Here is a 202413-nt window from a genome sequence, read left to right as displayed (position 1 = left end):
TAGCTACACTTCATTAAATGCTGCATTGTTACTGCAGAAAGACAGAGCATAGCAGCAGGAGAGCTGTCTTTAAAATGTAAGACACAACACAAATTGACTTTATGTTATGAGTTTGTAATTGCATTATTTTTGTATTTGCAAGCCGCCCATTAAACACTATACATATACAATTTAATACTATTTTTTCTGTGTGTGTGTGTGTGTGTGGTAGTGGCCTCAGTTACAGAGTTGCTGTGATGCAATGAAAGTAACATCTAAAGAGTCTAGTATTGTTCTTACCTACATACACAGTGGGTTTAAATGTACTGTACTGTATCAGTACTTACTTTGTTGAAAGAATAATATGTTTTAAAATAGCACATGTTCCCTGAAAGAACCAAAAAATTCATCATCCACTTCCTCGAGGCCTCATTTCTGCCTATATGGAAGGTCACCAAAATACGTTAATGGATTTCTGTTTTAAAAATACTTTTTGATATACGAGAGGCCCGGGAGGATGGCGGCTGTGGCCATTCAAATCTGGAGAGCGTTTCAAAATCTGAGAAGGTGAAACAGGAAAGCTTTTGAAAAAGGACTTCACGCAATTGAGTTTGACGTGTATTTACTGACATAGCCAAACTTCAGGCACCTCAGTCATGCAAGCATGCCCAGCAGTACAATAATGCAGTGTGCTCTGACCCACACAGTGGCCCTTGGGTTTGTTATTCCTGTACATGATACTGTACACTAGAGCAGACTGAGAAAGCCAGCATGATTATCGAAAGAAAGCACACTGAGTGGATGGGCGCCTGCTCAGCAACGAAACAGAGGGCTGTTTATCCAAGCTGTTAAATAAGGCTTCAAGTACAACACCCCCCTCCAACTACGCTAGGCTCAAATCTCTCTCATCTGGAGAACACAGTTTCCATTTAAAATGTCACGTTTCAAACTGCACATTACATCAAATTGTACTTAATGGCATCCAGACAAACTTTAATGTCGGTCCAACATTTTCTCTCGTTGCACCCTACAGCCTATTCACTCCTTATAGCCAAGCAAGCAATCTCTCCTTCTCCCTGCTCCACATCTGGACTCCATTGCAGGTGGGGTATTGAGAAAGGGGAGAAAGTCGGGATGGAAAGGTGGAACACGGCACGGAGGAGCTTGGAGCTTCCAAAAGTAGAACTGAGTTCATGGAAGATTTGTTATGCACGATTTTCAGGGAGGTTTCACAGACTTTTAGAATGATAGGACAGTTAATACATGATATGGCTGTTTGATGATTCCTCTTACACATGTTCCTGACATGTCTAAAAGCACTATTTAGCACAATTTGAGATGTGAAGCAGACCAAGCGACTGCAGAGACTAAAGGAGAGCTCAGACTATTGTTTCTGCAAGTGGATAAACAAAAGGAAACTTCAAACTGGGGGAGCAAACATCAGGACGGTCATCTGTGAGTCTCTGAGCCTTTCTTGAAGGAGGCTGTGACATCTAGTGGTGTGACCAGCGGCACAACAGTGGCTCACACTCTCTAACCTGCAGTGCCAGTCTACCAGGAAGCCCAGCCGTTAGAGGTATTTCCTGGATGCATGGTTCAAATTAAAGAATCAGGGAAACATTACTTTAACATTATGTAGAGTTATCATATCATAATGTGGTATCAACATTTTATTTTGTATAAAATACCTTTGTGATAAAGTAATTTAAAGTAGCAGCAACAGCTGTGGTGTAATTCCAATAGTGTATTATTTTAATTAGTATCTTATTTGAATGGTGCTCATATTCACATATAATATTGATATTCAAGGCAGTAAACCTACTTAATCATCTCCATTAATATGATTTATTAAGATCATGGTTATATGATCCTGAGTCCCTCAAAATTTGTTTGTATATAGACTTACTTATAAGATGTAAGTTTGTTTTTTCTGCGCCAATGCTGTGGAAATAGAAGATGAAATCTTGTAAAGCATGTGTTAACACCACATGAACAGAAGTGCTGGTTTCCCCGGCTCATCTTTCAGCCTTTGGAATGTGGAAGACGCCTGTTACAACTGTACTGTAATGACGCTGCCCTCTTCTGGTTACCAACGCGAGTCACATGAATGTGACATGAATACTGAGATCATCTATTCAACAGGCGAGCCTTACATCCTGGGGACACACTAAGGTGCTTTATGTTCCCATCACCTTCACATTTCACATTGCAAAGTCAGTTCAAGCTACACCTCGCCCTGCTAATAGATGCATCATCGTGCCATGCATGTCATGTGTGGGTAGCATCCTCTTCTTCTTGTCCAACCTGTTTTCTTAGGACAAACATGTATCCGTTGACAACTTCCTGTTCAGCTCCTGCTCAACAAAGAGTTATGTGTAGTTTGTCTGATGTGTCACTCGCAGTTCTTGCCCCATATGTAAATACATGGTGAAACTGAGGATGTCAGTGTAGAGTGCCTGTTCAAAAATGATGCCAAAATAAATACCACTAGGACAGTTGTCTTTTCCTACTTCACTATGTCCTTTTGTGAAGTTGATAATATATTTAAAGAAGAAACCAAAAAACAATTGTTCTGACATTTTCACTCTAAAGTCATCCAACACAATAATCATTACCTGGGAGGCTTCAAGTGGTGATATTTATTAGGTGCCAAATGAAATGCAAACAATATAGTGTATCTCTGAGTACTGCTGTAACTGCACAAGTGTAGTATTATCAATTGTGTTCATACTTAATATCCTGTGCATACATTATGCATTTTAGATGGCGGTCTACTTCAAAGAACACTGTTCAATCAAAAAACATCAAAAATTACATTAATTATATAAATTGAATATTGAATAAACGGCAAAACAAGTCAGCAAAAGTGTTTGTTTTTTCACCATTTCTACTGAAATATTCTGATTAGAAAAGAAATACAGAAAAAACTCAAAGAATAAATTCAAACTCCTTGGTGTCTTTAACAACTTGGACCCACCTTCTTCCCACAGTTCTCTCTATTCTCTCAAGCGCACACACACACACGTACAAGCGCACGCACACACACACACACACACACTCTCTGCAGGGAAGCCATACAGAAACCACTTCACTTCTCATGTGAAAGCATGCACCCGTACACACCCACACACAGCACTGCTGCTGTACAGTACATTTTTAATGCAGTGTAGGTGAGAATTTGGTCCCTTTGTGTCAGCAGGAGATTCAAATGATTTTCCAGATCCTCAAGAGAGTCAGAGAGCCAGTCCTGTCGAGCTGTATGAAGCGCTGGTGGTGTGTAAATCTGGCTGTAGGACAATGTGAGCTTGACATGAGTCCATGGCAGCTGTGCATAATCAGAGTTAAGAATAACCTAAAGAGACTGAGGGAGCTGGGCCATATGAACAAAGCCCCAGTTGTCATACAAATGTAAGAAATGCAGGAAAGTGAATCACTATATTGCAAAATATGGTTAAATGTGATCAGAAAAGTACATCCTCTCTATGTTGTCGAATAGTTTCCACATCCATGTCCCATCCCAAGGTCTATAACTGAATCAGACGATGTAGCTCTTCAGGCAGACAAGCAGCACTCACAGGTGTGGAGTGCCAGACTCATTGGCGAGGGGACACAGTGGCTGAAGGGGGGCTACCTGGGCCCTGGTACCTCTGTTTGGCGTGTTTCTCACAGTACATCACTTCTCCAACCCAAAAGTGACCTCTCATCCTGAGGTTGAGACCGCAATCTGTGCAGGTGTAGCACTCTGGGTGGCGGAAGCGTTCGTCTGTGATGCGCACAGCCTGTGTGCTGTGGAAAGACAAATAGAGCCACCGAGTGATTTGCCTTATTTCCAATTCAAATCAAATCCAGAGCAGCAACAATCAGCACAGACAAACTGTTGGATTTGCATCTTTAGGTAAAAAAAGATATTATATAGATTAGAGTTGAGACAGTACTTTTTTTTTTTTCTTATAAACCTGCTACGGTTTTCTTCCAGTGTTGTTTCACATGTTTAGAGACAATATTTAATCTGAGGTGGCTAATGTATGCAGATTATGATGTAGTTGACAGTAGACTTACACAATGTTGGTGCCACACTTCTCACAGGTGTGGTATTTGCTGACTCCTGCCACTGACGTGCTTGCTTTGGGGGCGCTGGGCGAAAGTTTCCCTGGGAACCGGAGGGCTGCCTCTGAAGACACACAGAGACACAAAGCTGCTCATCAGGATGTCCTGATAGGTATGTCTCTCTGTTCATCACATCAACACTGCGTTTGTCTTCACTGCTCTCCGTCAGTGGAGCTTGTTTGTGTTTCCCACTAGTCATCACTAACTCATCGCACAGGGAACACACTTCGTGAAATGAATTTCCACACACTGGTCATTATCACGTCATGAAAGAATGTTATGACCGTCTGGATTTATTTGCCCCAACATTTATCAAAGCAAAGGGGAGAAAAGGGGACAGACACAGACAATATGTATGCTGTTGTTCCCGCTATACAGCACAGGTGATGGCCATATGGAAATCACCATTCAGTAACTCGCCCTCACTTGTCCTGCTGCCAGCTGACAACTGCACGAAATATAAATGATCTTACATTTGACATAACAGATGAACCCTGAACACAACCCCTCATTGAGTTTATTCCGATACATCACCAGGAAAATCTATAAGATATACTGTACTGTATGCAGTAATGTTTACATGTTCCAACAATTTTTTCCAACTACTGTTTTAGCAACACTCTGCACATTTATGTTTGTCTTAGTTCACCAGCTCAGTTTGTTAACTTTTTTGCAGTGCCAAATGGTTCTAACCTTTCTCATCAGCCTCCAGGACCTCTTGCAGCATTTTAAAGGTGTTGGACTGACGAGGTGCGGAGCGGGATTCTTTATTCTCCTGGATCATCTTGTACACCTCGGAGTCCCTGTCGAACCTCTGCATGGCAAAGTCAGAGCTTGAACTGCTGTAGAAAGAAAAAATAAAAATAAATCAGTTCACTTAAATCACACTGTACGTCAAGCTCTTGGGGACATGTTCAGAACAAAATGTACGCCTTTGGAGTTCTTTAACTGAATCCAGAGGAAATGAAGGAAAGGACAGCAGCTGGCTATGGGACTTTGCCTCTATGAACATGAAGTCCAGTCACCATAAACATGAGGCCAGACAGTGTCCAAGCACACATCACAAGCTCAACAGGACCCCCTCCTCTCCCATTTTAAGAAGCACTGTTCAAAGTCAGACACTTAGGTTAAAAAGAAAAGACAACTGAACAGTGTCCTTATGTGTTTTGCACATTGGGCTAATATTAAACAAAACAACAAGTATCACCTAGTGATAGTACACAAAGTCAGCTCTTAAACAAACATCAACATCACTTTACAAGCAAATAGTTTAAACTTGGTGTGGTAAGAAAGCAGTTTATTTTTACTGCTTCTTGCATACTTGTTGTGTGGTTAACTACTATTCCCTCTCCAGTTTGTGTGATCTTGAGTGTATTTGTCTGGAGGGAGCTGCTGAGTGTTTGCTGTCAATAGGAACCGGTCGGCCAGGTACACTAGCTGGGCCAGGTGTGGTTTGATTCTTTCCACCTGCAGGCAACATGTCAGCCAGTCGGCTTAAAATGACTGGCTGCCCCACCCACCACTTACAAACATACAAGTCTCCCTAAATACTTTGTGTTCAGCTGACAGCTGTGCTGTGAAGAATCTACTCAGAGAGCTCATCTTCACCTAGTGTGTGATTTAGCACTGGTATATATATATATATATATCTATTTATATATAGATATATATATATATGTAGGCTGCATGTAGTGCACACTCTGGTTTACTGAAACAATAAGTGAAACAACTAAGGTAAAGATGGGTCAACATTAATGTGAAACCCTCTTTGGTATTCATGAACCACAATAATCAGCAAATACTTGTTTTCTTTCCTCTTGCAACACTCTTCATTTCTTGCATGTTTCAGCCTTTTCCTTTCAGTCTGTGAAGCACATGCTCAGATGGACTGAGGTCAGGTGACAGACTTGGCCAGTCAGCCACTCTTTGAATTTGTGTTTAGGATCACAGTCCTGCTGCATTCTCCTAAAATGCGATTCAGACACTGTTGCAGCTTAAAGTCACCACTTTAACCTCATAATCACAAGTTCGTATCAGTTATAACGTGAACACGAGTACAGACTAAAAAGACTTAAAGCTGTCTCAATCTAATTACGTAACTATCATGTATATGTTAACTTCTAATAACGCTGAACGCTGATCTGTGTGCATGAGTTTCATAAGCTTCATTAATGGCTGTCTGTGTGTACAGCTTCCATTTACATTTCAGCTACATGAATTTGGATTCGTTTCCCCTTTAATGATTATGTTAACGGGAGATGGAAAGCAGAGAAGACAACAAATATACTGAAACATGTTTCAGAACTTCTCCTCTGCATCACTGAACATGGTTCAAATTGAAAACAGACCTCTAAAGTGCAGCCTCTAAGTACTCCACATGCTCAGCTCAACCCTCAGAAATCCATTTCCCCCTTTCGTTTGCCATTTTCGCCCACTGTCCCTTCTCACATGTAATCTCAAAACAAATGGAAACTCCAGGTCAAATGGAACAAAAGCAAAGAATACAAGTGAGGGTCAGAGAGAACGGCTTCTCAACAAGCAGTGAAAGCACAAAGATTTCACTGAGAATCAGAGAACTACAGAGAACTAGTTTGTCATCTGGGAGTTGTACTTTCAAATGTTCTCACATCTATACGTCTGCAAATGAGGAAAATATGTTGCTGGTTTCCATACCCAGACTTGGCAAAAGGGGTGCACTGATAACAATCTAGTCATGTCAGGGGCTCACACTGTGTAGTAGCCAAAACACACAAGTAGGACCACAAAGCTAAATTCCAGCCACATGCAGCATGCAACACCTAAACCAACATCTGAACATGTGGACAAAACAGATCAAAATGACTAGACTCACCTCAGAATGAAAGAACAAAGAGAGGGAGCTCAGCTATTCTTTCCAGGAACAACCCTTTTATTTCTTGCAACAGCAATTCAAAAGATACAGTAGAAAACGGGCAATATTAGCGCACACACTCACACAGATACTGAGCACACACCTCTATCTAAACCAGATGAGACAGAAAAATAAGAGTCTGAGTGAAAGGTGTGCCCCTGGGCTGAAACTCATTGGCCACGCAACATAAAGGGGTGGGCAAATGGCTGTCACTGAGTCTGATTGGCTGGGACAGAACGGGGAGAGGGTTGCAGTGCAGGCTGGGGGCTCCAGACTGGGGGCCGGTCAGGGGGAGCAGTAAAATCTAACTTTTTTTTGGAAATATGGGTTATTTGGATATGACTGCTGTTGCTGACATGTCATATCACTAGCCGTGGTTACCCAGGGAGAGGACTGGGGCCAAAGTCAACCATCCACGCACTGTGGAAAAACAGGAACCAAGTTTTTGCCTCCAAGAATGGAGACAAAAGATTATGTAAGAGACTAAAGAACATTTTCATTACTGCTGGGGAAAAAAAAAAACATGAGTCTTAGTGAATCCAAATAACATTCAGAGGGCAGCACCTGCATGCTTACAGTTATATCACCTCATCAAATGCAGGTGGGGGACACATAATGTTTCCCAAAGGTTAGTCTCAAGAGTCCAGCTGCAAACAGCTTTAATGACCAGGAGTCAGCTGCAACACAGCAGTTAATACACAAGCTGATTAACAGACTTTCCAGGTTATTTATGCTCTTCAGAGCCTTTATACACACACCTCTGAAAGAAGGCAACAATAATTACTAAGGATTGTTTCCACCACACACGCGTTTCCCAGATATTTTCCAAAAATGTAAAATGGTGTTGACGATACAGATGATGATGACAATTAATGATTAGGCATAATTTTATTTCATTTTAATTATATCAATGTTTTGTATTTCTACTGTTTTTGTACTGTTTTACTGTTACTTCATCTATTATAGTTTTAATATAAAACTACAGTCACAGTTACAATCTGAATGCTGTTTACCTGCGTCGGGGAGACATGGGGACATCCCGATCAGTGGGGCTATGGGGTGAGTAGCGCCCTGGTGGGGTTGGGGTTCTGCTGGACACAGAGTTACTTCTGTAGTCTGAAGGGGAGAATTCCTGTGGAGGAAGAGACCACGACAATGAATCAATAGATTGAGCAAACATGAAAGTCAAACCTTGTGCAGTCGCTGAAACCATCATTGCAGATCAGAGCAGAGGAATCTATTAAGACTATGTGCAAGTGCTTAGACCATGATGCAATGTTACTGAGAAAGAGTCGCACAAAAATCAGAGAAGTGTACAGAGGCAGGAGTGTCTTAATATCACAGCTCCAGCCTTATGGAGCTCGGGTAATGGCGGTATCTTCCTCTCAAGAAGGTTTAAATATGAAGAAACTGTATTGTACAAATAAAACAATATCTGGAACACCATCATGAAGGATATATTCAGTCAAGATGAAAACAGCAGAGATTTATCAGTAGCTTAAATGAGCCCCAGATGGAGAAGACCAAATGCAAACCACTGGTTCTTTTCATTGTCACCATCACATTTGACTGAAACCTGGAGAAATTCTTTCTGTTGAGAAAACAGAATGAACAATACGCTATGCCATTGTTTGATTGTGTTTGGTGTCCTGTGCTTTCAAACTGAGTTTCAATTGCATGAGTCATGCCCAACATTCCTCTCCTATTGCCAGCCCCTGGTGACCAGTTTCAACAATCACAGCAATCTCAGCATTTTTTTGAAATCTTGATTACCATGTAATGAGAGCGTACTTCAGCCTCTCAGCTGATAGATGATAGATGGTGTGGCAGCAGATGTCTGGCATCGACTCCAGTGTTGGTTTGATGGGAAGGGCAGATCCAGCATATACGTCAATAGATTCCAGATGCGTTGCAAGTCTCACAATTTTTCATGTTAATGTAAACAGTGTCCCTTGTCATGACATGTGAAAAGACAGTCCACGCAGTAGACACTGAAAGTGAACTGTACACACAGTGTAATTCAGGAAGGAAACTATGAGCCAAATCTTAGTTAAGTAAATAATATTTGACTTTCGACAGAAGAGGGCGCCATGTACCTACTGTGAACGGCTTATAAGCTGTTGGCAGATGATGACATATAATGTAGCTGGAGTTTAGCAGAAACCAAAGACAGGAGCACACAACATGTAAAGGCTGATGTATTGAACTTTAATTATGTCATATGAGAGCCTGAGTGAGCCACTAGTGAAACTGACCTAAGGCACATGTTAACATTAAACACTAAACACACAGCACACCTGGACCAAGTCTGCACAGCACATAACTCAACCCAGACACTTTTACTGTCAGGAATCCCAACAAAGAAAGTGCTTAAGCACAACACTGTCTTCTAACTATCACCACCTGTAATACTGACCACTTACTGAACACTGAAAGGACACTAAAAGATCACACTTTCACAACTTCCAGTTTGCTGAGGAAACAAAGTTATTAGCTCATTTTTCACAGGAAAATTCCACAGTCACAGTCCAGGAAAATTTAGACTGGGAATCAAACAGTCCACAGACAGGAGTAGAGCTTTTCACAAAAAGGCTCACTAGTTTCTCCCCCTCAACCGTCACCAGCTGGCATCAGTGTTACACAGGCTCCATCCAAGGGAGGATCGTCTCCACCCAGCTATTTCAACCAGTGCATGTCTGGGACGCAAGTTGGAGCTGATGTTGGAGCTTGTTGCACATGGTGGCACTGATGGAGTCAAAGAGTTGTGTGTCCAAGCCAGCACCCGCTTCCAATTCAGAAATTCTTTGAACAATGTCTCTGTTCTCAATTGTGTCCAATTTTCCTCTTCTTTTTCTTCAGTGAGTGGGCAGATTAGCAGTGAATGCCAGGAAGCCTTTACCAGAAACGATTATTGGGATGTCTCTCTGCGATTTCTCCCAGGATAAACCCAACACAACAACTGCAGGATCATAAGATCACATATTCCATAGCATCACAGTAAAAAAAACCAAGGCAACCATCTGCTCTCCTGCTGTGAAACAATCTCAAGGGCATATACCTGAGAGACATAACATGCTTAAGGGATTCTTTCAGGAACACAGGGAGAAGCTACACAGTATGAGTATATAAATCTACACTACCACAGAGCAAGCCTGCATTATATATATATATGTCTACCTGCTTAATGTGGAGTTTAATGTTCTTGAACAGCCAAAGAATTCACAGGTAAAATCATATCTCTGATCTATAAGACTTGAGAGGAATGTAATGAAAAATGTAAAAGAAAAACAAAAGGAAGCGGAACAAAATACATGTACACCACAGTGAGGAGGACTATGTAGTTGACCTTGGAAAGAAAGAAAGAAAGAAAACTAAAACACAGCTTTTCTTCCATCACCCATTCTGCAATCTCTACTGGCAGCGGCCATTTCACAGCTGGTAGAGGCCTTACACTGGGTTCTCCCAAATCTTTGTTCTAAAATCATCACAGTTCTTTTGCAAACCATCAAACCATTACACATGGTTGAGCTGAGAGCAGCAATTCATTTGGTAAACGTCACCATGGCAGTGCCAACAATGCCCCCATGTCTCATGCACTAACAACCTCGGGAGGGGCGAGCTGAGGAAAGCCTGTTATTTTGTGTTGGATGGGAGCATGGCTCAGAGATGGGAGAGACCACTGGAGAAAAAATTTCTTTCTGGTTCCTGTGGCTGACTAGAAGAGGAAGCTCTGATTCAAGTCACACTCAACTGTAATCGGGAGTTCATAGTCAACATACAGTACCCAGGATCATTAGAGCAGGTCTTTTGTATGCTGTGCTGGCCTTGCATTACAATTACTGTGTCATGATGAGGTTTGTATGGGTGACTACAGTATCTATCTAAACTCAAACAGCATCTCTCACTTTTTAAAATGTCATGACAATGTCAATCGCAATGTCATTATAGCAGTCGAGTGGTTTGCTAATGTTGCCAGGCCTATGTCAATCAACACAATATTACAGAGATATTCTTCAAATCTGGCAGGTCTTTCATAATGAAATGTTTAATTTCTGTCCCTTTTCAGCAGTAAAACATCTGCAGCAAAGATGGCTGACAAGTGGGGGGTTGCATTGAACCCTGATGTTTATTTGAATCATTCATGCAGCCATTCATTTTGTACTGTATACCCACATATCCCAGCATGCGTTTGGAGAATAAGGGAGTGAGCCAAATCTGACAATAATTCAGCTTGATTTCCCTTTTCCTTGTGCTTGTTTTCTTGTTTTGAAAATGCTCTAAAAGCACGCAGAATTTTTCCAGCAATCTAAACTTGACATGAACTGGTTTCTGTTATTAAATGATTATGTGTTACCAAACTATTTTCTGCAGAAGACGTAGAACAGAGAAACTCCTGACAACTGACAACTTTAACATGCAACAGAATCACTCTAAAACACCAGACTATTTCTATGATTGGCCACTTCTAGACACAAACAAACAGGAAATGGTGAACTGAAGTGAGGGCAGCTGTTTCAGATCAAGGCCCATGGGAGACACTGGGGACACTGCCAGTGGAGGAGCCTTCAGTCTGGCTCCAAGCAAGCCACTCTGCATCATCATCATTACCACCCTGCAGCTTCAATTACAGGGCATGGACCAGCATCGCACAAGAGCGATGCCTAGAGCTTTTATTTTGGGAAGCTGGGTGCTGCTGTAAGAAAGTGCTATAACTGCTCATTCACTGTCTCCACCACAGACATGACTGCTGTACTACAGTGAGGTGGGGGACAGACATCCTGGGCTGAGGTAATAATCAGCGCTCTGTACAATGTTTCCTATCCAGCAGTGTGCATTGGTGGAGGTCCTGAGCAAAGACCTGAGGCTGACAGTAACCTACTCATTATCCACTGTCACTGATGGACTCTGCCTTGTAATTATGTCTTAGTGTGCATTACTGTGTCCACATTCTGTAACAAATAAAAACACAATGCACAACTGAACACGGGGCATCATTTTATATCAAAATTCATGTAATTAACATTCCTTACCCTTTTTATTGCCTCATTTCCCAATGCAGCTGCTTCATAGAGGATCTCAGATTAAGGAGCTGATCACAATAATGATAGGACTACATCAGCGGGCTGATGGGTACAGACTGATAACATCTCCTACAGAACCTACTTGAGTCTTATGCATTTTCTTCTAGTTCTATAACTTTAGGAAATGCTTAGCTTATTTTTTAAACATAGGGATGGAAATCTACTCAGTCTCTAATGCAGTAGAAGAAGTAAGTTGTAGCAGTCAAGCTCAATCTCCTCAAGCCTCTATAATATTTTTTACATAGCAATTCTTGCCATAGGCTTACATACAGCAACATCCAATAACACAGAGTAAAGTGACAGTTCTTTGTGATGCCAGTGCTAATAACCAAACCCCGGGTCCTCAATTTGTTCACCATGGCCACACACACGCACACACACTGTGCCAGATATAAACCATATGTACAAGATTAGAGGCCAGTAGAACAGCAGAAAGATGAACATTACATGATACTGTGAGCATACAGAACTTCACTCTTCACTATTGCCACTATCAGGTTCAACAGAACAACATTTTGTTTCAACTTTCTGCCTGTGGAACGTTTTATTTCCTATAAATGTGGCTGTTTTGGCACTTTGGGGCTTGCTGACTTTGTACTCACTGTGTCTGTTGTAGAGATCTGGGAAAACAAAGCGGTGTCTATATCAGAGCAACGAGTATGAGCTTTTTAAACAGCTATGTAAGTAAAACATATTTTTTACAACAATCTTTTCAGTGTTTCCGTCAAACAAAAAATAAAAGCAAATTAGCTGCCTAGACCAGCCACAACTCTAACTTGTAGGAGTCAGTGGCATAACATCTGTTATACCAACATGAACATCAGGTTATTTTAGTATCACAGTATCCTTAGTTTAAGGTCTATTACTTCTGAAGCTCTGCAAATGAAAAGTGTGAATAAACCTGCAAGTGTGAGTTGTGAAGAAATAAGTGGCACAGTGGATGCATTCAGACCCTGAGAGAAGCCATAGTTGTATCATGTGATCATGCTGTAGGTGGTCTGAGGAAGTTACTCACCCTCACTGCCGCCAAAAGCCAGAGACACAATGAGGAATGAATAGGAGTCTGAACGTTTATTTACCCATGAAGGATGCTACAAGCAACACATTTTTCATCCTTATTAAATTCCCCACAAGGCTCCTACTGGAGTACCATATCAAGCTCATTAGACATCTGGAGTTCGTTATGGCTGGACTAAAAATGGCTGGACTTCATGTTACTCCTAATATATAGCTGTCTATATGTGTTACAAAAACGTAACAACCTAACTTAGCTGAATTTAAACCAAGGGTGCTGATCAAAATTATTACAATGAGCTGGGAGATCCAGACATGGTGCCACTTTTATTAGCTTGTGATTGAAAATCCTTTTATAAAAGGTGACAGAGCCCTACATGTCAAAGAGCTTGACAGTGTCAAAACTGCAGTAATTACCAACCATACGCTACGTCTCCTTCTCTGGTTTCCCACAGAGGCGCAGTAACTCAGTACTATGACTTATAATCCAATACTATATTATGAAGAACAACCCAATACTCATATTTCAACAGGAATTTCCATTAACAGCTAAAACATAAATCTAAAATGTCAGCTACACAGGGATTCATGGTGTCTCGGAATAGCAGAATTATTCTTCAGTGTCGACTGCACATGCCATTTTATCAGCTTAGCAATTATGATTAATGACCAATTAATGCAGTCATTGTAACCATTGCCCTAAAACATAGGTGTTGTCCTGTGTAAAACTAGAGGAATACATGGTGGCATGTCTGTTTTTGTTAGCATGAATACACTGAGGGTCTGTAACACATGCTGTCCCCTTGACAACAACTTTTGGTATGCTGACATACTGCTCAGCCACCTTGGTAAACAGCACCAAAAAAGCACATCTCTCCACGGCCAACATTTCCCCATAAAACTCTCAGGGCAGAAGTTCCCCATGAGTGCGCCTGGGGCCTAGCAAGCACAGGGAATCAAAAGTGCCCCAGTTTGCTTTTCCACTCCAGGGGAAAGAAAAACAAGCATGCTGATCAATCAGTGGGGATGAGGACAGACACGCTGCCTGCACAGTGGGCACAATGGACCCCAAAGCAAAAAGGCTACAGGTCTATGCGAATAGGCCTCACACAGTCCTGTCACAGAGCTCACTATGCAGAGAAGAAAAAAAACATCCCTCCACCATGGCCAAAGCCAGCACTGCTCCCCCGACACTGGCTTGGCTTAGCACAGCACCGGCCTGCCAAACCAAACAACAGCCCCACTCATGTCAAACCTGAAATAGAAAATCATTCCAAGCAATCATATTCAAGGAAAACATATACAGATATTCCTGTATTTATTGCTGGAGGAGAAGATATTACAGTACAGGTGAGGTGAACTTACCTCTATAAGTGTCAATCTTGAAGATTAAAGGCTCTGTTCTAACTTTAATGCAACAGTGCGTGCAATTAAAAGTTTTACACTGTCTGCATTTAAAAAACAAATAAAAACAAACCAAGTTCTATTCCTGCATGCCAACTCTTCATTTCTGCTCCAAAGGAATGACCACAGCTTTTCTCTCTAGTCCACCACAACCTACAGAATAGAGCAGCTTAAAGTCAGCCAAGCAAGGCCTGCTATGAGGAAAACAACGGACAGAGAAATGCCCTCTTTGGATAAAGATCTTAGTGACACATATACAGCCAACGCCACTCCACCCAATTTAGTATAGAGTGGAAATGTTTGGTCTGCACAGGACCCAAAACTACTGGCTGGCCCTGCACTAGACCTACTCCAGGACGGATATTTATAAAACAATCTCCCTTTGCCAGCACACGATCAGGCACCCACTACGGCAACCCTCAAGAACCTCACAGTGTAGTAACTACAAACTCAGAGATGGAGCCTGGTTCTAATGACCCTGTGATGGGTCACATCTTGTGAAAAGCAGTTTGGTTTTGGCCCTGCTCATCGCAGCAGAGATCCTGTTGTGGTCACTTCCTGATGATATAAACAGACGCTCTGAATCATGACAGTGGCCGGCCAGTTCAGATACTATCTCTTGTCCATCTTTTAGGAATGCAAGGATGCCTTGGCTCCTTTTGTCATGGTGAAGAGCTACTGTAGTAGATGCCGATTCCCGTATTTTATTTAAATATGCTTTGCTATTTACTAACTAAATGTATTTACTTAACAGACCCTAAAGAAGACTGTGAGCCAAGACACACTGATCTAATAATAAAGTTATTAGATCATCTGCAAGTGTTGCTGAATATTTGATCTTTTCTGAATGCTTCCTGTAACAAGGACTTGAACCCACACCCACTGATTAAGATCATTTGGCCTTTTCAAAACACCACCACTTAGAGAACCTAGAGATAGAAAACATTTATTCACTTGGCCAAATCTTTATGGTATGGGAAATGTAAAGGTCACTGGAGACGTCCCAAAATTGTTTCCTATTCACTTTTCCAAAAGATAATCACAAATGTTGCCTTTGCCATAGACACTATGCACATAAGGTAATGTCATACATGTTTTCTGTATGATGGTAGTTTGGTCTGCTGAGGCACACTGCTGGATGGTAGGATGACTTAAGTACAGTTTTGAGAAAGTCAGCTCCCTGGTATCCACTCTGCGATGGAGCAGGAAGACAAAGGGTTCTCTTCCAGCTCCCATCACACAACGACAAGCTTTGTGACGTTGGGGCAAGTAGTGGAACCAGCCTTCCACAGTCTCTGCCATCACGGCCACTATTGTACAGGGGCCTTTTCTCAGGATATCCAAAACCCTGGAAAATGGAGGATCCTGTTGCGCATCCCCCTCTCTTCACTCAGGGAGCCAAAAACAGGGGTGGAAAAGCCTTTTAGGCACTTTTCAGACAGGCTGATCATCTGATACAGCAGCACTCTGCACCTCTCAGGCAGGACAGAGGCCCTTGTTGTGGAGGCTACACATCTGAAAGCTCAGTGGACTACTGTATTCCTGCCAGCCTATGTAGTAAAAGGCACTGTGCGCCTATGTAAGGCCTGTTCCCAGCCATTTCCCCATGAAGCAGTCTGACAGAACTCCACTCAGTAATCACAGCCCTGTGGCAGGAGGCTCGTTACCACATTAAAACCAGGGTAGACATCACTTGGAAGAAGAGGTCAGCCAAAACCCCAAAACGCTCATCTATTAGGCTGGATGATGGTAAACACAAAGGCTGTTAGGCATAAACAGCAGAGCAAGAAATTGAAATCAGCTTTAAGGCTACATCTTAATTCAAAGAGAAAAAGTTAAAATTGCCAAGAAAAGTCAAATTCATACTGGAGTGATAGGAGATGATAAGAAATGTAACGACTCCCAAAAGACACTAAATGATACAGATCCCAACTTAAGAAAAATCAGACAAAGGGGCAACTCCAAAAATACCACAAAAATGTGAGGCTGTCCCAGATGGACAGTCATGACAAGAGCGAGCTCATTTTTTAGGGCTCGCTGATGGAGCTCTCAGCCACATCACAGTCCCTAATGTGTTTCTTGGTCGACCAATGCGGAAGTTCGTTCCACCGAGGTTTGCTGGCCAAAGCCTCACTATAACTCCACAGTGGGTTTTTGAATGTAGTTTTGGATTGATGCTGAAAACATCAGCATTTGTAGTTCCCTGATGCTTATAATGAATTCATTGAGACACAGCACACTGATAAACATAAATGTAGTATCAGGAAGAACCTGGGAATGCATACTAAAATAAGGCATCATTTAGCCAAATCATTTGAAATACAGTGTATCCACAAAGTATTTACAGCATTTAAAACTTTTTCCATTTTGTTATGTTACAGCCTTATTCCAAAATGGAAATACCCAATCACGTCAAAGTGAGAAAAAGTAAGTAAATTTAAAAAAAATCACCTGTAAATAAGTATTCACAGCCTTTCTCAAAATTGAGCTCTGGTCCATACTGTTTCCACTGATCATCCTTGACATGTTTCTACAACTTAATTGGAGTCCACCTGTGCAAAATTTAGTTGACTGGATGGGATTTGTAAAGGCACACTTATCTATATAAGGTCTCATAGTTCACAGTGCATGTCAGAGCAAAAACAAAGCCATGAAGTCCAAGCAATTGTCTGTTGACCACCAAACAGGATTGTATCGAGGCACAGATCTGGGGAAGGGTACAGAAAAAGTTCTGCAGCACTGAAGGTCCCAATTAGCACAGCGGCCTCCATTATTCATAAATGGTTTGGAACCACCACGACTCTTCCTAGAGGGGGCCGCCGGGCCAAACTGGGTGATCGAGGAACTGGGAGACTAGTCAGGATTAAGGGAAGAGAATGCAGCAATGTACAGAGACATCCTAGATAAAAACCTGTTTCAGAGTGATCTGGATCTCAGACTGGGGCAACGGTTCATCTTTCAGGACAACGACCCTAAGCACAAAGCCAACATAACAAAGGAGAGGCTACAGGACAACTCTGTGAATGTGCTTGAGTGGCCCAGCCACAACCCAGATTAGAGCCTGATTGAAAATCTCTGGAGAAACCGATGTTCCCTATCCAGCCTGATGGAGCTAGAGAGGTACTGCAAAGAAGAATGGGAGAAACTGCCAGGCTAGGCTTGTAGCATCATACTCAAAAAGGTGCTTCAACAAAGTATTGAGCAAAGGCTATGAATACATATGTACATGTGAATACTTTAATTTTTGAATAAATTTGCTTAACTTAAAAACTTAAAAATGTTTTTTTCACTTTGACATTATGGGATATTTTTTGTAAAGTTTTAAGGATATTGAATAAAATCAATTTTGGAATAAGGCTGTAACATAACAAAATGGGGAAAAGGTTAAGCACTGTGTAAACCCTCTGGATGCACTGTAGTTTGTTTCCACCACACAGAAAAGTGACTTCATATCCAAGTGTAAGGATTTGACACTAAAGAGCACTCTCATCTCCAGTCCAGCCTACAGTCTGCCTGTGGCGTCAGTCTGCCAAGTGAACATCACATATCACGCTCATGTCAGTTGAATCTGTCTAAATAGAGCGCCAGTCAGAGAGCTGATTCATGTCTGCACACCCTTCCTGCCCTAAAACAACTTGGAAGGAGACAACATGCCATGTGGCTTTGCAGTTACATCAAATTAGTTATTAGAGGAGACTCCCATTCTTGTGTTCCTAAAGAATTTTGCTAGAACCAGATGTTATTGTCATCATGACTGACAAGAACATTTAATTTTAATAAAAATGTGTCACTACTGATCAGAAAAGCAATGGCAGCATCCCAACCCACTTAGGTACAGGACAAAAAAAAAAAGAAAAGATCTTCTCAGCCAGCATCCTGAGAAGATCCTGAGCCAGAAGGAGCACTGGACTGTTTTGAAGTTCAAACCTCTGCATATTTATCTAACTTTACGTAATGTCCAGAGCGATAAAAATGTCTGGAATTCCTTGTACCATTACAAAAGGTCTTGAATGTTTTTTCCTGCTCTGTCATCTCAGATGTTCTGTCTTCAGTGGGACCCTGTGCTTGAGACTAAGAGTGTAGGCATAGCTTAAATAGCTCATGATGAACTTTCCCACAACATTTTCTCTCTTTAACTCACTGAAGTCTTTCCAGAGGCCTTAGTCTCTCTTCTTGGTTTTGTTGTTGGAATGGTAAATAAGCACTGCATAGTTTCGCTGCAGTCTCATGATAACCCCAAGTCTGTATTTTACCACTTCCATATTTCACTGCTTACCAAGAATAATGAGCCTCCATTCAGACAACTAAAGGTTAAGGCCATTGTTAAGACAGAAAGTAATCTTTTTTTTCCTTGGAGCACACCCTTAACGAAACAGCTTTAGATTGTTGTTCAGCTTAATGTCAGATATTTTCAAAGACTGACCTTTATGCACTCCCTGCTATTAAAATGTCAAACCCTCTCTGTATGTTGCCTTTACTGTGAGACTTCATACAACAGAGTACACTGGAGTCCAAAAACGTGTTGGGAGGCATATTCTGTGGCATGGGAGGCTCATAATTCAAGATGAAAGGACAGAATGTGTCAAATTTGCACAGTTGTACAGACTGTGTCAGAGCGCTCAAAATAAATAGATCTCACCGAGCAGCAAATACGAATAGCTGACTTGGTGAAGGCATTTGTATACACAGTACTGTGCACAACATTAGGGCACCATGAGATTAGTTTTTTTTACCAATGCTATGACGGCCATATGAATTTATTTATCAATTTTTATGCCTCTGGGCCAGCGATAGCCACAGCTGAAAGCCTTATGTTTTTAGGTTGTCTGTCCATCTGTCCCTCCATGGCTGCCCAATTCTTGTGAACGCAATATCTGAGGAATGTTTAGAGGGAATTCCTTTAAATTTGACACCCCTGTTAATATGAACTCATTGATGAATGATTCGATTTTAGTGGCCAAAGTTCAAGGTGGTAATGACCTCACCTTCATCCAATCCTTGTGAACTGATATGTCAGAAATGCATTGAGGGAACTGAGTCCACTTAGACTTAGTAATAAACTGTTTAGATTTTGGCGGCCAAAGGTCAAAAGGTCAAGGTCATAGTCACCTCATGTTCATCCAATTCTTGTGTTAGTTTCATTCATTTTCAACTTTAGGTGGACCGGCATCTCTTCGTAATCATCACATGCACATGCACTCTCCAGGAGAATAATACGTGGCACACCTCTAATGGACACCAGCAACTATTTTTACTGATTAGAGATAACAGTAATTGCCCTAACAACCAATGGTCTTCATCTAATTGAAGACATTTTATGGTTGGATTCTACAGTAGTCATTTTATTTTTGCAGACAGACAAATGCGCAGGCAGTTGAAAGCTTGCTTGAAAAGCAGTATTTACAGAGAAATAAAAAAGGATTTGACTGAAACAAACCTGCGACAGTGGTCTGGACAGTCTGTGACTCCTTTCCTCTGGAGACCATGAGCGCAGCTGGACACTATAGCATAAGGACAACAGAGAGAGTCAATGGCACATATGGGATTGGAGTTGGATAGTTACAGTATACAGCATGTGTCATCAACCCTCTGGCTTTACATAATTTCTGTAGCTATTTTTCTTGTATCTCTATATATGTATAAGGCTACTGTGGCTATAGTGGACAATTTTTACAAATAAATGGACTGAAATGGGAGTGGATTTTTATATACATTTTGCATCAATTTGTTTAATTTCTCAGTTTTTGCTAAATCAGCCAGAAAGAGACATGTCCCTCTTATTATTTATCTAAAAATAATAAGAGTACTAGATTTTCCAAAAATTATATTACTATGATACAATTACTGTACGTATACAGAGGCACAAGGTATTATTTCACATTGCCCTGTTTTATTATATAGACAAATCGTACGTATTCATAATTTGTGGCATTTTGTGGGCTTCTCGTAGGGGAATAATGTACAGACTGATGTCAATATAAAAATTATAGTTTTAAAGAACCTCTATAGTTACCCATCACCATCTGGTAACAAACTGTGCTTCTTAAATTGACTGTCATGGTAAAGTTTTATGAAATTTACATCAAAGTAATTAAAAAGAAAAAAAGAAGAAAATTACACATACATTATATACCAACACTAAAAACACAATCAACTAAGTGCAGGGCAGTACGTTTTAGTCTATGGGGAGAAAAGATGAGTTTGAACTGTGACCTACTAAACGCTGGCCACGAGAGTCAACAAATGTCCTCGACAGAGAAAGCGTAGTGAACGTTCCACATTCTGCCTTTTGTTAAAGTGAATGCAATCAGTGGAATGTGATATCCAGTGCATATCTTTTGTTACTACAACACAATCCAATGGCTCCACTTTCTATCATTCCAATACCTATTGACTAAGCCCGTTGCGAAGTCAAGAGAACACTTGTTGCAGCTGTTTTTGTAAGTCTATTTAAGGAGTGAATAGACAGACTCAACTGTCATCTTAAAACGGATCCCTAAAATATTATAAGTTCATGGAGAAAGAGCTTCTTTTTAACCTAATGCCAATCTTTCAGGCAGATTTTCCAGGGTGTAATTTACAAGTAATCAGATCACGTGTGTGTGTGACTTCAGACAGTCTAATCTTTTTGTTGTTAGAGGATTGGTAAGAACAATGCAGGAGTGGACAAACTGGCTGATGGTTAAGTACATGTCCAAAATCTCCAGTTTCTTAAATATAATTTGAAAGTTACGTGGTGGCTTTATCACAAGGTATAACCTCTACCTCTTTCATTTGCAATAAAATAAAATTTCATCCTGATGCTTGAACATGCCAATGCTTTGCACTGACATAAAAAAACAACAGGTCAGCGAGGATACCTCTTGTTGTTGGTGGATGTCAGGCTCTCTCTCTTCCCATTGGGGCTGGCAGGAGGGGGTGGTGAATAGGGTCCAGGGGACACAGAGCTAGAAATGGTGTACTCTCTGTAGTTCTGGTTCTCATCGCGACTCACTATCACTGCCTCCTAAAGAATCACAAGATAATCGTTATTGCCTTAGTATCTGCTGAATGTAACATGATCTTTACTACTGCATTTTTACCATAGCAGTATTGAAAAGTTGAAGAGAAAGAAGTAACACCCGTGCGAGTGTTAACACACAGGTTCTCAGAAGTGTGTGTGCTTTCTGTTCATAGACTTCACCTGTCTAAAAACTATAGTATGTTGTGCTCTGGGAGTCATTGTTATGATCTCAATAAATCACAGGAACAAGCATTAAATCACTAGAATGTCTTGTATTATTTCCACATTGACGGCAGTGAAACAGATGTCTGATGCACGCATGAGCAGAAATGAACACATGTCCTGGGTCAAAACAACATGTTATCTGAATAAAACACACTTGTGTGCAATGTCAATGGAAAACACAATTTGCAATTTGATGTCCGGTAATCAAGACAAACTGTAGACAGATCACAGCTCCTATAGACTGAAGCACTGACCTGGAAGCGTCCTGTGAGCTGTTCAGGTGTGCCGATTCCATTGGTCTGTCCAGGACTGGGAGGTTCAGGTCTTGACAGACAGAAAACAGCAGAGATCAATGAACTTTCAACAAGTACCTTTGCATGTAGGATAAAGTCTGATCCCACTACTGCTGAATTTCATGTTCATGTCAAATAGAGTAAGGAAAAATAAGCAGTTTTCTAAGGGTTCTGGCAAACCTCAATCTTTATGTCCCTCTGAATGCTACAGATTACTTCAGGAGACATGTATTGCACACACTGCCCCCTTTCTGAAAAATACAGTCCCCATTGATCTAGAAACTAGTAACGTTTGCTTTACTTTCTTAAACAGAAAACACATTCTGTATGCAATTCTATCATTGGATTTTGAGGGGAAAATATGGGCTGTATTAGTGCCAATGCAAACACACGGTGCACCCTCCGCATGCAAGGCCAAAGGCTGACTAGCTCTTGGATGAGCCTGGGGTAATGAGGCACACAGGAAGGCCTGGATGCCTGTGGTAAATCACCCAGAAGCACACCTCTCATGGAGTGCGCTTCACATACAGTACTGTGTGTGGGAGAGGAATGGCAAGAAAACGAAAACTGATACAAAAGCCGCAAGACATTTCTTCCTTCCTAAAGGAGAGATTAATGTGACAGGCCTAAAGAAGTTATTGCTTTGAATTAGGAACTACACAACTGAAATATGCTCATCTTGTATTTTAAACCTCGACTTTCTACCATGTACATCAGCACACCAGAAATCGAGATGCAGTATTTGATGTCAGTAATCACATCTCCACATCTCAGGTTATGAGGAAATATTTCCTGATGAAAATGCTTACAGGCATTATACAACAGAGCGGTCAGTACAACTAAAGCTCTGGATTCCAAAAAAAAAAATGTTATTTCAAACAGCTATACATCAAGTCAGTACTTAAAACCCTTCGCTGATCCTAGCTGTTCACAGCTGCCATCAGAGAAGTGGAGATTCCTTTGATCTGTGTAATGTAGGAAACCCTCTCTATTCTGAAAACTGAAATATTACATCACTAAATTATGATCAGTGTTCAAGAGGATTCCCTTGAACTCTCTTGATCATGCTGAGTACAAAAGCCCATAATTTGTGTCAAGCTGCGACCAGTATTTAAGATGAAGCATACCACTATTTTAATGGGCTGAGTATGGTTTGAACCTGGGCTGGTATGATACCCAAGTTAAGATAATGTTGCTAAAGTGATACTTTCCTGAAAGAGTAACTAAAAAGGGCGATGACACCAATGGTGTGGTTGGTTTGTTACTGTGTGTCTTGCATGGAGAAGTCATGGATACAATAAACCGCTTACGTTGTTTACAGCAGAAGATACGCCTATAAACAACTATCTATTCTGAGGATCCTGGTTTGATGGGGATAAACTACCAACCAGATGTGTTAAATACCTTCTTACAGCTTGTTAAAACTCAATTGTACTAGGTAATATTCTTGGTGAGTGGCATTAGGGGAAGAGCCTGAAAGTAAGAGTCTTGGCCCTGGAAACAGCTGACAGTTACCACAGTGGGACTAAAGGCATGGCAAAGCTACACAGTGGCATTGTCCTATGCAGGCAAGGGGTAATGGTGCTTTTTCTGGCCTGGTGGGAGACATGAGATCATTGGGGAAAATTTCACTCACATGGACATAGACATTCAAGGAGGAAGTATGAAACAGTGTGTGTGCGTGTTTGTGTGTGTCCGTGTGCGTGCAGGCAATTTGTAAAAGACTAAGAAAGAGTGACAGGATGGCAACAATGATAAGAAAAGAGAATTAAAGGAGGCTCTTTAATCAAAATGTCAGCCAAAAGCGGTCCTGGCTCAACGCAAAAGCTTAGTAGCAAGCTTCATGTCTTCCAAACAAGGTTTTGGCACATCTCAAAACAAGGTTTATTGAGGAGGACCAGGGAAGGGAGCAGAGTGGCTCTCATACATGCTGGCATTTCCCCCGATTATAATCACTTGTTTTGTTTGTACAGTGCTTGCAAGTTAAAAACACAGAAGCTGACTGTGGGGACTGTAGCACAAACACAGAACAGATATTCATATGGGAAGCTATGCTGCAGAAGATTGCATGGCACTGTATATGCATACTATGTTTATAAATCCAAAATATACAGTACGCATTCAAAACACGCAACTGCTGGAGCATTTGTGTGGTACCACTACTGCATGCCAGTTCACCTCTCTATCACCAGCTGCAGATGGGTCTTTGAGTTCTTGATCTTGTTCTGAGCCTCCACGTTCAGCATGTCGGTCGTGTTTTCTCCGTTGATTTCCAAGATAATGTCACCTGGTTGCAGGTCTGCCCGCTCTGCCTTGCTGCCATCATTGACCTGTTAAGAGGTAAAAAGCTCCAGTTAGGTCCTACTGGCCCCATAATCCTGCTCTGCAAATAATATATAATGGATGCTGCCAGTCTGTTAATGCTTCGGAAAAAAATAAATAAATTTAAAAAAAAAACGACTTTATCAAGTTGCTTCAGTTACACACTTTTGTTCCAAATGACACTCATAAAACTCATAGCAAATACCAACAGATGCCACAGCTTTTTTGCACATGCACGCACGCACACACACACACACACACACACACACACACACACACACACACACACACACACACACACACACACACACACACGCACACACAGATTGAGGTAGTGCCACTTAACAGTGGACAGCATCAATTCACCCACAGGGAGAAGTCGTTAGTGTCACACTACTTGACGATTTGACTGAGTGTGACCTTTGCAACCAGCCTCACCACATGTCACGGCCAATGCTAGATCACCACATCAGAGGGAATTCCACACTAATGGCCCAAAATGTATGGTCCAAGCCACCACGCTCAATTTAGTGCCTATATCCCAGGCATATAGACCCGAACACACAGACTTACTAAAACAAAGTCATTATGATGAGGTTGATGCTGCCACTGCTTAAATTTGAAGGAACTAAGACACTGGCCACAAACAGTTTGCCTCACAATTAAAAACAGAGAGGCAATAAAACAAAGAATGCAAAACAAAATAAATAAAAAATAAAGAGCCAATCACTGAGTGAGAAAGTCTCTTTTCTGCATCTCTGTAGAAAAAATGGTTAAGAGAATAGCAGTCAACGAGCTGTTTGTCACCCCAGCAGGAGGGCAGAGGTGCCATGTCTGTGGGCCCACTCCAGAGGCAATTAAGCGTTGCTGTGGTGACTCACAATAGTGCGTGCCTTTTCTGATCAGGGCACGCCTGGTTTCACAGAAACCAAGAGCGGTTGGGGGTTCTTTACCAGGATCCCTACCAGAAAGAAACAGGGGCAAGCCATCTTGCAGGGCAATAGGAATAAAAGAGGGTATCAATGTCATCCCTGTTCCAAGCTCCAGCCACTTTAAGTGGGGGAGTGGAACGAGGGAAGCAGTTTCTCAAACTGGGCTATGCCAAAACCAATTTTAGTGATGAAGTTTCTTTCTCAGCAACAATCCTTGTCACTTCACAGAGCCAGTTTTATATTTTAGACAAGCAATATAATAGTCTTGAGAGTGTTAAGAAAAAGAGAGACTTATAGACTTAGAGTAAAGCCCATTATTCATGAAGAGTTCAACTATTTTTTGTAGTTACAAAAACAAGGGGGCAAACAATACATGCATTTGAAGCTGAGCCATAATTTATTACTTATGGTCTGAGAAGCAACTGGGGAAGTCTCAGTGGAAAAGTCTAAGCTGTGGTGGTGATGTAGGACTAGGATGTGCAGCAGGCAGAACTGGTGTCTCTGGTATGTAGAAGTTAGTTTCAGCAAGGTTTCCTGGTGGTGTTTACTGTGGGCTGTCTGCTCACAGCCGCTAAGTTTCCACTTGTTCTAACTCCATGTTCTCTTTTTATAACAGTGGTAAAAACAACAAAAATGCACATGGTAATGTGTACACATGAGTACAGAAACTCAGACCTACACTCACACACTGCACTCTGGGGGCAGGAACCTCCTCACGTCCCACGGCAACTTCCACTTGAACTGTAATCAGTGGTTTCCTTCTAATGTAATCTACTTCCATCCTATTCTAACAGTTTCAGTAGTCAAGGAAATAGGTACGAAGCAGCCCGAGGACATAAACAAAGACAAGAAAAGAGTCGTAGCAAGGAGGAAGTTGACTTTGCATGACATGCCATTACAGGCTATGTTTTGACAAAAACAGAGGATATGGTTTGATAAGGTGTGACAGGGCTCAGCAACAGGGTGGCTGTTGATAAGTACCTTTGATACAGTTATGGCCTTCTTGAAGTCCCTTCCTCCAGAGATTCTGAAGCCCCATGGTGAAGGACCAATCAGGTTCACTGTCTGCGCCATTGGTTGATTAGGTCAGCAGACACGCTTCTGAAAACCTTAAAAAAAAAGAGAGAGAGAGAGAGAGAGAGAGAGAGTGTGTGTGAGTAACATGGCTGAATGTTTTCAGAGGCACATGTTTCTGGTTTCTGCTGGACAGGCTTGTTATTAGATCAACAGGTGAAGACAGTGGACATCTACAGTACATAAGCCACCTTTCATCTCCAGAAACACTTTGCTTCCCCTGGCCTAAGTCCCATTGACATGGATTGCATAACCACATAAAATAGGAATGGGAGGAATCTGAAACCAAAGGCACATGACTAACATTGCTAAAGTGCCTACAAAGCCAAAGAGTTTCATTAAGTCTTTCAACACAATGAACTAAACATTTCATTGTGTTTAAGAGGGACAGTTGAGTACTATGTATACACTGTAGCATCAAACATTGTACAGTCAGATCCATAATTACTTGGATAGCAACACAATTTTCATAAATTTGTCTCTCTTCTGGACCACAATAGATTTGAAATAGAAAAATCAAGTGTATATTGTCAACTTAAATTTAAGGGAGTTTGGTTAAAAAAAAAATCTCTAAATAGATCATTTAGGACCGGCAATCATTTTTATACATAGACCCACAAATTTAAGGCCTTAACAACATTTGGACAAACTAATGATAAATTAAATTGTTCATTTTAATATTTGCAATTCTTTTTCTGTCACTGAGTGCCCTTAGTCTGGAACCAATGGCCTTGGCTGGTTTCTTCCCTGGTGATGCTCTGACAGGTCTTTACTGGAGTAGTCTTCAGTTACTTGGGCCTTCAGCTAGTGAAACATTTGCCCAGTTGGTCATTGCAGAACATTCAACTCCACTACTTCTGCAGTTTGCACGGGACCACTGTCCATCTGCATTATGAAGCACTGTCCAATGAGTTCTGAAGCATTTGGCTCAGTCTGGGAAGATATTATAGCCCTTAAGAATTTACCCTGCTGCTTTTCCATCAGTAAATACAAGGGAACCAGTTCCTTTGGCAGCCATACATGCCCACACATGTATATTTTTATATTTTTTGTATAAAATGGTTGTAATTACTACATGATTCATACAATATTTTTGACAAACCCCTACATTAAAGATGACTGTCTACGCTTAAAGCACATCATGATTGTCTGCAGTGGAATAAGGAGCCAAATGGGTTTGGGTCACAATCCCAATCCTTATGGACCGGACTTTACAGCAAGCCCATTAAGACGTGTATTCAAGAACAGGCAAACCTGTCCCACTGTTCAGATAATTTGCTTAGAAATCCATTATGGATCATTTCTATTTGCACAGCTAGGGTTTGGTAAAGGCATTACTTTAATATAATTTATGTTGCTGTTCTCATTTTGCCACATGAGATTAATCACTTCAGCTGAACAATATTAGAGTTTACAGATAGTGCTGACTAACTGATGTCAAATGACATACCACACCATTCTGTTAACTGTAAGCCTTTGCTAATTATTTTTAATCCATCACAAATCTAGAAAGCGTCATTACAGGATACAACAGCAACAGATCTCCTCCTCAAGTAGATCCTTAATTACTGGGGAGAGCAGAATTTTTAAATTATGACACGAGTTCCATCTCATACTTGATTGTTGCTTTAGACAGTAAATTTGTTTTCCACCAGATCATCAGTATATATAGTGATGATCAGTAAGTATATATATTTTTATTATTTTTATAGTGGCTGCTATTAATATCACATTTCATGATGTTTGAGTTAATGGAAAAACAGAAAAAGTAATACAAGCATAAATAAATTGAGACGTTCAGTCCATAGTGTCTTATACAGCTGTCAAAAAATTGATCTCTGACTACCTACTGCGGCAGTATCACTTAACAATGGTTGAGGTCTAATTATCAAAGCAAGAGTTGCTAAAAATACCTATAAATTAATCTGAAGCATAGTACAGACGGATATGTGCTGTGGCCAACTACACAGAACGCTAATAACAGCCTTACCTAATGTCTCCGGATTTACATTATAAAATAAATATGACAAATTTTCTATGGTAGTTGATGAAAAATATGAAAACATGGTGCTCGAGCAAGACGCACTTTTGGAAATCACAGACCAAAGCAAAGTGGATCTAGGACATCAGGCACGCTAAACCCCTCCCTGACACTGGCCCATTTCATCATCTGCACATTCCACAAGTGTTGGGGACAAGCAGTGCAGACCCAGTTACTCATTAACAGTCTGGGCCAGCTAGCTGGGTAAACTGGGCTCACCATCATTAGGGTGTCTTAATTGCTGTGGCTTCCAGAAAAAAAAGTGCAGTTGTGATAATAACAGGGAGCAGTCGCACCAAAGCTTCCCAGACTCTGGGGATGTCAATTAGTTTCATGGGCCTCAGCAATAGCGTGGTCATTACTGGCCAAGCATCCTGCTAATTCTGTGCACCGTAAGCATCACAAAAACACTTGTGGTGGATAATGACAAGACAAAAAAGGTGAAAGCATAAAAAAGAGCTAACATGAAGGGAAAAAAAAAACAAAAACAACACATTTCAGTATTGAGGATAAGTGGCACACCCAGGTACTGTGCTTAATAGGCCACTGATGAGAGTTTAGGGCTGCAACACGCTGCTGCTCACGTTAAGTACTTCTGGACAGCTGCCAGCATACATGAAAGGTGAATTCTCTTCTGGTGACATCTCACTGCTTTTGCTGGCATGCCAGTTTGACAGCACAATTCAACACGCTCAACACAACAAGAACAACACTCATCATGAAGTAATTTCTGTGGCTGTCAACTTCTCAGCATCAGCTGTACAGCAGGAAGAAAATACATACAGTACATAGAGTGGCAAGAAAATGTATGTGATTCTGCATTCAGTTGTCATAAAATGTGATCTGATCTTCATCTTAGTCAAGAGTACCATGAAATTTCCATTCCATAAGGTTCACATACTTTTTTTCCCCCACTGTAACTGTAGTGAAATACTTCCACTTCCGACATGCTATGGACAGGTTTATGACTTACCTGCCTACCCGCCTAACACCTACATTCCAGTGTACTGTACTTGAAAGTGTCAAGCTTGACAGACTATAAGGCAGCATCTAAATTTTCTAGACAGATTTATCTATTGGTTCACACACCACATTTGTTTCTAAAATATTTGATTTAACTTTATAGTAAATACAAGGGCTATGTTAAAGTTGTTCTGTCAAAAATGGGGTTATTAGTGAGGTAATATTAAGACTTGCAATTGTCCTGTTAGTATCCAACAAAGCAATTATGAAAAAATGGGTACAGAACATTTCATGTCCTGTAGTACTGTAGTACCTGAAGTGCTGTGTTTTAAACAACTGCTGAACTGCAGCAGAGGGTTACTTTGCCTTGAACAGCTACTAAAATAGTCATTTGTCATTGTGCTTCAGTGAAGAGCTTTACTGGCCTGTTAAAGTAGAAACTAAATGTTTGAAAACCACAAACTCAGTGCTACTTTTTTACATTTAAAGCACACTTTGGCCACATTGATGAGTCAATAGACCCACCCTTGGCTCAGACTGTATTTCAGTTTCCACAGGGATATGCTCATTAGCTGGGGGAAGTTCAAACCTGTCATGTATAACGCTATATGTTAAGGGCCTTTTGGTTCCTGTCACATCTATGACATTGTGTCCTTACAGGCAAAATGAGATAGTGAAGGTATGAGGGGAAGGAACCAGCTTTTTCTAATGCTGGATTCAAGAGTCACTGCTTCAACATGCAGGCAGCCTCAAGGGTTTCATGCGTCTTATTTTTTAATGGGCACCATTGTGTTAAAATTCGAACTGTGCTGGCTTAACAAATTTCTGATAGTTAAGACTAGTTAATAACATGTTGAAATGTTTGACAGTTATTTTAAAATGTCACAGGCAGATTACAAAACCCCCCTGTCATCCATATATTATATTACATATTATACATTATAGCAGGTATTTTACTAGAAATAAGATGCCAAAAAGGACTAATGAATGTCATTAGTCTGAGGCTCGTTCGTAGACACGCAGTAACACATAACTTCCGGCAATCCTCAATTTAGCATGTTTATGGTAACACGTACTTATGGGTAGTTGGGGCATTATTAATGAATCCAGTGAACACATATATGAAACTCTGCATGTAATTTACTAGATTATGGCACCCGTGACGATTACTCACCCGGGTGAGTCAATAACTTTGATCTGCGTGTTGCCACAACAAAGTTATGGCAACAAGTAGTCAGATTGATGGCTACATTAGCATTTCATACTGAACTAAATACTTTTTTTGATGGAGGACTACATAGCCTGTTAAAGAACATGCTGTGACATGGCCACCCAATAAATATATGCATCACAGGAAACAATTATCATCATTACGTTTAACACAGCTAATGGTGAGAATTAACACCTCGTTTGTTCAGAGGAATTAAACATTTGGAAAAATAAGTTGTTCCCATAAGGACTGTAGTTGAACAATCATGTAACGTGAATGGCATTAGATTAACGCAGGAGATAGCTGAAATGTTTGTCCTGCCCACCTACACCAACACCTCACCTCTTTTCTGACTCACTTAAGTGCGTAACTGAGACTGTTTTCTTTTCCTTAAACTGTGGGCCAAAATCCACTGGATCGAAAAGAACAAGCACTGTGTTTACAACATGCCAATGCTGAAAGAGCGGCTGATGAGCATTGCAGATGCAATGCATTCAGCTGAAATCTCTGGCGGAGCTACGATGTGAAGAAACACTGAACCGCTGTGGCTGCAGGGAAATATTCCTGGTGTGAATCATGCTCGTGAATGCTTTCACTAGTGGCCATACACCAGTGTGAACGTCACACAGCCTGTGTAGTTGATGCGCTCTGCTGCTGAATCTACCGTGTGTCATGCCCTACGCTGACACCACCTACCTGGACACACACACCCATTGAATAAAAAGGAGAAGAATGCAGCAGCAAGCCTCTCCCCGGACTGAGCAGGGTGAAAAAACATTCTCCAGAATCACACCCATGTGGTCAGATATAGCTGCAGTCACTAGGGAGATGAGAAAATATCAAACAATAACAAATGATGTCAAAAGGGTGTTGGTTGACGTGCTGTATCGTTATATATGGCTAATAGCTCAAAATAATCATACACTGAGCCATACCTGTAATTTTTGTGGGTTACTCCCTTTTCAATGTGAAATCCTAAATGTGCAGGCTCCTGTCTCGCTGTGACATAATCTTAAAAGTATGACATTATCTTATCTATGGCAATACAAAAAGAAAAATTTCCACTTTCTTGCAGCTTTGCTAGTGGACTGGACTGTATCCGCTCTGTAGCATAGTTTCTAACAAGACAAGGACACTGTGGTACTGCATGCATTTATCTCCCTCTGTATCATCATCATCATCATCATCATCAGATCATGTTACTGCTGTTCACAGTGAACAGATGCCACACTCTGCTGCTCCGCAATCAGAGCAGTTCACCACATCCTCTGCATGCACCATTAGCCACTCCTCACCAAACGCACTTTGTTCATTAGATGCATGCTCTTCAATTCTACTGCTGCAATGATGCATCTCATTCAGAAACTCCTTTGATACATGGTGAGAAGTGTTTTGGTTAAGTTGGGGACTTTTGTCTCCACAAAAGTTAATTTAATATGAAAAAGAAACTAACAGTCTACACCAGCTAAAACTGAAAACCACAATTCTGTGAGACAGGAGCCCAAATAGTGCTTTCATCTTTCTTCAGACTTACCAGATTGTACTGACTTCCTGTATGAGCGTGCACATGTTCATCACAGAGGAAAACTGCCTATTATAGTCCCTACACTAACTAAAAACACCCCAAGGTCATAGCATTTACCAAATTAAAAAAGAAAAGGTAATAAAATCAATGCAACAGCAAAATATGTTTTCTCACCTACTCACTATTACTGACTATCCGTTTGCTAAATTATTGTGGTCTGTTTTTGGTTCCTGGATGGCTTTATTTTGTCTGAGCAACAACACAGCATTTCCTCAAAAACAAAAGAAACCAACACAATATAAATTGAGAGGAGGGTAGGTAGCATGAAAAGCAGCCAGGCCGGGCATGATCACAATGGGAAAGGTACACAAACAGCAGGCGGTAAGGATTTGTGAACATGATGGTTTCACTGGGACTGTTCTGGATTTCACATGTACTGTGAGAAACACCTCAAGTAGTTTCCCACCTGCTGAGCTCTCAATACAGCGCTGTTTATTTCTAAACACTTGATTAAGTGATCTGGAGCACAGAGGTGGAGAACTAGCCTGAACTTGAACCAAGGTGGACCTGCTAAATCAGAGCCAGGACCCTCAACAGGTCACTTCTACGTGTTGGAGAGAGGAGATGACAAATGTGGCGCCTGGTCCAGCTAATCCCTCACAAAACACAGTCCCCACTCTCCTGAACACACATGGATGTGGGGCTGAGAGGATGTGCAGTAGGTAGATACAGGAACCCAGCTCTCTGTCAGTCTTCAAACTTCACATCAATCATAAATAAAGAAGGCTTCACTGCTTCCTCTAAGGTTCCCACACTTTCTATGAACGGATTCAAGTCTCTGAGATTTTATAACTACAATAAACTCATAATGAATCTGCCTACATGCCATAAAAACACCATAATTTATAGATTAGATATAGAAAAGGCTTTGACGCTGAGACACGTTGGACAACAGTTCGTATATCCACTTACCAAGGTGAGTGCTTCTCCACCTGTTTGTTTTTATTCTGGGCGTTCCTGTAAATGTACTGAAAACACAGCGAGGAGACGACAGGACCCAGTTCACCTCCGTGTGGAACAACGACCGTCTCCAAAGTCCGAGCTAAACAAAGCAGCTTTGTGAGTTTCCTCCGTCAGTTCCAGGCACTGGACTCAGTCGTCGCTTGTCTGTGTCTCCGTGAAGGTGTCACGCGTTAATGGCACCACCTGGGAGTCCGCGCGCTGTACTATGAGTGGGACGAGCTCGCGCTGCCATGTGTTGTCATCAAAATAAAGAGTTTGACACACGCGCAGACAGCGCGAGGGGCGTGTCCCATCAGCCAGGGGGAGGTGAGAGGAGAGGAGGAGAGGAGAGAGGAGAGGAGAGGAGAGGAGAGGAGAGGAGAGGAGAGGAGGAGAGGAGAGAGGAGAGGAGAGGAGGAGAGGAGAGGAGAGGAGAGGAGAGGAGAGGAGAGGAGAGAGGAGAGGAGGGGAGAGGAGAGAGGAGAGGAGGGGAGAGGAGAGGAGAGGAGAGGAGAGAGGAGAGGAGGAGAGGAGAGGAGAGGAGGGGAGAGGAGAGAGGAGAGGAGGGGAGAGGAGAGGAGGGGAGAGGAGAGAGGAGAGGAGAGGAGGGGAGAGGAGAGAGGAGAGGAGAGGAGGAGAGGAGAGAGGAGAGGAGAGGAGAGGAGGAGAGGAAACAGGAGAGGAGAGGAGAGGAGAGGAGGAGGAGGAGAGGAGAGGAGGAGAGAGAGGAGGGAAAGGAGAGGAGAGGAGAAGGAGAGGAGAGAGAGGAGAGGAGGGAGGGGAGAGGAGAGAGGGAGAGGAGAGGAGGAGGAGAGGGAGAGGAGAGGAGAGGAGAGAGGAAGAGGAGAGGAGAGGAGAGGAGAGGAGAGGAGGAGGAGAGAGGAGAGGAGAGGAGAGGAGAGGAGGAGGAGAGAAGGAGAGAGAGAGGAGAGGAGAAGAGGAGAGGAGGAGTAGGTAGAAGGAGAGAAGAGGAGAGGAGAGAGGAGGAGGAGAGGAGGAGGAGAGGAGATGAGAGGAGAGGAGGGGGAGAGGAGAGGAGGAGGAGGACCGAGGAGACGAGGAGAGGAGAGAGAAGAGAGAGAGGAGCGGAGAGGAGAGAGGAGAGGAGGGAGAGGAGAGGAGAGGAGGAGAGGAGAGGAGAGGAGAGGAGGAGGAGAGGAGAGAGAGGAGAGGAGAGAGGCAGAGAGAGGAGAGGAGAGGAGAGGAGAGGAGAGGAGAGGAGAGGAGAGAGGAGAGGAGAGGAGAGGAGAGGAGAGGAGGCTGTTGAAGGGAGAATTGAGTCGTTTCCTAATGACACCTCGTTTTGTGTCCGCGCGCCACCTTTTGACGGAGCGGGGCAGAGCAGCACGTGCGGGATCGCGGGGCAGGAAGTGACTTTCACCTGGTGTCACAGGTGGAGGTTTGGATAAATGATACATGAGTCATCTGTATCAAACGGTTTTATATGAATAGATATGACATTTAGAAAACATGTAAACAGTGTGAGAGCGAGGGGTCAAGTGTAACATCTATTATTAATTATAATCTAGGCGGTGTCACGTTGTATTGTGCACATGCGCAGTTAGACCATTTAGTTGCGTGAAATAAATACTTTTGGTGGTATGTGCATTTTTAGACGTAAAAAAATAAAAACACACAATTATCAAAAATAAAAATAGATTACGATATACTTAAACATTTAAATGCACTGTCCGTCCAAATAAAAGTCAGCACTTGTATTTAACTAAACAAATATGTAAGAGCCTCTCACTGGATAATTACTGCATAGATGATTATGTTACAGCTGAGAACAAGTTATTTAACTCTAACTGATGCAGTAAGTAGCTGCTCATTTCTTAAACAACCATGTCTGAAGACACATCCCGTGGAAAAGATGTTTATCAGTTTCAGAAGAGTCAAATTATTGGCATGAATCAAGCAAAGAAAACAGAGAGAAGCCTTTATGCAGCGGTCTGACTCTCCTGTCATCAATACAAGATCTTGGACAGGTAGTGTATGTATTCAATAATAGTTTAAAATATGTATTTATATTGGGTTTTTCTATTTCTCTCCTCAATGATTATATTGAGATTAAAACAGTAATATGATGCATATACAGTGGCAAGAAAAAGTGTGTGAACCCTTTGGGATTACGTTTTGCATTCATTTGTCATAAAATGTGCTCAGATCTTCATCTAAGTCACAACAATAGAAAAACACAGTCTGCTGAAAATAATAATACACAAACATTATATGTTTTCATGTTTTTATTAAACATAACATGTAAACATTCATCTACATACTTTTTCTTGCCACTGTATTATTAAAAAAAAACGTTTCAGTGATAATTGAAAATTTCAATATTTGAGTGTTTAAAAGATTATATATATTTTTTCTTTATTGAATGTGTATGTTTTTGTGTGAGGTGTTACAGAACCTTTGACCTCCACTTACAGGATCAAGTGTAATGTATAACTCACTCAAAATAAAGTTGTACCAGCCTAATTGATATAATACATTATCGTACTTGTGTGAATGTATCATACTAAAATATCCCTGTAGATTAAAAAGTTTACATTTGACCCCAAATTGTAAAAGAACACAGTGCAAACTGTGTGCTGTGTGTTAGCCAGTGGTACAGGCAATGCATGAGATTGCATGTAAGAATAAATTTCACTACACACGAGTGATTTCTGGGTGCAAATGTCAGTTAGTCACGAAAGTGCGACTGAGAAAAGACTGGCTTATATAACAGACCATGATCCAAAGCAGACCTCAAACTACTTCAAGACAGACAAGCTGAAGGACTGACCCTCACAATGACTTGAACATAACTAAAAAGTCAAGTTTGACAGCGCTGTGTGTGCAAGACAGACTAAAAATATCTCAGATCTTCGAGTGGTCTGCAAGAGAAGTGGGTGAAAATTCTTCGGGAATAATAAGAGTCGCTGGCTGCGGAAAGTGTTTACAAGCTGTGGTATCTGCCAAAGTACTGAGTCCTGACGAAACATTTTCACTTTACGAAATACAATGTACTGTTTATTTGTTTTCTATCTTCACAAGTTAATTAAATAAAAACACATAAACGTGAAAACTGTCTCATGTTCTTATTACTTCATCACTTCAAAAAATCAACAAAACGTGACATTTGTCAACTTGAAATTGTAAACGTTGGTGTCTTGCTTGGGGACAGGTTGGAAAAAATATAAACAAATCATTCTTCTGATACTGTAGTACTGAAGTACTGCATGCTGAAACCACTGCATGAACATTATATTTACTCACGTACTTGGTGTTTGAATTAATACAGAAAAGAATAAGAACAAAAACTCCTCTCAGTATCACTCTGTAATGTTTATTTGCTTGCTTTAAAAAAAGATGCGTACCATACACGAGATACATTGTTTCATGAGGAAATATATATTATAATTTTAATTTGATAAAGCGTTACAGTCTGTACAATCATCTCCTGTGTCAACTAAATCTGTTTGTTTTTTTCGTTTTGTTTTACAGAGAAATCATGAATATATCAAATAAAATTGCAAAAGGACCTCATGATAAGTATTTCTAATGAAGCTTAGAGACGTCACACCTATCAGCTGGCACAAACATAGTCTCTGAAGTGAGAATGATGAAACATTGTGGAAGCAGTAAAGGCAAAAGTAGCAGAAATAAAGTGAGGTGGGATTTCTCTGAGGTGAATTTGAAAAGACATGTTATTAAACATTAGATTTGGCACATACCACATTATTTCAAATGCGTTAACAGATCATTAAACCATCTGGAGCAGAGGCACTGTCTGGATTCATCTTAGAGCCGTTCACTACAGCTCATGCTAAACCACATATAGCACAGGATGTGCCTCTTGAATTCCCTCTTTGTTATTCCACTTCATAGTTTAAGACGGACAAAAAAGCCTAATACTCTATAATGAATAACTTACTTAACAAACCAACACATGCATTACTATTATTTGCTCTTCTGCATAGCCTCGTGGAAGGCTGTAAACTTCTCTCAACATGTCCAAGCCCTGACTGGTGCTTTACTGTGAGCACACATCTATGTTCCTGCTGTTTCCTCAAACCTGCCCCGGGTATTTTCAGAGATCTGAAAGAAAATCTGAGGGAGATATTTGAAATAAACATTAATAATTCAACAAAGTGCTAAAAAAAACCAAAAAACATCTGTGATCCATCCTCATTCCGATTTCTCTGCAGTGGTTTGTGATGTGGTGACAAAAAAAACTGAACGCAGCATCATGCTGTACATGTATCAGCATCAGAGAAAGGAACAGTGCTGTTCAGCGAGAAGGAATGCAAATTTCCTGCAGCTGCAAATAGTTGTGGAACAAAAAAGTCCATTCTTCACATTTGAAACAGTATCATCAGCATTCATTCTTTCCCCCTCAAGTGGTGTGTGTGAAAACACTCTCAAGTCTCAGTGCCACCCACGCACGCACACACACACATGCACACGCTCATGCAAGGAGGTGAGGTGAGAAACCACACGATGTCCCTGCTTCACCTCTGTTCTGGGAAACAGGGTGGGGTCTGACATGCAGGTTTGACTAAACCAGGCTTAGGAGAGTGGCGATCAACGGGACGAAGACACGCTGTGCTGTCAAAGCTGGATTTGCTGGATTGAGCTGGAGTGATTAGCTGGGCTCTTATAAGTCAACATGGATGTGGGCAAGCGGGAAATGAGGAAGTCACACTGGTGCCACATAATTCCCAGGAAAAGTCCCAAAAGCATGAGTCCGTTCTGACGTACCTGCAGGGAACAGGGTAAACACCACGGTCACTTAACAGAAACAACTCAATGTTTAAACACTTCAGGTTCACTGGGCCAATTGCATCTGCATTGTTTTACGATGACCACTAGAGGGGGAACTGACACTGCAGAATAAATCTAATCAACACATCCTTCACTATGAAGCAACAGTTTTCACATAATGTTTTGACAAGGAAACCAGAGCTTGGTGAGCAGGGTGAGAAATGAACTATGAAAAATATCTCAAATATCTAAATGATAGCATTTAAAGCCACCTAATATTACGTCTGTGCTCTCTGCTACAGCACCATCATAAAAATACCTAATCAAGGAATATGTTGTCGAGCAGAGGCAGTAGCAGTAGCAGAGGCCGCTTTCTGTAATTTGAAAATAAATCACTACACACTTTACCTACAAACCAGCCATCATCACATTTCTCCATCACTTGCACAATGTCTCCTTCTCTGAGCTCCAGCTCGTCTGAATTCTGTGGTTTGTAGTTGTAAACAGCTTTATATCTGAAATTGGGGACGCAGAAAAAAAAGTGGACTGAGGCAAATTCACCAAAACTTCAACACTCGATGTGCACTGCAACAATATGCTTAATTAACATTTGAATCTTGAGACATACGGTTGGCGTTGCACCACTGTTGAACCAAGGTTGTTTGGCACTTGTGTTTGCAGCAAAGCGCTGACGTGTGGATTAAATGGAGCAGCCGAGTTTGCTGTTGCACCCTGAAAGAAATAGAAACCTCATGTCAGGCATTATGAAATGGGGAATGATGAGCCACATTCCTGTCAACACACATAAAAATAGAAACACCATGGGTGTGAACATGCGGTGACTTTCTCGGGGAGGCGGTGAGAGCAGACCTGTGAGGGGTCAGTGAACCTGGGAGTGCTTGTTGTTGTAGCTCCCGCTGTGTGCGTAGACGCTGACGACAGAGTGGAAGGTGAAACTGCTCTAGCTGTGGGGCTCTGGTTAGCTGAGTGTGTGTCAGCCAAGTGGCTGTTCTGGTTGGTGGGTGGAGACGGTTTGGAGGCGCTACGGGACCACCAATTAGCTGTTTCTTTGGATACAGGTGTCAGGTGGAGGGGGGAGCGTGACTGTGAAGCTGAGCTCCCATATGGTGCAGGTAAAGATGGCGACAGGGGGGAGTGCTCCTGTTTGGAGCTGAGGGAAGTGGGGGTGAAAGGTGACAATGGTGACAGTGGACAGGGTGAGTGGAGTGGACGTCCTGGACTCTGAGGTCCAGGAGAGACAGGTGACATGGGACCCGATGAGTAGTCATCCGTGAAGTATTTGGTGCGGGGCATCTTGTTGACCTGGACATAACTGGCAGGGAAGATGCCGCTTCGACTGGTCCCTGAGATCCTCCCCTCCAACCACTGATCATCAACACGCCTGGTTATACTGATGAGCTCCCCCTGAGGAGGAAAGAGTTAGCAGAGTTAGCTATTCTACAGAATACAGAAGAACACGCTTTTAACATGACTGTTTATGTGCAGCATCATTATCTATGACCATTCATCTCCTCATGGCGTTTAAAAAAATATAAAATATAAATGTTTTAAAGCTGCACTGAGGAGCTTTTGCCTGAAGTGGCAATGTTGTTAATTGTTTTATGTTTGACGGATAAATTAAATCAGAGCTCATGGAAATATGACCCTGATGCAAATTCTGGTGAAGGTGGTAAAGAAATTGACCCACTGAACTTCCCTTGACCGCTGTTTGGTTTTGATCTCATTTATAAAGGAATAGTTTGACATTTTGGAAAATACACTTCTTTGCTTTCATGCCTAGAGTTATATGAGGAGATTGTTGTCAATATAAAGATACAACTAGCACATTCAGAACAAAGTGCGTTGCATGAAGACGGGACACAATAACCTGCTGTTGCTAACATGCTCCAAAACAAAATGTACAGGAGCCCAATGAGGAAGGAAAGCTCAACTGCAACTCTATTTTTTGATCAGTTTGTTTTTACACAAAAATATATTGTCCAGCAATAAACACAGTGACACAACTTTCAAAATGAATTTTGTTAGTACTCACTTTACGAAAAGAAAGTTCAACAGGTAGGTCAGCGTTGAAGTTATACAGAGCAACAGCCTCCCCATAATCCAACACCTGTAGAGTGGGAGACTTTATAGGTGTGGGCTTCTCTGTAGGAGGCAGGATCTAGGAAGGATGGAGAAACAAGTTTTTAGTATTACATGACCTGAGATGAGATAATAAACACACTACAGAGAAGTTGCATTGAGTGAGAGACACGAAGAAGTGTACCTCAACGTAAGATGTGGGGAAGATGCCGGCCCTTCCGTGATGTTCTCCTTCAAACCAGTTGGCATCTACCTGTCTGTGGATGTAAACAATGTCGCCTTTCTGCAGTGTGAGCTCCCTAAAGAAAGAAACACGGATAATGAGAGACACAAATTGGAAAATCCATGAGCTTGGACTGAGACACTAGAGTTCAAAGTTCAAAATACATATGTCACATATTGTTATCACTGCAACTCACTTGGGTGACTGAGCCTGGAAACTGAACTTGGCTCGTGCTGCTTTCATCTGGAAAAACAAGCAGATGTGGTCGTCACATGAGCAATTTACAATCTATTCAGATCCCAGTGACAAAATGCTACATAACAAAGAGATTTTTTATTCTCTAGCCTTTATACTAAAAGGAAAATCATAGAAACGTACCCTTTTCTCCTCTTTCTTAGGTGGGAGCTCCATAGTTTCATGTGCAGGTGAAAGACGTTCTACTGTGGAACAAAGTAAAGGCACAATGAGATGTGTGAGGTCTAAAACGCTCTTCTGTTCAGCATGAGCTGTTTTTTAATGTGTTGCCATGAAAAAGCAATCAGTGACTTAACAACAGCGGCACACAAGTTCTAAAGGGATCTTAAATTTCCAAGTAAAACAATGGGTTAAAGCTAATCTTCAATCGGGTCTTCCGAGTTCCACTTCCTATATTTGTGAGCTTCCTCCCCACCCATCTATAGCACCTTCTGTTTCTATCGGAAAGACTGCAAAAGCTTTCCATGCTCGGCCTTATCTAAAATATGAAATACCAGAGCAGAAAACAATAAGAGGCTGTCAAAAGATAATAGATAAAAAAAAAAAAAAACATTTAGCACATGTGCACTTGGAAAGTGCTTTTTTTTATTATTTTATTCAAATTGTTACCAAAGCCAGGTCAGAAACTGAGTGCATGAATGTGTAAGGGAAGAAATTTATGTTTACCATATGTTGAAGCAGCGGCCGATGATGTGTCAGTGGAGCCGAGGACCGACTGCTTTGATGCTGATGAATTGCTGAGAAAGTGAAGAAAACCTACATTATTCGAATGTTTGTATTTCTGTCAACGTGTCTTCCTGTTCTGATGACAACAAAGGACAGACTGTGTAAATGTGTGTCATCTTCCTGCAGATTTACTACGCCGCACATCTGTTTGCAGCTGCTGGTTTTCATACACTGGACAGAGATGAGACGACTAATCAGACAAGTGAAAGGTCAAGCAGATTATACAGTGTGACTCATGCTGTTATCCATGAATTGAGAATCTGGTTTAGATCAAGTTTGGAGCTTTAATTGTCTCTACAGTCCCTAAACTCTATTCGTGATCATAAACTTGAGTCCGCCTGCCTTCCTCTGAGCTCATTTGCATATTTTCAGACAGTGTTGTTTTGTGTTAAAGTATTTGCAGCTGGTGGCCTCAGTTAACCAGTGTTTCTGAAACATAGCAGGAAAGAGTAAAAATCGGACTAATTACACATGCCATTTCAATCAAAGGATCTTTAAAAAAAAGCTCCTTATCGAACCTGGCTTACAAAGGTCAAAACCCATGAGTCCAACTGAGCAAATAACAGCGAGAATCCTCTAAGAATGCATTACACACATGGAGAGAAATGTGGAATGCTGTCTGCTGTTTGAGGCAGCAGAAACTGTACTTTCAATCAGTGAACGTTTGCTTTCTAACAGGTTGTCTAGCACTGAGAGTCACCTCATCAACTAACTTGGTGTTGTTCAGGTCCGACCAATCAAAGCGCAGGGTGTCTTAAAACAGCAGGAAGTGATGGGCAGTTATTCCGAAATGAAGCAATATCAAAGTGGATTAAACGGCGTTGGGGTGTTGTGATCAGAGAAGGTTTGTTATGTGATGACTGACCCTGACCTTTCTATTAATGTGCTCTCCATGTCGCTCTACAATATAATTTATAATTATCTGTGAGCAAAACCTCCACACCTTACTGCAGTGCCACAGCTTTGAACACACTTGTTAACATTAGGTGCTAGGAAACATATCACAAGTCCCATATTTACTTTAATCAGCTCTGTTGATGTGTGTGATAAAAACTCACAAGTTCAGTAAATGTGTCACCCCATGCTGCTGAGTACAGTTTAGAGTAATAGTTTCTTATAGTTTCCACATCAGTTTGTTTAGCAATGTTGTCACTGACCTGTAGTTTGTAGTGCCAGTCTTTGGAGCAGTTACTGGATCCCTGCCTCTGGCCTCCTGCAAGCAGAGTTCACATTAAACACAGTTTGTTCCCAGCAGCGCACTCTGTATCTCACAGCTGAGAGGAAATCTCACAACAACTCAAAGTAGAGGTGCTGACCACTCCCAAAGGAGCAAGAAATCCTCTGGGTCCTATCCTCCTTGGGCTACAAACAACACAGACGATTTAACCACAGAAGGATAAGGAAGAGCACAAGAATCACATTTCTGGCATTCACATCATTGTCTAAAACAAGCACTGTGCAAAAGGAAGTACTAAGCAAAAATGATTCACAAATATAATCTACAATAGTTCAGGAAGGTGGGGGTGGGGGGGTCTTGCAGGCAGGTGATTAACATAGCAGATCAATCCAAGTGCAAGGCAGGCAGGTGATCCCCAGGCTGTCATCCACGTCACAGAGAAAAAAGTAGCAAGCAGAGGAATCTGGCGTCTCTAAGTGGGAAAAGTGAGGGTGAGGGTGGATGAAGATTTTACTAAATCAGGGGGGGAGATGCTTCAGCAGAGAGAGTCAGGAGGGGGGCTCAGTACCTCACCCCGGCCTCGACGTTCCTTCTTCTGGGAAAGTCTCCTTTCCAGGCCCTGGATTTCCGAGTCCAGCTCAGCCTCAAATCGACTCAGCTCAGAGACCAGACTGGCCTGAGCCCGAAGTTGGAAGGGCAAAATTAATAAAGCTAATACATAGTCTAAATGTTGGATCTAACGGTGTCCGTTTTCAATGGTTTTAGAAAGTGTATTTTCATGGAGTGAACTGAGAAATTAAAGACGGGTCTAAATCGCTCACCTCAATCGAAGGGGACTTTGGCTTCTCCGGCTGTCGTGACGGGGACAGATGAGCCTAAAGACAGAGAAACAACAGTCAACACAAGTTGCTTTTCCAATGAAACTGTTGCTAAACCTATCTGATATAGGAACACCTGACTGGATTACTAACCAATGTGTCCCTCTAACAGCTTAATTCTGCCATGCTGCCGCAGTTCCACAGTTATTTCCACTGTGTGTTTAGGTTAAAGGTTCAAATTGTACTTTAGCTTTAAGTTCATGGGACATGAACATGTCTTCTATTTTTTGATGAAGTTATTTAATTAGCTAGCCCATCTTAACCCATCTAGTGAGTCGCTTTAAAGGCTCGTCTGGCAGGAATTACAGGCATCCTGCTCCACTTTCTTCCTTTTTTTCTCGTTTTTTTTTTTTTTTTGTTAAAACTAAATCCTTGGCTGAATGTGTCTCTTTGAATGCCAAAACCTTCCCCTGAGTCCTAACTACAATCGCAGACATAATGTCACTGTTGAGCAGCACAGCGCCTGATATGGTCCGTGAGCTGCTTTTCTCAGCGCTGTCCAGAGGGTAGAACATTGACTGCTGTCACAAAGAGGAAATGAAGTAAGCCTCCATGCTGTGAGCCATTATGCACCATAAGAGGTTAACACTATAATACGGATCACAAGACACATCACCTCCTGTGGGGGGAGTGGAAACAAAGATTCCTTTTCTTACAAGTGTAGACACAAGGCACAGTATGCACCAGATCTGGGACATTGTTACTAGAGCCAAAAAAAGAAGCTTTAGAGACATTGCTTGTAACTCCCCAGGGGTGTTTAAACACAGAGACACATAAAGAACAATAGCACAGTCAATTAAAACAGCTCCTGGACAGTTCAGAACGCACAAGGAAATCAACCACGGCCCAACCTTACCAGTCCTTCAGCACACTACCTTGTAGAAACACCTATAAAATACGTCGATTGTGTCTTTTCCTTTCTGAAAAGTTACATTACTGAACAAAGAAAGCCTATTGAGTCTCCTGAATAAAAGTGAGCACATCTGGCGGTAAGCATCAGTTACCCTGCCAAATGACCACCAGTTATTAAATATCTTGCGTGAGAAGATGAAATATGAGCCTAAGACTGTAATCCTTAAAGAAAAGGTGCCCATCCTCAAACCTGCTCTTGGCTCCCACACTGGGAAAACAGAGAAAGACTAAACAAATAATTCCTGCGATCACAGCCAACAACAATGCTGCGTGACTCTAGAGTTCAAAGAATCAGATGAAAACATGGCTTCGTGCTGGAACCAAAGTGATTTTCTTTATTTGGTCATTTTTAAATTCATGGCAGCATGTGTGGTCGTACCTGGCTGCGGCTTTCTGAGGTGGTGCTCTTCCCAGGCTCAAAGTCGAATATGCTCTTCGGTTGAGGGTGTAGCTTTCCTGGGTCTGACAGCTTATCTACATCCTCGCTCCTGAAACATAACACCCCAACACACACACACACACCATGGACAGACAACTTACTGTAATCATGGCTTCATGGGAGCCTGTAACAACAAATCCAAACTTGTCTGTTCCACACATATACCATCTTTACTGCTCTGAGCCTGTTTTGGTTGATAAGACGTCACCTGGAGTCTTTATCTGATGTCAGAAATTCACACTGGTGTGCAGGCTGTGCTAGCTGCTGGTAGTAGTAGTAGTGTGAAAGTGATAACTGTTCAATCTCCCCAGTTGCTAAACATTTCAAATACAGCACCTAATTTAATTCCATGTCTATTTGTAAAATTTAATTATTAATTATTAACACTATAGGGGGAAAAAAGCTCAGGTTGACTTTTTAAAATGGTCTAAAGGTGTGGATGTGAGTAATTGTCAATCTGTCTTCAAACTATGTGCCGTGTGATGGATTGTCAGTTTGTCTGTCTTCTCTCCAGTGCATGCTGCGATATGCTGATAAGTCCCTTCATGACCCTCAAGCAGTTACATCTGACTCACCAGTCTGGTAGAGCTCCATAAGGTGTTAGTCTGAAGAGATTCTTGTCTTCTTCTTCTTTACTTTCTTCAGTGTTGGCAGCTATCTGGTGCCCTGCAGATCAGTGGATTGCTGCAGATCAGTCTTAAGTAGTGATTATGTGACCACGAACGGGACAATAATCTTACTTTGATGGATTTACTTACGTTCGGCTGCCCAGGGCTCTGAATCCTCCAGCTCAGATTCTGATTAACAAGTACAACAGAGACTGTTTTTTTGACTTGTAACACTGCAGTGCTCTATAGCAGTAGATGAATCAAAATAGGTACAGTGCCTTCATATTCCCTGACAAAATGGCTGTAATTGTCTTGTGGTGAGACCTACCCGCCCTTAGTAGTATCTTACATGTTTGCTAAGTAAAAATAATAATTTAACTTTGTAAAAATTCTCTGATGAAAGTAATTGTCCTCAGCCCCAAATTGTACTAGTACTGCAAAATGTATTCATTATTTATAATGGGTCATGTGGGAGTGTTGTATATTCCATCCATCCCTTTTCCTAATGATTTTTCCTGTTAAGGGTGCTGAAGCCAACCCCAGCTGTCATTGGATGATCTGTGGATCACACCCAGGATGAGTCGCCACTGACGTATAGAGACAGATAACCATTCATGCATATGGGCAATTTAAAGTGACCGGAGTACCCACACAGGTACAGGGAAGACATGCAAACTCCAGACAGAAAGACAACCACCACACTGCTGTGACCCCCATGTTGATCAGTATATTATACTACATTCAATAATTTGATGATTCTGTCTGATGTATTCATGTCATGTAACTCTGACTATCAGTGTTATAGTTGTTGGAGCCAATTTTAGCTGCTTTAGATTTGAACTGTTGCTATAAAAGTCATCATGTTTTATAAACTGAACTGAATAAACTAAGCTACTTGTTACTTTTTGTTTACTTAGTGAGTTGGACAGAATGACACTGTGTTCACATGGTTCTATTACACCAGTACTAGAAGTAATCCTCAGTACTAAAACTAACATAGCTTAAGATGACAAGTCGCTGTACGAGAGCAACAATATACCTCTGAAACAAAGCTGATCCAGTTTAATCCGCTAAAATCACCTCTGAGAGGTGGTGGTGCCTTTAACAACCAAATAACAGGGAATGTGCGCCTATTACACAACATGTAATAGAAACAAATTACCTGCTTGATTTGGGAGGGGCTGAGGTAAGAAGTGGGGTTATTGGCAGAGATAATAAGCAGAAATGACATAAGACTGTGGGCCTCATCACGTCTTATTTTGCCTGTGCAGTAATCTGTTTTCTGTAGTACCTGACACTGACAAAGAGGAATTCACTGTGGAGTGTGTGAGAAGAGACGGAGGAGCGGGAGGAGGAATGTCCTTACCCTCTGGCTTCTTGTGAATCTGTCTGAACATGCTCTTGTACCAGTCTCTGGGCTTGTTCACGCTCTAGTATAAAAAAGACAGGGGAGGTGCATAAAGTAAACAAACCCGGTGAATAAGGCCTCGACAAATGTTAGACCTCAGAAATAACATGAAAGTTAAAAAAGGAAGCAAAAGAAAATAAGTGTATAATTTAACAGAGTTTGAACTTGTCTTACTGATCTGGAGGCAATGGGCATCCCAGTTTCATCCACTGGTCCGATTCCTGAGAACTTGATAAGCCTCTCCTCCCTAGTGGGGCCCCAGCTGCGTGGTAAAGAGGCAGAGCCCTGGACGCCGTTGGACAGTCCACCTGTGTTACAGTCGAAATCTTATGATTGTATCAAATAGGTTCTTCCATAATTGATGATTTCAGTTGATTTCAGGAGTCAAATAAAAGCAGATTAATAAAAGTATGAAGTCATTAATCACATCACATGAAAAGTAGGGATGTGTATAATTTACAATCCACTTCAACTGGAACTTGCAATTCAGTTTACACTTCTATGAACATTTCATTTGAACTTTTATTTCTTTCAATTTCCCTAAATCATAATTTATTAAACAGAAATTTGCATTTAGTTTTAAAGCAATGTGTTAAAAATTCTTACCATGTGCCTGTGAGGGGCCATAGTATGCTCCAAAGCTGAGAGTTGTTGGTCCACTTCCATTGACTTCTGATACCTTGAGAGGGGCAAATTACACAAATACATGGTGTACGTCTCAGTGTAATGTAACTCACAGCTGCAAAAACATGTCCATCACTGGATGTATGGCCTGTGATGCTTCACTTCTCCACAGGGAGGCGCACTTGTTTACTCAGTTTCACACACTCAACTTCACAGTTGTTATCAACACAGTCTCCAGGATATTTATGTGCATACCTTGAAGTCTACAGATGGCAGCCTTGCAGAGCGAAAAGGGCTCGTAGGAGGAGTCGGGAGTCCAGGGGAGATGACCACTTCATGGGCCAGCTGTGGAGAAGTTAGTATCTCCTCACCTGAAGAAACTCCAGGCTCCCCAGAGAAGATAATTCGGGAGCCATTTGGTTCCCCAATCACGTCTGCAAGTTGCTAAACACAGAGGAAATAAGAAATGTGGCTAGATACAAACAATGTGTGAACTTTGCTCCTGTCTTGTCCTCGTCTCGGCCCTGGAGACGCAACACTCTCTAGGGGAGGTCATGTGAACTTGTTAGTGGCCCCCGTTATTCTACAGAGAATAACTGGATTCTGTGGGGGAGCCTTTGATGAAAAGCCTCCTAATTTATTTAAAACAGGACCAGTGGGAAGTAGTGTTCCGCCCACTTCATCATCTTTCTTGCCACAACTGCAGAAAGGCCTCATTCAAGGTACAGAGAGGGGCACAGAAACAGGAGAGGACCATTATGAACCCATTAACTCCCTATTCACCAGGCCTCTCTATTCTCCAGCCAGGGGGTGGCGCCAAGGCCAGAGAGGGTGGGAAGGGGGTCGTTGATGTCAACCTCTAGCCGTCCAGCAGGGCTAGAAGTGATCTTGTGGTTTCCATAGAGATCCTTTTACCCCCAGCCAGTCCGTGATGACCGCTCTAGCTCTTCTATTGGAACACTACATATTTTAACCAGGTGCTTTGGTTCTTTCTCTGCGGTTGCCAGGAGTCATGGGAAAGTGTATTTTGTGGTTGTGGTAGAACCAGTATGTGCAGGTTAGGATGTGCATGTTCAGGAAAAAAGTGTTTATTGAACAATTAGAAAACGATTTATATTTTACTTATTAAAAAAAGACTTTACCTGAGACTGCATGTGCTCGGATATGGTCCTTTTGTGACAGATATTAAATTTGTGTGGCAAGCATCAAAAACCTGCAAAGACAAAAAAAAAAGAATGTTCTGTTTTTTAAATAACTCAGTATGAGATCATGCAGCCATTTAAAAAAAATATGTTAATGTTTATTTTGTCTTACAGTCAAGTCTGTGCAAACTATTCTGTGGCAGACAGCAAATCCATTTGTTTTGTTTTATCAAATGTGCTCAAAGTAATACAGGACTTTGTGGTGATGTCTGTAGAATTGAAATTTTCCGTTACCCACTGTCATCAAACTCTTGACAACAAATACACAACACATTTTCTGATATAGAAAACAAGTTGTCAGGGCCTTTAAGGGTTGTAGATCTTAGATGAAGTTCCTATTGGCATAACAAGATCGCTTAAAATGTTATTCTGAGCATTGCAACATATCCTTTTAACCCTTTGAGTCATCAGTTGTGAGATTCAACAAAGGCCTGTCATGAATCACATTTTACATCCAGCAGCCTCGATGACTGTTCCACTATCCCATCCCACTAGTATTCCAAAGAAGGAAAGTTAGCGTCACCCACTTTTCCCTGTTACTAGGGAAAAACCCACCCAAAGCAGAGTGACTCACACGCTGGCTTCGCTCTTCCCAGGCATACAATACCATAACAAGCTGGACAAGAGGTGCTGGTTGATGGAGAGGGTTGTGTTGTCTACTGAAAGTGGAGGCCAGCTTCTAATCAATTGCACCTCAGAAAAACAGATTAGGCCTGCTGTTTTAACATCAAAGGCAAGGGGAGAATGAGGGGGGAGGCCATTTCCAGTCCACCTCTCATCTACAGTTGCTAAATGACCCATAATAACAGTGTTGGTATGGAAATCATGGCCACTGCTCAGCCCTACATCCATGTAACTCTGGCCTCTGCAGAAACAAGCTTCTTTTTAAAAAAGGATTTTAAGTCGTTGTGTTCTCAAACTGTGTTCAAAGCCAGTTTTATCCTGGGTAAAACCGTCAGATAAGAATATAAAAGAATAAGGTTAATACAGGAATTTGGGTTTATTTCTGTTCTGCACACGATGGCTTTGTATGAGCCAGGACATTACAGGCTGAGAGCCGCCCAACACCATTTGCACTGATGAGTTTTCCATGCAGTATTTGCAGCTGAGCATTAGAAACTATAATCACTGTGGTCATGACCAAGAACACTATACGCACCCTGTGTCTCCGTTGTACAAGGTTAAGAGACGGCACATAGTCCACGCAGTGATACAATCAATGTTCCAGTTTACAGACAACAATGTCACTCTGAGTCATCGTCTCCCAATAAACGATGTTACGTAACAGGCAAAATATGGGAACCGGAGGATTGTGTCAACAACAATACCATTACCGCTCATCCATAACAGATGACCTATGATCGCTCATCGCAATCACACACAGTTGATTATCTGTCTAGCACTAGGCAACGCTGCACTCTACTGATTTAGTGTTGATCTATGAAGTCCCACAAGAGAGATATCCTGCCTGTTAGACAGAATAGTTTTCCCTGTTTGCATTAACTAATCTAATTCTAGCTTGTCCTACAATTATTAATAATACGGATTACTTCCTGTTTTCATTGTGTTAATAAAAGGTTGACACTCCCTCCACTGTGGGGCCTAACAGCTGAACCTCCCTGCTCAGTGAAGTAGCATCCTGATGAGTAAGCTCATGTCATAACAGTGTCTCATTTCTCCAGGGAGTAAAAGCCAACAGAGAAATACTCCAGCACAGCATGCATTCCCTGTTCGGGAGCACCAAACACAATCCTGCCTAATAAGGAAAAATCAGTGTCGATATCTTGTAAGAAAATCCCTGTCCAGAAGTCTGGCTCTCCCCTGGTTTGCTCCGAACGCCCAGTGCATTCTTATGTAATTATTTAGACTCAACAGCCTTCAGACGGAGAAGAGGGGGTTAGAGTTGATGGTGTGTGATTTCTTTCTACAACGTGGTTTGTTATTTCTCAAGTATTTACAAGTTAAACCCCTGCTAGGTGAGAGGTTCATTATCACCACCACTTTAAGTTTCGGGATGCAAGAAAAGCAGAGTCATAAAGGGCCCACGTGCAACTAAAGAGTCTGGTTTGTCCAGCTTATAGCATTTACAAAAGGTTATGTACTCATTTATAATTAAAAAAGGTATAAAAACAAGTTCAACTGGTTAAAGTGAATTTGCAACATTTGCGTTCATGGGAATTCACAAAGAGTTTTGCTAAAGCTCAGTTGTTCAGAGTTGACGTGTGTTGCAGCTGCAAACGTGGTTCCTCAACTGATGAACAGATAATGTCACAGGTTAAAAAAGGAGTGAACGCTCTTCTCTCTTATATATATGCATAGTTGTAGACGTCTCTTCTGGATCCAATGCATCTAAAATACTCCTTGACCTTGTGAGCGTGTGCATTGTTACCTAGCTTGTTTTACATGCTCACAGAATAGTAATGAGGTGGCGCGCTGGCTGAGATTTGTTGAGATCATAGTGTTTCCTGATCCAGCTCAGCACTCTGCTAGATGCATGAGCATACAGCTGTGCACAGAAAGATGGTCTGTTGATTAACTTGCATGATTTGCTGCATGTGTTGTTCATTTTTGACTGATTGTTCCATTCAATCCCCGACCCCTGCCACCTTCTGTTGTTTTTCTATTCCTAGACTAAGGCTTTAAACAACATGATGCACAGAAACTGTGCCTGTTTCTCCTCATTTGAGAGGAGTCCAAGTATGTTTTCAACACTAACCTCACATGGTTTGTATTCTGTAGGCACCCAGAAGAGCATTATATGTTTTGTTAACTAATTTTCTGATTTGTTATGCTTACGTAACTTTTATAAAGCACTTAGTTTCCAAAATTCAGTTGATTTTTTTTTGTTTGTCACAGTTAGTTAATTTATTTCAGTTGCAAAGAACGAAGTTTATTTGTGCAATTACATTTTAATAAAACTAAGATCTAAGATCAACTCTTTAAAGTTGACACTTATAGCACTCCAAATGGGCTTTAGCCCAGGACAGGGCAATTGAGGACGTGCAAAATGAGAATCAAGGGATTTTTAGTATGGTAATCTCTGACTTTGGCCCCGGAAACTTATCCGGTCTCTTGAAGCTCTGACCAGATGTTACACTCTGCAAACTAAGAAACAGAAGTCAGTACAGCTCCCTCAGCTGTGACTCAAATTATTATTTGTGGGGAACAAGCATTTCTTATTTCTCTTTTCTCTCCAAAAGGGAACGGATGAGGAACCAGACTATCATCTGAAGTTGCTGAGCCAGAGCAGACTTACTCAGTCTGACACAAGGTCACTGAACTTCACCGCACCCCTGTGATTCCTGTAAATCGCACTGGGAGATTTCCACAACATGAAAAGCAACAAGTAGTAATGCAATCATCACAGTATTATGAAAAGAAAAAAGTTTTGTAGGACCTTAAAAATGTGTGAAAACACAAAATAATGCTATATATCTACTAGACTACAAGTAAAGACTACAGCGCTTGTTCATGATCATTTCCCTCTGTTCTCTACTGTCATAGGAGGGTGTGACCAGGTCTTCCTGAGAAGACCCTGACCCACAATGACCCCCTGCACCACATACTCGCATTGTTCTCACCAAGAACCAGGCTGTCAAAGTGCCCACACATATCCTAATGAATAATTGTCACAGTGTTGACCCTTGAACTTCTGTGATCTGTTGGTGCCGCATCAGGAACATAATGATTTGTGGTCAGAGGGAGAATAGTGCTGTCTATAAATCATCTATACAAGGTAAGTGATGGTGGAGAGAGGACAATGGACTCTAATAACACTAATGCAGTTCACAGCAAACAAATCACTTAGGAGCTGATGTTCATTCATTAGCGCAGGTGTTGTTGTGGTTGCTTCTGTGTACAGGGTGGTGACCAGAAACAGCCAGTTAATCATTCACTCCACTGCTGCACATGGTCGGATAAATGCATACAAAAGGAGACGTGCCAAAATACAATCTCAGTATTTGCTTAAGGTGGCCGTTTGGTTTGGTCGAGCACTTACCCACATCATGTAAAAGCTGAAATACTATTAAACACCCCCCTATCTCTGCCCTCTAATGAAGCATTAGAAGGTCAGGACATCATTTCCTGAATGTAAGCTGAGAACAACGTGGCAGACAGACGAGTCAAGTGTTATCGCCCATTTCCACGTACGCGATGTTCCTGCTGTTAAACAAGTCACATAACGACACCATAAAACCAAAGAAATCCTGCCCTAAAAAGTAATAAGGTAATTACAAGCACATTTGGCAAAAAAAACACGAGGAGCATTTATTCCTAAACACTTTAAATGAGTCACTCTGCAGGTATGTGAGAGATGTTAGAGGTCCTGTGAGGTTGATCGCACAACTACGCTGTCCCTCGGCAAACTAGCAGATGTGTGGATGCAGCCCATACAAGGTCCTGAAGCTGCGAGTTTATGATATGCAGTTATTGGGGGATACACACATTTATCAGGAGGGAAGTATTTCACCTCCTTGTATGGTGCTCCTCCAGTCGGAGCAACAGGAGGGGGGGTCGGCCTGTGTGGTTCTTGTCAATGGAGAGGTGATGTGTTCCCAAGAGGATCTGCAGGCTCGTAAATCACAGCCTCTCTCCTCAAGCAGAGCACTCAGCACTCAGCTGAAGCACTGAGCAGCTTTATCACATTTCCTCTTCCAGTATCGCAAACAAACGTTTGTTTCCAAGCGCATGTGTAAAAGTAAAACCCACATGCAGCGAGTGAAAAATGTCACAAATCCTCATAGCTATCATTTTACATCATCAAAGCTGAGGGCAGCCGCCTGTGGATATGAGCACTGGCAGCTAGACCCCTCAGCAATATAACAAAGGGAATCAGAGCCGGCTGTGGAAATCACCCTGACAGTAAGGGGAGCCTCCAGTGATGCCCGGACGGTCCTTGGGCCATTACGGCTGATGCGAGAAAGGATTCTCACAGATGATTATGACCTCTAAGTCTCTGGGGCTCAAATATGACCTGTCACAAACTCCTACTCACACATACCTCTCTGGGCAGAGCAATGAGGGATGACATGTGGGGAAACACTGCACACAGTGCCCTCTCTCTCCCTCTCTCTCTCTCTCTCTCTCTCTCTTTGCCTCCCACGGGTCTGTTTCAACACCAGAACTCCACAGATCACATGGGTCAACGTGTTTTAGGTGCCAGGGAAAAAGCATCCATCTTTAAAAGACGTCCCACTAATCCTGTGGACTAGTGTGTGAGCCCTGAGCAGTCAGACAGGTTACATTTACAAAACAGCTGACTAGACAGACGCACGTTTCTGTACATTCACACATGTTTCACGTCGCCGCCTATGATTTAAATCTGTTATCCCATGGATAAGAGTCTACTCACCTATACGCACTTCAATTCCTGTTTTGGTCGTGCATGTAAACCACACTTCAGACCTTTCCTGCACTTTCTCTCACCCTTCAAACCAGCCAGGACACACAATCTCTCTCTCTCTCTCTCTCTCTCTCTCTCTCTCTCTCCCTCTCTCTCGCCCTCTCTCTCTCTCTCTGCCTGCCTCCGCACAGGACTTCCCGGTTGACAGGCATCGCCATAGCAACCCACTTGAGCTGCCGTTCACCCTGCTCTTGGCTTGTCAGCTGAGGGCACCTCCTTCCTTAAGCAGCCCTATTGTTGAGATAAGGTGATATTTCACAGCACAGGGTTAACCAAAGGGGAATACAAACAGTTCATCACCTCCACCTTCCAGGCACTGCCCAGTGACTCCATGACAGCCTCCCCCCCCGAACTTTCTCCCTCCTGTGCCTCCCTCTGCTATTGTGTGTGTGTCTGTTTATGTGTGTGTGTGTGTGTGTGTGTGTGTGTGTGTGTGTGTGTGTGAAAAGGCCAAGTCTCTGGCTAGCTAAAGGCATGAGGAGAGAATAGGAGCTCCTTCTGTTCCCGCAGCTCTGGAAGTGTTTCGGAGTCATTACTTTACAACAGTGACAGCACAAGCCCTGCTGACTTTTCTCACCACAGCAAAGCTGCTGGGTGTCAAGACTGCAGGAAACAACCGGACTGAAACGTATTTGCAATGTTAACGGCACATTATTCAAAGTAGGAGATGCGGTGTGTGAACAGATAAGTCTGGCAGGACGGTCCAGTAAAGCACATTTTTTTAAATCCCACTGTTGCTCACTCACACCATACTTGCCCAAATAAATCCAGGATTTCCAGTTTGCCTGCAGTTTTTGCCTGTGACAAAGACAAACTGCAAAACCTGAAATTTTGCATGCTGACAGGCATGTTTTTTTTTTGGCAGAGTGTGCAGCAGGTAAGCTGAGTCACGAGGTCCACATAACAGGTGAGTGATCTAGTCATGTGCTGATAAATGCTGTCAGCCTCTTATGCAATGTGAGTTACAGCGATAAACTAAAGACAGGACAGAGTGTATCATTTCACAGGGTCTACTCAATGGTCTGTTCATTTGTTTAAAAGTGAATGTCTGCGTCTGTGTGTGTGTGTGTGTGTGTGTGTGCATGTATGCTGGCCCGTTCCAGCTTGAATATGAAGGACTCAGCAGTATTTAATAATTCAGTGGTCTGGCTTGGTACGGCAGGGCAGATATCCATTTACTGAGCCTGTACTCCACACAGGCTTGTTTTTGCCAAACGGTTGAGCTGCTGAACCTGAGGCGAATCTGGGCAACACAGGCTTCAGACAAGGGGCTGCCCTCATAATCTGTGTCCTGCTGGACTAGACTTTCACCCTGCTGTGATCACATCTAACAGCTTGTCACTCTGTAGCTAAATGAGGTAATCACGCAGGACGTGATTGCAGCTTTGGCCGGGGACATGACACCTCTCCCACACTGGGCCGTTGTTCACCTTGTCCTAAATAAACCCCGAGGCTTTATCTCCTCCTGTCCCTTTGTATCTCAGAGAGGCAGGAGGATAGACGCATGATGTTTTCACTCAGTCCTCCTGAGATGAATGGATCATCCAACCTGTCCTTTCCCTCTGAGTGCTGTGTGCATGTATGAGGCTACAGAGGCTCATTAAAAAGCCTGAGAGCCATTATTTATTTACGGAGTGCGAAAATATTGTCATGGGTCTGTATGTAATCAAAACCTGCATCACTTGATGCTTACAGCCCTCAGCTTTGGTTCAACGTCTCTCTGCTCTGAGAAAACAAGGGGCAGCAAATCTGGAAAAATCCCAAGACAAAGTTATCATGAGATGAAAGTGTAGCTGAAGCGTTACGACTCAACAGGTAAACAAGCATCACTGGAGGTCAGATAAGGAGCTCTGGACGTCATACGTCACTGTATGTGACGATCACACCACAGGTTGTGCTCTGCGGCAGCACTTGAGGAATGTTCATGAGAACAAACGCAAAAGCATCAGAGTTTATTTTAGCAGTAAACATCTTTTTTTTTTTTTCTGAGCAGTGCCTGTCCAAAGAGTCTGTTGGATGTCCTGGACAAACAATCTCATACATCCTCGTGGGACTTCTTGCCCTGAGGATGCTTATTTTGAAAGATTTTGGTTTGGGCACATTACGTACATAACAGGGTAACATTCACACAGTAACACGTTACATACAAAAACAACAAACATGCACAGTCAAAGATTCACTTCTACCCCTTCATAGCCACTATTTTTCCATTTGCTGCAACTTCTAAACAATTGTCTAACAAGGGTCTGATATAAAAACGACAACAGCACAGCACAGACAACAGCCCCTTCATGTCAGCCACAGCGGCTTCAGGTGAGTCAGTGATGAAGGACAGCAGTGTGATGCTCACATGGGTGGCAGAGACGGTTTCCTTTCAAATATTACATTTAAAATTACTTAATGACAAATCTGCCACGGAAAATGACACAGGACGGAAACCCTACTTTCCTTTTCAGCTGTCAGTGTTTATTCCTTATGATACTAACCCTTGTTCTAGTCTCTTTGCAAAGTCACAGCACAAATTGAACAGTACTTACAGGCGCGTGTAGGCTGAGCAGTGAGGTCTCCTCAGTGTGGAGGGAGAGAGGAAGTGAATGAAAAAGAAGGAGGGAACCACTGCTGCTCTTCTCTCCCTCTCCCTCCCTTTTTCTCTTTCTCTTCCACTGGCCAACAGGGTGTCTTTTATCTCTGGTGAATGATTCAGCGTGGGTCTGAATGTTTGACTGAGTGTTCGTAGGCGTGTGTACATGTATGCATGTGTTTGTGTGTGTGTGTGTGTGTGTGTGTGTGTGTGTGTGTGTGTGTGTGTGTGTGTATGAGCGCACACTTTAGAATTCATCGGGGAGAAGGCACTCAGTAATAGTTTCCATCCACAGCTGGAAATAATAGAAATTCCCATACAGGCACAGGCTCGGTGACACCGCCCTCCAGTGTTTCATGAGCAATGAAAAGAGGAGGCGATTTCCAAAGCCATGGCAAGAAATACGTGTGACTGATACACATGTATCTATTCATCGTGTTAGGGATTTAGATGTTGTTAGATGTCTGTCACGTTCAAAGAAAGAGCCGTCTAGAGTGCCAATTGGCTCTGTCATGCTCACTTGTGACTTGGCAAGTTGATCTGTACGTCCAGGAAAGAGGCTTGCACTGTGTATAAATGTAAATATGCACACATATGGCCCACATGCATGCAAACACTTAGAGAAGTCTCAGTGTTTCCATACTCTGTTCCTGTACCAGCCCCCACATGAGAAAACCCCTGCAGCAAAGCCAAATGTCCACAGTGTCATCATAGTGGATCTGCTGTAATTGTGTGAAGCGTTCATTAAGCTCCTGAGAGGTTTATCTGTCCCTTCCCTCTCCCAGACACCTTCTGGTTTCCTGCTTCCAGAGTCTAGAAGCAACTCTCAGCTGTGCCATCCAAGATAAATATTTAACAAGCTGGCTGCTTGATCAGACACCAAAGGTCGCATCTCAGTCAATGTCTGGAGTCCATCTTAGATGTTAGATCCATGAGATGTCAGCCCACAGCTCGAGAGTGACACTCTGTGTTACTAACAATAGGACATATCAGTCCAGTAAACTATTTACAGATGAGAAAAGGCACATTCAAGCCATGATACCGACTTAAGAACAAATCACAAACAAGTTGCACATGAACTCCATCATTTCTTCAGACAAGTAGAACATGTTCTATACAACAAAGTTCATTTCCAAAAACCTGTAAATAAGATGCATTTTTGCAAGATGATTCTCATACTTCACTTACCATACTTTGTTTTGCAGTGGACAGTCACATGATAAGCAGTACTACGCTGCCTCTTAGTGGTTCTAAAGGGAACTGTTTAGGAGTTTATGTTTTAAGAGTTGTTCAGTATCAAGAGTGAGCAGCCATCAAGTGTTAAAGCACCAAGTCTCAACAAACACTAATCAGAATAAGATTTATTTCCCAATTCAAAGCAAAGTGGTTTCTATACACACATTGTCAGTACATGTCACCTTAAGGACAACAGCTATATCCAGCAATGTACCAGTTAATGGAATGCATACAAGTGGTTATGATTACATCATTATATTAAATTATTTGTGCATAGTAGTATTATCAAGTGTTTAAAAGGGTATGTTGACCGTCTGATGCATTTAAATGAATTTCTAATAATTTATATATTACAATTATATGACACTGGAGCATGTTATTACCAGAGGTGGTAATTAACTAAGTACATTTAATGAAGTACTGTATTTTAGTGACATTTTGAGGTACTTGTCAGGGGTTCTTCTAGACCCCTGTCTGTCCTTTCAGCCCCCTAAAATAATCTACTAATAAACTATCAAAATGTGTTGAAAGTATAATTTTCTTTTTTTTTTTAAATTAAAACTAAGAAATGCAGGATGTGTAGATTTTTTTTTAATCATCCGACTTTTAGATTTCTTTTTTTATTCTCTTTGCTATTCTGTTTGTTATTCTGCCCTCCCTGAATGTAGGCGTCCAGTTTGATAGGTGAACACTTTCCCAAATTAGAGACAAGAGTTGCTAGTTCAGACTGTTTATTTCTCCCACCCAAATGAAAAGACTGTAAAATTGAAACATTCAAAAGAAAAGATATATAAGGGTTAGAATCCAGAAAAAACAAACCTTTCTAGGGTAATCGCGATCATACATCTGCAAAACAGTTTGTCGCCGGTGTGTCACAGACAATCACAGTAAGAGATAAGTCGCTGACTGTTGTTTGTCATGCATGACAGATCATTTCCTTTCTTTTGTATTAAAGTTGCTGGTTAACATTGATTGTCATCTGACTGACAAGGGATGGATTTTGTTAGTACACGTGAGCAGTGTACTAACTAAAAACGAAACACAGGGTTGAAACAAACAGGAATATACCATTACAACACCAAAACATTTCTGGTGAATAAAGCACACATATCTCTCACATCTCACAGGGTGGCTGACACCCAGCCTTGTTGGTTCCACGAGTTGGTGCTTTTCTCTCAGAAACATTAAATTTGCAAAACAATGTGCACGTGACAGGCACGAGGTGAGATCTAGCATCAGTGGTCCCTCATCTACATCTAGCAGACAACGAATCTTCTATCAAAATACAGAGAACTTTAAATTTTAGATAGAAAGGTAGTAAATGTGTAAATGAGAAAAACTTCATCATCCTTATCAGCCACATTTTTAAAGTGAAACTACAAATATATGCTTTATAGTAACCAGCTTTGTTAATCATTTGCTTTATGGTAACAACATAAAACAGTAAATAAAGTAAAAATGAACCTAGCTGACGGTGACAGTTTCACTTTGAAGAATCCTATAAAGATATGCAACATTAGACTCACAATAATAAATTAATAAAGCGCAATAATAATAAAAAAAAAAAAAACATGAAATCAGGAGGCTGATGCTTTGTTGATTTGGTAACTGGTGTTTTAATGTTAACGGATCTGTCTAATATCTAATAGAAAGTCAAGTAATGTGGTTGTTAAAATAAAATTTATTTTTAAAGTCACATCAACAATACAAATACATCATTCACACAAACTGTAACTTTACAAACATAGAAAATAATTAAATATTTACAACATCGAGGCGGCAAAATACTGTACACTTAAAAAACATTGGTACTATAGTGCATGAATTACATCTATTTACACATCATTCAGTGAGTGCATTTAAGTCATAGATTGTCCTGTGGTTTCCCCAGCCCTTCGTCATTTTTTTTACATGATTAGAAACTAATCTAGTTCAGTATCTTCAGATCAGAATCTTACACGTGATGTACTCTACACATGAAGGAAGAGAGTTGAATGAAACGTGATAAACAGTTCAGTTCTTCAGTTGTTCCGGCCACACAGCAAACCTCCCCATCCACTACTCATAACTTTTATTATTATTGATTATCTGATCTCCATTCGACACAGTGGGCAGGTGCCGAACTGCTGGACTACTCTGGGGATGCAGAGGTCACACAAACACCGATGTCCACAACACAGAGTGAATGTGGCTTTTTTCACCATGCACACCACACAGACATCATCTGTGATCAGAAGAAAGGAATCACAGTTACTAACTGACATCACAGACTATGTGACATGTTTCATTTTAACACAAACACTAAAATAAGAGAGATTGTGTTGAAGTCTGTTGAGTCTTACCTGCTGTTTCCAGAGATGAGGCGTGTTCCTTGCTGTTTCCAATGGGGCTTAAGACATCAGAAATGAAACCTGTGCCAATGTCAACATCAGGTGAGGTGAGGCGTTTGGGAGCAGGGCAGGACCTTCTTGTGAATAGGTCCCCTTTCTCTGAGCCTGCAGAGTAACAGAGGTCATAGGATTTAGAATTGAATCAGTCTTCCACAGAATTACAGGCCAACAAATAAATAGGAAGAAGAAAAAAAAGAGGCAGGAACTCACCCAGGAGGAAAACTGAACATGTCTGTCCGTAGATGTCTATCATGGCCCACAGTGGTCGGCTGAGGTCCACTCCTTCTAGTATTTTGTGTTGCATGCCACTCTTGTTTGCAACGTATACACTGCCACCACTGGTCACCCAGAACTGCAGCTCTGAACCTACCGAACAGTACGAATCATGCACAGGAGCAGCCCAGTGTCCAGGGGTGTCTGTGAGGTTGGGGATGGCCATGCAGGGCAGAGATCTGGCTGCAGGCGGGACTGTGGTGAAGCCGACACGCAGAGCTCCGTGCCAACTAAAAGTATCTTTCTCCACCTTCAGTCGAATCCTCTCATTGACCCTCAGTGGACGGCTGCTGAACACTAGGCCATTCTTGAACGTGTGCGCTGCCCTCTCTGCAAGTCGACCCCCCTCACTCAGGCGCACCTTGTCTCCCACAGCCTGACAGTGGAAGGTCAGGGGACCGAGGCAGGTCCGGCCGCACCTGTGTGACGTCTCTGATCAGAGAACAAAAAAAGACACAGTTAACTATGTAGCTGTGCAGGACTCGTTTGCATACGGAGAATTCGTCAATCCATGTGTGTGGAATACACGTGCACACTGTGCACATGTCAGACAAGCATTCAACCAAACAACAACAAGACTTAAACTACAGCAATCTGTGCAAACCTGCCTGAACACTGAAGTGTGGACTATAAGACGTTTATAAATACACAGAGAATATTCCTTAATGATTTTCTCCTTTACATTTAATGTCAGTAATAATTATTGATTCCATAATTATTTATTACGGGGATTAGTTTAAGCTGTTGTGAATAAGTGATAAGTTGTAATTTTACAACAGTCTTATCTTTAAGTTTTAGATGGATGCTTTGAAATTATGTACTTTACTATAGCACTAAAGAAGAGACTGATAAAACCACTAATAGCTGTAAACAGTAAATATGTAAAAGTGAAAGTAGCAGGCGTCAATGCTTTCTCTTTGAGGAACGAACCCGAGAGCTGCTTCTCTTTGTTTATGTTTATGTTTTGTTAATTAAATTTTAATAGTTAATTTTATTTTATCTTATTTTGCAGGAGGGACTCACACGTTTGTTGCAATACTATTAACTTTACTCATCAGTGAGCAGCTGTACATTTCCAGGAAATCACCTACTACGAGTCATAACTCCTAAAGTCCTGAATCAGTCATCTTTTAATAGATTTGAAAAAACATATGTAAATAATATTTTTCCATTGTGCCATGGGCTAAATATTAAAAGAAACACTTTCATACATATTAATACACCATTAATAGAAAATCGCCCCCTCTGTGGTAAAAATTAAAAAATAAAAAATAAAAATTAAATTAAATTAAATACAGTTTTTAGTGTCTCTGCAGACAGGAACAGGGGATAAATGTCTTACCAGAATTGTTGCTGCTGCGCTTGTTCACCATCTTGAAGAGGAAAACAGTTGTTTTCTCTGTGTCTTGAGAGAGGATGTGCTCCCTTCTGTCGCTTCAGTCGTTATCACAACTCAGCGGCGTCCGTTGGAATTAATATACAGTGCACATGCTCTTCAAAACAAACCTTTGCATAAAAGGAAACAGGCAGGGACTGAGGGTGGAGCTAATAAATCCACCTGAAGTGGAGAGTACATGGGCGTGTTGCCAACATTTTTCACTGTTGACATTCCTATTTCTCTTACATACCCTCTGTTTAAAGGAAATTGTGCATTCCACATTTAAGAAAAAGTAAAAACTTCATCAAAAGTATTAAGAGGAGTTTATTAAAACTAACAACGTAATATTTAAAGGCAGAGCATCCAGCTCAGTTCATTTGTTCTCTCCTCATTAACCCATAATCTCTTATTAAATCAGTAATCTGTGGAACAACAAGCATAAAAACCACAAGGTCAGTGAGTAATTTAATCCCACGTGCACGTTAGTTTCACTTTCCTTCTGTGTAACTGTCTCATGATTGTGTATCTTGCTCCCAGGTCCAACCCATTTCTATATAAACTAAATGTGCTGTGTATGAAGTAAATGTGGTGTTTTAGATTGACCATGATAGAAGATTGTTAAGTGATAACTGCACATAAACTTTAATGTAATTTCTTCTTCAATCATAAACATACATTTTAGTGGTTAATCATAAACTGGGATTTGTCAAGCCCACAGCCCTTATTGTTTAGCAGGATGCCTGGTTCATGTAACAGGATGTCACTGGAAGTCCACGATGACATCATCACCCTTGGAAAAATATGAGCTTTTCTCCTGCAATTACCAGCAATCACATGACTTCCCAGAAAGACCGGTGCTCCCTGGATATTCCCTTGAGTGATGCACCAGAAATTATGAAATGAAAGTGCGGACATGTTTAAACACCTACTACAACCATACTGTGAGGTATGTTGGTGTTCATGAGATTAAAAAAAAAGACTAATACAGTGGAATAGAAAATCTGCACAACTGAACCTGTTCGCTGGGACAAAATGAGGCACTGAAAAGGGATAACAGCATCACTGAGGTAATGTCAGAAGGACAAAGTTACATGGAGTGACATTTAGATTGTATATAAACTTTTTCGTGGATTACCACTGTATAAAAGGAAAGTGGGAAAGAGCCAAAATGAACTATTAAGTTTGTTCTTATAAAACACAAACAGCACATCAGACTTTCCCAAACTGGAGTTTTGTCCTTTCATGTGGTTTGCAATAAATAATGAGCATGAATAATTTTAATAAATAAAGTTAATATTGTCTAATTACAGACCAAATGAAACAGTCAGTTGCTTTGATGTTTTCTAAAAAGCACAGCTCCATAAAGTGACACTCTTACATTGTTGGTCACAGGCATAAATCTGGAAGGAACAGATTTACAGTTTTAGTGGGGTTATTGCTCATGTTGTGTCAAATAAAACAATAAAGGTTTTGTTGCACAACTAACAGTTTGATTTCTTCTGTATTGAAGCAGAAACAGAGGAACCCATATTCTCCTTCTCCTCAGTGCACTCCAGCTGCCTCTGCTCCACCGCACTTGGTCAGAAATGGCAGGCCCTGAAAAAAATCAACTTGTTCCCACTCCACCTGTTTAAAACACTATTAATCTGCAGCCTTCCAATAAAAGGCTTGGCTCTCACCGAGGAGCCAATAGAAAGGCATTAAAGCAGTGAGACCCAGGCCAATCCCAGGCTGCATTCTAATGTGGCCTATCTTTATCAAGGTGCCACTCCATTTCCAGATACCGCTTATTTATGATATCTGAGGAGGGAGCCTGCGGGAGGCTTATGTCTTTGGGAGAACACTGAAATCTGGGCTCGTCCGAGCCGTCCGACATGGAGCTGTCGCACGTCACGCTGTGGCTGAGAAGAGGTTAAAGCCAAAGTGAACAGTTGATCTGCTGCTGCATTGTTTCTGATGTGGCATCAACTTTGACAAAGACAGCGGCCTGTTACAAAATTGCTTTTAGAGCTGTTAATTATCTGAACATCTGCGGACAGTGAGCGTGGTTCCAGATCCAGACTGCATCTCTGGGTGGAAGAGCTCCTACTGGGCCCATCTGAGGTCTTTTCCCCACTGGACCTTACTCAATGTGTTACTGAGACCTGGAGGCTGAGTTACAAACTTCCCATGGATCCAAACATCCAGGGGTCTTTCCTGTTCAACAACGGTCTGAACCAATTCCCCTCGGAGCTCAAGGCGCCCGTGTGCCAGTACTCGGTGCCCAACTCTTTCTACAAGCTCAACACGGGCCTGAACAGCCAGCTGCAGACAGGGACGCCCCACGGCATCAGCGACATCCTGAGCAGATCCATGGTTGGAATGGGCTCTACAGGCACCACCACCCTGCTGTCGGGATACTCTGCCATGGGGGGGTTCAGCCCCTCTGTCACCGGCACGTCCATGTACTATAACCGAGACTACAACTCCTCGCTGGGCGGCTTCTCCAAGCCGGGCACAGAGTGTCCCATGAAGGCTCGCAGTGTGAGCTGCTGGGCAGAGAGCGGCTGTGACTGGAGAGGAGGGAGGCAGCAGTGCACCAACAGTGAGTCTAAATACTGTAGACCGGGCTCACCAAGAGGAGCTGCCTTTAGGTGATGCAAGGAGGCGAGATAAACCAGAAAAATCATTGTAGTGAATAAATAGGAAAACATTTATAAAGCAAAGAGTGGAGGTAAAGTGCAGTATTTGACTGGAACATTTATTTTCTTTATGACACTGAACATTATCCAGTGTATAAGATTTAAAATCAGTGTTTTAGTGATATCCAAGAGGTATATCACAGACTTAATATCTAAAAATAAATGAATAAATAGAAAAGAAATGAACTATCGTATCCAATATTTAAAGGAAGTTGTTTTAATATGTATTTTTTACATAATACACAGATGTTACGTATATAATACCACATAATATTTTAAAACGGTACAGTTTGATGTTCATTGTATGAGCAACACAGACTAATACCAAGACGGATCTGTGAACATGAGAAAGCAGTTATTATTATTATTATTATTATTATTAAAATTCTTATTCTTATTATTGCCTTTAGGTTTGGTTTGATACACATACACATAAGCAGCCTCCCATAAGGTTGAGTCATGTGTAATAAATTAAAATAAAGAACAAGTGTGTTTTCCGCTTCATTATTTTAAAGGCAGTGGTCCTCTGGGGGAGATGCCCGGCAGGAAGAAACACACCAGACCAACATTCAGTGGACATCAGATATTTGCTTTGGAGAAAACCTTCGAGCAGACCAAGTACTTGGCCGGGCCTGAGCGGGCAAGACTGGCTTATTCTCTGGGCATGACCGAATCACAAGTCAAGGTAAAGACGATTTACTGATTTACTGTTGATTCAAATGATGCTCTCCTGTGAGGTCACTTCTTTTTAAATGTTTAACCTCTCCCTGAAATGATTATAAGTATTTTATTGTGTGAAACATTACAGCACTCTTATAGACTTTATAGGAATAAAGTGTCTTTATTTAGTTATTTGAATTGAGGGTCACTTAAAGCTGGGAGGTGTCAGTCTGTCACCACCAACATGCTGCTCCACATATTAGGGTCATAGATGATTTTGACCCCCCCCACACACAGTAAAAGCTGCTTTTCGTGTCAGGTTTGGTTTCAGAACAGACGCACCAAGTGGAGGAAGAAAAGCGCCTCAGAGCCGAGCTCCACGCAGGTGAGCCATGCGGGTCCGGGCGGGGAGGCCTCGGAGAACGAGGTGGAGGACGAGGAGTACAATAAACCCCTGGACCCCGACTCCGACGACGACAAGATCCGACTGCTCCTGCGCAAACACCGCAGGGCTTTCTCCGTGCTGCGCCTCGGGCCGCACCACGTCTGACGCCCCTCAGTGCAAACACATAGATACGTAGACGACTCACCGACACACGCTTCACAGCTGGTCCGCATGCTGTTCACAGAACATCTGGATCCCAAAGCATGTTCACAAGAGAGGAGCATCCCATGGTTCAGCAGTCCAACAGGCTGAAAAGAAAACATCCAAAGATGAGAAATGTTTACTTTTATAAGATACTGGACGACATGATCTGTGGGGGGGGGGGGGGGGGGGGCATAAGGCAAACACATCATTTTATAAAAACATAAAAACATAAGAGATGACATGCTGATGATGACCCTACTGGAAATAAATACATTAGAGAGCAATCTGAAGTTGTTTGTGATTATTTGAATTTTCAACAATACATAGACACTGTAAAAGACACAGAAATCAAGAGCAGGTGTAAAATATCCTCAAAATGTTAAAAACACATTACACAATTACACAATCTGTAAGTAAAAGACAATTATTTCTAAAGAATGAGCTTTTAAATATGACAATTTATCCTATTAGACACATTAAAGCTGTTCAAAGGCACAGCGGGTTTATGAATTTCATACTTACTTTCAAAATACGACATAAGAAATATGGAGTTGGACACTTGAAAACACCTGAAACTGAAAATACTGTGGCTGCGTAAACGCGTTTTCAAGTGACAGTTCAAATGAAATGGCATCAGAAAGGCACACGCACTGAAGAGAGGTCCAGAAGTCAAAGGTCAGAACTTCTGTGATTTGCTAGTGCCGTGTGGCTTAATTGAAGACAATGACCTCCGTAACCCACTCCAACATAAAATCAATAGCAACAGATCAGCTCATTGACTATTTAGGCCGAGTGAGTTTAGACTCCATCTGGTTCAGGCAGCAGACATCAGGCGTGATGACTCTCTCAAAGGAAACGGCGAGGAATGCTGCTGAGATAATCCGGCTCTGATTACTCACATCAAGAACAACAGCATGAGCCTGAGAGTGTGCCAACTATGTCCAGAAGCTGTATTGATATTAGTATCACACATCGGAAATTGTGTCATTTGTAAAAGATGCTCAATCCCCACGTTGGAGCTGTGATAATCAGTAATAAAATCATTGTGATTTATGCATTTTCTGGAGGCAACACGTGCTGTGTGTGTTTTCTAATATGGATAAATCCAAGTTCAACTATTTCCTCAACAACAACGACAACAAAAACCACAATAGACGTTAAAAGAAATCTGTCTGATGATTCATATGTCCCTCGTGACATTCAGTCTGAACATGTTCTAAACAGTCAACCCATTCCAGCTTTAGACGGCAGCTTTACACCTCGTCTACTTAACGAGTTTTCTTCTTTCACAACAATGTGCTGCTCACCCCATGACTGAATCCTATGGTAACTGCATGCATAACACAGACATACAGATACTACAGGCTGAACGTTTATTTACCATCGGCCTGGTGCGTGTTTCCTCATTTTGATCTACACAAAAGTCAGAATTAGTCTGCTTTAATATTTTTATATCAGTATAACCCAACTGCTTCTAAACCTAACCTTAATTAAAAAACAATTAATTAAAATGAATGACTGCAGTTTATTACAACAGTCCTTTAACTGTCTGACTAAAACAGAACATCATCACCTTCATGTGAAACAAGACTCTTAGTTCAAGTTCTCTATGACACACTGTGCTTCACCCAACCTTTCAGGTTTATCTGCTGCATGACAATAAAACACACCCACCACGTTGTGAGTGGAAATGATCTTTCCCACTGAATTTCACTTTCCAATTCCACAAGGAGGAATTACATTCACATTTAGTCATTTAGCAGATGCTTTTATCCAAAGCGACTTAGAAGTAGGATACAAGGGTAGGCAGGTTCAGTGTGAGGAGGTCTTGCCTAAGGACCCCTACTGGAGGTAGGCCACGGCCCTTTAATGCACAATGGTCACCACAGTGGACAGCTATTCAAATATTGTTCTCTTGTATATGCATGGGTTAGGGTTAGTACAGCCGTGGACGATGTAGAAAATCCTAGAAAGGAATTTCATCGGTCAGCAGCTAGGTATTACAATATGTTTAAATGTGAGAAAACATCATATTAGCAGTATTATTGTTTTATTAAATGGCTTTCACACAGTATATAATTATCTCTTTCCTTAATGTTTGCCTAATACATGTATTTTTTTTATTGCATTGTTTTTTTTTATGCCTAAAGAGGAATAAAAACACTTGACTGAGGTCCTTATAATTCATGCATGACAGGGTTAATCATAAAAATTCCCACTTACGTGTTACAACGTAGACCACATTTACTGTGCAGTACTGTACAGTGATGGTGAGGCCTATAAATGATAATGCAACATATTTGAGTGTAATATTTTATTTACAAAAGTGAAACATCACAATGATGTAGTGTTCGACCAGTTCAACTACAGGTAATACTGGCCCCATAACCAACCACTTGCATGTCTGTATCATTTACAAACCGACCTCAACACATTTACAGCACTGGTTCATAACTTAACCTTGTTATTGGAAAGCTGGCTTGAGTCCCCCTGCACAAACGCGATTGCCAGTTTGAACTTGGTAAGTTTTTTTTTGTATGAATAGAGATGCCACAAAGTGTAAGACAAAAGAAAAAAAAAAATCAGAATACAATAAGTAGCAAACGCATTAGTCATCATTAAAGCCAGATCACACAAATCAAATGGATATTTAAAACATTAAAAATATATTATAGCACTCGTGTTACAGTATGAAGCTAGAACCAAAGAAGCAAAAAAAAAAAAAAAAGAGAAGCAAATCCAAAAGCAAACCCTGTGCGCACACATGCGTGTAACGTATGTACTTTATATATACACGATTTTGTGAGGTTTCAGTGAAACACGTGAGGGGTAAACACGTGAGGCCTCTCGACACGTTTTTTTTTATTTCACTGTATTTCTTTTGGCAATGAAACTGGGTCAATGTCAACCAGAACTGGGTGGAATCCATTGTTTTGATGTGCAGCAAAGATAAAACAGAAAGAACAACGTCGCCTGAGTGAAGATAGCTAAAACTCACAAATCGAGAACTGCTGAGTTGTAGATTGTGGAATAAAGCACTTCGTATAAATGTACAGTTGGAACACAGTAAAACACATCTGCTGCACTTGACTCATTAATTCAGCTGCTACCACAGCATTCAGAAACAGATAAACCTGCTGTTGTTAATGTGACCTAGTTAAAGCTCCTGTGCGTGGAGTAGCTACACGGGTCAAAAGCTGCAAGAAATGCATCACAACTGGTGTTTTACCTAAAGATAACATCAGATCAAACATTTCAAGAGGGAACTATGATAGGGGTGGTAGCCTTCTGCTACCGTGTTTCCTTGTGGTTTCAAACCCTGCTAAAGTGATAGTAAACAACTTCAAAAAATAAATACCTGAACTAAAAATGGCACAAAGTACAAGATAAAAGCTACACGTGTGCTCAGTAAGACTGATGTCCAATACTTGATTAAAGATCCCATGTTTTCACTTTTCACACACACTATGGATCATAATAACACTAACATTCTTTTAAAGCTCCTTAGCTAAAGGTTATTTATACTGGATTCTCACTGTGTATTTAAAACCTAACGTGGAGGACATTCAGTTCAGCTGCCTTAGACACACATAACTGACTGTAGAGATTTAATACATTGTTCAGGGACTATAGGAAATGAGTACTTTTCTTAACAACTGCCTCAGAAATCCTCGACAGCTGATGATTCTGTACTCAAGTCACTCGAGCTGTGGTGAATCATATGTGGCGGTGAGAAAGGTGCGTGACACTCCAGTGATGTGAGGAGAGGCTGTCCCTGTGGTGACTGATGGGCGGGTTGAAGTAGGTTAGCAGTCATGCTGATAACTGGTACTGGTTCTGCTACTGTGGCGGAGCTCCGAGGATGGTGTGGTTATAGACCTGCAGCAGAGACACATGCACGCACACACACACGCACGCGCACACACACACACACACACACACACACACACACACACACACACACACACACACACACACTTTAAAAATTGTGTGCCAACACAAGCAGAAGCGCAGGAACAAGAGGAAATTCCAAGTGGAAGTTGTTCACTCCTCTGCATGTATTGCAGTTGGTATGGACACAGTATCTTCCTGACAGGGATAATAAAGTGTGTCTAATGTATTATGTGACTATTGTTACCAGGTTAGATGTCATTGAAAGCCATAAATTAATTTGTTATGTCACTTATACTGAATTTAAGGTTTAAATGTAAGCACTCTTAAACGTCAAAAGTGCTCTTTAAAACATGCAAAGAATATACAATGTTAGAATGAGCAAAAAGTAGCTGTTGTAGCAGCGTTGGTCCCTCGATTGTGTGTAACTCATCATTTTGCAGCTTTGCGAAGAAGAACCACCATAAAAAAGCAGTTCATCCTTAAAAAATACATTTAAAAAGCAGCAAAACAAAGTCATGGCCGTAAAAATGCCAATAGGCTGTCCAGCACAATGTATGTCTCTCTGGTCGACCATCCAGATGGTAATTAATGAAAAGCAGGCCAGCAAAAGCACGTGTGTGTGTGTGTGTGTAGTAGTCAGAGTGACAGTGGAGAAGATCCAATACACATAGATCAGTGAAAGGTGCTGATCGCCTGTGCTCCAACTAGACTGGACACAAAAGAGTGTTTGTGTCCCGTAGGCACTTCATCTTAGTTCATATCCTGACTCCACTGGGCCAGCCTGGGTTATGCCTCTCCAGGGAGTGGTGCAAGATTGCTGTGATCACTCTCACACCCTGACTTCCCCCTCTGGAATCACTCACACACTCACACACACACACACACACACACACACACACACACACACACACACACACACACACACACACACACACACACACACACACACACAGACGGCGCTATCTCTTACCACTGAGAAGGATCCAAGTCAATGGCCATTCGTCTTCAGTGGGAAGAACAAGAAAACGGGCTACAAGAAAACCACAGAGAACACACTTGAGAACACACTTGACTTACTCTCTAAGTCTGGTTTGTTGTCTGCACAGCACATGCTGCTTTGTTGCTTTTAATGCAGTTACCTTGTGGTCTCCCATACAGACATTCGCACCCATGTTGTTGTAAACAATGGTTTCCTCATCTCTCTGAAAGAAACAAATTAGCTTTAACATGACCTGGACAAATACTAAAGTTTACACCTGTAACATCGTTTAGTTTAAATATTACAATGTTCTATCACCTGCACAATGAAATAATGTTAGTTAGACATTCCAACTTTCACTTTAAGCTGCTGACTAATTGCATTTTCTAATGTCTGCTACTGTAAATGCAGCTGACAACTGATGGTTATCAGCTTGATTTGACAAGTGCTGTCAATCATTTTTGAGTAGTAAATCTGTCAGAGTTAACATGGACGTTTCCGTAAAGCGTGTGTCATGCAAGAATGGGAAGCTGACATTTGCATCAACTGTGGCTAAAGGCCTCGGCGCTCAGCGAACGACCAGGTGTTGAAAAGAAACCTAGCCAATCAAATATAATCTCTAGTTAACTTTTAAAATGAGAAATAAGACTGATGTTGTAATAAAGTGGGATGATGTTAGTACACACTGACTCACCCTGTGGATGAATTCTTGGGCAGAGTGTGACATGAGGATACGATCACACCAGGCGGGACAGCGAGTGTTCATGTACTGGGTCGGTTTAGTGTAGTCTTCGCTGTAGGGGTAGCTGCCAGTAAGAGAGACAGTGCATTAAATAAACAACAACAACAACAACAACAACAACAACAACAAAAGAAGTGGGAGTTTATGCACAGTATGTTTTCAGCCAGTCGTTCAATTACAGGCCTCACCTTGGTGGAAACGTGATGTCCTCTTCCCTAATAACATCACGGAAAGCTACGACTTCTTTGTCGTATTCCAAAAGCTGCGGGACAGATGCCATTAGTGATATGTGCTGCAGGAAACCTCAACCCATTCAAAACAAGCACGATGTGAGTGAGTACAAGCTGAGAACAGGTGAAAAGCCACTTTACTGTCACCGTTATCACAGCTTTGTTTACTCCCTAGCTCTTGTATTTACTGTACTGTCATTCATTATTTCCGCTGATTGCATCTAATCAGAGATTGTCAGATTGTTGCTAAGCAGCCTGGTGTATTAGAGGTTATAGTCACAGCACGGGTTTCTATGAGACTGTGGTGTAGCTCATGGGATCGGTGTGAGTGAAGGTTGAGTTTGTGCTCTCACTGCGCTGCCGTTGTTCTCCCTGAAAAACGCCTGGTGGAGATAGGCAAACAGCTTCTCCTCAATTTGGAGCAGCACCTGAACGTGACATGAAGGCAGGTGAAGTGGAAGCAGCAGAAAAAATGAAACGATACTCCAGTGACAACCAATCACGTCTTAAATAATCACCTGCTGGTCGTTGTCTTTTTCTTCACAAATGATCTTCTCCACTTCGTTGCTGCTGTCCTTCGTCACTTTCTGCACATTTGTTGAATTGCTCAGATGCTGCTCACAGGAACATAAACACAGGGAAGGGTTGATGCCAGGCTGACACACACACACACACACACACACACACACACACACACACACACACACACACACACACACACACACACACACACACACACCACCAACTGAACTCGCAGAGGATTGAGTTGTTAAATACCTGAACTAGCCTAAGTGTGTCCAAGCGGAAGTTGAAGTCTCCAAACAAGAAGAAAGGCAAAGGAGCGTAGCGGCTGTCTGATATCCTGGAGGGAAAGAGCACTGTTTTTATTAAACCTCACTTTGAGTGTGTACAATATCGAGACAAGCACATTTTCAGCACAGCTCCAAATCTGACCTGTTGATGACATATCTGAGGGCGTTTTGGCGGTTGGCTGAGTAAATCGAAGGACTGGCTTCGCAGGCAATGAGGTTGGAGGCATCATGGAACAGGTGGACATTGACCAGGTCCAGACCTCTGCGAGGAACGCACACAAGCCAAAATATGGTGAAGTGTGACAGGTGGCACAAGAAAACACAAAACAATCTGACATGAGCACCTAAAGCTGCCATCTGATAGGCGAGCATGCGTGTGCGGCCATGTGCCATTGTGCGTGTGCCAACACGGGTGTCACTTTCTTATCCGCGAGTGCAACTGTGGTAATGCTGAGTCCACAAACAAGCGCACTTATCTCTTGTGCAGAGCGCTCACTCCCTTTCTTTGGCTGTCACCGGGAAACAATTAATGTGCATCCAACAAATGAGCCGTGTTGACTCCCAGCATGATGCTGTGACACACAGATTGAGTGCTCCTTTTGTTGTTGCACATTGGTAAGAACACAGCAGAGCAAATAGTGTCTACAGTTCTCAGATAACAGCAGCGCTGTGTGACCTGTCCCGGCTATATTTAACTCACTTTTCATTCATTTCTAAATGTATTTGCTTCCATTTGTGCCCCATTGATGGTGGCATAATTAAGCCCAATATTCTCTTTTTAGTTTACTTCATACTGATGGAAACATCAAACATCTGGTGACTTAGGTGGTTTGTTAGTGGTTTACCAACTAGCTGCTTACTTTGTCTATCTGCTGTTTGGTGCTTAGCAGGCAGTGTGGGTTTGTCACTACAAGTGACCTACAATGGGAAAATAGTCTTGAACAGTATCTTGACACTAACAAATCGTTATCAAATTGCCTGTTTCAGGCAGGAGTCTAAAACAAATGACTGAACTTGTGAGCACACACTTATTCTTTACTTTTTCCACTATGACTATGAGCTTTTTATGGTTGTTCCCAAAAAAGACATAAAAGGCCAGAATTTATTTTGTTATTATTTTAGGCACATTATATTTATTAATACTTTTGACTTAGATCAGATCACGTTTTATGACAAATGATGAAATTCCAAATGGTTCACATACTTTTTCTTGCCACTGTGTGTGGTCTTTGTGCAGTTGATCACAGGCTTTGAGATAAGTTAAGAGGTCATCGTTCTGATCACATAAATAGTTCAGAGTATGTGGTCTCATGTCAAGAAACATGAACGGGGTGAGGCAAGTGTACAATACATACTGGTTGTGTATGATCCAGCGAGTCCTCATGAAGCCCTTTCTGGACCACTTGAACTGCAACAGAGACAAATTAGAGTGAGTCACTAAACGGCAGTGAGCCGTGTCTTTGAAGCGTCTAGCTGATAATTATTGATTCTTTCACATAATTTGTCTCATCTTCCTGTCAAAGCAGGCAGACAGTCCCTGCAGCCCCAGTAGACTCATTTGTCTCAACATCTTCAATTGCCCCCTACGTACCCCTCCCCCCCACCCACCCCCACACACACTTATACCCACAGAGAGATGCACACTCATGCATAAATACTCACATCAGGCCAAAAACCCTTTGGGAATTTTTCTGTCTCTACTGTGGTGACCCCGTTCAGAGAGCCCACGTTCACGTTCTGGCGTGACACTTCTCTAAAATCCTTAACTGCGAGAGGCAGAGGGAGGCGTGCCATGTAAAAGAGTGAGAAAACATGCAAACAGCAATCAATAAACTGGTGTTAACCTCATCAGAGCGGCATACGTGATGAGAGGATCTATAAGCAAGCCATTAGACTGTGTTTGGTGAACAACAATCGGTTTGGGCCACACAGCAAGTGGCAGCTCCGGGATGTTTATGGTTCTTCCATAAGCTTTTCTGAGGAGCTTTTTCACACCTAACGTGACTGGACTATGCAGCAGGAAAATAACAGCTCCACTTTGAATTCAGGTCATCAGACTTTCATTATACACAGAGAAAAGTGGAGACATTTTCTTAAAGGTTCTTTTAACGTATATTTAAAAAAAAGGAAAGAAATCACAAGCTGATAAATAATAAAATGATGATTTTCAATGTGAATGTCACATACAAGGAGTAAGGTTTTTACCATTAAAATCATATTGACTGACGTTTTTCAGTTTCTTATGGATGAAGTACATACTCCCCAAAGCCTGTGGAGAGAGGGAAATAAATAACACATATTTTACATCTTCTGAATGTAACAGGGATTAAGAAAAGTTAAAACATCTAAAAAATACGTATAACATTAAATTTCCAGTTCTCAGTATTCCAACTTCAAACTTCACAGGTGTGTTTAAACTACGGAGCTCTAGCGAGTTCATTTATTGAGGCCAGGAAACCAAAACTACTAAAAATGGAGCCCAAACCAGGAGAAATTATCTGAAGTGTTCATTTTACCATCACGTGAGTTGAATTGTGAGGTTTGTATTGAATGATGCAGCATCACACAGTATATTGTTTATTTTCCAAAGACACATGAAACTTTAAAGAACAGAGATCTACGATCTGAACACCTAACAGCACGAGGCAACCACATACTGCCGCCTCACAAACACTTCACCGCCCGATCATCCCTGACACGGGGCTGACAATTTTTAATGTACTAACTGCCTGCTCCACTGATCTGATTAATCATGCCCCGTGAGATCAATAAAGACAGAAAATTAAAACAATTTAAAAGGTATTAAGCAGTAGGTCTGCTGTCTGCCAGCGCTGCCACTGTGACTGGGGGCAGAAGAAAAATCAGCTGGTGCTCAGAGGGCTCGGGGCGTGACGGACCGCTGTGCAAAGACACCCCCCACCCCCCACCCCCCTCCTCATCCAGCCAAAGCATGAGAGATCTCTCCCCGAAGAGATCATTTATCTTCAGTGCCAAAGTAATCCTCATTTCATAAAATGGAAGTGTCTCTGTGGTCGGCTCCAGTGAGCAACAATTAGCGACCAACTTGTCCAAACCAGGAGAACGAGGTCAGAGCGTGGCCAAAGATTTATTACGACTCTGAAAGAGTTTTAAAAACTAAATTCTCACTGCAGAAGAAGTTTGAAATAAATGCTACTTCAGTTTACACACAGGGCAAAATGATCTTGATAATTAGCTGTAGAAACCTGTTTATTTTGGACTGATAACTACGCTATGTTTAAGCAGTATGGCAAAGTACACACAGATACACATTCCCCCTCCACTTTTTCCTCCACATACTCTGCCAAACACCTATCTTCATCAATCAGGTTTGTGCACAGTTTAATAAAAAAATATTGACTTACAAGTGATTTTTTATCAAAATACCATTTGTACTGGGAATGCACGCAAGTCTGCCCCCTCTACTCCAGCGGCCCCTGTGAAGGGAGAGCCCCCCAAACTCTCTCTTGGCCACATAACTGATGATTCGCAGCCATGGGGAAACAAATTGAAAATCAATGCAGGTGGCACCGACGAAATGAGAATGAGGCATTAGGAGGGGTGGGGAGGCTGCAACCCTCTCAGGGCAAAGAGTGCAGGGTGCGAATGCTCGAGCACGGGCGAAACTTAGTCCCAGCTGTCTCACACAACCCCCCACCTCCCCGCACACTTTATTTATCGTGCACAAATAGGCTGGGATCAATAGTTTTAATCTAGAGTTAAATGTATTGACTTCGGCCTGTCTCCCCCACACCTGGCCATTGACTTTCTCCTTTTCACTTCACGCACCTTCAGCCTCCACATGCAGCCACTGACCGCTACTGTCAGACATGAAGTGTGAGGGTATCACCTGGGAGGAGTAAGGGTTAATAGTTGTAGAAAAACTCAGCCCCTTTCCTCAATTGGAGAGGTGCTCCTCTCAGACAGGGCATCATTTCGCACAAAGTAATGCTGACAAACCCGTTATGAGCAATTGCGTAAACAACACAGTTCCGAGAATCAGACTGTAAACTTGCTTGTGCAGTGTGAGGTCACTAGAAAATGCAGTCGGAAGCCAGATATGACCTTCACGACAGGTTGTAGCCATGTCCCAACCACTGTACCAGCAGCTGTAGAGACACACTACAGGTTCAACAATAGATGGCGATAAGAGATGTAGGCAGTGTGCACGAGTGACTTAACAAACACGTGTTTAAGAACATCTCCTCTGCCTGCGCCCATACGCTGTGACTGCGACAACATTGTTTCATACTATGTCTCTGAGATCTATGTGGCTGTATGTAAGACTGTTTTCACATGTCTAAAAATGGGCAATAAAAGCTGATGTATGTCATAAAACAAACGCATAGAAATAAAATTACAATAAAGAAGATGATGTCAAGTTTCACCTGTTTTCCTATTATTTCCAATTTCCTGGTTTGGTCAAACCTCTACTACTCCTGCTGAACTTATTTCAACTCAACCTGCCAGATATTTTGTTACATTTTATTTTTAATCACACAATTTGATTGCTTTATATTTGCACATACCTGAAAACATGCCTTTAAATGGATTAAATACACAAATAATAAATCAAGCCGGGAGCTGCCCTAATGCATGTGTGTTTAATATGTGACCTCAGTTTGAGACGTCATAATACATGAAGCAATATGCAGTCAGATGGTGGCGGTGCGTTCCACTGTTGGTCACATTTTCATTTCCAACAAACTCTGACTTTCAAGTCATCGCCAGCTACCAGCTCCTGCTTTTTATTAGACTGTGGAGTACGTCAACACCACCAGCCACCTCCAAGAACTAACAAAGACAAGGCCCCCATCTAGTGGAAGCCAGCGAGAACTGCTCTCACAGAGAAAAAAAAAAAGACTTCTCATACCGTGAAGGTGTTTTCTGCTTGGAACTGGTTGTCCACATAGATGCAGACTCTGTCATAGTCTTTCATTTCCGTACTGAACATAATGCTCCTGGAAACAACAGATCAATCATTAGGCAACAGAAGAAAACTGCTTGTTCCTTATGACGTTGAGCTGTGGAGATTAGACAATTAACCATCACTCAGTTCAGATAATTATTCAGGTTTTTTTATGGACTTCTGCTTTTGACTGTTGGTGGTTGGGAACTATTTTAACTACGTCCACCTGATGATGGTCTTTTTTCACTGCTTTCTGACAAAACATTGACCAAACTAGTAACTGTTCATTGAGAATAAAAATAAGTTTGTTGCAGGCCTATTTTCATCCTTGAACTATGATTTATGAAAGTTGGTAAACTACATGAAGGAAGTCCTACTTGAAGAAGTCTTCAGCACGGTCCATGTTGGCGGTGTAGTTTTTGCCTCCCACCTCCTGGAAGTGCAGGGCGATAAACTGCGGCTTGTAGCTGTGGACTGTCTGTAACAAAGCAAAGCCAACAGGTGTCGGTCTACAGGTCCAACATTGAATGAGGAGTGAACGTTGTGTTTTACAGGATAAAGTTAACGCTTCATTAGAGGTCCTGTGCAATTTCTGTGCTGGGCCTCACGTGGCTGTGTTATCAGTTATCAGTTATCAGCGCAGTATCTGCTTTCCAGAATAACATGGAGCAGTTGTATATGCTGGGATGTGATCAGGGTAATGACCCGAGCAGCCTTTGAGATTGTGCCATATCCAACTACTGGTGCACCAGGTTGTGTGTGATTTTTTTGTGGAAATATCAAATGTTTAAAACAGTAAATTATTATCACAAACTTACCTTATACAATTCCTGCAACCATTTGTTTTGAATTTCATTCAACTACAAAAAGACAAAGAAAACAAATCATCAAACATCAATGAATGCAACAGGAAATCAAATACTAAATAGAAAAATAGAATAACTTTATTGTTATTGTACAACAAGATCCAACAGTCAACCTTCGTTTAGCTCTGTTACCTTATCTACTAACTTCTTAGGGAAGCAGTATCAGGCTCTTTAGTTGTAGATGCACAACAGCAATTTATGGAGCTTCAAAACTGATAAAGTGCAATAAACAGTTTCCAAACAGAGGTTTGATTACAGTCAAAGGTATCGTTGTGTGCAGCAATTAATAATGCTACTGATTCAACAATGAAAGTAGAGTGTAATAATAAACTATTCCTTTAAGGATTAGAGTAATAGTGAAAATGCAAACTGGACCAAACAGATCAGAAAACAAGCAGTTTAAAAAGGCTGATGTGTGAAGAGTACTACGATTAATCTGACAGTGGAGGTAGATCAGACTAAAAGGGCAGGCACCACTGGTGTACTGCGCATTGCCGAAGCATCACTGTACAAACTCTTATACCAAAAAAATGAACAAGTCTATCTTCAGAACTTCCAGTGAATTTCTCTAGTATTCACCACAAACTGTGTATTTTACTGGTCTGAGTATTATCAGTTAACTGCCTGAACCAGTTGGAAATTACACTGAACTCACTGGATTGCAAGTCAGGGTGGAGGCCATAATGCCAGAACCAGTGGGCTGAGGGGAACTGCAGAGGCAGGCGATTATGATCTGTGGTTTGTGACTACAAGCAACTCTACATGTTTTCTTATAATCCATTGTTGACATAAAAATGTCGATTACAGCAGCTCAATCTCACTCCAGCTGCACAATGTGAGTCACTGTTACTGATTTATAACACTCAACAGTACAAATGGGATAAGCCAAAGCATTAAATGCATTTATTTATTAAAAAATGATTCTATTGTGGCTTACGGCTTTAAAATGACAATGACCACTAAGAGACTCGGGTCAAATGGAAGTCAAGAAGTTATCAATCACAGCAAAGAAAACACTAACACTACCTGTGCAGGTTAAAACAAACACTACGGCTTGTCAGGAAACAGTATTGTGTACATTCCACTGGTTGTGTGTTCCAGGGTGTTGTGCACCTGTCATAATCTTTCCACGTCCACAGATCATTCCTGCGTTTAATACTACGTGGTTACTTGACATGAGCGCACTGAAAAACATGAATGAGAAAGCCGGAGGATACACCTTCAAACGCAGCCGAATCTTACTTAACAGATCCTCCCTAGTTTGGAATGACAGGTCAACTTCAAAAAGCAGCTCTGAACAAAGATCAGATCAGTTTAATTAACTTTAAGTGGTTGACATTTAATTAATAATTGCGTCCCATTTAATTACTGCGTCCTATCATACGATCATGCTGCTGTAGACTGAAACTGATTTTTATCCTCAACAGTAACCAAACGGTTTAATGTACTGAATTGTGAATTTTACAAAGAGTGGGTCTCCATGTTTGACAAATATTTCTTCTGTTGTGTGATGCAAATAAAAAAGGAAAGCTCAAATTAATTTTTATAACTCTCATATCAAAGGTTCTTTAAAGGACACAAAGCACTCTAGCTACTGCACTTGTAATTAACCTGTGCCCTTTTCCCCCCATGTCATTTCCTGGACACCTGCCTCAGAATGGGCTCTGCAGTGCAGTCCCACAGTCAGGTACAATCTCTTGCTAAGCCACATGCATTCATGCCACCTTAAAAATGGCTTTGCATAGTCTATTTGCATGGCAGTGACATAGGAATGACTGCAACTCCGTCACTGTGACCCAAAGGACTCCTCTCATGAATCGTGGCTACTGACACAGTCGAGATACGCTCATGCACACGACCACAGGACGTGATCATCGCTGGTTCTGTCCACCTGAAACACCAGTAATTTGACACTCACGACCAACAAACAAAACAGTATGTTTGTTCTTGCTGTGACAAGTAAACAAGGAGTGGACGGTATGTTTCCACAGCATCAACGTTCCAGGGAAATTGGTAGCTATTGTTTGTAGCTATTGTTTGCTGAAATTATTAAGTTATGCGGTTGTTGTTCCAAGCAGTCTAATTATAATAATAATAATAACGTCCAGGATGCTGCCACGATGTACAAGTATTACTGGTAGCACAGAGTAGCAGTCACGAGGCGAGCGCCTCATCTGGCATCTGGCTGGGCTGCTCTGACAGGAGTCCAGTGCTTAAGGTCTTTCTCTTATCCCAAAGGCTGAGTGAACATTTAAGAGTGTTTGCTTACAGAAACAGGGGGAGGGCTATGTAAGTGGAAAAGCTCGAGTTTCCCGGGGAAGATATTCATCTGTTTACATATCTCCCACAATGGGATTTAACATGTTTTCGTTTGAGTCAGATCTGGCAACCGGAAACGAGGTCCTGAGCCAAATTTCCATGAGCGTAAGAGATCTCCTACACTCATGGAAAGTCTAAAGGTTTTGGGCAAAACTACAACGAAACCACTGGATATTTAAAATAGTGAGGTCCACTTACAAAAAGTAGCACTCTTATAAATTTAAAGCTAAGTTAGCCTGTAGACTTTAGTTTAGATAACAGATTATAGTAGTATGGGGGTACTACAGGAGCTGTACATGCTGTAGAGCACAGTAAGAACACTGTGAACGTACTCAAACATGAAAACCAGTGATTTTAAACCGCGTTTGATTTCACGTGTTGCAGCTGTGAAAGGTGATGACATTAGAACAATACATGCAGCATCAACACATCTCAGTACAGACCTAACCTTTGTTTAGTCTCACATGCACCGATCAACACAACGCTATCATAGGTTTTAATGTTGTGGTCGTGATGATCGACAGGTGTCAGGAGACACAGGTCCGAGGGCCCAGGCTGACCCCTGTCCACCACAACATCAAGACCACCAGGCAGATTTAATGCTGCAGCTGATCAGAGTAAAATAAATAGAAGTCACACAGCTTCATAGTATCCTTTAGTGATGAGTGTTTTTTTTTTTTTTTTAATGTTGTGTTTGGCACCTCTGGGCCACCGTATAAATGTGTCGACAGGAAACTGTCAATACTCAGTGTTCATTTCGATGTTTCCCTCCAGGGTCACACACGTCGGTGCAACTGGGACCAGATCAGGTGACGTGTGAACCCCTCAGGTAACAGATCAGCTGGGTGTCTTTTATTTATTTATTTATTTATTTTTAATTAGGGACAGCGGCAGAGCACATGCTACTGACAGCTGACAGAGAAACACGTCTGAGTGGCAGGACAGTGATTCAATAGATAATCCTGATGAATTACAATGAGGCCAGCATCTTTAACTTTAACGGACCTGTTGCGTGTTTGTAACGATGATGTGCGCCAACAATGGAGTCCGTCCAATGTAAAGACTTACCTCCCGGGTCCTCTGGGCTGGTTGTTCATCAGTCTATCAGTCTAACAGCATTAAGTATAATCTCCTGGCAGCGCTGCAGCCTGGGGTGGTTTTAACTTTACTCTTAATATGTGCTACTTACGGTGTCAAAGAGCGAGCCGACGTTTGCCGTGACGAGCAGCACATCGGTGAACGGATCCATGTCAAACCTCCACCTCCACGAACAGTCCGGGGAAACTCCGCCGCAGCGTCGACGGGGGACGTGGGGGGGAAGAGGAGGAGGAGGAGGACGGCCGGGCCGGGCCGGGCCTCGCAGCGGCTCCCTGGGAGCTTAGAAAAGGCTTAATGTGCGAGCACGAAACGGAGACTGCGAGCGCTCACAGCAACACCAGCATCCCCCCCGACGGGAGCGCCTAGCTTCGGGTGCGAGTTGCGCGCTGATGGCGGGATGTCGAGTCAGGTCGTCCTCATGTGAAGGAGCGGAGCTCATACCCATCGCCGAGCTCAGGGGCGCAGAGTTACTTCAAGGAGCCGACATGCGTGGACTCCGCCTGCTCCCGGTTAATTGGACTAGTGGCTTCTTAGCGGACTAAAGCGGGCTGGACGACACCCGGACCAGACCAGACCAGACCAGGCACTTTGTCACCGCGGCTGCCGTGTTGTGAACCCCGACGCTCCTCCCACCGCGGTTTGCTTTCAATTCCACTCTTCCTTGTGTCAAGTTTACGCAACTTTCTGAGTAAACGTCGTGACACCGACTCCAAAGTGTAAAAACTCGTGTGAAGATAATAACCCGATGAAGTCTGAGAGCCGGAGCTCGTCAACAAGCCTGTATCTAATCCAGCAGTCCACTACTGTACTCCTCCATGTAGGAACATGACGGTCTCTCAGCTCTTCATATATCACAGACTCACTCTGTGAAGTCTCAGTGGGAAACTTTTCTTTCATTGATTTACAACTGGCCAACCTTTAAACTGAACCGACAGGATGGCTCTTTATCTTTATCTGTGGCTTCGCCTCAGGTATGCAGGTGTCAGTAATAATTGTTGTGATCTTTACTTCCATGGCACCAGCTGCACCCTCGGTGCACAGCTCGCGTGAAGACCTGCACCAACAGAAACCTGGGTGTCTGGGTGATCTGGTTTGTTTTTATGGACACAGTTTAGTCATATTCTCCAGAAGAGCCAGCCTCCTACAACTTGCAGTTATTATCCCAGCAGAGTAAACACAGCTACAGTAGCTTTCTATGCAGCCAGTGGACCATAGACTGTAAAACTGTTGGGGGTTGACTGCTGATTGTTTGGAGTAGATGGATCTGTGCCATCTCACCGTCTGATCCCAGGGTAAAGCTTTGGGTCTCCATAATGCTGAAATTGAACTGTTCAACCGTGACGTGGTTTACACAGGCAATCTTTGGAGCTCTTGTCTCTGCTCCCTCCAACTCCTCCACTGAACACTCTGTGCTTTATGTTAACAGAGCCACTTGAAACTATTGCAACAGAGATGTAAAAATATTGCCTCCGTGTCCATTAGCAGTTCAGAAACACAGTTAAGAGGGAAGGCTCTCCCCACTGAAAAGGAGACCGGCTTTGTTCCAGCCAGAAGAAGCTGTCTGGCTTTTGGGTGAAGCAGCTGCAAAGCAATCAGCAGTACACACCCATGGAAATAGGTGTTATTTAGATTAGAGCCTAAAATATGACATGTTCAAAATATAACTCTCAATCATCGTGGCAAATTGTGTTATTGTAGCTTGGTGCCCACTGGACAATAAATCTGACAGGAAATGTTACCAGAGTTCTGGCTTGCCTGCCAAGAATAGCACAGACAAACAAGAGCTAATTAAGGCTGTAATGTTTAGAGGAACAGACATACAGTTCTGAAATACTAAAGAAAAATGATATCATTTTGGAAAATGGTAAACACACAAAAGAGTCTCATGAGATCGTCTAAAATTGAAGCGCGTTGGGAATCATGTTGCTGCTTCTAAAAATGTCTCATTTTAATGATGTTTTGCTAAGTATGTGTATTATTCTGAATGCGTCTTTACCAAATCTCCACATCCAACTGGAGCTATGTCTCGGGCTTATGGTGCCTGCCTCTCTGCCTCTGCTTAAAACCCCTTTGTGGCTCCATAGGAATAAACCTGACAGACGAGACGTTGTGAGAAGTACAAAACAAACCGTGAGGTCAAAGGTAGAGTAATATTCTTTAGCATTTATTTCGAAGAACAGGTTTGACACATATAATGGACCATCCCTGATAACGGCAAACTAGAGGGATGACAACTTCAGAGAGAAATCCCAACATGTATCTCAACTCCCGCCTAGTGAGGAGTTCAAACTACAGCTGCACCCTGTCCCTTCTTGAAACCTCACTGAAGAGGCTGCCAAGTGGGAGAAATATCACTGTTAAGGGCGGAGACAAAGACAACGGCTTTTAAAGTTCACTTAAAATAAATTAGGTGAGATTAGTCACTGCATACGCAGGAAGCCAATGAAAACATGATGCCTGGTAGAAGTGTGTATGAGCCAATAGGGGACCATTTGTGATGCTCATTATCCTGCATCACTACCTGTGTGTTTCATGGGTTTTAAAAGGACAATGCCTCCAAAATTCATTGTAGTGAATGGACTATAAACTTGTTTGCCCCCAGTTGTGGCACGTTTTTAGCTGGAGGAGGAATATTTGCATAAATCCAAAAACCTCCAGAAGACTAACTGTGCGTACAATTTCCACTTCATAATGTGAGTATTATACACATTCAGTGGAAAGACAAAAAAAACAAACAAAAACCAAAACATTATCTGTAACACTGACTCCTACAGTGACCACATATGTTGATACAAGTCTTAATGTAAAACACAAAGCTTAAAATACAAGTATTTTTTGCTCTCTTGGAAAAAAGCTCATAAAAATATCTGAAATGTAACAAAATCTGGCACTGTGCCCTAGATGATGGGCATGAGCCAGTCATGCAAAAACCTGTACCGAGTAACAGGTTTTAGCTTAGGAACACGCTTGTTTCCATTTACAATAACTAACGCCCAAGTATAATCTGATCTGTGACATTAGCACAGTGTGATAAGAACATAATAAAATGACAATTAAAAAGTTGAAACTATCAAACGAAGACATTAACTCAGTGATAGATAACAATACAAGTTTCCCTCAAAAGACTCATCAAGGAAGACAATGTTCCTTTGTGGTGCTGAACCCTAGTTTCATTTCTACTGCAAGCGAGGCTTCAGTCGAGCTATTCCAACAAAGGGCAGCAGACTCAGAATGACCCATAACAGTGATGCAAACTGAACATGCCAGGCAGAGGCAGTGACCGAGGAAGCCAAATGGACTACTATTGACATCAGAGAGGGAATTTTCCAGTCCAGGAGCTCCAGTAAAGAGAGAGAGCCCTGCTGAATGCACGTTTAGTCAGAAGAGTCCGTCCACCTGCACACAAATCCTTCAGGAGCGACTGCGGTCCTCTTGGGTGCCAACTAGCATTTTACTGTACAGCTTCTGCTGCTCTTCTTTAAATGTATCTTTTACTTTTGCTCGCTTCAGTCCTCCATCCCTACAGAAGAGTTGGAAATGACAACAATTAATGCAATTCAACCATGTTGTATGTCTTATTAGGTTCTACCTATTAAATGACATGCAGACCACACACACTGCATCACAACCATTATTGATTGCAGCAGACCTTTACACTGCAACAAAACTATTTTTCTAGCGCTGACAGGTTAAAGTGTCAGTAACATGCACTTTGCAGGACCTTTGGCCCAGCACGCTAAAAAGATATGATCAGTCTTATTGCACACACCCACGATCAAACCTGTCAAAGTCAAATAAAATGATCAATTACACTACCTGGCCAGGAAAAAAGTCACCACCTGGATTTCACTAAGCAAATGGGTAAAAGCCTTCCTTTAGATAATTACTCGAATGATTAATATGTTTCAGTAGCCAGCATAATGAAACTCAGCTGACTACTAATATACTGAATAACAGAGCTATGCCTGAAATCACTCCCTATCCACTGTACAGTACACTACATAGGGTGTTTGGCATTTTCTAGTGGTGTCCAAATGTTATGTGCACTGCAAGTACCCAACAATGCAACACTAAAGTAGGGTACAGCAGTGGTCCCCAACCCTGGTCCTCAAGGCCCACTGCCCTGCTTGTTTGCAGACAACTGGCCCTGTCCCACCCACTTCTGATTACCTGGACCAGTCATTACCAGTGTGTCTTGGGGACCAGGGTTGGGGACCACTGACTTAAAGGATAGGTGGATAGGTTTAAGTCTGTCTTAAAACAACAATCAGGTGCACATATAGTAGTTTGCTCTTTTGAAGTTGTGTATGTAAATTGCTGTCACGTGACTGGAAGAGTTATCTGTGATGACACAATATGACGCTGACCACTGAGTGTCCTGAATCACAGTTTCACTAGTTAATGCCCTACTTAGTGTACTTTATACTGTATAGGCCGGTAGTGAATGAGTGAATAGGGAGTGATTTCAGACACAGCATAGGTTTTTCCATTTGTGGATATTTTTTTTCTTCCCTGGTGGCACGGGCATATCCTAAGGTGACAATGCCAGGATTCATCAGGCTCAAATCATAAAAGAGTGGTTCAGGGAGCATGTGACATCATTTTTAAATGTGGATTGGCCACCAGAGTCCAGACCGTAACTCTACTGAAAATCTTTGGGATGTGCTGGACAAGACTTTACTTAAAGGTTAGATTCCATCTTTAATACAAGATCAAAAGTTCAGAGAGACTGGAAATTACAATGCAAATTAGCGATTGTTGCATTAACCTACATTAAGTGGCACCACTTCACACACTGTGCAGTTGAATCTCCAGTGTAACTACTGCAAAGGGCCGTTCATTAAAAGTCAAAAACTCTCGATGGTAAACAAAACCTTGTATGTTTCTAGCATTTAGCTGTAAATGGTCATAGCACAAAAAGCACAAATGGAATCATTACAATCAGTGATGACTCAGTTCTCCAAGAGGCCTATACATTATACCAAAGCCTTTAACTGCATAACCCTAGCTAAATGTGGGCCTTTACTAATATTTTTATTACATCTGTGCTTTTTCTGCAATGGCAAGTCAAAATGAGTGATGTTATCTTACCACAGGAGATCGACAAGTCCCCCTTGCCTGGCTATGGCTGCCTTTACACGATTGGCAAACTGTACAGCATCTTCCCCCTCCTGTTGGACAATGACAAAAATATTCAAACAAGTGGTTATAACAAATAGTGAGTGTAGAAATATCTTCTACTAGTTAAGTTTTGATTTACACAGCGTGGCTCTTCACTTCACAAGTTGTAAAAAACTTAGGAGCAAAGTTTTACTTTGCAGATTCATTATCTGAAGTATTTATCACTGTGATTTTGAGACACAAAAATCTGCTCTGACAGTGTTTAGACTAATTTAATGCATGTCACCTGTCAAAATCTCCCAGATCACATCGGCAAAGATGGCTTTGTGCTTGTATTTATTAGTGTTGTTTTGCAAGAAACTAGAGATGGGTGAAATTGTTCCACAGCAAATAAATATCTGCTCTGTGTTCTTTCTATAAATCAAACAAAAGGTCGGTGCACATGTGTGTCTAAGATGTTGTAAAGGACACAGAGTGCATTGCCATTAGCAGCTCACTTAGGCAGCAGTGTAACAGTAACATACTCGTCTCAGCTCTACAGACAGTGTATACAAAGACAGACAGGGACATCAGTTATGTGTTTATCTTTTATTCTACCCATCTGCATGTTCTGTGTTATAAATGCATGCATCACCATGCAATGTGAAATCCTGGCATGTGAATCAGATACAACTATTAGCTTGGACTGTCTGTACAGTGTCCTGACACTGTAATATGAGTAGATGGTATCACTCTCACCATTTACTTACAGTCTATTTGCATTCTGGGGGAATATTGCATGTTTCATAGAAAGTGGTAGAAGTATCAGCTTAGACATGCTGTAACATTCATTAAGGAATGTCATTATTGTTGACAATACAACAACAACAACAACAAAAAAAAAGGAACCACTTCTATAATACAGACATGACAATGTGTGGTTCTGAGTGGCAGAACAGGCTCTACAGATGATGAAGAATTAGAGACTCAAATTACTTGATATTGTAATGGAATGGAGCTTAGAAAAGACCTCATGATCCAACTGATGGCACTTATTGTGTTAATCAAGTGTGATGAGGATGTGTTTACATTTATAAGCAAAAATGATTTAATAATTTATACGTATACGTATTTGATTATTATATGTGTATGTTTGGTTGTTATTAACTAGGACTCTGCTGATCAGTCACCAATCCTGAAGAAATACAATTCAATATTCAAAAACAAATGACTATAGTGATTATATAATAAGTGTTACATGTAACAGAACAATTAGCTCTGTCAATATGTTGACATTTAAGATAAAAATCATCATGCACTCTCACCTCTCTAGACATAGGAGGAAGGTACCACACGCTACAGACGATGGCCCAGCTGCTCATCATTCGTAACAGATAGTTGACCATGCCAAACTTGCTGCTATTCCAGAAGGCATCTCCAAATCGGGGATCATACTGCAGGGATCAATCGAACCAGAATTAATCATCATCAATATAATTACATCAAAATAATATCTCACAAAACAAAACAAATTCACTCTCACCTTAATAGCCACAGGATAGACTGTGGCACCAATCTCAAAACTGCCCTTCTTGAACATCATAACTGATGTATTGTTAATGCATGTCCCTGGTGATGCAGAGTATTTAAGAAAAACAGATACCGTTAGGCATTTCTTTATTTATTATTCATGAAAACAGGATGACTGTAAGGGTATTATAAAGTCTTCATATCTGTATCAGTTCATTGAACCTGCTCACCTTCTGGGAAAATGAGAATGGGCAGTTTAGATTTATCTTCCACGTGGTCGCTCAGTCTGCAACACAACAAGCATGAAGGTTACTAGTTAAAAACGCTTTTTGAGCTCCTTAAGATAAGCCATTAGAGTTGAACTCCGAACACTGAACTGACAGAGGGAGAGAAGTGTAAAAACATTTTTTTAACAAAGCAAAGAAGTTGAAATGTTACCTTTTGGCCACTAGATGTCTGTCTTTGACTTCTGAGCGTTCAAACCAAATGTGTGGGCAGGCCTTTACCATGGATCTTTGAATGACCCCCATCAACCCACCATGAATTTGCCCAACCTGACACAACACAAACATTAGCAAATAGCAACACATGTATTTCAGCAGCTCCATAGAAACAGGTGCCTGTGTTTGATAGCCTCCTGCTAATCAGAAGTATAGTTACCATAGCATAGCAGCCATCGCTGGCCAGGATGATGACATCAATAGGCGAGGTGTGGTTGGCAACACAGATGCCTCCATTCTTGGGTTTATTCTCACTGATAACGTGGAGATGGAAAGATTGTTAATTGGTGTATTATGATGACACTTTATTTATTATCAACATCTGTTAAGTGCAGTAACAACTGTTATAAACAGGACAATTAAGCAAGAAATGCAATCTGAATGAAGCCCGAGAAATCTGGGTCCACTTTTTTCCACTTCCTCTCTCAGTCTCCCTGTGACAACGCAAACTATAGTGTCTATGTTAAAGGTTTGACTCACAGGGCATGCAGGTCATTTAAGTATTCAGACCACATTACAGAGATAGAATTACTTTCTTAAATAGAAAGCAAGTGCTACACTTTCTATGTCACTTTGTATTTATAACCTGAGGCTAGAGAGGACTACTTGTTGCAACAAGTTAGGATGTGATGCCAGACATTCAGAAAGCAACCATAAAAGAAGTAGGTATTTGTCTCACCAATTACTTTTTCTATATCAATCTATGTGGTTTCTCATTTATTTAAATGACTTAAAAGAAATTCAGGCAAGAATATACAGCAGTTAACCAAAAACAACACCATATATGTGAGCTTTATTGCTCACAATAAACATTGCAACTTCCTCCTTCACATCCTGTTGCATGTGCCATCCTCTTAATAAAAACTTAGTCAACCGTTTCATGTTCCTCATAGATTCTTACTCTGCCCTATTTAAATAAAAAAACACCACCATCAACATACTTCACATCAGTGCACAATCCTGAAAATCTATAAATTCAAATGCAAACATTGTGCTTTAGGCTTTTAAAAATGTACAGTAGTCTGGTGGGTCAGGTCCTGGCTTCGACTGTAACAGTTACTGCTCATGGGTTTATCTTTCACTTAGGGCGGTAATACCTGCAGCAAAGAACATGAATGTACTAGACCGAGTGAATAGCCTTATAGGCACCCTCCCTTTCATACTCACGCTCACATTGCTACTTCTAACACACCCTGGTGTGTGATCTCCCGAGATAACTCCCCTGTCATTATGTAATCTTACACAGACCCCTCTCCTTTTATAGCACAGGGTCTGCGCTGGATCGTGTGTGAACTAAGAGTAACGAGACCTTGTGAATTAGATGAGCAGTATTGGAATGGCTTCATTTTTTTTATATTCAGGATTCAAATTTATGAAAACTGGACGTCGGAATATTAATGTCATGGCATCTGGAAAGCTAATAGTTTACATTTCTTTGCAGAAACTGAAGTTAAGAAACTGTATAGAAACACTGGGGCAGCAACATTCAACAGTGATAAGAAACCAACCAGCAGCAGCACCATGCTAATCTTCATGATAAGAAATGCCTAAAACAGCTAGTGGGAATTAAATGGTACCATCAATCTACATAACACAATGCGCTGATAGCAATTTGTCAGGCAAATGCAAGTTGTGAAAGTAAAAACGCAAAACAATTCGCAGCAAGAAGAGGGCACAAAGGAAACAGTTAAAAGAACCTGTGTTTATGAAAGTAAAAATGCCTTGGTCTAAACCAAAATGTGTGTATTTAAAATATATGGTTTTAAGTAAAAGTCTGGCTGCTGTGGGTCATTACTCAGCTTCCATTTTTGTTGATATGTAACCAGTCTATCTTAATTAGATAGCTATAATGTCTCATGAATTTGAATACAGTCTTTCCCAAATGTGCTCCATCTTCCTTGCTAATAGAGAATGTAAATATTGTACAAGCAGCTACTAGGAATGGGGTCACGTAACAAAAGTTACGAGTCACCTTACTGATAGAGATGTGGACAATGGCATATGTCCTTTACCTGTCATGGTAGGTTATAATGGCTGTCAGAGCTCTGACACATATTCTGTAGCACATCAAATGGACTTTCTCACTCAGGAAGTTTTTCATCCTACAAGAATGAGCACAAGAATAGCATGATTTATGCTGTGTGGCAACATGACAAGTTGTTGTGACAAGACGTGACAAGTGGAGATGTCCAAAGATCTTAACTGTTACATATTTGATAAATAAAAGACAGAGCTTGTTGTCACTCTGACCTTCCATTCGGCAGCAGCCCAATAACAGAGGTGAGGATCACAAGGAGGCTTACACCAGTGACAGCAAGAGTTACCCTGTGGACAGCGAGAGACAGGAAGGTTACATATAATTTTTCAACAGGGAATCTTTTAACAAAACACATTTGTTCTTGTGAGATGTGAGAACTTAATCCTTAGTTATAAATGTGTCATTTAAGTTGTAAAGACCATTATATTATCCATGGAAGTGGGGCTCTTTAATCAATTAAAAGTATTGCGCTCCACTCTTCTTCCTTTTGTCACTGACAGTAGCCTCCAAAACCTGCAGGAGGGCATATTAGCAAATGCCTAAGATGACCAACAGGTCGACTTAATCTGGATAAACCAATCATAGAGGGTTGGAGAGAATGCCGATTAAACTGACTGAGGATTAGAGAAATATCAGAGAGGTGAAGATTTCATGCACGTGGTGGGCCACGCCAATATTCAACTGAAGAAGCATTGAATGAGTATAGAAGCTGGATGGGAGAGTAGAATGTCATCTGTCTGCAAAACGGTGGCCTGATTCCTCTTCCCACTGGCGACTGGAAGTGAGCCAGCCGGGCTCAGTCCTGAGTCACTGTCCCTGTGCCTCTCTAAGCTGACCCTGAATGAAGATCCCTCTGTCTGACTCAACACATATGCCAACATTTAACTTTTGTGTTGTGAAGCAATCTCAATGTCCATGCAGTGTGCACATCATTATGACTACTCACAATATGCACACATCACACTATATGTGCTTACTCTGATGTGGTCTATCGTATCAGGTTATTGTGTTTTCATCAACTTATGCTTAAAAATGTTTTTATGAACAAACGGAAAACAAGTGTCATCAGTGAATAGGTTTTCACACATTTCACTAGAGTAACTGTGGTAAGTGCTACTTTTCTAAATGTCAAATGACCTCTAGGTAGGAGGTACAGCTAATACCTGAGAGGTAGCAGGAAGCCGTAGCGGATCAACAGACCCAGCCCCCATAGGACGGTCAGCCTCAGACTGATGTAGTGGAAGTTGTTGTTGCTGCGGGTCAGCAGATTCCAGGACTCCAGTTCCTCGGCTGAGAACCGCTTTGTCACCTCATCGTCCATGATGCTCTCTACTCCTCGACGAGCAAAATAGAAGATGTCAGACATCTCAAACTCAGATGCTGAGTCCAGGTCTCTGTTGCTGCCACTCCTTCGGATCTCCTTTATCTCCTCCTCCAAGGAGGTGGGCTCCTTAGCGATGATAGCTGGAACAAACCACAAACGGCATGTCAGCAATACTCGCCTCTAAAACAAATACACCTAATGAATATGCACACGTTCAGCTAAACAAACAGCACATCTTACCATTTGAGTAGGGTTTGTACAGGTGGTGATTCTTTTCTTTCGCTCCTCGCTCTATCCTAAGGGTTGCCCACTAGAATTAAAGAACAAAAAAAGCTGTGTAAAAAGTTAAAGTAAAAAAAATGCTGCCCAGACATGCAAAAGAGTCTCTTTAACAACCAGCTGCCACTGGTACCAAAGCTTTGGTAATGTCTCCCTTTATTCTTTAAACAATCAACACAACAAGTTCTTCATTATGATCAGAGTCACAGCTGCTGACTGCTTAAGAGCTTCTAATGGTAAAAAACAAAAATCCCCAGAAGCTGAACTCATCCTGAACCAATAGCAAATGCTTGTCAGCAATTACAGCTTTGCTCTAACAACCTCTTGATGCGGAACAATACCCCTTATTTTGATGTATTGCACTACAGTAAGTGACAAAAATAAATACTTGGATGAAAAGGCCTCGCCCTTTGTGTGCCCTCTACATGCTTCGATAAAAGCAAACAGGTAAAGGATATTCAAACGCAGGGAGGGGACAGTGTTCTACTAGCTGTAAAACAAGCAAGAAAAAAATAACAGGAAGTAATGGACTGGACAGTAGAGAGCAATAACTCTCAACATCAATGGTAGCAAATAAACTGAAATTGAGGAAAGCTGCATGTTTATTGCATTGCAATAATGTTGCTCTTGCATGCTTGTAGAGGTCAGAAAGATCAGAATTAGCCAGAGGTACTTCCAATAATTTAGAGTAGCACATGTTTTTTTTCTAGCACATTGTGCCAGAATACATCATTCTTAATAAACCTTCTAACTCTACACATGAATTAATTTTTCATATGTCTACTTATCTGGCAAAAAACCACACACGTGTTTACGACTGGCTAACAACATTTTTCAGTTCTGCTAGTGCTCGTCATACACAAACTGAATTGAACCTGACCTATCTTACATTATTTCTGCTCAACCTTACAGCTATCTTTAAATCGTGTTATTACAAGTTGTTTTACTGAGTCATCGTACTAAAACCCAGCTGCAACTGACTGTAATGATTCTCTGAGCGAAGGGAACAGGAACACAGAGAGCTGCTCTTTCTAGGAAGAGAGCAGTAACAAAATTAATTGCATCCATCTTACTGGCATGAGGTTCCAGAGCAGCATGTGATTAAGGTGGAGTAGGTTTTTACTTTTTACACCCTATGACGTTTTAAAGATGTAAGAATGTATTACAAATACATTTACAGGAAACTGTAGTGGCCTAAGAGTAACACAAACTATTTTGAGGAACAAAATGCCCCTGTTGCTCCTGTGTTAAACTGAACACACTGAGAGGTCTTGTTGCTGCGTCTAATCACGTTCAGGACATTCAGTTTTTCTTACTCAACAAGCCTGAAATGGAGACCTTTGCAAGAAATGACACCTGCACATAATATAATCTAGAAAAACTCAGCTTCAACTTGACACATTCAGTAATGCACCCGTCCTTTGACCTTTCTCTCAATCTCATGGTTGCTGCCGTCATCATAAGCCGAGAACATCTCTCATCACATCTCCCACAGTTCAGTTTATTTCTGGCTCTCAGAGGTACATGTTATAAAGTGTTGACAGCTTTACTATGTCTTCACCAGACACAGCAGAAGGACAGAAACTGAATAACAGTATGTGGAGACAAATAGGATGAGAATGGTAAAATACTGACACTTTGAACTAGTATTAGTGCACAATGAAGTTGATGCATTAATGTGATCAGTTGCCACTCCGACTCAACTCCGAAAGTGGAAATAAAAAATCAGTAAGCAATTTTCCAGGCTACTGGAGCTACGTCACACACAACAGTTTCTGACAAGGTCTGTACCACTGTTTCCTCCAGTTACATAACATGAGAAGAATAGATCTGTGGATGTTTCGTTAATCTGCATCCTCCAGTGAATACAACAGTCACTGTTTAAATACTACAGACAAGTATAAAGCCTACACCCAACAAATGCCCTGAGATGCACATAATAAAAGTAATTTGAATCTGATGGGAAACAAGTGGCCACAAGTTACAGAAAAAAAAAAAGAAAAAAAAAAAAGAGAGAAATACTTCTAAAATGTGTTGTGCATTTGGTGAGACCATAAAACTGAATAGTATATAGTAACAGTAACACATCTTTATCTATATTTGTGTGTTTCTATTTCATCCTAAGCCTCAACCCCAAAACCAAACATTTATGACCACATCACCTCAAACTTCAGTTGACTTGTCTATTACGTTAGTTTTCAAGTAAGGGCAAGAACTTACCTCAAAAACCTTTAACAGTGTTTTCATGTAAAGGCGTCGGATGCCAAAGGACACCCCAAAAATGGCAGGTACAATAATGAAGACCAGAAGAAGGGTGAACCATACTGTGAAGGAGATTCCCAGCAGGATACACACTAAGCTGTCAAAAGGGTTGAAGGACAGCTCCATCTCGAAGTCAGGAGGATGATTAAAATCTATTAAATAGTTGAAATCTGAGGGACGAACAGGTACAGCAGTCTGACTCCTGGCCCCAAGTGGCCCTTAGCTTTTGTCAGAAAAAGCCCTTCATTAAGATAAGGAAGAGATGGAGCTTCTCCTCTGGCTGCACAGCCAATCAATAAAAGTACAAGTGACCATCTTGATGTTGCCCTCTCGGGCTGTATTGATGAATTTCATTATCACCACCACGAACCAGTTTCATAAAGGAAGCTGAATTATTTGCATCCAGGAAAAGGACAGTGAAGTCTTCAAAGCAGTTCTAATAAAATAATGGTCTGTTCTTGCTGCAGGTGTCCTTTGCTATTGGAGCAAATCCTCCCGCTGGTGAGGCACATGTAAACAATGAAATAAAAACAACTGTGGACAGCAGGTGGTTCCCTTGTCTGCGGAGATCCAGGGACTCTGTAGGCGCGCAGATCTGCAAAGATGTGCAAACAACAGTCAGCATGATCCATGTTGCAACTATATGTCGTCTTTGACATTAATATACATTATGTAATTTCATAATGTCAGACAAAACGCTCCGTTTGCATTTCCAGTACCGGCGTGCAAAGTTAATGCTAGCGTCTGCCTATTCAGCATGCTGCTAATCTTGGAGAAATGCTGATTAATGGTCAAATATCCTCTTTTCTGTTAACTAGCACATACGTGTAACCAGACGCTCACGTAACCGTGATCAGCCACGATGCACAGACAGCGTTAGAGGCCCTCCGTCCTCATCCCGTGTGCTGATGCAGCAGCTCGGCTAACGACGGGCTGGTCTCCAGTAACACCACCATTCCTTAACTACAGTGAACAGTTAGCCAGCGGTTTCTAGGACCACTTAGCAGCCTCCCAACCCCCCGTAAAAGGCAATAAAATACCAGCGAGACCCGAACTACTACTACTGGGTCATGAGCCTGGAGACTCCCTGAACCAACAAGGACGATTTAAAGTCCAACTTGCTAAAGTTAGCTTGTGGCCTCCGAGCTAACGGTAAGCTAGAGTCCGCTTCCCGTCGAGCTCCACCTCGCTCGGCTAGCTTACTGCCAGACTAGCGCCTGGGTGTACACGAAACGCCGAGCCAAGCTTTTTTTTTTTTTTTTATTTGTTCTAAGTTTGGATTCAGTAACGTTACGCTAACTTTCTATCTGAAATGTCAGCACCCTCAACAACACTTAACACGTATAAAGATGAACAGTGAAGTTCGCTAAGCAGGAGTTAGTGAACCGACCTCCGTCACGCTTCGTCCGGCGCCGGTACAGTGCGCTCTCAGTCCCGCTCCATCACTTGTCTTTGTCTTACGGGCTGAAGCGGACAACATGAGCAGACGACGGGCGGATCGACGCTGGCTACGTATTTAAATCGACCAGCACAGTGGAGCTCCGAGTCCGACACCAGGCGGTCCGACACCATACTGCACTGGAGGTCCTACTTTCTACTGTTGTGCAACATTTGTCCACTGGTGGCGCTGCAGAGCAATGTTCTGATGACACATCAGCACTGTGGAGTCAAACATTCACAGGACGACGTGGAAAATGGTTCCAGAGCAATTTAAACATCGACTGCAGTGATTCAGAAATCAGCACTGATGCTCGTTTCCTCAAGAGACAAGCAGCAGGGTGGTGCCTTTTTCAAATGTAATTCTTCAGCACAATCCTTGCGTCTTCGCGTGCTGCAATCTAAGCAGAGAAAACTTTGCTGCATTTTCAAATGAACTTGAAAAACAAAAACTTCTTTATTCACACATTTACATCCATGTACAGTCTTGTCAAGTAATTTCAGATGGAGACAAATGAAAACAGTACTGCAATTTGGCACGCCATTATAGTTTCAAACCTGAATTGATGTAACTCAAAAAGAAAATACATCCTCAGTTGTGTTTTATATTTATAGTGTATTTCAATAGTGTATCTACAGTTGATATAACAGCCACTCTGAGAACACAAAAGCGCAATCAACAGCTATTAGACTTGTTTTGGATGTTCTGAAGGTTTCAAAATGACAGTCCATAGTACTTGTGAATACCCAGGCAACATACTGCAACAACCCACCACAAGTGCATCCATCTGTCAGGTCTGAGAAGGTTCTGTTGCTCTTACAAGCATCAAGCACTGCTCTGTAGAAGAGCCTCAAAGTCTGGGGAGCAAACCATTTTGTGTTTGATTTTCCCCAATACAGTCAAATCACCTGTTCTTCCCTCTGTACCAACAGAGACCAGCTCCTGAGAAAACAAAACAAGGGAGAGAAAAATCACATTAGAAATATTCTAAATGTGGAAATGACCAAAAACAGAAATAAAGAGACATCAATTAATGTAGTACTATTGTACCTGAAGGAAAGAGCAGGATGTTCCGAGTGATACATCAAGTATCACTTGTCCTAGTATGAGCTGTACTCGGCCAGACTTCCGCACCAGCATCTTTCCTACAAGACCCTCCCGCAGGTCTTTCAGATTGCAGCTGTTGTCTTCAGCTTCCTCTTCCTGTTTTAAAATTTTAATTTGGTTTAGACACATACGACAAATAAACATCACCTATTTAACATGTGGATAGTAAATGTATCTACCTGAGACTCTGTTTTCAGCAGAACAGACTGTCCGTCCTCTGACTGAACTTCCGTTTTCACCAGCCTGTGCTCTTTAGTAGGAGGTTGGCCAGGCAGAGAGTCGGGCAGCTGCATGAAGAACAGCTCCTCCCCTTTGCTCAGACTCCATCTATGCATCAGATCAGGTAGAACTTCAGGTTCAGGGAGAGGAGGAGGCCTAAAAGCTGCCTCCGACTTCTTTATTTCTATTTCCTCTGGCTCCTGTTTGACTGAAAAGAAGATCATGTGTATTTTTAGAGAGCAGCTATGTGCCCAGACTGCTTTTATGATACTGTATTTCCTGCTTTCATGAGCTACCAGATACAGTAAAAACAACAAAGTCCTGCAGTTACCTTCAATTGCAGAATCCATGGGCTCACAGTCGTCCTCTACCTTCTCAATTTTAAGAGCAGCTTTACTGAATTCCTCCTTGAATCCCCATCCTGACACAGCGAGGGGAAGCTGAACAGGGCAACTCCTCTGCTCACTCCTCAGGAAGGGATCATCTATAAACTGGTCACATTTTGGAGGAAGAGAAAGTTAAATATGGAGAATGAGAAATAAACCGGCTTAATTATGAAGGGAGCATCCAGGACTCACATTGTCTCGATCAAGACTGCGTAGGATCTCTTTGGTCTCTTCCTCAGTCTCCCTCTTCTCCTTTTTAATATTGATGATGGGTGAAGGTCCCATGCTTGGAGCATCTCTCTCACTCTCATAGCCACCTGTGTTTAGTACAAGAATTCAATTGACTTCACTGTTAAGGCGTCAGCCAAAGCACAGACTGAGTCCAGCAGATTTCCTACCTCTCTTTTTCAGCATCATTTCCGCAGGCCCCTGTTCAAAAATAGAGTGGGACTGGATGAGCTCTCCGCGACCTCGGCCCCTGCCTCTCCCTCTTGCACCTCGACCTCGATCTGCATCTTTCCTCTCTGATCTCTGGCCACTTTCAACTTTGGCTCTGTGAAGAGAGAAAGGCCATTGGTCAACAGTCATATCAGTTCCATTATCTCTGACTTTTTTTTTTTCCCCCATCAGTTATGAACTTACTCGTCTTTGACTTTTCGCCCAATAATGTTGGGTGTAAACGTTTTCTAAAAAAGAAACACAAACAAACAAAAGAAACAGGACTTCAGAGTTAGAACAATTACCAATATAACAACGTGGATAATATTTATTATACAATAATTATACTAAAATATCATTCACTCAGTATGTGAGGAATCGTGTAGGCATTTACCAACACTGGTGTTAAATGAATATTTTTTTGGACAATTCCTAAAATTTTCTGAAATAGTGAGAGAGAGTGGATTACCTTTTTCACTCCCCCCAGGGTGAGGTCTCTTGAACGCATTGAGGGGAGACGACCGGGAGAGATGTTCGCTGATGGTCGACGGCCCATCAGCAGTCCAACAGCGCTACCTCCAGGAGTTGGCACGCGTTGACCACTGGGGTCACCTGAGCCTGAATCAGCCATCCTCAACTGGAGAAAAACTGACAATAAAAATAAAAATGAAAAATGAATAGAATCATTAGCAGACAACTTAAAACATATATTAATACTTAAATATGATACAACATTATGTGGCCTACTTTGGTGTATTTTCAACCTCATAATGCATCAAAGTTTTTCACTGCATAACAGATCTATACCAGGCCATGGCAGCATGCCTGCAAATTCTGTATACTGTACCTATCACAGCATTACTAGTGCCTTCACAGATAATCACAGTATCTGAATGTTGTCTTTTAAACTGCGTGCTAATAACAATCAAATACCAGTCCATCGTAAATAAGCTTCAGGCTCATTTAAGTGGTGTCATTTCTTTTGTTACTATAGGTCCTTGCTTTGCTTGGTAGACTTTTAACTTGCCATTGCTGATGCAATGAAGAACAGTGTTCACCGACAGTGGTTTTCTGAGGTGTTCCCGAGTCCATGCAGTGACTTTCACTGCAGGATTGCGTCTGTTTTTGATACAGCGCCACCGGAGGGAAGATTATTAAGGTTCAGCCTTGGTTTCTGGCCTTCTCTATTCATCAATCTCTTCACAACATTAGGTAGCGTAGATGATATTCAGAGCTCCATCAGCTCACTCAATGACTTTCATAATGTGTTGACTTTAATCATGTTAAAATACTGCAAACCTTTACAGAGATAAATCTAGGAAAATAGATTTTAAATCAACATTTTACTTTTGTCATTTTACTAATATGTATAAAGCCTCTACTGCAAGCCTGCACTGTAGACAGTGAATATTAACCTCCTTAGAAATGCAAAGTACATGGCAGTAAAGACAAGGTTGAGGTTTTCAGTGTCTCTGTGATTGCTGGGATCTTTTCTGGAGAGCTCAAATATATTTGTAGTCACTGTCTCTGCACAGAATTACTAGACAGCTTAGCCCAACTATTTTTCTCGAGTATGCTCTTTTGTATTACAGACTTTAATTGCCTTTGAGAATAATATAGTCGCATCATAGAAACATACCTAAAAAAAGTGAGCTTGTACCACAGCAGTGTATTTGAATCATATAAATAAGTGACGGTCAGTACAGGAGCACAGGCCAAACGAGCACTTTGAAACACGATCGTGTCTCTCGGGAAATAATCATTTTTCATCAACAGCACAGCAAATACTCAGCAACACGTGGCCAAATCACTACACGAACACAAACCAGACGAAAACGCTCAATTCAACCGTGTCAGTAACAACTTTCCCCATATTCCGCTGCTGCGAACACTCACGTTATGATTCCCCTGTCGTTTGTTTCACATATAAAGTCCAACCGAGTCAGAGAAGAAGTGTTAGTGGCTTGTTTGGTGCTAGAGCTGTTTCTGACACGGCGCCGCCATGACACTTCCGCAGTGTCATCAGCCTGCGCGCTCACGTGGATCAAACCTGCGCAGACAGACTCGCATAATCATGGATTATTGTGATGTGTGCGGAGCTTTGATCAGCTGTACGGGTTACAAGTCCAGAGGACATCAGTGCTAAAGTGGACAGAAAGATCCATGCATGTATAAACTACACATTGCACATAATTATATTGCAAATGTACAATAGTATTGGTCAATTGGCATTATTTGGTGAATACAGATCCATGTGAGAAAATGCAAATATGATGCTTAAACTTCTGTAAACTACAAATTGTACACTGAAGGTTCAATAAGTAGGAGTAAGCCCTGCTCCAGGCTGCTTCTGACCATTTCTGTACCCCAGGCACACATTCACTCCTTCTCTGCTCCTGCTGATAATGCACAGTTAGTCTCCTGACTGTAATGAAGAAAACCACGCAATGGATATAATATGTAAATAGGCCATAAAATGCACCAGCAACAACAAAAAAACAAAACAAAAAAAAAAAAAAAAAAAACAATGTGCAAGCATCATTGAAATACAAGAGTTACTGTGGTTCTCTCTCTTCAAAGCCCATCCTGCCTTGTAAACTGGCACCTCTGGAGCTGAGAGAGTTATTTGGATGGAGCCAGGCTGTCATGGCATGACTAATGATGGATGATTACAGTTTAATTACATTTTCGGGATATCACTTATCTGAGACTGACTGGAACTGAAAGAAGCTTTTCAATCTCACGTTATGTTGTCTTTGCTTTTTTTAAAAATACAAATATTATGATTCAGTTTATCCCTCTGTTGTGTGTCCGATATACTTTGTTTTAGCAGCAGATTATCTGCATTAATCTGGGAAGCGTCGCTTTAATCTCGAACGAAATCCTAAATGAAGTTGTCCCGTGATGTTGGACCAGTACAACAACATCCTTCTGAAAATTAATGTCAGTGGAAATCTGCTTACTCTTGACTTACACAGTGGCATCCCTCGCCTCCATTTGGGCTGGGGGGGGGATGCCCCGTGGAGTTAGTCCATATGGCATAACAGTTGGCACATGTATATTTTTGAGGTCTTGATGGTACTCTATGTGATTTACTAGCACACCACTCACAGAACAATTGCTTTTAAATATTCTGTAGCTAGTAGAGTGTGTAAAAAAAAAGGTTCATTCATTTCCTCACACCCAGAGTGTCTATACTGTCTCCATATCTGAGCGGTGACATGCATGCAAGCAGCTAAGTGTTCCTTGAGGCACACTTACATGTGATGTGCTGTGTATGACTGGCTAACGAAGGCATGATGCTGACTGGTTTTCTTTTTAGGTTTTGATTCATCTCGTGTGGCTGCATCAGAGTCAAGTAAACATCATGCAGAGCCCAGAGAAAAATATGAGACTGAGAGTGGGGGGGAGGAGAGGAGGAGGTGGAGGGGTTAGAGTGTTTGTGTGACACAGAGAGCAAGAGCGAAACAGGCGGAGAGCAGGAGAAAAAGAAGGAGAGAGAGAGAGAGGAGCCTGTGTGTTCGTTTCACCTCCTAATCAGTTTTCCTGGGGGATCTATCATCGACTGCAGCAGAGGAGGCGAGCAGAAACGCAGAAAAAGAAGATAGTAAAATTCATCCACAATCCTCTCCATCACAAATCTGAGCCTCATACATGTAAGGAATTCTTTTATTTCTGTCTTCTTATTGATGCAGAAAATAACTAGTGCTCTTGAGTTGTACAGATCAAGAAATGATGCTGTAGTAGAGAGTTTCATTTGTGCATCTCTTAAGTAATATTAGATGAAAAGTCAGACGAACACAGTACAGTAGTTGAGATGTCACTGCTGGGCGTTTATTTGCATGTAATTCTATTGATGCACACATGCACGTGTGATGACACCAATGTCATTTCACATGAGTGAGGATATTTCACACAGCAGCACTGGCTGGATCATGTAATGAGATCGGTGCAGCTTTTCCTAATGCTAATGCTTGATTTTATTGAGCGAGAGCGTGCAAACTGTGTTAGTCACACAACATCTCTTTTTAACTGCATGCCCATTTTATAATTCTACCCGTTCTGTGCAAATGGCCATTTTACTCCAGTTTAAAAAAAATGGAATGAATGAGAAGATTTCCTCAACTCTCGTCCAACCATCTCAATGTGTATTGAAGTATTCTCCCTTGAACCACAGAGTTGCTCACTGTGCCATGTTCCATATGCATGAGTGCAGCAGCTTATTCCATGTGATGCTATCTCACAGAGATAAAAACATATCTCTGCGTTGTGTGCTTCAGCTACCATAACTGTAAACGAGTACTAACCACTCCCAGATGAATTATGTTTTGAGGTTTACATTGTTTTTTATATTTGGAGTGACCCTCCATCAAATTATTACAGCAGAGATAATTGACCCACATTTCTCTTTACAGACTGATTAATAAATGAGAGCAATGGGACTGTTGTATGGAAACCAGCATTTGAACTGTGTTCACATATCTTTGATCCAAAAGTGGAACACGCACAGATACATGGGACTTGGATGATTTGTCCTGTGAGAATCTCCTCTTGCCCCAGATTCTAGTGTCTCTGCATGGCAAGAAATGAGAACAGCAGCTGGAAAACAGACGCGTGGAAACACACGTGCGTGATGCAACATCTCTCGCCTCTGGCCCCTGACTGAATGAGCTACTGCACAAATTTCACAGTTCACAGGCTTTAATGAGCTGCTGCAGCCTGTCCATCATAGTGACAGAGGAACACCTTAAGAAACCGCCCAGTCAGACAATGACACTACACCAGACACTACATCTGTAGGATCACACAGGGAGTATGTTTGATAGTTCACATGAAATAGCTTGAAGGCTATTTTAGTCACACCTGTGATCTAGCAGATGCTCTGCAAGAGCGTGATTTTAACAAGGGAAACATGAAATATACTGCTTTGGTGTTGAGATGCTTGAATTCCAGAAACATTAAGGAGAAATACCACAGGAGACGACTGTAAGAACAAACCAAAGACTGATGATAACTGACCAACTAACAAGCGAACTATGGAGGAATAGGTGTACACTTAGGTGACTACTGAGCGCACACCACAGTGAGCTACTATCAGTTTTAGAAGAGGGAAGGTGACAGCTAATCAAATACAACACAGGCTGACCAGCAGAACTCAAGGCTTTGTGCAGCAGCTTGGAACAAATCTCTGATGGGCAACTAAGGAAATGTGATCATGCATCACCTGCAGCCGATGCCTAGTTAAACCTCCCCTATTTTTGCCCAAAGAATATAAAAGCTGTTTCAAGATTTCCTTTGAGCTGCAAATAATTCAGTTGCTCAGCTCTTTTGAAAAGGCATGTACTTCAGTGAGGAGGCAAAAATGTCTAAAAAGTTACCAGTGGTTCAAAATGTTGCTGACAGCTGCAGCAATGTTCATGTTTCTGACCCCTAACTTGAGAAACGCTGGAGAAGATTGAGGGATGCTGCAGACGTGTGGTTGCTGGGAGACAGCTGTAGGTGGATTATGAAATGCTTGAGGAAAGCAGAGGGCAGCAGTCACTCAGCTGGGAGCACATTGAGTTGTGTAATAATGGGAAAATGTCAGTTAAGGGCAAGAAAAGGCGAGAGGAGGCGAGAAAAGAGCAGGACAGTGAATAAAAAGTCAGGACACAGATCCCTAAATGAAAGGTTAATTGGATTGCTTGAGGTGCTTCCCAGCCGTGGTGTCTCTGAACTGCTGCACGGTGTCCAGTTTAGTGATACAATTGAATCTCTACACTAATCTGCTGTGCTGCAGCACTGACGTTACAATTCCAGATTACATTCTCATCTAAGTATCCTCTCTTATCTCTTGGTTTAACTGCAGACGACAGAAATGGATGCGCCTCTCGTCACCCCGTGCAACATCCAGATTTGTGAGGTGACTTGTGATTCCTTCCGCATCGTGTGGGACATGACCCCAGAAGACACTGCCAGAGCCACACACTTCTTCATTGACCTGAGCCGCAAGGACAGCAGGGATCCCAACCGCTTCAAACACAGGGTCTGACAGTTTGAAACAATTGGTGTCTTTCTCTGTCCGCCCCCCCCCCTGCTGTGTTGTCTACATTCATATTCCAAATTCACAGGTTTCACCAGCTGACAGACTCCTGCTTGTGCTGTATGTACTTAAAAAAATAGGATTACACAGCTTAAATCAGACAGTATTTTGTATTTCATTGAAGTCCAGTTGGGTCCGCAGTCTATGGACCTTATGATAGCCTGTATCAGTCTGAACACAGAAAACTGCAGTTGCGCCCTTTCAGTCACTTCCAATACAGGCAAAAAACAGAAAACAAGTGTTGTCAACCGCTTCAGGCCAGTGACTCACTTGCACATTGTTTCCTGTTAAAGTGGACAAAAACTGACAAATGCAGCTGCATCACAGAACCGCATTTATGTTAACTTCAATACACATCATTAAATTTCTTAATTGGGAAGGTGCACAAACATGAAGCAACAAAGACCAGTGTAACTGTGTATCTATTTATTATTAATATCTCTGTGAGAGGTTAGAGCCTCAAACTTTAAGGAAAGATGCGTAGTTACTAGCAATTTATAATTCCCTGTGTCTACACAGATGAACATGTAAAACATACACCTAACAGTTTATTAAATACAACTGGCTAAAACAAATGCTCTTTAATAGGCTACAACAGTTCTGCAATGAGTCCTCCCTTCATTCAAGATTACATTCGGGATTCATAAACTTTATTAATCCCAGAGGGAAATTGTTTTGTCTCATTACAGCTGCTCTCTGGTCAAAAGGAAAGTAAGGAACCAAACCAACGTAAAGACAAAATAACACAAATATAAAGAAGTAAAAAAACAACAACAAAGAAATGGAAAGACAAATAAAATAGGTCAGTGACAGTCATGAAGGTTACAGTGTTCAATATTTCATTTAGGATTAAAGTGATCATTTTACAGTCTAAATTTGATTCTAACATTTGACTTCAGATGATCTAATTATGCTCTAATATTGAAATTGGAATTCAACAGTTGAAAAGGGCTTTTGTGAAGGTGGGGCAGGTGTGAAACTGAGCTGAGCTGTCTCTGAATGAAGAATATGTTCTCTCTCTCTCTGATACACAAAGTGGCACAAACAAACTTGCATCAGAGATGTTGCCATGGATATACAGACCTCTGAGTCTGCAGTAATTAGCAATGCTTCTCAGAGGCATTGGCCAAAACAAAGCAGCTGATTTGATTACATGTATCCTAGTTACATCAGCTTTGGTTTGAAGTGGAGTATCATGCTAATAAGGCTAAGTCTACGGAGGGAAATGGTTGACTTAACAACTGAATTCACATCCTATGTCTGATTCCTTTCCTGCTTTGTCCTCCAGGATGTACCAACCAAGCTGGTGGCCAAGGCAGTGCCTCTGCCCATGGCAGTCAGGGGACACTGGTTCCTGAGCCCGCGGACAGAGTACTGTGTTGCTGTTCAAACGGCTGTCCGACAGCCAGATGGTGACTACCTGGTTTCAGAGTGGAGCCAGGTGGTGGAGTTCTGCACCGGGGGTAAGAAATTACAGGTCTGACAGCTCACGTAACAGATCAATATGATAATATGATAATGTTTTATTCTTATTACCACATAAGACATGCAGAAGGTATGTAAGGACAAAGAAGTGGAGAGAAGTAGCAAAAGAAAAAAAAAAAAAAACCCAAAAAGAAAAGCACCGGACTCATTAGCATTTCAAAGCAGTGGAAACTTTAGTGCTGATTAAACAGTTTCTATGAACTTTGCAGACTACGCTATGGAACATCTACAGCAGCTTCATGACAAAGGCAAAGGCTCTGCAGGGAGGCTGCTGAAATTCTCTGTGTTTTATCGCAATCAGCACCCAGACTACTTCAACCATGTCAGGTCAGTACTCATCTTTTTTTTTTTTTCTATTGTAAACCTGAAACCATGCCAGCAACCATAACATCTAACACTGTTTTCCTGTTTACGTTTTTGGATTAGGGAGGAATGTGGAGGATTGATGCGTCCAGCCTTAAAAGACAGCAGTGGGAGTCATGGTTCTCCCATCAACGGCAAACTAAATGGCGTTTTCTTCAGCTGCAACACAGAGTTTGATACGGGCCTCCCTCCCAAAGACTCCCCATATGGCCCCTTGAGATTTCAGATCCCAGCTGGATTCCTGCTGAATCCCAACACCTGCCTGTATTTCGCAGACTTCTACTGTATGTACACAGCCTACCACTATGTGGTGCTGGTGCTGGCCCCTGTCGGCTCAGAGGGAGATATCTTCTGTCGCACCCGCCTCCCTATGCTGGATCTGGCCTCCAACCCTTTTCTCACATACACTGCCCCCCAGCAGCCAGGGGAGGAGCCTCTCTACTGCCACGCCAGTGACGTCATCCTCGAGGTGCTTTTCACAGAGCCAGTTCATTTGGATCAGGGCAGCGTGGAGCAGATCAGTGGGCACCACCAGCTCATGAGTCTGACCACAGCCAACGCCAAGAAAGACCCAAGCTGCAAAGTGTGTAACATCAGTGTGGGACGCTGAGGGAGAAGCTGATGTCGGACAGACCTGGGAGTGTGTGAGCCTATAATTCAAAAAGACATAGTGTTACACACGATAAAATAGCCGAGGTTCATGTGTAGCTCAGAACGCAGTGGAGGTAGCCACCTCTCAGGGTGTGTGCATGATGTTTTTCCTCTCGTCTGGAATAGAATAGCGAGTATTAATTAGAAGAGCCTTACAGTGTGTATCACAGAACTACATCATGGTCACAGCTGGAAACACAGTAAACATTCATCCACGACTGCAGATCAAAACAGCATTTTAAAAAATGGAAGGCTTCACAGTCTTCTTTCGTCTTTGTGTCTTTTCCAGAATCTCTTTTTTCCCTGACATGTGTTTGGTTTCTTTTTATTATGATGAACTGTTAGTGCGATGTGATTTTTTTTAGTTGTGTTTGATACAACCTAGACATAATACATAAAACAAGCTGCACGCCCCCCTTTAAAACTTACACTGGGGAGTCATAACAGATATTTTGTAGTACTCTTTCTATAGAGTCAGAACCAGATGGACTTTGTGTTTTTATAAAAGAACAAATGCCAAATGTCTACTCATTAAGGTTTGTTGTAGTTTTGAATCCAGTTTTCAGTATCCATACCAACTGTATAGTTATGTTGATTATATAATCATTAATGACACACAGTGTCTAAATGTTGCACCATTGAACTTTACTGCAGAAAAGAAGGTGCAGAGTGACAATGAAAGCCGGGGCGCTGAGCGTGTTGGGGTTTTGAATATCGGAGGAACGTAATGGATAGATTGTATCACAGTCTCTGCAAGAGACTAGCAAGCTTAAGTTCTCTAAACAGGGCTGAGCTAAGATTAGCTCCTCTGCTGCTTTGGGGCTTCTGCTTGTCCCTCCCCAGTAATCTTTGACCTATATGGGAATCCCAGAAATGCCTAGAGTGAAAGGGATCCCCCGCTCACCCTCCACCTGCCCAACAGTAACGCAAGAGCGAGTGAGTGGCCAAAATGTAGTGTGTGACGACATCGAGTGGACTGAAAGACAAGGTCAACGTTTTGATGCTGATACTGAAAAGGAGTGAAAAAGAAGAATTGAGGCAATAAAACAGAGGTTTTTATATAAAGCAGATACTGAAATGTCATTTATAAAAATGAAAATACAAATTGAGTGAAAACAATGCAAAAGTAATACAAATGTCAACCCCTCCTTCCTTCTCCCATCAGGATAAGTTCTAGGCTGTAAGTCATGGCCTTTCACATAGGTGTGAGCTTACATACACTGCAATGCTGTAATTCTGTCCATTGTTATTGTCCCAAAAGGGCTCGCTCCGCCCCCCAGGCAAATAACTTAAACAAAACTCTATCTTCCGTTTGGCATCGAGCACTTTAGGAATGGCAATGTCAAACTCAAAGATGTCTGTCTGAGGTCCTCCGAAGCGTTTTTGTAGGTAAGAACAGGGCACATCTTTGTAGCTCTGCCATGAATCAAAGGTGATGCGTACACGCACATCCTTCTGGAAACTGATGTTCCTAACTCTGACGGTACCTCGGAGGACCTGTTCAGTAACGCTGCAGTTCTCCAGGACAACCATGCTCTCTGCCAGCTTGGCACGGAAGGCCTGGAAATCTGCAGAGGGCTGTGAGAAGCCCAGTTTGAGATGTGTTCCTGGGCAGCAGGTGCTGACAGTGCAGCAGTAGCTGTCCTCTGCCATCCTTTCCAAACCCTGGAGCGATGGCAGCAGGTCGAGGTCAGACTGCTCCTCTTCATCAGAAAACACTCGCACTGCTGCTAGAGATAATCCTCTGGTGTCAGCGAAAACAACCTGTTTGTTCTTGACCGGGACCAAAACCTCATCGTCCAAGTCATCCAGGAAAGACAAGGGAGGGTGGAGGCTCGGGAAGTCAGAGGACAGCTGATCTGAAACCGGAGGACGGATGCAAGAGCGATGAGGCTTCAGGATGGGAACCCAAACGTGAGGACACAGTTGTTTACGTTGGTTCAAGCACAGCCTGACAGCAATTTCCACAAGTCCTGCAGACTGGGGCCACCCACCAACAACTGGCAGGACACTTGGAAGAGACAAAAAGTGATTTCAATAAGAATAATTACAACAACGATTTGAGTAGTGTCAACACACTGCACAGCAGCAGGAACACCACATACTTACGTTGTACTGGACATCTCCATACTGCTAGTCTGGTGTTGAGCGATGGGAATATTAACCTGAGTGTTTGGCTGTAGTTCAAGACAAATAAAGAACATTTAACATTAACAAACAGTATATTTATATATAAATATTGCACAATTCATTTCATACATTAAGAAGTTCTCTTACTCATTTCCACGAGCAGCAAGTTGTAGTCTGCAGGCTGTCACGCCTCCTCTCACAGGAGAGTCTGGTTCTACATCCTATTTATACTACGTCAGCTACGATGTAATACAGTATACTCCACCCTGCTCACCGTGCTGACCAATCAGCTTCATACCTAGGTTTTTTCTTTTACTAACTTTTAGATGCACAGACAGCATCATATGAGTTTCAGATATTTCTTCAGAGTATTTAATTAAGTCTTTAATTTTCATTTCCTATGTACTACATGGTTTGTAGCCCATTTTTCTGTTTTACCACATTACAGCTACCGTTGCGTTTAGCTGTGAAGATTTATGTGAACTCGTAATCTCGTATTGTGAGAACTGTATTGTCCAGGCCTGAAAGGGTTATTGAGGAGCTCTATTCTATGTGCATGTAATTCCACTCTGCTTTGTGGAAACTATTCCACTCATCCTGGACTCTATTCTCAGACCAGTCAATAGACATGGAGCCAAGTCCTCTGCTAGCTGGATCACATCCTGAAGGGATCACTGCCCCGCAGAACGTCAGCATATATGACGCTGAGGAAAGGCCAGATTACAATCCACTCTCAACGTGCCAGTCACCTCACTCAAGTACGTACAAAAAGCAGCAGACATAGAAGCCATGAACTTGTTGCAGATGTATAAGGAGATAAAACCAACACTGATTAATTAATACATCAGTACTCATATGAAAAGAGCTCAGTTGTTCAAGACTTGACTATTTTTGCCAGTATATGATGAAAAGTCTAGAGAGATGGTTTAGGTCATGTGATAGTTGTTTTTTTATTTGATAAAATACAGAAATTGCTCATTTTCAAAATGTAAGGCTTTATTTTTACATTTTCCAACAACAGCATGAACTCCAAGTGCCCCCTATTTCTTCCTGGTTCCTGATATCAACAGAATTTGATATTAGCTATTAGCTGTGCAGTAATAGGAGTTGACAGCCAGTTGACACATAGTTTAGTTCAACAAAGTCCACAACCTTATTAGTTCCAATTACTGGGCAATTTGTGTGAGGGCAAATAATAAGCACTGACTGCTTCCTCTGCACCTCTTACATAACAATGATATTACAACAATTATGTCCCAGAAAAAGACAATGTTCTACACATCATATGAGGGTGAATATAAAAACATGCAAACACACACTGATGGCACAGAAAACAGAATCGTGGACCGAGTAGTCAAGATGACAAAACACTAAGTTGGCTTTACAGGATTTCTGTTACTTCTAATGACAATATAATTACACACACACACACACACACACACACACACACACACACACACACACACACACACACACACACACACACACACACACACACACACACACACACACACACACACAGAACCTAAGAGTTATGATGTCAAGTGAACGGATGAAATTTCACCTTCAGATCATTTGATGCATGCTGTTATTGAGCAGCAGAAAAAAGTCCAAAAATGAAAATCATCTGCATATGGTAGCAGAATGAATGATGAATTTGCAGATTAGACAGAGTCTAAGTCTCACAAACAGGAATACATTATAATTATGTAACCAAACTTATGTTGTGACATGATTTAAAAAAAATATATATCCAAAAATAACACCACAGCACAAGCTGCGTTAACAGCCCTCACTTCTCCCTAGTGCTGACCTCATATTTTTACTGAATAACATTTCTTAAAGACGTGAAGCGACAAATATCTTGGTATTTGCAACTTGTAAGTTAATCCTGACAACAGTAGGAAAGACTGTTCACATGTGATCTCTGCAGGTTAAGTTGCCCAATCCTTTGTAGTGCTCTGCAGTTAAAATGAGTCTTTATCTGATCTCCTGGAGACAAGGTGTCCACAGCATAAGAAGAACCTGTAACATAAAAGTGACCATGTGTCAGTTGTTTTAATTGTAAACTGCAGTTATGGGATATATCCAAGCTGAACATATGGTAAACATATTCTGCTCCTTAAACAGAGACACTCACATAATCCAGTTGCCAAGAGACAATGAATACAGCAAAAAAGTGAATGCTAAAAATACATCCAGATGTCAGTGCAAAGCAGTTGCTTATGTAACATCTGCAAGCGAATTAGCAGATGTCTGTACGAGAGGGAGTGAGGGCAGTAGTGAGTTAATAAAAATGGCGACACAGAAAAACTCATTGTTACTTACCTGCACATTCAAATTAACTGCACAGCTCCACTTGAAACAAGTGGTGCTATAGTTCGATACCGCATTAGGTGCTGAGAGCCCTCTTCAAGATCCACAACATACTCTCTGAAAGAAAAATATACTGGTTCTGAAGGTAATGTAATGTAAAGTAACACCGCCATCTACTGGGATCTAAAAACAGTAATCAGACTCCGAAACTGCCAGGAACAGTAAATGACACTTTACAGCACTAGGAATTAGTCTTGATGTGTAGACACAGAGTCAAAGACATTAAGTCAAAGAGGATACAGAGATAAAGAAAACTAAAATGTGACACAATAACAAGGTAAAAACAAATCCTGTAGTGCAAGAGACCATGGTGCAAGATGAACATGCTACATATAAATATGAAACATGTAAACAGTAGACGAGATAGAATAAACTAAAAATAGCAACGGTTATGTACAGAAAGAGACAATGTAAAAGCGTAAAAGTACCTCTGATCATCTGTCTCAGGCTCGACCAAGATGTTTTCCTGCCTCTCTTTCACACGTAGAAACACAAAGGAGTCCAAGCAGGGCTCAGGAACTGGGATAACATTTGAAAAAATTGGATTTAAAAAAAAAGGTCAGAGGAAATGCCTTCATCTGCTAGTGCATGCTATTGTCAGTATCTTGCAGAGTCATTCCAGATCAAACAAAAAGGCAGACCTCACCTGCTTTTAGCATATCCACTGTCTGCAAGTTGGGGGGCATGCGTTTCAGAGCCACAGCCTTCAGGTAGGTTTCTGTGTTAGCGTAGTACCTGTGTATGAGATTAACATGCTTTTAGGTGAATGTCACAAATAAACGTAGCCACAGTTCGACATTAACCTAATATACTCACTCTTTGGCAAAGGCAAACTCCTCAGGTGAAAGCAGAGAGGCATCTCCCTCACCTCGAGACTTCTCTCTCTCCAGCACATGCGGGAAAAACTTTTCAATCTAGACATACGTAGCACAAAGATAAGGCAATTTTGCCAACAGGCACCGAGGGGATGAGAGCAGGGCTTTGTTCTGCACAGCGTTGTGGACCTGACTGACCTTCTGCAGACGAGAACGCAGGTAGCTGCTGAGAACGAAGCGGATCCTGTCTATCTCCATGCGATGGACGCTGGCCTTCGCGTCACCTTTCTTCACCCGCTGCAGGTTGGCTTCCTGTTGGTGTGAAGGTCACAAGAAATCAACATGGCTTCATTAAGTCTTAGTCACAAAGATGAGAAATAAAAACTCATTTGGGAGGAGTGGATACATCCAACAGCAGCAATGTAATGCAAATCACTCACCTTCATATAATTGTTTCATACTCATAACTAAACAGATTTTAGATTTGACACTGCACAAGCTTTTATTAAATTACATACAATTTACAGTAAATAATTCAACTCCACATTCACTCCTTTTTGCCTTTCGCAGCCCAACACCTCATTCTCATCTTGTTAGGTGACATTTAGAAAGCAGGTTTGACTCATCGTGAATGTTTAACACAGATCAAACACGACCACAGAGAAAATAAAAGGAGGAGGTATTCCCCAGCAGGTTCACCATGTGAGTCAGCTGCTCCATCACACACTCCACCACCTCGGACCTGTTCTCCAGCAGCTCCGGGGAGAACTTCTCGTTCAGCCAAGCCTACGAGGTACAGACACAACAACCAGTGAGTGTCAGTGAGCTGCAGGAGGCTCGTCCGTCGCTGTGACACGGCTTCATGTTGATGAACTCCTCACTCACTTCTTCTAGTTTAGCGATCAGCTCCGCCGGAGTCATAACATCCTCCTGACTGTCATCATGGCCGCTGCCGCTGCCATCATCGGACAAAACGTCCGCCATAGTGAAGTGAAACGACAAAACTCCGAGCTCGGCAGCAAACAGAACCTGCAGGGAGACTTTTCAACTAAACGTCAAAGCGACTCAAGCGGAATAAATCCCTCAATTACTGAACATTTCTACTTGAAACAACTCCCCCACAGCTCCACGGTGAGGACGGGCTCCTTGTTTATTCGCGCCACTGCAACTCATCTCGCGAGATAACGCCACGGTCGCTTTGCTACCCAGTGTTGTGACTGTAAGGCAACACAGTGCACAGGCGGCGTGCAATATATAGTCCTAGAGGACGGTCTTTATAATAAAACGTTAGTTTATAGACATCAAGGCTTGATTTTCGTAATTTGTGGTCTTAGCGTCTGCCTTGTCTACCGTAGGCTGTCAGCAGTGCTTCCTGAAAGTCAAAGATAGGGACACAATTCCAAGGTGTTTCTGGGTTTTAAGTCATAGACTGATCCTCCTACAGTCAACAGGCTGCAGTCTGCAGCATGTCGTGCAGCAAATAGTCTGCAAATAAACTGTTACTGAAGTCAAAAGTATATTAACGTGCAAAGCATAAGCAAGTCTTCAATTGTGATCAAAATGCATGTAATAGCATTAGACGATAACTGATGAACAATCAAAATATTGACCATTGTTTATTTTGTCTACTCTCTCTCTCTGGGTTTGTGAGTGTGTGTGAGCGAGCAAGAGAGACAGAGAGAGAGAGAGAGAGAGAGAGAGAGGCCTGTTTCTACTGATTCAGACCACACTGTGTCTTGTAGCAGAATCTCATTTATCTGATTTCCTCTTTCCTCGTCATTGCTCTTGCCTCAAAATTCTTTGTTATTTTCACTTATGATTTTGCATCCGCTATGGTGCTACCACTGACTGGTAGTGACAGGGCTCATCCGTTTTCACAACTACTTCATTTGGGCTTCTGTGCCACATCATATACATCGAAACATATAAATTACTCAAGAAATGAACAATCAATCATGAATGAATTTCAAAAATGATGGTCAAACTAACTTACTAACTATTTCACAGGCAGAACCAACATTTATTATTTATTTATTCCTTGCCAAATTTTAATTTGGTTTAAATACATTTCAGTATCACTGAAACTACATTTAATACAGTTCAAAACATTTAACATAATAACAATAACAATAAGGATTATGCAGAATTCTTACAGTATCATTGTGTTCAACAAACCTTATAATACAGTACCATGAAGAACAGTACAAATTTTTTTTTGGCCTTAAAAACGAGAGCATTTAAAAGTACTGAAAGTGTGCAAGTGGTATTGGAAAGCATTCAATTGTGAATTTGCCAAGATAATAAAAAAATGTTGTTGGTTTGTATATTTTCCTTGTACATGTAATTGTATAAAGTGACAATTAAATTAAAAAGTAAATAACCAACGTAAATGTTTGATGAATTTAAATGTACAAGCTAAAGAAATTACAAGTAGTTTAAGAGTTAATTCTTTCTCACTTTCATTCACTGTGCATTCATAAATGGACCTATCTTATGCACTTTGATGATTCAACCACTTTCACTGTTTCACTGAATACCTTTAGCATCACTGATCTTCCTTTATTTTCCTTCAGTGTATTTTTGTTTTGGTCAAGGTTCAGCACAGACACTCAGTTAATTACAGTAACTAAAATAACTAGGCTGTGAGTGAAGCCACAGAGCGTGTGTTGCATATTTATGCCAAGTGTTTCAAATACATTACATCAACCATGCGTTCATCACACTGAGCAACAAAAAAGTAAACAAACATGCTCGATGGCTGCCTTCTTCAGGATACAGATGGACTGCTATTAATCTTTCTTTCTTGACAGGTGACAGTGATTGAAGTCTGAAGTTGAAATACAAGGAATCAGAGCTTGTGAGGATAGATGGCAGGTAGGGTACAGGTATATCCAGTTGGCGGGTTTAACAGAGAAATGGGGTAGGGATATGGGTAAACGGCAGGCCCAAGGAGAGCAGGATGAGCTGGACCCACTGGCACATGAGGATATATGAGCTGTGAGTGAGGTAGTCTCATTCTGCTGGGGAGAAATGACGGGTGCAACGGAGGCTGGTGTCGAGAGTCTCTCCCTGATTTGTCGTAGCTTGACAGGATGCACACCGGCAGGGTGGTGGATGAATGGGACAAACTCTGCTGAGCAGGAGGAGCTTTCTGTAACATTGTCCTGGATTTGTCCCTCTTGTCCGTCTGATACATCCACAAAGGCACGTTGTTCAGCTTCTTTGCGCAGGGCAAAGAATCGTCCTGTTGAACCACCCTGCCCTGGAAGCTTTTGTAGTTTGGCCGAACGGGATTGGGACGCAGAAGTTGCACAGATTTTGGAATAACTTTGGTAAAACTAGAGGTAGATGTTGGAGCCCAGTCAGGTTTCTCAGTGAATGGATAGTTTAAATATTTGCTACTCGCTTTGTGGGTTAGCTTCCAGATAGAGTCTTTACTTTGGCTTTTTAACGAGTCAGGTATTAGTGACTGGGAGCTGATGCGAGAAACATCTTTATTCTGTCCTGCATGGTCTTTGGGTGTCTGACTACAGCTCACAGGCTTTCTATCCTCACTACAGCTGGATGCACTTTTGACAGTGTTAGAACAGTTATGGGGCAGCTCAGAGGCTAATGGGGGTTTATCTTCATTTCCTGCTGAACCGTCCTCTGATGAAATGGATGAAGAAGAGGGGCTGCGGGAAGAGGCGGAAGATAAAGGAAGCGGGGAGCCGTCAGAGGAGTTGCAATTCCGAGTGGAAGAAGCCCGAGCTGGAGACTGGGGGCAGTGGATGACGGAGGGCCTTTCTTTATCCTCACTCTGTGGACTGAGAGGCAAGTTAAGGCTAGCCTGAGCCATTCTCTTCTTTTTCTCTAGAGGAGAGATGACCTCCCCAGCAGCGGATGGGATATGAGCAGTCCAGGAGCTGGATGTGGCTACCGGGAGAAGGTGGGCAAAGACAGAAGGGCAAAGATCAGTGGGGACTCTGGTTGGCTGCGAGCAGTCTTGATGGTGTCTGTCAGAAGTAGAAGTCCAGAGAGCAGAGTGAGTATGCATAACCACTTCACTTTGGCAGGAAGCATCTGGACTCCTCTGGGTGAGTACCTGGAAAATCAATAGACCTTTTAAAATGCAATATGTGTACTGGAGCAGAAACAAACAGGTTTTCTTTTGGTTTTAGTTTGTCGTTCAAGATATAATGTGTTACCTCAGAATCCAGCTCTCTTTCCGACGGAGTCCTTTTCCTCTTCACCTCAGCCTTGTTGACCTTGCCATCCAGATTTCTCTTATAGGGCTTGCGTGGTTTGCTTGGAGGCAGAGGTTTGTCCTCCTCTCCTTTGATGTGTCTCTCATAGGGCAGCACAAGTCTAAAGAATTACATATCTGATGAGGAATCAGCTGATGTTGTGATTGAATTGACAGGTTTGTTACAAACACAACTATCCTCACCTCTCGTAGTGTCTGCGAGTGCAAGTAGCAGCGCTGGTGCTGCCTGGACTTCCTCCCAGCTCATCATAAACTTTCTTCCAATAACGCCGTGCCGTCACCTGATGGTCAACACAATGTGGACATTTTTTAACAGGGGTCAATAACCGTTTTTTTCTTTTTGTAAGTGTGATATAAGTGTGACGGATGTTTGGAAGAATTAAAGCAACCATCACACCAAGAGCCAAGTGATGCACAAAACAAGAACTATGTAAAGAAATTTATCAACCAATGCTGCGACTTTCTATCCAACCAATTTTACTCTTCTATTTTATACTTACTGATATTTTTGATAAATTCATTCAAAATGTAATGTTGCAAGACACCATGTGTGTGCTTTGAATACCACCGTGTGGCCGCATGGCTAATAGTAACTGTAACTGTGTTTGTTATACTCTGGAGCTGCCTTACCTTGCCTGTAAACAAGAGTTTATCTTTCTGACAACCAATCACTGTCATTTCAGTTCTTCTGGTTTCACCAGCTGCTGGGTTCCTTCTAATTTTAAAACTGTTTTTAAGGAAGGGTGGTGGCTGCTTACCCTTTAAATGCCATGTCTGCTATTTTCAGTACTGAAAGAACTTTCAATTTTAAATTTATGCCAATGTGGGTGTCTTATATTATATTGTTTACACTCTGGGACCCAATGATGGAAGTGGTAGGGGTCAAGTGTGTTTCGAGGCCCTGCCGGGCTCTAGTGCAATTTCAATATGAGTTGCACTCTCGTAACTTGTCCCAGAGTGTGACTTCAAAGACAGCACTGCATGGGTGGTGATACATTTGAGAGCTCAGTAACCTAAATGTCCTGTGTGGTAGAAACCACCACATTACAGCACCTCACCTATAGCTTATTTTCCACTCTGCACCAGTAAACACTCTCTTTTCAACCAGTCAAAAGAAAGTGAACAACAGTCGAATAAAGAACTAAGGTACTCACTGAATCATATCCCCCGAGTTTCTCAACGGCCTTGTAGATCTTCCAAAGATTAACTGGCAGTGGAAAAAGACGCACACGAGAGCCTATTATTTTCAACCAAATTCCACACGAATGTTCATGTTCACGCAACAGCAAACACAGCGCCAATGGACTTAAACTCACTCTGCTTGAAGCCGAGGTGTGGGATCCTTTCTATGGGTGTACCCTTGTCTTTCATAAAAGAGTGCAGACTTGATATGAATGCCTTCTCTTCCATCTGCACTAGATTGGGTCTCGGTTCTTCCTCACATTCAGTCGTAGAGTCGTGAATCTCAATAACACAGGGAGAGGCCTGACATGGCACAGAGAGAAAACATGCATCAGTGTGTGCTTCAAATCAGAGTCACGCGGCTCTCGTCAATGTGACATGGTCAGGTGCACTGATAGTAAAGCTGTTTTGCAGTTGAAGGTATTATCATAGATGGGAAAGAGACACAGAGTCATCTCATGGGACACAAATGTTGAAATGAAACATCAAAATCTGAGTAGGGTTTTACCGCTACTTTCAATAGATAACCACTACACATCCTGTCTGGAGAGAAAGCAGCAGACTTGTGGGGTTTTTGGTCTAGAGTTGTCAGTCACTGGTATCACAAATGTCACTTTGAAAAACAAACATAAGCCTAAAGATGTCATTTATACATAAAATGTCATAATCAATAAGTACATGTTCAAGTAGTGACTGATGAGAAGTCGAGTATTGAGTAAAGACACTGCTTTGTAATAGCCAAAGAAATGCGGTTGCATGTTTGCTGTATTCGACGTACAAGCTGGATATTTGTCAGTAACTTTCAAAAGAGTTTTAAAATACTAAGAAAGAAGTATCAAGTGTTGCCACCCAGACTACTCAGAACTCCTGTATGAGAAATTGACAATGTCACTATTTGTGGTTTGTAAGAAAGGAGAAATGAAACAGTGAAGACATGCAGAATTAAAATCATCAGTTAGAAAGATTTCGAGAAGCAAAGTATATAACAGCCGAGACATGACAAGAGAAACAGCTTATGACCCTTTTTCTAAACGCAATGATATTCTATTATTACCACTTAAGACTTCAATTTACAAAGCTGCTACAAGGTCAAGGTTTTTATGTGGACAACATGGAGTAAATAAACAGTTGTGAGCTTTTTACAGTAACAACAGTACAGTTCTGCTCAAAGTGAAAGCTGCTGATACAGTCACTTCTCTTATTTCAGATAAAATGAAGCTTGCAGCCGTTCACACCAGATACACACTCACTGGCCACTTTATTAGGTACACCTGTACAATCTAATACGATCCAAATACAGCAGCTCCGCCATGAATTCTACTTTTACAGTGTTATCGTTTCATTTTTATATACGTATTGTCGAAACTCTCAGAAAGGTAATAATAATACTACATGGTTATTATTGAGGCCACAGTGGGTGGTGGAGTCGTGCCGGAGCGCATCATATTAGAAGGTTAGGGGGCCAAAACATTAGGAACACCTCCTAGATATACCTAACAAAGCGACTAGTGACTGTATAAATGTGAAATCTCACTTCTTGCTGTGTTGATGAATTTCAGTAGATTCAGATTGTTTGGCAAATGACACCACAGTGTACGATGTCAATATTTAACTTTGAATCACCATATGTAGAAACTGCAGTATTTCTGTGGCAGTCATTGTACAACAAAACAGCTCAAGGTGGTTTCATATTGAATCAAGTTCCTCTATGTGGTTCCTGGTTCCGAGAAGTAGGCCTCTTGCGTGAGTAATAGTGAAGGTGCAGGCCTCTAACCAATATAGCCCCCGACTGAGTCACAGCTCCACGTCGCTGTTCCCAGCTAACAGCCGACACGTCTGACTTTCCACTGTTATTCTGTGTCCCCCGAGAGAACACCTCGGTGATAGATGTTATAGTTGTGCTTTTTTTTTTTAAAAAAAAAGGGATGTGTGAAAAGCATATTTCCCAAAGCTCATTTGAATTTCCTGTACTTTCAGGACAACAATGAGCTAATAAACGTGCTAAGTTCTATTTGCATCTGCAGCTATGTGAAGGTACAATCGGCGTCAGGTGATGACATTAAAAATTGCAAACTTTTCTTGGGTTCTTGCGTCAAATTCGCTGGTACTCATGACAGGCTCATTTACTTTCAGCTACTGATTCATATTCACCCGATTCACAAAACTTTCAGGTTTATGCATCAATGGTTGCCTACAGGAAACGTCTGCACTCTAAGCCACTTACTGTAGCCCCTTCGCTGCAGATCTCACACTACACCAGAGAACAAATATCATTGTGAAACATTCAGTTGATTTCCACTAGATGAAATTTTTTGGAAAACCGTGTGGGTGATGTTGATGTCAATGTGTTTATATATGACTCTCACAATGATTGTCAGTGGCGTGCTGGATTGATGCTATCAACAGGCCAGAAGTCTACCACAGAAACCACCAGGCTTTCAACTAACATCACCCTTGGAAATTTGACGAACTAATTTGTGTTTCTCATATTGAACCTCTCATTTCAGTTACCAGAATAGCGTCTGTGAGGACCTTCTGCAGTTTCTGTATGTGCAATGAAATATTGTGGTGTGTGAGATGTGCGTGTGTTTTCGTAGCCCTCTCAGAATACGATGCAGAATCACTTATTCCTTGTTACTCATTTCACAATCAGCCATCAAGATGAAACAACTGTACACACACAATCAGCACTTCAAAAATTCGCCACTATCTCAAATTCACTAAAAAAGGGAAATGAAAACAGTGCATAACTCATTGTGAGTAGTCATGTCTGTAGTCACTGATTAACTGTAACTGATGGAAATTGCCCAGCTTGCTGCCAGAAGGCCAACTGACATTTTATCAGCAGTGACTGTGGTTAGTACCTGATTCACTGTCCCCTTGTCTTCGTCACTGGCTGTTGCTTGTTGAGACGAGTCGCTCTGGTCCTCTTGAGCTTCAAACATACACATTGCAGAGGCAATTTGTCAATTAACATTCACCACCTGATTACAAGATGAAACCCACAATATAAAACTCATTTACTGTACATGCACGTATGTGAAAACTGGAGTTCAGAGAACCGCAGTGAAGAAACCGTCTAGTTCTCTATCACCAGAAAAATGTTGCAATGCAAAATCCAAAAAGATCACAACACACAGCGTCGTTCATAAAAACTTTAAATGTGATCACAATGGCAGGTGGGCCAGATCTAATTTACATGGTGGTCAGATGATCCAGTGCAAAATATAGAAATCTGTAGAACATATTGTCAACGGAGTCTGATATAAAACCACAGGTTGCAAAACCACTTCCTGCTCATGAACATAACCGCTTGTATTCTGCACTGTATGATATTGTAACACAAGAACTACTGTTTGTATCAGGCACTGGGGAAACACAATAAAATATAATAATATAAGAATTGATAAATTAAAGTGCACAATATTATTCCCTGTATTTAGGCGAGCATGAGGAAGCCTCGATGCTGTTGTGTGTATATAAATAATGTAATATCAATTGTAATTCATCTAATGAATATTTATAATAATGTTTTAACTTAATACAATAATATATAATATAACTTAATGTATTTTAAGCTTTTCTTCTTTCTTTCTTCTTTCGGTTTAAATTTCTTTCTTCTTTTTGTGCATGTCTTCATCTTATAGTATAAAAGTATAAAAGATCAATATTAAAAATCATCGAGTCTAAAAAGGCCTGAGAATAAAATGTGTTTCTGAGAATGAAATTTTTCACCAACTGCCACCTCAATACCTTGTAGCCCTCCACCCGCAGTGATATCATTTGTGTGCAAAACCAATATAGTTCTCTTTTGAGATCACTTATTTCCTGTGCTGCGGCTTGAACCTCTAATTCTGCTTTCAGTAGCCTTTAACTTCTGCATTTCATCACATGAAGAATTATGTTTGATATATTGTTTCAAACATGTACTGCTGCTGTGTATGGGTGTGTAACGTGTTACAAAACGCATTAACGCTGGTGTTTCAGAACCGGATTTTCATCAAGTCCAAATATTTGTTGATGATTGTTTTGTAATCTGGACGCACAGATTCAGGCACAATTCCTGAAGCGTTTTAAGTTTTCAGACTCAGAAGAGTTTGTTACTTTCATAAATTAATGTCAGGTACATTTATATGTGTTTACAACAGCAGGCTGAAGGAGACAGTTTCCATACATTTCATAAAACAATTGTTAAAATTTGTCAAGTTCAGTCTAATGTAACAAAACCCACACAGTATTTAGCTGTTGCGGCACATTCAATAGTAAACATTAGATATATACTGTGGCAAGTAGTTGTGATAAAGATAAAAATAATTCTCACCCATTTCCAGAAGTTGTCCTCTAGTCTCTGACTTGACTGTGTTTTGTGACAGTAATTCATGCGTTGCCCTCTTCAACATCACACCTCGAAATAGGAAGGTGTCCCACAAGGCAGTTTCATTGGTCGACCGAGGGCTCTGCTGCAAATGAGTCTGGGAAACTGAGTTTTCGTTCTCAGAAAGCCTCTTCTCTCTGTTTCATCTCCTGATCTGATTTTCATGCACACACAAAAACCACCAGCTGTGTCTAAATGGTTCCTTTTTACAGATGTTTATTATTATTTTACTTCTGGGAAATATTAAACACTTACACTCTCATGTTCACAGTGTACACAGAGACACATGTCACTTTACTGTCAGCTCCGTTTGTGGACATGTTTCCACAAACCATTGTGTTCAGTACATACGAAAACAGAATTCGTGGGATATAACTAAGATCTTATCAAATTGATTTAATCCACGCAGTTTCCATGTTATTAACTAATAAAATGAAGATAAAACATGAGGAAAGTGAAGAAAGATAATGATCCCTAGGGATAAAGATAAGTACAAGCTTATATATATATATATATATATATATGTTTTTAGAGGGACAGAATAAAATCAAACCGAATCAACTTCAGTTTGCACGGTGGATTTGAAAAGAACTGCGCAACCATATTCAGAATAAAGAGTCTAAACATAGGAATAGCATTTCCCAGACATTATTAAAACACATTCTAGGAATTTATTTCAAATAAAGGAAGCAAGATTGCACCATTCAACTGTTACTCACTGCTTGAGTCAACTGTCAGGAAAATCTTTGAGCTGGATACTTCCAGACTGATGCACTACGCTGTACATGTCCATATGGAGTGGTGGTATTTTTTATGTGCTGCACTGTGTGTTGCTTTTACTACGTTTCCTGCAGTAAAAATTGATGTTCTAAGAACTATAAGAAGAAGCAATAAATGCCACAATGAGTTAACACTTTGAAAGCATCACACTTCCCTTATTTATAATGGGTAACACAGCAAGAAGAGCTTATTTAAACAGAGCAAAAATAAGATTAATGTTGGAGTACAAGTACTGGTTATTATATGAAAAGCATTTTTGATACTGTAGGTATAAATACATGCGTACAAATACATTTTAATTGATTTGAATGGAGTTTATTTGTAATTCTGCTCTTTAGCAACCATAAAAATAGTTTTTCTTTAGAAACTAAATTAACTAAATGAAAACCCTGAGCTGAATTTAAGGTGTGTTCACCTAAAATGAGCAGACCAAATCACTGCATATGTGTTTTGGCATTGTTTGGCGCAGAGCGCTTTAAACAGGAGTCGCACATACATGTAGATTTGACTCACTGAAGCTAAGGGCTGAGTAAATGCATTCCCTAACCGCTCACACCGTCAGGTAGAAGAAAGTGTTGAGAAAACTGTAGCGATTTTAGGACCTCGACATTTTAAGGAAGAGGTGAAGCACGACTTCTTTAAACTGGTTTCTACAGGCCATTACCCTAAATACATAGGCTAAAAATAAGAAGTCAGGACAATGCAGAAGCTGCTTCTTTTTCCACTAGAGATGAGTGGAAAGCGGGCTAAAAACGGTCAACTATTTCTCTTCCACCAGAGATGAGTCAAAGGTGACTGTGTTCAGATTTCATGTTCCTCAAGGCCGCATGCCAGAGATTTCAGAGGGCATCAGTTCATTCATTATTGCATCAGAGAAGTCAGCAGACGTGGCACTTTAAACCCATCTCCACTGTTAAAACTTAAAAAGTGCGTTTCCCTCCATTTTAATTTGACCGTCCCACACGAGACAGTGAAGCACCACAGATCTCGTGACAAAAAACACACACAGGTGATAAAGCTTCTCGAACTATCCACGTTTCCTCCTCGTGTTTTTGATCTGTTTGAAAGGGGGATGCCCTATTCCTCCATCTGGTGCGGATAGAGTATGACATTTCAAAAAGATTAACATTTAAATGTCAAAATAACCAAATATCTACACAGTGTCCAAATCTCATAGGGATTTTTTTTTTTTTTCTTGTTTGATAAAAACAAAATACAAAACAAGTTTTAGTTTTAGTTTAGCTTCTTGAGAAATTGAAATTGTGGAGAGAATCAGCGAAAATGGAAGAAATGCAATATTAAACTATTCATATTGACATACTGTAGCTCCATTATGAAAAGTGACTCAGACAGAATAAATATGCCAAAACAGATGTAAATGACAGATTTTAGATTAGATGGTTAGATATCTGAATCACCACCTAATTCTAGACACAATGAGACGTGATAAGAAAGAAATCCTTTATCTAATACAGAAATAAACAAAGCAAAGAACAGACGTGTGGTAAGATGTGAACGTCCATGACAATAAATTACTAGTTTATGTTTTCCATTCCATTTAATTGAGATATGTTTTTGTAAAGCTGTTGTGAGTTATTCTCTGCAGCCAACAACAAATGTGACGATGAGCAAAAACATGGGTGGTTGAGACTGAGAAAATCCCCAGCTATTCATCTCAGACTTTCACTGACATAAACATATGAGGTTGAGGTGAGGGCAACGCTGTGTAAATGAGAACGGGTGGAGAAAATATTGTGAATCCAACACAGAAAGGGTTTCCTGTCTGAAGTGAGTCACTATCCTGGGAACGACGAACAAATGTCTAAGTGGCACAGAAGATTCCAGCTATGGTGAGAAAGTGTCATAAAATTTTACAGAACAAGGTGGTTCTGGAATAAATGGGCTTAAATGTCCGTCCTGTACTTTTAGGGTTAAAAGTAAACACGCAGCTTCCCACCATTAAAAGCAGACGTGAACAAAAACTTTAATAGTGGGAGGTCATATTTCTATTTTCATAGTTTCTACATGATGTAGGTGTAAGACACAAAATATCCTGAAACGAAATCCAGAGAAGAGGCTGATTCATTTCATGAAAAGCTAATATTAACGCTGAATTTGAACATGATTTCAGTTCAATTTCAGAACAGGCTGGGACTACTACTGACATAGCAGGACTGTAATGAAATAACTGAACAGACAACAAAGTCTACCAACGTCTGAGCTTCAGTTTGTTCTTCAGCGATATTCAGTTGGGTTAGTTTAAACTTATGCCTAAAACATAAAGAAAACCACCTGCCTCACTGACATAAGGATATGGAATTTATACATCCACCCATCAGTCACATTAACACCACCTGCTGGTTTTAATGTGGACACGGTTCAGCATGGCCAGTCCGACTGGTGTGCAGCTACACAGCCCCACACACAGCAAGCTGTGATGCACTGTACGTTGTGGCACCTGTCCACCACAACTGGCAAAAAATATTTCCCACACTTTCCCAACATCGCCAGCTGCTGAGTGCATAAACACATGTGAGTCAGTAGGCACCCACTGGTTCTACGTTATTGGGACAGTACCCCATTAAAACCTGTGAACAGCACCAACAACAACGGTGAAGCCAGTATATATAGCAGACACAGGTTTTCATCTTCTTGAAAATCCAGTTAGTAATTTTAAATTACTAACTGGAAAATGAAATAAATAAAGTCAATAATTTGTCAGGTGCGTCGTTTCTCATTCATTCTCACACAATGATTTAACTGAAGGATGTGGGAGAAGTAAAATCTGATTTTTCGTGTGAAAATGAAACCTATGCATTAGAGGTGAATTCCCCAGCTGTTGCCTCATTCCAGGAAACTGATTGTAGAGCACATACTGAATCTGTGTATACGTTTGAGTTCCTGTTAGACCTCTGAAAATCCCTGAAGCTTTTCTGTTATTTCAAGCTAAATCTAAACCGTATGCAGCTGGTGCTATGCTGTGTTCAACCAGTGAAGATATGACAACACCGCCGTGTTTATTCATTTTATTATGAAGAATGTCATTACAATACAATAGATTCTGGAAACACAAACGTGATTAATACAATGCATATGTGACGCCCCTTTCTATTCACAGTCAATTCGTTTTTGCTCATGTCCACTGGCCTCAATCATTTGAAATGCAAAAAATTTGTTCCAAGATAAAATCAGTGATTGCTGTGAATTAAAATGTCCCCGAGCACTTTGCACAGAGTGTCACTGCAATCTTTTCTGCTCCATATGGCATCATTACAGTATGTCACTATATGCACTCAATCAACTTTAGATGAGCAAGAATTGCTGACTTATGTTTTCTGCTCTTCAGCTTGTCCCTGAAAACATAAATATGTTGAAATGATTTGGTTCATATGAGGAAGGACTTGAAATGAAAACAGATATATGTTCACAGTTAAAGGGAACTTAACCATTTTATGTACTCCCCACTAAATTCAGCCACAGCAAACACAATCTGTTTTTTTGTTTTGTTTTGTTTTGTAAATATTCACTTTAATCACAGTCGGATCAGTACTAAAAAGTTGTTTGAAATGCACACAGGCATAAGTTTGATCACGTAAAAAAAAAAGTAAACTTCAGTCTGCTGGTAAACAAAGGCAAAAACAAGGCAAAACGATTATACTGTAGCTGGTACCGCCATCTTAGATTTTTTTTTCCTGAAATGTACAGGAGCATTTGCTACACGTAACCACAAAATTATACCTGAAATAGAACTCAAGCCACTTTTTAGGGAACGTGAACTAGAAGTGCTGTTAATGTTAACAAAGGCTGATACTGTACTGCATCACATTTATAGGTAAAGACACTTATCTTGGGCTGGGGTCAGGATTTCGCTCAGCTAATGGGACTTCACAAATCCATGAACTATCCCTAACCGTCAACTGCTTACAACTTTAACAATTTAATGGAACTGCTTTCTTGAAAAGAGGAGATTTCAAAAGCTTCTGGCCCGTGATAACCACCCGGTCATTGGTCCATGATGTGGAGCCTCATTCGCTCTGTTTCAGCCTGATCACTTGTGAGAGGACTCTGTGTGTTGTTCTACTGCTGAGGTCCTCTTGGGCTGACAGTGTGATGATCTGTGGGGGTGAGGGGTGGGGCGATTACGCGGGGCTAGATCATCTCCACGTAATTGGCCGGGAACATTCCAAAATGGCCATCTGGGCTAAAACCTCGCCACCAGCCCTCGTCTATCATCTCAATACCAGTGATGATATCGTCTGGGTCGAAGGAGATCTCTGTATCATCAGCTGAAAGAGAAGGAGGGCAGCGTGCCATCAATATCAGCAGTAACTGAATAATATACACTGTTAATGTTAAACACAACAATTTCCTCAACACCTAATGTGTGAGAAGGTGATCTCCTGTATTATCAACGAAAATTAATGAGAAACATAACCGTCACACTAGGGTATAGGATTTAAATCAAAGTGGAGCTGATATACACAGTTAAAGCAGATGGAGCAATAACGCAACTGACAATGGCTGAAACACAGAGGTGTAGGTAAAGGTTGGGAATGGTAAACTACAGGGGTGTGTGGACTATTTGGAAAAACTCACCAGCCTGGTAGTCATATAGGGCTCTGGCACAGTTGCCTCTATCTGATGTCTCCTCAGTGGTCACCTCATAGGAACTATTATCCTCCACCTGGGAGCAAATGAAGGTTGAGTTCTGCATCAGAATTAAATTGTACGATGAAAACATTGTCCTGGTAAAGGTAGGTAAACAAACACCTGAACGGGCTCCTCATGAGTTGTCTCCTCAACATACGAGTTGGCAGCTGGTGTGTCCTCTGAAAAAAAGAGAGTATGTCAGTATGATGTGTCCCAGCTGAGGCGCCCATCTACCAGCAGGTGGAGGCAGCAGCCTTCTGTGGCAGTACAGTCTGACCAGAGCAAATACTGTGTTGTTGTAAAAACATTAATTTTAAGAAGCAGATGGGAGGGTTGGGAGGCTGAGGTTGTATGAAATGGGTCCCACCTTTGCACTGCTCCTGGGGGGCTGCCTCCTGCTCATCATACTCACACCTGGACTGTCCATCACCCACATCAGGCTCTTATCACCCAAAACACAAGCACAGACATGCAAAGTACACACAGGAACACATTCACCACAAAGACTGAAAACCACCACCAGTCCCAGACATAAGAGCATTCTTGGCACGTTGTGCTTGAGCAGTAAAAAAACAGCAATGAAGAAGTTTTTTGCAAAAACAAAAAGCTGAAAATACAGAGTGAGTGGAAACATGGCACATGATGACTACCCATGATTATGAGGAATATGAAGATGACGGCACACAGAAACAACAGTGAGAAGCATGATACTGATTAAGTATGAGAGTGTTGCCAAGTATGTTGTGTAAAGACTGCACGTGTGTGTGTGTGTGTGTGTGTGTAAGCTCACACCTGTGGCACGGACAGGAGATGCAGAGCCTGCTGGCACAGGAGACGCTTGGCGCTGAGGTGAGCTGGCTCGCTCAGATTCATACACTTGCTTAGACAGAAAAGGGCTTTGCAGGCGCCCTGAGCCGAGACACACATGGAACCCCCAAAAACATGCACAAAAACATGAAGGGAGAGAGAAAAACAACAAAGAGCAGACAGGCTGAGCAGAAGAAGAGAGGACAACATGATGGAAACATAGTGTTAAGTATGACTATGAGACACTCTGATGAAGAGACTGAAGGAAAAGTATGGTGCTAGGATACAGCAGCCTCCTCTAGAAGAGCCACCAGCTTGTACCTACCACCTCCCACTACCTAAGAGAAGCTAAGAGCAAGTTGCAGTAATGCAGGAGGGGCTGTGACATGTAAAGCAAACAGATCTATATGAAAAAGTGACTGTTTATGCTGGGCTGATACCTGGCTGGGGGCTAGCAGGGGCAGCATGGGGGACATCTGAGTCACTGGGAGTTATTCCCCTCTCTCTCTGCTTGAACATCTCCCTGGGATTCACAGCACGCTGGGAAATGAGAGAGGCTGCCTCCTAGGAAGCAGAAAACAAACTGTATGTAAGGCAAGTGTTGGTGAAAAACTAGGGTTTCTATAAGTTTATTACGGAAAGATGTCATTTAGAAGACAAAAGACTGGAAAACAAGTGTTACACGTTGAGCTTCAAAAGGTTCACGTTTGATCAGAAAGAGGCAAGGCTTGTCGTGGCATAGGGCAGAAAAAGAAAAGCAGTTAGGCCAGAAGTGAGATTGCTTTCAGGGAGGGGGACTCACGTTGGCCTTCTCCACAGATTCACCTCTGCTCACTGCTTTCCTCTGGGCTGTCTGCTCCTCCTCCTGCTCCTCCTAATGATTGGTTGATATCAATGTTTGCACTGCTGAGATTGGCTAACATCTGACCTTGTGTTTGCAAGATATGTGTGCTACCAAAGACTATTTAACTTATTTATCATAAAACAAACAAACCAAAAAAAAAAAAAACGTTCATTCTCATGTCGCCGTCTGTTTTTATGTCTCTTCCAGCTTTATTACGTGATCTTGTCAGATAATGGCACAATGAGGGACTCACCCTGCTATGTTTCTCCTGCTCTCTACTCCCAGCGTCCTGTTGCTGTTGGTACTTCCTAATAAAGAAAAAGACAAACCTTTTAGAAAACAGGTGACATTTAATTTCACCCTTTCAATATTGTTACTGTAGACCAGTTTTTACCAGTCTGCGTTTTCCATCAAGTTGCTACCTACTTCTGTTGCTCAATTTGAGAGGCCCTCTCCTTGTCCCTTTTGTCCCTCAGTGCTGCCTCCTTGGTCTCTCTGTCTCTCCTTTCTCTCTCCAGCTTCTGCCGCTCCTCCTCTGCCTTGCGTCGTTCCTCCTGCCGACGTTTCTCCTCTTCTTTCTAAAATGGCGGTGTGTGACAGAAACTTCAAACTTCTGCAATATTTCAATGTTCTTTCAACGTCAGTGAGTCAACGATTCAATCACATAAAAATACAATTGAAGGGAGTGTTTTTTAGAGACAGTTGCAGATATTAAGTGGACCTCAGCATTAGCTGCATGCTAGCTCAGGAGCCTACCTCTGCCTGTGCCCAGAAGTTGTCTTTGTTGGTCTTTTTGATTTCAGACATAGCATTTGTCTTCTGGTATACTGATCCCTACAGGAAGGAAGAGACTATTAAAGCTTATTGTACAAACATACAAACAAACAAACAAACAACACACTTTTACATAATAAAAAAATTACACTGGTGCACAGATTTCAATGTCAGAAGTTTGGGGTTAGTCTGAATGTCATAACAAAGAAAAAAAAGTCTAGTCTAAGGAGCTTAGATAAGATCTAGCCCACTGCTTTCTCTCTTTCTCCAGTCAAAGACAAGCAAAGATTGGTGCATACCACAGGACCCTGAGGACCACTGTCCTGGAAGCGGCTGGAGCCTTCTTTGTGGAAGCTGTAGTTGGCTCCTGAGGCTTTGGCCACCTTTTGCATGATCACTTCAGGTTCCACATCTTCCTCAGCTCTTGCATTTACTGTGACATGGGCTCCCTGAAACCGCACAAAAAAAAAAAAAAAAAGGTCCTTTCAATACATAGGCAAGCAAGGAAAGGCCTATCTTTATATCGTTATCTTGATTCATGCCTGCACCACCCAGTAGCCTTTTTACATGCACAGCATAGGAATGACATTGAAATCAATCCAACAAAACCTACCGCATTATTTCAACATTGCCTGCAGCACAACATAAGCCACTCTTCTTGTTTTTCCCCCCTTAAGTGATATTTAAAGTCATCATTAACATACTATTTGGCTCACAAATGACTCCTCTGCAGACATACCTTAAGAAAATTAGCCATGGAGCTGACATGATTTGCACAGATTCCTTTCCTGGCATCGTTCACTCCTTCTCCAGTCTGAAACACAAATAATTGTTTAACGACGGCTTACTTCAAAAGAGGACAAACAAAGTTACAAAAGTTCAGTCCAGCACTAACCCAGTTGATGAGGACATATTTAGGCAGACCAGAATTTGGATCCTGGACCCGGCAGAAAGCATACATCACTTTTCCACTATTGAGTTCTTCAACCAACTCCTCCAGTCCCCCATCTGAAACACAAACATTGTGGAAAAGTAAAATGCCTACTGTGGTTTGTTGTGTAACTCTGGACATTTTTTCCTCTTGCAGAGGCAAGCAACCCTTTTGTCCTGATATTCCACTGCTGCAGCTGCTGACATTGGCATTCCTGCACACATTTGATAATATTATGTTGAGATCACGAAACTGCAATATAGTCTTGACAGTCTTACTCACCTCCTTTTTCTGCCAGGCGGATATCATTACTGTTTCCCTCATAGGTGAACAGGACCCTGTAGGTTACACCAGATAAAGGATTTGAAAATCAGACTAGCAGTAACACAGAGGAATGAGCTACAGATGGTTTGTAAACCAACCTACTTTAAAAACCTCTCAACATTAAGCTCTCTACTTAGAGGACTGATGTTACAGTGGAAGTAGGGTAGTGTAAATATACTAGTGTCACTGCACTTTTAAACCCATCCACATTAAGCCAGGTAAATCTGTAACAGCATGCTGTTTTGTTTTTTGAGCTTTTCCTCTCTGTCCAGACTTTGTATTGCTATACCTAACAATATGGCTATAGGAGGATTAATGCTAGGATTTAATAGCACACCCAGAAGATTTTGTCCGTTTTGCCATTTAGTTATGAGACACTGACATGATAAACACTTAGCATATACACTGATCAGCTACAACGTTAAAACTTACAGGAAAAATGGGTAGTGTAACGATTTGATTTGGTAAGGGTCAAATTGTTACGGCTAAACAACAAGGTCAGAGCATGGGGTACCAGGGGAGTTCCTGGTATGCAGTGATCAGTATCTAACAAGTGGCCTAAGTGGCCAACTGGTCAACTAGTGACATGGTCATACACACAGAAGAGTTTTCTTTTACATAATATGGACAGCAGGGCGTTGGTGGTTTGTTTATCTGGGGAGGAAAAGATGGCACGAGGACAAAGTCAAGACAGAGGGAGGCAGTGTGATGTTCTGGCAATGTTCAGGTGGTAAACCTTGGGTCCTGGCATTCAGATCAGTGCTACTATGTACTACCCAACTAAATAATGTGATACACCAAGTACATCCCTTGATGTCAACAGTATTTTCTAACAGTGTTCCCAAAGTGCTGCCACACGCAAAGCTTGCTCTGGAATGGTTTGAGGAACACTGAGGTCTCATTTTGAGGGATTTGCTGGAAAACACCTATCTTACAGGAGTTTAAATACATGATTCTGATGTCTCTGTGCTAGATACCAGAGGACACACTCAGGGGTCTCGTGGCGATGCCTCGTCTGAGGTCTTTTGGAGGTATGAAGTAGATCTACACAAGTCGTGGTTGACTGGTGTATTTGTCAAGTATTCATACCACTAGGGTCCTACACAATTAAATGTTTACCTGCGGTTTCAATTTAACCCTAAATAAAGAATTTACTTTTACAAAAGTAAATATACTACAGCACAAGCTCACTGTCTCTAGCAGGCCTATAATAGCATTAATTTCTAATCAGCACAGTGGATATAGCACATCCTCTCTAAAATAGGCAAGTGTCACTTCCTCACACTGAAATTAGTCAAAGTAAGACCACGTCTTGATTTCATCACTTGTGATCTTTTCACCTTTACTTTTCCTGCCAGACAACATCTACTAGAATAAGAGTAATTATTGGGTTGGTAGGTGGCTGGACAATAGCTAAAACTGAGTGAAGGTGATGGTGGAAAACATCCATAAGACAGACTGTGTGAACATGGAGCCAGCAGGACTCCCTGGACGATGATACACTAATTGAGGTCAACATTAAACACTGCAGTCGACCTCAACAGGTTTAATTTAAACTTTAATGCAAACTTGAGCTGCGGTCTAACACTAGGTACAGCGAAGAGGAAGTTCTTAGATTTGACTTTCTCATGTTACGTTAGTCATATTTAACTTCTGATAACTTTCCAGGAAGTGGGAGCGATAACGATAGCCAACAACTTATTCCTTCATTTTAATAACATACGAGCTTATCAGAAAAAAAAGACAACATACATACAAAATATGCAGGTTTAGGGCTCTGCTCGTTGGGTGGTTTGTGTAACTAGCTTAGTTATTTAACAATTAGCCTCGTTACCAGCTGCTCACTTAACGTTAGCGTCCATTAGCGTTAACTGTGACAAAGCTAAACACCCATGTCAACAGTGCTGACCACAGCTAGCTAACGTTGTCACATATTTATTAAGTATGAGGTCTGCTGGTATTAGTAAAGCACTAAGCTCACAGGTTACATGTATTTAACAGCTAACAGTAGGTTAACGTTAACTTCTTCTCACAGGAAGGATCTATGCTAACCAACACTGTAGCTAGCACGATTCATCCCAGCACAGTATTTAAAAACGCCTTTCCTTACCAGTTTGTGTTGGATTTCTCATCTACCACTTCTTTAAATGCAGCTGTTAGTGCAGGGCCATTTTTGCTGAGGTTTACTGCCATCGTTATGTTATATGCAGCTAGCCAGCTAGCTATCCGGGATGCGCCCTTCCTATTACTGGTGGCGATGATGCTGACTCTCACCGGAGCAGAACGCTAGTTTGGCTACTGGGGACGTATCAGCCAAGGTGTCCTGCATGTGGTGGCGTGGCACTCCGAAAGAGCGGGGCTAGTGAACAGTTTAAACATTATACACTAGGCAGTGCATAAACACAGTCCGGTCTGTGAATAACCATTGAGAAGAACCAAATTCCCATTTTAGGAAAGTGAGATAAAAGGGAAGATCGCTCCGTGCAAGGCTCATGTGTCCGCACCGCAAAGTCCTCGCAAGAGGGATTGGTGAATCAAACGCACCGTAGAGGAAAAGCTCAACGCCATGCATTTAATGCAAGTTTTGACAGATGACTCCTTTTATTGTATTTAACATTAGATGAAAACCAAAGTGTCCTGTAGTTTGTGTATTCAAAAGATCTTCTCAACACAAATGCGTTTTCTTTTGTTTAGAAAGAACTCCTAATTTTATTAGGACTACTATTGATTGTAATTTAATAGAGTTAATGTTGGGCTGGTTCTGGATCATACTGTTGCCACAACTAAACACATAACACATAAATAGACAAAGGTAAACCAAGATGATCTTTATTCATATGTTATGACAGGGTCAATAGTTATCTTGTGTAGACTATGTAAGGACTTGTGTATGTTCATGGTGGCAGTTCAAGCACACATATTCCAAATTTTCAGATGCACGAAGGCTGGTCCTGGATTCAAAGAAAACCAGGCTTTAAATGCCAACAGAAATATGTTACTGTTTAAGCAGGTTTCCATGTCTACTGATGAAGTGAATCACCCAATGGGGTGGGGGGTGCCGAAGGGACAGCCCTGATAGCAAATTTACAGTTTATGACACTTCTCTCTTATGTACAAAATGAGGGTTAAGGCTAAAATTTTAGTCAGAGGTGTTAGGCAGATGAATTACAACGAAATCCCTGATATCTGGCAAATGGCTGTGAGAAGGTTCTCCAGAGTGCAAAGCATGCCGAGCTGCCTATTGAAACTCTGCTGAGCACACTGGACAGAGGAAGTCAATTTGTTATCACTTGTATGATGAATTGAGGCTGCATTCACATCGCACAGTTGGAAGATACTCAGCTTTCAAATAAATAAATAGCCAAATGAACAAACAACAATGCACACAAGTTTGAGCTAGAACTATTACACACGAGACATTTTCAATTGTGGTCTGGCAGCAAAAGTGCTTTCACTGCAGTTAGAAGATATATTTTCAAAACCTTTCAGGATATACTGTATTTCGGGAAAACTGGTTTTGAAAAATGTATCTACAACAGCCAGCAATGATAGAAATCTATATTTGGTGGCTAAACCATGGTGTTAATTCTACAATCAAGCATCTAAAATTTCCATGCTTTACTATAATCATTTCTGGAGGAATTCATTCAATAATGCCACAACAGTAAAATCCCTTCCCCGTCATCACATTAGATAATTCCCTTTATATTGGCAGCATCAGCACATTATGAGCCATTATGTTTTTAATCATAGCAGTTCCTAACTATCCAACAGTCACAATAGATTTTAATAAAACTAATATTACATTATGACACATCACAATCATGTTTAATTCTGGTGACATCGATGAAAAAAACTGCCTAAAACTAAAGCTAGATACAATACAAAAGGTCACAAATGTATCACCAAGACAAACCCTTTCACTGTCATTGTGTGGATTCTTAATGCCGAAAAAAAAAAAAAAAAAAAAAAAAAAACCTGATCATGAACAAACTTCACGTCACCTGATATTTAATCCAGGTGAATTTATCATGGCAAACTACTGTATTCATTCTCCTAAAGTAACTAGATGCACATGACTTACAATTACTAGGTTCTGCAAAATGTCAAGTTTAAGTTCCCCTTTCGAGTAAACATGACACCAGTTCTAACCAAAGGCCATTTCATTTTAGAAAAACAGCAAGTACATGTTTAACAGCATAATTTAAAAGCTGTTCACATCCAAGTGTTGTTCAAAAATAAATGGAAGTAGAGACAAAAACAACTGGAGAAGGACAAAAGGGAAGAAAAAAAAAAGACAAAAATGATAGCACTTCTGAGAAAGCCTATTTTTATGCAACACAGGCCATCAGGGAGTATATGCATAAAAAGTGCTGATCTGTTGATCATTTTGCCTCTTGAGGAAGCATAAGCTATTTTTTGTATTGTGAACAAAACAGTTAACAAAAATCAGTACCTATTTTTTAGAAGCCATGTGATATGGGTCCTGGACATTTTGCTCCACGAGTCACTGCATGTAAAGGCTGATGATCTGCTAGATACCTGAGTAACTGTACTGAGGAGGTGGCACACAGCTAAGCCATATGCCAAGGTGTAGCTGTGTTTATAGCTACACAAGGAACAAGTCATACAACAGTAGTATTCTGTGCACTATGGACACCAGCCGTGGACTGTTACTTGTACAAGATATAACGGCAATGACAGCATGTGTGAGAAAAATGAATGTTGACATTTGCCCTATGGACCCTCGTCAAGAGTGAGGGGAGGGCCGGCTAGATGTTGACAGCAGCTCTCCAGTGTCTTCAAAACCACTAAATACTGTTGCATTTTGAAATGACCGACCCTTCTTTGCATCTTTCACATTGTTTCGGGGAGAAACAGTGTGTGCCAACAGATCAAATGCTGGTAATGGCACTACAACATTTCATGTTGAACAGGAAACATTCTGCCTCAATTGCACATATACCATCTGATAATAATAACACAGAAAGGCCACCAAATACATGGAAATACAGTAATAACGAGACGTCCAGTGGGACACTGACAGTACCTCTGAAATAAAGGGAGAGCCAATCTCCTTAACTAATTAAACATTTTGCTTCCGAGGAGCACAAGGATATGACTCATTGACAGCGAATATGATGTGGATGAAAAGCAACAATGATAGTGATAAAGACAATAGCAGGAGTAACAGTTTAAAGTCTGAGTGTGGCGGTGTGAAGAGTTTCCGGTATTCCATATGGGAGTGCTTTAAGGAGCCCATCAGGTCCTGCTCAGCAGATCCATACAAGTCATGAGGGACAGCACATAGTAGCAGCTCAGCACATGGAAAGCCAGGTGGCACTGTACCTCATTGTGTCGCTTCTTTCTCCAAAAGATGGGCTGTTGTCTAGTTTTTCCCCTCGGTTTCTTACTTGCCTCAAGTTACATATTAAACGTGTTTCTTTTGTTCGCATTTGTATTTTCCTCTCCCTGCTGTTCTCACATTGCATACTTCTGTGTCCATTCTCTCGCTAATTTGTTGTATCTGTAAAACACATGCAAATTTAGAAAAAGAAGGTTTCAGGTGAACTTTATCTCTCAAAAAAACAAACCAGTATGACAGCAAGCAAAGCTGAGAAATGTGGTAAATCCATTCATTTTACACTCACTTTTCCCTGTCGGCTTTGTATGTGTGAGCGATCTCCGGTACCAGTGGATCATCCGGGTTTGGATCACAAAGAAGAGAGCAGATAGACAATAATACTGTGGAAGAATGAATCAAAAAGTGTAAGACTACATTGACAGTGGTTAGGTGATTAGGTCAGTCTCAAGATTTGACCCAGGGCTAGATAATACATAGTGATGCCATTCTGGAAAAGATTGAATTAAGAGAATGCATCAGTGTTACTGTTTTGTGTGACATAAACCTGCCACAAAAAAGAAGAGCAGCAAAAGCAGAATGAGGAAGTAAGGCTACCAGAATCAAAAATGATCACCACTTGAAAGTTAGTGGTCTGAGGGTGCCCAGGAACCAGTATGGCAACATTACATTATACACATAGTGGTAGTATTATGCCTTGACTCTATCACAGCTATGGAAATGCTGTATTTAGAAACTAATTTTAGCAGTGGTCAAGAGACAATTATAATTCTTGTGTTATCCCTTACCTTTTGAAACTGTAAGTGCAGGTGACCATTGTGATCTCAGTATATCCAGACAAATACTTCCATTGCTGTTGATATTAGGGTGGTAAATTTTTGTTGTGAATGCAACCTATGACAAAACAGGAAAAGAATTTTGTAATTTTCCACTGAAGATCTCTAAAGTGCAAATTCCAGGTCACAATTTTTTCTAAATGTATACCTAATATTACTTAGAAATTCTCATTTCAAAAGTAAATGTTTTGTTTTCCCAAGACATGAGGGCAAAAATTCAGATGAAAAAAAAAAAGACCGTTTGAGTACTACTTATAACAGTTACTTTTTCCCCCCACAACATGTCACATTTAGTCTTAAAAGGGACCCACTTTGTCCCATCATAATGTAATGAGTTTGATTAGTTTGAATATATCTTACTGGTCTTTTTTCACTATTTTTACTTTGTATTTCAGTGTTTGCCAGCTTGCCGAGTTATTGTGTATGTTGCAAAAACTCCAGCTATATATTCAACCTTACTTAAATGAAGAAGGAACAAAGCTAGTTTATTTTCATGCCTGCAGTGAGGAGAGACTTTAGTGTTGTCAGTCTAACGAAAACCATGGTCCTGCATGTTGCCAATTTTACACAATGTGGCAATTTATGTTCCTGGCCATTTATACTGGTCAGCCTAAGGACAGCCTAACCATTATCAGTCACTGCACCAGCTTATCAAACTGTTCCCCCACCACAGATCCAGCTGGACATAAATATGAACCTGGGTTCAGATGCTTGCTGAACACCAAAGTATTACCCATGTTTTTATTATAATTATACTGCAAAACATAAAAATAGTAATAATATTTTAGCCCTCAATATAACTACTACTGTCCTTTATCTTTAAATATGCCTCTCTCCCTCTCCCCTCAGATAAACATGTAGATTGTTGATCGATAATAGGAGACAACTGACAAGTTGATGCTTGTGCATTAGTTTCTGTTATGAGCAAGTATTAATGCTACTTTTTGTATATGCTGATATGTGATAGCAAAGATTACAATACTACTGTGACAACAGCCTCAGGGCCGTTGTTGTTATAGGAACAATTTGTAGGACTGACACCAAGCGGTTAGACGTGGTACTGCAGTTCAAATTCAAAATATTGGAAAATGCTTTTTGTTTTTAAATGCCTAATGACCTATAGTGGTCAATTTATTATTTAGTATAGTAAATCTATTACATATTGTTCCTGTAATACAAATTGATGCTGGAAACTGTTTCTAATCAATCCGCAACTTAATTTCCATAACTGACATAAATTCTACTTGTTCTTACCTTTTACAAGTCTATTTGATGCATAGCAGGCTCATTAGTCTAAGACTATGGTACGTTAAAAGTATGTATTACATAGTATAAATACTGTATGTCTAATGCATATTTGCTATTGTTAAACTATCACTAATTTGGCTGCTCTCCCTTACCGTATATGACAGACGGTCAGTCTTTTTTGAGGCAATTTTACAACTTGCTTACAAAAACAGCTCCAACTGTTAATGCAGTGCATGTTTAGATATATTTTTAGCTACATCAGTTTTCTACATAGAGTCTCAGTGGTTTTTAACCTGTAATATGCACTGCAACCTTACCACAGTAAAATAGATAAACATGAGTTTAAGTAAGATAAGAAGAAGATCTGGTGAAGCCTCATTAGCATCTTTTACACTACACATTCAAGATGGGTTTACAGTGCCAATACGCCACCTCGTTCTGTTTAAAAGGCACCAAAACAGTGGGGGGGCATATGGACCCTCATTTAATCTGCCTCAAAAGGTCGAGTCAGAGATGAGAAGAGTTCACACCACTGTCTGTGTAAAAGGCCCAAGACGGTGTCAGTTGCTGGGGTGAAAAGGTGTGAAATATTGGTGACATTTTATTGTGACACCAGCTGCTGGGGTTGTTTCTCCTCCCATTGGAGGAGAAACAATATTTACAACAAGATTCAAACTCAAGAGCAGTTTTTATACATTGTGTTCAGCGTGTTAATGATTACAGTTACATTTGGCATCATTTGAGGAATGTGTTTTGGAGATACTCAAAAGGGGACTGCTACGATGTGCAAGAGGTTGGATGAAGGCAGCAGCAGAAGATGGTCATTTTTTTGGTGACACTGCTCAACCAGTTCTGCATTATTAATAATTCCTTCCTACATGTGAGCTGCAGCAGTCTAAATCTCAATTTGCGTAGTGTTTCTCCAGCTGCTTCTCATAAACCCGCACATTGCTGCAGTAAAACTGAATCTGTGACCATGAACCATTATGCTCATGTTGTACTTGACACACATCAACTGTATTTAAGTCCAAATCTTAAATGTGCAAAACTACCAAAAGCACATCGTGGTTCATCCACCATTAATGTTTTGAAAGTGATGTATATCCAACATGTGTCTTATACATGATATAGGACGCCCCTCTAAAGCTGGGGTGCTAGTGCAAAATGAACAGTGGAGCGCCTTTATGATGACTTTTTAAAGTTCAGTGTGTATGGGCAAAGGTACCTTCTCATCTATGTAGCTTTAGCAAGATTTCAGTGTAAAAAGGAGACCCTTACTCACTTTGGGTGGTTTGAAGGGGTAGTCTGTTGGGAAGTGTATGGTGAGGAAGAACACTCCACTCTGATATGGGCTGTCACTCTAGTGAAAGATGGATACAAACAAGATAAGTGTGTTTACAGCAATTTAATCATCTTTGATGCATATTCAAAATACAGTGACACTTACCGGACCCATTATTGTTGCCTGCCAATGAAATACTGAGGGGAAAAAAAAGATTTACTTAAATGCAACTCCTCCTCACACAGAATGCCATATTCTACTGTGACATTAATGCAGCAATTTAAACTTACAATCATCCCCAACTGGTCCAGCAGAGCACTGAGCAGGTGGGTCCCTTTGCAGGTCTGACAATTCCTAAACAAAAGATAAGATTATAAGAAGTTTACTGGTCTTTTGCAATGAAGTGATATGAAGTGACATAAAGTGAATGACTTAAATTTAAAATTTACAAAATAAGTCATAGTAAGCAAATCCGGGCACACTATGCTAATGCATTGGCCTACTGATGATCTGTCAAGATATTGAATGATGACTAGATTATATTTATTCTGGAATTATTTCCTATGGGACTGAGGTATAGCTCAGACCTGCCTCATTGATTTTTATTCCAGCTTAATCAATGTATTGTTTGGCTTTATGTGACTTGATGTGGGGACTCGACTCCAAATTTGAGACAGGGAGTAATTAGTACGAGCCTTTTCAGTAGTAGCCATGTACCCTTTACAGCCATGATTCAAAACTGTTGTACATCATAGCAGATTTGATTCTACAGAAATAAATGAAGTTAAATTAGGTTTACTTGATCAAAAATGAATTTATGTAGACACTGACAACATAGTTAAATCCCATTTCGTACTCTTTATGACAGATGACAATGCGAAACAACAGATGGTAACATGGAAACTAAACCCGTTATTTAACATGTCCTGAAAGGAAGCCTATCTATGTTATATAAATACACCGTGGCCTGCTCCAGTGCCCCATTTGCCATGCCATATATGGCAACACTGACACTAGGGTTCAATTTTGGCAGCCAGCAAGCAGCTGTCATTCAGCGACTAAACACATCCTCAGCCACTCTCTTAGTGAGCACTGACAATAAAGACAACCGGCAAACTAATCATTTAGTAACTTTAGCAAATCGTGTACATGTCAGCCAATCAATCCAAGGACCAAAATACATGCTAACATTCGCTAGCTAACTGCTAGCTTAGTGCTGTGCTGGTAAATGACTTGTTTAGATTAGCAATGTTAGCCCCGTTTAACTTTCCCTTTAAAAAAAATACCAGATGTAAGACACAAACAAAAGGTTAGCTGTTATAATAACGGCGCTGTTTGCTGTTTAAGTGGTTGTTGGTGACCAGTGTTGGTTTAGCAGTGCACCAACAGGGCCACCACTCAGTGGTTAGCTCGTCTTTGTCTGAGAATTATTTTAAAAACAGAGCACAAAAAGCAAGTAAGGCTAGGTCGAGCTACAGAAAAAGGCTACACGCTGTAGTTATTTTCACAAAGGGGAGCCGCACTCAGATAAATATGTGAACTAGAAGATATGCCAGGCACTTGAAAGAAACATACACTCACCTTCTGAATTCTTTTCAACGCCATTTCTCCAATGGCTATACTAGGTAGCCTGTCAGCTAACAGTTAGCGCTTCACACATACAATTTGGCTTCTTTGGCCGCGTACTTCCAAGTCTCACTTTGCGAATAATCAGGAACTAAGGTCTGAAATATAACAAGCTAGGGGCTTTTGGTTTATAATAAGCTTCTGTTGCAAACTGTAAGTTAAATCTCGATCTTTCTTTAGACTGCTACCTCTCCTCTACAGCCCTCTTACTCTTGGTGTCTGCCAGTTTTTGAAAATCTCGCGAGACTTCCTTCCAAGCCGTGAATCCCGTACAACTTCCATGGCTGTAATTTAATCACATCCTAGATTAGTTCAACGTGCAGTTTATTTTATTCAGTCTATTTATTCTAACAGTTAGAAATATCCACAAAAGAATCCACAAATATTACACGACTTTCATTATTAGATCCGATAAATACAATTATTATTTATTTGTATCAATTTCAGCTACTATTTTGTTATCTAAATGACATTTGATCAGGATACAGTCTAATCCAGTGCTTCCCATACTAAATACATTTATGGATGCCTACCTATATTTTGGCTGGTCACTCTGATTACTACTCCAAAGTCTCCCTCATTAATTAGTATATCCCATTTTTTAAGTGTCTTAAAGCAGCCTGATTTAATCTTCACTTGATCAATACAAACACCGTCCCCACTAACAAAGATAGGAAAGCAGTGTTTTAACAACAGAGTAATGCATGGCTTAAAGTTTAAGTCTATGTGCAGTCTGTGTCTGTCTTCAGTGCAATAATTGAGGCCAGGTGTCCACAAGATGTCACTATTTGAAAAGAGCAAAAATACACAGAACGGGGACATGGCAAGAACACATGTATGTTTTTGCAATATTTAAAGTAACCTTAATCAAATGCAATATTGCATGTTCAGAGTCAGTTTATCAATGTAACGTTTTTCTTTCAAATGTAAGCTATTTGTTCAAGTTCAAAAGTACATGACAATAGAGCAGCGTAGTACAATGAACCCAAATGTGTGTATTATTTATACAAACAGAATAAAGAAAAAAGACTATAGAATTGTTTATTCAGTACCCAATCATTGTAAAGGCATATTCATCTGAGTCAGCTGCATGCTCCAGTTTCTGCACAGTCTTGTCTTGTAAAGCGTCATGAGCTTCCCTTTATATGTCTTAAACAAGGGTGAAAAAAGAGCTCTCATTATTTTAGTGAGTATGTATGAATGGGTAGTAGTGTTCATTCTTCTTAAATGGCTGATTCAGTGTCAGGTTGAGCATCCTATCGTCAATGTGACACTGAGAGGGACCATTTTCCTTTGGAAAGCTGAAGATTCCTTCAGATAATATCTTATTGTTTGCTCATCTCTGTGCTCTCAATGACCTGCCTGTCCTCAGGGCCTGCCTGTAATCAGATTCAGCCAGCAGCAGAGGTAGCAGTTTGGGTCTTGTGAAGCAGGGGCCTTGTGTTCTGAGTTTGTCTACTTGGAGAGGCCATTTATCAGCATGAGGTTTTCAGACACAGGCAAGCCCACACTTTGTTGGCTTGAAGCTTTAGTTCACATAGTCTCCCACAGTGACCCTACTGTAGTTTCCTCTGAAATCTCAAATCACATTGATTCGCTTGCTACTGTGTACTTTAAACCTATAGGGTTTACAGAGACACTAGCAACCCTTCAGTGATGATGAGCATACTTCCTCGTAAACTTTCAAAGCAATAAGCCAAAAATGCCTTTTTTCTATAAAGCAACATACGGTATCACTGACCTGTATAGGGAATTTCCCACCTATACCCAGAAGTTGAGGTTTTAGTTACAGGACTGGTGCCCCAAGTTCCAATGTGTGAGCCAAGGTGTGAACATGTCAGAACAGGGATGATATGGGTGGAGGTAGGGGCTTAGTTGACCTGTCTCATGAGGAATATAGCCTATAGTGCTGTTATTTGAAACCATGAACACAGTAGACTCCAGTGATCTGTCTTTAGGGGCACATGAATCTCTATTAGTAGTTGTTCCATTGTATAACAGAAAGCAATCCACTTATTATGGCAATTATGTTAAAGCTGTGTCTGAGCTTCAGTATATTCCTCTCAATGGCACTTTTCCCATGGTTGCTATAACAAAGCACATATGCTCACTGTCATTTTCAAAATTAACTTAAATGGGTCTTTGCTAATGTCCAAATTATCCAATAAAAGCACAACCAATTAATGCAGAGCACAAGCTGGGCTCACAGTCCCCAGAGGTGTTCTACCTTCGCTCAGTGTATTAGCTTTCTGAGGGCTCTCCTGAGTAACAAAGATCCATTGTTCCCACATACAGTACTAAGAGATATTTGTTCACTCCTTGTATCAATGGTCTTGATTTGATTATACACTTAGGCAATATGTGCAAGCAGTGCTCATGTTTGCAGTGAAGTCAGCACTCTGCACAATCAAATAATTCTTGAGCTAAGCAACTGGAAAAAAGGGTCATTATGCACGGAGCAATCAGTGTTTCATGGCTCATTTCCTCAGCTGTGATTTGATTTTGCTTGTCAGTGTTAAGCTGGCCTTTGACCTAGAATTATTCCTCAAATCTTCCTTTTGCTTTTGTCAGTATCACTATTAGTTTCACAACTTGGATCAATAACTAAAAGTCTGTTATACGAGCATTTTGTAACTTTTGTTTTGAATATAACAAGTAGATATATGACTTTTATTTATTTATTTTTTTGCTTACAAGGTTTACATCATGCACTCATATTAACATTTACAGCTACACGGAAATGCTCATTAAATGGCATCATATGCCTTGCTAACCCCCTTCTGTGGCCGTAGAGAACTCAGGTTTTATTGGCGTAATTGCATAGGTAGTTACGGGATGTCTTATATACAAGCAGGGCTCCAGGCACAAATATAATTCCTATTCACAGATCAAACCTTGAAAGTGACTTGTTTACCAAATAACATATTTTTCATACTCATTTTGACGTTCATCGAGAATTATGAACAATTGCAGAAACTCATTTTGAAGAATTTTAAAGTGCTGTTATTGTTGTATAAAAGCATCTAATTTCAGGCTGTTTAAATTAAAGCATGATGCATTTAGAGCCTATCCTGTGTTTTTTGTGCAATATCTTAATTGAGAAATGTAGACATTGGACAATGTACTGAATGTACTAAAAGAATAAAGATAAAATAAAACCAGTCATGCAAGCTACACTTTTGTAAATGTCTTGTCCAAACATACTTTACTATCCACGTTTGGATTAAAACAGTGTCACTGAATATAGCTGTTAGTATAAAAGCAAGCATTAGTCATGGATTGATCATGAAATTGATTTATGGGCTATTTTAAAATTCTTCTCTGATGATCATGATTTAATGTCTCTCCGATGAGAGAAATAAGAACGAGATCAGATCCAGTCCCCTGTCTGTCACCTCTGATCCACCCTCATAATATGTGCATCATGTGGAGCACACACACAAACCACACATATAGTCATAAAGAACCAGTAATCCTTTGGGGTTAAACACTTAAAAAGCAGTCCCCCGAGCCCTCTGTGTCTCTGTGTTGCACCACAATTCTGGCACAGTGATTGACAGCTCTGGAACCTGTTTTATTGTGCTGCTCTTGCAATGAGTAGTCTCCGGAGCCTAGGTAATAACTAGTCTGGAGTGTTGACTAATTCATCTAGTGGTGACTCTAAGTAATCAAATGTGTTCCAGCTGTTTGACTTATGATGACAAATTCAGGTTTTCCCAGTTTGCTGAGCTTCCTTGGGAGACAAAGAAGGGATTTCCTCTGAAACAGACAGGCAGCGGCAGCACCAACAAACGGCCTGGTTCTGTTATCAAATAGAAAGTCTGACTAAATATAAACTTATCATCTGCAGCTTGAAGCAGTGCAGAAGTTAGAGAAAACGCAAGTAAAACAATGTTTTCTGCAAACGGTGTCCTACACATGTAAAAGGCAGTGGATTAATGTCTCGAATAATAATGAAGCAAGTAAAATGTTCCTTTTTAGTTGCTAGATTTGACAATATATTGTGAGTTAAGGGAAATGGAAATTCGTTGTTTCAACCACACATATACACACATACACACATACACACACACACACACACACACGCACACACACAGATTACACATTTTCTTGAGAAGATATTGGAGGTATGAACATAACTGTTCAGCTGCATCAGAGGTATTAAAGCAGCCACCTGTTGTTTGACAGGATTTTACTGTGCAGAGGTGTGTAGCTAGTGTGTGTGAAAGTAAGTGACTGGGACATGGGGGGCTGTCTATCCTGCTGCACAATAAACAGTTTGTTTCCCAGGAGCACCCCTCATGTTCCTGTTGTTGGTTCCATCGCTGCTCACTGGGAAACGTCCTGGCCTCTATTGTCCAGGAGGTCAGGGGTCACAGGATGCTCCTAAAGGCCCAAAAGGGGAGGTAAGAGGTTGGATGGTGAGGCATGATAAAGAGCTACACAACCCCCACCCCTCATCCCATTATTTATTAGAAACATTAGAATTGCTTCTTTTTTTCCCCCACCCTCATTACATCATCTTTCTTTAAAATCCCAGTGATTATTAAGAGTTTCAGGAAATTAAATCAGGATAATGCTCTGACCAACTATTTTTTATTGAACATCCTAATTGCCTATAGAGCATATAGATAGAGCTCTGTTCCTAGAGTGAGTTCTTTGCATATCTATATTGGAAGATGCAGTCCACAGGCTTTCCTGTACAAAAATAGGAAATTCAATCTAAGCAGCTACCAAAGAGTAAGGCATATCATTAAAAGAAAGCACAGCCAAGAAAGGAGTGGTTGTATTGTACCAGTTTCACCACACAAATGTTATACTTTAACCACAAATGACGCTTAAACACTGACTCAGACTATAGAGCAGATATATGCTTCTGATTGCGGTGACCTTTTAAACAGAACAGGGCATAAACAGCCATATAAATGCTGTTTTTGCAGCATGATTAAATATCATCTCAGAACAGCAGACATTTATGTTGTAGTTAAACGCAGACTCCATGCTGCCATAATAGAAACTTGTTGTACCTCCCTGGAGACAATGTACTGACTGACAGCAGTGGCTATGGTTTAAAACATGTTGGGCTTTTATGTTAGACAGGATTCATTTACAAGTTTAAGTTTATTTTTTAATAAATATTTTTCATCTTACTTGAAAGGAAGAGCTTTAGACCTGCAGTCTGTGCTGTGTGTGCCTCAGTGTTCTGGGTGAATGGGATGAGCAGGCATGCTATTATCTAGACATTCACAGGGAAACATATATCTCTTTTATGGAGCTAAGCTAACAGCAGCATTGAACAATATTCCAGATGCTTGTTGCATTGCATTTTTATCATTTTTACTGCTGCATGGCACATCTGCAACAGAAAAAGCCATTTATCTTGAATCTACCCAGTAGCTGATTTGTTTATTTTTATGCACAGAAAATATTTTATCAGATATGTCCCATTTGGTACATTTCAAATTGAATAAAATAAAAATCCCACTATGGGTTTAATCTCTAACAATGTGAAACATTTTGTAAGTTGTATGTTTTGCCTTCTGAACCATCATGTAGTACAGTTACAATATATTTATGTAACATAAAATGGAACCACTCAAGTAAAAGTACCTGAATAAATCTCCTTGGCCTTGTTACCACATATCTGTGAAGATATGTCGTGTCTGAAGAAAGACGAGAACTTAATAAAAGTAACATGAGAGACAATAGGTGTGGCACATGGCCATTCAACCACAGGCCATTATGAATATAATACTCATAGTTTGAGTTACATGTTATGAATCTTCCTTGAGGCCTGACCCTCACCTCATCTTGCCCTGTCATATCAGGTTAGGAGTATTATGCTGGATCGGGAACGTGACAGCTGGAAAAGGTTTGAGACTCTCTGGATAGTTTGTTTGCAGAGCACTCTGCAGGGAATGGATGAGAGGCACGTGTAGGTTAGCCTTTGGCTGGAGTGCTTCTGAGCCTCACGGTGATAAAACTGTTACTGTGAATTCTATCAGTGTAAAAATCTGCACCGCTGCACGTTGAGCTGGTTCTTAGTGTTCTCTGTAGGTATGACTGGCTGATCTGAGCTCTCGGTATCCCAGAAATGTGTCACTATCTGAGTTAATTAGACCTCTCCGTGTTTTGAACACTTTGACCTATTGGGGAGTAATTTCCTGGCCTGTTGTGTTTCTAAGTCTGCAACTGGGGTTCTGGTCTAATTTGCGTTCTCACTTGCCAATCCTTCTCATATGGCGGGGTGCTTTTCCTTTCTTTATGACCAAATAAATCTGACCGGTGCCAAAAAAAAAAGGGGGGGATTAAAATTCCCCTTTCGCTGTCTTGAGGAGCCCAGCTGCACTGCACTGTTTGTTTTCCACAGCGCAGTGCAGCTGCAAAATCGAGCATTATAGAGAGGTGGGCCAAAGCAAGAACAGATATTACTTATTTTTACTGGCATGTACCTTCCTATTCACTGAGTGATAATTGTAGTGTGGAATTAGAAAGCAAGAACAGTCTGGTTAAGCATGCTTTCTGTTTATATGCACTGTACTGTATAGCTTCAAGGTGGTTTACTTCACTCGCAGGCTTTTCTTTTTTTTTTTTTTTTTACAGTAGCTCTTTTTCTCACAACTTCATTGTCTCTTCTCACCACAGTCTATTTAGGAAAACACAATGTGCTAGCAGCGCTTACTGTATGATGTTGAAACAGATGAGCGGCACAAATAGTGACTCTTGCCAGAATAGAAAGAATGATAAGAACCTAAGAACCTAGGTGGTTTAAATATGATGGAAACTACAGAGCGACATGTACAGCGGTTTAGTTATGTTGCACTTACTTAATACACATACGGTGGCTTTTTTTTAATTTCACCACAGACACGAGCAGCTTGTCATACACACAAGTAGGAATGTGCTGCAGACAGACAGAGGTGCTGATGTACCTAGAGATAACAGAGGAAGAAATGTGGTGCAACAGGTAAAACATATCTGTGAGCAATATTATCCGGGCTGTGGCACCATTCAGGTGATTGTCTGTAAATTTGCAGTCTGAATGTAAATGAGCACAACTGCCCGGCAGGTTTGTAAAACCTGAATGTGATCACTCAGTACCTTCCATGACCTTGATGCAAAGTTTGCCAAAGAAGGAGGAACTAGGTTTTGCTAATTATACTACCAATCTCATAACATTTCTTTCTTCTTTTTTTTTTTTTTTTGCACTGCCTCGAGAACCATATCAATTTTCAGGTCTTAAGAGTTCAGATGCAGTTGATCAACATGACTCAGTTCCTCTGAAGAGTACACTGCAAGCACATCAATATACTATCAGCGAGACGTGGCACCTATTTTACCCTGTGCATTACTAACATCATTCAAAGTACCAAGAAAATGCATCTGTACTTTCCGCACATAACGTTTGTTCTCTTAGAGCCTGGAAGCAAGAACAAATGTTTATTCCAAGTTTACATAACTGTAACAAATTATATAATAATAATAATTAGATAATTATATAATTTGAATCCTAGTTGCCTCATAAGCAGCACTTATGTTGGACATAGCAGTTATCAGGCTCCTACTAATGCAATTCAAGTAAAGGTGTACTGTAGAGATTCAGAGAACTTAAAATATATTTTGAAAAATACATTATACCTACAGTATTTTTTCATCACAGCAACCTTCATCACTCATGATTAACACATGTGCACACACACATACATAGCACAAAAACAGCTGACCAGCTGTAGCCATTCCAGTATGAGGCCGCCACCAGCAGAGGTCTGTGCAGTAACTCTATGGAAAAAAGATTTACGCTCCAGCATATAAAGATAATGGTTTCCAGACCTGACTTATTCTGACAGTGTGCTAACCGTGGTCATTCTATAGCTGAAGAGATTTTTTAAAGGAACCAAAAGGCAAAACTAATAATAACCAATCCATGTGAAAAATCGAAGTCCTAATGGACTGGGAATAACTTTATCTTCTCCTGTGGATACGCACAGACGAAAAACAGCAAGGACGCTAAAAATATGCAAAAGATTTGTGGTGCAGTTTCCCAAGGCCAGAGAAAGGAAATAGACTGACAGTTTCTCCCTGACCCCTTTACTACCCCCCTGTAACCTCCTAACAACCCTCATGGGGGATCCTGTCTCTATGTGTAAAACAGACAGTCAAAAAGCATCCTGGAAACTAGAGACACGAAAACAAGGGGACGTGAGGAAGTCCAATAAGCTTGTATGTAGAGGGCTCAGTCGAGAGATAATCTCGAGGCCACACAGACCAGGCGCCGAGCCTATAGAGCCTAAAAGCTTTGCGACGCAACTGAGCAGCGTGGTCATTGTTGTCTTTGGAAAGCAAGCAGCTTCAGCGAGACCAGTGGTGTGAAAGCCACCTCTCTTCTTGAGTGTCTGCTCCAGACCCTGTTGTTGACATACAGGGCAGGTGCAGCTGCTCTCTACAACTGCAGCTAGTAGAAACCCAACAATGAACACACAAACACACACAAACACACACACAGCGTGGAAGAGCTTGGATGTCACAAGACAGGGTTATATGGACTAAGACAAATCTACCATTTTCTTTAATATCTCTGCAACAATCAGCGAGGCACTGCTGAGTTAACACAGGGTCCACAGAGATGAACACAATGGCTGGATTCTTCTGGCTTGAAGATGGCTATGGGAAATGGCAGGGATGCCAAAGCTGATAAGTGACCAAGGGGCTCAAGTTACTTCCAGCTGTCGGCAGCCGTGCATGCCTCGGCGGAATGTATGGTTCACGCATAATGCAAACCATTTCATTTGCGTAATGCTCATAAAAATCTGGCGGACATATTAAATAAAGTCAACAGCCTCTCACTTGCACAGAGTTTACATCACAGGAAAGAATCTCCGGTCCTCAGAGGAGCAGTGCAGTGCTTCCTCAGCTGAGAAAATACAGACAGTTGAATTCTTTGACCTTGCGAGTGATAAAGTTAACTGGATCAATAAAACCTGGATGCAGCATCTGGAAAGAGTCTGACTCAGGCTGTGTGGACAATTATGGTTGTTACAGAGCTGTACAGAGCAAATAGTGTACACGAGGACCTGTTGGCATTGTTCACCGTGCCTGTTTTTCCCATAAACTGTAAAACATTTCCATATTTAGACAGCTAAATAAAGAGTGCATTTGTCTTCTTGTAATTAGAATGATGGGAAATTAAAGTTAATGTAAAATTAAGCCTATAAACGATTAATAGAATTTAATAAAGGCTGTGTTCCTGTGCTGTAAACCAAGATACACTGAAAAACTAGTGCAACACTGCATTAGCATCACCTCAATACCAGTGAGGGCCTCTTCCTGTCCATTTGGAAAATATAAGTACATTCTGAAGCTGCTGCTCACTCCAAAAGGAGAGTGCTTTTGGCAGGCTTTGAAGTTCTCAGAAATAATGCTCCTTAAAAGCATCCTCTGCAATACAGAAAAACATGAACATGTATTTCAGGCAAGAGGCGTGAGCAAGCACTTCTTAGCAACCATGTAAATCCACGCTGGAGGACTTGGACATGTTTGATGTCTTTTAAGTCTTATAGTGCGCTACCCTTTGCACAAGGCAGCATTAAATAATCTTAAGGTGATATTCATTTTATTCATTAGTTCGCTTATTCGGGACAGAAATGTGTTAATTCAGTCTGTACGTCACTGAATCAGATTTCACAGTTCTAATCGGATCATATAGGTCAGAACTCATTTGATTAAAGTTAAATGCCTTCATCGAGTGTTTTTTTTTTTTTGTGCAGCTTGTCTGAAACCCTGCGGACAGTACAAATGTATGTATGCAACAAAATACCAGTAAAAGAACGGAGAAAGGCAGGAATACAACTTTGCAGCGCAGTCTTTTATTTCCCCTTTCTCTGCACAGTCTAGTGTTTCAGTTACACCCTTTAGGCAGTAAAAACTGTCATCTAATCATATCCTCACTCAGTCTTAAATGCCATATACGCCCATACCAGCCTGGAAAAGGGGACCTTTCTGTGGATTAAAACGGATATGAGGTTATTTTTGCGAGATCCATGATTGCATGAGGCACTCCCATCCAGACTTAGTGTGATGACTGAGGAGGTGAGCTAATATGACACATTCGTGATGCAAAGAGAAATGTGTAAGTTAATCTGCAGGGGATCTTGACCTTTTGGTTGAACAGATGAACGGGAGATACGCCGTTGGTACACACGCTGTGTTTATATGAAGAGGTCAGATTAAGTCATTGGTGTTAGTTAAAAGACTGGAAACGGATTTATCAAACCCACAGACAAACTCGGGATCAGTCCTCTTTCAGATACCAACATTAAGAAACAACGTGTTTTACAATTTATTATTAATAATTCCACGTTGTTTAATGTGAACAGAAGCACCACAAATCCGGCGACTTGGGATCACTTTTAAGATAACTGTTCCAGATTTGTTTTGGCCTATATTTCTTCTAATGCTCAAGCCGTACGACACCAAATGGAGTCGTTTGGGGAGACTCTTTGATTTAATAAAGGAACGGGACTCAGGTAACGTTTCAAAGACAATCAAGTGAGAGCCACGCTTCCTGAAGTGAGATAGATGGAGGCAGCGATAGCACATTGTGTGATCTGACATGTCCTCCACACACTTTAACTAGTGTCATTAGAGAGCTTGACAGGGCGGATTTAGTCTGGCAAGACATGTTGGACACACTCGCAGCAGATCAGAGAGAAGACAAGAAAACTGCTCCAACGCCTCGGAAACAGTGAAGTGAAAACGTGATGAGGATATGGGAATTACTGCTGAATTAAGCACCACTTTGATTGGAAACTGATTGACCGATGGTTGGCAAAACATGAAAGGATGACCTTGAATTCTCCAAAGCAAGTATGGATTGGCACACAGCATCTCTCCGTCTCTCATTCTCTCCTCCCTCTCTCTAGCTCTCAAACACACAAGCACACGTGCACACAAGCACACACGCCGATAGGAACACATACACACACACACACGGAGAAACATATACATGTGCATCAACACATACTCTGTGCGATTTTTTTTTTTTTTCGTGCTCTCTTCGCTGGGGGAAGAGAAATGAACACACAGTCACGTACGACAAGCCAGAGTTGAGAGAGCAACTTCAAAGTAAGGCAGATGCAGGGACAGCACCCACTGAATAAATTTTCTGGCCACCAGTCGATCTGCCCCCAGGCTAAGATTGTGGCTGTTCGCATCTCTCCTGACCCCTCATCAGCTCCCAGTTAAAACCAATCCTGCTCTAACAAGGCAGCTGTGTGGAGAACGAAGGGATGTGTAGGTAAATAAAAAGGAGATAAATCGTTGCAGGTATTTCAAAAAAATCTATTCCATCAAATATTAGACCATCAGATTCTCTAAAAAAACCACACTTACAGGTGGTTTGTTTAGTGGGAAGAACTTCATACCAACACAAAACACACACAGCAGACAGTAAATATATGTTAGTGATTCTCTACAGCAAATCATTTGTTTTTTTCAAGCAAAGCTAAAAATGAAAATAAGCGATTAACGTGTTTCATTAGGAAGTCAGCAACTGGTTTGTGGCCACATCCATCATCTTGCTTTCTCACTTTGCAAGCAAGCTTCTGATAAACTAGATTTTTTATTTTTTATTTTATGTATCACATCAGTGCTATATCTCACTTTGCTGTTACAGCTTACTGTGAACAGCAGTCTGCTTGCTGCATGCCAGTGGTGCCTAATAGCGCACTCCTGAAACTTGTGTTTGTGTGTTTAAGAGATATTCCTTTCCAGCAACTGCTTCTGCATGTCATTATTGTTTTACTGTGTTGACTTGTTTTAATATTTGATTTCTTTATTAATCATTCATAAGGCTGTGGTGCATAAGCGCAGAATCATTGTAATTACACCTGCTGGGACATACGCAGGCCATTACATCTCTGACATATGATAGGTTTAGGATTAAAAAAAAGTGGATTTTCTCTGTTTTGTGTTTGTTTTGGGTGCGGAAAACATAACTTTAGATGGACAAGAGGAACAACTAGTCTAGGCATCATTTAGAAAATTCACTCTCATACATTCTCTGCATACTGTAGCCCATAAAAACAATGACGTGTAGCCCTGAGGGCAAATATTCACCAGTGTGTGTGCGTGCAAGTGCAAACATGTGTATTTCTGTGTACAGGAAACCCACCATCCATAACTACCCTGCATGCAATTCATAGAAGATGCAGTATGCAGCGACAGTATATGCTGCTTTTAACTGAATACAAATACACACACTGACACGCGCACGCACACAAACACCCAGGAGGAGTGGAGATCTAATGAGGCCCGTGGAGACAGTGCTGAATTGTCAGTCAACCCTCAGCTTGCTGACACGCAGTCGACAGCATCAATGACTTCTTTTCTCAAACAGGGAAAGCCTGTCGAATTGCATCAGAAGTGAGGAAAAGTCAGGGGTCTATTGGATTTGGTCTGAGACCGGTAAATATGGAGTGTGGTTCTAAAAGAATAAAACCTAAGAGTTCACTCGTGCTGTGTTGGAAAACTTTCTAACTCTCAGTGTTTTGTGAGCCATCACTACATGTCAGGCGTTTAAAACACAAGTCTCCAAGTCATGCTTTAGATTTATGAGCAGGTTACTCCACAGGAACAAAAAAGTTGTAACCACTTCCCTTTGTTCTTCCAAGACTGCAAAAACGGGCCTCCAATCCTGTTCCTCAAATCAACAATGGGGGCATGTATTTCAGTCTGCACACACACACACACACACACACTGAGGCTTGTTGCCTCACTCAGTCATAGCCCATAGTTGTGGCATAATGGACGTATGCTTATCCCAGGTGTTATTGTTTCAGGACGCACAGACGTGCAATTTATGAGGCGGTGTGTAATTATGACTTTCACACTAAAAGTCTGTTAAAGTCATTTTCATACACAGATGGAGCCAGTGTGGTAGTGCTGGCCTTGACTGTACTCATTAATAATAATAATAATAATAATGAAGATAATAATAATAATAATGACGAAGATAGTAATGATAATGATAATAGTTATATTAATGATAATAATAATTTGTTTCTGTATTTCTCCCTGCACAAACCCATTTTCTGGTGTAAAAATAAATGTCCTCGATCATTTCATTGTGTTGTTCTGACTGTACATTGGTGGCTTGAGGGTTAAGAATAGCTGATCTACATGGCGCTGAATGAAGTGTCGGTTTTCAGCACTAACTCCTCCTCTACGGACGAGCTGCGCTTTTCTTCCACTTGAATAACCAAGTAGTTTTCAGGGCGCATTTCCCGGCAGCAATGTGGAGGGAAGGGGCGACCACGTCCAGCTGAGCGCTTTCTACTTTCTGCATCGGCTTTGAAATCTCTCTACTAGTCCACGAACTTTTGCGTTTTGTTTGGGTTAAAACAACCAAGTGGAGGCTGAAACTTCAGTGTGGAGCCAGAAGTGCAGAGAGAGAGAGAGAGAGAGCTGCAGCTTGACCGACTCGTGTTGTTTTTTCCTTGAACCAAACCTCGACGCGCCGTTTCCTCACTCCTGGATACTGGTAGATGAATTCCGACGTGTTTCTGGTGCTTGAATAAGCTCTGGCTCGCTCGGACTGTAGTTTGTGTGGGATCTCGGGATCTGTAGGAAGAAGGAGACGCGAGTGCGAGTCCGCAGCAGCTCGACAAGGAGACACACACACACACACACACACACAGGGGCCACAAGTTGTCCACAAGGCGAAGGACGCGAAACTTTGCCAAGTTGCTGCGCATCCGGCCACTGACGCCAAATATTCATCGATATTTACCATCAGCGCCTTTGTGGATTATTTTTCCTGCTTTGAAGCTCGTCATGGACCACGGGATCGCGTTGAGAGGATGAATCGGGAGTTTTGAAACATGAACACTTTCCTGTAGTTAGTTTCCTCCACTCCAGCGACTCGTTCGGACTACACTTATCTGATAAGTCAGTTGTTCTTGTTTTTCCTCTTCCTCCATACTACATCCACTGCTCTGCCACAATGCCACAGTTGAACGGAGGCGGTGGGGACGATTTGGGGGCCAACGATGAAATGATTTCGTTCAAAGACGAAGGGGAGCAGGAGGAGAAGATCTCCGAAAACGTATCCGCGGAAAGAGATTTGGATGATGTGAAATCCTCCTTAGTGAACGAGTCGGAAAACAACAGCAGCTCGTCGGACTCCGAGGTAAGGACAGTGATTATTATTGAATGTTGTCCACGGTGCCGAGCATGAACACAAATGGGATTTAATGCTGTTGAAAGTTTCAATAGTTTCTTCCCCTCCGTGTGTATATTTCCCTCTTGTCAGCAAACAGAGAGGCGCCCCCAAACCAGACCCGACTCAGAAAGTTATGAGAAAACAAGAGACTACTTCAGTGAAGGTAAAACGAATAATAATAATAATAATCATAACAAAACAATCCTCAGTGCTATTTGTGCCCCGTCTAGACATTGTGCCACTTGTGTCCCTGACTTTTCTTTATTCCCACAGCACTGAGAAGACAGCAAGATGGTGGCATTTTTAAGAGTCCTCACTATCCAAGTTACCCGTTTCTCATGATCCCAGACCTCACCAATCCCTATCTGTCCAACGGGTCACTGTCGCCCAGTGCAAGAACAGTAAGTGTCCTCGCCTCACGTATCTGTCGTTTCTTTCCTTTCTCTGCTTCATCTCTCCCTGCAAAGAGTTTGGCCGTGCGTAAAAGTTCCTTGTGCACAGCCACACCGCCATATTCCCTCCGAGTGGCCTCTCAAGGAGTACTAACTACTTCTTTGTTCTTTTTGGGGGGATATAAATTTCTCTCTGCCACACACCCTCGACAAGGCGTGCATTTGACAACTTCTCAGTCGGCTCAAAGTTGAGGCACTTTAGTCATTTTTTAAAATTAGGACTGATTTATGGCAGTTCATTATCAAAAGAAACACAGCAGCGGTCCTGCTGGTTCTTGAGTATACATTTTAAAGTGGACTTCCCTCATTAAACCTGATTTAATTTTATGTGCTGTTGATGTTAGTCTTGTACAGGGACTTAGATTTTGCAGTTTAGGTGCTAGAGTTATTCTAAAATGTATTTCAGAGTTGTAAGATATTTTTGTACTTATTTGAAGTACTTATAGTATTTCATGGGCTTTTTGCACCCACTCTCTGCAGCAAGAGAGACTAGAAAACTAAAAGCTGTTACCTAAAGTTAGACCCTAACATAACAACAATGTAGTACCCCATTTTGACACGCATGGGAGGTATTTCACTGCAGTGTCCATGACAGCTGTTGTCCAGAGACTTTTAAAGTGGAGATAAGGGTGACAGTCTTAAGTAAGTGTTGCTGATGCACAGTTTGCAATGATTCATTTACTTGTTGCATCACGTCAGTGTGCATGAAACTGTGAGTGGTTTTGAACCGGTGCTGCGATTAGTGTCGGCAGTCGTTGCCTTAGTTTGTATCGTGTTTTAATCCAGAAATATCATTCATTGTATTAAACGTGCCTTAACAAAAAAGGTGAGGGAGTGCAGAGGCCTTACAGTGATTTCTTTATGAGTTAGACACATAAACATGAGTAAGCAGAATGGAGTTCATGAAAAGAAACGTAACACTGGTTAAAGAACATGTATCGTCAGTGAATACTGACTCCAAACAGGCGGACACCGTTTGGTTAGTTTAACCAACAATATTTGGTGTTGTGGCCTGTTGAGTTTTATTTAAATGGGACTGTGCAAACTTCCCTGAAATCCCTGCTGGAGATCTGTGTTCCTCCAAACTTGTCCATCCCCCAATGCATGCACCCCCCACCCCCTCCCCATTAAAAAAAAAACAAGTACTTTCGTTAAAGCCTGGCAGGCATCTGACTGAAAAGACCCCCTCTCCTCCCCCACCTCCCCCCTTTTTTCTGTCTCCTTTTCACTGTTCCAGCCCCACTCCCCTTGCCTGCGTGTACCTTCCATTCAATTAGAAAGGCGTTAGTTGACCATTGTTATTCTGAACAGTCTTGATGGCTTCATTGGAGGTCTCCATTGGGGCTCATTAACTAAATGGCTACTCTGCTCACACTAGGTGATACTTACCACGATCTGCCTCGTTGCTTTTGGCCACCAGAGTTTCTTAGGATTAATATCATCATCATGGTATTTTGTCCTTCTCTGATGGATTTCTGCAGAGATGTTTTGAGCATCAAGGAACAAACTTAATAGTTATGGTTTGGTCCATAAGATGATAGAGTTTCTAGCAGTCTATTATCAAGTGTCTCTTTTGTTTTGTCTCGTGTCTTTGGCACGAACGCCTCGAACTTCCTTGTGGTTTTGTTCCTGGAGACAAAGTAACAAATAATTGGAGAGGATTTAAAATGTGCAGTTATAATCCTCCATATCTGAAAAAAAAAGAATGAGGTCAATGGGGCAGAGTGAGCAGACTGTCAATCATCACCATGGCAGAAAACAAGCAGGCAGACAATAGCTGGCATACTTAAGGTCTCCATATTGCACCATGTTCGTGGCTTAGTGTAACTGCAATGAATTTGATTGATGAGAGGTTCTACACAGGGCCTTTTTAGGCTCGAACTCAGGAGGTTAGATTTGTTTACACCTGGGGATGAAGTTTATTATAGTCACATTTACTGGATGAAATTTACCAGTGCCTTTCACCCACGTCTGGCCAACAACTTAGTTTAACTAATGAGCTCTACAGTTACATTTATCATGCATCATCAGTCTGTGGGATCTGCTCATTGGCTCGTGAGATAAAATTTGCCCACGGGGTAATCTAATTTGTGTTGTCACCTCTCTGGTCTCGAGATACAAACGATCCCAGTCTCTGCAAGCACTTTATAATATTGTATTGTACTGGCAAATTTGTTTTATGAGTGCAGTGTGTGTGTGTGTGTGTGTGTGTGGTGAAACAGGTTAAAGTTGTGTGTCTTAAGCAAACCCTGAGACCAGAAAAAGTTTAATGTCAATATTTTTCAACTTTTTTACATGAATCTATTTACACCCCCAATCTGGTCTGACATTTGAGTACTCTTGTGTAATAATTAAAGTATGTGCATTTGTTTAATGCATATGTATTCTGCAGATATGAGCATTTAAAAGAACACGCTGCAATAATACAATAGATACGAGATGTTGCTCAAGAGTCGCCGTGCAGTGATTTCACTACACAATGTGCAACATGATGAAGGATTTGAGGCCTGAGCTTTTAAATTTGGATGTGGCAACCCTATCATGAGCAATGAGAGACAGGCCTACATGGGATCAGCACAGAGTTCCCCTGAGGGCCAAGCATAACTGATTTAAAGCCTGCTCGGAGCTGACATTCCGCTGTAATCCACCAAGAGCTGAGGAGGAGGTTTTATGTTTGCAGAGATGTTCCACCAGACTTCTGCCTGCTGTGGGGTGCAGGGCCAGGGAGCTTCTGTTTTTTTTTCCCCCCCCCCCCTACTCAGCCTGGCAAATGCAGCTTATTGTTTGTCGATTCATTGATGTGATTATCGCCGCATTGTTCCTGTTGTGACACTCTGCTGCCAGATTTAATTGGTGGACGCTCGCTCTGCTCGATGCCACCTCTCGTCAGCTTCATCAGCACTTTTAGATAACTCTCCCAGTGCATCATCATCATCATCACTAAATAGTGAAATGCCTCTAGTGTGTGAGAGGTGGCAAGTGAGCGAGAGCGAGGTTAGCCACTCAAATATATCTTCATCAAATACGCAGCGGGACACTAGAGCTGCCGAGCATGGTCGTTGAATAGAAAATTGTTTGAGATTGAGATATGAATGGGGAGCTTGTATAAGTCTGAACATGTCAGTGGTTACGATCGCATGCCTCTCTGACTTCTTTTTTTTTCCCGTTCTTTCTGCTGCTTTTGGTGCTTAAAAAATGTGCAGACAAAGAAAAGTCAACACAGACATTGTCTCGCGGAATAAAAGGGCCTCTCCCTGCATAAGCAAAGCCTGTTTGTGTGGATGTGTCTTTTCATCAGGTGGCTCACTTGGCATTTCACTCACCTTGCTCTGTGTATGTGTGTGTGTGTGTGTGTGTCAATGCACACACGTGCATCCATGCATGCTGCACATTTGTGTGCGTAAAGTCTGAGTGTCGGGTGAGGGAGGGGGTGTTCAGGTGAGGCTGTGTGGACACTTTGCTACAGAGGGAACAGTGTACAGGGCTCGCATTCAGACAGCCCTCAGTGTAGTGTTGCTGAATGTTAGCGGACAAATATTTTTTCAGCCAAGCGCTGTGTCAACACAACTAACATTTTTGACTAAGTTTATAGTTTTTAAACATTTTTTTTTCTTCAAAGGCAAACACATCTACATCAGTTTAATGGCACTGTTCAATTAGAAACATATCGGCAGCGACTGCAGAAATGCAATCGCTGGCTGAGAGCTCTTGCCTGAAGTGATTAATTTTGATAATGAACTCATTGCTTTGGATTAAGGGAAATTAAATTAAATTTAGAAAAAAAAAATTGTTTTTGAAATATTAAATTAGTCATGATTTAGTTTGAGAAAGAAGGGGGCGCTTTTGGATAGAATTATTTTCATTTTGAAACGGGCGTTTTAATTCATTACCTTTTAACAGCCGTATGTATCGGCAGCTACTTTTATGTTACACAGGGGTAATCAAGGTCAGGTCTACACAAACCAGAGCAGTTTATAGTGGTAATTTTATTGCCACTCCATGTTACAAATGTTCCACTTTACATACCTTTACGTGCATAAATCACTCACTGTGTAACCAACAAATTAGCAGATGTCATAACTTCTTTTATAATCTATAGCTTTCGTGGTTTTACATGAAACCTTTCTTATGGAGTGTTACAGCAACGCGCAGTTTGTGTTTCATCGCTTGCGTCGAAGCTGCTTGAAATGGTGTCAGTCCTGGTCCGTATCCTTCCCTCTTTGGTCTCTGCGGAAAGCAAGAGCTGGCGTCAATTCCTCCCGCTACCCCATCGCCTGCTAGTTCACTACCTAACCCACCCACCCGCCCGCCTGGCATTAGAAATTCTGTTTATAGCGCTCTCTGGCTTCTCGAGCGCAGGGCCCATCAGGAGCATCTCAGCACCCTTAGAGGAAAGGATAACCAACATCTCCCCTCTCCAGCCGCAGACTCCCCATGTTCAGTGACATCAATGAATCCCTTTGATGTGCCAAGATTAATATGTGTTCAAATGTGTTTTTATCAATTTATGTGTTTTTCTCATTTGCTATGTTTGGCCGTGGCTGCTGTGCAGTTTGGTACATTGCTTTCTTCCTGGGAAAATCTGGGCGAACTTGTAGTTGGAGCTGAGAAACCAGAGGCCAGAGGTGAACACACCTGAGTTCAGTCCAAAATCTCTGGTTTTCTTTTCAGCTTTCAAACACTTTTGAGCTGTGTTGCCGACCGGGTCTGTTGAGCATCCTTACAACAAAATACTCATGTTGCAGTGTTAGATCTTTAAACGTTACAGTGAACAGAACATCTCTAGCTTTTCTATGTGGGAAAACAGCTGGTCATGCCTACACACGTTGTGTGCCTCTACTTTAAAAGATGATTACTGCAGGGTTGAGTTATTATGAGGAGTCGAAGTTACAGCCAAGGGAAATCCAAAGCTAGCTCTTGTGCTCCAGAGTTGCTAATTATCAGATAAGTAAAAGAAAAGTTTGAGCCGTGAACTGAATCGTTGGCAAATGGAGGTGTGGGAGGTGGAGACACGTATCATGTGTCATGTGAATACCAGCTTAGTCATGTCTGTTCTGTGGTTTTAACCTGGAGTCCTGGTGCGGCGGGGGGAGGGGGAGCCACTGGCGGTGTCGGGAGGATTGGGTAGTCAGTCTCACTACCTAGTGACCACGGCCCTGAAACTATTTTTGAACAGTGATTAATTATATCCTGCAAAAATAACTTAAATCTAATCATTAGTGCTTTGCAGCTTCTTCTCTGTCCTGTTCATGTCCTGGAGTGGACCTGGAATCTAGTTTAGGGTCTGTTAGTCAAACTAATGATGATGGGATTATTTTGTTGAATCATTGTTTGGCCTATAGAATTCAAAACAGTAAAAAATCTGCCAATTCTCAAGATGACGCATTTAGCACAACTTCATTTTCTGTTGATCAGCTTATCTATGTATTGATTGGTCATTTCAGTCGACCCTTCAGATAAACTGATAATGAAGAAGTGATACTGGTATCTAACTGATAGGCGGGGATAGAGAATAATGGTAACCTGTGCTACTGGACTGCCCCATGTAAACGTATGTGTCTCTTTCATTGCCATCACCAGAACTGTTTAGCTCACATAAAGAAATGTTTTCCCTCTGTAATTGTACCGTAAACACTTCACTCCAAGCTAATAAAATGTGATTGTACAGCAGGAAGAAAAAGAAAAAGCTCTAAGCAGGGTTTCATCAGTCTGGTATTCCAAGCAGCTGTTTTCAGTTTAAGCACTGCAGGCAGCAGGAGAGGGAGAGAGAGGGCAGGCAGGAGGAGAGATTGTTGATGAGATGTGGTGGTGGGAGCATAAACTGGGGCAGATACGGGTCCTGCTATTCCTTTGCCTGTTATCCCGAGGTGGGCCGGCTTCCAGACCTTGAGGCACTCACTTATCTGAGGGATTCTGTCTCCCACAGAGCACAACTCCTCCACCGTAGACAGCAATGTCTCACCATTCCCTTACAGTCACAGAGCAATCAGCAAGCAGCAGGGGGCTATCAGCTCATGCATGTAGCATCAGCACTGCTAAGATTCGTATCAGGCTTCGCTTCAGTTCACGTATCGGGCAAAGAAATGCTCTCTGCCTGCACAGGGTCTGTTAAAGGCCGTGTCATACAGTATGTGTGTAGTATCAGTGAGGTTGTAGTGGTCATACTAAATTAAGAAGTGGATGGATATCCATCCAGGATGAGGTTAGTTGACAGTGAGCAGAGCAGCTGTTCTTCTTGTTGAAGTTATAAATCAGTTTGGCTCCCTTTCACCGAGTTGGTCCCTGTAATGGTGGAACGGGTTTGCACTGCTCGTGGGGCTCATGTCCCCAGACGGAGACGTCACGTGAACATGTTGCACCTGCATACGTGTATAAGTCCCTGCACACAGCCTGTAACCAGTGGGTTAGCATCAACTTAGTGGCCTAAAGACCACTGGATCCGTTGCTCTTTATTATATTTTGTATCTTGAGCCTTTCTTTCACCCAATAATATTAAAAACTACAGAGGAAAGTTACATATGCTAGAGACGTACAGCTGTATCTGATTATGTAACCGACAAGAACGGCGTGCCAACTCTAATCTGAATTGAACTCTGTTGGTTATGTTTGAATACATAAATCAATCAAATGAATATAAGACGAGCACAGTTTGTACTTTTACCTAATAAGCACTTATTTTCTGTAGTAATACTATTCATTTGTTAATCTAAAGAGGAACATCTATGAAGTTTAAGTAGTTATTACTGAATTATTCATGCAGAGAAAGCACGCTGCATTAATCCATGTGGTCTTCAGTTGTTTTTTATATATCATAGTACAATTTTCCCATGGGATCAGGCTGCTTGCTCTAATATTGATAATAATGTAACCTCTGTGTGCCCCCTGCTTCCCTTAGTTACACTCATAAACCAATTCTACTTGTTAAGAAGTCACAGTGTCCTGCACAGCGTCAAATTTGATTAAATCCAAGCAAAGGCACAAGTCATCTAAAATGTGTAGCCTCCTTATCTCAGCCCAGACTTGTGGATCTTGTTAGAATAAACAGCAGAAGCAGCAGAAACCTTCTGATGGGCTGGTATTTTTACATCCGCCTCGGCCACAGGATATCACTCTTTCCTGACCATGACTGTTCAATTTAAAATTAGGAGCTAATGTTTTTGATAGGTCATGAGCAATGGCTGTGGTTACCGGACATAAGACACTTATACAGTGCTACAGCGGGATTCCCCCAGTGTTTGCCTGGGACGATCAGCACGATCAGGATCCTGTATGTGTTTGGTCTCTTAGGTCGCCCTCGTTTTGAGAACAGTGCATTAGCATGAGGTGAACCGTGCATCAGATGAAAACGACGCATGTCGCAGGACTCTGATGGGATAATCTGTCATCCATTTACAGGGCTAGATACCAAATCCCTACAAATGTGCCTGACTTATTTGCTTCAAATTTAGAGTAGCTACATTAGGAAAAAAAAAATCTAATCGACCCTATATGACATGGAATAGGCCAAGGAGCCCTTTTGTTTGATTTGTACATGGGTTGGAGGGGCAGGCTATTGGAAATCCCTGAAGCAGGCTTTAGGGGCAGGTCTGATTCTCGTGTGAAATGGGAAGGCTCTATAGCTCTCGGCTGACTTGACTGGGGCTGTATGGGTGTGTTGGCAGGGGGAGCGCCGGTCATGAATAGAGTCTTTGACTACCTCAGACTTGCCCTGAAAGGCAGGACAAAGACCCTAGGGCAACGGCTTAGAGCCTCACAGCTGAGCTACAGAATGCTTGGCCCAGTCTTCCTCCCTCCTTGCCTGATTTAAATACTACAGTGGCTTTCAGCATTCTGGTGACGGAGGCTCGCATTCACTGCAGCACATTTACCATCAACTTTTGTCTCTGTTTTTGTTTACAGTATACTAATGCCAGAGCTGTTTACGTAATCCATTGTATGGAGCTGCTGGTGAATGTGCACCACTCATTCTTTTAAACCCGTCTGATGATTAGCTTCATGTCGTTTGTATTAAGAATTTATTTTGCTCATATACTGTATGTGTCTCAGTGCTAATCACAGCTCTTCTCTGAATCGTTAATGATAGAGCATTTTTGCTTATATCTATGCAAGATGGCGATACTGGCAAGTAAACAGAAAGCAACTTGGTGCTCACCATTAATTGCGTGATTACTTTTGACAGGTCTGTGCAACTATTCAGTTTTGAGATTTGCAGTGAACAGAATAAAAATCCATAAATCTTTTCGGCAGAGTTAATGGGGTTATTTGAGTCGTGTCCAGACACTCTCTCCCCACAGAGTGTCTAGTTTCAGATGTCACTCAGAGCTTTGTTTGCCCCCCAGGGTGAAGGGTTAGAGGTCAAGGTTCAGGGCCAGTTGGCTGAGTGGCCACAAAAGCCCAGGCTTCCCCTCAGCACATCCGATCCGCTCTTCCACACCACCCTACAGCCACAATGAAGGGATCAGTTTGCAGCATTTATCTTTTCTTAGCATAACCTAAAATTAATGTTCACTCACTTTAAGGGTGTGTACTTCACAGTTTCACAACGAGCCCATAAAACCTTCTTAGATTTAGGGCTGGAAACTTTAATTGTTTCTTGGTGTAAACTTGTACATTTTCAGTGACGCTTCACGTTTGAAAGCAGTTTCTCTTCTTCTGCTGTCCTGTGTTGGTCCATTATCACTCTTATTTACTTACTTTAAACTATTTGTGAGGACCTTATTTCCTTCTCTTCCCGTGTTCATATTAACAACCAAGAACTGCACCTCAGCAAAATCCAAAACCTGTGAAAAAAACCTCTCAGTTTCTTTGTTCAGAACACCTCAGAAAGCTGAGCCCACAGCCTCACCCTCATCAGCACCCACCCACAATCTCAACTTTTCTCCTTGTCCCCCCGCCACCATCACCACCACCCAAACATGTCCTCCAGCCAGGTTTATTATGCCATTTCACGCAGACCAAAATTGCAGCTGCATGGAGAACAATCTGGAGCACATTAGCTCAGGCGCTGTGATTTATAAATTGTTTCTCAGGCCATAAATCCCTGCTGTAATTGTGCACAAGCACCCCTCTCTTTCTCCCCCTACGTTCTTGCTTTCTCTCTCCTTCTTTCTCTCAGTCTCTCACTCTCTCTATCTCTCTGAGTAGCTTACAGTTCTTGGGTTAACACTTAATTGTTTGCAGAAGTGTTCAGTTTGAACTAAGGAGAAGTTTGTTGCATTGTGGCCCAGATTTAGGGCTTGCAGAAATAGCTTTTCATGAAAGATAAACTTTCCAGATTTTTTATACTGTTTGTAAACCTTTTCTGGTGTGTGGTGTGAGGAAAATTCTGTCCTCAGCTTCATGTTACTGTTCGTGTTATGCATTCCTGAATACTGTGTAATTGTGAGGGGCCTCTTCTAAATCCCGTCCCTGGGAATTTGATATTTACAGCAGCCCCTGATCGTAATCACCTCTCTGTTCTCATTAGATTGTACTGAAACTGAAAGATAGCAGCAGCGTGATATTTTGTTTTAAATAGCATATCCAGCTTTGACGTCGCGGTTGTCTGGTCAATGTTGCATTGACATTTTTTGAGCTACTCTACAAACTTGACCACATGACTTCCTTAAAAATGTCTCTCTAATTGACAAGTGAATAAAAACTGATGATAATTAATAATTGATCTTATGACTTATGACTTTATTGTTTTGCATTCAAGAGACCTGATGCACCTTGGGGAGATAGGAGCTCTCATGACTCAAAGCTATACTTTCTTACTTGAGAAATGTGTTCTTCACAAAGTCTGAGAAACTTAAGGAGCCCTTCAGTGTGAACATGAGATAAATTTATAGCCATACCTATCACCAGATCATGATTTAGCACTCAATGTCACTATGCACAGCATGATGAAAATGAAGCCTCTGGATTGCAGGGGAATTACTTTTACAAAATAAAAATGCGTTGGCGACGTTCCAGACCTCCCTGCAGTTTGCTGACAATATGCATAACTAATCCTCGGGAATGGTAGTAAGTCGTGTGCTGTGTCGCGCATTGTGGAAATCTGAAGCTGCTTTTGAAAGCCTTTTCTTGTGCAATGAGATCCACTGTAACACTGCCAAGCATTATATGTGTAATAAGATTATTTTCAGTACCCCCAAAATTATGCCTTTTGACTTTTGATGGAGCGCGCTACATTAAAAAACAACTTTGTGTTTTGTCCCTTTTGATTCATTGGGTTTCTTAGCTAAACTATTACATTTACATATTTATTACTTGTTTGTACCCTTAAATGTAAAAGTTCTTATAAGTGATGTGGTTTTTATTTCGAACAGTCAGTCTCTGTGTCCCTGTACGACGGGCCCAAGTGTCGAAGCATACCTGTGGTGTGTGAATGTGTGACTGTGTGTTTGAGTAGGACAGAGCTGGAGGGGCAGGCGGCAGGGTGAGGCGAGGAGGGCGTAGAGGAGATGGAGTGTGAGTGGAGTGAGTGGGGTTAGCAGTGGGGTGATAGGGATGTCAGGTAGTAAAAACTGAGATGAGGCAGGGCCCAGAAGTCTGGAGATTTGCGCCTGCACTCGGAGAGCAAACACAGGAGGCATCTGCAGGCAGCTGTGTGTGTGTGTGTGTGTGTGTGTGTGTGTGAGGGGGGAGGTGCTGCTACTCAGGACAGGGGAGTGGGGGTGTGGAGCTCGGTGGTGGTGTTGGGTGGTGAAGAGAGAGAGGAGGGGATGGGGGGTTGACTTGCAGAGTGAACACAATCAGCCCTCTGTTTTCATAAGACTTGTGGTATGTGAGAGCAGAAACAAATGTGTTTAATTTAGGCTCTTTTTTCTCCCTCTTGCTTTCTCTGCTACACCCACTTATGCCCACCTCAGTTTTTTGACTTTTTCCCTTCAAGACATTGCCTCTCCTGCGTCCATCAGCTGCTCTTAGGATGTTTTAAAAAAAGAGCCTAGAAAAGCTAAAAAAAAAAAAACCCAAAGCAAAACAATCACTCCCTGTGCCCGGACAGTAAAAAAAGGCACGCTCTTAGCAGATATACTCAAATTTACTCTTAGAACGTGGGGGTAAATATTTATCTGCAATTTCTGGAAAAAAGGAGACAAAGATTATTTTTATGCCTTAACGCAGAGTTTAGAGTGATTACTGTGCTGTGGTATTTACCCTGTTCAGTGTGAAGGGTGCATGCTGGACTTATTATTGCCTCCTAAATGCCTTGGCAGGAAGCACTGTATTATATTGGTAACCCATGCTGTCTCCAGTCAATTTGTGTTTGGTCATAAATGAAAAATTCAGTTCTCACTTGTGTGTCATTGGCGTAGACTCGGACATGCACACACACACACACACACACACCTACACTTATATCTGAATTTCTAAGTCAAGCTTTACTGTAAACATCCAGCCAACTGGTAACCACCTCATGCTCTGGAGTTAATTATACAGACGTTTACGGCTGTGAATTTCAATGAAACGAGGCTACTCCCCAAACAATAAAAAGCTGTGTTCCTGTGCGGGTAGACAAACAATGCCACAGGACATAGAAAGGAGTGACATCTTTGACATTTGAGGTGTCAGCCTTCTGGACGTCCGATCACGCTGACATTATGCAGAGCAGTCTGTGACAATTGAAAGCAGATCTCCCAGGTATGAGAAACCACATAACTGACTTCCCATAATTGACCTGAATAGCTTTGCACCCTCCTCTCTGTCTTTATGAGATGGTCTTGTTTTTTACCAGATGCATAATTATTTTCTTGTGTGTCTAATTATACAGTGAGTTTTATGTGACCTGCTGCGCTCTGTAACAGGGTTACTCACTTATTCCTAACTTTACATCAGTGTCTTTAACTGTGCCTGGTTAAAAGTAGCTCAACGTCACAGACACAGAAAGAGAACAATGGCAGTTGCATTGAAACACTCATGTCAGGCAAAACCGTAGATGCAGGAAGCAATATCTCAAGAACATGTCATAAAAAAGGAAGAAAAAAATCAACCCTGAAACAAATAATTGCTTGACTTGCAAAAATGCAAACTCCCGCTGAAGTCGCAGCTCACTCACTGGGAGAGAACGTTAAGGAAGCTGTTGAGGGGGGGTTTGTCTTGGCTTTGGATTCTGTTAATGCTGTTTTATTACTGAAGCAGCAGTAAATTCACTCCCAGGACTTTTCAAATAAACTCAGTTTGCTAGCCAGTTTGGCCTTGTACAGAACATATGCATGAAGCAGTTACATGACACCGTCAGTCGACGGGGATTTTAAAGTTGAATTTCAGTGTATGCTGCGTGTAGACGTGGATGGAGCTGCAGTCGCAGAGTGTGTGACCATCTTGGAAAAACCTTGACGCTGCGTTGTTGGGACCTCCCACTCGCTGCCACCCCTCTTCACTCTCCTCTTTCCCTCTTTTGCACTAATAGTTCTTTTGTGTACGAGAGCATGTTAAGAGGCCAATGAGCCTGGTCTTAATAGGGCACGTTACCATAGAAACCACAGCACTCTGGATGTCTGACCTTTGACCCAGTTTTTTCAACCGACTGTGAATAAGAGTGCAGGGCGACCGACCAGGTCACAATAGAGGCCCGGCAAACGGAGGGAGTGCCCCTGTCATGGTCACTTAACTTCATTCCTCTATGGGCTAATGGACACTTCAAGTGTGGTAGCCATTAGCACCATGCTATCTCTGCTGGAGAAGCATGGACGTCTAAGGGTTAATGGAATCTAATCTTATATAAAATAAAGTATCAAATTAAATGACGAGCTTAAATGGAGCAAAAGTAGTTTTTGATATCGAGTGCCAGATGTGACTGAGTTCGGACACGTAGTCAGACAAACACACCTCCAGAAGTAAAAAGATTGTGAGCATATAGTAATAACTTCCTCCCTGACTAATCGACTTACTTCATAGAGATCTCAATAATAGGACATGGCCCCCATTCAGGAAATCTTGCAGAGGCCAAACATTGTGTGCAGATCTGACCAGCTGAGCTGCTTGTCGTTTCCCCGTCAATTACACACTAATTAGCACAATGGCTGCTGAGGTTTGCTTAAGAATTGTCAATGTAATTGCCTAATGTTGGTAAACAATGAGTCTTGAAAGACAAGGCGAGGGCTACTTATCACATTGTCTTTGTCTTGAAAGATTCTAATTGTGTTTCATGCATAGATCAGGTTGTGGTATCAATGGCCCCGCATGAGCAGGTGATATCAGCAAAGCAAACCAGGGAGGGACTGCCGTGTAGGGGGCCTGACAGGCCTATTGTCTGAAGTTGCTGTTCATATGGACAGGGGATGGTAATTAACACCTCAGCCAAACATCAAGCTGTGTGGCCCATTTGTTTTCTGTTGGGGGGTAAAAGAAAACAATGGGGAGGGGTCTTCTACACAGTAGGTGATTGACATTATCTGCTGGAGCGATCCGTGGAGGCATTCCTGCTGCTCCACTATTCACTGCAAGTTTGGCGAAGCCATTTCACAAGTGTCGGGCCTCGTCTGAGCTGCCACTTTATACATTTTCACCTTTTGACTTTTTGTTTGTCTGATAATTTGTGCTTGACTGATAGAGTTAATCCAATTCAGCATAAAACGCAACTCTATGTAATCAGTTTAGATAGTCCCGGTTAATTGGCTTTGTTCCCAGAGTAAAGATATGTTTTATACGGGATGATTTCGTAGAACTCTAAGTATTATTTTCGACTTTACTTTCTGTCTGACAGTCATTACGACTTCTCAGTGCAGCCCAGAAGTTGCTAGAAAACTTTGGGATTTTTTTTTCTGTCTATTTGGCAGAGTGTCTGACTTAGTTTGACAGCAAATGTCCAGACATCTGTCTCTTCTCTGTGCTCTGATGTTGGCCTGCAGTATGGCACCATACACTTCAGAGATGACAAAGACTCTTGGCCGTGTTTTCCTCCACTCTGTGAGAGCAATGTAACAATTAGAACCCATCTCTGGCAGGCCACATGCCCCCGAGCATATGTTGTATTCTCTGTGTTCAAAAAACCAAAGGGCTCCAGTGCAGCTTTTTGGAAATTTCAGTGGCATCACTGCCACCTTTGTCGCATCTGGGTCCCGTAAAAGTAGCACATTCTACTGATGTCTATTCTGAGTGTTGGAAGCTGCAGGGAAGGCTGGAAGACAATTAGAGAGCTACAGAAATGGATCAGCTAAACTTCACTTTAGTTACACATTTCTTTCAGTAGTCTGTCCGAGTGTATTTACCAGAGCTTCCAGCTCCCATGCTGAAATACGCATTGCGATGGGCCCCGACCATATGCCTGCATTTGTTTCTAATAAAATAAGGGCATGTGGAAAGCATAACTAAATTCCTTGCAGTCAAATTGATACTAGTTTATCTCCTGTTTCAATCTTTTACAAACATTTAACATCACTTAAGCCATACCATAACTATTCGAATCATCCATTTTAAACTCTGACTTCCCTTGTTTTGCTTTTTTTTTTTTTTTCACTGTAACACCGAGAAAGTTTTTGCTGAGCAGAGTGGACCACAATTCCTCGCTTTTTGTTTCCCGAAACTACTGATAGGCCCGAACACCCTCCCTCTCTCCCTCTCATGTGTTAGTGAGTGGCGTGCTGCTCCAGTCTGGACTGGAGCTAATGTGACAGTGTGCGGCTGGCATTACCTGACTGGATGTTTCGTGAGTGTGTGAACAGTTGCTCCACAGGGCATACTGGCAATTAAAAGAAAAGTAGGTGCTCAGAAAGAAAAGTGCCTGGGGGCATGTTCCTCAGTCCTGGCAGAAGCTGTCAAATAAGGGATGGATTGGGTGGGAGAGCCAGGGTGGGCACGGCCAGGCTAAACCAAACGCTCACAATAGCGCTTGTTTCATTTGTGGAAGAACTCATGATTGACATAGATTAGACAGAGAATACTGCATTGTTTTGGATTTTCTCTCCTGAGAGTAGCATTCATTAGGCACCATGCACACAGCAGAGTAAAGTTTCAATAGGGAGCTAGCAGCCTTTAAAAGCAACTGCCTCCTGACAGTTGTATGGACTTGGGCCCATTAGTTGGAACCTACGATTCAGCCTTGAGCAGTATAGTGAAAATGAAGAGGGCTGATGTCAACTCCAAGAATTTCCCCCCTTTTTGAAGGGAGAAAGGGTCCCCTTCCCCCTGCCTCTGCGCTCTGTTGGACCCCAGCTGTCAGGAAACAATACCCTCTGCCTGCTCCGACAAACTCATTCCTGAAAATGTTTTTTTTCCCTCCTCTGCCTTTCCCCCTCCTGCTATAATGTCTTTTCCATTTTTAACCTACAGCCATCCAAGCTTCCTTCCTCCTTACAAACTCCAAGTGATGAATGAAGTTTTAAAAATCCAAACCTGAATGCACGACTCCTTCAGTTTGTCATCATTTGTTCTGCGCCAACTTTTGAAAAGCAGACAAAGCTTTGCACATATTCTTTAACTGCTTTTGTCATTTATTTTAAGACTTTCAGATAATATGCTGTATCTATTCCATTCATCACATTTCTACTATGGGTGGAAATCAAACTGTTGCACAGGAATTCATGAGGGCAGTGCTATGTAAATAACAAAAATACATTGTAGGGATTTTGTAACCACCTCTTAGGAGATTGTTTACAACCCATAATACACCAAAAGCATAATAGAGAACTATAGTACGTTTGTGTTCCTGCACTACATGGGCCTGGAGAAGCAAAACATAACCTATAATATAAAATCCTTTTAATTGATTTGAAATTGTACCAGGAAGAAAATCCACATGCATGACAAGCTGCTGTATCCGGTATTTAAACTGATTCATAAACCAGATGGTTGCACCGTGCTTTTGGAGCTCTCGCTTTATGCCATTGCTGGAAAAAAAAAACTCAGCTTGTTGTATTGAGTAGCAAATCACAAAGAAACTCTACAAAGCTCTTACTCCGTAGAACGGTGGCAAAAGGTTTGCGCAGGGGCAATCATCAGACAAACAGTGTTGGAAACCTTTGTGACGAGGGAGAGAAATGTGCACTTACACAACCCTCTATGATAACTTTAATACATGTGTGAAAACTAGTGATACTGAAAAGAGCAGGGGCTGTGGCCGTGAGGGCCAAAAGGCCAAATCAATTGAGACCAATAGTCAAGAGTTACCTTCGAGTTCACAGCTCAACCTTTCACTGCTCTGTAGATGGGGCTTCCTTCCAGCTGTCTCTTCCCACCCGCTCAGCAATGGGCGCCCACAGCTGGCCTCTCTGTTTTTCCTTGACAAACAGCAATTTCACAGTCCTCCACCAGTCCGTTGTGTTCACATCGCTCTCCCTGCTTCTCCCCTTGCCAGAACTCACTGTCTGACTCCAGCAGTAATGTGGGTCTTGTACAGGTGTCTGCTGGAGATCTCTGCGGGTTTGACACCATGCATACCACATGTGTACACTATAGGACAGGATGTACTTCCTGTGGCAAAAATTAGAGAGTCATTTTTAAATGTTGGACTATTAGATTAGTCATTTAGTCTTTATATGTTTTATTTTAGGTTTTAATTAAATGCTGTATGTTATGTGTTTGTGTCTCTGTGCATGTTTTCACTGCACAATGTTTGGTACTGAAGTTTAATTCTGCTCCCGTTCTCTCATCCACAGTATCTGCAGATGAAATGGCCTCTTTTGGATGTTCCCGGATCTGCAGGACTAAAAGATTCTCGCTCTCCGACACCCGGACATTTAGTAAGTCATACAAAACAAAATGTTTGATAATAATAAGATCAAACCAAAAACCTGCAAAAAAGAAAGAAAAAAACCCCCAAATAAAAATAAAACAACATGTTGTTTTGGAATTAAGATCAACTTCAGAGGGAGAATTGAAAGTTTTATTAGTAATTTATGAGTAGTTCAGATTATTATGGCTTACGTTTACTGAAGTCTCAGTTAAGTCACAATTTAATAACTTCATGAATTTCATGTAAGTGAACACTAGCACGGTCCCACCACTTTGTGGCACTAATAAGATGCTTCCTCCAGGCTACTTCCTACGGAACATTAACCCAATTATCAAACTAATCATGCAATCTAACTGGGGGAATCCATTTAAAGTGAATAAATACTTTAAAAACCAAAACGTGGTTATTCACAATAATGACATTATGGTGCGCATGTAAATCTACTGGTAGTTCCCATCCATCCAGCTACCCCCATGACAACGACAACACCCGCAGACCAACTGCTGAACAATCTGTCTGTCTCTACCACAACAACTCCACTGTAAATCTCTCAGGTGTGAAGCTCCTTGCCATTCCTGAACTTTCCCACACAGGTGTGAACCAGTTATCATGGTGTCTCACTCTGGTTAGACAGTGTGGGGCCTTAGCAGACCTGTTTGGTTTGCGGCTTCGCTGGAAGACAACATTAGATAAGCTTAGAGCATCTATCTGAAATCTCACCGGAGTGATTATATCAGGGCATTTTCAAGTTTGGGAAGTAATGGTAAGCGGTGCGTGGAGCAGAAAGCCACTGTGTGCTACATCTATGTAAAAAAAGAGGTGTTGTGACGCAGTCGCTTGACCTTAAATATCCTGGCGAGACATGCTTGTTAAGTTTGTGCTTGATTTACCGGATGCCATAATCACAGTGATGCACATGACAATGTCCTCATTGAGCGAGTCAGTGGGAAATTGTTGTGAAGGGCACAGTGTTTGTTTGCTCATGGGAAACCAAGACTTAACTTAAGTGTCAATAGAAACCAATTAAAGATATTTTATTAGAATAAATGCTGACCCATCACTGACCCTGTTGAAGAGACATAGCAGCTATTGTGTGATGTTTTTTTTTTTTCGCTGCAGACTAGATTTTCATTTATTCAACCAGTGTGTAACATACTGAAATATGGGAACTCACACTGTAGTCAAAACAATACGTACCATAATAGCAACTGAATTTAAAGGAAATGAAAGCACGTTGACTGAGTTCTCTGTTTGAATCGTTTCTGCTCTGCCCTTTTCGTGTGGCTCTGTGTATATGTAGTTTTTGTTGTTGATGTTGATGTTTGGCCCTTATCTCTTTAATCATCATTAAACCAGAAAAGCCAGTACAGAAAGAAACATTGTAGAAGTCAGAGAATGTGAAGGATCAAATTATTTACTGACAGAGTTGTTACTCACTGTCTGAATAATTGGTGGCGTTCACTGTGGTCGACTTCCATAAGTTTGGAGCATTTGTTTTTGCTGTATGCATTTAAATATAATTGAAATATTTTGAGGCTCCTGTGAAAGATGCACATTGTTGTTAGCACGCTTCTTAAACTCGATTTTAAAATACACGCTTTTAAAGACGATAAAAGATGAATAATATTTATGGTCATGTTACTATTTTTATTTAAAAATAAAAAAAAAAAAAATATATGACATAACATTAATGTCTTAAAACACCTGTGACACTTTCATTTTAAAGCACTTTGAAACGTGGGGAAGTTCACTAGAAGTGTAACAGCTTTCATTATGTGGACCAAAGGAGGAAGTCGGATGCTTGATCCAGTGACCTGTTACCAGAGGGTCATTTGATGTGTGCTGGGAAGCTCTGTTACTGGGTACAGCGTACCCTGGGCACAGACGATTGAAAGTGAAACACCCTACTGTGCCCTTACCCCCTCCCACCCCCCCCCCCCACCCCCAACTCTGGGCCAAGAGCCCACATGCCCCTCTGGTGTGCTGCTGCTGACAGGGAGCCAGGCTGATTATGTGCTCATTACTCCAGCCGAAGAGAGAGATGGGGAGAGTGGGAGGAGAGCAGCAGGCTGCCTCCCCAGGCCTGCAGGCTCCCCAGGCCCCAACACTACACTAATGAGAGCAGGGGGAGCGGATGGGCACACACTTGGGGCCAGGGATTACTGCCCAGGGCCAAAAGGAGCCAGGGAGAGAGACCTAAAGAGAGGCGGCGAGGAGACACCAGCAGGAACTCCTGAAGCAGACCTGTACTCCTGCAGTCATTTAAATGTGACGTCGTGTTTTCATGCTCGTGCTCTGCTGGCATGGCTTGGAATATCTGTCAAGATCTGCTTGTAGGCACATGTATATCTTACATTTCGTATGCATGTCAACTGTGAATCAGGTTAGTTTACTGTTAAGGTTTTGCAGCGTGAACTCCTTCTCCGTAGAAGAGAATCCAGTGGTGATGTGTTGATCGATGAAATTGTTGCCGAACGGAAATTGCTTTGACATTTCGGCTAATTTTAGCTATGAAAATAAAGTAGATGATGTAAAATAGAGATCAGAGTGCTCAGTGGATACAAAAAGTCCAGGAAAACACCATCCTGTCACTGTGCAGATTGGGTCCATAAGGCCTGTATGCTAATCAGAGCCTGCTCCGGCCTGAGATCCTCAATTATTCAACAGACAGGTTTGTTTAGCATTCAGTTGGTATTGCTTTGGTAGTAGTAGTGTTGGTGGTAGTGGTGGGGTGGGAGGACTGGGAAGGAGGGAACAAGCTTTTCTATGAACATACCATACCCCACCATGCACACACACACACACACACACACACACACATCCAGCAGCACCCCAAAACCCCCATATCAGAGGGCTGCCTCCTTATGAATTATACATCAAAGATTCTGCAGGGCCAGGTGATGCGGTATGGGGAACTTGTCAGCCCATCAAAAATAGCCGAGCTTGACGAGGGAGGAGAACAGAGGAAAGGAGGAAGGAAGTGGAGGTGGCGCAGCCGTCCGAATTATCTGCATCTCGTACTCATCCTCCACAATGTACCAATTCACAGTCATTAACACTCTGCTGATAATGATGTCAAGGCTGCGTACTTCGCTCACTGAGGTCATTCAGTCTCTTGCAGTAATTTGTCCATAAGGCCTATTCTCTGTGTCATTACAGGCTACACTGACTACTACTGTTATGCTGGATTAGAACGAGGTGTGACTCTCTAATGAGGCAGAACTGACCAGAGTGTCTGTCCCTCAGTTACTTATCAGATCCTGGCGTACTCAGTGCTCACATATGGGCTGATCTTTACTTGACAGGGACGCAAGAATAACCCTCTTTGTTTCAATATTGTATTAGTGTCTAAAGGAATCAAGGCAACGAGGGACGTTGTCCTGTTAGCGTGTCATAAGTTACTTAGTCACCAAATTGTTTAAGTGAATTGAAGTGGCGAGGTTTAGAGCCGAATTCCAGGGATGTTATTTGTCTCTGTGCTTGTGTCTGGTGCAGTCTTCAGCTCTCCCTGCTCAACAACTGTTTGGTAAAGACATTAACTGAAACCTCTTTTTTTTTTCTCCATCTCTCTCTCAAAGCGATACATATGCTTGCCTTCGATCCCATATTCTTTCAACAGACCTTTGACTGAGAGTCCGGTGAGATTTTCTCATTTTGCATTAGGCAGTGAACAACCGGAATCCATCATGAAATCAAAGGCTTTCAGAGGACTGAACTGAATACTGATCTGAGGTCTGCAGTCCTGCTGGGCCACTGCAGAGGCAAGATCCCCCACAGAAATGGAATAAGGAACCAGTGCTTTGATTGAAAATAGTGTTTATTAGTGGCCATTTATCAGAAAACAGTGTTCACAAAGACCCCGGTGACATATTAGGATATTTGGATAGTCACCCTGTTAGAGAGGCGATGACCAGATGTAAAGCACACGTCCATGATGGATGGCAACGTTTTCGAGTGGTTGATTTTAAAGACATGCGACACGGTCAGTCCCCTCTCATGTCCGCTTCCTGTTGGCGTTGACAAACAAGGGCTTGGATTTCTCAGCATGCCAGGCATTCTTTTCACTCTGTCTTTCCTGGAGTTTGGAAAGGCCTCTGAGCCTCCCACCCAGAATCGCCGAGCATAAAAACACACAAAGCTGCGGGGTTATTCAGTTTGTTCTGAGCTCTCTTCCCCATCGGCTGTTTGCCTAGTAATTCAATTCAGATGTGCAGGATCCAAAAACATGTTTGCTTGAATGAAATACACCCCTCCACCCACATTGACCAAGGACTGTGCTTTTCTTAGCGCTATTCCAAGTTGGACATCCAAGAGAGGTACTGCCACCTCTGCCTTTTTAGCTTCAAACCCTCTTAAGAGACAGATGTCTTTGCTCTGCACCAGCTCAGCCAGTTTTTGCAACTTTCTTTTCTTTAAACCGTCCTGAAACTATGTCCATCAACTCCAAGACCAGTTCTGTGTGTTTTCGCTTGTTAGCTGATAGGTATGCACAACTTGTATGCTGTTGTAGAGCTGCAACAAGAATGTCTATGTAAAGGGCATGGTTTCTATCTGTCGCTATAGATACCATCTGGTTCCAGGTCGCTCCTTATCTGTCCTATCACGCTGATGTTGTTTGTATTTAAAACATGGCTCATGTTCCATGCGGTTTCCTTATTAGACTACACTTATGGATCATGAAACCAGAAGTATGAAGACACGAGCTTGAGAAATTTTGTGAAAGAAGGCATTGATACATTAGCGTTTAGTTTCAAGTCATGATGCAGCTGTTTGTGCAGTTTTTCAGTTTTACAAAACCGCATTCATGCTCTCAGAGCTGCAGAGAGTTTAATTTAAATAAGTAAAAAAAAACATGTTTATTTTGATTAATCTCATTAGAAATATTCAGATTTAAATGGTTGAATTTGATTTTTTCTTTTTAAATATGTGTGTTCCTAGCAGAGAAACACTGGCAGGTAGGACACAGGTCCGAGTAGCTTTGCATATGTGAAACCTGCATACTCCCAATTTTCCTCCACGTTTTGTCAGGCTGCTGAAATGGCAAAGACAACCCAGAGTTTAAACTAGTGCCTTCAAACTTAGAAATATGTTTAGAGCACACGATTGGTGTATTCCAGCATATGAATAATTAATAGGCATCATTTCAAATTCTCACTGAACTCCTTCCCAAAATGTGTTGGCACCCAGGTCTAGAGGTCTCAAACAGCCTTCACAATATAGGGAAAATTCAGGCATATTGTACATGAAGTAGAACAACAAAGCAAACTCAAATATACATGACATGTGGGACCTGGGATTTCAACCCAGCAAGTCAACACTATTTCTGCCATGAAGCTTTATCAAAGCCTTTTCTGTGTTGTGTGAGAATGTGTTCTCTTCACATCAACTCGTGCATTGACCTCATATGCTCTAAGTCTGAAACCAAAAAAAAGTGGTCCTAATATAGCCATGTTTAACACCAGTAAATATTTTCCTCACTCAATGTAGCATTAGCAGAATCAAAGCTTCCTTTAGACATGGGAGAAACCAATTTGCTAAAGATTTAAAAGGAGGAAAAGGTTGGACTTTCTTTAAAAAAAAAAAAAAAAAAAGCCTAAGATTTGGAACAATTCTAAGCAGCATGAGGCAGGAAAGTGTACAGAAGTCTCAATGCAAACCTTGTTCTTGAGCAGACCACGTTGGAGAGAGACGAGAGGTTGAGGAGGGGGTGGGGAGGGATATTGAAGAAAGGTTAGCCTGGACGAACAAGACTCCTTTCTCCCCCCTCCACCTCTTGACCCTCCCATGTGACAAGTTGAGCCAACAAGTGCTCCATTCAGCCGGGCAGCCAGGGGAAATGACTGCTAGACTGAGCGCTGCCTAATGAAAGTAGAGACGCTGGTTATTATTGTTGTCTTCATCATCCTTGTCATAGTAGTAGTGCCGGACAGATCTTGGCAGGGATCCACACTTTTTCAGCGTGTGTGAGCTTTTGTTGAAACAGCGGAATAAAAAGCTTTTTGCTGACTTTATTTTTCATACAAGGACTTTGAGTTATGCTTGATTGTGAGTGTGACATTTTTCTTAATATGAGGGTCGGCTGTAAAGTAACACTGAAGTGTAATCCAACCACGGATGTCATCTTATTCCCATCTAATGGCAGCTGTCGGACAGAGTAGGGGATGATGTCTCCACTTGTTTACGGGTATTCGGTTTACCTTAGCTTGATTGTGTTTGTTTGTGGCTTGCTGGTGTGACTTTTGGCCTCAGTGGCACCGTTGTTTTTCTTGTTGGACTGAACAAACAGTTCTCTCCTTAGCTAAATGACCATAATGGGCTTGGCATGTGTCTGCAAAGCTTTTTAGTGTTCTTTGGTGCTGGTCCAGATTGCATCACAGAGCTGGTCACACGCACAGGCTGTGATGTTTACCGTGGAGGGCATTCACACATGATGGCCTATTTACTTCATTTATTTCTCTTGAACAGTCACTAGCAGAAGAAAACATATACAGTATACTGTATGGTACATGAATCTGTTTGTTTTAGCTACATGCCCAGCAGCTGTGATGGATGACTTTGTACTCACTCTGTCTTTAATGTTAGACACCTGTTGAACACTGCTCACCTCCTGCTTCTAACTTTCGTTTTATTATTTTTTTCTCTCATCAACAGTCCAATAAAGTGCCCGTGGTGCAGCATGCCCACCATGTCCACCCACTGACCCCTCTCATCACCTACAGCAACGAACACTTCTCCCCCGGCACACCACCATCACACCTCTCCCCAGAGATCCTCGACCCAAAGACAGGTAAGGTGTCATGGATGGATACAGATTCACTTCACTGTAGCTCTAAATGAAACTGATGTTGCACAAAACATCTCTCAGTAATTGTGAAAAGTACCTGAAGGATTTGTAGTTCTTACTTTAAAGCTGTTTTCACGTTCAGGTATTCCTCGGACTCCTCATCCATCGGAGCTCTCTCCATACTACCCCTTGTCTCCTGGTGCTGTTGGTTCGATTGCACATCCTCTGGGCTGGCTCATGCCACAGTAAGTTCCTTTTACTGTCAGCTGCTGCACAGTGTTGTGTTCTGAAACATGTGTAAACTGAATTCTGACGTTAAAGAATTGACTTTGTTAGTTTCTTAGTGGCCAGCTTTAACTGATGATACTGATACTTGTTGCGAGTTAAAAACTAGGAAGCCAGTTTTGGGGCGTGTTTTGCAGGCTCTCCAATAATGAATTACATTTGAGTTTACTAGGAGAAATGTGTGATCGTTCATGGTTATTGCTACAGGTCTTCACATAATGAATTGCAGTGGTGCTGTTCCACAAGCACAGGATTTGAGTTGATGAGTAGAGGATTAGTACCGGTGGGTTGGCTGTCAGCTGTGTTTCATCCATCCACCTCACGCTGCACATTTTACTCACTCTGTCTTCCTCCGTTTCCCCGTGTCTCTCAGGCAGGGCCAGCCTATGTACTCTATTCCTCCTGGGGGATTCCGTCACCCTTATCCAGCGCTAGCAATGAATGCATCCATGTCCAGGTGAGCCGCTAATCTTCAGCAACACCCCCATTGTCCTACAGGGAGCTATTTAATATGTGCTGCCTCTATGACATATTGCAATCACATTTCCCCTGCTTTACTAGCCTTTTCAGACTGCAAGGAAGGTAAATGACTGGTGTGCAGTTATAAGCATTGTTGAGCCATTAAGGCAACTTTTTTAGGGAAATTGCTTAAATCTTGTTTTCGGTGGTTGCTTAATATTGCCCAACGACATAAATGTGTGATATGAAGCAAAATTAAATAACTTGCTTCCACTTTTGACAAAACTCAAATCACGGACAGGCAGCGGTGTCAGGACTACAAAGGGATGTAAGGTCTAAGTCTATCACAGACAAGTTCTGCTTCTTAAATAGAGAAGCTTATTATTGGCATTCAGCACTCCTCTCCTGTCTTTTCTCTCTGAGCTAAACTTCTGTGGTCAGGCCAGTGTTCTGAGCCACTCCACAACACACACACATAGCACCGAGATGAAAGGGCTGAGAATCGATTAGGACAAATCAAAGCTCATCTGAACCTACACGTCCCATCAGACTAAACTCTCTGACCCTCTGTCAAAATTGGAAAGATTTGTAGCGAGCCTTCCGGTGTTAGTATGAAATGAAATATTCAGAAGGGTCTCTGTGATCAATAGCATGTGCAGCTCCATCCAGAGGTGAATTCACAACAATCACAACATACTTCACCTAATTTTTTATACTATTTATTGCATGATTTTAGTGCATTCCAACTGTTGCACAAATTTCAACTTGAAAACACATTTGAGGAGGCATTTATTGGAGAACAATCCATCAAAATGAAAAGATTGAATACATTTTATGGCCGCAACATAGGTACGTGAGGTACAACATTACATGAATATTAATTGCAGCATTATTTATAAAAAAATTATAGCTCCACTGCGTGCCATCAATTGGAGCAGCATCGAGTTATTCACTGGGGACTGGGCAGGATGTTTACAGATAGAGTTGGTATGGGAATGATATAGCACATCCTTGTTTATGCAGTAATAAATTAATAAAGTAAATGTAAGAAAAAAAAGGAAAACCTGAGTTGTTAATGTGTGTTGAGCTTTTAAATAACTGGGTGAGCATGTGTAACCTTTAGTGCAGTGCTGTTGTGTTTCATGGTTAGGAACAGCAGCAGTGGGTGTATCATAAGGTAAAGCTGATAACTCTGGACTCACCTTATGTAAGAACAGGGCTGCATTGTGCATCGTCTCTCACGAGAGCCTGCGTATATGCAACTTAAAATAGTGCAATTGTCCAATCTAACATTAACCAGAGTGTGTGATAAAGCACTATGGAGCTTAATTTCCCCCTTTGTTCATTACAATGTTGAGAGAGACACTTTGTAAAGGTGTTCTGTGTGAACGCCTGTCAGAACGCTCTCCATGGTCTGGAACGTGGTAAGGAAAGTGGTTTCAGGTGTCACGGCCATGCTGTCACCATGGTAACAACACACTCCACTTTTCTCCAGCCATTGCAGAATAAAGGGGCTTTTGAAAAAGCATTTATTTGAACAAAAAGCAAGCATGTAACTCTTTGTGTATATGAATTTAGTCTAGACAGACTCAGTAGGCGCGGTGAATTTCACCCAGAGGGTAAGGCAGGGCAGTTATGTGCCACGTTATCTGAACTTTCTCTTGTCGGGTTAACAGAGTTTTGCTGTTAAACCCAACTGTTAAAATCTTGCCTCCTTTTGCCCTCTCAGCTTGGTGTCCAGCCGTTTCTCCCCTCACATGGTAACCCCGCCCCCACACAGCCTCCACCAGACCGGCATTCCCCATCCTGCCATCGTCTCCCCGGCCATCAAGCAGGAGCCAAGTGGTGATAACATCAGCCCCTCAATGCATGCGTAAGAAACGAAAATCAGTCATCAGTAAAATAGTCAAATAGCTTTTGTTGCCAGCGTTAGCTGCCATATACTAGCACCTCACCTCCTTTTATGCTTTAATAACAGCACCTTTTTAATATTTTTGGATTAGCAGGAAGTCCCCTGTTCCTCCCAAGAAAGAAGAGGACAAGAAGCCGCATATCAAGAAGCCCTTGAATGCTTTCATGCTGTATATGAAGGAGATGAGAGCCAAAGTAGTGGCAGAGTGCACTCTGAAAGAGAGTGCTGCCATCAACCAGATCCTTGGAAGACGGGTAAGTAACACAAACTCGGACGTGCATATGAGTTTATTTGTGTGTGCTTGGCAGTCCTTTGATATATTCCGTCTTTGTCCACAGTGGCATTCCCTGTCAAGAGAGGAACAAGCCAAATACTACGAGCTGGCCAGGAAAGAGCGGCAACTGCACTCCCAGCTCTACCCAGGATGGTCAGCACGAGATAACTATGTGAGTAGGACATTTTACATCAATTAGCAGAGAAAGAAAAAAAACCCCTCTTATCTCACCGTGTTCAGTCTAATATGCCTGCATCAGCCACTCACTGTAACCACATTTTGGTTCTCATCAACTGAATCCACGGAGGTTGTTTGCTTTCACTATTAAAAACGCCATTCTTTTAATCTGTGCAGGGAAAGCGGAAAAAGAGGAAGAGAGACAATAAACCAGACTCAAAACCAGAAGGTAAGGAGCTTTCATTCAGATTCAGAAGGACAACACTGTAAAACCAACAGCAAGAGAAAATGTGCCTTTTTATTCTATTTACCTTTTTTTGCATGAATTCCTCTCTCCACTAACACTTACTAACTTCTTTCCCCGCTTCTAAACTTTGGCAAGCAGCTTATGAGGTTCAGTGCTAATAGAGGCAGGTATGTCTGCTGTAGTGCAAGTAAAAGAAAAAAAAAAACGATGTAACTTGCTCAAAATCTGACGGCTCTCCACTCTTCAGTGCACATTTGAATGTAGTGTGTGATGTTCTTCTGTGCATCAGAAACGCATGCCATATGAATATGTTTAACATCCTGTTTCACGCTCACTGTGTGTAGTATGTTTTCGAGTAGATTTGAACGTTTCATGTTTCAGAACCTTCACTGCCATCGTCCTCACTGTTTTAATAACCATCAATAATCTCGTTCGCCAGCGGCATTCAGGGACTTGAACCAGATGTGAAGCCAGCAACAGATCCATAATTCAGCTTCTTTGCTTCTCCTTTGTTTTTCCCCAGACTTCTCAATAAGGAGCAAGAAGCAGTGCGTGCAGTACCTACCCTCGGAGAAGAGGTGTGACAGCCCCGCGTCGTCGCACGGCAGCATGCTGGACTCGCCAGCCACTCCCTCTGCAGCCTTAGCCTCCCCGGCAGCTCCTGCTGCCACTCACTCTGAGCAGGCCCAGCCGCTGTCACTCACCACCAAACCGGAGGGACGCATGCACCACCATTTCTCCCTACCCGGGAAGGCTTCTGGATCCACATCCTCCTCTTCCTCTTCCTCCTCCACCTCATCCTCCTCCTCTTCCTCCTCCTCTCAGCCCACCATCTCCCTCCCAATTGGTACGTCAGGTAGCCAGCCGACCACACCCATCCTCACTCGGCCGATCCCCTTCACCTCTTTGCACCCCTCCATGCTCTCTCCTCCTTCCCCTTTCCATCAGGCAGCCTTTCATTCCCACCATGCCCTGTTCCAGTCGCAGCCCCTCTCCTTGGTAACCAAACCAACCGAATGAAATCCGCAAAGGCAATTTTCTCCCATTTATTGTGCTGTATATTGCTTTTCTTTAAAATAGGTATTAGAACAACGTTTTTCTAAATAATGAAAAGGAAGAAATATTATTGGTCAATATTTGACCGCCTCCTTTTCTACATCTCTCAATGAAACAAAATGTATTTTTTGTAAAGTTTACTGCAGAACTGGTTTCTTTTTGATGCATTTATCCATTGAACCTCTTGTATAAAAGAACCAATGTACATAAAGTTTCTTTATAAAAACAAAACGCAACAAAAACATGTTTTCTTTTTAGCCAAAACATGATTAATGTTAGTATTAAGTTTAAGTCATAGTACTGGCCAATAATTGCAGCCCCCTTTTGAATTCATGAGTGTGTGTCCCTTCTTTTGACATGTTAAATAAACATTTGAATTTGTTTCTTGAGAGAAATGTCTCAGTCTGTCTTTTCGCGTGCATTTACACAGTGTTTTTGTCATTTAATAAGAGCTTTCTTTAGTGACGTAATGTGGTTTGGATTAATGTTCTTATAATAGTGACCACAGTACATAACAAGTTGATAACAGCATTTTGCATTCGTTGAGAATGTAGATTTAATGAGCTGTGCAGTTTTATTACAGCCACACTGAACTGGAATAAAAGACCCCAACACACCTGTCATTTTTTCAGCCTTGTGTTACACTTTAGTTCTAAACATAGCACACCTCCATAAAAACCTTGCTGATGGTGACATGAGGTTTAATGTTTAATAAAGCAGAATTAGGCTAACCACACTGGAAAATAAGTGCCTCAACAGGGGTAGCAAAATTTGCCCCAAAATAAATCCAAATTAAAAAATAATAGGCATCTGCTGCTTCTTGGAATACAACATCCCACAACAATGACAAAAAAGCAGGTCAGCTCCATCCCAGCACACCGAACCCTGCTCAGGTTCCCTGTTCCTTTTGCACTTTTACTGCATCTTTATTCGCCGTTTGGCACTCTGCTTAGGCTTTAATTAACTCAGAGGTAATAGGATGGAGCCCCTGGGACCTCATTAGGCATTTCAATTAGTGAAAAATACACAAGGTAGGTTACAGTTTTTGGTGGCTTTGGAGATGAGGACCGATGCCAGGGCTGGACCATTATGTCGGACCAGTGGGGGGACTGGACTGGAAGAGCTCACAGACGACTCCCCAGCTACTCAGACAGAGAATTAACCAAGCTCTTACCAACAGGGATGTACAGTTCTGTGAAATGCTGCTTTCCAACAGTATTTCAGCTGATTCAACCATTAAGTGTGTTTACTTTATCAATACAGATGATAGTAGACAGCACCATCAGATATTCTGGACTAGCAGAGCAGTTACTGTTAGATATTTGAACTTGGTTTTATATGCCATGATCAGGGGGTTGTTGGATTAGAATAGAATTTTCCTGAGATTTTGCTGCACATGTATTAATTTAGACAAATTTGCTGCTAATTGTTTGCTGTCACAGAAAACAAGATTAGCTTTTCTCCAGACCGTCTTATAAAACTGCGGACAGGTGGCCTGAGGATGTGTTTCCGGTTTGGCCCCTCTCAGCAGAAGCACCAAACTGTCAAGTCTGCACCACTCTGTTTTAAGTAATCATTAGCCATAATAGGTCTTTTGCTTGTTTGGCGTTATATCTTACATCATTCCAGGCACAAACCACACGGTCTCTGGTGCCACGGCTGCCTACTCCGAGCCAATTCACCAATCTGTCAGTGAAATTACAGGTAATGAGTTGTCAAAACAGTCAGCAAATCTGTCTCCTCAAGTCCGTAGCTCAGTGCAATGTTCAGTTCTCCTAAGACAGTGTCCTTATTATGAAACTCAGCCCACAAGTGAATCACTTCAAATGCTCAGGCTGTTCCAGGCTGTGCTTTTGGTAAATATATTTACTCGTGCCATTTTTCAAATGCCGTCCCTTGAAATCGATTAAAACATAACTATGAGATTCCACAGGGGAATACCTATTTAAAATGGCATAAAAGGTATGTTATCTTAAAGTTCCAGTGCTCCACTCAAAATGTAACACGCCGCTGTTTATCTCTAATAACGTATCTGGTTGCTGCTCCACTCAACATCTGCCATGTAAGCACAAGGTCAGATTTAATACATGTTAATTTTTGCTCATTAAATTCTTCCAATCTCTTGCCAAGGTTCTTTTTTTGGGCCTTCCTTTGATCTTGCATTTATTCCAGGTTAACCCTTTGATAGTTCACGCGCGTGATATTGCACTTCGAGCTGACATCTGAGAAGTCACTAAATCATTAAAAAAAAAAAAAAGCTACCACACAGACACACCATCACCATCATTAAATCCACTAAATGTGTAGCATGTACTGTAAGTGTGACACTGATGTGTTTATATTATTATGTTCAGATTAAAAACTATAAAACTATAAAACTAAGGCTGGTCCTACATCTTCCGGTGTCACCGTGACCTTATATTTCCGTTAATAACAGGATGCTGTATTTGCTTCACGTGTGGTTTCCCTAAGTGATATTAATTGATTGTTGCTGTAACATTCACTGAGCTTAGCAAGACTCAGCTGGTGCTTTTGTGAAGACAGGTATGGATGACTGTGAGCTTAAGAACCTCCTTAATGTATTATTCATACCCATTTGACCTTAAAGATGGAAATGCAAATGGGTGTCACGAATGAGTGGTGTAATCGGACTTTTCAAATGTCAAATAGCCTGCCACAATTAAGACACATTCATTACAAGAACCCACACCCAGCTGAGATGTAAAACATCTCCAATTAACATCTGGATCATTATCTCAGCTTATCTAAAGCTGCTGCACTCCCTCAACGGCAATCCTGATAATTCTGTTATGTCGTACTTCAGGTGGCCCTAGCTTTGAGGTTTATTGACTTCATGCAAATTATTTCACATTATTATATGTTATTTTGAAGAATAAATGCCATTTCATAAGTTTTATAGTTATGGAAAAATTAATAGTTTGATAGATTTTGCAGCCTAACACAGTGACACAGATATAAAGTGACCGGTGTCATTGTTTCATTTGGTCTCTTTTCTTTAAACTTGCACTGCACATCAATACTGCCATCTGCTGGGTAGGTCATAGTGTGACTTCATGTGGGTTACATGTCCACATGTCAGCATCTGGTCAATGGGTGACAGTAAAAACTCAAATGTTGCCTCCTGTGCTTTATCTTTGGAGAAAAAGATCCTAGTTTTTAACTCTCCGTTGGTGTTCTTGTTACCTCAACACCTTCAGGGTCAGTTTAATACAACAGGGGTTAAATACAATAGGAGGATGTCAACTGTGCGCACAGTGGCATCTTTATCTAAATCTAAATGTTTAGTCTCCTTTTGTTTACACGTGCCATTCAAATAAAGCAAAATAACACAGACATGAAAGTCAAGTCCTGCTCCCCATTTGAATGGACATGATTCACAGACACAAATAACTCAAGTAAGCTGACTCAACCGTGCAAACATGCATTGTTTAACTTGGTGATACTTATGGTTCCTCATAAACATATATACAGAGATACTGTCTGTGTGGTGGTCATGTGTGCAGGAAATGTGCAATGACAAATATTGAAAAGGGGAAAGGAAAACTTTATATCTGCTCTGCTGTAACTACGACTATAAATATACACCAGTAGGTCACAACATTCAATCTACCTTGTGGTTTTACAGTGTGCAGGGCTCAGCGGGGAAATTCTGACTAGTCTGTGGCTGCACAGCTGAATATACAGCATCTCAGTCTTCCGATGCTGATCGAATGACTCCAGTGATGGAAAGGTAACAAAGAATTAATTAATTCTGTTAAATTAACCAGTACAATGGAAGGTGTCTCTCTGCTGTAGCATCTCTTTCACCCCCCTTTTTGGCAAAACATGGTGTTTTTAGTACAGTGTGTTTAACAAATACAAAGCAGTCATGTCGTGTCGGGCTCCGACCTTTAGGGGGCAGCAAAGCCCCTCGCTGTGTTCGTGCGTGCAGAAGAAGAGCAGACTGGTTTGTACACGGAAGCAGGAAAAGTGTTTGTACAAATCAAATCCTCCATCCTGTCCACTTGGATCCGTCGATTCTTAGTCTGTTGTGAGCACAGACCGATAATTTGGGATTTTATCGCCGTGTGAACACGATGAGGGCGAGTTTTTTGATCGTCACAGTCTTCGTGTGTTGGTGCCTGGTCACAGGTGAGTGGAGTTTAGATATTTCTGGCTCCTTGAGCTTCTTTCCTGTCAGAGAAATGCTGAAATACCACATGATCCCTATTAGCTCGTTAAGCTAGTCGTCGGCCAATGTATTACGCAAGTGAGACAAGATGGGACTCATTACATACTTCACTTTCAGTATCTGGCTTGGACTGGATTTGAAAGAGCAACGACGACAACGACAACATAGATTTATTAGACATTTTAATGTTTTGCTAAAAATAAAACAGGCTTTTCCAGACACCTTTTCCATGGAAAAGGTGTCTGGAAAAGCCTTTGTTTTATTTTAAAGCCTGAAGCAGGAAGTATTTACTGGAAACAAGCTAACAAGAAAAATGTATTTGTGTGTGTGTGTGTTTTTAGCTTCTTCTAAAATTCAAATACACAAAGTTAAAACACACAAAGCTGTTAATTCAGTGTACCTGTGAACAGTAAGCCTGCAGATTACCTGTAAGTACACAACAGATCACACTCAACACTGTAATGTTGAAATCTGCCTGGCCTGGTTTTATTACATTGTGATAGTTGTAGTTGAGGTAATCCGATCATATAATTAGTAAATTTAATCAAGTGGAGGAAGCCGACAAGAAGAGGACAGGACACTGCAAACAAGGAGGGACAAATGTACATAAGTAAAAATAATGAGCAGATAAAAGCAGATTGTTTGTGTCATATGCAGGTTTCACTAATCCACAGTGGCAGCATTCATGGCATTTATTATCAAATTGCATTATAATATCTGCGTTGCACCTGTCAACATGTTTTGTGCTCAGATGGCCCTTTAGATTGATTATATGTTTTTTTTCTTATTTACAGGAGCTCCACCATCAAAAGATGATTCATCCTCAAAGAATGATTCCAACACCAATCAAGAACAAACGAAAAATGGTCCACAAGCTGCTCCTCCTCAAAAAAATCTTAAAAATCAAAATTCAAATGTTACTAACATTGAGAAAATTGGACAACAAGAAAAAGTCGAGGCAGGTACTGACCAAGAGCCAGAAGGAACACCAGATGAGTCACAGACACCAAATAATACACAAGGTAAAGTTGGGACGAAAACAGGCTCGGAAGGAAAAGAAGTAAAAGAAACAATGAAAGTCGCTGATCAAAATCAAACAAATCCATCTAGTGGGGAAGAGGAGCGAAAACACAAGATAACTAAGAAGCCTAGCACTTCAACAGTGCCAGTGAAAGAAACAAACACTGCTGCTGTAAAGTCAGAAGGAAAGAACAGTGGAAACTTGCAAACCCAAAAGGGCAAGACAGAAACGGATGCAAGTGAACATAAGCCACAAGGACCCGATGGGCACACAGACGTAGAGGATGACAAGAAGAATGTGTCTGAAGAAAGTGAAAGTGTTGACAAAAACCCAAAACACCAACATGCAGATGATGGCCAAGGTGAAAGTCCAAATGAAAAGAAACCTGATGAAAAAAAAACAGCAGCACCAGAAGATGACAAAAAACACTCAAAAGAAGAAGACAAGAAGGGAGACGAGACGGGAGACAAGAAGGGAGACAAGAAGGGAGACGAGACGGGAGACGAGAAGGGAGACGAGACGGGAGACAAGAAGGGAGACAAGAAGGGAGACGAGAAGGGAGACGAGAAGGGAGACGAGAAGGGAGACAAGAAGGGAGACGAGAAGGGAGACGGAAAGGGAGACGAGAAGGGAGACAAGACGGGAGACGAGACGGGAGACAAGACGGGAGACGAGAAGGGAGACGAGAAGGGAGACAGGAAGGGAGACAAGACGGGAGACGAGAAGGGAGACGAGAAGGGAGACAGGAAGGGAGACAAGACGGGAGACGAGACGGGAGACGAGACGGGAGACAGGAAGGGAGACAGGAAGGGAGACGAGAAGGGAGACGGGAAGGGAGACGGGAAGGGAGACAAGACAGACGATGAAGAAAAGAAAAAAGAGGAAGCAAAAGTTAAAGAAAAGGGAGGGAACAATCAGAACAATCAGCATGACTCTAGTTTTAAGGACCAGGAAGAAAGCAGCCATTTCTTTGCCTACCTCGTCTCCACAGCTGTGTTGGTGGCAGTGCTTTACATCGCTTACCACAACAAGCGCAAGGTACTTGGCCTTTAAAATCTTTCTGACGCATACTTCCTGAGTTGCAAAGTTGTTTCATTTGACATGTCCATTTCTGTGGCTATGAACGAACAGAATAATTGGCACATATGGATTTCAGGCACGTTTCTTGCCGCTAACAGGCACGTGACATATGAAGGGAGCAGCAGATTAGCTAAGCCTAGCTCAGCATGACAACTGGAGATGGGTTCTAGCCAAAATCTCCTCATCATCATCTATGAAGCTCAATAATTAATACGCTGCTAATTTGTTTATTTCATACAGAAAAGTATGAAAATGGCACATTTATCCTTTACAAGCTGTTTCCTTGTTTCTCTTTAGTCTTTATGCAAATTTAAACCAAGCTGCTGCTGCAGCTAGCTTCATATTTACGTTATGGATGTGAGAAAGAAATTTCCTTTAATTCTCAGCAAGATAAAGATAAGTGAATCATGTAAGTCAAAACACTTTCACCTAATTTACCAGTACCAGAGAAATCCTTAGATGTCTGTTAGATTAGGGGCTTCTGATTGTGTTACTAGTTTAATTACATCCACATTTGTTTTGTAGATCAGGCTCAGAACAACAGAAATTTGCCAATATATAACGTTTCCTCTTCTTTTCCCTCAGATAATCGCCTTCGCTTTGGAAGGAAAGAGATCCCGGTCCACGCGCAGACCTAAATCTACAGAATACCAGAAGCTGGAACAGCATGTAAGTGGTAGATTTAAACACTTACACCCCCACTCCTTTTAATTAAAACACAGTATCATTAAATATTTGAACTGCTGAACTCTGTTTTATTTATTTATTTTTCAGATGTGATCTCGAGTTGTTGAAGCCTCGAGCAGCTGAATACACTGTGGTTTATGTGAGTGGATACTGGCGCTCGGTTTTGTGTTTCGCTCTATTCTGCTTCTATTTTACATTGTGTTAAATGAACTTTGCTCGGTTTTGTACCTTTTAGATGCTTATTGCATGACTATGCAGATGACACTGTTGCCTTATTGAAAGAATTCATGAAAAGCGGTGGAGGTAAAAGAAGCATGCTGTTTTCGCACTTGTGTCATTATTCCACTTTTTAGGCAATCTTGACCTGACTATGGTCCTTACTCAGGAGATTTAAGTAGCAGATGAAATATTAGATGTTTGTACAGTACATTAGTGATCGCACTGTGCACCTAAAAAAGCCATCTGAATCTTTGTATAGTGCTGACAGTGTATGTACAATTTCTGTGTGGATGTTTTAAAAGTCTGTTTGATAAAACGTATGATGACCCCATCTAAATGTACAGAAGGATAAGAGTTACATGTCCGCTCGTGTTCACAGCCATATGCTCTTGGCCAGTTGATTGTAATAGAAACTTTTATTTTCAGAATGAGATGCTAGCACAGAGATGGCTGTAACTGGCAGCTCGTTGAAGCTTCACAACTACAGTATCAGTGTGAGAGAAGCATCAGTTTTGCTCTCGGCTAGAAAGCGAACCAGCATGTTTCCAAAATGTTGGAAAGATGTTTTTGCTGCTGCCGGGGTGATGGCAACGCATGTAAATGCATATTTATTCATCCAGACTGTACATCATGCAGAACAGTCTGTGTGGTATTACTACACTATACAATGCTATAGTCAAATTTTCTAGAAACTGCCAGTCTGGTTTCTGTATGACTGCTGTTTTGGATGAATTCCTAACTAATACCACTCGTTGCTTGCATTGAACACTTTTGAAATGTTGACTGTTTTAACCCTAAATTAATTTTTAAAAAGGAAACTGGCCAGCAGCTGCATTGAATCAAACTATTAGGAAATGTGTCTGGGGAAATGTTGACCACTAATACAATAAACTACATTTTTCCTCGAATAGATGTTGTTCATGTTTAGAAATGACAGATGTGTGCCAAATTGTTATTGATTTTACTGTGATTCAGTGTGTCATTATTGTATCGTGCCTCTAAATAAACAAAATTATCAATGTATGTATACCAGGCAGTGATCATAATTTATGGAAAGCCCTCTGTGTAAAAAGAAAACATACCTCCAGAATCAGAGTCAACATTATGTCTAAACATATATTTTTGTGAAAAACATTTTTAAAAAACTAAATACTGCTCTTTTCATGAGTGAAATAACTAACAGACTGTAGTTAGTAAGAAAATTAGTCATTTTTTCAGAGAGTCTGGCTGAAATGAGCATGTTTTTAAGATGTCTCACCACACAACTCAATAATTAAGAATAAGGTATCTATTCCACGTCTTTAGAAATGGCTCTCCATAAACATCCTGATACCCTTAAATAGGTTGTTTTACATTTGTGTGCTGAATCAATTAAAATGATAAAATAAAAGCTCTTTACCTTTGAACCTCAGATGAGTTGAATGGCTCAGATGTCATCGCTATCACATATCTCTACATTTTATCACAATTAAACAGAATAATATTGATCTTTCAGGAAAGAAGACAATGAATGTGAACTTTAATATTGAGTAAAAAACTTTATTTTTCATGGAATATGAGGTTTCCCTTTACCTGAGACATGAGGATGGACATTTCAAAGTTTAAAGGACAAAATAGTTGGCAAACACTCATTTAATACGTTGAGTCTCTAATGTTTTATTATGAAAAGTAACAGTTCCAGCTGTAATATAAACTGGATTTTCTTTTTTTATTAAAGTGGCCTTAATTTAGGTGAAAGTAAAGGAGGCTACCTGAGATTTCTTGGAATGACTAAACAGCATTTTGCCATCATTGTCCCACTCCCCCCTCACAGAGGAACCATATTTCTGGCCTCCTCTTCATAAATGTCTGGTATCTGTCCCATGACGGTGGACACCATCCGGACAGAGCTGCACCCACGGAGCTCCACCTCATACCGGATGAGCTGCTCCCAGAAGCCGTTATTCGGCCTCACAATGGGCCGGCAGGTCTTCAGCCACCCGTGGGCCTCCAGCAGACTCACCCCGCGGTGCTTCAGCAGGTAAGCCAGGCACAGGGCGGCGGAGCGGCTCACCCCGGCCCGGCAGTGCACCAGCGTGCGGCCTCCGCCCTCCGCCACCAGCTGCACTTTATCGGCCACACGGTCGAAGTGATCGCCGAGAGGGGACACCGGGCTGTCGCACACCGGGAGGTGGATGTACTCCACCCCGGGAGGAGGAGGGCAGCGGCTCCTGGTCTCAGTAACGTTGAAGATGCAGGTAATGTCCCAGCGAGACACCTGATCTGGATCATTGGCCGCTCTGCTGCTGCTGAGGAACAGATGATCGGTGACTCGGCTCAGGCCGCACAGACCTGCAGCCCCCGACTGACGCATAAACAGCGTGAAAACGAGCCGTGCCGCAAAGGTGTCTCATCAAAAAGCCACAAGCAGCAAGTGGACTGTGGAGTTTTAATGGCTCTGATGTAAACAGGATGTTGTGATGTGTGTGAGCCCCGCACTGTCGCCCCCCGGTGGATGGAGTCTGCGTGACGCACATAGAAGACAGACTTTCAGTGCATCCTCAGGATATTTTATTTATGATAGTCTTTTCTTGATTGTTTTATAGCGATTAAACAAAATTTCTTACGCCCAATGTGACATCTTCACAATGCACATTTTGTATAAAAAGCATATAATACATTTCCTTTGTTTAAAGAATCAAAATGGAAAAGGAGCAACTTCACAAACTGGCTTCACAGCATGTAGTTAAGAAGCTGTCACTGCGATATGTTTGGCATTGGTACAAAAAACAACTTACATTGTAGTCAAAAATAGTCACACCCAAGTCACTTTCCAGTGAATGATTACATTACTGATGAAATGTGTCTGTGACTTTATTTCTAAAGTAAATAGTAACTATAATTACAGATAGAAAATATCGCATTGCGCTTCAGTAAATTGAAATGGGCATTTCACATAGTTACAGTCATAATTAAAAATAATGTGTTATTTGAAGGCAAGTGTACAATACATTTGACTATTTCTTTCATGTTTAACACACAGATTTCAGACTCGTCATTGTCTTGTCACTTGTGTTTTTAACACTTTACATTTACATGTTTGACTGTAGCGTGTTTAATTAAGCAAAGGTTTAAGTACGCAAGCAGTCAATAAAGGTGGGGGCAAACATTTCCAGTCAAATGCACATGTACACAGCCTCTTACTATAAGCTGGCTCCCATTTTATCCACTAGATGGGCCATTGTGACAAAGGAGTGCTTCTCTCTGGAGTGCTCTTCTTCTCTGGCTCTGTGTTGTGGAAGCCATGTGAGAAGGCTCTCATACGCTTGTTCATCCTTCTGCTCAGCGTTTTAGGGATGAGCTGGTTTTGACACATTGTAGATGCCAGTTGACTTTAACGTCTTCCTGTCTCTCATCAGAACAATAAAATATAAGGAATGAATGAATGAATGATGTCTGCAGTGCCTCTCGTCTGGAGAGTAAACATACAGAATCACATCAGTCAACATCGTGTAAACGTCTGTGCACTTGTGCTGGCAGTGTACTGCACGTTGGTGAAAGCACAACACTTACAAATAGCGTCAGAGCCAGGGAGGCCCAGGAAGACCAGAAGGGAATGTCTTGCATTGAAAAATGTTTAGATATTTACCATCAGGAACATCTACTAATGTCAAAATGTTTTTTAAAAGGAAATAATAGTTTCAACATTCAAAAATGAAATAATTTCGAAACATGGAGACATAGTATAGTAAAGTATAAAATCCCTATACTGCAATTAAAACCCCACGAAGTACAGCACCTCAATAAAGGCCTTCATCACGTCTCTCCACTGTGTGCGTGTCAGTCATCTTTCCTTACCTGTTCAGTTTGACGTCAAACAGCTGGCTGAATGTCAACTTGATGACACTTTGCCAAAACAAATGTTTTTCCAAATGCTGCATCGTAACGTCTCCTGCTAACTCAGGTTCCAGATGAAGTTAAATCATCCTGTTGACTATTTTTAACTACATTAGGGTTTGTTATGTCATTCCTACATTATGATCTAGTATTTTTTACCTGGGCTTTGATTAAGTTTCAGATATATGTTAGTGTTATTATTCATTTGTAGGCTTGTTAGTTATAACCACATTTTAGTCATTTAGCTGAATATGCTCTAATTTAAAAGTTTAGAATATTTGGTATTTTTTTCTTTTTAAATTAATCAATGTTTTGTGTTTTAATGTGTTATAAAGTTGTGCAGGTCACTGTTTCTTAATCTTTAACACTTGTCTTTTCTTGGCTGTACCCACCATGGTTACGCGTGTTTACTTTTTTATAATCAATTTAAATTTAATTACTACAGGACTAGAATTTATATGAAATATCATTTTGTCCCCTACCAACAACATCATGTAATTCTTTAATGTTTTGTCACAACTCAAGTCTTCAAAGCATCAAAATGTACAATAAATATCAACAAATTTCACATATGTGTACTGTAGGCACTGTATTTTTCAAATAACTGATGTTATATGAATATTGTTTTCTATTGAAATGTTGTTATTCTTATTACTGTATACTAATTATACAGAAACGCTAAATTCAATCCATTAGTATTCTGTACACTGACATTGCTCCAGAGACGCCTTCCTGGAGCCAGATGATGGGTCCTTCTGACTCTGCAATCCCCTAAACTCAATATCTTATGATGATGATAGTGTTGGTTTGGTTTACTGAGGTTCCAATACACACCCAATATCCCAAAATCTCATGAGCATCATCACTGTGTCTTTTCCTCTAGCACCACCCTTAGGCCCAAAAATGCACCACAGATCAATTTTAAACACCCACTACCACCCACACACACACACACACACACACACACACACCAGAAACAGAATTATTTTGGTTAATACAGGATAAATGTAACATTTTCTTTGGCACTGATCTTCCAGGACAAGTGATTTTGCTTTTTGCTATCACATAAGTATTACAGCCCTGTTAAATAAATAATTTGTGTGTGTGTGGTGTTTTATTTTAAATCAGAGCTAATGCACTTTCTGTTAATAAATAGTAGAAATACTATTACTATTAGTGGTAGTGTTAGTATTTTCACTTATCTATACAAACTAATAGAAAACAAAATCATGAAAATGTCACAGGGATATCAATAAAGAAAATTCTAATTCATTGCTAGCAGCCTATTGTATAAATTAGTCTACAATAAAAATGGTACGACATGAAATAATTTATTATCACTGATATTCATGAGCTCCTCAACTGGAAATAAGAGTCTACTGTTAAATAGATTTTTACGCATGCGTGGGGGGAACTTAGTTCCTAATTCAAACATGGACTAAGGTTGTGTTACTCTATGTGCCTTTAAATGAAGTGACTGCAGGGTACTGGACTGGGTTTTGTGTCTTGAGGTGGATGCTGTACATTAGCTGGTGGTTTTGATGCCTGCAGTCAGTCCTCGGTTGCCAAGGAAACACAGATGGTGGATGAAGGGCGCGCATACAAAAGAGCATAAACCTGTGGCAGCAGCTGGAGACCGAGACCAGCGATTCATCCAGGTCTGTGTAGTTCAGCTCCGTCACAGACGTCGCTGTTCTCTTCAGCACCTTCCACCCATTGTCTTTGTCCCGGGGCTTCCGTCCCCCCTCTGTCCCGTGTTTCCAGGACTGGACTGCCGTCAGTGCGCAGCTGTTCGTGGCACTCCCACATCTGCTTGACTCAGCTCGGCAGCAGCCGTAAGGACGAAGCTCCAGAGAGGCTCATGTTGGTGAGGAGCGGGCTGGTCCAGGGAGCCAGCAGCCGTTTTACTGCAGCCCAGGTCTCTGCACACACGGAGGGGATCGCACAGTAGGCAGCAGCTGGCCCTCAGCATGGAGGAAGACGAAGATGGAGCTGGGATCCTGTCGTTTGATGGCGCAAGACAAGTGTGTGGTACTGGTAGGAAAAATCCTTATATTCTATTATTATGTGCTTCGTTTACATTGAACGTTCAATTGCAGCAGATAAACTAGTTCAATCTGAAGGATGTGTTGTTAGATTAGATAAACACTGACTGTTTTCATTTCCTGTAGAGTAGGCCCTGCTCTGTATATGTCTCAGTCTGACATGCTTATTTATAGGAAAACAATCTGTTGTGTTACCCTGCCAGGGTAAATGTTTATTATTAATATTACTGTAGGCAGAGCTGGGCTGATTCTGCCTACAGTAAACACTGATCAGGTAAAATCCACTGGGCGGTTTTAATGTTGTGGTGGACAAGGGTCAGCATGGGAAACAGGTAACGCTGGCCACGATCGACAGGTGTCAGAACACACTGCAGCTTGCTGTGTGTGGGGCTGTGTGGCCGCAGACCTGTCAGAGTGCCCATGCTAAACGCTGTCCACCACTAGGTGTAGCCTACATCCAGCTTCCAGGGTCTTTCATATTCAGATAGACAATGAGCCGCAGTGTTCATCTGCCAATGAACATAAATGTCAAACATATTTAATTCAGTTTAGTGTGTGTGTAAATATTTTGTTTTGTAGTTCAAAGTAATGCAAAATTACCTTAAAACCTGTATTTCAGAAACATAATAGATCATCTGTTGTGAATCAATGATGGATAGTTCTCTGTATTTATGATAGATAGAAAGGTCAATCTCTGGTTTTATTTTTAGGTAACTGTGTGGTCATCGTTGCACGGCATTGGGTTCATCTGCCACGTGACCAGTCAGGACGCTGGGAGGATCCAAACGAGGAGCAACAACAGGACAGGTTATGTGTACAGGCTGACATATCTTTAATAAAATCATCAGGAAGGTTAATGTTTGTGACTCATAAAACCAGATGGCGTTACTCAGTCAGTTAAATAACCAATGACATACAGCATAGGATCCACAGAGGAGGAACAGTAGGGACAAGCGATGGGTGTGTTGGTGGGACAGCTGGGTTGAGTCCCACTTTTCTGCTGCTTTGTGTTGTGTGTTCCTCTCCAGTTACACTGAGGAAACAGCAGACTGTGGCTCGCACTGGACCTCGCTCCACCCCTGGGGGCATCACCTGACCACCTCCTCAGACTGGTACAGGATCTCTCACTGTAGATTTACACCGCTGTGTCTTTGAAGCCCCTCATAGCCGCTAAACACTCTGCACAGCTGCTTATTATATAGGTCTAGATTCATTTAAACAACAGATCCATTTTCTACACACTCTTATCTCGCTTTTGCCCACATACAGAGTGTGTTAAGCCTCTGTGCTGGCTGGCTGAGAGGGCAGATAAATGGGGAACAGATAGAACACGAGAGATTAGTTATGTGTTAAATCGCTGCCACATTTCCCCTATATGTTACTCTCCTTGCCGGGATTATGTTTAAGAGTGGAGATAAACCAACTTGAAAGTGGAGACCGTGACCAAATCAGATTTGCATAATCTGCTTTTGTGCAGGATTAGCCTGGAAAAACAATGTTTGTTAGACCAGGACAAAAATATGTTTTTAAATCATGTCATGTAAAAGAGGCCCACATGAATGTATACATGGGAAATCATCACGCAGTCATGTCATGTCATTTCTCCTACAGTGATTGATGGGTGGTGCCGTTGCTGCTGCGCTGTACCTCCACAGGAAAAGGATCCACGTTGAAGTGCTGAACCCCACACACAGATGACTTCTGCAGCCTGCAGCCTGTGAAGATATAAAAAAGCCACCACTGCTCTGTAGTTAGTGTATTTTTGATCACATTTAGTAGAAAGGTACTTCATGGGTGGTGTTTGGAGTCCAAAATATTTTGCTGCAGTGTTCTTACATGTCTTCCTCAGATGTGAGTAGTACTAATATAGCTTCATCCACCCCCACTCTCATTTTTTCCTTTTTTTTTTTTTTTGCTTTTTGGCTGAAAAACAAAACAAAAACACTGACACTGCAGCGACTGAACACCTCTCACGCTCGCTTTCTTCTGCTGCCGTGTGCAGCGACCTCATCACTCTGTTGCCGTGGTTACCGTGTCTAACACTTTGGTCACTTCTCCGCTGCAGAAGACACTTTCAAATTCAGCCGAAGTGGTGTTTTTAACTGTGCCGTCCTGCGTGTTATCATCTCACCAAAGCTAGCCGGTGTCTATTCCAGATCCACAACCGGAAAGATCTGATATTTTAAGAGTGCGATGTTAGAAAAAAAAAAAAAAAATGTGTGTGAGAATGGTTTTCTCACACTTGACAATGTGTAATTCACACAGTATGTTTTTGTTTGTCTTGAAACATCAGAATGTGCTGTGATGCCAATTATTCTATTATGCTATATACAGTACACGCTATTTTACAGCCTTGTGTGGGTGTTGGCTTGAGTGAGATTGTTTGTGTGCATGTGGTGTGTGTGTGTGTGTGTGTGTGCATTTGTGCATGTGTATCATATCTGTCTGATAAAAAACCTGAAGCCTGAAGCTACGTGCTGCTTTCCGGTTATTTTGCCATAGCTGCAAACCTTTTCACCAGACAACGGCTAAAAAAATATTTGCAAATAATTCTAAGCATTTGCTGTAAAGTCATTGAAATCGCACTTAGGTGCAGATTCCTGTGATTTAGATAATGACACGAATGTTGCTGGAAATGAATAGTGTGTGTTTCTAAATGAGGCCTGCTGGCTTCAATTAACTTGCCCTGATACCTACAGTCCCATCATCTGATATGATAGTTGAGCAAATTATACCAAATGCTAATAATTATGTGCAAATAGCTTTTTACCCAGGTCTTGTACTAACAGTATCTCACTAATATCTAACAGTACTAATATCTGCTAACAGTTGGATGATTACTAACCTGTACTCTGAATGCTAATGGCTGGCCTTGTTCTCTATAACCAACTGACTAACCCTCTGCTTTATGCCCACACTGTACTGATGTACAAACTGCTCTCTCAGGGTCCTGAAATCCCTCTTCTAGATAGGCTAACATTGGATTAACTATTGAAGAAAGAAAAACAATGAAAAACGTTACAGTGAGCATGTGAAGAAGGGTTTCAGGACCTGGGAATGTTAATGTTATTACCAACGAGATGACACGAGGAGCTGAAACAGCTGATGGTGTTAAAGTGGGTTGACCACATAATTGTGACGAATCCCTATAAAACCAAATATGTTCAGTTTCCAAATCATTACCGTGCTGTGTCACACTTGACAGGCAGCATTCACGAAGCTTTATGTCTCTGTCTGCCGGTGCACTGTGTGGTTAACCTGTGCAGGTGAGTGTCTGGCTCATTGTCACCACACAATGCACAGTGAGACAGCTCCATCACTCTCTCCTTACAGTGTTAACACGAAGAGCGGTGACGCTGCTGCTCTTACTAACATCTCTGACTGACATTGTTCATCTTACATTAGATCAAAGCATGCCTTGTGCTACCTGTGATGTTCATTAGACGACATTACATGGAAGCATTTCTACTAAACGCTGTATATATGGTGTAATATTCACACCGACGAGCTACTAACATCTCTTAAAGTTGAGGGAACAATTACTAACCTGATGAGCTTTTACTAGCTCTCTGCAAACTAACAAACTAACCCACTAATAAACTAATAAGCTAACAACGAGAATCACTAACATTGTGTTGAATGTCAGAAGTAGTGCTTTTGTGGCTCACATGCATCACATACTAACAGAATTCAAATGGAAAGAGTTCATGATGTGACTGAATGTGCCCGTCTGTGTATGCGTGTAAGAGAGAACAGGGTGAATTGTATTGAATGTAACATTTGATAAGTGATCAGCTGATTTAACGGTGGACATCCTATTCATTTCTTTATTGACACACGTACACAGTTCTAGTCAAATGCATCCACACACACTCTTTTCACGTCCTAAACGACACACTATGTCCATAAAACATGCGTGTAAAGAAACTAAAATGTTCACGACTCTTTGTAATTGTCACACTCGTACTAGTCATTCATCAGCAGTCTTTCTGATATAGTTTCATAATAAATTATTTTCACATAGAAATGACTGTTTTTACTGTTTCTTCTCTCAACTGTTGTATTTAGATTAAAAATACAACAAACCGAGTCAATAAGAAGATCCCATGCCGTGACCAAGTATTCAACTAATCCACAACATGAACAAAAGAAGAAAATTACATGGTGTTTTATTTCTAAAGTGATATGGAGTGCCAACTCCAAGAGTGCCATTATGCTAAATAACATCTTTACTCTCTTGATTGCTGTAATCATACTGAAGCATGATTACTGTCACAGCACGTTCAACACACGCAGAGACCTGCTGTATCTGTTTACCACACCTGTGACCAACTACTCTCTCTCTCTCTCTCTCACACACACACACACACACACGATGTTCGAGCCACACCCAACCTCAAGGATCCACCATCAATAGCTTCAAACTGATGACATGGATTGGGTCATTTTTTCTAAGCTTGTTATTTATGTGTAGTGTATCTCAAAATACAGATGTATTTAATAAAAAATAAAGGTAGGAATGCAAATCTATTTAATTTTGTATTTAGTATATAGTATTTATTAATATGAGATATTTTCAAGGTTTCCTTATATTGACAGATGTAAGTCCAGATATAAACTCTTAAGGATGTCCAGCTCCACGTTGCTACACATTGATGGGAAGCTTTCATGGATGTAATGTTACAGCAGGGGGCAGCAACTCATCAGGTTAGAGCATTAAATTGGTTTTAGTGCAAAATAAGTTATTCCAGTGGATGTTTAATTTAACAGCTTCTGCACACATGTCTCTGATGTCTCTTTTAGGTACAGTATACAGTTTAAGAAGAGTATACACTTCTTTAACCGTGTTAACCAATGACTCTGTTGAATAAAAGCTAAATATGGGTGTTTTAGCATAAAACCTGGTAAGGCCCACGCTATTACATTCACCAAGTGTCTGCCAATAAGTTAAACACATGGGTATTTATTTATCAATGTATTAATAACACTGGCACACACACACACACACACACACACACACACACACACACACACACCTCAGGGAAACCTCATTCCACCATCCTCCTCCTTTGCTTGTGTAAGACAGAGGGGGCTCCTCTCTGCCCTCCCCCAGTTGAGTACGATGTGATCCAGATGACGGGGGGTTTCCAAAAAGTAGCGGCAGCAGGGCCCGGGGTCTTCACGGGTCAGCTGTAATTCACCACAGAACTTAGCCAGCAGAGTCTTAACACACACAAAAACCATTTACTGAATGTAAAGGTTCCACTTAAAGTCTTAAATATCACACAAACTCCAGTTCAAAGCCAGGTATGTTGGGATGAGAAACATTAATCGCCTTAATGATGGTCTCTAGTGAGTGGTTCGCTTTGCGAGTCTTTAAAATGTTCCAGTTTGCAGGGACTTGGAGGTCAGAGAGGCTAAGATTTTACTACTTTCATTTCTATTTTGGGTTTTCCTTGGGTACAAACCTCAGCACAGTTCGGGTGCATATTTGTTTCTGTGATCCAGAAGCAGGAACCAGAAACATTCTGCATCCCCGGCTGATGCTCTACCC

General features: G+C 41.5%; 16 protein-coding genes across 25 annotated transcripts; 4 read left to right on the top strand and 12 right to left on the bottom strand.

Annotated features, from left to right (window-relative positions):
* Nucleotides 1-2599: 2599 nt before the first annotated feature.
* pdlim2 (PDZ and LIM domain 2 (mystique)) lies at nt 2600-33326 on the bottom strand. Its single transcript, XM_026343736.1, has 10 exons — nt 33036-33326; nt 26232-26359; nt 24175-24326; nt 21958-22027; nt 21336-21481; nt 19913-19976; nt 7990-8108; nt 4780-4928; nt 4039-4150; nt 2600-3765 (listed from the first exon to the last, which is right to left on the bottom strand). Exons 2-10 carry the CDS (start codon nt 26322-26324, stop codon nt 3573-3575), a joined length of 1098 nt encoding a protein of 365 aa, XP_026199521.1. The 5' UTR covers nt 26325-26359; nt 33036-33326; the 3' UTR covers nt 2600-3572.
* Nucleotides 33327-36379: 3053 nt separating this feature from the next.
* Nucleotides 36380-56440, bottom strand: sorbs3 (sorbin and SH3 domain containing 3). Of its 6 annotated transcripts, none has more exons than XM_026342957.1 (21): nt 56311-56440; nt 48310-48380; nt 47423-47611; nt 47150-47222; nt 46718-46851; nt 46502-46565; nt 45286-45324; nt 45103-45193; nt 44468-44576; nt 43120-43173; nt 42867-42974; nt 42279-42334; nt 41062-41132; nt 40519-40580; nt 40337-40383; nt 40102-40216; nt 39871-39996; nt 38688-39242; nt 38446-38549; nt 38226-38332; nt 36380-37814 (listed from the first exon to the last, which is right to left on the bottom strand). In XM_026342957.1, exons 2-21 carry the CDS (start codon nt 48319-48321, stop codon nt 37753-37755), a joined length of 2178 nt encoding a protein of 725 aa, XP_026198742.1. In that variant the 5' UTR covers nt 48322-48380; nt 56311-56440; the 3' UTR covers nt 36380-37752. The 6 variants fall into 6 exon arrangements, with proteins under 6 accessions (XP_026198742.1, XP_026198745.1, XP_026198747.1 ...); XM_026342960.1 differs by having other exon boundaries at nt 36380-37163; XM_026342962.1 differs by having other exon boundaries at nt 39141-39242.
* A 2831-nt stretch (nt 56441-59271) lies between these two features.
* On the bottom strand, nt 59272-61751 carry LOC113150192 (E3 ubiquitin-protein ligase NEURL3). Its single transcript, XM_026342592.1, has 4 exons — nt 61596-61751; nt 60191-60685; nt 59933-60085; nt 59272-59814 (listed from the first exon to the last, which is right to left on the bottom strand). Exons 1-4 carry the CDS (start codon nt 61624-61626, stop codon nt 59675-59677), a joined length of 819 nt encoding a protein of 272 aa, XP_026198377.1. The 5' UTR covers nt 61627-61751; the 3' UTR covers nt 59272-59674.
* A 2049-nt stretch (nt 61752-63800) lies between these two features.
* On the top strand, nt 63801-65522 carry nkx6.3 (NK6 homeobox 3). Its single transcript, XM_026343990.1, has 3 exons — nt 63801-64215; nt 64828-64997; nt 65292-65522. Exons 1-3 carry the CDS (start codon nt 63801-63803, stop codon nt 65520-65522), a joined length of 816 nt encoding a protein of 271 aa, XP_026199775.1.
* Nucleotides 65523-67860: 2338 nt separating this feature from the next.
* Nucleotides 67861-83483, bottom strand: inpp5l (inositol polyphosphate-5-phosphatase L). The gene is made up of 16 exons (XM_026344229.1): nt 81520-83483; nt 77964-78005; nt 77523-77623; nt 77110-77197; nt 74424-74487; nt 73881-73984; nt 73574-73626; nt 72361-72480; nt 72184-72268; nt 71925-72020; nt 71760-71834; nt 71365-71438; nt 71129-71240; nt 70595-70657; nt 70426-70485; nt 67861-69440 (listed from the first exon to the last, which is right to left on the bottom strand). The coding sequence occupies exons 1-15, from the start codon at nt 81577-81579 to the stop codon at nt 70444-70446; spliced, it is 1179 nt and encodes a 392-aa protein (XP_026200014.1). The 5' UTR covers nt 81580-83483; the 3' UTR covers nt 67861-69440; nt 70426-70443.
* Nucleotides 83484-83571: 88 nt separating this feature from the next.
* Nucleotides 83572-96064, bottom strand: gpat4 (glycerol-3-phosphate acyltransferase 4). 2 transcript variants are annotated; one of them, XM_026344227.1, is made up of 13 exons: nt 95852-96064; nt 94420-95056; nt 92161-92230; nt 91760-92060; nt 90809-90883; nt 90571-90660; nt 88719-88812; nt 88497-88612; nt 88289-88344; nt 88072-88157; nt 87854-87982; nt 86520-86599; nt 83572-84948 (listed from the first exon to the last, which is right to left on the bottom strand). In XM_026344227.1, the coding sequence occupies exons 2-13, from the start codon at nt 94585-94587 to the stop codon at nt 84840-84842; spliced, it is 1374 nt and encodes a 457-aa protein (XP_026200012.1). In that variant the 5' UTR covers nt 94588-95056; nt 95852-96064; the 3' UTR covers nt 83572-84839. The 2 variants fall into 2 exon arrangements, with proteins under 2 accessions (XP_026200012.1, XP_026200013.1); XM_026344228.1 differs by lacking the exon at nt 95852-96064 and adding an exon at nt 95287-95643.
* A 280-nt stretch (nt 96065-96344) lies between these two features.
* polr3d (polymerase (RNA) III (DNA directed) polypeptide D) lies at nt 96345-100090 on the bottom strand. Its single transcript, XM_026344160.1, has 9 exons — nt 99946-100090; nt 98519-98697; nt 98254-98297; nt 98010-98164; nt 97804-97928; nt 97557-97716; nt 97186-97433; nt 96950-97102; nt 96345-96841 (listed from the first exon to the last, which is right to left on the bottom strand). The coding sequence occupies exons 2-9, from the start codon at nt 98678-98680 to the stop codon at nt 96725-96727; spliced, it is 1164 nt and encodes a 387-aa protein (XP_026199945.1). The 5' UTR covers nt 98681-98697; nt 99946-100090; the 3' UTR covers nt 96345-96724.
* Nucleotides 100091-101551: 1461 nt separating this feature from the next.
* On the top strand, nt 101552-107155 carry LOC113151239 (phytanoyl-CoA hydroxylase-interacting protein). Its single transcript, XM_026344161.1, has 5 exons — nt 101552-101705; nt 103898-104074; nt 105420-105594; nt 105826-105943; nt 106043-107155. The coding sequence occupies exons 2-5, from the start codon at nt 103907-103909 to the stop codon at nt 106587-106589; spliced, it is 1008 nt and encodes a 335-aa protein (XP_026199946.1). The 5' UTR covers nt 101552-101705; nt 103898-103906; the 3' UTR covers nt 106590-107155.
* An 86-nt stretch (nt 107156-107241) lies between these two features.
* On the bottom strand, nt 107242-108947 carry zgc:77112 (CBM21 domain-containing protein). The gene is made up of 3 exons (XM_026344162.1): nt 108908-108947; nt 108740-108807; nt 107242-108641 (listed from the first exon to the last, which is right to left on the bottom strand). Exons 2-3 carry the CDS (start codon nt 108757-108759, stop codon nt 107816-107818), a joined length of 846 nt encoding a protein of 281 aa, XP_026199947.1. The 5' UTR covers nt 108760-108807; nt 108908-108947; the 3' UTR covers nt 107242-107815.
* Nucleotides 108948-109702: 755 nt separating this feature from the next.
* On the bottom strand, nt 109703-113105 carry gins4 (GINS complex subunit 4 (Sld5 homolog)). Its single transcript, XM_026342341.1, has 8 exons — nt 112837-113105; nt 112651-112737; nt 112150-112263; nt 111953-112050; nt 111783-111871; nt 111565-111655; nt 111089-111193; nt 109703-110785 (listed from the first exon to the last, which is right to left on the bottom strand). The coding sequence occupies exons 1-7, from the start codon at nt 112933-112935 to the stop codon at nt 111097-111099; spliced, it is 675 nt and encodes a 224-aa protein (XP_026198126.1). The 5' UTR covers nt 112936-113105; the 3' UTR covers nt 109703-110785; nt 111089-111096.
* Nucleotides 113106-113950: 845 nt separating this feature from the next.
* arid5a (AT rich interactive domain 5A (MRF1-like)) lies at nt 113951-126210 on the bottom strand. The gene is made up of 8 exons (XM_026342974.1): nt 126205-126210; nt 121701-121839; nt 120244-120314; nt 117514-117682; nt 117352-117404; nt 116381-116478; nt 116139-116298; nt 113951-116035 (listed from the first exon to the last, which is right to left on the bottom strand). The coding sequence occupies exons 1-8, from the start codon at nt 126208-126210 to the stop codon at nt 114800-114802; spliced, it is 1932 nt and encodes a 643-aa protein (XP_026198759.1). The 3' UTR covers nt 113951-114799.
* dbnlb (drebrin-like b) lies at nt 125546-133162 on the bottom strand. Of its 3 annotated transcripts, XM_026343584.1 has the most exons (15): nt 132975-133162; nt 130823-130878; nt 130505-130617; nt 130349-130423; nt 129909-130058; nt 129592-129669; nt 129262-129413; nt 129089-129143; nt 128794-128865; nt 128432-128555; nt 127977-128093; nt 127552-127626; nt 127305-127363; nt 127131-127218; nt 125546-126820 (listed from the first exon to the last, which is right to left on the bottom strand). In XM_026343584.1, exons 1-15 carry the CDS (start codon nt 133055-133057, stop codon nt 126684-126686), a joined length of 1434 nt encoding a protein of 477 aa, XP_026199369.1. In that variant the 5' UTR covers nt 133058-133162; the 3' UTR covers nt 125546-126683. The 3 variants fall into 3 exon arrangements, with proteins under 3 accessions (XP_026199369.1, XP_026199371.1, XP_026199372.1); XM_026343586.1 differs by lacking the exon at nt 127977-128093 and having other exon boundaries at nt 132975-133161; XM_026343587.1 differs by lacking the exons at nt 127552-127626; nt 127977-128093 and having other exon boundaries at nt 132975-133161.
* A 514-nt stretch (nt 133163-133676) lies between these two features.
* ube2d4 (ubiquitin-conjugating enzyme E2D 4 (putative)) lies at nt 133677-141444 on the bottom strand. The gene is made up of 7 exons (XM_026343779.2): nt 141174-141444; nt 139883-139946; nt 139758-139789; nt 139593-139670; nt 137015-137120; nt 136516-136609; nt 133677-136391 (listed from the first exon to the last, which is right to left on the bottom strand). Exons 1-7 carry the CDS (start codon nt 141195-141197, stop codon nt 136346-136348), a joined length of 444 nt encoding a protein of 147 aa, XP_026199564.1. The 5' UTR covers nt 141198-141444; the 3' UTR covers nt 133677-136345.
* Nucleotides 141445-154472: 13028 nt separating this feature from the next.
* On the top strand, nt 154473-184120 carry tcf7l1b (transcription factor 7 like 1b). Of its 2 annotated transcripts, none has more exons than XM_026343467.1 (12): nt 154473-155403; nt 155527-155599; nt 155710-155837; nt 172469-172552; nt 179197-179332; nt 179472-179574; nt 179988-180071; nt 181803-181946; nt 182080-182239; nt 182324-182431; nt 182614-182665; nt 183207-184120. In XM_026343467.1, the coding sequence occupies exons 1-12, from the start codon at nt 155218-155220 to the stop codon at nt 183701-183703; spliced, it is 1755 nt and encodes a 584-aa protein (XP_026199252.1). In that variant the 5' UTR covers nt 154473-155217; the 3' UTR covers nt 183704-184120. The 2 variants fall into 2 exon arrangements, with proteins under 2 accessions (XP_026199252.1, XP_026199251.1); XM_026343466.1 differs by having other exon boundaries at nt 182077-182239.
* Nucleotides 184121-187708: 3588 nt separating this feature from the next.
* Nucleotides 187709-191967, top strand: tgoln2 (trans-golgi network protein 2). Its single transcript, XM_026344023.1, has 4 exons — nt 187709-187891; nt 188726-189990; nt 190618-190701; nt 190807-191967. Exons 1-4 carry the CDS (start codon nt 187837-187839, stop codon nt 190810-190812), a joined length of 1410 nt encoding a protein of 469 aa, XP_026199808.1. The 5' UTR covers nt 187709-187836; the 3' UTR covers nt 190813-191967.
* Nucleotides 191968-192456: 489 nt separating this feature from the next.
* On the bottom strand, nt 192457-193407 carry zgc:153044 (dual specificity protein phosphatase family protein). The gene has a single exon (XM_026343487.2). It carries the CDS (start codon nt 193289-193291, stop codon nt 192746-192748), a length of 546 nt encoding a protein of 181 aa, XP_026199272.1. The 5' UTR covers nt 193292-193407; the 3' UTR covers nt 192457-192745.
* Between the last annotated feature and the right edge of the window lie 9006 nt (nt 193408-202413).

The sequence above is a fragment of the Anabas testudineus genome, chromosome 9 (assembly GCF_900324465.2).
Source record: "Anabas testudineus chromosome 9, fAnaTes1.2, whole genome shotgun sequence".
Classification (NCBI taxonomy): domain Eukaryota; kingdom Metazoa; phylum Chordata; class Actinopteri; order Anabantiformes; family Anabantidae; genus Anabas; species Anabas testudineus.
This window is presented reverse-complemented; position numbering and strand designations above follow the sequence as displayed.

Excerpts from the sequence above, each read along its gene's own strand:
- LOC113150192 (XM_026342592.1), bottom strand. The coding sequence starts at position 61,626 with ATGGTGAACAAGCGCAGCAGCAACAATTCTG. Across the intron at positions 60,686-61,595 it reads GCGCAGCAGCAACAATTCTG|AGACGTCACACAGGTGCGGC; the intron begins GTAAGACATTTA and ends TTCTCTGATCAG. Across the intron at positions 60,086-60,190 it reads ATGTTCAGTTTTCCTCCTGG|GCTCAGAGAAAGGGGACCTA; the intron begins GTGAGTTCCTGC and ends GTTACTCTGCAG.
- gins4 (XM_026342341.1), bottom strand. The coding sequence starts at position 112,935 with ATGGCGGACGTTTTGTCCGATGATGGCAGCGGCAGCGGCCATGATGAC. Across the intron at positions 112,051-112,149 it reads TGCGTTCTCGTCTGCAGAAG|ATTGAAAAGTTTTTCCCGCA; the intron begins GTCAGTCAGGTC and ends ACGTATGTCTAG. Across the intron at positions 111,194-111,564 it reads CCTGAGACAGATGATCAGAG|AGAGTATGTTGTGGATCTTG; the intron begins GTACTTTTACGC and ends TTTTTCTTTCAG.
- sorbs3 (XM_026342957.1), bottom strand. Across the intron at positions 41,133-42,278 it reads ACTGGCACTACAAACTACAG|CAATTCATCAGCATCAAAGC; the intron begins GTCAGTGACAAC and ends TCACTTTCTCAG. Across the intron at positions 37,815-38,225 it reads TGATGATGGCTGGTTTGTAG|GTACGTCAGAACGGACTCAT; the intron begins GTAAAGTGTGTA and ends TGTTCCCTGCAG.
- gpat4 (XM_026344227.1), bottom strand. The coding sequence starts at position 94,587 with ATGGAGCTGTCCTTCAACCCTTTTGACAGCTTAGTGTGTATCCTGCTG. Across the intron at positions 88,613-88,718 it reads GCGATGGCTGCTATGCTATG|GTTGGGCAAATTCATGGTGG; the intron begins GTAACTATACTT and ends GTGTTGTGTCAG. Across the intron at positions 86,600-87,853 it reads TTCCTCCTATGTCTAGAGAG|GAGGGGGAAGATGCTGTACA; the intron begins GTGAGAGTGCAT and ends ATTGTCCAACAG.
- LOC113151239 (XM_026344161.1), top strand. The coding sequence starts at position 103,907 with ATGGATGCGCCTCTCGTCACCCCGTGCAACATCCAGATTTGTGAGGTG. Across the intron at positions 104,075-105,419 it reads CCAACCGCTTCAAACACAGG|GATGTACCAACCAAGCTGGT; the intron begins GTCTGACAGTTT and ends TTTGTCCTCCAG. Across the intron at positions 105,595-105,825 it reads GGTGGAGTTCTGCACCGGGG|ACTACGCTATGGAACATCTA; the intron begins GTAAGAAATTAC and ends TGAACTTTGCAG.
- tcf7l1b (XM_026343466.1), top strand. The coding sequence starts at position 155,218 with ATGCCACAGTTGAACGGAGGCGGTGGGGACGATTTGGGGGCCAACGAT. Across the intron at positions 182,240-182,323 it reads ACCAGATCCTTGGAAGACGG|TGGCATTCCCTGTCAAGAGA; the intron begins GTAAGTAACACA and ends CTTTGTCCACAG. Across the intron at positions 182,666-183,206 it reads ACCAGACTCAAAACCAGAAG|ACTTCTCAATAAGGAGCAAG; the intron begins GTAAGGAGCTTT and ends GTTTTTCCCCAG.
- zgc:153044 (XM_026343487.2), bottom strand. The coding sequence starts at position 193,291 with ATGCGTCAGTCGGGGGCTGCAGGTCTGTGCGGCCTGAGCCGAGTCACC.
- ube2d4 (XM_026343779.2), bottom strand. The coding sequence starts at position 141,197 with ATGGCGTTGAAAAGAATTCAGAAG. Across the intron at positions 136,610-137,014 it reads TGCACTTACAGTTTCAAAAG|TATTATTGTCTATCTGCTCT; the intron begins GTAAGGGATAAC and ends ATTCTTCCACAG. Across the intron at positions 136,392-136,515 it reads TACAAAGCCGACAGGGAAAA|ATACAACAAATTAGCGAGAG; the intron begins GTGAGTGTAAAA and ends TGTGTTTTACAG.
- polr3d (XM_026344160.1), bottom strand. The coding sequence starts at position 98,680 with ATGGCTGATTCAGGCTCAGGTGACCCCAGTGGTCAACGCGTGCCAACT. Across the intron at positions 98,165-98,253 it reads GGGCGAAAAGTCAAAGACGA|AGCCAAAGTTGAAAGTGGCC; the intron begins GTAAGTTCATAA and ends CTCTCTTCACAG. Across the intron at positions 97,929-98,009 it reads AATGATGCTGAAAAAGAGAG|GTGGCTATGAGAGTGAGAGA; the intron begins GTAGGAAATCTG and ends TACTAAACACAG.
- nkx6.3 (XM_026343990.1), top strand. The coding sequence starts at position 63,801 with ATGGATCCAAACATCCAGGGGTCTTTCCTGTTCAACAACGGTCTGAAC. Across the intron at positions 64,216-64,827 it reads GAGGCAGCAGTGCACCAACA|GCAGTGGTCCTCTGGGGGAG; the intron begins GTGAGTCTAAAT and ends ATTATTTTAAAG. Across the intron at positions 64,998-65,291 it reads TGACCGAATCACAAGTCAAG|GTTTGGTTTCAGAACAGACG; the intron begins GTAAAGACGATT and ends TTTTCGTGTCAG.
- tgoln2 (XM_026344023.1), top strand. The coding sequence starts at position 187,837 with ATGAGGGCGAGTTTTTTGATCGTCACAGTCTTCGTGTGTTGGTGCCTG. Across the intron at positions 187,892-188,725 it reads GTGTTGGTGCCTGGTCACAG|GAGCTCCACCATCAAAAGAT; the intron begins GTGAGTGGAGTT and ends TCTTATTTACAG. Across the intron at positions 189,991-190,617 it reads CTTACCACAACAAGCGCAAG|ATAATCGCCTTCGCTTTGGA; the intron begins GTACTTGGCCTT and ends CTTTTCCCTCAG.
- arid5a (XM_026342974.1), bottom strand. Across the intron at positions 116,479-117,351 it reads AACTCGGGGGATATGATTCA|GTGACGGCACGGCGTTATTG; the intron begins GTGAGTACCTTA and ends GTTGACCATCAG. Across the intron at positions 116,299-116,380 it reads ACTCGCAGACACTACGAGAG|ACTTGTGCTGCCCTATGAGA; the intron begins GTGAGGATAGTT and ends GTAATTCTTTAG.
- dbnlb (XM_026343584.1), bottom strand. The coding sequence starts at position 133,057 with ATGGCAGTAAACCTCAGCAAAAATGGCCCTGCACTAACAGCTGCATTT. Across the intron at positions 129,414-129,591 it reads ACTTCTGGGCACAGGCAGAG|AAAGAAGAGGAGAAACGTCG; the intron begins GTAGGCTCCTGA and ends CCGCCATTTTAG. Across the intron at positions 127,627-127,976 it reads ATCTCCTGTCCGTGCCACAG|AGCCTGATGTGGGTGATGGA; the intron begins GTGTGAGCTTAC and ends TTGGGTGATAAG.
- pdlim2 (XM_026343736.1), bottom strand. The coding sequence starts at position 26,324 with ATGGCGCAGACAGTGAACCTGATTGGTCCTTCACCATGGGGCTTCAGA. Across the intron at positions 19,977-21,335 it reads ACATCCACCAACAACAAGAG|TGTCCAGCTGCGCTCATGGT; the intron begins GTATCCTCGCTG and ends CTTATGCTATAG. Across the intron at positions 8,109-19,912 it reads TGTCCAGACCACTGTCGCAG|GAATTCTCCCCTTCAGACTA; the intron begins GTTTGTTTCAGT and ends CTTCCTCCACAG.
- zgc:77112 (XM_026344162.1), bottom strand. The coding sequence starts at position 108,759 with ATGGAGATGTCCAGTACAAC. Across the intron at positions 108,642-108,739 it reads ATGGAGATGTCCAGTACAAC|TGTCCTGCCAGTTGTTGGTG; the intron begins GTAAGTATGTGG and ends GTCTCTTCCAAG.
- inpp5l (XM_026344229.1), bottom strand. The coding sequence starts at position 81,579 with ATGGATCCGTTCACCGATGTGCTGCTCGTCACGGCAAACGTCGGCTCG. Across the intron at positions 71,241-71,364 it reads GACATCACGTTTCCACCAAG|CTACCCCTACAGCGAAGACT; the intron begins GTGAGGCCTGTA and ends TCTTACTGGCAG. Across the intron at positions 70,658-71,128 it reads CCCAAGAATTCATCCACAGG|AGAGATGAGGAAACCATTGT; the intron begins GTGAGTCAGTGT and ends TGTTTCTTTCAG.